This window comes from Zingiber officinale, chromosome 1B (genome assembly GCF_018446385.1).
Source record: "Zingiber officinale cultivar Zhangliang chromosome 1B, Zo_v1.1, whole genome shotgun sequence".
In the NCBI taxonomy this organism is placed as follows: Eukaryota; Viridiplantae; Streptophyta; class Magnoliopsida; order Zingiberales; family Zingiberaceae; genus Zingiber; species Zingiber officinale.
In genome coordinates, this window is record NC_055986.1 from 148337470 (window position 1) to 148625827 (window position 288358).

General features: G+C 38.7%; 6 protein-coding genes across 9 annotated transcripts; 1 reads left to right on the top strand and 5 right to left on the bottom strand.

The window, feature by feature from the left end:
- Positions 1–22900: 22900 nt before the first annotated feature.
- On the bottom strand, positions 22901–26648 carry LOC121984646 (ORM1-like protein 3). The gene is made up of 3 exons (XM_042537706.1): positions 26133–26648; positions 25361–25509; positions 22901–23339 (listed from the first exon to the last, which is right to left on the bottom strand). Exons 1-3 carry the CDS (start codon positions 26316–26318, stop codon positions 23207–23209), a joined length of 468 nt encoding a protein of 155 aa, XP_042393640.1. The 5' UTR covers positions 26319–26648; the 3' UTR covers positions 22901–23206.
- Positions 26649–64135: 37487 nt separating this feature from the next.
- LOC122008812 (protein terminal ear1 homolog) lies at positions 64136–65664 on the top strand. The gene is made up of 4 exons (XM_042564694.1): positions 64136–64736; positions 64831–64959; positions 65025–65166; positions 65255–65664. Exons 1-4 carry the CDS (start codon positions 64180–64182, stop codon positions 65405–65407), a joined length of 981 nt encoding a protein of 326 aa, XP_042420628.1. The 5' UTR covers positions 64136–64179; the 3' UTR covers positions 65408–65664.
- Positions 65665–113390: 47726 nt separating this feature from the next.
- LOC121984654 (DNA-(apurinic or apyrimidinic site) endonuclease 2-like) lies at positions 113391–179985 on the bottom strand. Of its 4 annotated transcripts, XM_042537742.1 has the most exons (12): positions 179737–179985; positions 152662–152773; positions 122191–122424; positions 121893–121978; positions 121387–121502; positions 119051–119131; positions 116243–116443; positions 116010–116161; positions 114764–115494; positions 114218–114355; positions 113879–114081; positions 113391–113769 (listed from the first exon to the last, which is right to left on the bottom strand). In XM_042537742.1, exons 1-10 carry the CDS (start codon positions 179842–179844, stop codon positions 114281–114283), a joined length of 1896 nt encoding a protein of 631 aa, XP_042393676.1. In that variant the 5' UTR covers positions 179845–179985; the 3' UTR covers positions 113391–113769; positions 113879–114081; positions 114218–114280. The 4 variants fall into 4 exon arrangements, with proteins under 4 accessions (XP_042393676.1, XP_042393652.1, XP_042393668.1 ...); XM_042537718.1 differs by lacking the exons at positions 152662–152773; positions 179737–179985 and adding an exon at positions 125623–125932; XM_042537734.1 differs by lacking the exons at positions 119051–119131; positions 152662–152773; positions 179737–179985 and adding an exon at positions 125623–125932.
- A 34411-nt stretch (positions 179986–214396) lies between these two features.
- Positions 214397–235737, bottom strand: LOC121984678 (enoyl-CoA hydratase 2, peroxisomal-like). The gene is made up of 11 exons (XM_042537754.1): positions 235564–235737; positions 235456–235478; positions 235244–235349; positions 232046–232116; positions 231859–231931; positions 228158–228197; positions 227886–227958; positions 227664–227814; positions 215496–215566; positions 214739–214912; positions 214397–214646 (listed from the first exon to the last, which is right to left on the bottom strand). The coding sequence occupies exons 1-11, from the start codon at positions 235630–235632 to the stop codon at positions 214562–214564; spliced, it is 936 nt and encodes a 311-aa protein (XP_042393688.1). The 5' UTR covers positions 235633–235737; the 3' UTR covers positions 214397–214561.
- A 27316-nt stretch (positions 235738–263053) lies between these two features.
- On the bottom strand, positions 263054–264843 carry LOC121984686 (protein ELC-like). The gene is made up of 2 exons (XM_042537766.1): positions 263508–264843; positions 263054–263413 (listed from the first exon to the last, which is right to left on the bottom strand). The coding sequence occupies exon 1, from the start codon at positions 264710–264712 to the stop codon at positions 263510–263512; it is 1203 nt and encodes a 400-aa protein (XP_042393700.1). The 5' UTR covers positions 264713–264843; the 3' UTR covers positions 263054–263413; positions 263508–263509.
- A 1359-nt stretch (positions 264844–266202) lies between these two features.
- LOC121984694 lies at positions 266203–278350 on the bottom strand. The gene is made up of 7 exons (XM_042537779.1): positions 278041–278350; positions 276117–276206; positions 275879–275959; positions 275504–275635; positions 274539–274757; positions 268257–268349; positions 266203–266636 (listed from the first exon to the last, which is right to left on the bottom strand). The coding sequence occupies exons 1-7, from the start codon at positions 278257–278259 to the stop codon at positions 266475–266477; spliced, it is 996 nt and encodes a 331-aa protein (XP_042393713.1). The 5' UTR covers positions 278260–278350; the 3' UTR covers positions 266203–266474.
- Positions 278351–288358: the final 10008 nt, after the last annotated feature.

The window sequence follows — 288358 nt, forward strand, 5'->3', positions numbered from 1 at the left end:
ACTGGGTTGGGATACAAAAGTAAATATAGATCTTATTTATCACTAATAAACAAACAAAATATTAAATCAGTCCAAGCATGGGTCTCCAAGTCTAACTTGGTCAATCAAGTTGGACTTGGCCAATACTGGGTTCCGAAGGATCAAATATACTACCTCGATAGACCATATCGAGGCCATGATCCAGGGGGAGCAAAAAGAAAAACAATCCTAAAAATTTAAATTCAAAATTCGAAATTAAAATTAAAAATTAAATTCTAAATTGAAATTAAAGTTAAATTCAAAATTCGAAATTAAAATTAAAAATTAAATTCAAAATTCGAAATTAAAATTAAAAATTAAATTCAAAATTCGAAAAAAAAAATTAAAGTTAAATTCAAAATTCGAAATTGAAATTAAAAATTAAAGTTAAATTCAAGATTCGAAATTGAAATTCAAAATTAAAGTATAAATTTAAAACTCAAAATTAAAATCAACTTCAAAATTTAAAATTAAGTTCAAAATTTAAAATTAAGTTATAAATTCAAGATTCGAAATTAAATTAAAACTCAAAATAAAGATGGAGGATCCAGACTCGCTGGCACCCCCAACTAAACTACCCGGCAGGGTAACTGAACCTAATCTACCCGAAATGGGTAAAACAAGAGTAGATTACTCGGCAGGGTAATTAAGGTTAGATTAAAACGGACTAAGGTTAACTTGAACCACAGTACTGGTGAAGTTTTTGGATGATAGTACGTTAGGGAAGCTTGGGCATCGCATGTCTAGGAAGATATGGCTTCGACCTGGTGCATTTGGCCAAGTGGAACTGACCGAAGCTACCCTTAAATGGATCCTGACTAGTTAGACCAAGGATTGGTATTAAGTTCAATGGGTAGGACTATTTGGAAAACCTCGAAGGCATGGTTACTTTAATGAGCTCCTTGTGACTCACCATAGCCCAGAAGTTTATCCAAAGAATGCTTACTTGTTGAACCCAAAGCCAAATCTGAATCTAACACAAAGTTAAACCAAAACTCCTGAATTCAACAATAAATCATCTCACATCAATCATAGGATTCCCTGATTGAAAATTTAGATCGGGTGAGATGACTAAGTAATAAAACTCAATTTCAAAATTATTTTTAAAACTCAATTTCAAAATTATTTTAAAACTCAATCTCAAAATTATTTTTAAAACTCAATTTCAAAATTATAATAAAACTCAATTTCAAAATTATTTTAAAACTCAATTTCAAAATTATTTTTAAAACACAATTTCAAAATTATTTTAAAACTCAATTTCAAAATTATTTTTAAAACACAATTTCAAAATTATTTTAAAACTCAATTTCAAAATTATTTTTAAAAAACTCAATTTCAAAATTATTTTTAAAACTCAATTTCAAAATTATTTTTAAAACTCAATTTCAAAATTATTTTTAAAACTCAATTTCAAAATTATTTTCTCAATTTCAAAATTACTTTTAAAACTCAATTTCAAAATTATTTCAAAACTCTTTCAAAATTTATCTCTAACAAGTTTACTTCAATTTAACTATCGTGAAATCCATTAAAACAATTCAACCACTTCCTATGTAGGAATTTGATCAATGGATGTTGGATAGTGGCTGCTCCAGACACATGACTGGAGATAAATTGAAGTTTACTAAACTCACATACAAGAACTTAGGATTAGTTGCATTCGGTAACGAAGGTCAACTTAAGGTAATCGGAAGAGGTAATATCGAACTCAACTCCGATTTTATTATTCGAAAAGTCCTTTTAGTTGAAAATTTCAAGTTTAATTTACTAAGTATAAGTCAATTGTGTGATAGCGGATACTTAGTAACTTTTGACAAAACCAGGTGTTTAGTTAAAAACATTGAAAATCCTGAAATCTTACTTAAGGGACTTAGGATAAATAATATGTATTCAATTAATCTACCGACATCCTCAACAAAGTGTTTTCTAACACAAGAAGAGGAAACTGCTTTGTGGCACAGAAGATTGTGTCACACTCACACTAGACTCATATCAAAAATGAGTCATAATGGTCTAGTTAAAGGTTTACCAAACCTAAAATTCATTGAAAATTCTATCTGTAATGCTTGTCAACAGGGAAAACAAACTAAGTCAACATACAAATCAACAAATCTTGAAAGAACCAGCTCCTTGCTTGAGCTCCTTCACCTTGACTTATTTGATTCATATGGAGCTAAGTCACTAAGCAAGAACCAGTATTGCTTAATAATAATTGATGACTACTCTAGATTTTCATGGGTAAAATTCCTAAAAACTAAAGATGAAACCTATGAAATATTTAGTAACTTTTGTAAATTAATAGAAAATGAAAAAGATACTAAAATTAAAAGAATAAGAAGTGATCACGGAGGGGAATTTGAAAATCATAAATTTACCCAATTTTGTAAAATAAATGGATATCAACATGAATTTTCATGTCCTAGAACCCCCCAACAAAATGGTCTAGTGGAACGTAAAAATAGAACTCTACAAGAAGCCGCTAGAACCATGTTAAATGAATATAATTTAAATCACCAATTTTGGGCAGAAGCAATAAATTCTGCAAATCATATTCAAAACCGAATTTTGATCAACAAATTTCACAAGAAAACCCCTTATGAACTATATTATCATAAAATTCCTAACTTAAATTATTTAAAAGTATTTGGATGTAAAGTCCACATTTTAAATACTAAAGATTATTTAAGAAAATTCACACCCAAATCTAACAAAGGAATATTTTTAGGATACTCCTCAAACAGTCGAGCCTATAGAGTCTACAATCAAAACACCCTAAAAGTTGAAGAAACAACTAATATAATATTTGATGAAGAAAATAATCTACCAAATATAAATGAGAATGTTGATATTGATCCAAGAAATATAGAAGATGATGAAATTCAACCAAATCTTAATAAACCAGAGGAACCAGCCCCTGACCCACTTATAAGACCAACTAGGGCCAGCACCTCTCACCCATCTGATCAAATTTTGGGTGATCCAAATCTAGGAGTCAGAACTAGATCCTCCTATAGAATCCACAGTCAGATTGCCCTAATTTCTAAAATCGAACCAAAAATAATAGAAGAAGCACTACCTGACCCGGACTGGATCATAGCTATGCAGGAAGAGTTAGCCCAATTTGAGAGAAATCAAGTCTGGGAACTTGTATCTAAACCCTCAAATAAATCAATAATCGATACAAAATGGGTATTTAGAAACAAGCTAGATGATCAAGGCGAAATAATTAGAAATAAGGCTAGGCTTGTAGCTAAAGGATTTAGCCAAGTTGAAGGTTTGGACTATGATGAAACCTATGCCCCAGTAGCTAGGCTCGAATCCATTAGAATGTTGTTAGCCTATGCAGCAAACAAAGGATTTAAACTATACCAAATGGATGTCAAGTCAGCATTCTTAATGGATTTATTAAGGAGGAAGTATATGTAAGTCAACCCCCAGGATTTGAGGACTTAGGATATCCTAATCATGTATTTAAGTTAAAAAAAGGCCTTGTACGGACTTAAACAAGCCCCTAGGGCATGGTATGAACGATTATCAAATCACTTAATATCCAAAGGTTTCAACCAAGGTCAAATAGATCCAACTCTATTTGTAAAAACTGTAGAAAAAGACATCTTCATAGCTCAAATCTATGTTGATGATATAATTTTTGGATCAAATAACTCTAAATTTTTAAAAGAATTTATTAGATTAATAGAAAATGAATTTGAAATGAGTATGGTTGGTGAACTTAATTTTTTCTTAGGCTTACAAATAAAACAAACTAAAAATGGAATATACATTTATCAAACTAAATATGCAAAGGAATTAATTAAAAAATTCTGCATGGAAAATTCAAAAATAATAAATACTCCAATGGCCACCAACATTAACATAGACTCTGACCCTGAAGGAAAACCAGTAGATCCAAAGTACTATAGGAGTGTCATAGGAAGCTTACTTTACCTAACTGCAAGCCGACCCGACATATTATTTGCGGTTGGTATGTGCGCAAGATACCAATCTTGTGCAAAAGAGTCACATTTAACCTATGTTAAAAGAATACTTAGATACATTAAAGGTACTCTAAATATAGGACTCTGGTACCCTAGAACTTGCACCTTTGACCTTCTTGGCTATTCTGACTCGGATTACGCCGGATGCAAGTTAGATAGAAAAAGCACAAGTGGTAGTTGTCAATTTCTAGGACAATGCCTAGTAAGTTGGTCAAGTAGAAAGTAACATTGTGTTGCTTTATCTACCACTGAAGCTGAATATATAGCCTTAGGTGAATGCACATCTCAATTGCTTTGGATGATGCACACTCTTAAAGACTATCAACTGAACTATCATAACACAAAAATCTCAATTGATAATATAAGTTCCATAAATTTAACAAAAAACCCAATTCATCACTCAAGGACTAAACATATAGAAGTGAAGCACCATTTTGTAAGGGATCATGTAGCTAAGGGTGATATTATACTCAACTATGTTGAGTCAAAATCAAATCTAGCTGACATCTTCACAAAACCCTTACCTGAACTTGAGTTCAGCTCACTTAGAAGACAAATAGGAATGTGTTGGGTAGAATAGACAATGTTTTTTAAATTGGTTTATCATTTGCTTTTAAAATTCTAGGAAAATACTTATTTCAAAATTCTAATTTCTTAGAATTTTCAAAAATTCGGATTACGCCTAGGTTTTCCCCTAGATATCATGTACCCCTAGATTAAAGCCAGAGCATCTCACAATCACCTAGGTATACCTTGCTTGTGTTTGACAAACTTAGAATGGCGTGAGATGCATAGGGTACAGCCTGGACTCAGGAATGCTTATATTTGTGCATCGATATGAGTCTGGCGTTAAACACATCATAAATAATAATCAAGTCAAGTCTTCCAGCTCTAGCCAACTCTAATTGGACCAAATGGACTTAATTTGACTAACCATGTGAAAGCTACTGCCCTCTAGGCAATCAGCAAGTAGCTAAAGGTTAGACAATTGGGAAAAGTGTGTTTCAATTTTTTTTAAGCATGATTGTACTTTAAGGTTCTAATCAAATTACCTTATCTGATTATTTTAAGGCTCTGATACTTAATCAAATTAAACTCAATAATTTAATTTGACTCATGCTTGGACTAGAAAACAAACTACTGCTACTCCCTCTGTCCTAAAACTAAATATTTTTCTTTAATATCAAAGTTTCTTTAATATGAGTATTCAAAACTTAATTACAGTTTTTCAAAAAACTTGTCCGTGTAATTGAGTATTCAAATCTAGTCATCTTTTTATAACATTTTAAAGTTATTTTTTTTAAGTGACCTTATATTGTATAACTTCTAAGCAAATCCTTTTATTAAAAATTCAAATACTCATATTTTCAAACTTAGTTAATTTTAAGACTATTTTAACTAGACTTAGTTAGATTGTACTCTAAACTTAGCTATTTGGCAAAATATTTTCTCAATACAAATCATTTCGAAGGTGAATCTATAGCTAAGTATTTTCAAATTTGGCAAATTCCACAATTCAAAAAGCTAAGTCGTTTTTGCTAAGAAGAAAATTTATCTTTTTCCTCTTTGAAAATTTTCCTTCAGAAAAATACAAATCTACTTTCAAACTAATTTATTTTTGATATATGGCAAAGGGGGAGAGTAGGTAAATTAAAGTTAGGAAAATTCAAAGTATTTAATAAAAGGAGGGCTTTTATTAAGGGGGAGTCTAATATTACAAAGTTAAAAGTTTCCAGCTTAACTGTTATTGCATTTGAAGTCTATTTACTTAAGCTTGGTTAACTTTATGCAGTTATTACATATGTTGTTTTTCTTAACTTTGAATTACGTGTTGCCATAATCAAAAAGGGGGAGATTGTTGGTGCGGGAAGCATCCGACGATCGAACCTAAGTTTTGATAATGACAAAGGATTCAAAGTTAAGGTGCTTTGCTATCTGACAGCTTTTGCTGAGTGTTTCAGGAAAGGCTAGGCAGGTGAAAAACCCTAGGGGTGGTAACCCTAGGTCATAAGGGGTGGTAACCCTAGGCGGAAAGTCTTGGCGGGTCGATGGCTTTGGGCAAAAGCCTATGGGGTGGTAACCCTAGGTGGAAATCCTGGTGTCGCGAACCAGGTGAAAGACTGGACGGGTCGCGGAGTGGATGTTCAGCATGAAGAGCAGAAGTATCGAGTGCCGAGCAAAAGTCCAGTCGATCTGGAGGATCAATTGGCAATAGATATAATCTCCTAAGTGGAGTAGGTGAGGACGCGTTCTCCGGTTAGGGAACATTAGGCGTCAGGTCGACCTAGGGTTTCGAGGAAACTCAAAGTTTCTCCATGACTTGTCAAAACTTTTATTATTATCATTCATTATGTTTTGCTAACTTTGTTTTGCGGGGTATGCGTTTGGGACTAACACATTTTGCAAGAACAAAGGAGCAAGTTACAACTTGGATGAACAGTGTCGAGGCGCCTCCATGGAGCTTGAGGCGCCTCGGGTGCAAAACCTGAGGTTGGGGGCGCCTTAGATGAAGTTCAAGGCGCCTTGGGTCGAAGGTTGAAGGCGCCTTGGGTAGGTCAAGGCGCCTTGAACTGGATGAAGTTCGACCAAGTCTGTGCTGATCCACGCTGGTGACTCGGCCTGTTCAAGGCGCCTTGAAGAGATAAGGCGCCTTGAACCCCCTTTATAAGGGGTCTCGACCAGCAGCTTCAAGACACAACTTCCAAGCTTCCATTCTGCTGTGTTCTGCTCAAGTGCTGCTTCCGAAGTGCTGTTGCAACATTCCGACGACCCGAAGCTCAGATTTCTTTTCTACTACTGTTGTCGGTATAATTTTAATTGCAGTTACATTTTGTAATTAATCTGTAATATTCATACGAAATTATAGTTGTTGCCCACGGAAAGCGATCAAGGATCGCGGGCCTTCGAGTAGGAGTCGACCTAGGCTCCGAACGAAGTAAACCACTGTGTTCTTGTGTTTGTTTCCTTTATTCCGCTGCTTTAATTACTCTACGAACGTTTTACGATTCCGATAATCGAACAAATAGCCACGAGCGCTATTCACCCCCCTCTAGCACGTCTCGATCCAACATAAACTTTTTAGAAATTCAAGTCCCCTAAGTCTATCAATAGATTTTTATCAAAACTCATTGATGGACTTATTGGTATTAGAAGTACTAGCTAATCAAACCTATGTTTTTGATATTGACAAAAATTCAAAGTTAAGTTATGTTGTGATCTAACAAGTTGAACTAAGTGTGTAGGAAAGTCCTAAGTGATCTTAGACAAAGTGAAAGTCCTAGTTGAGGCTAGGCAATAGGTAGAAAAGTCATAGTTATGGTTAGACAACGAAGTTCTGGTCCATGGGATTAGGGAAAGACTTGGCAGGTCGAGAACGTTGGGCGAAATCCTAGAGTCGATAACACTAGGTGATGTTAGTGCAGTTGGCACCAATGGTCAAACCTAAGTTTGATGAATGACAAGTGAATTAAAATTAGATGTGTAATCTAATCTTTCTACCAAGTGTGCAGGACTTGATTAGTCTGATACTAGGCTGAAATCCGGCTAGATCTGGAGGACCTGATAGCTGGTGTAAAAGTACAGAGAGGTTAAGGAGTGACCTATATCTGACAGAAAGTCCAGTTGGGTCTGCGGGATATGATAGCTGGCCGAAGTCAAGTTGGGTCTATGTACTTAACAATTGACGGGAAGACCTGGTGGGCTAAGGAAGAGTCAAGCAATTCTGCAGGGTAAGTAAGGTAAGTCTCCGGAGAAGAGTATTCTAGTGAGGATGAGTCTCAATTAGGAACTTTAGGTGCAGGTTCAATTTAGGTCTATTTTAGATCTCTAAACTGAGACATTTACTAGATCCTAGTTATAGACAGATAGGAATGAAGTTATAAATTGATCATATTTTATAATTGTGCTAATCTTATTTTACAGATTACATTTTATTTTTGGACTAACATGTTTTTTCAGGAGTTAGAAAAGCAAAATCATCTTGGATAATGCTCAAGGAGCCTTCAGTGTTATTGAAGGCGCTTCATATGCTCATTCGAAGAGTCTGCGTGGGAGGGCGCAAAGGTGCCTTCCATACGAAGGAAAGCACCCTGGGCAAGTACTGGAAGGTGCCTTAGAGAACCTTGAATGTGCCTTCAATCAGATAAGACAAAGGTCTTCATCAACGATAAGGAGCAGCTTTGTTAGGATAAAACCTTGAGGGTTGAAGGTGCCTCTAGTGCTATGGAAGGTGCCTTCAACGCTCTATAAATGAGAGGTTCGGCTAGTGCTTCATGCACATCTCTTCTACAAGCTTTTGCGCAACCGTTCGACGCTCTGACCGCTCCAACTTCGTGTTGCTGCTTTACTACGACGCTACTACGTTCGACTACTGCTGAGGAGTCATCTAACACCAAGCTTGATTTGACTATCTTCAAAAGTGTTGGGTGACGAAAGTTTATTTTTGTATTTAATTATTGCTCAAGGAAAGTATAGCTTGTTACACTTATCTTCATTTCTATTACACTCGATCCCCTCTTCTAGCGGTTCTGGAAGAGGTCATTAGTGGATTATTCGTCGATAGGTCTGCGAGACCTGACTCTTGGAGTAAGAGTAAAACCATGTGATTCACTCCCCCTCTCTCACGTGCGTTACGATCCTACAGGTGAAAGTCCTGGGGGTTGCAGATATCAGGCGGAAAATCCTAGGGTCAAGGACACTAGGTGAAAGTCTCGAGATCTCGGATGTTGAGCAAAAGTCTAGACGGTCTGGAGAACTGCTCTGGTAAAAGATAATCTCTCCTGAGATAAATAGGTGAGGAAGCATTCCCCGAAGAGGGAATAGTAAGCGTGGGCCCGACCTAGAGTTTCAACAAAACTCAAAGTCAGAACCGAATAGTCTGAATACTGTCAAATGAGTTGTTATTTTTATTTTATTTGCCTTTGTGCTAACACTCATGCAGGAAAGAAGATGCTATAAAAGAGTTGGGCCTCCGATTGCCCAGAGGTGCTTCGGGCGCCTGAGTCAGGGCCTTCAAGGGAGCATCGGGCAAGCACTTGGACGATCCAAGGGCCCGGAGTTGCTCCTGGCACCCGGACTGGTAAAATTCATCTTAAAGCTGAGTTGAAGTTCGATGACTAGTTGTCCACATCAGTGGTCCAAGCGCCCAGAGGAAGTTCAGGCTCCCAGACATGGATAAACTTCTCGGATGAAGTTCGATGAAAGCTTACTATGTCAGCACACTCTAGGTGCCCGAGAGGGGATCCAGACACCTGGATGGGGTTATAAAAGGAGGGTTCGACCAGCAGCTCAAATACATCAATTCGAACAAATTTCTCTCCTACACACTGCTCGACAGACGACTCTATGACACCCAAACACTGCTCCGATGATAACTATGCTAAAGATCTCTTCCTCTAAGTCGTCGGTATTTCTTTTATTGTATAAGTTACTTGCATTCAAATTATAATTGGCTTTGTAACTATTTGATTAATTAGCTAGTGATTGCCCATTTAAAGCACTCTCACGTGTGGGTCTTAGAGCAGGAGTTGTCACAGGCTCCGTACCAAGTAAAACTTGGCATTGTGTTAGCGTTGTTTGTTTACTCTTACTTTTTAATTCCGATGTGTTTACTCAATCGTGTTTTTAAAAAAAAGACATGAAAAGCTATGAGCATTATGATGGGACCTATTGGCCGACTAGAAGGGAGGTTGAATAGCCTCTGCACAAAAAAAACAAACATTTCTTGGACAACTAACTTAAATAACGAATACTTGCATTAAATAAAGAAATCAAACAGACAGAGGCTTAGAAAGTTTTTACTTGGTTATAACCAGGGAAGTTGTTAATCCAAGGAAATGAAGTATACTACTTTCTCCTTTAGGCGGAGAAGTCTCTTTACAGTAACAGAAAAAAAGAAGCTAAATGAAAACTGGAATGTGTACAAGTGTTATTACAAGAATGCTTGTTCTATTTAGCTTCTGAGATCAAGGTTATATTTATAGACTTCGTCGGGGTGCCTGGAAGGGTTCCAGGCACCTAGAGAGGGATAGAATTCTATCCCCGGTGCGTCGATCAAAGTCCATGTCGATCATGATAAACTTGAGGTTTCGGGTGCTCGGAATAGGTCTGGGCACCCGAACCCACAAAGTCAACTTAGTTGGCTTTTTCGGTCCGGACCCTCTGCTCGCCTCGATCCCGGTCTTCCGCTCTGGCTCCGCTCACTTGGGTGATTTCAGTCATCCGGAATAGGGCTCACCCGAACCCAACTTCCAGCCTTCTTATGCAGGCTTCCGCTCTGGCTTCTCATCCCTCGGAATCGTCGCGTGCTTCCTTCTCGTCCGCCAGCATACTCATCCGCAGCTCTTCGTCCCTCAGATGTACTGAGGCCGTCGGCTCTCTCCCGTGCCTACCTTCTCGCTAGCTACGTCTCTTGCTCCTCAAGCAATCTTCCACTCCGTCTTTTCGTCCCTCAGAAATATCGCACGCTTCCTTCTCGTCTGTCGGTGAACTCTTCCGCAGTGCCTCGTCCCTCAGACGCACCGAGCCCGTAGGCTCTCTCCCGTGTCGTCCTTCTCGCTGGCTGCGTCTTCTGTTCAACTTCCTGTGCTCCTAAGTTCCTACACACTTAAACATTGGGTCGAACATAACAGGACCTAATTTAACTTGTTTGATCACATCAAAGCAACATTGGGGTATCAACAATCTCCCCCTTTTTGATGTGAGCAACCCAAGTTAAGTTAGGGTAAACAACTATAAATTTAGAACAATAAATTTTGTAATAAAGTGCAAAAAGTAAAAAAAAATAAAATTAAGCTACCTCCTCCTAAACTTAATGCTCCTTTCTCTAGTTTTGATCACATGAAAAATGAGGTAGCAAAAAAAATCTAAGGGTAACGTTTATAAAACTTTGATTTTCAAATAATTTTGAAAATATTGAAAATAATTTTGATAGCACTAATAATGTAATAATTTTAGAAAAATTTTCTAAGTAAAAAAAAAATTATGGTAGCATCTGATTGTTTTTTTCTTTCTACCCTGCGGATGGTTATTTTTTTTATTTAAATAACTTTTTAAAATGCCTTACAATCATTATCATTTCATCGTCATCGAGAGAGGATTTTGACTCACGTTCATCTCTCGTTGCCTTGAAGACGATGTTGTGCTTCGGCTCCTTCGTACCTGCACATCTCGATTCATGCACTTCAAAAGTTGAAAATAATTCTTCTAAGGTAATAGATTCTCAGTCCTTAGAGATATAGAAGGTATCTACTAGTTATGCCCATTTTGTATTTCTAGGGAATGTATTAAGAGCGTACCTTAGCGAATCTCAATTGCTTACATTTTCTCCTAGATTCGAAAGTTCGGTGATGAGTTCCTTAATCTTCGAGTAAATATGCGTAATCATTTTGTCTTCTTCAAATCATAGGTTGGTGAGCTGATTATGAAGTAAGTCCTGTCTCGCGAGCTTGGCTTCAGACGTCCCTTCGTGTAGCTCAAGAAACTTCTCCCAAAGATCCTTTGTTGAGCTGTAGGTGTCGATCTGGTTGACTTCTTGTGGTGGAAGGACACTCAGCAGATGGAACTTTGCTTTGTCGTTTACCACGTAGTTGGCCTGCCCTTTCTTCATCCACTGGTATTCTACCTTTTCCTCAGGTGCTACAAAACCAAACTTTATTATTAAAAGTAATTCAAAGTCGGTTTTAAAGAATACCTGCATTCATTTTTTCTAGCTAGCTAGCGAACTCCCCCTCGAACTTCGGTAGGTATTGGTGGATCGAAAGCGCTAGAGGGGGGGTTGAATAGTACTCATGACTTTCACTTTCGTTTCGGAATACTTAAGAATAAAACACAGTGGAAAAGTAAATAAAAACATACGAACACCAAGATTTACTTGGTTTTTAGCATAGGACGACTCCTACTCCAAGACCCACACTTGTTGAGCGTTTACTTTGGGAAATCACTATAAGTTCACAACAGTACAATTTTAGAGTACATTAATTAAGTATAGTAAAAAAATATATCAACAACTTTACAAATAGGAAATTCGAGGCTTCAGGTTGTCGATTTTATCAGGTGATTCTTTGAGCAGTGCACAGAAGATGGGTCGTGTTTTCGTTGTTGTTCCTCGTTGCTGCTCGAGACTGCCTTTTATAGTCTATGGAGGGTGCCTCCAATACCATGGAGGGCGCCCTCAACCCTGCCAAAAATACAACGTCAATAAGCCTTGACTTCTTCACGGCTTATCCTCCTGAGGGCACCTCCAACTGCATGAAGGGTGCCCTCCACCTGCGTCCAAGGCACCCTCTGCTCAGCGTCCAGGGCGCCCTCTGCCCTGCTGCACGGAGGTCTTCAACTAGTGGCCTGAGGCACCTCCAAGCTCCATGGAGGGCGCCTCAGGACTGTTTATCCGAGGCTTTTGCTTCTTTTTCACCCCCTGCAAGATGGGTTAGTACAAAACGCATCTTGTAAGACAGAGTTTAGCACAATAAAATAAATTAAACATAAGAATTTGACAGCCATCGGATTGTCCAGTTCTGTTTTCAGATTTTCGATCGAAAATCCTACGTCAAACCAACGCCTACTGTTCCCTCACCAGGGAGCGCGTTATCACCTACTCCACTCATGAGAGTTTACCTGTTGCGAGTTGATCCTCCAGACCAATTGGACTTTTGCTCAATGCCCAAGGCTCTAGGACTTTCCACTGGACGTCTGCTCTACGACTTGCCAGTCTTTCACCTGCTCCGCGACACCGGGACTTTCCACCTAGAGTCCTTGACTCTAGGACTTTTGCCCGAAGCCCTCTACCCGCCAAGACTTTCCGCCTAGGGTTACCACCCCCTAGGACCTAGGGTTACCTCCCCCTAGGGTTTTTCACCTGCCTAACCACAGATAGGACTTTTGTCTAAGTACACTTAGAACTTTTCTGCAAACTCATTCAAACACATTAGATAATAAATAACTTAACTTTGAACCCTTTGACATATTTAAAACACAGGTTTGATCGTCGGATACTTCCTGCACCAACAGATATATGGTCGGTCTGACCATTGATTCGGTACTTCAATCGGCGATTAGTCCTCCTAAAGTGTCCTGGCTCTAATGCCACTTGATAGGATCTATTGGCCGGCTAGAATGGGGGTTGAATAGCCTCTGGACAAAAAAATAAAACAAATGAACCTTTCTCAGACAACTAACTTAACTAACGAACACTTGCATTAAACAAAGAAATCAAATAGACAGAGACTCAGAGAGTTTTTACATGGTTACAACCGGGGAGGTTGTTAATCCAAGAAAATGAAGTGCACTACTTTCTCCTTCAGGCGGAGAAGCCTCTTTACAACAATAAAAGCTCAGAAAAGAAGAAGCTAAATGAAAACTGGGATGTGCACAAGTGTTATTGTAAGAATGCTTTTCTATTTAGCTTCTAGAACATAGGCTGTATTTATAGCCTTGGTCGAGGTATCTGGAATCTTTCCAGGCGCCTGGAGTGGGATAGAATTCTATCCCCGGTGCGTCGATCAAAGTCCATGTCAATCATGATAAACTTGAGGTTCCGAGCGCCCTGACCTACAAAGTCAACCTAGTTGACTTTTTAGGCTCAGGCCCTCTACTCCGGTTATGCTCGCCTCAGTCCCAGTCTTCCACTCCGGCTCCGTTCGCTTAGGTGATTTCAGCCATCCGGAATAGGGCTCATCCGAACCCAACTTCCGGCCTTCTCAAGTAGGCATTCACTCTAGCTTCTCATCCCTCGGAATCGTCGCGTGCTTCCTTCTCGCCTGCCAGCGTACTCATCCGTATCTCTTCATCCCTCTAGCGCACCGAGCTCATCGGCTCTCTCCCGTGTTGACCTCTCGTTAGCTGCGTCTCTTGCTTCTCAAGCAATCTTCCGCTCTGGCTTATCGTCCCTTAGAAATAATGCACGCTCCCTTCTCATCCGCTGGTGTACTCTTCCACAGCGCCTCGTCCCTCTGACGCAACGAGCCCGTCGATTCTCTCTCGTGTCGTCCTTCTCGCTAGCTACGTCTTCTACTCGACTTCCTATGTTCCTAAGTTTCTGCACACTTAGACACAGAGTCTAATACAACAGGATCTAACTTAACTTGTTTGATCACATCAAAACAACCTTGGGGTACCAACACATTATTCACCCTCCTCTAGCGCAACGATCCTATAGGACTTAACCTATTCAAATTAAACTCATTCCAACTACTGTGTGTTTATTAGATGCATCAGAGTTCAAATGTGACATTCTTTACTATTTTAAGGTCTTTCCAGTAGTGGCCAAAAGGTTTGAAACTTTTAGCACTATAGTGGTATTGATCTTCAAAAACTAGCACTACCTTGTGAGAAAAGAATAGAACACTATGGTGTTGATTTCGGAATACCAGCACCACATTGGTGTTGATATTCCAAAACCATCACCATAATGTCTGTGTCTATTGACACACAACCATAACTTTGCTTATAAATCTCATGACCAGTATTGCACACCATGTATACCTTTTACATAGTCATCTCTTCCATCTTATGGTAAATTTTTTAAAAACCAAGTCCCCTAGGTCAATCAATTTCAGTCAAAACTCATTGATGGAGTTAGCAAGCTCAGATTGAACTCATTCTAAAACATGGACTAAAACTTGTTAATGGACCTAGAGTATTTAAATCGAAACCCATCAATGGTTTGACGATATTAGCACCATTATGGTACTATTTTTTAAAGACCAATACCATAGTGGTCAGGAACTTTCAAAAGCTTTTGAACATAGTTAAAAATGTCTTCAAAGAGAACTGAGGGCACACTTAGACTCCGGGGCACTGAAGGAACCCACAGGAGTTGGAATGAGTTCAATCTAAGCTTGCTAAGTCTATCAATGAGTTTTAACTGAAATCTAGTTATGAACTTAGGGGATTTAGATTTCTAAAATGTTATAATGAAATGGAGGATCTAAGTGTGGAGAATGTATATATGGTGTGCAATCCTAATTATGAGTTTTTAAATTAAAGTTAGAGGTTTGTGTTAATTAACACAAATTCTGAAACTTAATAAACACCGTTGGGAATGCTTAGATAAGATAATGAAGGTCAGACTTGAACTCAGATGCATTGTTGGAACTCACACAAGTTGGAATGAGTTTAATCTGAGCTTGTTAACTTCATCAATAGATTTTAATCAAAACTCATTGATGGACCTACAGTAATAAAAAATCAGAAATTTGGACATGTATTGGAAGAGGGTAGTGTAGAGAAGATAGATATGTTATTAAATCATGGTTCTAATTCTCCTACAAGAAGTTATGGGTCGATGTTAATTGTCACAAACTCTGGTGTTGATTTCATAAAACCAACGCCATTGTGGTGCTAGTTTACCAAAAATCATCAGCACAATATTTGTTCTTCTTAGTAAGGCTGGTGTTGGTTTGGGGATATCAACACCACTATGATATTAGTTTTCGAAGACCAACACAAAAGTGATAAGGAACTTCAAAAACTTTTGAACATTGTTGAAAATGTCTTTAAAGAGTAATTGAGGACACACTTAGACTCTAAGACACTGAAGGAACCCACAAGAGTTGGAATGGATTCAATCTGAACTCGCTAAGTCCATCAATGAGTTTTGATTAAAACCATTAATAGATTTAGGAGATTTAGATTCCTAAAAAGTTATGATTAGATGGAAGATCTAAGTGTAGAGAATGTATATATGGTGTGCATTACTAGTTTTAAGCTTCTAAATTAAAGTTAGAGGTCTCCATGTGAATTGACATAAATTTCTGAAACTTAATAAGCACCATTGGGAATGCTTCGAGATGATAATGGAGGGCAAACTTGAACTCAAGTGCACTATAGGAATCCACACTAGTTGAAATGAGTACAATTTGAGCTTGTTAACTCCATCAATGTGTTTTGATCGAAACTCATTCATGGACCTAGAGTAATCGAAAATTAGAAATCTGGACATGTATTGGAAAGGATAGTGTAGAGAAGGTGGATATGCTATTAAATCATGGCCCTAATCCCTAATTCTCCTACAAGAAGTTATGGGTCGATGCCAATTACCACAAACATTGGCATTGGTTTAGTAAATACAACACCTATAGTGCTAGTTTGTTAGAAACTAACACCACAATATTTGTTCTTCTTAGTAAGAATGGTGCTATTTTAAGGATATCAACACCCCTGCGGTGCTAGTTTTTGAAGATCAACACCACAATGGTTAGAAACTTTTCAAAAACTTTTGAACACTGTTGAAAATGTCTTCAAAGAGTAACTAAGGTCACACTTAGACTTTGTGGCATTGAAGGAATTCACAGGAGTTGGAATCAGTTCATTCTTAGTTTGCTAATTTCATTAATGGGGTTTATCGAAATCCATTGATGAACCTATTAGATTTTTAAAAAGTTAGAATGTGATGGAAGATCTAAGTGTGAAGAATATATATATGGTGTGCAATTCTAGTTCTAAGCTTCTAAATTAAAGTTAGAGGTTTGTGTCAATTAACACAAATTTTGAAACTTAATAAGCACAGTTGGAAACTCTTTGAGATGATAACAAAGGGCAGACTTGGATTCACATGCACTACAGGAATCCACACAAGTTGGAATGTGTTAAATCTGAGTTTACTAACTCCATCAAAGGGTTTTAACCTAAACCCATAGATGGAATTAGAGTAATTAGAAATCACAAATCTGGACATGTATTAGAAGAGGGTAATGTAGAGAAGGTAAATATATTATCAAATCATGGTTCTGATTCTCTTTCAAAAAGTTATGGGTCGATATCAATTGCCACAAACCCTAGTGTTGGTTTTATAAAACTAGCACCATTATTGTCTTGGTTTTTCAGAAACTAGCATCATAGTGTTAAGACTAGCCTTCGTGCCAATAGACATTGTGTATTCTATTGGTCTTGACAGTAAAATGATTCTTGTGACAATTCAATATAAACTTCATAATTCATATATAATATTATTTAATAATCAATTAACAATATAAATAGCATAGCCATAATATAATTATTCAATACAATTATTAAGATTGTTACAAATACAGTATACAAATCACACAAGACTAATAAAACTATAGCTTTATTGTATTGTACAAATACAGAAATACAACTAGCATAATTACACAATTTTAGATTTACAATCCCACCCAATTGTTTTTATTACAACAAGATGGATAATTAAATAGAATTTTTTTAGAATTTGTCCCTCAAAATTGATACTGATACATTAATTCTATTTTTTTTTTAATATATGCTTGTTTGAAATCCATCTTCAAATTGTATAACAAATATCTATGTATTACATCACAAAAAAACATACTCATTGTTGTAAATAACACGAGTAATTTAGAATTTTAAATTTACATATTTATATTGTTTATTTTTACTTACCTGACTTTTTATTGTGGATAATCAACTGTAACAAAGATTCATTTGTCAATGGAATGCTAATATTCTACATCAAGATGAATAGCATCAAGTTTTTCAGGAGAATATTCTATTAATTCTGAGACCTATAAAAATAAAATGGAAAAACTAATGTAAATTGTAATTTATACTACAGTACTAATATAAACATGAACATTGTATACTCACCACTGCTTCAAATTCATGTTGAATTACCATTATATGCAAGAGACTTGTAATGATTAAAAGTCATTGCCTTTGTGTCGATAGACAACAAGTGAAGTGTGCATTGTCTGTGGTAATAGGTATAAAAATATATCTAACTTTTTCTCTTCCATATCAATTTTTTAAGATATGTGTCATGACACACTCCCATAAACATTTTAATGTTGTCTATAATTGTGCAAACAGATATATAAATAACCAATTAATATAATATATTCAATCATATATATTCTTAGATAATTTAAATTCCTTATAGTGAGGTTAGGTGAACATTAATATATAGACTTATTATATAACCTACTAGACGAGAAGACCCCCTAAACAGAATCAAATAATAGATGTCAATTAATTCCCCTATTGTAAAAATATTACTATTTACACCAGAAAAGAAGAAGTTATAATTAAACAAAATATATGCTTGTTCGATGTTTCCTCTCAAACCAATTCTGTTTAGGTTTGCAAAGAAAATCAATTACTTCCAATAAGGTAAATATGAAAATGGTTAATTATTAAACTTGTGACAGAATTAAATTAATTATCTAATGAGGTGTTCAAACTACTATACTTTCATTTTTCCAATGTATTTAATAAATAGGTCACATATTTATCTTGTTTTTTCTTTTTGGAAGTCTTAAATTATTTTTTGACATACTACTATAAAAAAAAAACACATGTATATCGATAATTGAAATCAAACTACTTAAACTAATTAATATGTAAATACAAACTTACGACAATGACTTTGAATCTCATGTTGTTATGCTTAGCAATCCTTGCTACCTCCTTCCAGGCCTCTTCTTCATAATTGTATTCAATAATTAATATAATATCTCTCTCTTCTTATGTATCATCCGTATTAATTTTTTTTCTTTTCCCCTATCCATAACAGCTTCTGCTCCTTATCCTGTAATGCTTTCAAAAGGCTCATAAATTTGCATCTTATTTCTCTTCTTATCAGGTAAAAGCCTATGTCATATAGGACTATCAATAGGAGTATCCATGTAATCATAACAAGTTTGATCATGTCCTCTCCTAGTCCTAGTTATAGAAGTTGATCCGGCGGTTAGAACAGGGGACCCCCACTCTGAGGGGTCAATGTCACGTGGAAGTCAAAGGGCCAGGTGGCCGACCGGAGAAGGATGGGTCGACCTCCCGGTCGGCCGACCAGTGAATAACCGATGGCAAAAGGCGCCCCGACAGAAGTCGGGGTTCCGGCGCTCGATTGAATAGTAGCGAAGGGTCGAGCGGAAGGCCGAGGATAAGGTGACATACTGCTAGCAGCCCCCACAGCACCTTACCGAGGATCTCCCCAGCATACCGAGGCATGCGAAGAGCCGGACGGGATGTGAGTGCCGTCCGGCCGGGTGTAAGATGATGTCCGGTCGGACGCCCCGTCCAGCCGGCCGGACGGACACCTCGTCATGGGGTAGGAAAAGAAGGACTATTTATATCTTATGACTAGGCCATACCCCTAATCTGGCGACGAGGTGTTCTGCTGCCCTATCGAGAGTGTGCTTGGACTGTAGCAGTATGGTGTCAGGTAAGCTTTCCGACAAACACATACCGAGGTATGGGCTAAGAACACGTGTTTGCCTCGGTATGTGTGCGTGAGCTCTTTCACTGCTCTATATAAAGAGCCTTATACTTCGCCGAAGGTACGCGTATTGATATTTTTGGAGCCACTTCTTTACTGTTCGCTTGCCTGACTTGAGCGTCGGAGGGTCGCCGCCGGGAACCCCTTCCCGGCCCGATTTCTGTGCAGGTTCGCCGGAGGTTCATACGACCAGTCGTCGACCCACGTTAGTGACCCGGAGAGCGCCACGTGCCCAGCGTCCATTGATTCAGCATTCGGACAGGATCAGAAGCAATTGGCTTAGGGTAAGGATCCACTGTAAGGCCGCTTGATTCTGCCAAGATGCTTTGATTTTGTATTATTTTAAGTAATTCTTTTACCCTTTCACTTAGCTTCATATTCTCCATTGTTAGCTCCTTGATTCAGTTATGATGATTCACTATCACTTAGGCATTTGGCTTCTATATCATGTAATGGTGATGTCTCTAATAGATGTGGAGTATCAACGAGATAAGGGTGATTCTCAACCAATGTATTTTCGGAAAGAGTAGAGACTAGTTAGATAATAGCCTATAAAATTAGAAAAATTTATTTAAAAACTACAAATGAAAGAAATTTTGGTGATAATCTTTGTGAGACTTGGTCCAACAAGGCTCTTACCTTACTAATATGTGAAGGAGTATACCTTCACTTATTTATTCGTGTACCTTCAATATTATATGATTTTTAGATTAAGACATGCTTCAAAAACCATGTTTGCTCTATATAAAAAATATATTAAATTTACCATTTAAAAAGAAACTTATAGACAAAAGTCCATCAAATCCCTTTAGGTAAGGAATTGAGGTGGTCGTTTGATATGTCATACTTGGTGAAAAAGGTCCTCGATGGTAGGTAATTGGGGATCAATGAATTGATAGATAGCTTCAACCCAATTGAATCTACTTAGATTTTCAAAATCATATATATATATATAGTTGGTACCAAGTATCTAATTATTCGAATCGACTAATCTTAAGGGTGATCGGTCTGATCCCACGGAAGTTTTCCATCGGCTATCAGGGTAAACTAGGAAACGCTTATGAAGACTCATCCAGATGACCAACATCCTTAGACCCGCTTCTCACTAGAGAAAAAAAATCTTTTACAATGTGTCGCAGTTGAGATTCAAAATTTAGATTCCTTGGTTATCCATTGAAGGGCATAACCATTTCCCAGGAGCTTAATGAAACCTTATATGTTCTATAAGAAAATAACACATAGATAATTATATGCAAAATGTATAATTTACTAAATACTAAAATATCATCATCTACTTCAACTCTATGAGAATACATTTTAAACAACTCAATTCTTAATTTAGTAAGTCTTTTTTATTAGAGAATTGAGCAAGAAAGAGGTCGTCTGATGTATTAGTTGAGTTCATAGGAACGGAAGTACTTCTGTATATAGTACCAAGCAACAGAGATAATCTCTTCTAGTGAAAGTAACTAGGACACTTGAAAATCTAAAAGAATAGTTTTTTATTATGTGCTAATCAAACTGAAAAAAATGAGGTTTCTCTAACTTTCAAACCTAGAAGATGTACTTGAAAATCTAAAGGTTTGAGATACTGAATCTCGGCTTTGAAATATATTTATCAATAGATCATAAATTTGATAAATATCTTGTATGTCCAAAAAAGTAAAGAGGGATTGTTTAAGGATCGCTTTGTGTCGATCATGTAAATAAACAAACCCATGATACTTTTCATTCATGGTTGGAGCATAAAAACCATTAAAGTGACATAAAACACTAGTTCATTGGAGTTTCTATCCAACATCAATTGATGACTATAATTTTTTAAAATTTAAATTATTAAGATGAAAAAATAAATATGCAAATGCACAAATAATAATTATAAGATTTGGACATTGACATAATACTATGTCCTCTAACTTCTCTATCTTTAGCAATATATTAGTGCTAGTTTTCATATTGAAGCACCACAATGATGCTAATTTTTCAAAAAAAAAACCACGATGGTTGGTCTGACTTTTCTATTTTTCAAAATCGGGTGGTATTAATTTTTGAACAACAACACCACAGTGGTATTGGATTTTGAAAATTGAGCAACACAGTGATGTTGGTTTCGGAAGTCCAGCACCACGGTGATGCATTCTTGAAATTCAGAACCACCTTGTTCAAAATATTAGAGAATTAGAATTGCTTTTTGGAGTGGTGTTGTTCTTTGAAATCTAGCACCAAGATGGTGCTAGTTTATGAAATTATGTCTCATAATGGTGCTGATTCTTAAAATTTAGGATGTGTTGTTTGAAATCCAACATGTGTTGGTTTTTAAAATCCAATAAATTTTGATCAAAACTCATCGATGGATTTACAAACCCTAAAACCTAAATAAAGTGGTTGTTAGAAACCATGAAACCCTAAACCCAATACAAAAACAAAGACATGTGCAAGAGATGGGGACTACATTAGAAACTGAATACATACCTTTGGATATGATCGAGATGGAGAGGTTGAAACACCTTCTTGTGCCATTGTAAATTAGGAGCACATTTTACAATAGGAGAAGAGGGAAATGACTAGCGTTGGCGTCAGGACACAAGATGATAAGACAAACTAAATGCTAAACTCGAATGGGAGAAGGAAAACTTATAAGTAGATGAGTTTTGATGAAAATCCTAACTCACTTATCACGAGCTAAGAGGTGAAAAAGATGATTTATATGTAGGATTTCGACTGTTGAGGTTTTCGTGGATGAGAGAGAGATTGCTTTTGAAAGGTTAAAATATTTATTTTCCTCGAGGAGAGAGAGAAGATATTTGCTTTCCCGCACATAAAGATGCCAAGATTACGTGCATTCGAATCAATGAAACATTGCCCTCTTTTAAATGTTAAATGTGACTCAGATACCTTAGAAAACATGAATGAAATCAACTATTAACTGGAGGAGTAAAATGAGAATGAGATGAAATTTACTATTAAAATCAAATCAATTTAAAATTGATTAATTTAATCGATTATTAAATTAATCAAATTTTTTTAATAGATATATTGATAATATTACAATTTTTTTTACTAGATATAATGACGATGTTACCTAGTGATATTGAACAGTCGAATCAAACTCTCACTAATTTATCATCTGATTCAGATATATTAATAGATTATAATCTAACATTTAACATTCGATTCAGATATATTAATGGATTATAATCAAACGACTGATAACGTTTCAATTTAATAAGTTTACCGAATCAAATAAATAAAAAAAACGAATATTTAAAAAACCTAAAATTTTAAATTATCCGTATCGAACTTTCGTATTGATTAGTTAATTAGATCTAGTGGATTTTACTACCCCACATACGTCTCAGTCACCCATTTAAATGATATCATATTATGTTTCCTTTTTTATGTTTTAAATCTAAAAAAAGGTTTAGATCAAAACCGAAATAATTCTAATCAAACAAATATACATTTATGATTTCAGCTAAATCAAAACAGAACTAAAATTTTATTCGAAACGATTAGCTTTGCATGAAGAAATTGCATATCCATTCTTTAAAGAAGCTAGAAATCAATTTTCATTACAAAACAGATGTCACTTATGGTACACAATGCTTCAGATGTCAGTCAACCTTATGCAAAGTTTGCCTTTGTTGCAATCCAACCATAACGAATCCAACCATAATGAGAATTTAACAGAGCTGCATGCTTTTGGCATTTTATTCAATCAATCTCTTTCCGTTTCTTCAGGGAAAGAAACTAGAAACAGATACATAATCCTGATTGAGTTCGAGAGCAAGATTTATATCCAAGGAAACATAGGTATGGTCGTATTCGACTAACTCAGTCAGCACCTTACAGATATCTAAATCAGAGACACAAGAAAAAACATTGCTGCAACTTTAGTACCGTGGACAAACATAAACGATGACTTCAGTTGATTGGCGATCGACAAATAAGATCCGACATCATTGATATGCTGCAGCATCAGTTAACCATTGATTCCGAAGATCCGGACCTTGTGCATGTTGGGGAACTTAGCAATCACCAATACCGCCACTGCAAGAGTATTCAGGAATAGCATTGGGTGTCGGTAGTCAGTTGTGTGTGAGGCTATAAGATACCTGCCCAATCCAGAACACACACATAAAAGTAGAAACAAAGGGAAGAGATGAGAATAATTGTGCTCGAGTTTTTTAAACAGTCAAGTAACTTGAGTCTCAGTTGGTTATTAAAGTTCTTTAGAAGAGTTCTACAGGATTAAATTGACCAAGAACCATGAATCTAGTAGCTAAACAACCATAACCCTCTTCTATCATGCCCTGTATTATCATGCAAGAGTTTCTACATGCAATCACATGAACAGTAAGAAAAGGAACACTACCAATAGCAAATAATTAGGCTACATTTTTCAACCTTTGCAACACCTTTTCAGGTTCAAATCATAATTTATGTCGAGCTCAGGCTATGTTTGTCAATTCCAGTTCAAGAATTTGACTGAGGTACGGATCGAAATGTCTGATGCATGACACAACTAGTTCTAAAATTCCTTATGCGTGATCCGCACAGATATAAGGGGTAAATGAAGATATCAAAAGTTTAGTATAAACAGTCGGGACAAGTGTATGTCAGACCTTGTTTTCAAATATAGCATTTCTTGCTGCATTGCAAGATTTAGCAAAATATCAGATTAAATCTAACAGCTACAATCAAATGTTCTTGTTTTTTTATATTACCAAACAACAAAGATTAGAAAAAAATACAATTTTCTACCAACAAATTTTCTTTCTTTTATTGCCCTACCATACCCCTCCTCTTTTCTTTAGTGGGGCTGACAAATTTCAGCTATGTTACTCGTACTTGTTTACAGGCATAACCTGGGTGTGAATCCGAGTGTCTGATGTGGATGTTTATTACAAGTTTTTAGATGAATAGGAATATCTAGTAAAGTTTTCAGCATTGATCTAGAATCTAGATATTTTCAGTAAGTTATATTCCTATGCATTAGTGATTAGCAAGTTGATACTATATCAAAAATACACCAACATACTTGTTCCACTTCTGTTAGCCGACCCTACCTAGTGGAATAATGCCTAGTTGTTGTTGTATTAATTCATGTTTCAAGTGCCATACTCTTGTATAAATCATACAATATTTGATGCAATGACATATCTCCCAACTCTTCTTTGTTAATTCACTTGGTTATTCTTGAATATTGGGTTTTCGGTCCCACCATCATGTGGTACACACCAACTTATAAATGAAGAAAATTAACAAAGATCAATATCTAAGCAAACAGTTTCTGGTACAACTAAACTAAACCAGCATTAGTTCTTATAGACCTTGGATATGTTCCATCTTCCTGACTTTCTCTTTGAAACTAAATGCTAAAACAGGGCTTCCAAGAATCTAGCCTTGAACTACTCTGAAATAGGTGAATCACCAAATACAGCACAAGTGAATCTAGTTTTTGGTTTCATCCCTGTTATGCCTGCTTCAGAAAATCATTAGACAGAAGCTTCCAACCCTGAAAATTGTGCTAGTTCCACTTTTAATTGGCAAACCTTGCATGGAATCCCAATCCCAAAATCACTCTTTCCTAAGGTCACTTGCTAAAGGGAAGAGCCAACTTTGATCACTATGAAAAGGCAAGGTAGAGAGAGGTGATTTCAACTTGAACAAAAACAGAAATTGGAAACCGCATTCTCTAATCATGTGCTCTATACTTTTCCGAGGTAAATCTAATATGGGAATTTAGAAAAGAAGATAGATAAACACACCTAAAAGACAAAGTTGAATGTGCTAAACAACTATTTGAAGAACTTACTAAAATACATGAATATCATCTATGGAAATTGCATGTTGTGAATTTTTCTAAATTTCCACAGAAGAGGGATCCTGGGGCATGGGTGCCATAAGCAAATACAGAACCAAAATTTGACTTATGAGAATTGCAACAATAAACATAAACAAGCTTATAATTGCAACAATAAACATAATCAAGCTTAGAATTGCAACAAGAAACATAACAAGCAAGTGGTAGCAGTTAACACCATCTTGCCTATTGACATAAATAGCAACTACCAAGATAGTTATCATGTGGAAAATTGAAACCATTGGCGGAATTTAGAAGCATAATACTTACAGGACAACAGGTACCACAGTCAAAAATTTCCTGTTACGTGTTAGTTGCTTGCCATTATCTATCTGCTCCCACCAGGTCAAGTTATTATATATACCCTGATCTTCGGCGAAGGGAGTACCCTTTTTCCAGTGGAAGAAGTAATATGTGACCTGACAAACAATCCAGTTAAAAATTACACGCAGAAAGGCAAAAAGGCCACATATGAGAATATTCGCAATTAAGTAAACATGGAAAACTTGTAAGCAAACAAGATCGGGATACACAAAAATCAGTTAATTCTTAGGAAATTGACCTATCTCAGATCAAGATAAAATAGCAGGTGTAGATTGCAAGGACAACGTGCTTGTGGATCAGTAAGTGCAGCGATTAAAATACCTGAACATTTCATAAAGAAGAAAGACATATCGAAGCATCCTGAAACCAACACAACACAAATCTTTTACTTAAATTGCTCACGAAAATAAAGAGGATGCCAAATTGTAATTACTAATCCCAACTCCTCCACCGCATTGCATAGCATCGATCAAACCTAACCAGTTTGGAGAGGGAAAAAACGATCATTTGGCCATCAAAAAATGTTCCTCCGAGGTTATTTCTAAAATGCTCGCACCTTTGATCCATATGCTATGTTCTGTCATCGAATCAAATAAGCCACAACATCTCCAAACTCAACAATCAGAAACCCTACTTTTGTGAACATTGGGAACGAGATCATGAAAGGGGCAAAAGATCAAAACATTGGGGATGAGGAAGGGAAATCGGTGCCACATACCGAGAAGTGGAAGAGATTGACGACGGTCCAAGCCATGCCAGCGGAGCAGCCGAAGAAGGAGAGGACGAGGAGCCAGGAGAAGAAGAGGATGAATATGTAGGTGGTCCAGACGCCGGGGTACATGAACCACTCAGTGTTCTTGTTCAGATCCGGAGGAGGCACCGTGTGCACGTAGAGCTTCACCATGGCGTCGCCGCTTACACCTCCTCCTCCGTCAGGGTGGTCAGATACGGAGCTTCTGGGCGAGAGGGGGAGAGGAAAGGGGAAGGAGAGGAGGATTTATACCAGAAGGAGAAATGGAGAAAGGATCGATGGTTCAAAGGTTGGCGTTTGGCTGTTGGTGCGAGCAGGCGTGGAATCCGTTGCTGGGTCTCCGTCGGCGTCTGCGGACGAGATCAGACGGCAAGGCAAGGACGAAGCCAATTCTTTCGCTTTCCAACATGTGAGCAAATTGCAATTCACCCCTTACATTTTATTTATTTACTTTTCAACACATTTCCTAAAATTTCGATCGCGTCTAAAACCACTAAGATCAACAGCAGCATTGGCATGCCCTAATACGAGAGAGACGCATGCCGGAGGCGGAGAGAAATCGATTGATTTGCGCAAAGAAGAAGGTGGAGGAGGAAACAGAGATGGACCTCCATCTCGCGGAAATCTCACAAAGCTTCGTTCAGGAGGCGACCATGGGCCACGAGGACTTGGAAAGCTCCAACGACGAAGGGAGGGAGAAGTTCAAGACCATGGGAGGAAGATGGAGAGCAACAATCATTGTGAAACTGGACCCGCCTCTGACTGATGATACAGACTGCGATTTCTTCATTGCAAAACTGGAGAGCTCGGATGAGTACAATCATATGCTCACTGATGGACCTTGATTATCTCGGATCGCTATCTACCAGTTCCTTCGTCGATGAACTCCCAAGAAGTCCAAAGCTTTCAAAGCTTAACAAATAGAGAAATTTAAGAGATTTTGATAAGTTGGCAGATGTTTGGCCGGTGATGGAGAAGTCTGAGAGGCCTTATTAGTAAGGTGTCAGATGTCATGGAGATGGACGCCTTAATAGGTGTGGGTTTGTACTCACAAAGATAAATGAGATTTTATTATTATTATTGTTAATTTAGGTAGCCAGACGATTAATTCCGAAGGCATACGACCTTTTCTCCTGATTTATCTATTAGATAAATGTGAAGGGATATCATCCGTTCCATGGGAGTTAGGATAAATGAGATATTTAATAATAGAGAGAGTAAAAAAATCTTTAAAAAATTTAAGGATAGATATATAAATTTATAATTTTTTTTTTATTTTTATAGATCCATTACTTAATATGTCTGTCTTTAAATTTTTTTAAAAAATTTCTTTTCTCTACATGTCATTTTCCTTAGTTTAATATAATGACTTAAAGATTCACAACAAAGTCAATTTAAAGACAAGAGAAAGAGTGATACACAGTGGTACAGTAGGGTAGCTAGGATTTTAAACTAAGAGAGGTGATTTTTAAAAATTTTAAAATTTAGTATAGGTTAATTTTCATAATCTAAAATCTAAATTTTAAATTTAAGAAGGCAAAAATGTAACGCCCAAAAATTCTCGAAATACTTTTAGAAATATTCTATGATTTTTCTGGAATTTTAGGATATTTTTACAGAATTTTTAAAATAGCAGAAGTATCAAAAATTAAATAGAATCGTAAAATAGCTTAAGCGGGAATTGAACCCGAGACCTATTGGGTTCTATGACTTAAGGTAAACTCTAGTAACCAAGTAAACCCAGCAAGACCGTGTTGAAAGGAAAGGGGAACAATTATATTTATATTTGAGTTGGGCTGAATTACCCACTTAATATAAATAGGGAATTTAAGTGAGGAATTATTATTTTCTTAAACGATAAAACTTTTCCCTCAAACCCTCACACATCCGCCGACCCATCTCCCTCACCCTCTCGGCGCCCAAGTCCAAGGAACCTAGGGTTCCGTCCAAAGGCCATAGGAGCACCTTTCTGACGACGACTCCGACACGAGGACGCTCCTCTCCGCGAGAGGAACACATAGACGCAAGGAGATCGTCGAGAAGATCGTCTCCACCGGAAATTTAGCGATTAGAATCGTAAGAAAACTAGCGCAGGAGGTAAGAAACTCCTCACCTGCAGTATAAGTAGCTTTCGTGTGATTGCATGTTTTAGTTTAGTAGTTTATGGATTTTTGGCGCATAGGGTGTGCAACAGCGCACACTAAGTGCTCAATAGTATGTTCAGCACCATTAAAATGCGACTTAGGCATTTTAATAGTTAGCTAAATGCGATAGAAGCATTTAATTAGCATATGCAGTTTCTCTACAGCTTATATGGGACTACGGTCCAATAGGTGGGCTCCTACAGTCGCCTCTAGGTTCAGACAACCTAGCCCTAGGTTCAGATAACCTAGAAATAGCCAAATAAGAAGAATTTAGCTATAACCAGTATTTTATTTTAGCAGTGGCACTGTACTGGATTATATATCCATTGGGTTGGGCTCCCACAGTCGTCCATAGGTTTAGATAACCTAGTAAACCCTACTAAATTCGGGACTTGCAAACCCGGGTCTAGTTAGGGATGCGCGCATAGCAAGTACAGTTGCCGGGTCCATCAGCAACATGATTATTATTTTAATCTATTTATGGTAAATAGTTTTCAAAACTCACAAATCAGTTGTGTATAATGTTTAAATTCAGTTCTAATGTAGTTTTAGTTTCAGCTCAGTTCATGATTCAGCTTAGTTTCCATTACTGATACATGTGATAACTCTATGATTAGTTTTGGTTTCTATGTTGTATGATACCATGCCATGCTTTTACCTGTTCAGCATATATTTCAAATAGCATGTTTTAAAAACATAAATTACATCGTATGCATGTTTTAGTGAGGTAGATGATTTCTTACTAAGCGTAAAGCTTACAGATACTTCTTTCCTTATACTGCAGATAAAGGTAAAGGAAAGATGGACTAGGGGAGGCTGGAGGGCAATGCGATGAAGATGTGTGTGAATGGAACCTGGAATAAAGACCTTGGAAGAACTAGAACATTTAAGAACTTAGTGTTTCTTATCATGTTACTCTTGCTTATTTAGTTATCTAAGTGCCTGGAATTATAGAAAATCTACTTAGATTGTTAGTGATCATGTTTAGGATCATAGTTATGTGTTATTAGTATGTTTCCAATTATTTTAGAACTTGTGTATGTGAGTTTGGCACGAAACAGTGCTGAAATCAGAGTTTGTTGCGAAATCAGAAACCCCAATCGATCAGTGGATCGATTGGGAGCCTGGTTCCGCGAACAGTAAGCTCCTGGATCGATCAACCGATCGATCCAGTCGCATTCTGTTGCGAACAGGGAGTTTGGGGATCGATCGGGGAAATCGCTCCCGCGAACAGAGAGCTCTGGAATCGATCAATGGATCGATTGGCCAGTCTGAATCGATCAGCCGATCGATCCAGAATATTAACCCGAGCACAGTATCCATCTGAATCGATCCATGGATCGATTCAACAGCTTGCAATCGATTGAGTTCAATCTAGATCGATTGAGAAGCTGGGTTTCGACCAAGAGACCATGTAGTTTAGCTCCTTGACCATAGGGGTTGCAGGTTATGCCAAGTATACCTTAGATTGCATCCCTTAGCACATGTAGGGCCAAGAACTTGTATTAGCTTAGCAAGGTTTTAAATTGGCACAGTTTTCCGCACCTAGACTTAGTAATGGTCATGGATATAGCTTAGCACAGCATAATGTGACGGTCCTGCCTTACAGCCAAGCCAGTAGAAGGCGGGTCGTCACAGAGTGGTATCAGAGCAGTGTTCCATACTTCCTACACACACATCAGCATTGAACCTGCAGCTTCCAAGTAAGAATACCTCTCACTTTGCTATGTCTATTGCTTTCATATTTATAGATAACTAAAGTATGCTTAGTGGTGATAGTAACTAACATGATAGTGATAGTAGTTATATACACATGATGCTTTAGTTATGTATGTTCTTTGTTCCTTTAGAAATGGCACGAGGACGCCCAGCGAGAAGGGCACCAGCTACTGAGCCCCAGCATGAGGCAGGCAGTTCAGTGCCTCCCCCAGACCTTACAGTAGTAGTGGCTCAGTTACAGAAGCAGCTAGAAGAACAACGACAGGAGATAGCCACCTTAAAGGCTAATCAGCAGAACACTCCCACTGTCACCCCGAAACCCAACATAGCAACCCCAGTAGTTATAGAGGTTCCACTAGTCCAGCCTACAGCACCAGTAGCCCCAACAGCAGAGGCAAAGAGAGAAGTCTATCTGATCCAGTGGCAGAGAGTCAAGCCCGAGAACTTCTCAGGCACCAGTGAACCATGGGATGCTCAAGCCTGGTTCAAAACACTGGAGAGTACGATGGAGCTTCTGGACTGGTCAGAGCATGAAAAGGTGAAGTGTGCCTCCTTCTGCTTGACAGGAGATGCACGTATGTGGTGGGAGAGAATTAGAGCGAAGCGCCCAGTGAACCAGATGACATGGGCTGACTTTGAGAAAGAATTCTTCGAGGAGTTCTTTCACATGCGGGTCACAAACCGTCACTACGACGAGTTCACTGAGTTTTGTCAGGGCAACCTATCAGTCGAGGAAGCCGTGAAAAATTCAATAGATTGGTTCGTCTATGCCCTGAACTAGTCAACACAGAAAAAGAACGAGTCCGGTTGATGCTTAAGATGCTGAGGCCGGAAATAGCGATGAACGTGGCTGGCGGCGTTCATAGGCCGCAAACCACCGAAGAACTAGTCAGCAGTGCTCTGACCACCGAACACTATCAGAACAATATCAAGCAGCAGAAGCAAGTCCTCTCAGAGTCCAAAGGGCAAGGAGGATCAGGTACTCAGAAACAACAGGGCCACAGTTCTAACTGGAAAGGGAACTCCAGCAACAAGCGCAAACCAGGGAGTTACCCAAAGGGAGGACCAGCCAGCAAACAGCCTAGTTATCCCAAATGTACTACTTGTGGGAAATTTCACCCAGGAGTTTGTTGTAAGGGCACACGAGGATGCTTTGAATGTGGGCAGGAAGGCATATGGCTAAGCAATGCCCGAACAAGACAAGTCTTCCTCAACCACAGCCGATACAGTATGGAGGCCAGCCAGCACAGCTACATCAGATGTATGCCGTTTTAGATGGTCCACATATCAGCCAGGGCAGACTAGAAGCCCCTCCCGCTACGACGAATGCAAGGATCTACTCCTTAACCAGAGAGGACGTAGTGAATGCCTCGACAGTTGTTGCAGGTCAGATTAATATTTTACAGCAAAATACAACTGTCTTATTCGATACTGGGGCAACCCATTCTTATATATCGAAGGCATTCACCGAAAAGTTAGCGATACCCCCAGAGGTACTCAGTAGTCAGTTTTTGACGACCCTACCTTCAGGAGAAATTATGGCATCCACGCACTGGCTCAGAGCAGTGCCAGTCATTATAGCAGACAGAGAACTCTTTTGTGATCTGATAGTGCTAGATATGACTGATTACGATGTCATATTTGGAATGGACTTTCTAATCAGATACGGTGCCTCTATCGAGTGCCGTAAACAGAAAGTCATATTTCAACCTGAAGCAGGAGTACAATTTGAGTATAGCGGAGAATCAAAGAGATAAGCGAAGAAATTTCTCTCAGCTCTGAAGGCACAAAAATTAATGGATTCAGGATGTACGGGATTCCTAGCATATGTAGTCAATACCAGTCAGGACGAGGACCAACAACTAGCAGAGGTCCGAGTCGTACGTGACTACCTAGCAGTCTTCCCTGAAGAGTTATCAGGCCTAGCACCAGACAGAGAGATTGAATTTGAGATAGAACTCATTCCCGGTACAAATCCTATCTCCAAAGCACCTTACCGCATGGCTCCAGCAGAACTGAAGGAACTTCAGGAGCAATTACAGGAGCTGCTTGACAAAGGTTTCATACGCCCTAGTCACTCACCATGGGGAGCGCCTGTATTGTTCGTGAAGAAGAAGGACGGGAGCATGCGCCTGTGTATAGATTACAGAGCACTGAACCAAGTCACCATCAAGAACAGGTATCCTCTTCCCAAAATAGATGACCTGTTCGATCAGCTAAAGGGAGCGGCAGTGTTCTCTAAGATAGACCTCAGATCAGGTTATCATCAGGTGAAAGTTAAAGAAGGGGATATACCCAAGACAACATTCAGGACTAGATACGGACACTACGAGTTCGTAGTCATGCCCTTTGGCGTGACAAATGCTCCAACTACTTTCATGGACCTCATGAACAGAGTATTCAGGGACTACCTAGATAGATTTGTTATTGTGTTTGTCGATGACATCCTTATCTATTCAGGAACTCAGGAAGAACACGCAGAGCACCTGAGAATAGTATTGCAGACCCTGCAGCAGAACCATCTGTACGCCAAGTTCACGAAATGTGAATTTTGGTTAGATCAGGTGTCCTTTCTGGGTCACATCATCTCAAAGGATGGTATCATGGTAGACCCCAGTAAAATAGAAGCTGTGAGTAACTGGAAAAGACCCAAGAACGCTAGTGAGATCAGGAGCTTTTTGGGACTAGCAGGTTATTACAGAAAGTTTGTAGAGGACTTCTCCAGAATAGCCTCCCCACTGACAGCTCTTACCAGAAAGAACAGAAAATTTCAGTGGACAGAGGACTGTGAGAACAGCTTCAGCGAGTTAAAGAGGAGATTGATCAGTGCTCCCATTTTGACTCTACCAGCCAACACAGATAGCTTTGACATTTACAGTGACGCCTCTAAATTGGGACTAGGAGCAGTACGGATGCAAGAAGGTAAGGTGATCGCCTATACCTCCAGACAACTCAAGGAAAATGAGAAGAATTACCCTACTCATGACCTTGAGCTTGCAGCAGTAGTGTTCGCTCTCAAAATTTGGAGACATTACTTGTATGGAGCTCAGTGCAGAGTGTATACAGATCATCAGAGTCTGAAGTACTTCTTCACTCAGAAGGATTTGAATATGCGACAGCGTAGATGGCTAGAGCTGGTCAAAGATTATGACATAGATATCCTCTACCACCAGGAAAAGCCAATAAGGTAGCAGACGCACTTAGCAGAAAGTCCGATGCTACCTTACTATCCCTAGCAGCCATGTCACCGCCCCTACAGAAAGAGATTACAGATTTTGGTCTCGAACTCATAGTGGGACAGCTCTCTACTATGACATTAGCATCTAACCTGCTTGGTGACATTCAGACAGCTCAGGAGCAGGATCCTGAAATTCAGAAAATCAAGCAAGGGTTAGCAGAATCAGAGAGTAGAGAATTCAGAGTGTCCGATAGTGGGGTGTTATACTTGGGTGACAGACTCTGTGTTCCAGATCAGGAGGAACTAAAGAGGAAGATTTTAGACGAGGCTCACATGACTCCCTATACGATGCATCCAGGTTCCACCAAGATGTACCAGGACTTGAAGAAACGTTTTTGGTGGCCTGGGATGAAAAGAGACATCGCTAGATATGTTAGCACCTGTCTGACCTGTCAGAGGGTCAAGGCGGAACATCAGAGACCAGGAGGAGTTCTGCAGCCTATTCAGATTCCAGAATGGAAGTGGGAAGATATTTCCATGGATTTCATAGTGGGCTTACCCAGAACCACGAATGGTTTCGATGCCATCTTGGTAATAGTTGACAGGTTAACTAAATCAGCCCACTTCTTAGCTATCAGGATATCCTACTCCATGGAACAGCTAGCTCAGTTATATCTCAAGGAGATCATCAGACTATATGGAGTCCCACGGACCATTATATCAGATAGAGATAGTAGGTTCACCTCTCACTTCTGGGAGTGTGTACAGACAGCATTGGGCACTAAGTTAAAGTTCAGCACAACTTTCCATCCCCAGACAGATGGTCAGACGGAGCGAGTAAATCAGGTACTCGAAGATATGCTCCAAGCATGTGCCCTAGACTACAAGGGGAGTTGGTGCAAATATCTGAGTTTAGCAGAATTTGCATACAACAACAGCTATCAGGCCACTATCGGTATGACACCTTATGAGGCTCTCTATGGGCGGAGGTGTAGATCTCCAATCTGCTGGTATGAGAGTGGTGAACAGAAAGAACTAGAACTTCAGACAGATCTAGTAGCAGATACCACAGCAGCTATACAGCAGATCCGCCAGAGGATAGAGACAGCTCAGAGCCGCCAGAAAAGCTATGCTGATACACGGCGCAGACCCTTAGAGTTTTCAGTTGGGGATTCAGTATTTCTCAGAGTGGCTCCCATGAAGGGAGTAATGCGTTTTGGGAAGAAGGGCAAACTAAGTCCCAGATATGTGGGACTATACCTTATCACTAGAAGAGTTGGCAAGGTAGCATATGAGCTAGAGTTACCACAGGAGATGTCAGTCATCCATAACGTATTTCATGTCTCTATGCTGAAGAAGCATATCCCAGATGCCACATAAGTGATTGAGCCCCAGTCGGTACCAGTCCGCGAAGACCTCAGCTATGATAGTCAGCCTATTCAGATAATAGACCGAGCAGTTAAGAAATTGCGGAACAAGGAGGTACCATTAGTAAAAGTCATTTGGCAAAATCACACAGCAGAAGAGGCAACTTGGGAGACAGAAGCTAGTATGAGACAGAAGTACCCAGAGTTATTCTAAGTTTGAGAACGAACTTTTTATAAGGTATGGGGGATTGTAACGCCCGAAAAATCTCGAAATACTTTTAGAAATATTCAATTATTTTTTTGGAATTTTAGGATATTTTTACAGAATTTTTAGAATTGCAGAAGTAGCAAAAATTAAATAGAATCGTAAAATAGGTTAAGCGGGAATTGAACCCGAGACCTATTGGGTTCTATGACTTAAGGTGAACTCTAGTAACCAAGTGAACCCAGCAGGGCCGTGCTGAAAGGAAAGGGGAACAATTATATTTATATTTGAGTTGGGCTGAATTACCCACTTAATATAAATAGGGAATTTAAGTGAGGAATTGTTATTTTCTTAAACGAGAAAACTTTTCCCTCAAACCCTCACACATCCGCCGACCCCTCTCCCTCACCCTCTCGGCGCCCAAGTCCAAGGAACCTAGGGTTCCGTCCAAAGGCCATAGGAGCACCTTTCTGGCGATGACTCCGACATGAGGACGCTCCTCTCCACGAGAGGAACACGTAGACGCAAGGAGATCGTCGAGAAGATCGTCTCCACCGGAAATTTAGCGATTAGAATCGTAAGAAAACTAGCGCAGGAGGTAAGAAACCCCTCACCTGCAGTATAAGTAGCTTTCGTGTGATTGCATGTTTTAGTTTAGTAGTTTATGGATTTTTGGCGCATAGGGTGTGCAACAGCGCACGCCAAGTGCTCAATAGTATGTTCAGCACCATTAAAATGCGACTTAGGCATTTTAATAGTTAGCTAAATGCGATAGAAGCATTTAATTAGCATATGCAGTTTCTTTACAGCTTATATGGGACTACGGTCCAATGGGTGGGCTCCCACAGTCGCCTCTAGGTTCAGACAACCTAGCTCTAGGTTCAGATAACCTAGAAATAGCCAAATAAGAAGAATTTAGCTATAACCAGTATTTTATTTTAGCAGTGACACTGTACTGGATTAGATATCCATTGGGTTGGGCTCCCACAGTCGTCCATAGGTTTAGATAACCTAGTAAACCCTACTAAATTCGGGACTTGCAAACCCGGGTCTAGTTAGGGATGCGCACATAGCAAGTACAGTTGCCGGGCCCATCAGCAACATGATTATTATTTTAATCTATTTATGGTAAATAGTTTTCAAAACTCACAAATCAGTTGTGTATACAATTTAAATTCAGTTCTAATGTAGTTTTAGTTTCAGCTCAGTTCATGATTCAGCTTAGTTTCCATTACTGATACATGTGATAGCTCTATGATTAGTTTTTGTTTCTATGTTGTATGATACCATGCCATGCTTTTACCTGTTTAGCATATATTTCAAATAGCATGTTTTAAAAATATAAATTGCATCGTATGCATGTTTTAGTAAGGTAGATGGTTTCTTACTAAGCGTAAAGCTTATAGATACTTCTTTCCTTATACTGCAGATAAAGGTAAAGGAAAGATGGACTAGCGGAGGCTGGAGGGCAATGCGATGAAGATGTGTGTGAATGGAACCTGGAATAAAGACCTTGGAAGAACTAGAACATTTAAGAACTTAGTGTTTCTTATCATGTTACTCTTGCTTATTTAGTTATCTAAGTGCCTGGAATTATAGAAAATCTACTTCGATTGTTAGTGATCATGTTTAGGATCATAGTTATGTGTTATTAATATGTTTCCAGTTATTTTAGAACTTGTGTATGTGAGTTTGGCACGAAACAGTGCTGAAATCAGAGTTTGTTGCGAAATCAGAAACCCCAATCGATCAGTAGATCGATTGGGGGTCCTCAATCGATCAGTGGATCGATTGGGAGCCTGGTTCCGCGAACAGTAAGCTCCTGGATCGATCAACCGATCAATCCAGCCGCATTCTGTTGCGAACAGGGAGTTTGGGGATCGATCGTTCGATCGATCGGGGAAATCGCTCCCGCGAACAGAGAGCTCTGGAATCGATCAATGGATCGATTGGCCAGTCTGGATCGATCAGCCGATCGATCCAGAATATTAACCCGAGCACAGTAGCCATCTGAATCGATCCATGGATCGATTCAACAGCTTGCAATCAATTGAGTTCAATCTGGATCGATTGGGAAGCTGGGTTTCGACCAAGAGACCTAGTAGTTCACCTCCTTGACCATAGGGGTTGCAGGTTATGCCAAGTATACCTTAGATTGCATCCCTTAGCACATGTAGGGCCAAGAACTTGTATTAGCTTAGCAAGGTTTTAAATTGGCACAGTTTTCCGCACCTAGACTTAGTAATGGTTATGGATATAGCTTAGCACAACATAATGTGACGGTCCGGCCTTACAGCCTAGCCAGTAGAAGGCGGGTCGTCACAAAAAATGAATTTAAATTTAAAATTTAAAATTTAAAATTTTTGGCATTAGTACTAAGTTCTAGTTGAAATAATAATCCGTCGATCCCAAGAACTTATCGATGACTTAAAATTAAAAAATCATTTATGATATTGCTTCCTTATAATATTTAGCATTCCTACATCGATGATAGGTATGACACAGTAGTGCTGGGAGAAAAGAAAAATAAGAAAATTTTCTCAAAAAATATCATAATTCATTTTAAATCGATCAAAAATCTTAAATTTGATTCAATCATAACTTGATCAAATCAACTCCAAATTAATCCTAATTTAAACCAACGTAATCATTATCTCCATGCCTACCAGTTGGATTTAGTTCGAATCCAATCCAATTTTTATTTAGCACCTTCACTTCATGTTCTTATTTAATTTATCAATTTATTAGTATATATATTTGTTTTTAAAATTCAATATTTAATATTCCAAGATAAGGTATTTTCTCGTAAAAGTGGTACCAATGTATAGCTTAGGCCAAGGATTTTCTAAATATATAATCAATTTTAATTTTTCGACGATGAATAATGATGAATCAATCAGTCAAAGGAGTGTTGAGGACTTTTCAAATATATATTATTAATCTTTTTTTTTTTAAATTACGGAGAGGGCATTCCCACCCTCACAATATGGCTACGCCCTTGGTGACACAGGGTAAGTTTGAAAAGCTTAGTGCATATGAGGGATTGAAGGTCCAACTAGATAGATTCAAGTGCCAACAAATCAAACATGCACCCTAAGTTTTTCATAAATAGAAAAGTATTATTTTCTACTCCGAGTGTTGGATTAGTTGAATTTTAAAATCAACTCGTGTCTTTAAATTTGGCTAACAAAATATCAAAATGCACATCAAACATTATTTAATTGCACAATAGCTATTGCATCAAAGTCCGTAAAAAAAACAGAGTCTCATAAGAGTTATAATTTTAATAAACTATCAAATACATTGTACCACAACTATGAAATAAATCGCTATAAGCAACTAATAAGAGTGACAAACAACTTAGATTATCTTTAATCCATAACACCATATTTAATATAGTTTTTATACTAAAATAGTATAATTTTAGCCTCAAATACTATTTCAGCCCTAATCCACTTACACCATATATCACACTAAAATAAAATATTCATTAAATCATAAGTGTTTTATTAGTATCGTTTTTATTTGTAGTTTAGTGTCACTCATATTTTTAAGTTTTTATTAGTTATATTTTGATTTAGTGTCATTATTATTTTTATTTTATATGTCAGTATAATAGGTAATGTATTTTATATTTATTTATAGCAAACTTTTAAAATATTTTTTTGTATTTTTTAATGAAATTAGTGATATAATTTATAAATGTAATTATAATTAAAATATATTAAATAAATTTAAAATATTAATTTCAATAAATTAAATCTTTACAAATATGCATAATAAAATTAAAATATGCTACTAAATACAATTAATTTAAATTTATAATAAATAATTAACATTCCTATAAGGAAAGATAAAGAAAATAATAATTATAAATTAATTATATTTAATTTTATTAATTATATAATAATATAAAAAGATTAAAAAAAATAAAAACCTCTCCCACATCATGTTGTACTATTCACATCACCATATTTGGTGTGTGAATTTGGTGTATGGATTAGAGAGGTTTGGTGTTATTTTTATACTAAATATGTTGTTTTGGTGTATGGTTTGGAGATGGTCTTAATGTTCCAAAACTACTAACTAAAATGTCTGAAAATTGTGTCATTAGCCCTAGCACATTGCAACAAGAGAGATAGGGTGGTTAAATCATGCAACAAGGGTTTAATTTTCTGACATATCACAAGCACGAAGTGCTCGAATTACTTGTGATGTTGTGCAAACTAGGAAAAAGTTGTTCATCTCCAGGATTAATCAGAATGAAGGTCTGGAAAAATATCATTATTGATTAACAAGTCATGACAACTTTTACACCATTTTTACTACAACCTAACATTGACACCTAGTAGACATTCTTATAACCTGTAAGTATAAAGATATTGTAGAAGTCATACAAATATTCATGTTGTATATGAAAATCATAGCTGGTAGTGTCCAGCCTTAGGATTGTGAATCGACCGGGGATTGACATCGGCATTACTTTTAATCAAAAATTTAAAAACAACCCGCCTCGGTAGTATAGAAATTGCAACATAAAGTCAGTCTTTACATTCCTAAAATAAAAAAGGTACATTGTTTTCACTATTCGACGAATTAAATTGCATTCCCCTAACTAAATTAAGAAACTCATAGTTGCAGCAGAATTCTAGTCCTTCTATTCTTAATTGGAGCATGTTCACCATCCCCGAACTCGATTTGCTCTCTATCTTTGATCTCATTCTCGGTACCACTTTCGTCTCTAACGAAACGGCTTGTAAAGGGATGAGTGATTTGGAAATCACTCAGTAGGCGGGGGATAAAACATAAATTCTGAAATGATTGCCAATTAGTAGTAAAAATAACAAACAAAGAGTCTAGACACAAATTTTCACGTAGGCACTTAAATTAAACCATGTTTCTCATGGTTTAACTGATATCAACCCTCTAGAGTTATCCCTTCTAGAGGAGAGGTCGGAGATAAGAAACATTGCAGATGTCAGAAGTTAGACATGTTCAGAATACGTATGTCTATAATTTAGTTCATGATCAATCTAGTACTCAAAATTAGTCTAACGTGACGATAAGGTTGAGTTGTACTACTCTTGGAGCTAGATATTAATTAAGTGAGTTGTCAGTAACTCATTTAATTAGTTAACATTCAATATCTTGAACACAGGGAGACTAACACACTCATGATAAGAAAGAGCTCATATAGTAATATGGGATTGGTGCGGTAGTGCAATAATAATTCTTTAGTAGAATGAGATATTATTGATGAACTCGAGTTGGGTGTTCGGGGAGAACACGGGAAGCTCAAGTTCATCGGGAGACCAAAATCAATTCTTCCTCTCGGTCCCTGTCGTAGCCTCTTATTTATAAAGTTTTATACCCACCTAAACCCAACTTCTTACCCACCTTAAGGTGGTCGGCCAAGCCTAGCTTGGAGCCCAAGCTAGGGCCGGCCAAACCAAGGAGATATAGGTTCAAGTGGTGGTCGGCCCTAGCTTGGAGCCCAAGCTTAGGTGGTCGGCCACAATAAAATAAAAGTGATTTTAATTTTAAAATCTTTCCTTATGTGGAAGTCATGATTTAAAAGAGAGTTTTAAAATTAAATTTTACCTTTTATAGTTTCTATAAAGGATTAAGAGAAAGGTTTGATATCTTTCGTTATTTGTAGATTGAAAGGAAGATTTTAATTTTGGATAAAACTTTCCTTTTTGTAATCATCCACATGTTTTAATAGAGAGATTTTAATTTATAAAAGTTTCCTTTTATAACCAACCATGAAGGGAATTTTTAAAAGAGAAATTTTTATTTTAAAAATTTTCGGAAACAAATTAGGAAGTTTTAATTTTGTGTTTAAAACTTTCCTTGTTTGGAGGACTTATAGGGGCCGGCCACAAGATGGTTTATGAGGAAATTTTAATTAAATTTTCCTTATTAGTTATTGGCAAGGAAAATAAGGAAGTTTTAATTATGTTTTAAATTTTCCTTATTTGCCAAGACTAAGGAATATAAAAGAGAGGGTAGAGGTGTCTCACCTAACAATAACACATATATTATTCCTCTTCTCTATTCCTTGGTGTGGCCGACCCTCATCCTTCATCACCTCCTTTTCTTCTTCTTTGGTGGCCGGCGGCAACAACTCTCAAGGAGCTTGTTGGTGGCCGGATTTTGCTTGGAGAAGAAGTAGAGAAAGGAGACTTGGTTTCTAAGCATCCCTTGGAGTTTGGTTGGTGGCCAAAGTTCTTTATCTCTAGGAGATTGTTGGTGGCCGAAACTTGCAAGGAGAAGAAGGAGGCTTGGGTGGATTCTCATCTCGGTAGATCGTTGCCCACACGACGTCCGAGATAAGAAGAGGAATACAATAGAAGATCGTAAGGTCTATAAGTTACAAAGAAAGGTATAACTAGTTGTCTTGTTCCGCATCATACTAGTTTTCTTTGTATGGATCGTGAGATTTGTGCTTCTTTCAGATTCCTAGGCGCATGTATGTCTCGAAGTGCCTGAACCTTCTCCGAGTTGGCTTCAATTCCTAGCTTAATAACGAGGTCCAGGAATTTTCCCCCTCGGGCTCTAAACAGACATTTAAGTAGATTTACTTTAATCCATACTGCCGTAGCGTGCCACAGGTTTCCTCCACATTAGCTATAAGATTTGTTGCTACAGTAGACTTAATGAGGATGTCGTCTACATAAACTTTCATGTTCCGCCCTATTTGCTTTCGAAAGATCTTGTCCATCATCCATTTATAAGTAGCTCCTACGTTGCGTAGACCGAATGACATAACTGTATAACATAAAGTACCGTCGGTTGTGATGAAGCTAACTTTCTCCTGATCTTCCTAGGCGAGAGGGATCTAGTGGTATACTTGATAAGCATCAAGCATGCAGATCCTCTCACAACCCGAGGTTAAGTCCACCATCTGGTCGATCCTTGGTAGCGGGTAGCAGTCCTTAGGACTAGCTCGGTTGAGGTCTCAGAAGTTAATGTAGACCCTCCGCTTATTATTAGGTTTGGACACCAGGACTACGTTAGAGAGCCAAGGTGGAAATTGTACTTCTCTAACGTGTCCTGCTTTCAAGAGTTGATCAACTTCAACTTGGATGATCTTATTTTGTTCGGCTGAGAAGTTCCACTTCTTCTGCTTGACAAACCGGGAATTAGGCAGGAGGTGTAGCTTGTGCTCAACTACCTTGGGCTTGACTCCCGGTAGCTACTTGGGGGACCAAGCGAAGACGTCCCTATTGTGCGTTAGACATTCGACCAGATCCGTCTTAATTTTGATCGACAGGTAGCTGGATATACGGGTGATACTCTCCGGACGCTCAAGATAGAGCTGGACTTCCTCCCAGGGGATGAGTTCTTTGGCTATTGGAAAAGGCTCCTCTTGGATGACGTGGATTCCTCCATCATGGGTTCTTTGAGTCTTGCGGGCCTCGACCTTCACCATGTCGATATAACACCTGCGAGAGATCAGTTGCTCGCCTCTGATTTCCCCGACTTGGTCTCCTACAGGGAATTTAATTTTCTGTTGGAAGGTGGAGATTGTCACTCGGAACTCGTGTAGTGCGGGTCTTCCTAGGATGACGTTGTAAGAGGATGGAGAATCCACTACGATGAAAGTGCTCCTCCAAGTCTTCACTAATGGTTTGCTACCCAAAGATATGACTATCTTAATTTGACCCATTAGTCATACCTCATTGCCAGTGAACCCGTACAAGGAAGTAGCTACGGGTTGGAGCTCAATAGCGTTGACCTGCATGCCTTCGAATGTATTCTTGAACAACACATTTATAGAGTTTCCAGTGTCAACGAAAACTCTAGCTAAGCGGCTGTTGGCGATGATGACTTTGATTATGAGGGCATCATTGTTTGTGCAGTTAGCACTAATGGTCTATCTCAGGTTTTGATGAATGACGAAGTAGGTTAAGTTAGATTTATTTTGATCTAACACTTTGATTGAGTGTACAGGAGAAGTCCAGATAGGTTGACAGACTGACTCGATATCTGGCATTAAGCCCAGCTAGGTCGACGGGCAGACCGGATAGCTGGCACGAAATCCAGCTAGGTCGACGGACCGACCGAATAGCTGGCACGAAGCCCAGTTAGGTTGACGGGCTGACCGGATAGATGACACGAAGTCCAGACATGTCGACGGGCTGACCGGATGTCTGGTAGGTAAGTTAAGGTAAGTCACTTAAGGGGAATGACTTGGTGAGGGTGTGTTCCCCATTCGAGAGAACAGTAGGCGTCGATCCAACTTAGAACCATTTCGGGAATCTAAGTTGAGATCGTGATTAGATTCTGATTTCGGGGAGATAGAATCTAATTACATTTCGGGGAGATAGAATCTAATTACTACCCTTTTTAATATAATTGTACTAACACTTTGTTTTGCAGGATAGTATAACATTTATTTTGCCTCTGACTAACATTTTCTTGTAGAAAAATGAGTTTCTGGAAAATGGTGGTCTGGCACCCGGAAGAGATCTGGGCACCCGGAAGGGATCTGGGCACTCAAAGTTGGTCCGGGCGCTTGGAAGGCAAAAGTCTATCTCGTCGCAAACATGGAGCGCGCTGATTGACTAGGCCGACATCACGATCTGGACGCTCGGAGCACTCCTATAAGAGGAGTCTTCCTCTAGAGCTACGAACAACAACTTCTTTCCACAACTGCTTTGTTGTGCTTTGCTCCTGCGATGCTGCGAAGCTTCTACGATAACCTGCGGCTCAAGTTTTTTTAATTAATGTCGGTATTTCTTTTAAGAGTTCTTGTACTTATCTTTGTAATCCATTTTGCGAACTGCTAGTGAATTGCCCAACGAAAACACTCGACGAGTGCGGGCCTTGGAGTAGGAGTCAACGAAGGCTCCGACCCAAGTAAAATTGGTTTGTGTTAGCATTGTGTCTTTCGTCCGCTGCGTACTCGACTTGGCTTTGTATAAATTTTTTGATCGCTATTCGCCCCCCTCTAGCAAACTCTACGATCCAACAAGTAATATCAGAGCAGATACCACTCTGATTTGGTGCAACCATCAATCAGGCATAGAGGGTGAAGTTTTTTTTTTTTTTTTTTTTTTTGTCAATTTTAAGTTTTTCGATATAATCCAAACTTGTATCATTACCTTTTTGGAAACATTTTTTTCATAGCAAATCAAATTGAACTGGTGCAACACCAATTCAGTTTTTATTTTTTATTTTTTTTTCTCACACTACTAATCCAAGACCAAGTCTTGAGATCTTTTTCCTTGTTTTCTTTGTGTGCAAGAATTATGGCCCAGACCGAAGGTTAAAACACCGTCTGACCTCCCATATTCAATGGCGACGACTTCCCATACTGGAAGAAATGAATGGAAGTTTATTTGAAGATCGATTTCGACCAGTGGTTTAGCGTCACCAGACGCTACAAGGCGTCTATCGACAACTTCGGAACCCCAATGAACCCGGAATATTGGAATCCAAAAATGAAGAAGAAAACCCAGATCGACTTCAAGGCGCTCAACACTCTATAATACGAGCTAACAAAGGAGGAGCTGAACCGAGTGGGCCCACACGAAAATGCGAAAGAACTGTGGGACAAGCTCATCGAACTGCACGAGGGAACGAGCGGCGCTAAGGTAACCAAATGAGATCTCTTTTTAAATAAATTGTTTAACATAAAAATGTAGGAAGGTGAATCCACGAGTCAACTCCACGCGAGGATTAGAGACATCCTCAACGGGCTTCATACCATCGGCCACCAAATGGAGAACCTAGATTTAATAAGGTATGCCCTAAACACGTTTCCTCGAAATGCATTATGGGCATCCATCATGGATGCCTACAAGATTTTGAAGAATCTTTCAAAGTTAAAATTAGATGAGCTGTTTTGTGAACTTGAGCTACAAGAACAAACTAACGCTAGAACCGAGAAAGGTGTTGCTCTTTTTACAAGTTCCTCCAAGGAAAAGTCAAGAACCATTTCTGAATCTGAAGGTGAGTCAAACCAAGACTCAGAAGATGAAGAACACATGGTGAACTTGGTAAGAAAGATCTTCACCAGGAGAAAGAAGAATTACAACAGAAAAGACCTACAGAAGATCAACTATATCACCGAACCAAGAAATGTGACTTGCTTCGGATGCAACAAGAAGGGTCACTACAAGAAAGAGTGTCTAAAATTGAAGAACGACAAGTCAAAGACATCCAAGAAGAAGGCACTCAAAGCAACGTAGGATGAATCGTCTTCAGAGGAATCGGAAGCCGAAGAGCAGAAGCACCGGAGCTACCTTGCGCTGATGGCTCGTGAATCAGAATCGGAGGATGAATCGGAAGATGGGTCCGAACCCGAATCGAGCCATGAGTCCGTACTCATTTCTGAAGGTTCTGATGAGGTAATTTTAATTTAAGCAAACAGTTTTTAAAAGTAATTGCATGTTTAAATAGAAAATTAACTGAACAAGAAAAATAAAATAAATTGCTCCTTGAGGAAAACGAACAACTCAAGGAACAAATTGAAAAATCAAATCCAAATTAAATCGAAAAACTTGAGGAGGAAAATTCTACACTAAAAATTTAAATTAACAAATTTAAAGGGTTATTAGAAAAGTTCACAACTAGGTCTAAAAATTTGGACCTAATATTAAATAACCAAAAAAGTGTTAGGACCTTCGGACGCGGCTAGAGAGGGGGGGTGTGAATAGCCGACCCCAAATTCACGTTTCTTCCTACAATTTTAGTTAGCGCAGCGGAAATAAAAGATAGAAACAAAACAGGAGAATATCAAACCTCAAACGCGACGATATAACGAGGTTCGGAGATGATACTCCTACTCCTCGGCGTGTCCGTAAGGTGGACGAATCCTATCAATCCGTCGGTGGATGAGACCCCGGAAAATCGGCTAATAAAAACTCCTTCTGGGTGGAGAAACCTCGCCACAATCTCTCTTGCAACAGCAAGATCGGAGTACAAAGATAAAGCAAGAAGCCAAGAACAATATGAATGTAAAAACACTAGTTTGCTTGCCTTCTCGTCGACTGGTGATGAAGCAACCACTTCACTTCACGGATGCCAACAACAGCAGCAACTGATCAGTTGGAGTCCAGCCGAGGGAAGCTCACACGAAGCTTCAGCAGTGGAGAGCTCAACAAAGCTCAGATCGCAGGAGCAAGAAGAAGTCAGCCTTTTTTTGTAGAGGCCCTCCACCTCTTGATTTATATGAACATGCAAAGAAGAAGACACAGACAGAAATCTAGCTGTTGTGACTCAACGGCTAGACCTGGACCGATCAGGCTCTACCCTGATCGATCCAGGATGGATATGATCGGTCAGGGGACCGATCAGGCCCTAGGCTGATCGGTCCCCAGACCGATCCCAACTCTCTGTGAGAGTTGGTTTAGGGCCCTGATCGGTTTGTGGACCGATCATGCCATAGGTGGATCGGTCCACAGATCGATCCCTCCTATTCCTTCTCCAATCTGTTTGGTTACTGATCGGTCACCAGACCGATCAGATGACCCACAGTGAGAATAAGTGTATCACTGGGATCGGTCAGCAGACCGATCCAGATACCCATAGTATCACTGGATCGGTCAGCAGACCGATTCAATTTCCCAGCCTTAAACCCTAAAGCCTTCCTAATCTAGAGAACGAGCTACCGAGCCCTCTTTGACCTAGTCCGGAGAACGAGCTACCGATCCCTCTCCGACTTCCACGTCCGGTCCAGAGAACGAGCTACCGAGCCCTCTCCGACTTCCACGTCTGGTCCAGAGAACGAGCTACCGAGCCCTCTCTGACCTAGCCCGGAGAACGAGCTACCGAGCCCTCTCCGACTTCCACGTTCGGTCTAGAGAACGAGATACCGAGCCCTCACGGACCTAGTCCGGAGAACGAGCTACCGAGCCCTCTCCGACTTCGTCCGGTCCAGAGAACGAGCTACCGAGCCCTCTCTGACCTAGTTTGGAGAACGAGCTACCGAGCCCTCTCTGACCTAGTCCGGAGAATGAGCTACCGAGCCCTCTCCGACTCCATCCAGTCCAGAGAACGAGCTACCGAGCCCTCTCCGACCTCCCATGCCAAGCTTCCATACTTGGACTTTTCCCCGTGCCAAGCTCCCTGCTTGGACTTTTCCCGTGCCAAGCTCCCTGCTTGGACTTTTCTGTGCCAAGTCTCCATACTTGGACTTTCCCAAATCAGGTCAACTCAAGTCGGGTCAACCAGGTCAACCTTGACCAAAGGTTGCACCCACAATCCCCTAAGTTCCTATTCTTGTCAAACATCAAAATACAACTTCTCTATTCTTGTCAAACATCAAAATATACCTCGAGTCAGGTCAACTCGAGTCGGGTCACCCAGGTCAACCTTAACCTAAGGTTGCACCAACAATCTCCCCCTTTTTGATGTTTGACAAAAATCATAATCAAGTTAGGTTAACCCGATAACCTAACTTAGGTTTTCCAATAGTTCTCCAATGTTCTTCCTTGAATATTCTCTGAACATTCTCCCCAAACTCCAATGTTCTTCCTTGAACATTCTCTGGACATTCTTCCCCTTTTTGACACACATCAAAAAGAGTGAATCAAGGTCAAGAGTTTCTTCCTAATGAAAGTCCCATACCTTTCATTGAAACCCTTAATTTCCCCCTTGATACTAAAATCAACAATCAACTTAGTGATAATCACTTATAAAAAAAAAACTTGACGAGCAAAAATTTCCCCTAAAGGTCAACTCCCCCTTGACCATTAGGTAAAACTTCCCCTAAAGGTCAACTCCTCCTTGACCATTGCACCAACAATGTCTTGGAGAGTTTCAACCCTTTAGAAATCTAAAGCACCAACTTCCATAGCTGAAATTTTAGACAACAATCGAAAATCAGCATTTTTGCACGCTCTGATCGGTCACCAGACCGATCAGGACTCCACTGGATTGGTTACCAGACCGATCCACACTGCCCTGGATCGGTCCAGTGACCGATCCAGACTTCCCTGGACCGATCAGGATCTTCTTTGATCGGTCCACAATCCTCTGATAAGAATTTCTGATTTTTCTCCCGAAATTCAGAAACCCCTAAAAAATTACAGAAAATTTCAAAAATTGTAAAATTTTGAGGATACATTCCTCATAACATATATTATCATGAAAAAATAGTTTTCTATGAAAATAACTCCCATTTTTAAATCTTGATACAAAGTTCGAAAGACTTTGAAATAGCTCAAGGTTAATCCATCTTTGTATCAACTTGCTCAATGATGAATGCTATCACTAGAAAAGCTTCATCAAGGTTTTTCAAATCAATTTTGAAATGATTTTAAACCATTCAATTTAGGACCACAATCTTAGGGCTACATGACTTGTACGCAAGTTTTCCCTATGATCCTCAATTTCGAATTAGGCTCATCTAGGTACAAGAACTATGCACCTTGATCCTAACTCATCATCCTAATATCTCACACACATCTAAGGTGTATCAAACACATCCAAGTCAATTTTGATGTGAGATATGGGTTTAGGTCATCTTAAGCTAAGTTCTCATGCATTTTCTAAACAACAATTAGATCTCCATATCAAATTATGTTTTTATCCTTAAATCAATTTAATTGATCATAAATGCAAGAGATGATGACATGACATAAAATAATATCATAAGTGGAAATATGTGCCAATGTCATGATGCCATGGCATAAAGTATGAAACTTAAATAAGGCATGACATATAACTAACCTAAGTATTATCATGACATTTCAAATGATAATAAGTTAAATATGATGTCATGACATGACATATGACAAACAATGTATGACAAATAACATATAAAGCTATAGAAAATACCTAATTCTAGCCTTAGTTGTCATTTTTGATAATTTTGATCATTTTACCATAAATTCTATATTCCTAAGTGTAACAGACCTAAAATCATATACTAGAGATTTTTAGATCACTATGTGCCAATTAGATTGACCCTAGAAAACTCCTCAAATGTGGTTGGCACATCCTAATCACCTTAGGAATAATTTTTAATTTCATTTTCAAGGCTTGATTACACCTTGAAAATTCCTAAAATGACACCTTTTGCCATGAGTAGGTTAAATACCTATCCAATTAAGGTTGGCACACCCTAAACCATCTAGCGTGAAGGAATCACGCTCCTAGGAACCCAATACCTATTTGAGCTCATTGGGTTCACTAAATATTCACTAGGGATGACTTCCCTAGCAACCCTCCTAATGACCCTCCTAGGCTTTAAAGCCTTGGTCATTTGGGACTCATCAAGATCAACTCTAGGGGTGACTCCCCTTGTGACCTTGGTGATGATCTTCCTAGCCCTAGGTCTTGTTCCATAATCGAATGGAACATTATGATAAGCGGGCTTGACTACTTGAGACTTAGGTTTGTGACCCAAACCTCTCATGTCCTTGGGCTTTGATTTTTGACCCTTAGACCCTAGAATTGACTTCTCCAAATTCTTAAGAGTCTTTTCTAAAGTGTCAAGTCTTGACCTCAAGACTTGATTTTCCTTCTTTAATACCTCAAGCTTTAATTTTCCATTTTTCTTTGAGGTATTCCTAGGCATATATCTAGTTGTTTTGGGATTCTTATCTAGGTTTTCCTTAACCTTAGATGAGTTAACTCTAGGGTTGGCATTTCTAGCATTGTCCTTATCTAGGCTAACATGTTTGGCACCTAAGCACATGTATCGGTTTCTATGGTTATCATGCTTAACATTATTGACAATTGCAATAAAACTACTAGCATGTGTCTTATTAGAATTGCAAGAATGTGCCTTAAAGGATACCTTAGGGTTTGCCTTAGCTCCCCCCATAGATGTGCTTGGTCTCTTGTCCTTGTGAGGTTGCCTCCCCCTTGGACATTGACTCCTATAATGTCCCCTTTGCTTGCATTGGAAGCACACCACGTGCTCCTTGCCCTTGCGTATCGGGACTCCGGCTTCCTTGACTTTTGGTGCCGGTGGAGTCTTCCTAATCCTCTTTGGACATTTACTTTTGTAATGCCCATATTCCCTGCACTCAAAGCACATTATATGTAATTTACTTGAAATTAAGTTGCTTGAGTTACCTAGGGTTGAGGATGGATATAAGCTCTCTCCTTCATCCCTTCCGGAGGTAGAGGCTTCTTCTTCTTGCTCCAGTCTTGAAGAAGAACTCTCCTCCTCTTCTTCCTTAGATGTTGAGTAGCCCTCAACTTCTAATTCCATACCTCCATGATGTGAGCTACTTGGCTCACTTGACTCCTCTTCATCACTTGAATTGGAGCTCTCCTCATGGAACTTAGCCAAGTTGTTCCACAACTCCTTGGCATTGTTGTATCCACCTATCTTACACAAGATATCATTAGGTAATGAAAATTCAAAGATTTTCATTACCTCGTCGTTGATTATGGATTGGTGGATTTGTTCCTTCGTCCACTTCTTCTTCTCGAGAGGTTCTCCTTCTTTATCCACCGGAGGAATAAAACCTACTTGTACACAATTCCAATTTACTAGGTTAGTCATAAGAAAATACTTCATTCTTACCTTCCAAAACGCGAAGTCATCGCGATCGTAAAAGGGTGGAATCGTGACGTCTTCTCCAAGTTGATCCATTCTCTAGCTCGTGCTCCCCCGGGTGTTAATCCGACGAAGAGCGACCTCGCTCTGATATCACTTGTTAGGACCTTCGGACGCAGCTTGAGAGGGGGGGTGTGAATAGCCGACCCCAAATTCACGTTTCTTCTTACAATTTTAGTTAGCGCAGCGGAAATAAAAGATAGAAACGAAACAAGAGAATATCAAACCTCAAACGCGACGATATAACGAGGTTCGGAGATGATACTCCTACTCCTCGGCGTGTCCGTAAGGTGGACGAATCCTATCAATCCGTCGGTGGATGAGACCCCGGAAAATCGGCTAATAAAAACTCCTTCTGGGTGGAGAAACCTCGCCACAATCTCTCTTGCAACAGCAAGATCGGAGTACAAAGATAAAGCAAGAAGCCAAGAACAACATGAATGTAAAAACACTAGTTTGCTTGCCTTCTCGTCGACTGGTGATGAAGCAACCACTTCACTTCACGGATGCCAACAACAGCAGCAACTGATCAGTTGGAGTCCAGCCGAGGGAAGCTCACACGAAGCTTCAGCAGTGGAGAGCTCAGCAAAGCTCAGATCGCAGGAGCAAGAAGAAGTCAGCCTTTTTTTATAGAGGCCCTCCACCTCTTGATTTATATGAACCTGCGAAGAAGAAGACACAGACAGAAATCTAGCCGTTGTGACTCAACGGCTATACCTGGACCGATCAGGCCCTAGGCTGATCGGTCCCCAGACCGATCCCAACTCTCTGTGAGAGTTGGTTTAGGGCCCTGATCGGTCTGTGGACCGATCAGGCCATAGGTGGATCGGTCCACAGACCGATCCCTCCTATTCCTTCTCCAATCTGTTTGGTTACTGATCGGTCACCAGACCGATCAGATGACCCACAGTAAGAATCAGTGTATCACTGGATCGGTCAGCAGACCGATCCAGATACCCATAGTATCATTGGATCAGTCAGCAGACAGATCCAATTTCCCAGCCTTAAACCCTAAAGCCTTCCTGATCTAGAGAATGAGCTACCGAGCCCTCTCTGACCTAGTCCGGAGAACGAGCTACCGAGCCCTCTCCGAATTACACGTCCGGTCCAGAGAACGAGCTACCGAGCCCTCTCCGACTTCCACATCTGGCCCAGAGAACGAGCTACCGAGCCCTCTCTGACCTAGTCCGGAGAATGAGCTACCGAGCCCTCTCCGACTCACACGTCCGGTCCAGAGAACGAGCTACCGAGCCCTCTTGGACCTAATCCGGAGAACGAGCTACCGAGCCCTCTCCGACTTCGTCCGGTCCAGAGAACGAGCTACCGAGCCCTCTCTGACCTAGTCTGGAGAACGAGCTACCGAGCCCTCTCTGACCTAGTCCGGAGAACGAGCTACCGAGCCCTCTCTGACCTAGTCCGGAGAACGAGCTACCGAGCCCTCTCCGACTCCATCCAGTCCAGAGAACGAGCTACCGAGCCTCTCCGACCTCCCATGCCAAGCTTCCATACTTGGACTTTTCCCCGTGCCAAGCTCCCTGCTTGGACTTTTCCGTGCCAAGTCTCCATACTTGGACTTGTTGGTCCCTTTTGGAGGCCGGCAAGAGGGGAGGGGTGAATTGCCCTACAAAATAAAACCAAAAACCCTTCTCGGATATTCAACTAACTTAAAAGAACTTGTAATTAAAAAGGAAGAGACTAATTAAAACAGAAATTAGACACAGAGGAATTACTTGGTTTGCAATCAGAGGATTGCTAATCCAAGGCAAAGAAGGCGCACTAATTGATTCTCCTTTGGGCGAAGTAGCCTCTTACAGCGTTGAAAGCACAGAAAGAAATAACACAAATGAAAGCACTGGATTACAAGTAGTTCGTTCTTGATTGATAATTGCTTCTGGACCAAGGCTATATTTATAGTCTTGGTCCGGGCGCCTGGAAGGGTTCCGGGCGCCCTGGGGGGGATAAATTTTATCCCCCAACGGTCGGATCGAGTCAAAACTCGATCCTTTTGAAAAGTCGATTCCCGGCGCCCGGAGCCCTAAGGTCAACTTAAATTGACTTTTCGACTCCGGTTCAGCTCGTCTCGATCCAGCTCATCTCGGTCCGGGTCTGTTCGCTCCGGCTCCATTTGCTTGGGTGATCTCGGCCTTCCGGAATAGGGCTCACCCGAACCCATGTTCCGGCCTTCTCCTCGAGCAACCTTCCTTCCCGGTTTCTCGTCCCTCGAACGTCGTGCACGTTCTTCTCGTCCGCCGGTGTACTCTTCCGCGGTCACCTCGTCCCTCGGACGCACCGAGCCCGTCGGCTCTCTCCCCGTGCCGTCCTTCTCGTTAGCCGCGTCTTCCGCTCGACTTCCTGTGTTCCTAAGCTCCTGCACACTTAGACACAAGGGTTAAACAACGCAGGACCTAGCTTAACTTGTTTGATCACATCAAAACACCTCGGGGTTCCAACAATCTCCCCCTTTTTGATGTGAGCAACCCAAGTTAAGATAGGGAAAAACAGATGCAATAAAAACAATTTATTTGCAATTAAGTCCAAAGATATTTCATAAAAAAAATTTATATACCTCCCCCTAGACTTAACATTCTTCTCCCCCTTTGATCACATTAAAAATAGGGGTTCTTTAAACAAGTCTAAGGTAAATAAAATTTTAAGTGAATTTTCATAGAAAAAATTTCTAAGGCAATTAATATTAATTTGTAAGGCAATGTTTCAAAAGAGAATATCTAGTTTTTTTAAAAAAATTCTAAGTCAATATTCAGAAAAAATTTTAAGTTATTTTTTATAAAGGATTTCTAAGGCGAAAAAAAAAATGTATAAGACAATATTCATAGAAAAATTTCTAAGTTAATTAAAAAATATCTAATTCAATAATTTTCAGAAATTTTCTAAAAAAAATTTATTTTCAAAAAAAAATTATTATTATATAAATTAATTTTAAGTATTTTCTAACACAAATTGAATAACTCTTTTAAAGCATTAGGTAAATTAAATTAATGCTTTTTCAGTTAGTCAATTAAACTTTTCATTTCGATACTTGGCTTCCAGGTCGTGGCGAGGCACTAGACCTTCTTGGTTATTGGAGTAACAACCACTTCCTTAGACAAAGCCTCATAATGAAATTAGTCGTTTAATTTCCTTGCTGAAAATGCTAAGTCTAATTTTAAATTACACAAGTTTTTGGAACCCAGTAGAGGTTCCTACCTACAGGGTTAACCAAGTATTTCCTAGGTACATAGATTTTTGATATATTTCTAATTTGACTTTGATGAAATCTATAATACCAATTTAAACCTCTATAATTTCTAAAGGTAGAAATATTTGAACTTTTATATTTTTTCAATCTTTCTATTTCTTCTTTTAGTTTTTCATTTTCAATTTTCAATTTATCAAAATCCTCTATAAGACATGATTTTGCTAAAATTCTTTTTGTTTCCAAAATTTCATTTTTTAATTTGATATTTTCATTTTCTAATTTATACATGGATTTAGTCATAGCTTTAATACCAAAGTAAAGTTCATCAGGAGGTAAGAGGCATACCTCACTTACCATATCAGACTTGAAGCCTGAATCTCCCCCTGCTTCGGTACTTCCATCTGAGGTCGCTCCCCCTTCATCAATGCTGGGTTCTGATGTACTCTGTCCTTCGTAGCTTGCCATCAGTGCTATCCCGACATATTCTTGAGCTTCTGATTCGGATGAAGAAGTGTCGTCCCAAGTTGCTTTTAAGTTGTGTTTCTTAGGTGTCTTCATTTTGACCTTCTTGAGTTCTGGCCACTCTTCCCTTAGGTGTCCCTCCTTCTGACACTGGTAGCATCGTATCTTTCTTCTACCTTTTTGATTCTGCATTTTAAATTTATTAGATCTAAAAAACTTTTTAAAATTTCTTACCATGTATGCTTCTTGATCGTCTTCGGAGTCTGACTCGAGTTCATCCTTCTGGGTTGCGTTCAGCGCCATAATCTGGGTTGTATCCTTTGTCGTTCCTGCACACCTGGTTTCATGCAATTCAAGAGTAGAAAACAACTCTTCTAAAGTACTTACCTCCAGGTCTTTTGAGATGTAGTAGGCGTCGACGATTGATGTCCACTCCGGAGTTCTTGGGAACGCGTTGAGCGCGTAGCGTATAGTGTCCCGGTTTGTTACCGTTTCACCAAGGTTTTCGAGACAAGTAACTAGTTCTTTTACCTTCGCATGTAGACCAGCTACTTTCTCACCTTTCTCCAGACGGATGTTCATTAGTTTGTTGCGGAGGATGTCCCTTCTAGCGAGCTTCGCTTCGGACGTGCCTTCATGGAGTTCCAAGAACTTCTCCCAAAGTTCTTTAGCAGATAAATAGTTTCCGATGCGGTTGACCTCTTGAGGCGGTAACACGCTCAGCAGGTGATGTTCCGCACGGCTGTTTGCTACCGACTCATTCTGCTCCTTCTTTGTCCAATCGCTCTCTTCTTTTTCTTTTCCATCTTTATCTATTGGAGCTAAAAAACCATATTTCATAATAAACCGAATTTCAAAATATGTTTTTAGGAATACCTCCATACGACGCTTCCAGTCTGCGAAGTTCCCCTCGAATTTTGGTGGGACGATGCTTGGTACGATCATCTTGTTGCTTCGATCGGCGGTTAGTCCTCCTGAAGCGTGCCTTGCTCTGATACCACTTGTTGGTCCCTTTTGGAGGCCGACAAGAGGGGAGGGGTGAATTGCCCTACAAAATAAAACCAAAAACCCTTCTCGGATATTCAACTAACTTAAAAGAACTTGTAATTAAAAAGGCAGAGACTAATTAAAACAGAAATTAGACACAGAGGAATTACTTGGTTTGCAATCAGAGGATTGCTAATCCAAGGCAAAGAAGGCGCACTAATTGATTCTCCTCTGGGCGGAGTAGCCTCTTACAGCGTTGAAAGCACAGAAAGAAATAACACAAATGAAAGCACTGGATTACAAGTAGTTCGTTCTTGATTGATAATTGCTTCTGGACCAAGGCTATATTTATAGTCTTGGTCCGGGCACCTGGAAGGGTTCCGGGCGCCCTGGGGGGGGATAAATTTTATCCCCCAACGGTCGGATCGAGTCAAAACTCGATCCTGTTGAAAAGTCGATTCCGGGCGCCCGGAAGGGTAATTTATATACCTCCCCCTAGACTTAACATTCTTCTCCCCCTTTGATCACATTAAAACACCTCGGGGTTCCAACAGGACTTTCCCGAATCAGGTCAACTCAAGTCGGGTCAACCAGGTCAACCTTGACCAAAGGTTGCACCCACAATCCCCCAAGTTCCTATTCTTGTCAAACATCAAAATACAACTTCTCTATTCTTGTCAAACATCAAAATATACCTCGAGTCAGGTCAACTCGAGTCGGGTCACCCAGGTCAACCTTGACCTAAGGTTGCACCAACAAAAAGGAGTATACAACAAATCTGGACTTGGATACAAGTCTAGCTCAACAAATAAATCGTTTATTCACTTATATCTCAAAATAAAAAATAAACCAAAGTTTGGATTCCAAAAGCGTGTTTAACCATGCAAGCAGGAATTAATCGGTATTATATACCTAAAAATAAAATATATTATCTAAAATCTAAAAACCCAATTCAGAATTCTAACTATAAAACTAAATCAACTAAACCAAAATCAAATAATGGAAATAACCATAAACCCAACTTAAATCAAGATTATAATCAAGTATATTATAATTATAAAAGTAATCGACATAAACCCAAAACTAAAACCTAAATCCAGATCAATAATTCAGGGGGAGGCTTCAAGTTAGTTGACACATCCAAAAATAACCTACCCGGCATGGTAATTAGGATTAGCTTAAAAATGGACTAAGTTTAACTTGACCTACGATACTGGTGAAGTTTTGGATGATAATAGGTTAAGGAAGCTCAGTCTATGCATGTCTAGGAATATATGACTTCGACCTGATGCATTTGGCTGAGTAGAACTAACTGAAGCTACCTCTTACGGATCCTAACTAGTTAGACCAAAGTTTTGTACTAAGTTCAGTGGATAGGACTATTTAGAAACCCTCGAAGGCATGGTTACTCTAATGATATTCAGGTGACTCACTATAGCCCAGAAGTTTATCCAAAAAATGTCTATTTGTTGAGCTCAAAGCTAAACCTGAATCTAATACGAAGTTAAACCAAATCGTAAAAATTGAACTTAACTTCATCTCACAAAAATTATAAGATTCCTTGATTGAAAACATAGATCGGGTGAGATGACTAAGGACTTTAAATTAAATTGAAAATTAAATTTTAATTCATTTAAAAAAAATAAAAATTTATTTTAAAATTATTTTAACTTAAAAATTATTTTAACTTAAAATTATTTTAGCTTAAAAATTATTTTAACTTAAAAATTATTTTAACTTAAAAATTATTTTAAATATTATGTTAACTTAAAAATAATTAACTTAAAAGTTATTTTAAAAATTAACTAAAAATAATTAACTTTAAAAATAATCAAATTAAGAAATTAACTTAAAATTTAACTTCTAAATTAAATTAACTTAAATCAACTTAAATTAAAATTAAAATTAAAATTTCTTTTTAAAAAAATCAAGGGTAGGCGCTTCGGTATTCAATTCCGGGCGCTCGAAACACGCTTCGAGTGCCCCACCTCGCCCTGCTTCAGGCGCCCGGACTCAGTTCAGGCGCCCGGACCACCCTATATAAGGGGCGGCAAGAGCGCCCCCAATTCCTTGCACCTCTCCTTTCCACTCTTGCAAAGGCTCTCACCGGACTTTAACTCAAGAGGGATTAAAATTAAAATTTTACTTTCTCTTTTGGTTATTACGCCGCTACGAAACAATCGATGTCGTCATTTCTATTATCTTCATTAACGATGCCTCGGTAAAATTTCCTTCTCTTCCCAAGTTTTTAAATTTCTCTATTTTAATATTTTTTTTGCTAAGTTTAGTTTTTCTTTGATAAATTAGGAAACATTCTAAATTTGATGTTGGACCCTCTACTGCTAGTACGGATCCTAGGTTTCTGACTGAAGAACTTAGGATTATGTTTGTTAGTACTATCTACATGTCTATCTCGACTAGGTGTTTAGATAGACAATTTTTTATACGTTCATGCATTCTTGCTGTAGAGGTCATTGATTACTACAGATTGCATCATTTGGTTTATTGTACCAGTTCAGTCAACATAGGTTTATGTGTTGAACTATACAATAACCTACTTAGAGTAGATGACCTTATATACACTACCAGGGCAGCTGGTATTGATATCATGCTATCCCCCGCTGTCATTCGTACCTTTCTAGATTTACGTCCTTCTGCATGCACTTTTCAATGCTATCCCCCTAGGGATCCATCATTTAGTGATCCCTACTCACACATTATACTTGATACAATTTACTCGTATTTCTTTGGGGAAGAGCGAGTACCCACAGTCACCCTAGTTAGGTTAGTCTCCCTTAGAGTTCAGGACTATGCCCTTTATAGGGTATTGGTCTCTTGCATTTTGCCACTGACCACTCGCGACGTCGCGATAATGCGTCCTTTTTACTCATTCTTACTATATGCCCTATGCCATAGATTAGATATAGACATTAGTCTACATATTTTTCATGTCATTATTTACTCAGCTGGACTCATCACGAGCAAACGGGTTCATATGCCCTACTGCCACATCTTGACCGCATTCCTTGCATCCTTAGAGATTGATGTCACTAGAGGTGATGTTAGAGCCCTGATTGAGTTTGACATGGCAGGGTCTAGGAACTTTTCTTTAGGAGACATTCATATAGATGATGAGGGTATTTTGTCCTGGCGGAGGGGGGCCCAACCCTAGCATGACTTGGACGACGAGCTAGATACTGAGGGGGAGGAGGCAGGGGTAGATGAGTTCATGGATGTACTTTTTAGCGATCACCCTATTCTAGCACCACCTCCAGCTTGAGCACCACGTCCTGCCCCTCGCACCCTAGCTGACCGAGTTATCGGCCTTGAGACAGCTATGACTGGTCTCCGATACGAGGTCTCTATTTTTCGGCGGGACATGCGGCAGGAGATTTCCGAGCTTGGACAAGATATACGACAGGATGTCTTCGATCTTCGACGGGACATATCCAGCTCTCGAGAGGATGACTGGACTCGTCACGCTGAGTTGATACAGATGTTACAATCTTTGGGTTACGGACCACCCTCATCATCACAGTAGACTAGGTTGTTATTATCTCCGTGTAGTTTTATCTTGATCGTTGTCTTTATATATTGATTTATTTTCACTTCAGATATTGACTTGTTATATTATGCTTAATATACTAGGACTCTTACTTTTAAAATTATTTTCAAAATTTTCTTTAAAATTTTAGGGTAATTTTTTTTATATATTTCTCAAACTTCCCTATTTCTAGATTTAAAAATCAATTACAGCCTTAGCCTAGATCAAACCCTTAGAAAGCATGCTCCTATAGGTCTAGAACTTGAGCATCTCACCAACACACTAGGACTACTTTGTTTGTGTATTGCTAAACTTAGAAAGGGGTGAGATGCATAGGTAGATTGCATAGACTTAAGATGCTTATATCAGTGCATCAACATAAGTCTGGGTGTTAAAATACCAAATAAATAGTAATCAGGTTAAGTATTTCAGCTTAGTCAGACACTAACTGAATTTAATTAACTTAACCTAACTAACCAAGTGAAAACTGCTATCTTCTGATAGTCAGTAAGTAGCTAATAGTTATACAGTTGAGTTCTTTTTAATGTCAGGTTCAGAGGGAGGATTTATTCAAATTATTTCCATACTTATTATTTTCTTTTCTTTGAAAATAATTTTACAAAATTATTTTAAAAAGTATTTTTCATTTCCTTAAAAATACTTTAGCAAAATTATTTTAAATTTACAAAACTTATTTTTAAAAATTATTTTGAAACTTGCTATAATTTTGCAAACTTATTTTTAAAAATTATTTTGAAAATTGCTTTACATTAGCAAAACTTACTTTTGAAAATTGTTTTGAAACTTGCTTTAATTTTGTAAACTTATTTTTGAAAATTACTTTAACTTACAAAAATAAGTTAACTTACAAAGTTAGTAGGGTTTTGCCTTCATATTTTACAAAAATCACTTTTAAAAATATTTTTCAAGTTAACATAAAAACTAAGCTATGTTGACAATTATGAAAATTTAGTAGGTTTTTTTAATATATATTCAAAAGTTGTCTTTCAAAACTTAGCTATTTTAAAAACGTTAGTAGATGTTAAAAATTATTTCTGATATAAAAATTAAGCTTATATTTTTTTTAAGTAACTTCCCCAGTACACTTGAAAATTTTCTGTTATGAAAATTTTTCTTTCTTTACTTAGCCAATTTTGTCTATGTTTATTTTTTTTGATGAATGCCAATGGAGAAGGATTGAGTGGATTAAGTTAGGTGAAACATCAAACATCAAAATAACACTAACTTAAACCATATCCTATGTTTATTCATTCTTTTTTTTCTTTTTTCATATTTTCACTAACTTAACCCAGGTTGTCATTGCACCAAAAAGGGGGAGATTGTTGGTGCAGTTAGCACTAACGGTCTAACTCAGGTTTTGATGAATGATAAAGTAGGTTAAGTTATGTTTGTTATGATCTAACACTTTAATTGAGTGTGCAGGAGAAGTCTAGATAGGTTGACGGGCTGAACGAATATCTGACACGAAGCCCAGCTAGGTCGACGGGCCGACCGGATAGCTGGCACGAGGCCCAGCTAGGTCAACGGGCCGACCTGATAGTTGACACGAAGCCTAACTAGGTCGACGGACCGACCGGATAGCTGGCACGAAGCCCAGTTATAGCTGGAACGAAGTTTAAATAGGTCGACGGGCTGATCGGATGTCTGACAGGTAAGTTAAGGTAAGTCACTAGAGGGGAGTGACTTGGTGAGGATGCGTTTTCCGTTCGAGGGAACAGTAGGCGTCGATATAACTTATAACCATTTCGGGAATCTAAGTTGAGATCGTGACTAGATTCTGGTCTCGGGGAGACAGAATATAATTACTACCTTTTTTTAATATAATTGTATTAACACTTTGTTTTGTAAGGTAGTATAACCTTTATTTTACCTCGGACTAATATTTTCTTGCAGGAAAATGAGTTTCTGGCTGGAAAATAGTAGTTCGGGCGCCCGGAAGGCAAAAGTCTATTTCATCGCAAACATGGAGCGCGCTGATTGGTTAGGCCGACGTCACGGTCCGGACACCCGGAAGGGATCCGGGCCCCCGGAGCACTCCTATAAGAGGAGCCTTCCTCCAGAGCTACAAACAACAAATTCTTTCCACAACTGCTCTATTGCACTCTGCTCCTGCGACGCTGTGAAGCTTCTCCGACAACCTGTGGCTCAAGTTTTTTTTAAATTATTGTCGGTATTTCTTTTAAGAGTTCTTGTACTTATCTTTGTAATCCTTTTTACGAACTGCTAGTGAATTGCCCAACGAAAGTACTCGACGAGTGCGAGCCTTAGAGTAGAAGTCGACGAAGGCTCCGAATCAAGTAAAATTGGTTTATGTTAGCATTGTGTATTTCATATTTCCGCTGCGTACTCGACTCGACTTTGTTACGAATTTTTCGATCGCTATTAACCCCCCTCTAGCGAACTCTACGATCCAACAATCATCATGAGAGAGCTCCACTCCCTCCAGGTCTTGTGGCCCGAAGCTGATTACGGGCCTTGTAGTTTGTTCTCGGCTGTATCTTACCACATGTACCTCCAAGCGGTGTTTATGAGATTTCCAGGCCCTGGCGGAATCTCCATCCGTGGGCCCTCTGGAGATCATGTCGATCTCCCGGATGACGACATTTCCCCTGTTCTCCTCCTCAAAAGATTCCATCAGCTCCTTGCCCCAACCTAGCTGTTGGGTTCCCTGACTTGCATTTTTTGGCAGGGGTTTACCTGATTGCCCTGCGGTAGTAGGTGAGTTGGCTAACAACTTCTGAAGCTTGGGTGCGATATCAGGCGGAGGCAATCTCAGGCGAACTAGACGCAATCTCCAGTGGAATGAGTGTGTGACCTATGGTAGGTTCAAGAACGGGGCCCCCACTGATCGGGTCTGGGGGCTTGCACAGCTTCGACTCGTTGCGCCTCCATGGATTTCTGACCAGGTGGATATCTTGGTCGGGCGTCCTTAGAGCGGGGAAAGGGTCAAGCTAGAGGTTGGTGCGACCTTCTTTCCGACTTGCTAGCACGAGCAGGCGCCTTGTTTGCTTTCCTCCGCGCCGCCTGAGCTTCTTCTATATTAATGTAGCTGGCTACCTTCCCCAGTATCTCATCGAAATTCTTCACAGGCTCTCGGATGAGGGCTCGGAAGAACTCCCCTTCCACCAGACCTTGGGAGAAAGCGCTCATCAAAATCTTCGAGGTAGTGGACGAGACATCCTGTGCTACCTAGATGAAACATTTTATGTAACTTCTCAAGGCCTTTGTAGACCCTTGCTTGAGGGTGAAGAGATAGTGATATGTTTTTTGATACTTCCTGCTATTGGCAAAATAGTGCAGGAAAGCGTTCTTAAAGTCCTGAAAGCAGGTGATAGATCTGTTAGGCAATCCATCGAACCACTTTTGTGCTGAGCCAGATAGAGTGTTTAAGAACACTCGGCACATGATGACATCGCTATATTGGTGCAGCAACACAACGTTCTAAAATTTTCGGAGATGATCCTCTGGGTCCTTGCTATCATCGTATTCTCTAATAGTTGGGGGCTTGTACCCCTTCAGTAGCTTTTCCTTGAGTACCTTAAAGAGAAGGGTACTTGCTCCTCAGGCATCTCCCTCAGCTCTTCCTGGAGGACTATAGCTTTCCCTTTCTTCGGATCTTTGGGCGGGGAACTCTCGACCGTGAAGGCATGGTGCTGCTTTATCTTGTTATAATAATCCGGACCCTTGTTATAATAGTCTGGGCAGGGCTCGCGATAAAAGGCTTGGGGGAAAGTCTCAGGCTGTTTCCTCTTAGAACCCCTACTGGAAACGTAGGTATGGTCCTTTGAAACTGCAGACATCTTTTGTGGTTGTGAAGCAGTGGTGTGTTTTTCGGAAGCTGCTCACCTCTTGGTCTCCTTGAACAATTCGTATTCTCCTGCTGTTATGATGATATTGATCTTTCTGGTATCCTCCATCATCACACTCCAGAACAGGTGAAGGAAGTTCCACAGACGACTCCAAATTGATCCTGTTTAGAATCTTAGTCAAATGAAGGCCGATTGAGATGACGTCGGTGTTGTTGGAGAGGCGACTTGGACGCACCTAGCGTATGTGCATCGGAAAGACGGACCCCCTGTGGAGCTTAAGGACAATGGTGACAAGATTGGCGGTACTTAGGCTCTACGCACACTCAGACAAGTACACGGAACGTTAAAGACCAGAAACAAGGGAAAAAGTCTCCAGCGCATGTCCTCCAACGCAAGTCAGATATTTTTCCCCAGAAGAACAATTTATGAAGGAAAAAAGAACTCTAGAAGACGAGTGCGAATGTGCACGTACCTGCTCAAGGGAGAGAACCTCTCCTTTTATATGACAATGCGTACCTCTGGAGCTTGACCAATGTCAGAGAATGTTGGATGTCAAAGCCTGTGGGGTGATGAAGGACACGTGGTGTACTCTCATTAGTTGAAAGAAGATTCCATTCCGAGGGAATGATCGACTATTGGAATACTTTCTGACTGATGACAGTTATTCTCTGACAGACTATTACGATTCTTTGACACTATTTATCGGCGCTTAACACTTTATACATCGTATCACCAACTCTTAATAAATCCAACAACATAATGATGGCCTTCACCTTGTCCCTTGCTTCCAATATGCTTGCATAAAAACTCTCTAACACGTTATTTAGGAGCAAATCGTATTTAAGAATTCTGTTAAAATGAGAAGCAACTTTAAATTGAAGCTTAAAGTTGCAAAACATGTGGTGCAAAGAAACCTTTCAGGTATCTCCTCAAACCCTATTATTCATCTGAAATAATCATATAATGTTGTGATTAAGTCGTAGCCAGATCATATAATTGAAGCTTAAATTGAATTCTATGAACCATGAACATTTACAAAAAATAAAATGGGAACAAGTTCATATCTCAATAATCTTATTATCATCTCTTAGTTCCTAACTTTATTTACGAGAAGATAATTGCCTAACTATTCAGATTCCTAGCTTCTCCCTAGCAGATGATTAATGCACGGCAACCGTCGAGCATGCGTTAATAACTTTAATGAATTCGCAGCAGTCGATCTTTCAGGGACGCGATCGAGACGGGGCATGCGCGTCTCTTCGTCTCCACACAAGCCTGCGTCGATTCTGCACGACTTCAGTAAATTTACAGTATCGACGGAAAGCGAGCGGCAGTTCCTTCCTTCACCGGAACTCCGGCGCTATCAGCACCCGAGGCACCTTCCTCCACCGCCGAGAGGCCGCGATTAATCCTCTCAACTGCATCGTGTTCATGCATCACGTCCTCGGCAGTTGTGAGCTCCGGCCGGCCGAGCTACATGGCGTCTTACACTTGCAAAGGCGGCGGCGGCGGCGGCGGATGCATGCGACGGTGAATTAAGGTGCAGACGGATCCATTCTCGCCTCTTTTATTAATTAGATTGACAGACGGTTAATCAAAAATTCAACGAGTATTTTTAAATTAGCGAAAACAGATCTCTCCATCTCTCGCAGATCTCTTGGTCATGATTAGAAATAGATATGAAAAGACATTAAATATCCTTTTATTTTATAATGAAAAGAGCTTTAACAAAATCTTAATTTCCATTTGAAAAAATTATTCCAAATAAAAGCACATAAATATCTCCTCTCCTTCTCCAAGTTCACCAAGCGAGCCAGTGGCACCGAAGCGAGGAGAGAGATCACTCCACATATCCCATGGCCAATCTTAATCCCCACGCCGCCGTCTACGTTCCGGTGCGCAATTATACTCCCATTTACGGTTACTCTCCTCCCTTGGCTCCACCTAATCGTCTGCTGGTTGTTCTCTGCAATGGCGTGCCTTACAACTTTGAGCTCTGTTTACAGAGCTACCATCCTCCACTTCCTCTTCTTCCTCCCCCACCTCCTGTTTTTAACGCTTACTATAAGCCTTCGCCACCATCAGTAGTTCATCTTCCTAAAGCCACCCTGACACTGATAGACCAGGCGGAAGAGGCGATGAAGCCATTGGAGCAATTTTGCATTACTGATCAGGGTAATGTAGGGGAAGAGGTTGGAGAAGAGAACATCGAGGCAGCCTGCAAGGGCATGCCAACAAGGTCTGCGCTTATTTGGAGAAGGAAGAGTAGGCATCGGATGCGGAAGGTCGATAGGAGAGTTAAGGCAATGAATTACGAGCTTGAGTTCAAGAAAGGTGAGGAGGGTGATGCAGTTGGGAAAATTGACCAGGGAAAGACTACTGTCATGATCAGGCATCTGCCTAATAAATTAAAGTGCGTACGTATAACTCTACTTGTCCTATCTTCAATGTTTTGTTTTTTTTTTCCAAAAAAAAAAAAGAAAGAACAAATCAATCTTGGATCGTAGGAAGGCGAATTTGCTGAGCTTGTTGGATAAACACTGCGTGGAGGAGAACCAGAAGATAGCGAAGGATGCTGAAGAGGATAATGGGAAGCTTTCAGAGTTTGACTTTTTGTATCTGCCGATGGATTTCAAGTGAGTGTCTATTTTATGTCTGTCTAATGTTTGCCTTTATGTTTAAGAGGGGAGTTGTAACATAGGACCGGAAGCAACCTTGGTTACGCCTTCGTGAATTTCACCAGTGCAATTGGCGCCTGCAGACTCTACGATTTCCTGCACAACTTCGACTGGAAATCGGTTGGATCCTGCAAGAAATGCGCCGTGGTCTACGCGAGAATTCAGGTCTCATTTACCTGTGTCCACCATCAAAGGTGCAGCTCCGAATGTGTATAATGCATTTTTATTGCAATTTGTGTGTGTGTGTGTGTAGGGTTTGAGGGCATTGCAGAAGCACTTCCAGAGCTCGACTTTTGTGTGCCAAAGCGACGAGTTTCTTCCGGTGTTCTTTGCGCCACCGCGCGATGGCGTGAACGAGACAGAGCAGCGGTGCGTCGGCAAGCGTTTGCCGCTGACACCACGCTAGCGCCGCTGCACTAGACGTGAGGAAACCGATGATGCAGGGCTTAAAGAGCCTACTAGTTTACGTCGTCTTTACGTGAAAAAAATGTATCTCTAGGGTTTGGTGTCTGCCTCTCTCTCTTTCTTTCTCTCACTGTTATCCTTCAAGGAGAGCTAAAAAGGGAGAGAGCGGTTTGGGCCAATGCTAATTGCTAAAAGTTCTTGTAAGGATCATCTTTTGCCTAGCCTAGATATGTATGACTTTGGACCGGTCTCTGTTCAGTAAAATTGTAATTCTGGTTAAACGCTTTCACATCTCTGTTAAAGCATGCTGCATGGTTTTAACCCAAAGAGGAAGAAGATAAAAAAGGAGGGCTTGGATTAAGCTGTGTGCATAATGAAGACAGATTTCATAAGCGTATCAACATTGTAGGAATGATCATGACTTTCACTGAGAAATGTAAATTCTCTGAACTCATCCGACCGATCCGGGAGGGGGACAAAAAGGCTTGAAAGTGTAATGAAATGATGGAGTTGAAAGTGAGGCACAGATCATACTACTAATTATCTTCTACTGCTGCTGTCTACTGGTGCAGGCAGTGGAGTGCACAAAGGACATACTTCCTTGAATGGGATGGGAAAGGAATTAATGAGGGAGTGGACAGGCGAGATCCATGACCTAATGGCTATGGGGGAGGATGAGGAGGGATATAGTGATAGCATGTATATATGCGCTAGAGAACGCCTGAACAGAAGTGGCCACGCTCCATCATATCTTTCTGCTTTGCTGTTGCATTATACTGATTGATTCGTGATCGGACGTGATCCGACGTGCCATGCATTAAATGCATGGAGAGGCAAGGCCATGCCATGCAGAGCCCCATGCCACTCTACTCTCTGCTCGGCTAGTAGCCGTTTAGAGGGCTAGGAAAAGCAAGCAAAGCAAATCAGCTGCGAAACATGCTCTGTGCAGCCTGCCAGCTTGCCTACTTCCATGTCATTTGTCTTGTTAGATCTTCTGCATCGATCAGAGTATTTTGTTTACGAGTTTAATACGGAGTTTAATCATTGTGCAGCGTTTGAGAAGATCAGATCGTGTTTCTGAGTTCCAAGGCTGCGAGTCGAGAGATTTGGGAAATGAATGAGATAAAATAAGTTCAATAACTTATTTTATTAATAAGTTATTGACAGTAATTACCTAAGAATAAAGACAAGATAAAAAAATATTTTGTTAAGTTTTTTTAAGTATTTAATCACTTAGATATAAATATTTATAGTTCATACTCTTAAATACAACTCAATAAACAACTGGACTCATTTTTTGGTGAAGTAGTTAACATAAACTAAACAAAGACTAAATATTATTTAATTCTAATATAATTTCAAGTAGATAGATTGAGTGTACGACAAGATGCAGTTGTAGTTCCAAGTATTGTAATTCTAAAAAAGTGTGGTTTCAAGAATCAACTTTAATCTCCATCAATCCCTCTTAACGTGATTTTTTAGAAATTTGTATCACCGCCATAACTTGATTTAGATCTTTGTGAAATTAAGGAACTATTTTTTTTCGAAGAATAAACCCAAATCTAATATTAAGTTTACATATTTTAAAATCTTCTTTGTAGTTTTCAAGTAAGGCTGCCGTGGAGATTGCATAAATCTAGTGACATAGTCAATTGAAAAAACAATATCTAACCTTATAGTTAGATATAAAAGACTTCCAACAAGAACAGAAAAAGATGTAGGATCTGAGAGGAGTGATCCTTCATCGCATCGTAGCTTTATATTTGGATCAAAAGGAATATAATATCATTTGCTTTGATTTAATCCAAACCACTCAAGTAACTTTTTGGAATAATCTTGTTGCTTAATAAAAATTCCATTGTCCATACTCGTTACTTCTCAATCAAGAAAATGACGCAACTCTCTCAGTTTCTTGATGCCAAATCTTATAGTAAGATCTGAAGTTGTTCAATTTTCATGTTGTCATTTCCTATTATTATCATATCATTTACATATAGAAGAACAATTATATGTAGATTTTCTTTCTTTTTCACTAATAAAATGGAGTCTAAATCTGCCAAAAAATTGTAGGTATTGCGAAATTTTTTCATACCACACGTGTGGAGCTTGTTTGAACCCATAAAAAGTTTTCTTAAGTTTGCAACTATATTAAAGATGCAAGCCAAACACATAATCTGGTAGTTGATCTATGTAAATGTCTTTATCAAGCTCTCCACACAAGAAAACATTCTTTACATTAAATTGTCATAATTTTCAATCATAAAGAATCACTATATGACCTGAAATCAGGTAGGGTCAAAAGTTTCTTCATAATCTTTACCATATTTTTTAGAAAACCATTGAGCAATTAACTTATTTATGCTACGATCAACTTTATTCTTGATTTTATATACCCATTTGCAAGAAATAGTTTATGCATTTGAACAACCCTCCAAGTTTGATTTGTCTTAAGAGCATCTATTTCGGCATCCATGGTAAGCTCTCATTAATTCTTTGTTTCTTTTGTGCTTCTTCAAATGTAAAAGGTTCTTCATCATTAATTGAACCTTCAAAGAAACAAAGAGTAGGTGTTAATGAAAATTTCATCTTTGTAACAAGTTGTCTTAATAATAATAGTGATACCACTTAGCCTTTGTGAGTTAGCACCTCTAGCGAATCATTTGTTTCTTGAAAGTGAGTCTATTGAGAATTTGGGCTCGCCTTTCACTTTGCTCCTCAATAATTAATCAAGATGAGTTGATTGAATGAGAAGAATCATTAGGCAGCTACTATTTATTGGACTTTGTAAGGTTATAAATATAGTTTCATATTAAAAATACATGTGAAAGATCATATATTTATAAGGATATAAGATATCTTCATTAGTATGAGGTATTTTAGATAGTGTCCAAAAATAAAATCATGAGGGCTTGACCTAAAGTGGACGATATCATATAATTGTAGAGATATTTAAATTTTTTTGGTCATAATAATTGATGTCAGAGCTCAGAAGGTTTAATCGCCGACTGCGCATAAGAGGTATGGTCTAATCGAGCCATGTGAGCTAGGCAAGGAAGTCCTAATAGATTGATTGGATCGAGAGATATGAAGACTTGGTTGGTCGAAGGTTGAGGAGGGTTGTTGGAAACATAATCTCAAATTAAAAACATATAAGAAAGATAATGAATTTATAAAAGAAAGATATTTTTATTAATACGAGGATTTTAATAATATATAAGGATAATTCATCAAAAGATAACATCTCTCAAAACAATAATTAGATGAGATTTAGGACATGCATTTTCAAACTTTTTTTTCTTTGACATGTAGCTTGCTTCTTTGAGATTTTGACACATGACTACTATAACAATAGAGCCAAAAACCTTTAAATATTTAACATTAGACTTTTCTCCCAACCTCAATGCATAAGGTGACTTCGCATTAATTAGAAAAGAGACATTCTATTAATCACATTTCAGCCCACAAAACTTTTAGTAGATTTTGGTAAATAACCAACTCTTGTAAGTCATCTTTGTTAAATATTTGCTCTTCCTTTATGCTGCACCATTTTATTTTAGTATCTCAACACAAGTGAGTTCTATATTAAAGTCATTCTGATAAACAGAAGAATAAAAACTATTTTGCAATAATAAACTCACCACCATTATCAATTTGTAATTTTTTTTTTTTTTGAAATTAAGTTTTCCTTCAACTATTTCTTTGAATTCCACAAACATAGTAAAAACTTCTTATTTGTGTTTTATAAAATAGACTCGTGTGAATCTACTATAATCATTAATAAAAATTAGCATATATGAATATCTTGAAAACAAAGGAGTTCTAATTGGTCTCATTAAATTACTATGAATGAGTTCCAATGGACTTTGCCACCGTAAAGTTGATTTGTCCTAATTGACATCTTTGACATACTTCTGCTTCCGAAAAATTAGTTAAGTAGATAACCCTTTTATTAGATTCAGTTTCACCAAAGCATTTAATTTTTCCATGCTAAAATGTTCCAACCTATCATGCCATATATGTGCATTTTAGATGTAACTTATTTTCTTAATATATGAACTAACAGTAGATAAGATGAATAATTCCTTAACTTTCTTGCCAATATGAATAACATATGCCTTGAGCTTTTTAATATTTCGAAGAAACTTCACATCTTGGGGGGCCAAAAAGCAAAAGTTTATTCTAAACATATATTCTTAGTCTTTAGAAAATACTTTGAAACGTAAAGATTGGCTTGTGTAATATTTGCAAGTTCATTCTCAAAAATTTGTAGCCAAGCTTCGTCTTTTTTATTGAATAACTTATCAAGAGTTTGTTAAAATTTATGAGATGATTTAGACTGCATAATATGATTGAACAATCCATAAGAGATTATAAGTCCTCCAGTTGGATTGGTTCAATAGCTCCATATCAAGTCCACTAACATGCCCACTTGAATCCATTTTTGAGGCACCGATCGAATACTCTACCAAGAGATCTTATCAAAAGAAAAATTGGAGGAAGACAACCAAAGAAATAATTGACTCAAAAAATGAAGACAAGATAAAATAAATAAATATATATATTTTACTATGAAAAATAATTGAGGAATTAATCACTTAGATACAAATGCTTTAAATTCGCCCTTACTTGCAACTTAAAAGAATAATCTAGACTCACTTAATCATTGAAAATTTAAACTGTGAAAAGATTAAAGACTATTTAATTCTATATAGTTTCAAGTAGATAGTTTGAGTTTACAACAAGATGTAGTTGTAGTTCCATGTAATTAACTTTGATTTCCAACAAGTTGCAATTCAAAAAAATTGTTGTTTTAATAATCAACTTTAACTTCCAGCAAGCATATGTAAACAAACACATACCATTCAATCACATGAGGTGTTTATATTGTTCAGCAGTATTCCGAACTCTTATTTTATGGCCTATGATTCATTAGTAAACCACTCTGAAAAAAGCTGAATTTTCTCCTACTCGATTGAGTATCGAAAGTGGAGAAATCTCTTACAAGATCACAATAACAATAGAGCACTATAAGAAAACTTAATACCAAGAACAAGACTTCTGACAAAGTTTTAACTAACTTTATTCCACCAACCTTGAAGCCTCTACTAAATCCTTTTATAGCATTTGAAACCTTTTGTTATAATTTCATCCGTCAGAAATTGACGGTTATGCATTACTAATTGATAGACTTAAGCGATTCCAATGGATCATGACCATTTCCTTTGATTACTATTTCATCCGGGTCCGTCAGTCAATTGCTCCTAGTCATTAGTTGATTGAACTATTACTAGTTGACTAACCAATCAATTGCTCTCTAGAATAAGCTTTTTTGTTCGTTGCTTTAGTTGACTACCAATCGACTCAACCATTAATTGATTGGTATATCAACTATGACCAATCTAATGATTGAGTCAAATATAGTTGAGTACTGCTTTCGTACGAGTATATTTGCTCTCAACTCTTAGCTCATCACACAACTATCTCCACCACATGTCATCTCCCATAAAGTTTAGTGTCCTTTGGATGCATTGAGCAATTAGCTCTCTTTTGTCTCATCCTTCAGACTGCTTTTGTAGTTTGTCTCAAAGTCATTTCTTATCAAACGTGGTATCTCTCATATGCACTAAGGCCTTGGCCTTATCTGTATGATGAAAAATGCGATAGAGGGGATGTGAATATCACTCATTTAAAATATTCTTTTCTTTTGAAATCAGAAATAAAATTACAAAGGAAAAATAGATTATGAAAGATAAGGTCGGTTACTTAATTCACAACTCTAAAGCCTACAATCCCTTGGACTATTTTCGAATGGAAAATCCACTAAAGTTCTCTAATCCTGTCCGGAAGTTGAGTCGGATGAAGACGGGTCTCGATGTACTGGAGGTTGACGGAAAGTCGCTGCGGCGTCCGATCTATCTGGCACCCTCCGGAAGGGTTCACACGTGTAGATGACGAAGGGTGATGACCGGGATGATGACGCTGGGGCTCTGCGCATACTCAAACGAGCTCACGAGTCGTTAGAGACCAGAAACTAGGGGAAAAGTCCCCGGGTCAGGCTCTCCGACGCTCAAGTTAGGTACTTTTTCCCCAGAAACACAGAGAAAGGACGAAAAGTAAAGACGAGTAAGAAATGACGAGTGAGCGTACCTGCATAAGAGACAAAACATCCATTTTTATACTGCAACGGATGTTTCTGGAGTCTGGTGGGTGTCAGGGAATGTCGGCTGTCAGGCTTTGTCTGACAATGAATGACACGCGACATCTTCTCATAGGCCGGCTGCAGAACCCAAGGGGTAATGAGCCCCGACTGTTAGCATATTCCCTGACACTCTGATTATTCTCTAACAGGCAGTTACGATTCCCTTGATTGCTTGTCCTGTAGTGCCTGGCATCCTCTGCTCGTGATTGCTACGCTGGGTCTTTACACTTGCTAACCCCGATCTGATATCGCCTCCAGACCTGTGCTTCTAACCTTGTCCTATGCATTTCCTATTGCAGCCTCCGACCGGTCTTGCCTCTTATTAGCATTACGTGTCGCGCCCTGTATATCTTAGCTTGGTTCTGTTTATCTCTACTCCCAAGCTGTATCTCTGACTTCATCTAACCCAACCTGTATGTTCGCCTCCAACTTTGCTTATCTTGGACCATGAGGATATAAATCCTGACCTGTATCCTTGGCTAACACATCCCGACCTGTACGTTTTATCGATCCAAGTATCCTGAGTCATAAGGCTATCAATCCTGACCTGTGTGCATCGGTTTGCTTCCGCTAATCTTGAGTTCCTACTTGTACTCTTTGATCCCTTTATCCCATGCCGTGAGGATGTAAGTCTCGACCTGTATCCTTGGTGAGCATACACCAGGTCTATATACCGATCTGCTTCAGTCCTCCGTAATCCATGATTTGTACTTCCCGACCTGTAAGCCAGGTCTGTTAACCGACCTGCTTCTGTCTTCCATACTCCATGGTTTGTACATCTCGACCTGTAGGCCAGGTTTGTATTTCGACATGCTGTCTGCTGTTATCCCTGGCTCATATGTCCCAACCTGTACGCCAGGTCTGTATTCAGACCTGCTTCTGTCTGCTGTTATCCATGGCTTGTACGTTCCGACCTGCACGCCAGGTCTGTATTCCGACCTGCTTCTGTCTGTTGTTATCCATGGCTTGTATGTTCCGACCTGCACGCTGTGTCTGTATTCCGACCTGCTTATGTCTGCTGTTATCCATGGCTTGTACGTTTTGACCTGTACGCCAGGTCTGTATTTCGACCTGCTTCTGTCTGCTGTTATCCATGACTTGTACGTTCCGACCTGTACGCCAGGTCTATATTTCGACCTGCTTCTGTCCTCTATAATCCCTGGTTCGTATGCCCCGACCTGTACGCCAGGTCTGTATTCCGACCTGCTTCTGTCTACTGTTATCCATGGCTTGTACGTCCCGACCTGCATGCCAAATCTGTTCTGCGCCAGAGGCCTTCCTTTTCTCGTCTTTACTTGGCCTGTGGGCTCAGTCTTTAGCGGTACCTAGCCTGTGGGCCCAGTTCTCCGCTGTACCTGGCCTGTGAGCCCTGCCTTTGATTGCTATCGAGGCTGGATCTTGTCCAACTTGTAATCCTATCCTTTGACTGCCCCGTCAGCTGAGACTTTGACCATGACCACGTAAGCTTGACTTCTGACCATGGCCATGCAAGCTTGACTTCTGACCTCCACAGAGGCTAAACTTCTGACCATCCCATGGGCTTGGCCTTTGACCACGTCATCCGCCTGACCCCCTTCTCATGCACCATATCATTCTCCTTTCCGAAAAGCTTTCGAAGAAGGAAAACTCATACAAGATGTGAGGAAGATAGAAACACACTACTATCCCCTTAAATAAATGCATGTAAATAATACCGACAACGTAGAAGTCGAATTTAGTTGTAGGTTGTCGGAGTGTCTCTTAGCGTAGCAACAACAAATACTTACACGAACGGAGTAGTAGAAGGAAGATGGATCTATAAGAGAATTGTGTTGATGCGGGAAGCATCTGACGATCGAACCTAAATTTTGATAATGACAAAAGATTCAAAGTTAAGATTATTTGTGATCTAATGTGTTGAATGAGTTTGCAGGGAAAATCCTAAGGTATCTTAGGCAAAAGTCCTAGCTGCGGTTAGGCAGGCAGGAAACCCCTAGGGGTGGTAACCCTAGTCTTAGGGGGTGGTAACCTTAGGCGGAAAGTCTTGGCGGATCGAGGTCTTCGGGCAAAAGTCCTAGAGTCCGATACTCTAGGTGAAAATCATGATGTCGCGGATCGGGTGGAAAGTCTCGACAGGTCGTGGAGCGGACGTCCAATAGAAAGACCTGAAGCCTCGGGCACTGAGCAAAAGTTCAGTCGATCTGGAGGATTGAACTGGAAACAGGTATACTCTCCTGAGTGGAGTAGGTGAGGACGCGTTCCTCGTTGAGGGAACAGTAGGCGTTGGTTCGACCTAGGATTTTCAGTCGAAAATTCGAAGTCAGAATCAGATAGTCCGGTGACTGTTGGACATTTATTTTTTTGTTATTATTATGTGTTAACTTTGTTTTGCATGATATGTTGTTGTTTTGTGAACTGACATATCTTGCAAGACGTAAAAAGAACTCAACTTCTTGGGTGAACAATGTCCGGGGCGCCTTCATGGAGCTTGGAGGCGCCTTAGGTGCTTTGGCAGAAGGAGCGCACGAAGTCAAGCTGGAGGCGCCCTCAAGGAGTGCTGAGGCGCCTCAGATGGGCTTGAAGGTGCCCTCCATGGCATTGGAGGCGCCTTCAAGAGGATGAGCGGCGACTTCTTTAGCCCTTATCTTCGCTGCGGAATCGGCGGAGTTGAGGATGCCCTCAAGGAGGTTGAAGGCGCCCTTAACGGGCTTTATATACCTGTCTCGACCAGCAGTTTAGAGATAATCAAGTTCTAAGTAATCTTTCTTCAGCACACTGCTAATGAGACGATCCGATTAAGCTACAACAAGACCCCGACGACTCGAAGCTGCGAAATTTCAATTCTTTATTGTCGGTATAACTTTTTAAATACTGTCATTGTAATAATTCTTGTAATATTTGCACGATTATAGTTGTTGCCTAAAGTAAACGCTCAACGAGCGTGAGCCTTGGAATAAGAGTCGTCCAAGGCTCCGAACCAAGTAAATCTTGGTGTCTTTCTGTGTTTCTTTATTTATTATTCCGCTGCGTTATCCGATAAGTTTTCCAAATCCGAAAAGTGAAAGCCATGAGCGCTATTCACCCCCCTCTAGCGCATCTCGATCCAACAAATTGATTCCAAGCCTCGGATATCGAGGCTTCTTTAGGCTTCATCGGGTTGATTGAAAATTAATTAGTCAATTGAAACCTTCCAGTCAATTGAAACATATATCAGACGACTGATCCATCTTCTTTGCTTGCTTGCTATGATCTAATCAATTCTGTGAAATCTACTTTTTTGGTTGACTGAACCCATCTAATTAAATGGACCCCAAAATTCCTTTTGTTGTGTTGATTCGATCATATTCGATCTACACTTTCCAAACTTGTTCAATTAACTGATCCACTCGATTAGCCAATTCGACCGTTGTTTTTTTTTTCTTTGCATGGATTCAGATATATTTGTGCTTATCCACCTGGATCAGTTGACTGAACCATTAAATCAACCTAAACTTTATTTTCTACAAAATAAAGTTAGCACAACAAGAATAATAAATGTAGTTTTGTAAAACAAAGTTAGAAATATATAAATGTATGCATGAATTTATCTGACAGTTAAGATTGTCTGATCTCGACTTAGAAATTTTTATTGGCTTCTTCAGTCAGATCAATGCTTAAGGTTGTCCTAACTGAGACACGTCCTCACTATCTTTCAGAACAAAAAACTTCTCTAAGATATACCTTACTTACCTCCCAAATATCTGGTCTAATTGACCTGTTTGAATTTCTTCTTCTATTTAGTGTTTGATCGATCCAATCTATTAAGACTTTTCTGTAACACCGAGTTAGCACAATAGAAACAGTAATGCAAAAAAGTGTTAGCAATATTCAAAATATGCTAGTTCGGTCGATCACACTAGTCAACTTTAAACCTTATTTCAGTCACACTTGTTTGGAGTTCAATACTGCTCTAAGATTTCTCACTACCTAAGGTTCACTCCCTTAGGATTTTCCTCTTGCTTAGAGTTTACTTTTCCAAGATTTCTCATTACCTAAGGTTCACTCTTTTAGGATTTTCCTCTTGCGTGAAGTTTATTCCTCCAAGGTTTCTCACTATTTAATGTTCATTGCTTTAGGATTTTTCTCTTGTCAAACATCCGATTAGTTTTGACTTGTTTGGACTTTTCCTTTGTCGGGCATTCGATCAATCTTATCTTGTCTGGACTTCTCACTTACCTAGGTTAGCCTTCACACTTTTCACTTGTCAAGCATTTGGTCAATCTTGACCTGCTTGGACATTTCCCTTTGTCAATCATCCGATCAACCTTAATCTGACTAGACTTTTTCCCTTGTCTAGGTCAACTTGGACTGTTAGGACTTCTTATTAACTTGGTCAACCTTGACCAAATCCTATTAAACAAATTGTCAAATAAACATCAAAACCCTGTAGGTTGATTGCACCAACACTATCTTCCATTATCATCTTTCTTGCTCCAGTCATGTAGTTCGTGTTGGAACCCCAAGATAGTTTTGATGTGATCAAACAAGTTAGGTTAAGTCCTGTTGGGTTTAACCTTGTGTCTAAGTGTGTAGGAATTTCGGAGCACAGGAAGTCGAGCAAAAGACGTAGCTAGCGAGAAGGACGACATGGAAGAGAACCGACGGGCTCGGTGCGTCTGAGGGATGAGGTATTGAGGAAAAGTACGCGGGCGGACGAGAAGGAGATGCGTGACGTTTCCGAGGGACAAGAAGCCAGAGCGAATGGTTGCTCGAGAAGGCCAAAAGTTGGGTTCGGGTGAACCCTATTTTGGATGGCCGAAATCACCCAAGCGAGTGGAGTTGGAGCGGAAGACCCGGACCGAGGAGAGCGGAACCGGAGCGAAAGACTCGGATGAAAAAAGTCAATTATGTTGACTTTCCTCGTCCGAGCGCCCGGACTTGGTCGGGGCACCCAGACCTGGTCGAGGTGCTCGGAGCCAGTCTGGGGTGCCCGGACCATCCGGGCGCCCATAACCCTTTTGGGCACCCAGAATCCAAACTTTACCCAAATCAATGTGACGCTTAACCATTACGTCGGGGATAAAATTCTATCCCATTCTAGGCACCTGGAACCGTTCCAAGCGCCCCGACCAGAGCTATAAATACAGTCCTGGTCCAAGAGATTCAGAATAATACTTGTGATTCATTCTAGTTTTGTTTTGTAATTGAATACTTCAACTGTTGTAAGAGGCTTTTCCGCCTGAAGGAGATTGTTTATTAAGCTCCAACTTCCGTGGATTAACAATCTCCCCGGTTGTAACCAAGTAACTCTTTCATGCCTCTTTTCTTTCAGTCATTTCAAGTAACTCTTTCGTGCCTCTTTTCTTTCAGTCATTTATTTTATTTATGCAAGTGTTAGATTGATTAAGCCGTAAATTTGAGAAAGGTTCTTTTTATTTGTTAGGGCTATTCACCTCCCCTAGCCGACCACCAACAGTCTTACAAGTGGTATCAGAGTAGGTTCACTTCAAGAGGACTAACCGTCGAATGAAGTACATGAGATGGTCGGATCGAGCATCCATCCACTGAAGCTCTAGGGGGAATTCACAAACTGAAAAAAGAAGATGGAGGTATTTTTTAAAACATATTTTGAATTATTAATCATTATGAAATATGGTTTCGTAGCCCCGAAAGATAAAGAAGAATATCAGTGGGCGAAGAAGGAGCAAGCCGACTTCGTGGCAAATGACAAAGCATAATTTCATCTGCTTAGTGTTTTACCACCTCAAGAAATCAACCATATCAGAGCCTACGAGTTAGGCAAGGAGCTCTAGGAGAAATTCCTGGAACTACACGAAGGGACCTCAAAGGGAAAACTAGAAAGATGGGACTTGCTCCGAATCAAATCAACAACCTTTAGTTAGAAGAAGGCAAAACCGTCGCACACCTCCACTCAAGAATCAAGGAGCTAATCACCGGACTCACGAATCTTGGAGAAAAGGTATCCAATCGAGATTCGCTAAGGTACACGCTTAACGGATTTCTTAGGACTCCAGAATGGTCAACCTTAGTAGTTGCGTATTTCATCTCTAAGGATTTAGAGGTAAGCATCTTAGAAGAATGTTTTTCAACTTTTGAAATTCATGAGTCAAGATGTGCAAGTCTAAAGAAAGAATCAAGGAAAAATGTTGCTTTAAAAGTAAAAGTAGATGAACCAGATTCCGAGATATCACTTGACGATGAGGAAACAACTTTAATGGTAAGGAGATTTAAAAAATTGTTTAAATCCAATAATCAAGTGCAAGGTAAGAGATGAAAAAGAAAGGTAAAATGCTACCACTGCAATGAAGAATGCCACATAAAAGACAACTGTCCAAAATTGAAAAGCAAAGGCAAGCATAAGGACACAAGCACAAATAGGAGACCAACCCAGAAAAGACACAATAACCTAAAAGTAACGTGGGACGAAACCTCATCAGAATCAGAAATCGAGGCCTACACCGGAATTACCCTAATGGCAAGTCATCAAGACAAAGAGGATAAATCAAGCTCTTTCGCAATGAGCATCGAGAACATTGATGAAGGGGGAGCAACATTAGAAGAGAGCAACTCTACAAGGGGAGTCTCAGATGATGAAATCGACAAGGTAAGTCAGGTACGATCCTTACCGTCTGATAAGCTATTTAAATTTATAAAGTTTTTGACTAAAATGTCTCATAAATTAGAAGTAAAAAATAAACAGTTAAAATCAACATTAGCTATTTCTTGTCGATTAGAAGATTTTAACAAAGTGAAATTGGAAAATGAAAAAATGAAAATAGAAATAGAAGAGCTGAAAAATCATACATGCACACATATTAAAATATATAATAATTTAAATTGGCACTGTAGATTCTATAGGGGCAAAATCAGAAAACTACCAAGAAAATATGTACCTAAGAAATTTCTGATTAACCCAGTTGGAAGGAACCTATATTGGATTCCAAAATCATATTTAAATTAGATATTTAAATTTAGGGCTTTCAGAGAGTAGATTAAATGTTTGATTTCCTTAAGAGACTTTGTTTAGAAAGGGTTGTTGCTCTAATAACCAAGAAGACTTAGTGCCTCACCACAGCCGGGAAGCCAATTAATGAAATAAAATATTTAATTGACTAACTGATAAAACATTTACTGTAGGATTAAAAAGAATTTAGATATCTTCATAATTGTATGATATTTTCCACTTTGGGCTTAAGCCCTCATGGTTTTGCTCTTGGGCTCTCCCCAAAAGGCCTCATGCCAATGGAGATATCTTTTTCTTATAAACCCATGATCTTTCCCATGTGTTTCAATATGGGACTATTTTTGCAACCTTGCAACCCCAACAATCCCTCCCTCAAACAAAGGACCACAGAATCCCCCTCAAGTATCGGGTCACTTTTGACCTGTTTAGGACATCCTCTCGAGCATCAGGTCACTCTTGACCTGCTCAGGGTCTCCCATCAAGTATCGAGTCACTCTTGACCTGCTCAAGGCCTCCCCTAGTTTGTTCAAGATTTCACCCACATGGTTTAATCTTGGATCATGACCCTTGTTTTTGTTGGACCCCGTGATTGTTTTGATGTGATCAACCAAGTTGGTTAGGTCCTTCTTTGTGTTTGATCCATGTGTCTGAGTGTGCAGGAGCTTAGGAGCGTAGGAAATCGAGCGAAAGATGCAGCTAGCGAGAAGGACGACACGGGAAGGGAGCCGACGGGCTCGGTTCGTCCGAAGGACGAGAGAGCTGTAGAAGAGTACACCAGTGGGAGAGAAGAATGTGCACGACATTCGAGGGACATTAAACCGGGGAGGAAGGTTGCTCGAGGAGAAGGTCAGGAATTAGATTTGGGTGAGCCCTATTCCGGTTGGCCGCAATCACCCAAAAGAATGAAACTTCGGAAGCTAAAGCAAAGAAGAAAGTGTGTTGGAAACACTGCTCAAGGCGCCTTCATCTGGTCAAAATGACCGTTTGCGCTGCAGATAGAGTTCTATCCACACACTCTATTGGAGGCGCCTTGGACCTCCGAGATAAAATTTCCAGAGGCTATATAAAGGCCCATGGAGTTAGGAATTATTCATCAATTGTTCAATCAACTCTGTAAGCAATTCCTAGCAGCTAGTGAGCTTTCTAAGTGTAAAAAGACTTCTCCGCCTACAGCAAAGGAGACTCTGTTAATGCGCTTTCTCCAATGCCTTGGATTAACAACCGTCTTGGTTGTAACCAAGTTAATCGCTGAGTCTTCCAGCCTTTCCTTTTATTTTATTTATTGTTTATTATTGCTGATGTAATTTTTGAGTTGAAAGTTCTTGAGGAGGGTATACTTTTGAGTTGCAGGCAATTCACCCCCTTCTTGTCGGTCTCAGCTGCACGTACAATTGGTATCAGAGTCAGACCGCCTCAGAAGAACTAACCGCCGACTGAAGCACAATGATCAAGACGATGACCGGAGCGAATATTTATCCCTCGAAGTTCGACGGAGACTTTGCGACATGGAAACGCTGGATGGAGGTATTTTTTAAAACTGACTTCGATATTTTACTAACTATGAAATATGGTTTTGAAGTTCCCAAAGACAAAGAAGAGCATCAGTGGAGCAAGAAGGAGCAAGCCGAGTTTGTCGACAACGGAAAGGCAGAGTTCCACCTGCTTAGCGTGTTGCCACCACAAGAGGTAAGTCAGATCGGAAGCTACGACTCCGCGAAAGACCTCTGGGAAAAATTCCTGGAGCTTCACAAAGGTACATCCAAAGCAAAGCTTGCAAGACGCGATATCCTCCGGGCTCAACTTACGAACATCCGGATGAACCATGGCGAGAAGATAGCGCAACTCTAAGCAAGGATTAAGGAGCTAATCACTCAATTAAGTAACCTTGGAAAATAAGTAACGAACCGGGACTCGATCCGGTACACGCTCAACACCTTCCCCAGAACTCCAGAGTGAGCCTCCTTAGTAGATGCATACTACATCTCTAAGGATTTCGAGGTAAGTACTTTAGAAAATTTATTTTCTACTTTTGAACTTCACGAATCTCGGATTGCAGAGCCCAATGAAGTGGAGAAAGAAAGTCAGAACATTGCCTTAAAGGCAAGAACAAACGATTCTGACTCCGAAGCCTCGATCGACCAATCGGAAGCGGCACTACTGCTAAAGCGTTTCAATAAGTTTTTTAATTCTAATAAATTCAGATCGTAGACAAAGAGGCATGAGCGAAAGAGAAGAACGGTTCGTTGCTACAACTGCAACAAAGAAGGGCACATCAAAGATGACTGCCCAAAATTGAAGAAAAAGGAAAGAGTAAAGGAAAAGCGACAATCTTCCTCCAAACAGAAGAACCTGAAGGCCACTTGGTCAGATTCGTCTTCTTCTGAATCAGACGTCGAAGCCTTCTCGGGGTTAGCACTAATGGCTAACCATCAGCTGGAAGAAGAGTCAAGCTCAGAGATGAGCATAGATGAAGGGAGAGCATTAGAAGGAGAAAGTAGCAATAAAGGGGGAGCATCACCAAGTCAGGTAAGTAAGGTACGTGCTCTAACCCCTACTCAGTCGTTTAAGTTTATCAAGTCTCTTTCTAAAGATTTATTTAAATTAGAAAAAGAGAATGCTGACTTAAATAGAATCTTAGATAAATTGAAATTAGAAAATGAAAATTTAAAATTAGAAATTGAAAAATTGAAATCTGATGCATGTTTAAAAACAAATGTTTTTCAAAAATCAAAACTTAAAATTTATAGAAAATTAAACTGGTATGTTAAACATTATCAAGGTTAACTTAGAAATTTTCCCAAGAACTATGTACCCCCTAAGTATTTGACTAATCCAGTAGGAAGGAACCTCTATTGGGTTCCAAAATTTATCTTAAATTAAATTTTGTTGGGCTTTCAGCGAGAAATTAAACGTTAAAATTTCTTTATAAAGCTTTGTCTAAGGAAGTGATTGTTGCTCCAATAACCAAGAAGGCCTAGTGCCTCGTCACGACCTGGAAGCTTAAATATTGAAATACAATGTTTAATTAACTTTCTAAAAAAGCATTAAACTAGAATTAAATAATGTTTTGAAAGTTTTTTCAAATATTGTTTTTGAAAATCTTCAAAACTTTTACTTAGATTTTTTTTAAAGTCATTTTACTTAGAATTTTTTTTTCAAAATTCTAAAAATTCAGTTTACTTAATTTTTTTTTTGGAAAACTCTAAAAATTCATTTTTACTTAGAAGTTTTTGAAAAAATTCATCTTGTTCAGAATTTTTTCTAACTTAACATTTTGCTAAATATTTTTTAATAAATATCATATTCTCTTATTATTGCCCCGTTTTTGCTGTGATCAAAGGCGGAGAGAAAAGGTACAAGTTTAGGGGGAGAGATTTTTTTTTTAAAAAAAAACTTTGAGTTTTAAAAATATTTTTTGAAAAATTGAGTTTAACTCTAAATTAATTAGTTGTAATTTTATTTATTGCAAATTTATGCTTAACATGTTAGTTTAGTAATTTTCTTTAAAATTACTATTTGTTTATTTTTACCATAACTTGAACTTGAGTTGATGCATATCAAAAAGGGGGAGATTGTTGGACCCCGTGATTGTTTGATGTGATCAACCAAATTGGTTAGGTCCTGCTTTGTGTTTGATTCTTGTGTCTGAGTGTGCAGGAGCTTAGGAGCACAGGAAGTCGAGCGGAAGACGCAGCTAGCGAGAAGGACATCACGGGAAGGGAGTCGACGGGCTCGGTGCGTTCGAAGGACGAGAGAGCTGCGGAAGAGTACACCGGTGGACGAGAAGAATGTGCACGGCGTTCGAGGGACGTTAAGCCGGGGAGGAAGGCTGCTCGACGAGAAGGCCGAGAATTGAGTTCGGGTGAGCCCTATTCCGGTTGGCCGCAATCACCCAAAAGAACGAAACTTCGAAAGCTGAAGCAAAGAAGCAATTGTGCTGGAAACACTGCTCAAGGCGCCTTCATCATGGCTTGAAGGCGCCTTCATCTGGTCAAAATAACCGTTTGCGCTGCAGATAGAGTTTTATCCGCACACTCCATTGGAGGCGCCTTGGACCTCTATTGGAGGTGCCTTGGACATCCGAGATAGAATATCCAAAGGCTATATAAAGGCCCCTGGAGCTAGGAATTATTTATCAATTGTTCAATCAACTCTGTAAGTAATTCCTAGCAGCTAGTGAGCTTTCTAAGTGTAAAAAGGTATCTCCGCCTACAACAAAGGAGACTCTGTTAGTGCGCTTTCTCCAACGCCTTGGATTAACAACCGTCTTGGTTGTAACCAAGTTAATCGCTGAGTCTTCCAGCCTTTCCTTTTATTTTATTTAATGTTTATTATTGCTGCTGTAATTTTTGAGTTGAAAGTTCTTGAGGAGGGTATACTTTTGAGTTGCAGGCAATTCATCCCCCTCTTGCCGGCCTCAGCTGCACCTACAATTTTTACATTTTGAATAGTATAAATAAAACCATTGAGTTGAAATGGTAATTTCAATTTAATATAGATCCACAGATTAAAATGCACTTCGCGAATTAATTCTAATATATCTAAATTTGGATGTATGCATTGCCCATATAAGTAAAAATGGTTATTCCATCTTAAAAATCAATGTCAACTAACTGCAACATCTTAAAAATTATTGTTATTATTGTCAATCGTTGCACAATTTTACTTTTTCAATTCCCCTATTCTCAAGGAACTATTGTCGTCAAGAAATTTCATAAATTCTTCAATAATTTAGAGAAATCAATCCAAAACACGTACTCATTTTTCTTAAGAAACTATTGACTCCCACCAGATGATATACTCAGGCTAAGTAAATGTTCTGTTAAGATATAATGAATTCCTTAATAATATTGTTCCAAAGTACACACTTGAAAACAATCTTGAATACCTTGATTTTATTCAAACTCGAAGATTAAATGTTTGTATATTGTTACTACAGTATAACAATAAACAAATAACACTTTGAAAGCAAGTAACTTTGAGAGAAAAGATTTTTTGTTCTGAAGATGTTGGATTGCTTGTGATGTTTTATAGTATTTGAATCATTATCTATGAAAGGACATGCTTTTAGATTATAACCTTTCATTTAAACATAAAAAAAAATACTAATAATGAAGGGATACTATAAAAAACTATTGCATAACAATTATAGTAAGAAGGAACTAACACAATTGAACAAACACAACTATTCTACTTCCTTGTTCCTTTCATTCTTTTCCATTTTATAGAAAATACCAACAATCCTCCACAATTTTCATTAAAAATGAATTTGAAAACTTTCAATTATCAAGCGACAAACCTTATGCATAAATAAAAATATTTAATGAATTTGAACCTTTATACAATGAAGATGTCTCAAATGCTAACCAAGGTGATAGGTAGATTAGCTTTGAACCAATGGCCTTATTCGATTAACTAGAGCAATCTCACACATAGACTTTCCTTATCCTCGATATTCATATTGACGACGTGTGGATTGACCTTGTGTCTTACTAACCTAGCTTTTCATGAATATTTATGTAGTTAATCAAACTACACTAGAGATGACACCATCTCCTATATTTACATAGGTGGATGTTATAAAAGTGTGAAAAATAGGTACTTGACCTCACCCATGCAAAGGGTCATTGTGCTAGGCCAAAATGTCTTCCATAATTTACCCCTTCTAGAGTATGTGGGGCCACCCTGGAGGAGTCGCTAAGGTGAAGACTTCACCTTTTTCCAGCAATAGGTAGATTTTATAAAGAATACCCACATAACTAAGGATTCCAAAGGATTGCACTTTATAACTCTATTCAAAGCTTAGAAGATTTTCCTAACCATTCCATTACGTGAATCAAACACTTCCCTTAGGGCAAATTAATTGTATTAACCATTCATATGGTATACTTTTCTCATTGAACCCAAGATTTGGAAATCATTCAAAGTTGAGTTGTGTTTCTATTATTGATGATCAGTAAGTTAACCAAACACTTCCCATCTCCTTTGACATTCTCAAAACTAAATCCCTTGCAAGACCTTTTATTCAATGGATCAACTAAGTTAAGACTTGACTTCACATAGTCTATAATTACGACACATTCGGATATCAATTGCCTAACTAAACTATATCTAAATCCAATATGCCTCGCCTTTCCATTGTAAATATTGTTATATGACCTTGATAGTGTAGCCTCACTATAACAATGTATAGCAACTGGAGGCATTGGTTTTAGCCACAAAGGAATTTCCATTAACAAGTTCCTCAACCATTCTGCCTCGTTAGCACACGAAGCAAGAGTTATAAACTCAACTGCTATTGTAGAATTAGCAATACAAGTTTGCCTTTTGGAACCCCAAGATATGGCTCCTCCACCAATTGTGACTACTCATCCAACTAACATTTATATATCCTTCTAGAATATGAGGAAATCTAGGATAATGTATACCATAATCCATAGTGTGTCTTAAGTACTTCAATACTTGATAAATTACATTCTAATACAATTAATTAGGATTGCTTATATACCTACTCAAATTTCCAACTCCAAATGCAATATCAAGTCAAGTAGATATCATTGCATATATCAAGGAATTGATAACCCTAGTGGCATATTCTAGTTAGTTAACTACCCTTCTTGAATTGGGATACATTTTAATACTAGAATCAAAAGATGTTGTGACTATTTTACAATCAAAATGGTCAAAAATTTTCAATACTTATATAGATCTCCTCATCTAGCTTTCCATTAAAAAAAAAATTATTTCTACATCTATTTGATGTATCTCAAGATGATAGATTGATGCTAATGCAATCAAGGTTCTAATAGTAGCAAATCTAGCAACAAGTGCATAAGTATTAAAATAGCCTACGCATTCCTTTTGTTTAAAGCCCTTTGCTACTAACCTTGCATAGAACTTGTCTATAGTTTCATCAAGTTTCATCTTCTTTTTAAAGATCCATTTACAATCTATTGGTTTTGAGCCAAGTGAAAGATCAACCAATTTCTATGTTTTATTGCTAATAATAGACTCTATCTCATCATCAATTGCTTCTTCCAGAATGCAACATCCCTAGACTTTATTGCTTCTTCATATGTTTTGGGATCAGATTCCATTGAATCATATATGGTTATCTGCTTCACATTTGAATCCCTAGCTCACTCTAAAAGATGCATAACAAAGTCATATACAAAGGACTTCTCCTTTTGAGTCATTTTACTTCTCCTTAATTAAGGAGAATCAAAATTAATATTTGCATGAACAGTTGCATCATTACTGACTAATGATGCACTAGTAGTAGAATCATAAGGAACTTCAGAATCTAGGTCTTCAGGTATAGTAGAAAATCTATTTTCAAAAAAATACCACATCACGTGATTCAAATATGACATTGACAGAAATGAAATTATTAGATTCAATAACAAGGAACCTATACACTTTGCTATACTCAGCATAGCCCAAGAAGATGCACTCAATGTCCTTTTCTCCTACTTCTTCACTTTTATTTCAGATAGTCTAAAAATGGCTCGACAACCCCAAACTCGTATGTAAAATAGATTATGTTTGTGTTTCTTCCATAATTCATATGGAATGACTTTATTTCCTTTAGAAGGAACATGATTTAAAATGTGACATACAGTCATTATCATTTTACCCAATAATCCTTAGTTGTGAATTACTTAACATAGTATTCACCATTTCAATAAAATTCTATTTTTTTTTTCCTTTTTGACATTCTATTTTGTTGAGGAGTATACATAGAAGATGTTTCATGCGCAATGCTCATATCTTCACAATATTTAGGAAAATGATATTAGCCTCCTCTATCACTTCTAAGACATCTAGTCTTAGAATTACATAGATTTTCTACTTTGACCTTATAAATTTTAAGTTTATCCAACACTAATCCTTAGTCCTCATTAAATAAATATAACACAATACCTAAAAAAATTATCTATAAAGGAAACAAAATAACATTTTCCTCCCCTAGTAGGTGTAGGAGGACGGATCCTCTAGTTCGCATTTTACGGACTAGGGGATGGTCCACTTACATGCATTGGTGGAAATTGATGGTCCTCTCCTATTTTACAAGTGGGGGCCATCAATCTCCACCAATACATGCCAAGGGATCATCCTCTGGTCCGCAAAAGTAGACCAAAAGATCTTAGCTGTAGGTGCAGTATGTAAAACATATACATCACTATATATATATAGTTATTAATTCCAATACATATATATATATATATATATATATATATATATATATATATATATATATATATATATATATATATATATATATTAATTCCAATACACAACTAGTTATTTTTATACTAGGAAATGAAGCTTTACTTATTTTATTTTGCATGCACTCTTTGCATTTTTCTAGCATATCGTCTTTACATTTTGGTATTAAACCCAGATTACTAATGTTATGTATTTTTCTAGAATTAACATGTCCTAGATGAAAATACTACAAATTAAATGAGTCAACTATATGAGCAAAAACAACCATCTTATTTATACTCATCTTGAACATTCCATCATACATAAATCCTCTACCAACAAATACACCTTTATGGATGATAATAAAATCAGATTCAATGTTAATTTTGAATCCACACTTGCTAAATATACTTCTAGAAATACAGTTCCTCCTAACTTCAGGAATATGATACATTAGTCAACGTAAGTGTCATCCCTAAAGTGAACTCCAATTTGACAATACCGATTCCTTTGACGGTTGTTGTAGAGTGGTTCCTCATGTAGATAATTATCTCTTCTTCTACCGGTGAATAAGTAGAAAACTGATCTCGATTGATACAAATGTACTTTGTAGCACCGGTATCAATCCACCAATCTTGGGAATCCTCAACCAAACATGTTTATATGATCCTAGCCACATGCTAAGACCTTCCTTCCTGATTTTGTTTCTTTAGAATATAACATTCTCTTTTGTAATACCTTGGTTTATCACAATGATGATAGTTATCTTTTCTAAATTGGTTCCTAGAGGTTTGTTTGTTGTTATCAACTTTCCTCCTTTTATTTTTGTATGGGTTACCATTATTATTGTTGCTCGGATTTTTGATTTCCTCCACCATAAGCACCTTAGAGGATTGTTCCTCCAAATTGTTAGCATAAAAATCTTCTAAATACGAAGTTGGCTAGCCAATTCTTTTAGAGACAAGTCATTCTTTTTACGCTTGAGATTATTTTTATAATCTTTCCATGAATTAGGAAGTTTGTCAATGCCGAAAATTTTCTACATCAAACCTGTCCAACTTGACAAAATATGTAGCAAAGTTAGGAAGTGAATTTCCTTAAGAAACCATAAATAGTTTCTTAAAATTGTTGGTAGGAAATCTTGGTTGATTTTGCTTCTATTAGGAAATCTTGTTATTGTTGTTTGTTGCAAAATTTTACCTCTTCAATTTTTTGCTCTTCTCAAGGAACTACTGTCATTGAGGAACTTCGTAAATTCTTTAATAAATTAGAGAATGAATCCAAGATGTATACACTCGTTTTCCTTAAGAAACTATTTGCTCCAACCACAGTGATGCACTCAAACTGAGCAAATGTTCCTTCAGGATACAATGGATTCCTTAATAATGTTGTTTCCAAAGTGCATACTTGAAAATAACCCTAAATACTAGGAATGACAATTTTCCACTAATCTGATGGGGAATTCGATATCCGACCAGAAAAGAGGAGGGTATGGAGGTAATTTTAGTTGGGACCGATGTGCCCGCTAAAGAGGGGGGGGTGAATAGCGTCTCACCAAAATCGATGGCTTCCTACGTATTCGTTAGTTGCACAGCGGAATAATACGAAACTAAATACGAATATGAAAGCTAAAAGACAAAGAAAGGAAATGCAAACCAATGCACGTCAATGTAACGTGGTTCGGAGATAACTTTCTCCTACTCCACGGCTGTCCGTAAGGTGGACGATCCCGATCCTTCGGTGGATTAACCCCCGGCAAACTCCGGCTACTCAAGCAACTCCTTGTGGGTGGAGAAACCTCACCACAACACCAACCAAGAACACTTGGACACAAGAGAACCTTGAGCACGTTTGGTGACTACTAATTAGGCTTTAACCAAGTCTAATTCCGTCACCTTGGCCGGCCATCCCAAGCTCCTTCTTATAGAGCTTGGAACAAATCAGTAAGCTGATTTGCCCGTTACCAGTCGACTGGTCCTTGCACCAGTCGACTGGTGTCAGCCCAACGGCTCTCTCAACGGCTCTCTACAGTGCACCAGTCGACTGCTACAGTCACCAGTCGACTGCTACAGTACTGCTACAGTAACGCTACAGTACTGCTACAGTAAACCCTAATTCTAGGATTTTACCTCGAGTACATTCACTCAGCACTCGTTCTCGCCCGACCAACCTAGACCTAGCCTTCTAGCCTCCTCCATCAGCCTTGCGTCCCTCGGATGCCTCCCCATCCTTCACGTCTTGCCTTCTGGAGCTTCCATCGGCTTTGTCATTGTTGTCGGGTCTTCCTTTGCCAAGAGGTCGTGCCTCCGGGACTTCATCCATTGTCAAGTCACACTTGGACTTACGTTGCCAAGACTACATGCTTAGACTTACACCGCCAAGGCTCACCCTTGGACTTTCCTTGTTGTACCTGTATCCTGCACACTCACAATGCATATCAAATACAACAATAAACCTAACTTAAACCTTTGCCCAAACATCAAAACTTAGGGTACCTAGATTGCTCCAATAATTTTTATATTAGATTAAATAATCGGGTATGAGTATTTTCAGGTATAGGTATGGAGACAGATGTTGTAAAATCTTACCCATACCCTACCATATATATATTATAAATGCTGCTAAAATTTTGAAGCGTACTTCACAGTTGACACTTACATATATATATATATATATATATAAAGTTATAAACCCTATACGGCTATACATGTGCGACTGTGCTAGAATTTTGAATCGCATATCTCTTTTTCTCTCGAAGTCAGTCGAAGCCTCGAAGGGGTGAGAGCGAATCAGCGAGATGAGGAAGACGCTGCAGAGGTGGGGATTCAACAGTTCAAGCGACCCGAAAGTTTTTCCTTGCTTCCAGCTCCGTCTCTGTTTTGGATGAAAATAAGCAACCATCTTAGACTTTCAGTTCGTCGAATACTATTTAGGTTTCAAGGCATTTTTTTTTAATGATTTTGACTTCTTGATTTTATTTAAAAATAAGAGGCCAAAGATGAGAAAGGTTAATGATTATTCCATTTATATGTAGTTTGAATGAGAAAGTCATTATTGTTTTCTTTATGTTATCTTTTCTTTTCATTTTTAACATATATTACAATATCATATTTAGGTCTATAAAATGAACCCAGTAGATCTTACAATAGAAAATGAAGTGACACTATCTAACGTAAACCATGAGGTTCCATAAATTTTTGAAGTAAATAATGAGGTTTCACAAGTTCAACCAAATATGACATCTGTTGCCGTTGATGCTTCTCCTAGTACTGATGTTTCTCTTAGTGCAATAGGGATGAGAAAGTTAACAAATGATGTTTGGAATCATTTTCGAAGAAAGAAAATTAATGGAATGGATAAGGTAATTTGTAATTACTGTGAGAAACCCCTTTCTGACAATAGTAAACATGGGACAACACATTTGCGCGAGCATTTCAAAATTTGTCCAAGACTAACTATTAGTGATATAAGGCAGAAAATACTAATTAAAGAGAAAAACAAGGGAGATTTTGTTATTAAAGGCTTTCAATTTGACCAAGAAACCTCAAGATGTATGCTTGTTGAAATGATATATAATTTTACATGAGTATCCATTAACAATAGTGGAGCATTATGAATTTCGTAAGCTTTTAGCAAGTCTTCAACCTCTGTTCAAGGTTCCATGTCGCAATACCATTAAAAGTGATATACTGAAAATGTATGACTATGAAAAGACAAAAGTATTGAACTTGTTGGAATATAATAAAGGTAGGATTATTTTAACCATCGACATGTGAACTCTAATCAGAGGAAGGGATTTTTAGCTTTGACAACTCATTTCATAGATGATAATTGACTTTGCAAAGTCACATTTTTGTTGGTACGGTTAGCACTAACGATTTAACCCAGGTTTTGATGAATGACAAATAGGTTAAGTTAGTTTTGTTGTTGTCTGACACTTTGATCGAGTGTGCAGGAGAAGTTCAGCTAGGTCGACGGGCTGACCGGATAGCTGGTGAGAAGTCCAAGCGGGTCGACGGGCTGACCGGACGCTTGGTGAGAAGTCCAGCTAGGTCGACGGGCTGACCGGATAGCTGGCGAGAAGTCCAAGCAGGTCGACGGGCTGACCGGACGCTTGGCTAGAAGTCCAGACGGGTCGACGGGCTGACCGGACGTCTGGCAGGTAAGTGAGGTAAGTCACTGGAGGGGAGTGACTGCGAGGACGCGTTCCCGGGAAGGGAACATTAGGCGTCGATCCGGCTTAGATTCATTTCGGATATCTAAGTCGAGATCGTGACTAGATTCCGATCTCGGAAAGACGGAATCTAAGTCATACTCTTTGCTATTACTTTGTTGAACTTTAATTGTGGTAACAATCTATTTTACAGGATATATATTTGCCTCCAAACTAACGTTTGTCGTGCAGGACGGATTCTGCGGGAAAACAGGGTCGGGCGCTCGGAAGGAATCCAGGCGCCCGGAGGTCCGGGCGCCCGGAAGGGATCCGGGCGCCCGGGAGGCAAACTTTATCCTGATTGCACATCGCCACGTGGAGCATCTCGGTTTGAGCAGCTACGTCACATTCCAGGCGCCCGGAAGGGATCCAGGTGCCCGGAACAGCATATAAAAGAAGCCCCAGACAGGAGCTTCAGGATCAATTCATCTGAGAACTCATCTACTGCTGGTCTTGCTGCTCGACGTTCAGTGCGACGCCAACAACGCTCCGACAAAGTGCTTCTTCCGTTTTTATTTAATTTCCTTGTCGGTATTGCTTTATTTTCACTAGCATTTCCTGTACTTATTCTGTAATCATATTTCGACTTGTTAGTGATTGCCCAACGAAAGTGGTCAAGGACCACGGGCCTTCGAGTAGGAGTCGTCACAGGCTCCGAACGAAGTAAAAAACATTTGTGTCTATTTTACTTTTCCGCTGCGTTTATACTCTTGTTTTTCGAATCGATATTCACCCCCCCTCTATCGAATCTAACGGTCCTACAAGTGGTATCAGAGCAGGTACCGCTCTGATTTGGTGCAACCACCAATCAGACTGGGGGTGAAATTTTTTTTCGGTCTTCAGTTTTACACTCAAAACTCCAAACTGATTTATAATTTTCTATTATTTTTTTTGGCTAAATTGGTGCAACACCAATCTAGATTTTTCTACTATTTCTCTCTTCCCGCACTACTAATCCAAGACCAAGTCTTGGGATTTTTTTTCGGTTATTTACCTGTGCACAGAATATCCCAACAAGAAGGATTCAGCACAGTGCGACCTCCACTCTTCAACGGGGACGACTTTCCGTACTGGAAGAAGCGCATGGAGGTCTACCTCAAAATAGACTTCGACCAGTGGATGAGCATTACGAGACCCTACAAAATTCCAGTGGACAACTCCGGGAATCTAGTGGATCCTGAAGACTGGACAGTAGATCTGAAGAAAAAAACATCAACAGAAAATAAAGCGATCAACACTCTACAGTGCGGATTGACAAGAGAAGAACTGAACAGAGTCGGTCCACACAAAAACACTAAAGAGCTATGGGACAAGTTGATCGAACTGCACGAGGGAACGTGCGACGCTAAGGTAACAAAACGAGACCTGCTTTTAAATAAAATTTTTAATATAAAAATGCAGGAAGGAGAAACAGCGAATCAACTCCACGCGAGGATCAAGGACATCCTCAACGGGCTTCATGCGATAGGCCACCAGATGGAGAACAGAGACTTAATAAGGTACGCATTAAACGCCTTTCCACATAATAGTTTGTGGGCATCAATAGTGGATGCCTACAAAATTTCTAAGAATCTTTCTGAATTAAAATTAGACGAGCTTTTACGTGAATTAGAATTACGAACAAACTAATCTGGAGCTGAGAAAGGTATAGCTCTATTTGCGTGTTCCTCAAAGAAAAGAAAAGCAAGCTGAATTTGAAGAAGAATCGACCAAGACTCAAGACGAAGAACACACGTGAACTTGGTAAGAAATATGTTCACCGGGAGAAAGAGGAGCAAAAAGGACCTTCAAAGATCAGCTCTCCCTCAGAACAAAAGAACGTGACTTGCTACGGCTGCAACAAAAAGGGACATTACAAGAACGAATGCCCAAAACTGAAGTTCGACAAACCAAAGCCAACCAAAAAGAAGGCACTCAAAGCAACGTGGGACGACTCCTCGGACGAATCGGAGGAAGAAGAGCAGAAACATCAGAGCCACCTCGCACTGATGGCCCGCGAAGCCGAAACAGAAAATGAGTCGGAAGATGAAGACGGGTCTGAACCCGAAACAAGCCACGAGTCCGTACTCATTTCCGAAGGCTCGAATGAGGTATATTTTAATTTAAACAAAAAGTTTTTTAGAATCATCTCTTGTTTAAATAGTAAATTAACTAAAGTAGAAAATGAAAACAAATCACTTCTTGAGGAAAATCAAAACCTCAAGGAACAATTCAAAAATTCAAATCCAACTCAAGATCTAACACTTGAGGAGGAGAATCTATCATTAAAATATGATGTTAAAAATTTAAAAGAAATGCTAGAAAAATTTACAACAAGATCAAAAAATTTAGACTTAATCCTAAATAATCAAAAAACATGTTATAATAAAACCGGACTAGGATATAAGTCGAATTCAAATAAAACCTTCAAATCATTAATAACCCAATACAAATCAACCAATCTAGCTTGGGTTCCGAAAACGCAAGTAGGACTTAATCAATATTATATACCTAAAGAAAAAATACATTATATAAAATCGAATAAACCAAACCAAAATCCAAAATACAAACCTAAATCAAATTCAAAATCTAAACAGTTTAAAAATCAACAAAATTACCACCAAGTTAACCATAACTATAAAAAGAATCGACACAAGCCTAAAATCAAAATTTATTAAAGGCCAATAATTCAGGGGGAGGCTCCAGAATAGCTGGCACCTCCAAAACTAACTTACCCGATAGGGTAACCCAAAATTTACCAACCCGGCAGGGTAATTAAGATTAGTTAAAAAGAGACCAAGTTTAACTTGAATCATGGTACTGGTGAAATTTTTGGATGATAGTACGTTAGGGAAGCTTGGGCATCGCATGTCTAGAAAGATATGGCTTGATCGTGCATTTGGCCAAGTGGAGAAGCTACCCTTAAATGAATCCTAACCAGTTAGACCAAGATTTAGTACTAAGTTCCGTGGATAGGACTATTCGGAAAACCTCGAAAGGTTGGTTACTTCTAATGATGTCCATGTGACTCACCAAGCTTAGAAGTTTATCCGAAAAATGCCTATTTGTGGAAACCAAAACTAAATCTGAATCTAACACACGTTAAACCAAAACTCCATAATTAAAAATCCAATTTCATCTCACGAAATCATAGGATTCCCTGATTGAAAATATAGATCGGGTGAGATGAATAAGGCTTCAAAAATTTTAATTTTAAACTTAAAAATTTTAATTTCAAAATTTTAATTTGGTATCAGACAAATTTTAATTTCAAAATTTTTCAAAATTTTGAACTTAAAAATTATTTTCAAAATTTTAAACTTAAAAATTATTCTGAAAATTTTAGACTTAAAAATTAATTTCAAAATTCTAATTTTAAACTTAAAAATTATTTTCAAAATTTTAAACTTAAAAATTATTTTCAAAATTTTAAACTTAAAAATTATTTTCAAAATTTTGAACTTAAAAATTATTTTCAAAATTTTAAACTTAAAATTTTTTTTTAAACTTAAAAATTAATTTCAAAATTCTAATTTTAAACTTAAAAATTATTTTCAAAATTTTGAACTTAAAAATTATTTTCAAAATTTTAAACTTAAAAATTATTCTCAAAATTTTAGACTTAAAAATTAATTTCAAAATTCTAATTTTAAACTTAAAAAATTATTTTCAAAATTTTAAACTTAAAAATTATTCTCAAAATTTTAAACTTAAAAATTAATTTCAAAATTCTAATTTTAAACTAAAAAAATTATTTTCAAAATTTTAAACTTAAAAATTATTTTCAAAATTTTAAACTTAAAAATTATTTTCAAAATTTTAAACTTAAAAATTATTTTCAAAATTTTAAACTTAAAAATTATTCTCAAAATTTTAAACTTAAAAATTAATTTCAAAATTCTAATTTTAAACTTAAAAATTATTTTCAAAATTTTAAACTTAAAAATTATTTTCAAAATTTTAAACTTAAAAATTATTCTCAAAATTTTAAACAAAATTATATTCAAAATTTTAAATTTAAAAAAGAAATTAATTTCAAAATTTTATTTTTAAACTTAAAAATTTTAATTAATTTCAAAATTCTAATTTTAAACTTAAAAAATTATTTTCAAAATTTTAAACTTAAAAATTATTTTCAAAATTTTAAACTTAAAACTTAACTTCAAACCTAATTTCCAAGAAAAAAAAAATATCAAAAACCAGGGGCGAGCTCCCCTGGTATTCCCCTCCGGGGCTCCCGGAAGGGATCCGGGCGCCCGGAGTCCCCTATAAATAAGGGGCAGCAGGCGCCCCCAACCTTTACCCCACCAATTCTCACTTTTTCCAAGGTTCACTCCGAACCTCAGTGCGAAAGTACTCTAAATCAAAATTTTCTTGCGGTGAAGACGCTGTTGCGATTCAACCGAGGTCGTCAAGTCTATTTTTGTCGATGGCTCCTCGGTAAAAATTCTTCCCCTCTCTATAAAATTTTATTAGAATTTATCTTCTCATTTTTTCTTAGAATATTCTTTTATTTATATACAGTAGGAAACGAACAAATACTGGTACTGGACCCTCCAATGCTAGTACAGACCCTAGGTTTCCCACAGACGAACTTAGGATTAAGTTTGAGTCAACCATTTATAAGGCCATTAGGACTACCTGCATAGATAGATCGTTCTTTCTAAGGTCCTGTCCCTCCGCTTTAGAGGTTATAGGCCACTATAACTTAAGGAACCTTGTCGAATGTACCAGTCCAATAAACATAAGTCTGTGTGCCGAATTTTGCAATAACCTAGTGAAAGTAGACGATCTCACCTATACCACTAGGGCAGCAGGCACTGATATCACATTTTCCCCTATGACTATCCGAGAGTTTTTAGAGTTGCGTCCATCTACTTGTTCTTTTTTGTGCTATCCACCGAGGGATCTACCATTCGGAGATCCCTACTCACATATTACTCTCGATACGATTTATTCGTATTTTTTTGGGGGAGAGAGAGATCCCACTGTGACACAGTTTAGGTCAGTAGAACTTCGGGTCCAGGACTACGCTCTTTATAGGGTTGTAGTCCTTTGCATTTTACCACTGACTACTCGGGACATCGCTGTGATGCGTCCATTCCATTCATTCTTACTCTATGCCATGATTCATAGGTTAGACATTGACATCAGCCTACATATCTTCTCCACCATTATCTACTCAGCTGGATTCGTGACTGATAGACGAGTCCATATGCCATTTGGTCACATTCTGACAGCCTATATGTCCTCGTTGCACATTGATGTCACTAGAGGAGACATTGCCCATATGACCGAGTTCGATGTTATAGCAGCTCGGAACTTCTCCCTAGCCGGTATCCAGATAGATAGAGATGACGGGACTATGTCTTGGCGGAGGGGGGCACAGCACCAGCCCGATCCAGACGCACAGATGGACGAGTTCATGCTCGCACTATTTCCAGAGGAAGCCGCACCGGCTCCACCACCGCCCCGAGCTCGAGCACCACGTCACGCTCCCCGTACTCTAGCCGACCGTATGACCGGACTAGAGAGAGCTATGGCGAGTCTCCAGCAGGAGAACTCTGATTTTCATCGGGACATTCGGCGAGAGATAGCCGAGTTACGAGCTGCCGGACACACTGAGCTGATGGCGCTTCTCCGATCCTTGGGATCTGGACCACCCCCTTCATCATCTCAGTAGATCTAGTTATGACTCACTTCTGTAGCTACACTACCTGTAAAATATTTTGAATCTATCCAGTGATATTTCAGACTTACATCAATTATGTTCTATCTTAATAGACTAGGATTCTTTTTAAACTATTTTTAAAATAATGTTTTTTAACTAATAGGTTAAACTTGTTTGTTTTCAAAACTTTCCATTTTTAGATTTTCAAAAACAGTTTTGGCCTTAGACTAGTTTTGAATCCTTAGAAAGCATGTACCCATAGGACTAGTTTTTGAGCATCTCACCAACACCTTAGGTTTACCTTGCTTGTGTTTGACAAACATAGAAAGGGGTGAGATGCATAGGCCAACTGTCTGGACTTAAGATGCTTATTTCAGTGCATCAGCATAAGTCTAGACGTTAAATACAACTCAGATATTAATCAGATTAAAGTTCATCAGTCAAGTCAAACATTGACTGCTTATAATCAACTTAATCTGACTAACCAAGTGAAAGCTACTATCTTCTGATAGTTAGTTAGTACCTAATTGGTTAGACAGCTGGTTAAATCTAAGTATCAAGTTCAGGGGGAGAAATTAACTTTGTATGTGTAAAATGTTTTTTAAACTAACTTATTTTTAAAAACACCAGTTTTCAAAAAGTTAAAATTAACTAAGTTTAATCCCACCTAATTTTTTAAACCTGATTTTAAAAGTTGAATATAGCAAATTTAAACTTATTCAGTTTTTGTAACATATGCTTGAAAATTCAACTTTCCAAACTTAGCTTTTATCAAATTATACTTAAAAATTTATTTTGGCAAAAATTTTACTTCTTGAAAAATTATTCTTACTTGTTTAAATTTTTGCTTTGTTTTTTAAAAAATCGAAGTTGAAAATTTACCTTGTTAAAAAGTAAATGTTACTTAAACATGAAAAGTAAATTTGAAAAGCCTGATTTGAAAATTTTTATACACTTGAAAAGTTAAACTTGATTAACTTTAAATTTATACTTTTCAAAATTCAACTTGTCTCCCCCAAGTCAACTTGACTATTTTTTTTAACTTGGTGTTAAAAATTGAACCAAACTTAGATATATTTCAAAATCTGATTACTTTTTACAGTAACTCTACACTATGATTGTTTACCCTTGCTTATTTTTGATGAATGCCAAAGGGGGAGGGTTAGGTGGTTAAGTTAGCTAAACCAATTTGAAAATACAAACTAACTTTAAAACCACATAAATGCATGTTGTTTCTTGCATACGTTTTCACTAACAGTTGTCATTCCATCAAAAGGGGAGATTGTTAGTGCGGTTAGCACTAACGATTTAACCAGTTTTGATGAATGACAAATATGTTAAGTTAGTTTGTTGTTATCGACACTTTGATCGAGTGTGCAGAGAAGTCCGACTAGGTCGACGGGCTGACGGATGGTGGCGAGAAGTCCAAGCGGTCGGCGGGCTGACCGGACACTGGCGAAGTCGGCTAGGTCGTGGTGGACCGGATGGGGCGAAGTCAAGCGGGTCGACGGGCTGACCGGACGCTTGGCGAGAAGTCCAGACGGGTCGACGGGCTGACCGAACGTTTGGCAGGTAAGTGAGGTAAGTCACTGGAGGGGAGTGACTGCGAGGACGCGTTCCCGGGAAGGGAACATTAGGCGTCGATCCGGCTTATATCCATTTTGGATATCTAAGTCGAGATCGTGACTAGATTCCGGTCTCGGAAAGACGGAATCTAAGTCATACTCTTTGCTATTACTTTGTTGACCTTTAATTGTGCTAACAATCTGTTTTACAGGATATATATTTGCTTCCGGACTAACTTTTGTCGTGCAGGACGGATTCTGCGGGAAAACAGGGTCCGGGTGCCCGGAAGGAATCTAGGTGCCCGGAGGTCCGGGCGCCCGGAAGGGATCCGGGCGCCCGGGAGGCAAACTTTATCCTGATTGCGCATCGCCACGTGGAGCATCTCGGTTTGAGCAGCTACGTCACATTCCAGGCGCCCGGAAGGGATCCAGGCGCCCGGAACAGCATATAAAAGAAGTCCCAGACAGGAGCTTCAGGATCAATTCATCTGAGAACTCTTCTACTGCTGGTCTTGCTGCTCGACGTTCAGTGTGACGCCAACAACGCTCCGACAAAGTGCTCCTTCCGTTTTTATTTAATTTCCTTGTCGGTATTGCTTTATTTTCACTAGCATTTCCTGTACTTATTCTGTAATCATATTTCGACTTGTTAGTGATTGCCCAACGAAAGTGGTCAAGGACTACGGGCCTTCGAGTAGGAGTCGTCACAGGCTCCGAACGAAGTAAAAAACATTTGTGTCTATTTTACTTTTCCGCTGCGTTTATACTCTTATTTTTCGAATCGATATTCACCCCCCCTCTATCGAATCTAACGGTCCTACAATTTTGAGGTATAATTTCAGTTTGTCACTCAAATATGTACTATTTTCATTTTTTAAAAATATTTTTAATTGAATAGATAGTTAAATATATACACTATTTTGTTTGCATTATATAGGTTCGCTCTCTATATACTTTAGAAGTCCTTACTAATGTGATAGTTAAGTCTATGATGGATTGAAATATTGATAGGAATATACCACCATTACTGTTGATAATTGCTCCACTAATGACTCTCTTATAAACTATGTGTTGCATAAACTTGATCATTCTACACTTATGCTAGGAGGGTCTTTATTTCATATGCGTTGTGTTGCTCATATTTTGAATTTAGTTGTCCAAGACAGTTTGTATATCATTGCACCTAGTGTTGAGAAAATTTGTGAAAGTGTTGCATATTGGAGAGTGTCTCCTATAAGAGAGCAAAAGTTTGTTGATGTGGCATGAATAGAAATACACAATATGAATGCTAAAAAATTGGAGCTTAATTGTAAAACCCGTTGGAACTCAACATATTTGATATTCATAACTGTTATATCTTTTAAAGATGTGTTTGCTCGTATGAGATTTTGTGATTCATCTTATAAATATTTTCCAATAGAGGAGGAGTGGTTGTTAGCATAAGAGGTATCTCAAATGTTGAATGTCTTTTATTCTGTGACTGAAATATTTTCTAGAAGAAAGTATCCCACAACAAATATCATTTTTCCTAAGGTTTGTGAAATTAAAGCTTCATTGTTAAAGTGGGTCACATCTCCTAATAAGGTTATTTCTTCTATAGTTCAACGAATGCTTTCCAAATTTAAAAAAATATTGGTCTAATATTCATGGAATTATGGGAATAGCTACTATTTTAGATCCAAGATATAAGTCAAAGTTGGTGGAATATTGTTTCAAAAGAACACAAGGAGATATTGACTTTAAAGAACCTCTTAGAAGGATTAAAAAAATGTGTTATGATTTGCTTGAGGAGTACACAAATAATAATGGTCATGCTAGTATGGAAAAAAGATCAATGGATACTAGATTGCATACAAGTATTGATGATTTTTTGGATAGTTTTGATAAAGAAGTAGCATTTGAGTGTGACATTAATACTGATCTAAAGACCGAGCTAGATCATTATTTGGAATATAAAGTGTTGCCAAGAAATGTGGATTTTGATATATTGGAGTGGTGGAAGACCAATGGAATTGAATATCCCACTTTGATGAGGCTAGCACGTGATATACTTGCCATTCCAATATCGACTGTGGCTTCAGAATCTGCATTTAGTACAAGTGGTAGATTGGTGAGTTTTCATTGAAGCAGGCTTCATCCGAAAATCATAGAAACATTGATGTGTGCTCAAAGTTGGTTATCAAATGAGAAACAAGGTAATATAAATCAAAAATTAATTTTTATTATTTTTTGTATGAAAATATTCTTCTTTTATAATCTCCAATAATGGTTTATCTTTTTCATTGAATTTTGTATCTACAAGTTCACAAGAAACAAAAGTGATTCGGTAGTGAGAACAGGGGACCCAGCCCTGTGGAGTCAACGCCACGTGGAAGTCAAAGCGGCAGTTGTCCATCCGGAAAGGGCCGGGCCCGACCGGACGGCCGACCGGCCGTCCGGTGGAATCGAACGTCCGGAGGGATGGGTCCGATCGGCTGGCCGACAGGACGATGTTCGGCTGATGGTTAAAGGCGCCCTATCGAAATTAGGGTTCCGGCGCTCATTGGAAAAGGTCGCAGGGCCGAGCGGACTGTACGCTCGGCCAAAGCCATAAGGTAACATTGCTAATAGTCTCCACAAAGCACGTGGTGGGGGACCTCCCCAAGTAAACCACCGCATATGTTCGACCGGATGTTGAGGGAGCTGTCCGCCCGGACGCTAGATCTGGAGCAAAGGGGAGGACAAAGGAGGTCTTTTTCTGACAGCAGGTATGTTTCACGTGTAGGCCATGCTCCAAATCTTGTGACAGGGGATTCCGCTGTCCCATCGAGGACATGCTGAGACTGTAGCAGTATGGGTTAGGGAAGCTCACTGACAAGCCCTTACTGGGGTATGGGCCATGAACACGTGTACACCTCGGTAGGTGTGCACTCACTTCTTCGCTGCCCTATATAAAGGCCCTCATTCTTCGCCGGAGGTACGTTTTTCTACGAGTTCTGGAGCCACTTTTTCTCTCTTGAGTTTCGCCTGACTTGAGCGTCGGAGGGTCGCCGCCGGGAACCCCTTCCCGGCCCGACTTTTGTGCAGGTTCGCCGGAGCTGTGTGTTACCAGTCGAAGATCCACGTCGACAGCCGGAGAGCGCCCCGTGCCTAGCGTCCGTTGGTTCAGCATTCGGACAGGATCAATTTGGCGCCGTCTGTGGGAACGCTCCAGCATCCGAACGGGAACAATGGACGAGGCTGGACGACAACACACGGTGACGCTCTCGACGGAGGAACTAGACGCTCTGATCGAGATAAGGGCCGCCAAGCTTGTGGAGCAAAAATAGAAAGCCACAGCCGAGCGGCCGGAGCAGCAAGCAACGTCTGCTTCTGGTGGCCGAGCGGAAGCACCTCAAGCCACCGTTGCATTTCATCGAGCCATATTCCGCACTCCAGAAGCCGCAGCAGCTCATAGAGATCGGGGATCTTCTTCGGACGAAATGCCTAGACGAGATGCCAGAAAAGGGAAAGCCCCCCGAGCGGACGCATCGCCCGAGAGGATCAATCGCCAATTTTCGGAGGCTATTCTACGAGATCCTCTACCGAAGCACTACGTGGCTCCGACGATCGACGAGTATAATGGGACAACTGACCCAGATGATCATCTGGGTAAGTTTGATAACACAGCTACGCTCCATCAATACACAGATGGAGTAAAATGTCGAGTTTTTCTTACCACTCTCTCGGGATCGGCTCAACGGTGGTTTCGGAGGTTGCCGGACGGATCCATCATGAGCTTCAAGGAGTTCCGAACGACCTTCCTCCACCATTTTGCGAGCAGTCGATGCTACCAGAAAACAAGCGTGAGCCTGTTCGCCATCAAGCAAGAAGCCCGTGAATCGCTCCGAGCTTACATCCAGCGGTTCAACAAAGTGGCGATGGACATTCCAACGGCCACCTCGGAAACCATGATGAATGCCTTCACACAAGGCCTAGTGGATGGGGATTTTTTCTGATCACTCATCCGAAAGCCGCCCCGAGACTATGATCACATGCTACACCGGGCGAACGAATACATCAACGTGGAAGAAGCGCAAGCGGCCAGGAAAAAAGAAACTCCAACCGAGCGGGCTCCCCCTGCCGAGCGGAAACAGCACGCCACTCATCAGCCGCCTAGAGGACCAAGGGCCGAAGCAATCCGATCCCCCCACGCCAGGTCCCATGTGCAAGAGGTAGCTGCCGCCCCGCCCAAGCCAAGGAAGAGATGGACCCCGATGTTCTGCTCCTTCCACCGGACGGATACGCACAACACAAGGGATTGTCGAAGTCTTCCCTTCGTGACTCATCCTGTGCCCCGGAATGCCGGACGACGGTCTCCCTCAGTCGACAGGCGACAGAGAACTCATGAAGCCGATCGGACGCGAGCTGATAGGCCACAGCAGCAACAGACTCCCGATCGGCATCGTTCTCCAAGGCAGGAGAATCCGTCCAGAGAACGGTCCCGACCGTCCGCTCGGGAAGAGGAAAATAGAAGCAATACTTCCCGAGGCGAGATTAACGTTATTGCTGGCGGGCCGACCGGAGGAGACTCCAACCGAGCTAGAAAGGCGAGCGTCCGGCAGCTCCAGATTCATGCAGTCGGATGTAGCCGAGAACGAGCGGAAGGACCCGAAATTAGTTTCGGGCCCGGGGACTTGGAAGGAGTTGAAGTACCCTACGACGATGCTCTGCTCATCAAAGCGGTAATAGCCAATTATACTATTCACCGCGTATTTGTTGACACAGGGAGCTCAGTCAAAATCATATTCAAGAAGGCGTTCGATCAGCTGTAAATTGATCGAGCCGAGCTATTACCCATGACAACTCCGCTCTACGGGTTTACGGGTAACAAAGTTCAGCCGGTCGGACAGATCTGGCTGGCTACCTCGCTGGGAGAAGAGCCGCTCAGGAGGACAAGGACAATAAACTTCGTGGTGGTCGACTCTCCCTCGTCCTACAACGTCATTTTGGGGCGACCGGCGCTCAGCGAATTCCGAGCGGTCGTCTCAACCTTCCATTAGAAGATCAAGTTCCCCGTGGAGGACAAAGTGGAAGAAGTACGGGGAGATCAGCTAGCAGCTCGGCGATGCTACATCGAGATGGTCCGAGCCGAAGCCAATTCCGCTTGGAAGGCGCCCCGGATCGAGGTAAACGCCATCACTGAAAAGCCACCCTCTTTAATTTATGAAGAAAAAGAGGAAGTGCAGATTCACCCAACCCGATCGGAGGCCACGACTTTTATTGCATCCGATCTAGAGGAGAAGCAGAAAGAGGAGCTGATCCAATGCCTCTGAAGGAATCATGATGTCTTCGTCTGGTCGACACATGAGCTGCCCGGAATTTCGCCGAGCATAGCGCAGCACGAGTTGCATGTCCGACCGGACGCTCGACCGGTAAAGCAGAGAAAAAGAGATTTCAGCGCCGAGCAGAATGCCATCATCCGGGCGGAGGTGGAGAAGCTTCTGGAAGCCGGCCATATACGCGAAGTGCAATTCCCGAGCTGGCTGGCGAACGTAGTATTAGTCTCCAAGCCGGAAAACAAATGGAGAGTATGCATAGATTTCAAGGATCTCAACAAAGCTTGCCCGAAAGACTTTTATCCCCTGCCCCGGATAGATAAGCTGGTAGACTCTACGGCCGGCTGCGAATTAATATGTATGCTCGACGCTTACCAAGGCTATCATCAAGTGCCGCTCACCCGTGAAGATCAAGAAAAAGTCAGCTTCGTCACGGCCGATGGCACCTATTGCTATAATGTGATGCCGTTTGGATTGAAGAATGCGGGAGCCACATATCAGCGCTTGATGAATAAAGTATTCAGAGAGCAGATTGGGCGAAATCTGGAAGTGTATGTGGACGACATTCTCATCAAATCCGTCCGAGCGGCCGATCTCTTCAAAGACATGGAGGAAACCTTTCGAGCGCTGCGCAAATATGGAGTCAAGCTAAATCCCCAGAAGTGCCTGTTTGGAGCCAAAGGAGGGCGTTTTCTAGGATACATAGTGACCGAGCGGGGAATCGAAGCAAATCCCAGCAAGGTGAAAGCTCTACAAGACATGCCGCCTCTAAGAAATACAAGGGAGGTGCAACGTTTGACCGGTCGGATAACTGCTCTGTCCCGATTCATCTCCAAAACTGCCGATCGGAGCCTTCCTTTTTTTCAAAATATTGCGCAAAGCGACCAAGTTTCACTGGGACGAAGAATGCGATTAGGCGTTTGAAGACTTGAAGACGTATTTGAACTCCCTCCCGGTACTAGCCAAGTCCGTTGCGGGTGAGCCGCTCTGCATTTACTTATCTTCTGCTGAACAAGCCGTAGGCTCAGCGTTAGTAAGGCTGAGCGGAGAAGAGCCAGTGTATTTTCTGAGCCATATTTTAAAAGATGCTGAATCTCGCTACACCGGGCTCGAGAAACTTGCTTTTGCTTTGGTCCTAGCCGCTCGACGCCTCCGTCCATATTTCTTGGCTCATTCCATCATCGTCCGGACGAATAGCCCATTGGGAAGAGTGCTGCTGAATCCCGAAGCGTCTGAACGGCTTATAAAATGAACAACGGAGTTGAGTGAGTTCGACATTCAATACCAGCCCCGGTCGGTGATAAAGGCGCAGTCCTTGGCGGATTTCGTCACCGAGGTACAAAGGCCAGAGCCCGAAGCTGTGTGGAAGGTATTTGTAGACGGATCGTCCACTCGGCTCAGGAGCAGTATTGGTGTATTATTAATGTCTCCCCAAGAAGAGAAGATGCACTTATCAGTCCGGCTAAATTATAAAGCAACAAACAATGAAGTAGAGTATGAAGCCCTTATAGCTGGCTTACAGGCCGCCCGGCATGTAGGGGCCGGACGGATAACGCTCCATTCAGACTCCCAATTGGCTGCTCAGCAGCTGACAGGTGCCTTTGAAATCAACAACGCTCGGCTCAAACTTTACGCTCAAGCCTTCGAGAAGCTCAAGGCCGACTTCAGAGAAGTTATTATTCAGAAGATACCCCGAGCGGAGAACCAAGCGGCTGATGAGTTAGCCAAACTCGCAAGCTCGATAACGCCGATCGCCATCCATCAGCCGATTGAACAAGTATCTTTGGTGGCGCACGTCGATCGGATGGAGGGCCTCACATCTCCGAGCGACTGGCGGACGCCAATCATGGAGTTTCTCCGCTCGGGTGTTATATCGTCCTATCGGGATGAGTCCCAGCTATTAAGGAGGAGAGCCGATCGGTTCACAATCATCGGCGATCAGCTCTACAAGAAGGCTTTCTCCCGCCCGTTACTGAAATGCGTGAGCCCGGAAGACGCGGCGTATATACTCCAAGAAGTGCATCAAGGATCCTGAGGTGGGCATCCGGGCGGGCGATCGCTGGCTAAGAAGATCCTGTTGGCCGGGTACTTCTGGCCAACCTTACAAGCAGATGCTGCGAGGACCGTGTCGGTGTGCCTTTCGTGCCAGAAATACCACAACTTCTATCACCGACCGGCAGAGGAAATGAAGGCATCGACAGTCTCATGTCCGTTCGACCAGTGGGGAATGGATATCGTGGGTCCATTTCCTATGGCGACCGGACAGCGGAAATTTCTACTAGTGGCGGTCGATTATTTTTCCAAGTGGGTGGAAGCCGAGCCGCTAGCCAGGATCACTGAACAAATGGTCAAAAAGTTCATACGGCAACACATCATCTGTCGGTTCGGCATCCCTCGCCGACTGATTTCCGACAACGGACGGCAGTTCACAGGAAAGTTGCTTGAAGACTGGTGCAAAAGTTACGGCATCGAGCAGCACTTCACCTCTGTAGCCTATCCCCAAAGCAACGGTCAAGCTGAAGTAGCCAATCGGGAAATTCTTCGCATTCTCCGCGCTCGGCTCGACCATTTGGGAGGAAGCTGGGTGGATGAAGTGCCGGGTGTCCTATGGGTCATCCGAACGACTCCAAAGGAAGCAACGGGCGTCACGCCTTTCCATCTGGTGTACGGCGGCGAAGCAGTGATTCCCGTTGAAGTCGACGTCGAATCCGCCCGGATCCAGAGTTATGATGAAGGCAACACCGAGCGGAGGAACATGGAGCTGGATTTAGTTGATGAAGACCGAGCCAAGTCGTCCGTCCGGCTAATGGCGTACCGGCAACGGATGAAGCAAAACTACAACCGGCGTGTAATCCCCAGATCATTCCAGGTCGGCGACCTTGTCTGGAAGAAAGTCAAGCCGGTCGGCGACGTCGGTAAGCTTGAAGCTCCGTGGGCGGGCCCCTTAAAGGTTATCGAAAAGCTCCGCTCGGGCGCTTACTATCTGGAAGATGAGGACGGACGGCAGCTGGATCGGCCATGGAGAGCGAATCATCTCCAGCCTTATCGTGCCGGGTGAGAGGTGCACTAATGTAACTTATTTTGGCATATATTTTGGTTGCCCGTACCCTTGTAATGCAGGAAGCAGAAATAATTAAAGGATGGCAAATAGCTTCGCCGAACGGCAGTATAAACGACCGTCGAGCTCCGACGATAAATATCGAGAGACGAACCGGCGTCTATAAACCCTCCGAGCGGAAGACCGTCGAGCTCCGACGTTAAATATCGAGAGACGAGCCGGCGTCTATAAACCCTCCGAGCGGAAGACCGTCGAGCTCCGACGTTAAATATCGAGAGACGAGCCGGCGTCTATAAACCCTCCGAGCGGAAGACCGTCGAGCTCCGACGTTAAATATCGAGAGACGAGCCGGCGTCTATAAACCCTCCGAGCGGAAGACCGTCGAGCTCCGACGTTAAATATCGAGAGACGAGCCGACGTCTATAAACCCTCCGAGCGGAAGACCGTCGAGCTTCGACGTTAAATATCGAGAGACGAATCGGCGTCTATAAACCCTCCGAGCGGAAGACCGTCGAGCTCCGACGTTAAATATTGAGAGACGAGCCGGCGTCTATAAACCCTCCGAGCGGAAGACCGTCGAGCTCCGACGTTAAATATCGAGAGACGAACCGGCGTCTATAAACCCTCCGAGCGAAAGACCGTCGAGCTCCGACGTTAAATATCGAGAGACGAGCCGGCGTCTATAAACCCTCCGGGCGGAAGACCGTCGAGCTCCGACGTTAAATATCGAGAGACGAGCCGGCGTCTATAAACCCTCCGAGCGGAAGACCGTCGAGCTCCGACGTTAAATATCGAGAGACGAGCCGGCGTCTATAAACCCTCCGAGCGGAAGACCGTCGAGCTCCGACGTTAAATATCGAGAGACGAACCGGCGTTTATAAACGTCCGAGCGGGGAATGCCAATAAAGAGAATACAGTTGCCCCAGAAACTCGCCCTCAATATCATTGTCTCTACGTTTCGCTCGGCCCAGCGCCAAAAGGTACTTGCTCGGTACATAGCGAAGGACCTCTGCTATCATAGCGGAAAATTAAGTAGGCGAAGTATTACAAGTTTAGCCGAACGGTAGGGCAATGCCAGACACTTGGTAAAAATCCCTTTCGAATACTAGACGGGTGATAATGGGAGAGCGGATAAACACATATTTTGGTTATGTAAAAAGACAGCAAATATAAAGAAAACATTACATTAAAGGTAAAGTTTTGAGCCGAGCGACCCAATTACAAAAAAGGATAATATTCTGGCGAGTGGCCGAATTACAGAGAACTACTCAATATAATCATAGAGGTCCCTGGGAATGTCATTCAGAAGCGCCATTTGATCTGCGGCTGAGATAACCGCGGACTCGGGAAGATGCCCCTTCGACTTTAGATACTTAGTGGTGGCGGTCATAGCCAGGTCGAAGGCCGTGTACATCCGCTCGCAGACCTTCTCTGAGAATTCAGGCGAGCGGATGTATCTCTGTCTTAAGGCAGCGATCCGGCTCGGCTCGACATCTTGGTATTCTTTGAAAGCCGCCTGGGAACCAGCAAGGGCCTCATTCAGATGCTGAATCTTGTCCGCGTCGGCCGAGCGGCCCGCCTTCTCCTTGTCGAGCTGCTCTGTCAACTCTTTTATCTTCAGCTCCATACCCCGAGCCTCCACGTTCTTCTTCTCCAGATCGGAGATAGCTGTATTTTTCCGAGTGGTGGCCAAAGTTACTTTAGTGTCGAGCGACTTGACTTGTCGCTCGGACTCAGCTAAGGCGTGGGCCTGGTCGGCTGTCTTCTTCTGCTCGGCAGCCAGCATATCTTGGGTCTTTTTCAGCTCCTTCTGCAGATCGGAATATGAAGGGCCCTTAAGGCCGGACGGACCAACTACGACCTTCAGTTGTCGTAGCTCTTCATCCACCAAGGCTAAGCGGTTGGAAACCGCAATTTCCTCCACCCATCTCTGGCAACAGAAAATTATAGTTGTTAGCGGCCGATCGGGAGGAAGGAAGACAAAACTTGGTAGATTATAAACTTACCCCCGTGGCCTGCTGCATATGGCTGTTAGCTAAATTCCCGATGGGGATCAGGACGACGCGTGCCCGAGCGTCGGCCCACATCTCAGCGAGAGGCCCCTTCAGGGTGATAGTGTGCTCGGGCGCAGTCGGTTGATCGGCCTCTGGCAGCAACTCTTCAGTCGGGAGATGAAGAGTGACCCGAATGGTACGACCATGACCGGGGGTCGTCCGACCGGCTGTCGGGAGGGGATCAGAAGCCGGCGCAGAAAACTACGAATGAATGGTCGAGTGTTGGACTGGTTGGCGAACGGGCGGAAGGGTGCTGACCGGAACAGCTTCGATTGGCGCGGCCGGCTCGTCCCATTCAGAAGGCGTCCGGTCGGACGAAATGGCTTCGACCTCTAGCGCCTTGCCTCGAGCGGTGGCAGTGGCCCGCTCGGGGGGCTGGACAGTTGAGGTAGCCGAGCGTAGGGGAGTCTCCACTCGACACCTCTTTTGTAAGGGCTGCTCCTCCTCCCGAGCGGAACCTTCCTTGGGGGCAGTTCGTTCTCTTGAGGGGGTGGCGCCGCTAGCCACATTTTGTTGGGAAGCTTGAGCGGCTGACTCAGCCTGAGTCCCGCTCTCCCCTTCATGGGATCCGACCGGATGGATACCCAGTGCTTCCATTTCTTTTGCGGCCACGGCTTCTAACGCTGCCGCCCTTCTCTTCAAAACGCTGGCCATCACCGAATCCATGATGATGTCCGCTGCAAAAGAAAGAAAAGAAGAATTTATAGGGTGAGGGCCGGGCGGCCTCCACCGTTGGATCCAGGTCACGGGAATCAAAGCATGCATCGAGCCGTCCATTTCGAATAACTTCGATCACATCAAAACACCATGCCACCGCTGCCGTGCGCTGCCGTGCGCCGATGGCATTGCTCCACGTGGCATTCAATCATTTGGAGCATTTAATGAAAGCATGATCAACCTTAATGTCGAAGATTGGCACAGAATACGAGGAGATCTGGTGAATGCCATCGTTGACTCGCTTAAGGCTGTCTCTATGGTTGGCCGAGCGGGAGGTGCTAGCACGGAGGAGCCGTTCGGCCATATTCATAGTCCAGTCAGTCGGACTATTCGCCTCCTTCGACTAGACTTGAAGGGGGGGGGGCAAGTGATCTGGTAGTGAGAACAGGGGACCCAGCCCTGTGGAGTCAACGCCACGTGGAAGTCAAAGCGGCAGTTGTCCATCCGGAAAGGGCCGGGCCCGACCGGACGGCCGACCGGCCGTCCGGTGGAATCGAACGTCCGGAGGGATGGGTCCGATCGGCTGGCCAACCGGACGATGTTCGGCTGATGGTTAAAGGCGCCCTATCGAAATTAGGGTTCCGGCGCTCATTGGAAAAGGTCGCAGGGCCGAGCAGACTGTACGCTCGGCCAAAGCCATAAGGTAACACTGCTAATAGTTTCCACAAAGCACGTGGTGGGGGACCTCCCCAAGTAAACCACCGCATATGTCCGGCCGGATGTTGAGGGAGCTGTCCGCCCGGACGCTAGATCTGGAGCAAAGGGGAGGACAAAGGAGGTCTTTTTCTGACAGCAGGTATGTTTCACGTGTAGGCCATGCTCCAAATCTTGTGACAGAGGATTCCGCTGTCCCATCGAGGACATGCTGAGACTGTAGCAGTATGGGTTAGGGAAGCTCACTGATAAGCCTTTACTGGGGTATGGGCCATGAACACGTGTACACCTCGGTAGGTGTGCACTCACTTCTTCGCTGCCCTATATAAAGGCCCTCATTCTTCGCCGGAGGTACGTTTTTCTACGAGTTCTGGAGCCACTTTTTCTCTCTTGAGCTTCGCCTGACTTGAGCGTCGGAGGGTCGCCGCCGGGAACCCCTTCCCGGCCCGACTTCTGTGCAGGTTCGCCGGAGCTGTGTGTTACCAGTCGAAGATCCACGTCGACAGCCGGAGAGCGCCCCGTGCCTAGCGTCCGTTGGTTCAGCATTCGGACAGGATCAAAAAGCATATTACTCTTCAATCGAATATGACGAGGATACTATTGATGTTGATAGGGTAAGTTTTTAATATAACTTAATTTCATTAAATTTAATACTATTGGGTCAATTATTTATATTTCTCATTATTTTATATTTTTACAGGGTACTACAATATCAAGTGATGAAGAAAGTTACGATTAGTTCAGAGTTGAAATTGCTCTATTTTACTTTTTGAATGATGTTTAAATATGATTAAATCAGGAGTACCATATAGATGCTTAATATGTTTTTGTTGAAGTATATTTTTTTGGGATATGATGTGAATTCTAATATACTTTTGGCATATAATGTGATTTCTAATATATTTTTGTTGATAATAAAACTGCAAGTTTGGTGGATTCCTCATAGTGAAACATTTAAAATCTTTTCTATTAACTACAACTTGAAACTCTATGTTGTCATAGTAAATTTTATTTGGAAGAGGGTGCCATGGTTTTAAGAGATGGTGGTGTAGACTTTATTAATGAATTGGATAAAATGATGGCTAAAGATAGGTAAATGTCTATTGTAATGCACTTAATTGCCTAACTTTGATATTTGATGGATATAATCATCTGTCTTGTTTTAAATTTAATGTATCAACCCTGAAAATTGGCTTGCTGACATGGAGAAGTCCTATGCCCTTTTGTCTTAGTACTTTTTGACAATTGATATAGTATAGTCATCGACTCATTTCATTTCTTGTTATGCAGTTAGAGATGGCTAAGGAATGTCTATCACAAGCTATGGATTTGAGTGGATTGTTGCTTCTTTACTTATCCCTTGGTGATGCTGAAGGGATAATAAAATTAAAGTCTCTTGCAAAAGAACAAGGAAAGAATAACATTACATTTCTTTGTCTATTCATGCCAAGTAAACTAGAAGATTGCTTTCAGTTATTGGTAGACAGGTAATTTCGTGTTGTATTGGTTATAAGCCAATGTGCTTTCTATCTCATATTTTTATTGTCCTGTAAAAGTTTACCTTCGTTTATTAAGGATCCATGTTTACGGTAATTGCAATATCAGATTTCAGAAGTTGCACTGATGGCAAGGTCATATCTTCCAAGCAAATTATCAAAAATTGTATCATTTTGAAAAAAAAAAAGGATCTTAGTAAGGCATTTTTTTTTCTTTACCAATTTTTTTTCTGAATAGCTTACTTTTTGTTAAAACATATGACAGGAAAAGTAGATTATATTTATTTAGATTTGTCAAAGTTTCCGTTGAAATTTTCTTATCAAGTTGCTAACTCTATTTCCTAACTCTTTGTTTGTGCGAAGGTCAATCCAAAAGCTGCTGATTCTTTGCCTAATCCTAAAGAAGCACCTACTTTATTTGATGATGGATAGATTAATTTAGATTTATTTATTCCCAATAACAGTCGAATCACCATCACAAGTAGTAAGTCCTTCTGAGTAGATGTTATTTTTTTTTTGTTTAACAAGAATTGTAGATAGTAATAGGATGATGGGTAGAGTATTGATACCTGATTATCCGACGAGTATATGGATGGAGATGAAAGTTAAATACCCGATGAGTTGGAGGTGGGTATGGGAATGAATATAATAAATAGGGATGAATATGAAGAATATAAAATCTGACTCATTGCCATCCCTACTAAATACCTTAGATTTATCAAACTTGATGATTGAATGTTTATATATTGTGACTGCATTATAACAACATACAGACAACACTTTGAAAGCAAGTAACTTTGAGAGGAAATGTTTTTTGTTATGACAATGTTAGATTGTTTATGCAGAATGGTATTTTATAGTGTTTGAATGATTATCTATGAAATAATATATCTTTGGGATCATAACCTTTCATTCAACAATCAAAAGACACCAACACAACCTTTAAGGCTTGGTTGAGTTGGTCACCACATAGTAGAATTTTCAAATCAAATAAGGATTAATTCCCGATGAAGCCGGGAGAAATACCCTCTCATATGGTGACCTACTCAATTTCTTGATTTACCTCTCAATGTGGGACACTCGTAGTTTTACCTCTCAATGTGGGACACCCAAGGTTAGCATTTGACCTTTTGCCAAAAGTCACCAATAAATAGCCCCCAAGACAATGCTGCAACAGCTAGATTCTGCAACGACTAGATTCTTCAAGCAGTTAACTAAGCATCTAAGGGTCAAATTATAACTCTGATGCACTATAGATTTTCCTCGAGTGGAAATGACAACTCTAAGAACATTGACATCTTAGATGAGCCTCCACAAGCACTTCTGATTCACTTGAATGACAAGTGGAAATTTTTCATGAGATTAAACTGATCACCTCTAAGATTAACCGACGTAAGCAAGATGCTTGATACCAATTAAAAATAACCGCTCATAATTTATCTCCTCTGTGTTGGTCTTAGGACGGATTGACAGGGATGCTAGGGACGAGCGTATTCGCTTTTGCCACCTTGATACCAATTAAAAAAAAAACAACACACAAAGGGACACCATAAAAAATTATTACATAACAATTATAATAAGAAGAAACCGATACAACTGTTCTTCTGTCTTGTTCTTCCTTCTTTTCCATTTTATGAAAATCACCATCACAATCAACTAAGAGCACCTGAAATAGAAGGTATTTTACGGCTTTTACTTTAAAAAAAAAAAAAAACATCCATCGTGTAGTGCTGATAACCAATTCTCAACTTTTAGTCCATGATTAATTTTTTGCAAATATAATTATGTAAAAAAAAACTAATTTACATTAGAAGAATTAATTTAAACAAAATTAGAAATAAACTAAAACCAATATAAAAATAAATAACCCTATATTTAATAAGGCTCAATGAAATTAGAAAATAAATCAACTTATCAAATTAGATGCCACTTCCACAAAAATCTTAAATAAAATAATTATGAACTTACAAAACATCTATAAAGTTTACTCTTCTAAAAAGATCAAAACAAACTCTTCAAAAATCTAAATCTTTAGAACTCGGTTTCCTTATTTGCATTGCTCCTTCCTACCCTCTCCACTCATCCCTTTGATCCAAAGCTAAATTCTTTTGCTTTGTTGCTGCTACAAAAGATATTCTATCATTCTGCAAAGAAGAGCACCCCCCATGGATCATCCATGAAGCAATTGCATTCTATAGCTACATCATAGGCATTCTTATGGGCACAACTGATGGTCCGAGAGGCTAGTAATTGCATTCTGCTGCCTTGACGCCAACAAATTAACTTAAAAGCAAGTTACCTCTTCAGTTCTGTCAGAAATAAAATAACTGCCATCACCAATACACCAAAGGAAAAAAATTTAACAAAAATGACAGTACTTGGTTAATAAAAAGCTTTATTGATGCAACTAAACACTACCAGCTGTGAATAACCAAGTCTATCAATCGCTTGTCGACTGCCTAATCGCCACTGGCAATGACAAACCACTGAGCCAAGAATCTTTTGTTCTACAAAGATGAGGCTCTTAATCTTTTGTGATGACTTGGTATCTTTTGTCAATTAGTCTTTGCAATTGGGGATAAGCAGGTTAATATAGTTATCTGTATATATATATCTGGATTCTGCAAGTGCTCAACAGGAGATACCATTGATATAATTACAAAGATGAATAACAGCATCAAATGATCAGGGAAACTGAAAATTATGTGTCAAGTTCTTATAAAGCACCCAGCATTTAGTGTCAAGAATAACACTTACTGTGCTTAACAAGTGAAAGGATCAAGTGATCAATTAGATAAGTAGTCATGAAACTGAAGCAATTTACTTGGCCTTCTTAGATTTTGAAGAACCCCATTGGAAGTAACCACAGTTTGCTTCTGGATTAGAAGCAGGTCCCTAGAAGAACAAAATTAATTTTTGTATCAAGACAAAAGCACAAAAAAAGGTAATTACTTGATATGTCAGAATATTGGTTTGACAATCACATATAGTTTCAAAGCGAATCAATCTCAATCAATTCAAATTGCCAAAGCAGAAAAGGCAAAGGAAAAAGAGATTAGTATGTTCATTATTTCAGTGCATGAAGATACCAATTGTTGGCGACTTCATGACCCCTAAAAGTCAAGACTTTAGAGGTTTTTAAATTAACTGAGGGAACATTTTAGCTTCATTATCTATTGAGATGTTATACCACAAAGTGGGTCTCTGTTCTTACCATCATGTTATATATGTGGCTTTTGCTGAAAAAGGAAAATCAAATAGCAACTAAAAGAAAGATAAACATATATAGTGATGTTTGAGAACCTGGGCACGAGCACAAACATAGAAGAGACGGCCTCTATTGGGGCCTTCCCTTTTCACCGATCTTGCTACACAAGGTTCACCATGTCCTTTGCAGATTGGCAAAGTCATCTTCATCTTCTGCTGAATTTTCTGCCACTCTATTACTGCAGCACGGTTGCTCTCCCTCTCACAAGGAAAGGATATCTCTGAATCATCATCATATGTGTTTACACTCATCGCACTCATTTCACAATTGTTCTGTAGATCTTGATTAACTTCCTGTTCCATCATCTGAGATACCTCCTCCGCATCTTTCTCTGAATAAAAATTTTGAGATGTTGCATCACCCCTCAAAGAATCATCATCACATGTTCCAACAGTCTTGGGTTGTTTAAAAAAAGATTTCAAAGTAAGCTGAGAACATGTACTATGTCTTGTCCTTTTCTTCATGCTTGTGGTGGAACCAGACATGTACTCTCTCTTTTCAACTTCCGATGACATAATACTCTTCTGAGAAGCAGTAAGACTAGAATCGTTGTTTAGACTTGTATAGGGTTTTTGTATTAGTTTCAATTTGGAAATGCTAGGATCTGGAGAGTCCTGAGATGTGGCAATGAATTCCTGCTCAGTGGTTAGGCTACAGCCTTCACTTCTTATTTCACATTCTTCGTGACCTGCTGTTGTATTGTTGTCATTCGACGAGTCGCTTGGCATGCAATGACGTGTTACTTGCCCTTTCACCAAGAAGGAAACTGGAGAAAATAGATAGATGCCAAATAAGAACCGTGCAAGGAACCTTAAAAATCTAATGTTTTGAGAATCATGGAAAGTTTAAACATGTGGGCAGATATTCAAAATAGAGGGTACTATCATGGAGTACTAGTGTACTCAATGAGTCAAACAAGTACTTCAAGGGAAAATATATGATTCATATCTCAGCTTTGACCTAATATATGTTTGGCCTCTATGATTCATTCAAACACAAATTGTTGAAGTTGATTAACTTACTTGAAGCCCTTAAGAGCATTTTTCAAGGATACGAAATATCCCTGTTAAATACAAATGTCCTGAAATGCACAAAAGCTAGAAATTTGTAGCTCAGTAAAAAGGATTAGCAAAGAGAATGCACCATGGTAGATGAAAAAAACAAAAGTCAGTACTAGAGAACTTTCCTGCATGAGAATATCTATCCATGTAAATTCCTCAAACAAAGATGGAAGTAATTTCAAAGATTTGAGGGCAAGATCAACTGAAATTGTGTGAACACCTATAGACTGTTGCCAACCACGGACTTCAGGAATATATCTGACAGCCAAAGATGGAGTGTTGTGTAATGGAAGATCAGGTATATCTCTCAATATAACATGAACAGGAACATGATCTGAACCTTCTAATTTAATGTTTCTCCCTCCTCTCCACCTGTAAATAGTAATAATCAAAATAGATACATACAAAAAAATAACAAGAAGTCAGTAAAATCTTGATCTATATTCTTTATACCTTGGAACATTCCTACAATTTCCTCTTCTAAACTGACTCATAATATCACAGGCTTCAACATGGCAGCTTAAGAAGTTATGTCCTTCAATATCATGCTTCTGATGCAAACACGACCCAGCAATAAGAATATGGTCAATCCTAGAGCCATAGTTGAATTCCTCGGCTCCAATACGTGGTGAGAAGCAAGTGTATGCTTCTTTTCTGTAGTAGACAGGGTGTAAGCTACTGCTGGCTATTGAAAAGCCAAGGATAACAAGAATAATCAAAGTAAAAAAGAAAAGTAATCACTTAATGGTCATTACCTGTTGTATGAAATATGACAGATAAAGAAAGAGATGAGGCGAGTAGGTTAGAGAATATAAGACAAGATAGTTTAATGGAATGGGCATTGGAAGAAAGGATATGCTGTATATATCTTTCTGTCATGACTCATGACTAGACATATGTTGGCACCTTCAGAGTACAATAGATACCTACCACTATGGAATGTACAGTTTAGCATGACAACAATTAACCAACATGACACTACCACTCCTAACATCGTATAGCCCATTAATACCATCACTATTTATATGCCATAAAGGGTCCATAATCAAGCCATACTGTCACCCAAACATTTTTCTGGGAATTCTAAATTTCAAACTCAAACTCATCCCATCACAGTTTTCACCAACACATAAATCAAACTTACAAAGGCACACGAAAAGTGTTTTTTTCTTCAAATGCTACAAGGGCCATATATTTCTCCCATGACACACTCAAGTACAATGGTCAATAACTTGCATTAGTTTGGGTGTTCTAAAACAAGGATGGCTATGGAGTGGAGGTCTGATGACAAGACTCAAGGAAGTTGGGGTAGATTAGCATAGGTGGTGGGTGAGGACTTGAGCAATCAATAAAATGACACCCATAGCAAATTTCTATAGATTGTCTCCTCTGCTGGACGATGGAGTTGATGTATACGGTGCCAAGAGTAAAGAAAGTGTTGATTGGTATAGGTGGTGGATGACTAGAAACCAATAAAAAAAATGAAACACCAAATTGTTACAGATTGTTCACTCTTCTGGGGTTTTGCGTGTTCAAAGTGAATACCATTATTTGAAATTAGTAGAATTCGCGGAACTTCCAATGCAATTTCTAGGTAAGCTTGTTGATAGATTTTGCATATAACAAAAACTCACTCTAATAATACCTGAGTTATTGTCAATGAATCAATTGTGGTCTATGTCTGAAATTCAGATGGAAAAGGTGGAAAGTTTTGATAGGTCGGGGGAAACAGTCCAACAATGTCATGAACATGGGTCTTATTCTGTTTGTTTTTCTGCTAAGTTCACAAAAAGCATTCATAAACAGTATTACCTGAACAATAACTTTCCTTCCCAGTGTAAAATCTGACAGTTTGAGCTAAAATAAGATGTTTCCATGTGTCAACTATGTTTATTCAAAATCACTGCAAGTGTCACCTTGAGTCTTTATCATTATTAGCTCATAACTGGTTGGAGTCAAGACACTAGCTCGTAATTAATGACCAATTATCCCTAAAAGATCTTAACGCAATTGTTGAATGTTGTCACTGACAGTGTTGAATTATGTTTAAAACATTAAGTGCATTGTTCAATCTCCTATAAGTAACCTCCTAAATTCAAGAAAAGAATCTCACCATCAAAATAAAGGTATAATTGACTAGATTACATCGAAAAGAGAATTGGTATATAATAAATAAATATTTGTTTTGCAAACAAAAAACATCCATATTAAGTGCATTCATGGATAAAGCAAGCAGAGTAAAAGGAATGCAACAGTATTTATCCACTGAGTCGAAGTTCTCAGTAAAGTGATTAATCAGTTTGTCTCCTAAAGAGCCTTTTTTCCTTTTCGTTAAATACTGGATGTTAACTTGTTGAGGTGATGTTATTCCATGTCAGTCTCATGCCAGGCCTTAGGGACTTCCAATCAACCTGCCTACCTATAACCAGGTACAAACAGCAAAGTAGCAAATCATGCATGAGTTTGAAGTCCAATATGTCATTGCCTTTAGAAGATTCTGCAGATAATTTTCTCATTGCAGAATCCATGTCCATTTAAGCACATTAGTTTTGTCAAGTTGTATTCTCCTTATGACATACTTTTTTTTAAAAAAAATAATAATCTAGGTGTCCGGGCTTTGCTCTACTAATCCTGGAGGTAGACAACCTTCCTCCCGGTTCTCTTACCGGGAAAATCCAAAAACCCAGCTTATGCATACTTAGAGGCCAACCTCCAGAATATTCATTCCTATTGGGATTTGAACTCTGGTTTTCTTATCTGTTCCCCCAAATACTTTACTATTGCACCACACCCGTGGGGGCCTCCTTGTGACATACTTGAATCTAAGCAAAAGGATTCACCTCAGCACTTGGCAGATATATGTTTCCAACTACAAATGAAAACATTTGATAGAATGATATTTGTATGAACTACATGATGGAAATCATGGAATAGGAATGGAAACTCAAAAAGTATATTATACAACTTAAGATTCTAAAACCTTTTTATCAGGGAGAATTTTAGTATGAAGAATTACGTTAACAGCAAACCGTCACTGACAAGTTCCAATTAATTTAGAATACAAAATGAGTTTAAAACATAATTCAGATGACATAACCAATGTTTTTCAACAATCAAATATTCTACAATCGCGGGATTGTAAAAGTTTAGAGCTAGATGAAATGATTACAAGTAAAAAATAGAACCACAAGGTAAAAAATCAATGTCAAGACAACTTTACAAGTTATTTGGAATAGAGGTTATGATGAAACAGGATCATACCTTCCGGGATTTTTTGACCTAAAAGCATCAAAAAATTGGCCTCCATACTCTCGCAACAAAGACCGTAGCCATTTCCGAAACCTGAGAAAGTACACAAAACAGTATAACTAGAATACATGTTTTTTGTTTGCTCCATGGTTTAAAATTTCGACCCGTGCCGAGGTTTCGGTCTCAGGCCGGAACGATACGGTTTCGGTATCGTATCGTGCCGTGCCGATATAGTTTCGGTATTTTTTATTTATCTATAATAATGATAAGATAAATATGTTTATTGTGTATATAAAAATAAGTTGTATATTGATTTATTATAAGTTCTCAATTATTGAATAATTTAATATTGTTAGAAAAAATAATTAAAATAATTTTATTTAAATAGAATTGATATATCAATAATTCAAATTAAAATGGAAGTATCTATAATAATAATAATAATAATAATACAAGATATTATTTTATATTAATAATAATTATATAAATTAACTATTTATTCATTTAATTAATTATTAATTAAATAATATATATTTTAAATAGTAAAAAATATCAAGTAAAAAATAAAAAAAAAAACATAATACAAATATAATTTATTAGAATTTTTAATTTTTTTTTAGATTTTTTTTACATTTTTTTTAAAATTTAAATGAAATTTAAAATAATAAAAATATATTAGAATATAAATAAGAATTATTATATATTTTTTAAAATTTTTAAATGAAATTTAAAATATTATTTTTTCAGTATATTAATTAATAAAATTTATTTAATTTATTTTACTTTTAAATATATTTTTTATATATTTTATTAGGATAATTTAACTAGGTTTATAAAAGCCTCTTTTAAATATCACACATCCTCTACCCATTCTCCTTAGGAATTGTTTAAATTAATAAAATAAAATAAATAATTATTAAAAAGAAAAAAAAAAAAAAAAAAAAACGATCGATCTCGCGGGGGGCCGTCCGGCGATGCTGGAAGTGTCGCCGGACGCCTCCGGCGGCGCCGGAAGGGTCGCCGGAAGCGTCCGGCGACCCTGCCGGACGATTTCGGCGCCGCAGAAGGCGTCGCGAGCGACGCCTTCTACACGCCGAAGGCGTCGCGCACGACGCCTTCGCTGCCGAATGTGCCGCGGGACGCCGCCGGAGGCGTCCCGCGTCTCCTCCGGCGCCACCGAGACGGGGACGCCTCCCGTGCCGGTTTCGGCCGCCCGGCGGAACGGTAAAAACCGTCCGTGCCGGGCGGCACAGAACGGCACTTCAAACCTTGGTTTGCTCAATGTACACAATGAAGGTGCTCTTCTTAGCCCTTGATCATAAGATTCTAGGTTATATAATGTAACACAGGTGAAATCAACTAAGATCAATTATGTCTAGCTTTACTTGATTGCTATTTTCATTAAACAAGTTAGACTGTCAGAACCTAGCTATATGAAAGTGATATATCTCAAGGTTCAAAATCTCAAGCCATACAAGCTGTTTCTGTATCAGGTCGATGTTTCGATGCATGATTTCAATAGTGGATTGGAGGTTGGAGGAAGGAGGAAGGAGGAAGGAGGAAGGAGATGAAGCATAGGAAGGAACTATGTCAGTGTTGATGATGGTTTTAAATCTTATACCATGTTGGGCGAAATGTATCATTCTAATAAATTACCAAAACTCGATACCACCATCTTTCTTCCTTGAACCTTTAATGCATCGGAGCGTCGGCACAACATTGAATCAATAACGTTGGTCAAAGGTCGAAACTATATGGCTTGAGATTTTGAAGTTTGGTGCCAAGTGCTATTGAATTTCGGTAATTTACCGGAATGATACGTTTCGGCCGTTTTGCACAATACGAGATTTCAAACCACGATATATCTAGTGATCTATGAATGTAATGGTATACACTAACAATATCTCTCACAAGTATTACTGGTTTTGGGTCCATATATAGTCACTTTCTTAGACAAAGAAGTTATTTATTTAACCCAAACCTAATTGCATTAACTGCAAAAGAACTAACCTTATTCATTATTTTGAGATGCTTGCAGTTTTGAGAAAATATCTTTGGCGTTCTAAATGATATCTTATCGGTACTCTCACAACAAAAAACATCTATTCTAGTTGAACTCCTCTATCCCTTAAGGGCACCAACAACCTTTTCCTACATAATCCAAAGTTAAACTAGTGTTATATTTTTAGGGTAAAATATTTGTGTTCTTTTTGAGGTAAGAAACTTGGTTCAGTGGCATTTTTATCACACTTGCTGAATCATCTTATGAAATAAAATAAAATTTCAAAGGAACTTGAGCTTTCAATTCTCATGCAGTCAGGAATATTGTGATTGCACATGCAACTTACAAGTTCTTTTCAAACTCTGGATCTGCATCACATCTATCTATCGCAGTGGGAGCAATATTAAGATCTCCAACAACAAATACTCTCTTTCCCTCATTAAGGAGAAAATCCCATCTTCTCTACAATACATTTGAACTTCTTAGAAAAATAAACCCAGGAGTTTAAATGAAATAATTATATCAGAATATAACTGAGAACAAAATAACATCAAGTAGTTCTGAGTAATATATGACACTTTCATAAATAACCACTGCGAATATTAGTAGGTAACATGAAGAAAATGGGAATCCATAATGTCCTGAAAATTAAGTTATCAACCTTGTCAACTTGTAGCAACAAGTATGACAAGCATGAGCATTCAATTCGATGAAAAACACTCACTTACACATCTGGTGGCAATAGGTAAGGAAGTTGCAAATTTGTATAGAAATTTAACATTTAACCAACAAGTTTTACAAGTTGCTGAACCATAATGAAATATCAGAAGGGAGAAGAGAGAAAGTAACTACCTGTAAGATCTTGAAGAAAATAAATTTAAAGCGGCATCTTTCCTCATCATCATGTTCAGCTCGTGGGCCATATATATTAAAAAGTACTGCATCAAGAAGTTGCAAAGGAAGGTTTGTTAATGTTAAATAAATAAAACTGAAGGTTTGGGATGATATTTCAAACAAAAAACTTGATAAGGTAATACAAGACATGAAATGAAGTTTATGATGGTCATGAGTGAACAGGTATCTTGTGCAATTTCCTTATCTATTGGCTTGTTGACTTATTACACGTGTAAGCAGTGGGGAATTATCTTACCAAAATGTCCATGATCAGTGATTATACAACGACCCTCATTATCCACTTTTAACAAATCCTCCTGTGTGATCTCAAGTTTTTGTTCCTCAATTGGTGCTTCAAGCAATAAATCTGTGGGTATATCCCTCTTCTTTGAACATTCAAGAAGACCGGTAAACCCTTCTTCTGCTTCCACTGGTAATGCTACCTCCTTACTGGAAAATGCCGATCTCACCCGGCAAAATGTAGCAACACCTAAAAGATTGCCAAGCATTAAAAGGAGCTGGAGTTGTGGAAAATGGTTCAGTTAAAGATGGCTATTTTACAGCCTCAACAAATCTGGGAAATGAAACATTGATCATAGCTGCAATTTATAAGATATAATTGTGAGATGGAGAGATGGAGAATAAAAGAATGGAAAAACAGCCATAGAATACAATAGATTTGGACCATATCAGGAATCAGGATTATTCACTGATTCAATATCTGCAAATTTCTCATGAAAAATACTAGAAATAACAAGGATCGATCTAAATCAATTGGAGGTAGCCAACTTCATGTCTTTAATTGAATTATATAATCAGATATATAATCCTTGCTGTTGAAAGCAAAACCTAAAATCTCGTATCTTGGGAACCACGAGTTAAGCCTTTATATAGGAAAGAAGATATACACCAAAAGACAAGAATACCCCTATAATTATTCTAACACTCCCCCTCAAGCTTGTGAATATAGATGATATGCACCAAGCTTGTTACATATGTAGTCAATTCGGGGACCTTTAAGTGACTTAGTGAATATATCTGCTAGTTGATCATGTGAGTTGACAAAACTAGTAGATATTTCTCCAGATATGACTTTCTCTCTAACAAAGTGACAGTCAACTTCAATATACTTTGTTCTCTCATGGAAGACTGGATTTGAGGCAATATGCATAGCGGCCTGGTTGTCACATATGAGTGACATTTGTGTAACCTCTCCAAACCTTAGTTCCTGAAGCAACTGTTTTAACCATATAAGTTCTTGACTGGCAATAACCATAACTCGATATTTTGCTTCTGCACTGGATCTTGCCACAACATTTTGTTTTTTGCTTTTCCAAGAAACAAGGTTACCTCCGACAAATATACAAAATCCAGAAGTAGATCTTCTATCAGAGGGAGATCCTGCCTAATCTGCATCAGAATATCCCATGACTTGAGTATGTCCTTTGTCTTCATATAGAAGACCATTTCCTGGTGCACCCCTGATATATCGAATAATGCGAGTCACGACATCCCAATGTTCTTTGCACGGAGAGCTAAGAAACTGACTTACTACACTTACTGCAAATGAGATATCCAGACGAGTGACAGTAAGGTAGCTTAGTTTCCCTACCAATCGCGTGTACTGTTCAGGATCTGAAAGAGGCTCCCTCTGATTTGGCAGGAGCTTAACATTAGGATCCATGGGATTGTTGACTGTCTTTGAGTTTAACATTCCTGTTTCTTCCAGAATATCCATTGCATACTTCCTTTGGGATATAATGATCCTATCTTTAGACTGTGCCACTTCTATCCCTAGGAAATATTTGAGTTTGCCGAGATCCTTTGTCTGGAAATGTTTGAAAAGATGTTGTTTTACTTGTGAAATCCCAAGATGATCATTACCTGTGATGACAATATCATCAACATAAACCACTACATAGATGCAACCAGTAGATGAGTGACGATAAAAGACAGAATGATCAACCTCGCTTTGAGTCATGCCAAACTGTTGAATTACGGTACTAAATCTACTAAACCATGCTCTGGGTAACTGCTTGAGACCATATAAAGATTTCCGCAAGCGACATACAATACCAGAAGACTCCCCCTGAGCAACAAAACACGGAGGTTGTTCCATGTAGACTTCCTCGAGCAGGTCACCATGTAAGAATGCATTTTTGATGTCCAATTGATGAAGGGGCCAATGGCGAATTGTAGCAATAGACAGGAAAAGACGCACAGAAGATATCTTGGCAACAAGAAAAAAGGTGTCTCCATAATCCAATCCAAATACTTGAGTATAGCCTTTAGCGACAAGACGAGCCTTAAGCCGACCAATCGTGCTGTCTACACCAACTTTCACCGTAAACACCCATCGACAACCAACCACTGACTTCCCAGGAGGTAGAGGAACGAGGTCCCAAGTCCCACTGCTCTGTAAGGCATTCATTTCATCAAGCATAGCCTGTTTCCATCCTGGATGGGCAAAGACATCACCTGTAGTCTTTGGAAGAGAAACAGACGACAAGGAAAACAGACAATAATAATAGGATGGAGAAAGACGATGATAGCTCAAAGAAACATAGTAAAGAGAAGGATTACGAGTGAAACGCATACCCTTCCGAAGTGCAATAGGAACATCAGAGTCAGGAGATGGGACTGGAGGAAACGGCGAAGGACTTGGCTCCAAAGATGTGCCCACGGCAGTGTCAGTATTGGTCGGCGGCAAAGCAGAACGAGGACGACGCTGATAAACCTGCAAAGGAGGAGACGAGACTGGAGATGATAGAGGCGCCTCCGGAGGACAAAAGATAGTTACTGGTGCAAGTGGAGAGTGAGAAACCTCGACCAGTGAAGCGGAGGGACCAAAAAAAAGAAACTGACTCAAAAAATGTGACATCAGCAGAAATGAAGTACCGACAAAGAGTAGGGGAATAACACTTGTACCCTTTCTGAGACCGTGGGTACCCAAGGAAGACACACTTATGAGACCGGGGAGAAAGTTTGTCAATGCCGGGATCAAGAGCATGAGCAAAACATATAGAACTAAAGACCCGAGGTGGTAGAGGATGAAGAGGCTGATGCGGATAAAGTACCTGATGAGGTATTTTACCCTGGAGAGTGGATAAAGGCATGCGATTGATGAGATAACATGCAGTAAGTACGGCATCACCCTAAAACTGAGAGGGACATGAGAATGGAGAAGAAGAGTCCGAGTGATCTCAAGGAGATGACGGTTCTTGCGTTCTGCAACCCCATTCTGTTGAGGGGTATGAGGGCAAGACGTGCGATGCAACACACCATGAGATGTCAAGAAGGTACGAAATTGAGTAGATAAATACTCGCGTGCATTATCACTTTGCAAAGTTTGAAGGGAAGTATCAAATTGAGTTTTTATTTCTAGAAAAAAAGATTCAAAAATAAAAAATAATTCTGAACGATCCTTCATTAGATATAACCATGTACAACGGGAAAAATCGTCTATAAAAGTAACAAAATACCTTGACCCCATTGTAGAAGAAACACGACTCAGACCCCAAACATCAGAATGAACCAAAGCAAAAGGAGACATAGCTCGACTCTCAATATGAGGAGAAAAAGAACTACAAACATGCTTACCTAATTGACAGGACTCACAAGATAAAGATTCTAAGTGAGAAAGACTAGGATGTAACTGTTTTAACTTATTAAGATTGGATGTCCCAACTGAGCATGAATAAGTAGTGGAGAGGCCGCTGCCGAACCAACAAAAGAGGGTTGTTGAAGCCGATAGAGGCATGAAATTCACATCCGAAGTCAATCATCCTCCCCGTACTCCGGTCCTGTAAGGAAACAGATGTATTAATAAAAGAAATGATACAATCAAGAGATCGAGTAAGTTGACTTATTGATAATAAATTAAAGGGAGCGCCAGAAACATAAAGAGCATTATGAATGGAAAGAGATGAAGAAGGATGAACAATGTCAATACTCTGAGATTGAGTTTGGGAACCATTGGCCATGGTGACCATTGGCAAATTACCAGAAGTAGTGAGGAAGGAAAATAGGGATTTATTACCAGTGATATGATCGGTGGCCCCAGAATCAAGAACCCAAGGACCCGAAGAACGAGATATGCCAGCAAAGGAAGTACAGCGTGTGCAATGGTAGCAGTGGAACCAGAAGTCTGACGATCCTCAAACCATTTCAGAAAGTCAGTATAGAAAGGTGTTGGAGTCGAATCCGGTGTTAATTGTGAAGTGGAAGCTGAAGAAGCAACAGAACTCTGAACGATCTGAGTAGCACGAGGAGGACGACCATGTAGACTCCAGCACTTATCAATTGTGTATCCCTGTCGGTGGCAGTGATCACACCAAGGACGCCCTTTGCCACCCTTGCGAGGTGGAGGTTTGTTGTTGTGTCGAGAGACCAAAGTCGACGAGTCGACGGGCAATGAAGAAGGCATCGTCAAGACTTTGGCCAGGACACGGAGAAGAGTCGCTCAGGTATCTTCTGTGGGGTTGCCCAGGATCTGGTCACGGACATGAGAATAATCTGTGGGCAGACCATATAAAGCCAGAGACAAAAAGTTTCTTCCGATTTTCAAGATCTTCAACAGGATTGGCCGCAGGTGAGAGCAGTTCATTGAAATCACAAAGAAGGCTAGAGACTGAACCAGATAAGTTGACATTGAATCTGATCCGGTGGTAAGAATCCGGAACCCCATAATGAGGGGTCAACGTCACGGGGAGCTCAAAGGGCCCAGTGGCCCGCCGGAGAAGGACGAGCCGACCGGACTTGGAAGAAAGGGACATCTGGTAGTAAAAAGCACCCTGGTAGGGACCAGGGTTCCGACGCTCAAATGAAACGATATAACGATCGAAGGAAGGACGCATGCCTACCGACGGAAATTAAGGCCGTTCGACGACGTCATTTTGGTCCGGACGGACGGACGTCCCACGGTGGTGGGTAAAGACGGAACATCTTCGTCAAGTTGTATGGCTACGCCATACTCCTAATCTGACAGCAGGGTGTCCTGTTGTCCCATCGAAGGCATGCTCGGACTGTAGCAGTATGGTGTTAGGTAAGCTCTCTGACAAGTGCATACCAAGGTATGGGTTGCTGACACGTATGCACCTCGGTAGACGTGCATTAGTTCCTTCCCTGCCCTATATAAAGAGCCTCTTACTTCTCAAAAGGTACACATAATACAAGTCATGTACCACTTTTTCCACCGCCACACCGATTGAGGCCGAGGGTCGCCACGGAATCCTTCCCACCGACTTTTGCAGGATCGCGGAGCTTCGCTCGACCACCGAGATCCACTCCATCGACCAGGATCGCGCCACGCGCCCGGCCCTTCGTTCGGCGATCTGACAGATCAATTGCGCCGCCGTCTGGAAACGCCTCGCATCCGACGGAAACAATGGACGAGGCGGACGACAACACGCGGTGACACTTTCGATCGAGGAACTCGACGCCCGACGAGATAAGGCCGCCAAGTCAGGAGCAAAATGAAGCCGATCCGAGCGCCGAGCAGAAGCAACATCAAGATCCGTGGCCGAGAAGCACCACCGCCACCGCCGTGATTTCATCTGCCTGCTCGCACCGAGGCCGCATTCAACTCACAGAGATAGGGGTCTCTTCTACGAAATGCCTGACGAGATGACAGAGGAAAGCCCCGAGCGGAAGCATCGCCGAGCGGATCAATCGCCAATTTTCAAGCTATTCTACGAGACCCCCGCATTACGGCCCTCGACGATCGGCGAGTATAATGGGATAACCGACCCGTACGATCATCGGTAAGTTTGATAACACGCAACCCTCCATCAATACACAAATGGAGTAAAGTGCCGAGTTTTTCTTACCACCTTCTCGGATCGCCCAACGGTGGTTTCGGCGCCGACGGATCCATCACAAGCTTCAAGGACTTCCGAACGCCTTCCTCCACCACTTCGCCAGCAGAGACGCTACCGTAAAATGCTGCCTGCTCGCCATTGCAGAAGCTCGAATCGCCCGAGCTTACATCCAATGATTCAACCAAGTGGCGATGGACATTCCAACGCCACCTCGGAATGATGAATGCCTTCACACAAGGCCTAGTGGACGGAGATTTCTTCCGATCGCTCATCCGAAGCCGCCCGAGACTATCACACGCTACACCGCGAATGAATACATCAACGTGGAAGCAGCCGAAAAAAAGAAACTCCACCGAGCGGCCTCCTCCGTCCGAGCGGAAACAACTCGCCGCTCATCACCGCCAGAGGACCAAGGGTCAAGCAACCGAGCCCCCACGCTAGATCGCACGCAGAGAGGCACCGCCTCCAAGATAAAGAAGAGACGGACCCGCTCGCTTCCTTCCACCGGACGGATACCCACAACACAAGGGATTGCCGAAAGCTTCCCTTCGTGGCTCATCCCATGCCTCGAACGCCGGACGACGGTCTCCTCACCGACAGCATAAAGAGCCAACGGTTGATCGGACGCGAAATGATGACGACAATGACAGACTCGATCGGATCGCCTCCAAGGAAGGAGAATCGCCGAACGCCCAGAGAACGGTCCCGACCGTCCCCGGAAGAGGAAAATAGAAGCAATACTCCCGAGGCGAGATCAACGTTATCACGGGCGGCCGATCGGAGGAGACCAAGCAACCGACCAGCGTCCAACCCGTCCTAGGGTCACCACAGCCGAGAACGAGCGAAAAGGACCCAAATTAGTTTCGTCCGGACTCGAAGGAGTCAAGTACCCCACGACGATGCTCTGTTCATCAAAGCGGTAATAGCCAATTACACTATTCACCGCGTATTTGTGAGCTCAACAACATCATATTCAAGAGGGCGCTCGATCACCGAAATCGATCGAGCCGAGCCGCCACCCACGACGACTCCGCCCACGGGTTCACTTGTAACGGTTCACTGGCCGGCCGATCCTACCGGCTACCTCGCTGAGAAGAGCCGCCAGAGGACAAGAACATTAAACTGTGGTGGTCGACTCTCCCTCGCCCCACAACGTCATTTTGGGACGACCGGCGCTCAACGAATTCCCAACTTTCATCGAAGATCAAGTTCCCGGAGGACCAAGTGGAGAAGTACGAGGAGATCACGGAAGGCGCCACGGATCGAGGTCCAAGCTAATTCCGCCGGAAAACGCCCTGATCGAGGTAAACGCCATCACCGAAAAGCCACCCACTTTAATTTACGAAGAAAAAGAGGAAGTGCAGATTCACCCCACCCGATCGGAGGCCACAACCTTTATTGCGTCCGCGAGGAGAAAAAGAGGAGCCGATCCAACGCCTCTAAGAAATCATGATGTCTTCGCTTGGTCGACACACGAGCCCGGAATTTCGTCAAATCGCTCAGACGAGTTATACGTCCGACCGGACGCTCAGGAAGCAAAGAAAAGAGATTTCATCAATGAATGTAACGCCATCATCCGGCAGAGGTGGAAAGCTTCTCGAAGCCGGCCATATACGCGAGGTGCAGCTCCCGAGCTGGGCCAACGTGGTATTAGTCTCCAAGCCGCAATAAACGGAGAGTGTAGATTTTGATCTTAACAAAGCCTCGCCCGAAAGATTTTTATCCTTCGCCTTGACAGATCACCGGTGGACTCTACTACCGGTCATGAATTAATCAGATGCCGACGCCTACTGTGGCTATCACCAGCCGCCGCCGTGAAGATCAAGAAAAGTCACGCGACTACCGACCAGACTTATCGCTATAATGCGATGCTGTCGATCAAGAACGCGAGCCACATATCGTCATTAATAAAGTATTCAGAGAGCAGATCGCTGAATCTAGAAGTTTATGGACGACATTCTCATTAAGTCCGTCCGAGCGCCAATCTCTTCAAGGACACGGAGGAAACCTTCCGAACGCGCAAGTATGGAGTCAAGTTAAATCCTCGTATGTCTGCTCGAGCAAAAGGAGGGCGTTCGGGTATAGTGACCGAGAGGGAATCAAGCAAATCCCAAAGAAGGTGAAAGTTTACAAGATACGCCGCCCAAGAAATACAAGGAGGTGCGCAGCATTTGACCGTCTGATAACCGCCTGCCTAGGTTCATCTCCAAAACCGCCGACCGAGCCTTCCTTTTTCAAGATCTTACGCAGCTACAAAATTTCACCGACGAAGAACGCGACCGCTCAAGATTCAAGGCATACCGAACTCCTCCCAGATAGCTGCCGATCGCGAGCCACTTCATACGCATTGTCTTCAACCGAGTACGCAATCGGCTCAATTTTTAGCGAGGTCGAGGAGAAGAGCTCTGTATTTCTTAGTCACATTTTAAAAGATGTCAATCTCGCCACACCGGCTCGGAAAAGTCGGTTGCTGATTCTCGCCGCCGCGCTTCGTCCATACTTCCGGCGCACACGATCGTTGTCAAAACCAATAGCCCGCTTGGACGTGCTACTAAATCCAGAGGCATCCGGACTGCCATCAAACGGACGACGGAGTCGAGTGAATTGACATCCAATACCACTTCACGATCAAAGCTCAACTCGCCGATTTTACGATCAAGTGCAAAGGCCGAACCGTAAGCTATGGAGAATATACGAACGGGTCATTCACACTACTAAGCTGGATCGATATCACTTTCCCCAAGAAGAGAAGACGACTTATCCATCCTACCGATTATAAAGCTACCAACAACGGCAGAGCACGAGGCCTCATAGTCGGCTTCACAGCAATTTCACGCTGGAGCCGGTCACTCTTCACTTGACCGCATTCGCCAGCCTCCTCCGTACCTTCGAATCAATACCTAAGCTTCACCGAAGCCTTCGAGAAACCCAAGGCTGATTTTAGAGAAGTATCAGACTAAGATACCAGAGTAAAATCAAGCAACCGATGAGTTAGCCAAGCTCATGAGCTCAATAACGCGGCCGCCATTCAAAGAATCAATCGAAAAGCATCATTACGACGTCGACCGACGGAAGGCCTTACATTTCCAAGCGATCTGACACCCATCATAGTTCCTCCGCCGCGCCACACCATCCAAAGGAGTACGGTCCTACCGCTAAGAAGGAGGGCTCACGGTCACACATCGCGATCGCTTTACAAGAAAGCTTTCTCGCCTGTCAAACGCGCGAGCTCTGAGGACTCGCCTACATCCTCCGTGAAGTACATCAAGGATCACGCGGGGCATCCGGCCGCCGTCACAAGAAGATCCTCTCGCCGTACTTTCGCCAACTTTACAAGCCGCCGGACAAGATCATACGCCTTCGCCGTAAATATCATAACTTCTCCCACCGACCGGTCAAGAAACGAAGGTATCAACCGTCACGCCTGCTCGATCAACGGGAACGGATATCACGGTCCATTTCACGGCGACCGGCAGAGGAAATTTTACTAGTGGCGGTCGACTATTTTTCCAAGTGGTGGAGGCCGAGCTACCGGCAAAGATCACCGAAAGATGGTTAAAAATTCATCCGCAACACATCATCTCGTCGATTCCAGATCCTCGCCGATCGTTTCACAACCGCGCTCATGTGGAAGGTGCTAGAGGATCGCGCCAGTTACGATCGAACAACACTTCACGCCCGGCCTATCCTCAGCAGCAACGGCCGTCAAGTAGCCAATCGGGAAATCCTTCAGATTTATGCTCGCCTCGACCATTCGGGAGGAAGTCGCCGACGGCGCCAGCGCCTGGCCATCCAACAACGCCAAAGGAAGGGACGCGCCACACCGCTCCATTCGTACGGCGGTGAGGCGCATTCCTGGAAGTCGGCGCTGAGTCCGTCCGATCCGTAATCACGATGATGGCAACGCCGAATCTGAGGGACATGGAGTCGGATTTCGTCAAGAGGAGCGAGCCAAGGCGTCCGTCGCTGATGGCATACCGGCAACGAAGCGTAACTACAACCGCCGAGTAATCCCTGTATCATTCGTGTCGGCGATCTCGTCTGAAGAAAGTCAGCCGGCCGGCGACGTAGCAAACCGAGGCACCCGGGCGTGTCCTTCAAAGTTATTGAAAGCCCGCCGGAGCCTATTATTCGAAGACGGCACCGGATCGACCGTGAGTGCAAATCATCTCCACTTTATCGAAATAAAGGCACAAATGTAATCTATTTTTGTGTATACGCTAGTCGCCATGCACTGTAATGCAGAAGCAAAAAGACGAAACACATCGAGCATTCTCCGCCGAACGGCTTACTACGCAAGGCCCCGAGCCGATCGCCGGAGGTTTATACGCTTAAAGACTTAGAAGCAAATAACCCGCCGCTCCGCATAAATATTGCTCAATCGCGGATACGACACGAAGGCCCACCGCCGACATGGTAAGCTTGAAAGGCCGACGAGCCGCCGAAGATCGAGAGTCGCGCGGCTATAAATATCCGCGCCGACGAGCCCTGGCTGTTAAAGATCGAGAGCCGCCGACCGCTATAAATATCCGCGCCGACGAGCCCGTCATTAAATATCGAGAGCCGCTACCGACCGGCTATAAATATCCGCTACGAGAGCTCCGGCGTTAAAGATCGAGAGCCGCCGACCGACTATAAATATCCGCGCCGACGAGCCCCGTGTTAAAGATCGAGAGCCGCGCCACCGGCTATAAATATCCGCGCCGAGCTCCGCCGTTAAAGATCGAGAGCCGCGCCGTCCGGCTATAAATATCCGCGCCGACGAGCTCCGCTGCAAAGATCGAGAGCCGCGCCGACCGCTATAAATATCCGTGCCGACGAGCCCCGCCGTTAAAGATCGCCGACCGGCTATAATATCCGCGCCGACGAGCCCCGTCAAGATCGAGAGTCGCGCCGTCCCGCCATAAATATCCGCGCCGACGAGCCCGGCAAGAAGAGAGTCGCGCCGTCCGGCTATAAATATCCGCGCCGACGAGCCCCGTCGAAGATCGAGAGCCGCGCCACCGGCTATAAATATCCGCACCGACGAGCTCCGCTGTTAAAGATCGCCGCGCCGACCGGCTATAATATCCGCGCCGACGAGCTCCGCCAAGAAGATCGAGAGCCGCGCCGACCGCCTATAAATATCCGCGCCGACGAGCCCGGTTGAAGATCGAGAGCCGCGCCGACCGCTATAAATATCCGCTACCGACGAGCTCCGCCGTTAAAGATCGAGCCGCGTCGTCCGGCTATAAATATCCGCGCCGACGAGCTCCGTCGTTAAAGATCGAGAGCCGCGCCGACCGGCTATAAATATCCGCGCCGACGAGCTCCGTCGTTAAAGATCGAGAGCCGCGCCGACCGGCTATAAATATCCGCGCCGACGAGCTCCGTCGTTAAAGATCGAGAGCCGCGCCGACCGGCTATAAATATCCGTGCCGACGAGCTCCGTCGTTAAAGATCGAGAGCTGCGCCGTCCGGCTATAAATATCCGCGCCGACCGGCTATAAATATCCGTGCCGACAAGCTCCGTCGTTAAAGATCGAGAGCCGTGCCGACCGGCTATAAATATCCGCGCCGACGAGCTCCGTCGTTAAAGATCGAGAGATGAGCCGGCGTCTATAAACGTCCGAGCGGAAGACCGACGAGCTCCGTCGTTAAAAATCGAGAGACGAGCCGGTGTCTGTAAATGTCCGAGCGGCTCGCATGCGAAAATCCAGCGAAAACCCCTTTGAGGTGAGGCGCGAAGCAAAAGATGGTTAACCGGAATTAAAAGGGCAAACAAGTTAACAAGCGACGTTCGCATGATGAAAGACATTAAGGACAATTCGAGTGGTGCCGAGCGGAAGAGTTTTAAAGAACACTTGGTTGTGACGAAGGAAAAATTTCTTGCCAAAATAAAAAGTGAAAGGAACAGAAGATTATCTACTATGCAAGACAAAAAAAGTCATTACAGAAATAAGCAGGGCCGAACGACGGGAATTCAAAAAAGTTTACAAGAACGCTCCTCACACATCAAAATCAAAAAGAGCGTCGGGGACGGTGTCCATCACGCTCGCTAGATCCTCGGGGGGAGGGTCAGCTCTGCAGTGGCCTGGTCTTTCGATAGCCCACCACCGCCTGATCGCCACCGAAGCGAGGGATATCTTGTCGGTAAACTTCTCTCCGAAGTCTTCCGAGCGGAGGAACGCCTTCCTCACTTCATCCGAGCGGCCGACTCTCTTGGTATTCTCGAGCGCGGCGGGCAGCATCGCAAGCAGCTAAGCTCCTTCAAGTCCCCATCAAATCTTCGAGATCAGCCGAGCGGCTCTAGTCTTTGATGCGTTGCTCCAGCCCCCTGATCTCCACCTTCATGCGATCCATATCATTGATGGCCTGTTGCTTCCGAGTGGTCGCCGTTTTGATCTCCTTATCCCGTTGTTTGAGCATCGCCTCAAGCCGAACGACCTTGCTCGCCAGATTGGACGCCCTTTTCCGCTCGACATCCAGCAGTTTTTGGGACTTCTCCAGAGCGGCCGTCGACTGCCCATTATCCCCCGTAGCTTTTTGTTTTTTCAGCTCGTCTTCCAGTTCGGCCAATCGATCGCTAATAGCGATCCGCTCCACCCAGTTTTGCCAGCAAATGTGCGCAGGTTAAAAAACTTAATTCGAATATGCAAACAAAGAAAAGAAGAACATACCCCGGTGGCCTGAGGTCACTGCCACCGAGCTGCCCGGAGTCATCTTGGCTATTCGACGCCGAGCGCCTATCCAAGCTCAGGCAAGAGGGCACGCCAGTAATCGCCGCCGGGACCACCGCCGATCGCCAGCCTGACGCCCGAGGGAGGCGCAGAACGTCTTTATTAAGTTCGAGCCGCCGGCTCGCTCCGAGATATACCGGCCTTACCGTGGACGAGGAGGAAGTCACCAAACGCCTGATACGCGCAGTTCTCAAGGGCCGGAGGACGGCACTCGAGCCGGCCCTGAGAACCCCGAGGGGTCGGGGTACTCAAGGAAACCGTCCTGACAGACTGCTGCACCCGCCCCCGCCTGGGTCAGCTCATCAAGTGTAGAGGCAGGGCGACTGGTCGCCGGCGCTCCGAGCGCAAGCACATCATCGGCCGAACGCCTCCACCCGCCTTCGGAGGTTCTGCCGCGGCCTCATCACGAGGGGTCACGTTTAAGGCTTCGGGACACTGTGTCCCTCACCTTCTTCGCCGCCGGATCACCGGAGCAAGGCCCTGCTCGGCGCCTCCTGGCCACCGCCCAACTGAGCGGCCTGAGCTTCGGTAGCTTTCGCGCCACACGACTTCACCGCAGGAGCAAAAATAAACCGTTGTAAAAAACAAATGGAAGATAAGGAACTTACTGCCGCAGGCGATCGGCGTGGGTAGAGCGAATACGTGCATTCCTGGAGGAGTAGCTTGTCAATACGATACGCTCCAACTAGCCGTTCGGCTGCCTGAAGGTAGGCCGCGTCAACTCTAAATTTGCCGAGCTCCGGCCATGATGGCATCGCCCGCCACTGGTGCGAAAAGTCGCCATTCGGGAAAACGATATAAAAAATGCTCCTTCCAATGTTCATTGAGCTCGATATTATCGAAAAGGACGGCCTATCCTAGACTGAAAACAAAGGTGCCCCACCGGCTTGTTTGGGATAAAAAAGTAGGGAAAGTTTTGGGATGCCGCTCATTGAATAAAATTATCACCCACCCAAGAACCTAATAGAGTGGGAACCACCGCCGAGCGGAACGCGGAAATAATCGCAAACTTCTAAGAAAACTCAGGTGGAAAACGCATCCGCCGTAAATCGTCTCTAAGAAAACAAGGGCGTGGATCGCGAGGCCGACGCGGTAGCTAACACTATTCGTGGTCGATCGGCAGTCATAGGTGAGGCGCAAGGCATCCTCCTCGCCGAACCGGCTTTCCATGCTCGAGTACCAAAGACCCTGAGCACCGCCGGTCGGCTACGAGGTGCTAGTCATGGTCGACAAATAAGGATACGGACCAAAAGGGAAAGTTCAAGCAAGGAATGGGGAAATCGACTCAAGGAGACGATTAGCAGAAAGAAGAAAGCATCAGAGCGAGAAGGTTTTTCGAGGGAGAAGAAGTCGCAATGGTCACTCGAAGCTCGACGCACAAGGTCGCCGCCAAAGGAGGAGCAACAAAACCGAAACGAGAGGAAAAAAGGAAGAGAGTGTGAGGGTATATCGCCGCTCGGAGCAATCTCCACCGTCCGATCCAGTCATTAATATCGAGGTCATCTAGTCCATTTCAAACCGGCCGCCCCATCGGCGACGAATCATATCACCGACAAACGACGATCGCCACGCGGTCACCCTACCACCGTGATTTAACGAGCCCCTTACCGCGCAGAGCACGCGGGTAGTATGAGAACAATGGACGGATTCCAAGAAAATACAAGGCACCTGACAAGATATCGACGGACGGATAGATATCACGAACGGATAAGCATCTTACGCTCGCCGAAGGCCTAATGAACGAATATCGCCACGACGGCAACTGGACTTCGCCTTCGACTAGACTCGAGGGAAGGCAAGTGATCCGGTGGTAAGAATCCGGAACCCCATAACGAGGGGTCAACGCCACGGGAGGTCAAAGGGCCCAGTGGCCCGCCAAGAAGGACGAGCCGACCGGACTGGAAGAAAGGGACATCCGTAGTAAAAGCACTCGGTAGGGACTGTGGTTCCACAAATGAAACAAAGACATAACGATCGAAGGAAGGACGGCCTTACCACAAGACGAAATTAAGGTCCGGACGACATTCTTTACCGGCCCGGACGGACGCCCCGGGTGGTGGTAAAAGACGGAACATCTTCGACAATTAAGTCGATGGCTACGCCATACTCCTAATCGACAAAGTAGGTGTCCCGTCATGTCCCATCAAGGCATGCCGATCGAGTAGAAGATGGTGTTAGGTAAGCTCTCCGACAAGTGCATACGGTATAGGTCCGACACGACGCACCTTTGGACGCATTAGTTCCTTCCCCGCCTATATAAAGAGCCTCTTACTTTCAAAAGGTACAATACAAGTCATGTACCACTTTTTCCACCGCCACCGACTTGAAGGCCGGAGGGTCGCCGCCGGAATCCTTCCTACCGACTTTTGTGCAGATCGCCGAGCTTCGCTCGACCACCGAGATCCACCCATCGACTAGATCGCGCCACGCGCCCGCCCTTCGTTCGGCGATTCGACAGATCGTAACCTTAATCACGGGCACCGAGGACGGCCGAGATCTTCACAAACTGACAGAGTCGCCGAGAGGTGTTCAGAAGAGTTGTCGAGCAGGTCCAAACAGCTTTGCAGGTTTTGTGAGTACGGAAGACATTCCTAAGAGATGGATGGATGGTGGCTCGGATAATACAACACAACTGAGCGTCAACCTTCTTCCACAGAAGACGATCAACGACTTGAACATCTTCTTCAGTTTGAGTGAGATGTGTCTCATAACCCTGTCCAACAAGCCAAAGCTCAATGTGAGATACCCAAGAGATATAATTTTTACCATCCAACTGCTCGGAAGAAAGAGGTGCAGTGATATGGTTGGTAAAGATTGAGGTATCTGGCTTTGGGGTGCCAGATGTAGCCATGAATAGAGCTGTGAGTCGGACTGCTGGAATAGATGAAGTGAGCTTGCTTATGCTGGAAGAGATTTCCTAGCAACCAACCACAGAAGAAGAAAAAGGGAGGGGATGCAGTTGTCGGACTGCGGGCGAGGATGGAGACGCGGGCGCCCTCGACAGCGGCCTTGCGAGCTAGGGAGAGGCCGATCCTGCTGGAGCCTCCGGTGATGAAGATGTGTCGACCTTGATAGGGAAGAGGAAGAAAAGAAATGAGTGGAGAAGCCCTTTGTCGCTGGAGAACTCGCGGAAGAGAGACGCAACGCAAACCCTCCTGGATGGGGAAGAGGCAAACGGTGCGGAGAGGACTCGCTTTCGAGTGGGAGGGTTTGAAGCTGCAGAGGCTTCGAAGGGCATCTGCCGGACGGATTCCACCCGCGCGTCGTCACGATCGAGGAGGAGACCAAGGAAGATCTGCTCGAGCGAGGCCAAGGAAGAAGAGTGCGGCGGAGACGGCGAGCTTGAGGCATTCGCGACAGGGAGCGGGAGGATGACGGCGTAGCAGACGGAGGGGAAAGAAATTAGGGTTTTAACCTTGCTCTGATATCATGTTGAAAGCAAAACCTAAAATCTCGTATCTTGGGAACCACGAGTTAGGCCTTTATATAGGAAAGAAGATATACACCAAAAGACAAGAATAACCCTATAATTATTCTAACACTTGCATATTATTAGTTCTATTGTTTTTAGAGAAAAAATAATAGCAGAAAATGAGGAAGTCAGAGAGAGGATGAGCTTTTCTCATCTGCTGTGTTGCCAACCAATTTGACAATGCAAAACATAACTCACCCACTAATGCTACACATACACATGAGGGAAGAAGAATGATCAAACAAAGAAATAACAGCTACCCAAATAGCATTTCACAAACATTAGATTTTAACAAAAAAATATTTTATTTTTTCTTATTGTGTCAAAGCAAGTATTTGAATGCATGTACCTAGTCTAATCTAGAAGTTGTATAATTAGTTATAGCAATACCCCGTCACAATCAAACAGAAACTATTAGCACAACTTGCAAGTCTATATACCTTCGGAATAATAGTATTAAATTAGTTTCACTTATGTAACTGAATATGCATCTAGTATTTGAAGCCCTAATTAGTTACAGCAATACCACTCCACAGCCAAACTACTAGTAAAACATGCACTTCTATATACTTTCAGAATAATATTCTTAAAATAGTTTTACTCATTTGTAACTGGAAAATGCATTGAATATTTAAAAACCTAAAGTATTTACCACAGGTATTATTATCTGATCATAAAGAAATAGATAAAACTATAAATTTTGGTTTGAAATCTCGTACCAAGCCGGATGAAATAATCTAAATGTATCGGCCCAATAAATCCCTGAAACTCGATACCACTCGGTATTAAGATTCGAAATCTCGAACCGTGCCATAGTTTTGGTCTCTGACCACAAAGATATTGTATCATGCCGATGCTCCGATGTATGGTGTCAGTGACAGATTGGAGATTGAAGACTTGAAGGAGAAAAGAGACATTGTTTGTGTTAAGTGGTATTAAATTTCAATAAATTACCAAAATGATATGTGACTGTTTCGTTCGGCAGAACAAGATTTAAAACCATGCTCAGCGCCATATCCTTCCTATGTTACATCTCCTTTCTTCTTCAACTCCAATATATTGCCGACACCATACATCCAAACGTTTGCACGATCCCAAAACAGTATCGTTCCGGTCAAAGGCCAAAATTTCAATACTGCTCGAGAGTTTAAACCTTGCTATAAATGCATTGTTTAAGTTGTTGTTTCTGTATACTTTCAGAATACTAATAAATTATCTCACTCGTGTAACTGGAATAATCTATCAGTTGAAACTTTAATTAATTAAGACAATACCACTCCACAACCAAGGTACTAGTACAACATGCACTCTCTTATAGACTTTCAGAATAATATTATTAAATAGTTTCATTCTTTTGTAACTAGAATATGCATCCAATATTTGAAAACCTAATGTATTTACCACTACTATTATTACATATGATCTTAAAGAAATACATAAAACTGTAAATACATTGTTACAAGTTGTTGGCATTCAAGTAAATTAAGCTAAGGTTAGCAATGGTTTTGTCTCAAGAAATAATATGTACTGACCAAAGGAGTTCTCTGTGAGAAATCTGTATCTTGAAGGATATTGATGAAACAACAAACCTTTTGAAATGTATTCTAAATTTAGTAAATGTAATGAAAAGTAATTAATGGATCTAAATATTACTTTTGATATAATCATGCCGAGTATGGAAAGAGAAGATTCATGTAGCAGACATATAAATAGATGAGAATGACATGACTTCATATGGTGAAGAGTGATATACTGAAAATTTCTAAATTCTATTAAAGAGAAAAACTAGAGAAGATTTGCATATGTCGATAGCACAAGGTATGTAGGCTAAGCTCTAGGAAATTGGTGAATATAGCAGTAAAAACAGTTCCTTCCTTGTTTAAAAAAGAAAAGAATGACAACTAGAAAACAGTTGCACTGAATAATATGGATCAGAAAAGGAAAAGAAAAATATGGCAGCAGATGAACAAACTGAATTTGATTGAAGAGAATACTTATCTAGTCAACAGCTTAGATTCTATGACCAAATAGGTGAGAACAACAATAAGCTGTGTGTATCCCTAGTATTTGGTGTGGGCTGTATAGAACTCATCTTTCCATTGAACTCTATACAAAAGTACATGATGTACATCACAAGGAACATTTGAACTTCTTAAATCACTTTTAGTTACATCCCAACAGTGCTTCCTTTAATCAGCAGATCTTCAACTCCAATCAATTCGACTTGTGTAACTACAAAATCTATAGCTATTTTAATTTCTCTCATTTTATAATCTATTGCAGCAATATAAATTTTGGACACTTTTTTAATTTTATCCTATCAATAACCTCACATATTATCATAGCATTCTCAAACTCTGCTATACTTTTTGTATATATTATTTTCTTATTGCCCAACCCACTGCCCGCAAAGTATGATTAGTTTTATAGCAGTCTTGTCAACCTACGGAGCACACAATTATCTATAATAAACTAGGACTTCCTTGACAATAAAGGAGTTCAAGTGAAATGATTATCCTTCATATTCACAACATTATAAATTCCTGCAAGTGTCTCACATCTTAGTAGACCATAAGATATGGGCAAAAATCAAAAGGGTGCCCCTTATTTTCGTTATCATCAAAAGGGCACCCTTTTTCAGAAAATATCAAAAGGGTGTCCATCAAGGTTCTAAAATTCGCTAGGCGCTAGTCGGACGGCAGACCAGTGCCTAGCGCCTAGGCGGGGACTAGGCGCCGCTAGGCGGATTCCTCGGTATCCCTTGTTTCATGTGGACAATGTCATATGCAAATTTAAATGTTGTCTTAAATAATTTCATAGCATGAAGATCTAACTATGTATGCTGAAATAAATACATACTTTCCAATACCAAAAAATGAAAAACTATAAAAGAAAACTAATAGTTTTGTGGAAAGGAAATATACTAGGCTCAGTAAATATGAGTAAAAGAAACAGTTAAACAATAGAACATGCAGTAAGTTATCATAATCATATAGTAAACAGTAGAACATTGAAAAATAGTAGCAATAGTTCATTCAAGATTGCAATGCATTGTGAACTAGTAACCACTAAGCAAAATATAATTGTTAAATAACATAAATCATGTCTTAACAAAATGAGTTCAAAATTATACGACTAATAATATCTCATAGACTCATATTTATTCTGCTTCTTCTTCTCCATAATTTTCAATAACTTGTTCTTCATCGGACACAAACTCAATATCATTATTATGATTCTCGTCTTCTTCTTCGGATTCAAAATCATCTTCATGGAGTTCTCTCACTCAGGAGCTTCTTCGGGGTAGTAGATTTTCATCTGCTCCACTTGCTTCATCAACCATTTGCCAAGTGAGCCCGGAACCTAGTTCAACTTCATCATCTTCCCCACCATCCACAATCCAACCTTGTGCATTTGAAGCATCTTTTGCAAGAAGGACATCAACATTTCTTTCTTTTTCTCTTTTTTGTTCGTTCAACAATCTAGCATTAAATTGGACAAATACTAGATTGTTCAACCTGTTGACATCCAACCTATTTCTTTTCTTTGTGTGAATCTAAAAAAACAGAGAAAGTAAATACTATAGTTAGTACCTGAATATAGAGTATAGACGTTAAAAATTATAACTAATTTAATTAAAGAGTAGACTGAAATTTTAAAACTTACTCCTTCAAATGTACTCCAATTTCTTTCACACCCAGATGAACTTGTAGTTAATGAAAGTATCCTCAATGCCACCCTTAGCAAGTTAGGTGTGTGAGCACCGTATGTACTCCACCATGCACATGGATCAAATGTATCATCTTTTTTCACACGCTTTACTGCCAATGTTTTTCCAAATAACCCATTTTATTTCTATACTTTGGAAATTCCTTGTTAATAATCAGATCTTGTAAATCTTCTGTGCACATCCCAGTCAAGGTCGACCGATTCGATCAAGCTCAGTCTCGTCATAGTTTCGATGTTTGACAATACACGTAGACGGACAACGCAGTGCAGCTTGTTCATATTGGGAGATTCCGATCGTGACCGATCTGAATGAAGAAGAGTCAAGTAGGTCAAAGTGACCGGACACCTGATCGAAGGACCTCGTGAGTGAAGCCAGTGAAAGTCCTAGTGATGGCTAGCGAATGGAAAACTCGTGAGCGGCCGTGAAAGCCCCGTGAGTGGTTAGCGGTGGAAACCCTAGTGAAGCTAGGTGAAAGCCCCGTGAGTGAAGCGACAGGAAAATCCGACGGATCAAGGATGATCGACATCCGGTGTGGAAGTCCAAGAGGTCAAAGGATCGATCGGATACTTGACGAAGAGAAAGTCCAAGTGGGTCAAAGGATCAACCGACACGGGAGTTCCGCAGTCAAGGGAGTGACCGATGGTACGATGTACAAACAAAGTCAAGGTTGACCGGTGTTGGTTCGAGAGGCTCGACTGGCTTGGGCAAAACCAAGAGTCGGATCGATCGATGGATCGATCCAGAGAATGAACAGAGCCCAATCGATCGATTGATCGAGGTCCCAATCGATCACCGATCGATTGGGGCTTCGCGCGATAAGCGCCGGATCGATCCGTGGATCAATCCAGCGTTTCGCAGCATGAGGCGCCGGATCGATCCATGATCGATCCAAAGCCTCCCCGATCGATTGAGTTTTCGAATCGACGGATCCCACCGCTGGTCAGATTGAGCCGCAGCAGCGCCTCCTTCAAGATCACTTCACCGATTCATTTCAGATCTTCACCACCTCCTCCACATCTCCTCTCAAGCTCGAGATCGCCAAGGTTCTTTGAGGTTCTTCCAAGTCAAGAGGCGGTTCAAAGCAAGGAGAAGAAACTAGGGTTAGGTTTTGCACTCATGAAGATCGCGAGCCAGATTTCATTACCTTCCTTCTTCTCAGATGAGTCTCAGGCTTCTCCCGCCTGGTAGTTACCATAAAGGAGAGTTTTATTAGTGGAGGGTGTGTGAGTGCATGGATACCTCTTGTGAGGTGGATACAAGTAAAACCATGTTAGCGTTGTGTGATTTGTTTCAGATTTTCCACGCACATCTTCGAAGAAACAAGCAACGACGAGCATCTAGCACGCGACGAGCTATTCACCCCCCTCTAGCTACTTTTCGGGCCCAACAAGTGGTATCAGAGCGAGGTCGCTCTTCACCTAATCATCGCCGGAAGGGTCAAGCATAACAAGAAGAGCTAGAGGGTGAAGAAGTTGAAATTGTCAAAGTCAAAGAAATTCAAAAGCTCAACTTCTACAATGGAATTCCGAGATGGGCTCGGATTCGACACGAGGGTAGCTCCACCATACACTTCCACGAGCTTCGATTCTTGGAAATCAAGAATCGAAAATTTTCTTATGATGGAGATAGAGCAATGGTTTGCTCTTATGGAAGGCTTCAAGACTCCAACAAACTCAAAGGACAAAGTTCTCAAGAGGAGCAAGTGGAGCCAAGAGCAAGTCAAAAGCGAGGCAACGACAAAGTGACTAAGCTGGTCAATTTATCACTAGCACCATCCTTCGCAAAATCGAGAATTAAGACGCAAAGGAATTATGGAGTAAATCGCTGCTTCACGAAGAGATCCCTCCACCGACAAGAGCAAGAAGAATCCGAGAGGGTGACTCGAGCAAGACCAAGAGGAGGACTCGAGATGCTCAACTTCCGAAGAAGAGGAAGTCCAAGAAGCTTCATCCTCAAAGGAGTGTAATCAAAAGAGCAAGGAAGGAGCATATTCCTTGTTTCATGTACAAGAGGATGAAGAAGAAGGTGAAGCCTCCACCTCTAGGATTGAGGGGGAGCAATCTTCATTGACACCGGAGCAAGAGCAAGAAGAATCCTTCACATCCGGGTCAAGAGAAGATGAGGATGAAGAAGCTTCCACCTCCGCAAATCAAGCAAAATCGAATGGAGGAATATCTTCGGATGAAGAGGAAGCTTCTACCTCCGGATCAAAAGGAGAAAATGCCATCCCTACACAAGAAGGTATAAATGTTTCAATTAAAAATAAAAATCATATAATATGTTTTGAGTGTAGGGAAAGTGGGCACTACAAGAGCAAGTGTCCCAACTTGGCCAAGAAGAAGGGTCAAGTGACACAAAAGGGCAAGGAAAAGCCCAAGGAGACCACCCTCGGGACAAGGAAGAGCAAGGAGCACATTGTGTGCTTCTTGTGTCAACAAAAAGGGCATTACCGAAGTCAATGCCCCAAGGGGAAGAAGATGGTCAAGGCTCAAGGAGGCACTAGTCAAGGGGGAGCCTCCAAGGTAAAGAAGAAGGTAACGTTTATTGAGCCTACCCCTTTACGTTATGGTAAAAAGCATGATAGTTCTAATTTCTATCATTTTAATGCTATTTACCATAAAAATAGGAAGCATGATAGTGTTAAGGAAAAACATATAGCTTTTCATGCTAAAGCTACCACACCTAGGGTTAGGAAGGTAGATGAAAATCTAGGTAAGAAAACTAAGGGTTTTAGTTATAAGCCTAGAAATAAAAATGTTCATAGGTTTAATGAAAAACCAAAATCTAAGGATTTAATGGTAGAAAATCAAGCCTTAAGGTCAAGGCTTAATAAAATTGAAAAGACCCTAAAAAGGATGAAAAATATCCTATTAGGGCAAAATGAGCATAACCTAGGTTTAGGGGTACAAAAGTCATCCAATGGCCATAGAGGTTTGGGATACAAACCCAAAGCCAAAAAGGATGTGCCTAGTTATCATAGGGTTCCATATAGTTATGGAACAAGCCCTAAGTCTAGTGGGCAAGCCAAAAATACAAGGGAAGATATCCCTAGAAGTATCTTTGCAACCAAAGTGACTAAAACTTCTAAAAAGTCTAAGAAAGTCACTAACAAGGTCACAAGGGAGGCTATCCCTAGAGTTGACCTAGAATATGTGACCAAGGCTTCTAAGAAGCCCAACAAGGTCACTAGGAAGGTATCTAGGGAAGTTATCCCTAGTGAGTACCTAGAGCATCCAAGGAGTACCAACAGTGTCGGGTTCCAGAGCATCTTCTACCCCATGATGGTTGAGAGTGTCAACTCTCAAGAAGGGTAGTTAACCTAACTTCAAGAAATGACATCAGGAGCATTTTCAAGGTTTTTATAACCAAAATGAAATGAATTATTATTTACTCTTCGAAAGAGTAAAATGTGTAATGGTGGAAAATCGATTTTATCTTAAATATAAATTGAGAAAAACCAGAGAAATACCAAGTTCGATTGTGGTATTCTCTTAGAAATTTAAGGCAATCCGGCCTCGATTTAACTGTCTCTTGAGGAAAAATGGAATATGCCAACATTTGAGGATATGCTTAATTTTTAAGTGGCATAAACAAATCAAGAGAAATAGAAATGTCAATTTAGGTTTTGGCACTTCTTTGAAGTACTTAGGGCAATCTAGGTTTAACGTTTTAAGTTAAAACAAGTGGAAATAGCTAAGTGGTTAAGGATACTTAGATAGGAAATCTAGGTATATTTTATTTATGCTAAACCTTGCCATGATTGTTTGCCCATCATATGCCATGACATCATGTCTATTTTTGCATTCATGTTTTATTATGAAAAATCCAAAAATACCATATAATGACATTCATACATCATGTAGTTATAGGATATTTTCTTTTGAAAAATTATTTCCTTTTGATGTATGCCATAACATAATCATGCATTAAGTTTAATTCCTTGTAATTAAGGACAAATGACATTTAACAACACTTATTAACAAGTGACATCCTAGGTGGATGTTTAATATCTCTAAAATGCCTAGATAGATATGCATGATCCCTAGAATAGGGCAAAACCAAAATCTCACATCTCACAAGGACTATAAGGTGACTTGTATGTGTTTTAAGTGCACATTAGATACAAGTGAGATGTTAGGAAGATGAATAAAACTCAAGATGCTGATTTAGTGCATTCTTTTGAGTTTTAGAGTCATCAAAACACATAGTTATGTGTTTTCCCATCATTGGGAAAGCTAATGTACAAGTCATGTGCATTAAGCCCAAGGAATGTGATGGGATATTAGTTTTGAAAATTATTTTAAAAGGTTTTTGGAAAACCTTGGTGAATGCTATCTTATGATAGTAATCACCATTGAATAGTTAGACACAAACTTGAAGAAAACGCTTAAGTTTTAGCAAGTTTTCAAGCTTGTGTCAATCTTTGAAAATATGATGTATTTTCATAGAAAACTATTTTTCCATGATAAAGTATGCCCTAAATAATGTATACACGAAATTTCATGATTTTTGGATTTTTGTAGAATTTTCTAGGGGTTTCTGAAGTTGGCTGAATTTGAAATTCAGCAACTATCAGAGCTCCGATCGATCCATGGATCGATTGAGTGTACGAATCGATCGGATCGATTCCGGCAGTACTCGCGAAGAAAGTCACCGGATCGATCACCGATCGATCCAAGAAGCCTGAATCGATCGGTGGATCGATCAGAAGGTTCAATCGATGGAACCCAACTCCAATCGATCCAAGGTGCTGATTTTGGCTGGAAATGCTTGATCAGCTTTGAACCTGTTTTAGTCTACGTAACCATTCCAAACCCTCAAAATACATTTGTATATAAAAAGGGTGTTTTCGTGTTGAAACAAGGACGGATTGGTTAAGGAAGACTATATCAAGTATAGGGTGAGGTTTGTTTCAAATTTTGAATATTCAACCTCAAAGCTTCTAAATTTGGGTTTCCTAAAGGATTAGGGATTCCAAGTCATTGTGCAACGGCGAAGTTACCACCATGTCTTTAGGGGAGGACTTTAAAGGCATGAAAATTATTTTTCATGAACTCGAAGGTGGTTAACCTTCCGTGGATAATGCCAAGGACGGGCATTTGCCTACATCGAGGAAGAATGTAGGGTTCGGGATAAACGGCGGTACGGGACCTTCATTTGGGTCATTAGACCGTTAATGCTCCAGATGCAGCATTGTTCAAAACGGCGAACGGGTCCTTCATTATCGGTCGGGTCACAACGAGTGAAGTGTGAACAACGACGCAACCTTCGGGGAGAGTTTTCAACAACGGGCATTTGTGGCAGCCCAAAATCGAGACACGGGTCATGGTGCTCAAAGACGGGTCGATGTGCCATGGGGAGAATGCTGGTTTGTTAGCCTTCATTACCCATGGGAGGTCATAGGGAGAATGAGGAACCAACATTCATTGGTACGAACGGAGTTAAGGCTATGGATTACTTAACTCGAACGGTCCAACTTAAAGGTATTGTCAAACATCAAAAGGGGAGATTCAGTTGCAATATCCCCAGTCAAGGTCGATCGGTTCGACCAAGCTCGAGTCTCGGTCATAGTTTCATGTTTGACAATACACGTAGTATTACACGGACAATGCAGCAGTTGCTCATATTGGGAGATTCGACCGTGGACCGATGAAGAAGAGCCAAGTAGGTCAAAGTGACCTGACACCGACCGAAGGAAACTCGTGAGGAAGCCGTGAAAGTCCCAGAGTTGTAGCAGAATGGAAAATCCCATGAGCGGCCGTGAAAGCCCGTGAGCAAGGTTAGGCATGGAAAACCCAGTGAGCGGTTAGTGAAAGCCCCGTGAGTGAAGCTGTGCAGGGAAAAATCCTGGATGATCGAAGATCTGGTGTTGGGAAGTCCAAGTAGGTCAAAGGATCGATGGATACTGGCACGAAGAGAAAAGTCCGCGGTCAGGATTCGACCTGACACTGTGGGAGTCTCCGCAGTCAAGGAGTGACCGATGCTAGTATGATGTACCAACAGTCAAGGTCGACCGGTGTTGGTTCGAGAGGCTCGACTTGGTTTCGGGCAAAATAGAGTCGGATCGATCGATGGATCGATCCGTGCCTGGACCGAAGAGCCGATCGATCGGTGGTCGATTCAGAGGTCCCAATCGATCACCGATCGATTGGGACGCCGCTTGCTTAAGCGCATCGATCGACCGTCGATCTCGAGAGTTTTCCGAGCACGAGGCGCTCTAGATCGATCCGTGAATCGATCTAAAGCCTCCCGATCAATCGAGTTTTCGAATCGAGATTCCACCGCGTAGTATTTGAGCCGCAGGCGGCCCTTCGATCACTTCACCGATTCATTTCAGATCTTCACCAGCTCCTCCACATCTCCTCTCAAGCTCGAGATCGCCAGTTCTTGAAGGTTCTTGAAGGTTCTTGGAGGTTCTTCCAAGTCAAGAGGCGATTCAAAGCAAGGAGAAGAAACTAGGGTTAGGGTTTTTACACTCATTGTAAGCTTGTGAGCTTGTATTTCATTACCTTTCCCTTTCTTCTTGTATTGAGTCTTGTAGGGCTTCTCCGCCCTTGGTAGTTACCATAAAGGAGAGTTTTATTAGTGGAGGGTGTGTGTGTAGGTGTGGATCCTTGGACTAGTCACCTCTTGTGAGGTGGATACCAAGTAAACCAACCGTGTTAGCGTTGTGTGATTTGTTTCTGTATTTTCCGCTGCACATCTTCGAAGAAACAAGCAACGACGAGCATCTAGCACGCGACGAGCTATTCACCCCCCCCCCCCCTCTAGCTACTTTTCGGTCCCAACAAATCTAACTCATTGGCATGCAAAGTTTCCATGCATTCAAAAATCTCCATCGCGACCTCCTCATAAAGAGCAATCGAACTATCTTTGTAGTAAAAATAAGGATTCAACAAAAATGCAGTGGTATGCAATGATGTATCAAGTCTATCCTTCATTTTTGACTCAATAATGACTATGATAGCCTGATAATTTGATTCCACGTTATTCAGAGTCACTTTGATATCTTCTTTAGCTTGAAGAAGCTCCCCATATAGAAACCCCATCGATGGCTTTCTATCTCCATCTACCAATCGAAGAACTCTTACCAAAGGAGCAAATATTTTCAAACAAAGTGTTACACCATTCCAAAAACTCATGCTCATCACTGTAGAGTAAGCCATTTTTCCTTTGTTTGTTTTTGACCATTTACATTTCTCCCACATATCACTTGTAAACATGGCCCTTAAACTAGCTTTTTTTTCAATCAAACTTTGCAATGTGAGGAAATTTGATGCAAACCTGGTAACTTGGCTTGCTCAATCACCTTTTTATATCGTGGAAATTCTGTTTGCCAATACTTTCAAGTATGAGATTAATAACGTGTGTTGCACATGAACTCCAAAAGATCCAGGTCGCTTTTCTGTCATCAATTTAGTTGCAACTATATTATTGGTGGCATTGTCTGTTACAATCTAAACAATATTCAGAGCTCCTACTTGTTTAACACACTTGTCAACATACTCAAAAATAAGTTCAGTTATATATGCCTCGTCTGAAGACTCCTTAGACTCTAAAAATTGTAGTACCTTCCTTGCAATTAACACACAAATTTAAGATGCTTATTCTTTTTCTATCACTCTATGCATTTGCATTGAACACCCATTCTTTGCCCATTCTTCTTCATGTTTCTTTAGCAGTTGCTTTGTTCTTTCAATTTCGGCTTTCAACAGTAGCTGTCTAAGTTGATATTGAGTTAGAGGCTTGAATCCTGATCCTAATTGACTCACTGTCTCCTTTAGTTGCTTGAAGCTATCATTATCAACAATATTGAATGAGATTTCATTTTCATAAACCCATCTCTCAACATATTGTTGAACTTGTTAGAGTTCTCTCTTTTAAAAGAGCCTCATTTATATTTTTTTGGGGAAGCACTTTACTCCCACTTGAACTTACATTTTGTGGAGCAATTACCGATACATATCTATCTATCGGGCCAAGTGGAAGAGTTTTTTTAATTCTATCTATCTCTTCAATTTCAGGACCTTCTTCTTCGTCTAGAAAAATAGTCATCTCTGCTCTACAACTTTGTTTTTCCATTATTTTGTTCTTCTATTCCTCTCTTCTAAAATAGCCCGTTTACACTTATTTCTATCTTCTTGAGATGTTTTTCAACAACCAAATACATTTTTAGGTATCTTTCTTATGTGCTCCTTTATCCTATACACTCCCGACATTGCTTTTCCACATAACTTACATTTAATTTTGTCGAGGGTCTTAGGATCAATCAATATCCCAAACTCCCATCCGATGTCGACTGTTTTACTTATGAATCTAAGTCACTCAAATTATCACAAGCGATACTTAATAATAAAATGATGATAATCAAAAAATAATATATAATAACAAGTAACAACTAACAAGACATAACATGATAATAAAATTTAATTACACCATACGGGCATACAATACAAAATATTTCAATAACATTAAGTCACTAACAAGTCTGAGAATATTTTTTTATATATCTTAATCTAATTAATAAAATTTATTAGATATTTGTTTAAATAAATTAAATTTTAAATATATTTTTTTTATATTTTTAAATCTGTTTTATTACTTTATTTTATACTTTTATATATAAATTATAAAATAATAATATTTATTATTTATTGGAATTTTTAAAATTTTAATTTTATTTTCATATTTTTAAAACTGATTTATATAAATTAATAATATTTATTAGAATTTTTAAATTTTTAATATAATTTAAATATTTATAAATCTAATTAATATAAATTAATAATATATAAAATTTATAAATATGATTTATATAAAATATAAATTAATAATATGTATTATATTTATTAAATTTAAAATATTTTTTATATTTTTTATTTTTTAAATCTGATAAATGATAATATTTATTATAATTTTTAAATCTGTTAATATATAAATTAATATTTAATATTATTTATTTAAAAAAATTAAGTATATTATTTATATATTTAAATCTGATTATATAAGTTATTAAATTAATAATGGAATCTTAATTTTATATATAATTTTATATATTCAAAATTCTTTTATAAAAATTAATACAATTTATTATAGAAAAAATAAATTTAAAATATATTTAATTAGGATGATAATTAAGGGTGGCAATTCGATTCGGGTTCTGGTTGACGGGTTCGGGTTGGCAGGTTGACGGGTTGGAAAATGACAACCTGAACCCGACCTGATTATGAATTCGGGTCAAACTATTCAACCTGAACCTGATCTGTTTATTTGCACTTGACCCGAACCCGACCCGTTTGACCCGTTTAACCCGTTGACCCGTTTAACCCGTTTGACCCATTTGACCCGTTTGACCCGAACATGACCTGAATTCAATAAAGAAATTTTGTATATTAAATTAAAAATTAAAAATAACATTTATCTACATAAATTGAAAATCCATATCATAAATGATAAATCATAGTAACATTGCAATCAATAGCACATCTCTATGTTTAGGGTTTTTAATTTTTTTAAATTTGTAATTTTAGTTTAAATTTATAATTATAAACGGGTTCGCGGGTTATAATTGGGTCATTTCAGGTTGACCCGAACCCGACCTGTTTATTAATTGGGTCAATTGGGTCGACCCGATTTCGACCCGAACTCGAAACTACCCAACCCTAACCTGATTTTTTCGTGTTCGGTTCGGGTCGTGTTTTCGTGTCGCGTCAAAAATTGCCACCCTTAATGATAATTTTATTAGGTTTTAGTTTACGAACCAACCTATTATTGAATTTGAAATTATCCCCGTTAGGAATTGTTTTAATTTAATAAATCTTAAAAAAAAAAGAAAAAACAAAAACAAAAAACGCCGTCCCCTCTCGCGACTCGCACGACGGCGCGGACGCCACCGGCCGCCACCGGCGCCTCGCGGGAGACCTCCGACGCCGCCGGAAGCTCCGCCGGAGGTGTCCGGCGCGTCCGGCGAAGTCTGACGTTGCTTCTAGCGGCGCCGGAAGCGTCGGGGAAAGCGTCTGGCGGCTGCGGACGCGTCCGGCGTCGCCGGAGACTACGCGGCGATGACTCAACAGTTAACAACTTAACGAAACAACTTACCGGAGCCCGGAGCGACGAAGCCTTCGAAGCGGCGCACGGCGAAACAGCGACGATGACGACGCAGCGACGATGAGGATGAAACAGCAAATTTGGAAGACGAAGCGGCGCATGGCGAAGACGTAAACAACAAATTTGGAACAAAATATTAAAAGTTTAAAACCTAAATAACTCGGTCGAGGCCCGCCGAGGCCCGATGAGTTCCGCCGAGTCCCGCCAAGGGCCGCCTAGGGCTGCCGAGAGCCGCCTAGGGCACCCGCCTGGGAGGTTTCCGGCGCGGCAGCATGCCGCGCAGCGCCTAGGCGGCCGCCTAGCCCGAGATTTCGAACACTGGTGTCCATCCTATTTTTCCATTTCAAAATATACTTGTTCCAACACTATTGTAGCAACTTTGATCAAATGTGCTACAACATGCTTAAAATTACTTTGAGTAATTTTAGTCAAGCTTGTTTCAACATTGGTCAAAATGGCTCAAATATTGATAAAAACTCTAATTTTGTTAAAACTAGTCCAACTTGTCAAAATTAATCTTACACTATTGGCGCATAAAAGTGCTGCAACGTGGAGCAGCTTTTGACAAAACTGCTACAATTTTTGGAGTAGTTGACCAAAATTGCTTGGAGCAGCTTTGGCTAGTTGTAGGAGTTTTGGCCAAAGTTGCTACAACACTACTGGAATATAAGTATTTTAGGGATGAAAAATACGATGGCGAGCCTGTTTGATATTTTTTTCAAAATAGGGCATCCTCTTGAAGATAACAAAAAAAGAGGGACCCTTTTGATTTTTTCCCATAAGATATTATGAGGTATCATCAAAACTAAACTAGAAATTAGAAGGTAATTTCTAGGATACTGAATAAATATCTAGATTAATATACCATGTAAGATCTTACCAGAATAGCCCAAACGTCCTCTTTTAGAAGTACGAGTGCAAGAAACAAAAGCTTCATACCCCTCTGCCATGGTTAGATCTACAGATAACTCACGTCTTGATAACTTCGTTTCCTGCCACAGAGAATCTAGTTAACTTGGTGAAGAGATTCCAGATTATAGAGTCAACTGGTAATCTTCACCTTATACGTAACCAGCAGATTTTCTAAATCTAATAGAAAAACAATATAAACCTGAAAGACAATAAGTATATAATAGCATAAGCATTGGTATAGTAAGAAGCAAATGCAGTCAAGTAAAACTGATAGTAATCTTCACCTTTTATGTTACCAGTAGATATGCTAAAGCTAATCAAAAGAACATTATAATCAAGAAAGAGTATTAAGGATACAATTGTATCAGTATATTGAGAAGCAAACGCAGTCAACTAAAGTATACTTTTGTACAGTGCAGACATACCAAGAAAAAAGAGTCCTATGGGTAATAAGTGTTGAAATAGATTTTTCATTGATTATACAGTGTTACAATCTTGCTAGCACCCTTACCTAATTTATGGCTCCAAAAAAATAAAATAAAAGATTTATAAAAACACTATATTGTTCATTTTTAGTTAAAGTTAAAACAACAAATTTGTGGCTCCAAGTGTGTATAATATGGCTGGTAGAATTCTGTCAACCAATAATTTTTTAGCAAGAAATTTTATTGCAGTGACTTCCTGAAAATTCTGTTTTTCTAAGCATGCATTTAAATTACAGTGATATATATATATATATATATATATATATATAGCATGTAGATATCAGTTCACACAGTATTAAACCATGACTAAATAAATAATTATGTATTTATGAACGTTCACTATTGTTTTATCTGAAATTGCATGAAAGAATAATCTAACAGTTTGCCTATTTAAACAGACAGACAAATAATTTTCACAAAGTCATGTGTTTACCTCTAAAATTATCAGTAACTTATCAAAATATTTGATAGGCACTAACTACCATGCTAGGAAATTGATTTCCATAGATTCTTTCTCAGGCTATAAAATTACATTTGAAAATAATAATAATAATCTTCCCCTTTATAACTGAAGAAATCAAAATTTCTGATTATTCTCTATCATTGGGGTGAAACAGTCAAGTAGATGATGCCTGATATTAGACTTGGCAAGTATTTTAGCATTTTTACTACAAGATGATAGGTCTTTTCCTTGAGATTTTTATGCTCCGTGTTCTACGAAGAGTCAAGAACTTCCTCCTAGTCATTGCTGAATATTTAGTCTTGAAGAGAGTACCTTAAGCATGACTACACAGAAGTAGAAGCTGAATATGTACTCTAAGATTAACATCAGGCAAAGCAAGCAATCTGACGTGCTTCTTGTATCATCATTAAAGTCTTCTCATTTTGAGTGTCAGGATGCTGAGCCAAATTGTGAGGCTTACACAATATGGCAGGAGAGATCATGATTGACCAAGAACACACATTACAAGAATCCATTATTAATCACTCAAATTGCATCCTAAATGCTTTCTAAATGACCACGACTGCTTTTTGTGTCTCTTAAATGACCAGTGATAGTGGATACAATTAATTAAGTGAACTTTTTTCATTGACAATGTCTAAACATTGTGTCAAATGCCCCTGAAACTTTGTAATCTTCTTGGAATCTTTTTCAAAGTCATTGGACGTTTTTTGCACTTTTAGTGCCAGATTCATTAGCAAACTCATTCTCAGTGCACACATCTCTTAAGAAGCCCATGGCAAGAAAATATCTAATTGAACTTTCTCAATGTCCGGATGTTTTCAAATTATATGTTGGGAGTTTTGATTACAAAAACTAAAGATAAACATATAATTCAGGTTTTATTTTTTATAGTTTTAATTTTGAAATTTTTTAGTACTAAAAGATCACATCTCTTAGAAAGATGCAATCCCACTGAATATTCAAGGGATAGATTAAAGAGACATTTACTCTCTATAGAAAAGGATAGTCAATTCAATATCATGATGTATTCTTGGATGGAAGATCAGAATCAAACTTGCACTAATAAATTCTATGCCTTAGGACTATGCACTTCGGCTTGCCTCTGGATTCTTTTTTCTCTAATATTTCTTATTTATATCCATTAAATTTGTGGCTTGATTTATTATATCTCTTAATCAAAATGGGTTGCATGCAATTTTATTCTTTATAATTTAATAGAATCTAAATTTGGTTCCAATGATCTTAAGGCAAAGAAAATTACCGATTTTGAGATAACGAAAATGTGGTCCAGAAATATTATTGATGAAGGTGATATTCTATGATAGGAACCAAGTTCCAAATGTAAGCCAAGTGTTGGATCATGGGGGAAACAAGCCCAAATCCTGTCTTGTATATTCTAGGAGGAACAAAACAAAAAGCTGCTTGAACATAACTAATGCATAGGAAGTTATATTGCAAGCAAGTATTATGCTTTAGAGTCGGTTTCATCTGTGTGGTAGTTATGTTAGCATGGTTTAGAGTTAGTTGCCTAAATGTGTGTGGTTATAAGTATGTGTGAAGTTAGAGGGGTGAGGATTGGTATTTTTCTAGTTTATGGAAGGTCTGAGAATTATTATTAGAAGAGAGCATCGATTCTGGCTGATTGAGAGAGTTTCTTTACTAGATTTGAGTGTTCATTGTTGTACTATTTGTGTTAAACTTAATAAAATTCTGTGTGTTTCTCTATTTTGACTTCTGGAATCATAATATTAATCCGACCTGCTGAATTTAAGAGGGGTTGTATGCTTAGAAGGAATGTCAAAGATGTGGGCTAAGATTCATGTTTTGAAAGAGAGGATGGCGATCCAAGAAGGAAATATAGAGGAAATGAGGGGGATTATGCAGTGATTGGTGTCTAAAATGCAGCGACATGGTCTCTTTTACTAGAGATCGGCAAATAGTTAGGAACAAGCGTTGAAGCAGCACCATTGAAGGAAGCATCCACTTCTGCTGATAAGTCCTTTCAATCTGAGCCTCAAGAACAACAAGGTGATCAATTGGACAAGTATAGGATGTCTAATTAATGGTCGGAATCTAGTAGCATGGATTACCTGGACTGATATTTATTTTGAAGTCCAAAATACTTTTGATGAAGTTAAGGCTAAGTTGGAACATGTAAGTATGGAAGGCACCACCATTCATTGGTTTAATCTTCATCATGGGGGAAACAAGGCCAAAACATGGCTTGTATATTCTAGGAGGAACAAAACAAAAAGGGGTCTAAACAAAACTAATATATAGGAAGATATCTTGCAAGTAATTATTAGGTTTTAGAGTTAGTTATATTTGTGTGGTAGTTGTGTTAGCATGTCTTAGAGTTAGTTACCTAAATGTGTGGGGGTAAGGATTGATAGTTTTCTGGTTTGTGGAAGGTCTGAAAATTATTATCAGAAGAGAGCATCAACTTTGGCAGGTTGAGAGAGTTTCTTTACCAAATTTGAGTGTTCTTTGTTGTGCTATTTGTGTTAAACCTAATAAAATTCTATATGTTTCTCTATTTTTTACTTCTGGAATCCTAACATTCTGTCTTGATATTTGTTTTTTATTATTCCGCTTCTGTTTGTTTACTACTTAAAGTCAAAGAGTAGATGCGTGTATTCTGTATTTCTTTAGCAAAATAATGCACTAGTTAAATTCATACAACAACAACAATAATGAAGTCTTATCCCACTAGGTGGAGTCTGTTAGGACCAAAAGTTGCTAGAGGGGGGGGTGAATAGCTCGTCGCGTGCTCGTTGCTCGGTGTTGCTTGTTTCTTCTAAGATGTGCAGCGGAAAATACAGAAACAAATCACACAACGCTAACAAGGTTGGTTTACTTGGTATCCACCTCACAAGAGGTGACTAGTCCAAGGATCCACACCACACACGCACCCTCCACTATGAAAACACTCCTTTTCGGTAACTACCGAGGGCGGAGAAGCCCTACAAGACTCTCAGTACAAGAAGAAAGGAAAGGGAGACAAAATACAAGCGTAAAGCTTACAATGAGTACAGAAAACCCTAACCCTAGCTTCTCTTCTTGCCTTTGATCCGCCTCTTGACTTGGAAAGCTTCCAAGATCCTTCAAGAACCGCGATCCGATCTTCGAGCGCCGCGGAGGAGTCATGCGAGAGATCCGAGGAATCGGTGAAATCGCCGCAGCCATCGCAGGCATTTAAATCGACGCTAACGGTCGGAACCCGATCGATTCAAATGTTCCCGATCGATCGAGGCTTGGATCGATCCACGGATCGATCCAGCGCCTGGAACGATCCCGGATCGATCCACGGATCGATCCAAAGACTTATCGCTGCAGCGTCCCAATCGATCCATCGATCGATTGATATCCGGATCGATCCACGGATCGATCCGCAGGCTTTGTCATTGAAAGCCTCGGATCGATCCATCGACGATTCAGCCCCCGAATCGATCCTCGATCGATCCAAAGACTTGGTTTTGCTCAAAACCAAGTTCCAAGACTCCAAACCAACATCCGGTCATCCTCGAACGTTGGTACATCACCCAGCATCCGTCACCCTCGACCGCCAGACTTCCCACAAGTGTCCGTCAATTCTTCACCCACTGGACTTTTTCGTCACGCCAAGTATCCGGTCACCCTCGACCTACTGGACTTTTCTATTTGATGTCCGTCAATCCTTCGACCTATCTCAGATTTCCTCGCCAAGTATCCAACAATCCTTCGACCTACTGATTTCCCAACACCACGTCCGATCATCCTCGATCCATCCGATTTTCCTCGCCTAGCTTCACTCACGTGACTTTCACCAGCTTTACTCACTAGGTTTTCCATCCGCCAGCTTCACCACCAGTCTTTCACCGTTTCACTCACTGTGACTTTCACCTAGCTTCACTCACTGTGTTTTCCATCCGCCTAACATCCCTCAGACTTCCCAACAAGTATTCGTCAACCTCGACCTACTCGACTCTTCTTCAATTAACATCTTATCATCAAACATCTAAACTCAAACCAAGACTCAGTCTGGTCAACCTCGACCGAGGGATGTCGCACCAACAATCTCCCCATGTTCGACAATACCACAATAACACTTACAATACCACACGTAATAAGCTAATCCCATAGCCTCATTCTTCACGCCACTAGGTAATGAAAGCATAAGTTAAGCTCTTCATTCTCCCCAAGAGGGCAACTCTTAGATAACGAAAGCCTAACTTACTCCCTTCACTAGTCTTTTCATTCTCCCCTATTGCACACATCAAACTCCCCGTAGGGCACACTCAACCCATCTTTAGGCACACATCAACCCACCTCAATTTCGGTATACTTCAACAAATCCATTGGTAAAAGACTCTCCCCGAAGAGTTGTTCATCGTTGTTCACAACATCACTCGTCATGATCAACATGCTAAAGAAGGTCCCATACCCTTCATTCATCCTTAACTTCTCCCTCAATATAGACAACTCAACCCCGAGCATTTTTTAACCACGTGAATTCCCACTTGAAATAATGAGGATATCCACTCCCCATTTCAAGTTCAGATGCTCATTCATGAGCATTTTCTCGACAGAAGGTTAACCACCTTCCAAGGTTCATGAAAAATAGTTTTCATGTCTTTAAAGAGTACCTCCCCCTAAAGACATGGTGGTAACTTCTGTCATTGCACCAACAATGACTTGGAATCCCTAAAATGTTAGAAAACCCAATTGTAGAAGTTTTGAGGTTCACATATTCAAAAATTTAAACAAACCTCAACCTAAACTTCAACTTAGCCTTCCTTAACTAATCCATCCTTGTTTTCACATGAAAACACCCTGCTTATGTATACAAATGTATTTTTAGGGGTTTGGAATGGTTACCTAGACTCAATTAGGTTTAGAGTGTCAAATCGCACCTTCCCACCAAAATCAGATCCCGGATCGATCGAGTCGGGTTCCAATCGATTCAATCTATTCAATCGATCCACCGATCGATTCAGATGCGGATCGATCGGTCGATCGATCCAACGCCTCCCCAATCGATTCGAATCGATCCAACGGATCGATTCAGCACTCCAATCGATCCATGGATCAATCGGAGCCTCGATAGTTGCTGAATTTCAAATTCAGCCAACTTCAAAAACCCTAGAAAATTCTACAAAATTCAAAAAATTAAATTTCGTGTAGACATTATTTAGGGCATACTTAATCATGGAAAAATAGTTTTCTATAAATTCATATTTTCAAAGATTGACACAAACTTGAAAACTTGCAAAAACTTTAGCGTTTTCTTCAAGTTTGTGTCTAACTATTCAATGGTGATTACTATCAAAAGATAGTGTTCACCAAGGTTTTCCAAAAACATTTTAAAAACATTTTCAAAACCAATATCCCATCATGTTCCTTGGGCATAATGCACATGACTTGTACATTAGCTTTCCCAATGATGGGAAAATACATAACTATGTGTTTTAATGAACCTAAAACTCAAAAGAATGCACTAAATCAACATCTTGAGTTTTGTTCATCATCATAACATCTCACTTGTATCTAATGTGTACTAAAAACACATACAAGTGATCTTATAGGTCTTTGTGAGATGTAGATTTTGATTTTGCCCTAATCTAGGGATCATGCATATCTATCTAGGCATTTTGGAGATATTAGACACACACCTAGGATGTCACTTGTTAATAAGTGTTGTTAAATGCCTTTTGTCCTTAATTACAAGAAATTAAACTTAATGCATGATAATGTTATGGCATACATCCAAAAGAAATAATTTTCAAAAGAAAATATCCTATAATTACATGATGTATGAATGTCATGACATGGTATTTTTGGATTTTTCATAATAAAACATGAACACAAAAATAGACATGATGTCATGACATATAATGGGCAAACAATCATGGCAAGATTTAGCATAAATAAAATATACCTAGATTAACTATCTAAGTATCCTTAAAACCTTAGCTAAACTTACAACTTAAACCTAGATTGCCCTAAAGTGCTTCAAGAAAATGCCAAAGCCTAAATTGGCATTTCTAATTCCCTTGATTAATTTATGCCAGTCGAAATTAAGCATATCCTCAAATGTTGGCATATTTCATTTCTCCACAAGAGTAGCACTTAAATCAAGGCCCGGAGTGCCTTAAAATTTCTAAGAGAATACCAAAATCCCAACTTGGTATTTCTCTAGGTTTTCCCAATTTATGCCTTTTTAATCAATTTTCCACCATTACGCACATTTTACTCTTTCAAGGAGTAAATAATAATTCCATTTCATTTTCAAAGGTTAACAAAAACCTCGAAATGCTCCTCGAGTGTCAATTTCCTCAAAGTCGGTTAACTACCCTTCTAATCTGAGTTGACACTCTAACCCATTTACGGATGAGAAAACGCTTCTAGAACCCAACACCTATCGTGCTCCGATGCTCTTGTACTCACTAGGGATAACTTCCCTGATACCTTCCTAGTGACCTGTTTGGCTTCTTGGAGGCCTTGGTCACACTTTCTAGGTCAACCTTAGGATAGCCTCCCTTGTGACCTTCTGACTTCTTAGAAGCCTTAGTCACATTTATCGCAAAAATACTCTTAGGATGACTTCCCTAGTATTTTTGGCTCGACCACTAGACCTAGGGTTTGTCCATAACCATATGGAACTCTACGGTAAGAGGGCACATCCTTCAGCCTTTGGTTTGTATCCCAAACCCCTATGGCCATGGACGGCTTTTGCATTCCTAAACCTAGGTTATGCTCATTTTGCCTAATAGGATATTTTCCATCCTTTTGAGGTCTTTTCCATTTTATCAAGTCTTGACCTCAAGACTTGATTTTCCATCACTAAGTCCTTAGTTTTTGGTTTTCCATTTAGTCCATGAGCATTTTTGTTTCTAGGCTTGTAGCTACAATCCTTAGAGTTCTTGGCCAAGTGTCCATCTACCTTCCTAACCTTAGGTTGAGTAGTTTTGGCATGTAGGGCCACATGCTTTTCCTTAAAGCCCTCATGCTTCCTATTCTTATGGTAAATCGCATTAAAATGATAAAAATTTGAACTATCATGCTTTTTACCATAATGTAAAGGGGTAGGCTCAATAAAAGATACCTTCTTCTTTACCTTGGAGGCTCCCTGACTAGTGCCTCCTTGAGCCTCGACCACCTTCTTCCCTGGGGCATTGACTTCGTAACGCCTCGATTGCAAGAGAAGCATAATACGCTCCGCCTTCTTACTGGGACGATCTCCTCGGCTTCACCTCGCGCCACTGCCCTTCTTCGCCAATTTAGGGCACTCGCTCTTGTAGTGCCCATGTTCCCTACACTCAAAGCATATAATACGATTTTTATTATTAATTCAAATATTTATACCTTCATGGGTAGGCATTTCCTTCGATCCGGAGGTAGAAGCTTCCTCTCGATCGGACCTCGATTCTCCTCCATTTGATTTTTCTCGACTCGTGGAGGAATCTTCTTCCTCCTCTTCGTCTCTTGGATGTAGAAACTTCTCCTTCTTCTCGATCCGGTCACCAAGGATCCCCCTCAATCCTAGAGGTGGAGGCTTCATCATCTCAATACGAACAAGGAGTACGCCCTCTGCTCCCTTCGTTGCAGATTCCTTCGAGGATTAAGCTTCGATTTCCTCTTCTGAGGTCGAGCATCTCAACTTGAGTCCTCCTCTCGCCTGCTCCAAAGAGTCACCCTCCCTGGATACTTCTGCTCTTGTACAGTGGAGGGATCTTACTAGTCACAATTGCTCCATAATTCCTTTCAGATCTTCAAATTCTCCAATTTCTGAAGGATGGTGTCATAATAAATCGACCAAAAGCTGGTCACTTTGTCAGATCGCACCTGGACTCGCTCCGAGCTCCATTTGCTTTTCTCGAGAAGCTTGCCCTTGTTTGTTTGAGCTTCAAATCCTTCCATTGAGCAAACCATTGCTATCTCCATCATAAGAAAGTTTTCGATTCTGATTTCCAAGAATCAAGTCAAGTGCATGGAGCCACCCTTGTGTCAAATTCAAGTCCATCTTGGAATTGCATCTCAAGTCGAGCTTCTTGAAATCTTTAACTTTTGATGAATTTGCTTCAACTCTTCACCCTCTAGCTTTTCATATGCTTGACCCTTCCCTGACGATTCCAAGAGCGGCCCTCGATACCACTGTTAGACCAAAAGTCGCAGAGGGGGTGAATAGCTGTCAGCGTGCCGCTCGTCATTGCTTTCTAAGACGCGCATGAAAATACGTAAACAAATCACACAACGCTAACAAGGTTGGTTTACTTGGCATCCACCTCACAAGAGGTGACTAGTCCAAGGATCCACACCACACACGCACCCTCCACTACGAAAACACTCCTTTCGGTACTACCGAGGGCGGAGAAGCCCTACAAGACTCTCAAGACAAGAAGAAAGGAAAGGGAGACAAAATACATGCTAAAGCTACAACGAGTCAGAAACCCTAACCCTAGCTTCTCTTCGCTTTGATCTCTTGACTTGAAAGCTTCCAAGATCCTTCAAGAACGGCGATCCGATCTTCGAGAGCGCTGTGGAGGAGTCGAGAGATCCGAGTGAATCGGTGGTCGCCAGCCCATCGCACGCCCGCTAAATCGACGCTAACGATGGAACCCGATCGATTCAAATGTTCTAATCGATGGAGGCTTTGGATCGATCCACGGATCGATCCGCCTCTACGCCTAGGAACGCTGGATCGATCCACCGGATCGATCCGGACTTATCGCGAAGCGTAGCGTCCCAATCGATCAGCGATCGATTGGACGTCTGATCGATCCACGGATCGATCCAGGCTTCTGCTGGAAAGCTCGGATCGATCCATCGATCGATCCGGCCTCTGAATCCTCATGGATCCAAGACTTGGTTTTTGCTCAAAACCAAGTTCCAAGACTCAAACCAACATCCGGTCATCCTCGACTGGGTACATCACGCCCAGCATCCGTCACTCCCTCGACCGCCAGACTTCCCACGAGTGTCCTCAATTCCTTTCACCCACTGGACTTTTCTCGCCATGCCAAGTATCCGTCACCCTCGACCTACTGGACTTTTCTATTTAGATGTCTCGTCAATCCTTTCGACCTATCTCAGATTTCCTCGCCAAGTATCCAACAATCCTTCGACCTACTTGGACTTCCCAACACCGACGTCCGATCATCCTCGATCCATCCGGATTTTCCTCGCCTACCACTCACCGTGACTTTCACCCAGCCTTCACCACTAGGGTTTTCCATCCTGGCTCACCACCAGTCTTTCACCGGTTTCACTCACGTGACTTTCACTTACTCACTCACTAGGGTTTTCCATCTGCCTAACATCCCAGTTAGGACTTCCCAGTCAAGTATTCGGTCAACCTTGACCTACTTGACTCTTCTTCAATTAACATCTTATTGTCAAACATCTAAACTCAAACCAAGACTCAGCTTGGTCAACCAGGTCAACCTTGACCTGAGGGATGTTGCACCAACAGAGTCGGCTATATGAATCCTTCTACGTCATTGGGCTCTATCCCCTACTATATTATCATCTATACTTAAATAAACTTTATCTTATTTTATTATTACTAACCAAGTATTTTTTTTGTCTTCATCTTCCTAGTTTGATGTGTGTATTTGTCGTAGTTTCACATCGCCTAACCAGAATATTTATTGACGGTCAAAGTACATGTCCGTACCATTTTAAAAGTATCTCTCGAAATTTTTCCTTAATAGATGTAACTCCAACTTTCTTCCTAATACTTTCATTTCTTATTCTGTCCATTCTTATATATCCACACATTCACCTTAACATCCTCATCTTTGCAACTCTCATCTTCTACTCATGTGCTCAAGTCATAGCCCAACATTAAGCGTCATATAACATAGCAGGTCTAACCAGCGTTTTGTAGAACTTCCCTTTAAGTTTTAGAGTTGCTTTAGCTTTACGATCACATAAAACACTTGACGTCCTCCTCCATTTCAACTATCCTGCTTGTATTCTATGTAAGACATCTCTCTCAATCCCTCCATCATTTTACAAAAATGATCGTAAATATTAAAGCTATTAGTTGCAGACAACTCGTCATTTCCTATCTTAACAATTGTCTCATGACGTCTAATATTGCTAAACTTAAATTCCATATATTCTGTGTTTACTCTATTAAGCCTAAAATCTTTCACTTCTAGTGTTTCCTGCCAAGATTCTAGTTTAGTATTTACTACTTCACATGTCACATCTACCAAAACAATATCATTTGTAAACATAAGTACTATAATACTATGTTTTGAATGTGTAGTGAGTTCGTCCATGATTAATGTAAAATAATATAGACTTAAAGCTAATCCCTGATGTAATCCTATCTTTATTGGAAATGTTTCAGTTCACTCTGGTCAGTACATCCTCATACATATTCTTAATTAGTTCAATATATGCTACGCTAACACCACTCTTTTCTAGAATTCTCTATATAATTTCAAACTTTATCATAAGCTTTTTCTAATGAATACTATGTGCAGATCTTACTTTTGCTTTTGTTGAGAAGATGCCTTCTAGGCATGGACCCAAATTGATTTTCGATCACCGCGGTCTTAATTTTTTTTATTACTTTTTATCAAAGTTTTATGGTATGACTCATTAGTTTAATACCTTTATAGTTTGCACCATGTTGCACGTCTCTCTTTTCTTATATATGGGAACTAGTACTTACCCTCCACATTTTTTTTTCAATATCATGTTAAATAATTTTGTAAATCATTTAATATTGTATTTCCCGAGGCACTTTCATACCTTTATCAGAATATCTTCTAGTACAACGACTTTACCATTTTACATCTCATTTAATTCTACTTCTAAAGTTTGAATCCTATGATAAATTTTTTACATTTCTGTACTATTTGACCTACTTAAATTACCTAACTTAAGTTGGTCACCTAAATCTTCATTAAAAAGTTGATGAAAACTCTTTTATTTCTCCATCATTTACTAGTACCCTATTGCATTCATTTTTAATATATCTTGTTTGGATAAGATTTCTTGTCTTCTTCTCTTTCACTTTAACTATTCTATAAATGTCTCTTTCCCCTTCTTTTGTATCCAATTTTTGATATAACTGTTCAAAAGTTTTATTCATTACTTCATCTTTTTTAGTTTATTTCTTAACTATTGTATATTTTTTTAAGTTTTCTTCAGTTTTACAAATATATAATTCCTTATAGACGATTTGTTTTTTCATTCACTTTTGCCAGTACTTTCTCATTCCATCATCAAGATTTCTTATTTGATAATGCATGCCCCTTTGGCTTATCGAGTACACTCTTGGCTACTATTTTTAACTTTAATATCATCCTATCCTATGACGTATTAGAGTTATCGTATATTTCACCTAATGTTTGTACTCACATTCTCCTTAAATATGTTTTGTTTCACATTTTTTAACTTTCACCACTTAATTCTTGGAGTCGAGTATATTTTTCTTCTATTGATACTAAGATTGAGGTGTATATCCAACACTACTAACCTATGTTGATAGTTAAGCTTTCTCCAAGGTTGACCTTGCAATCTTTACAAATCTTTTTATCCCTCTTCCTAACCATAAGAAAACTATAAGAAAGTTAATTTACGATTTATTATTCCTACTTTTGAATGTGATCAAGTATTCTTCTGTATTAGCTAGTATAAGGTCATATGCTATTGCAAAATCCAATATAATTTTTCCTTATTCATTTCTTGTTCCAAACCCATAAGCTCATGCACCCTCTCATATTCCTCATTTTTCACTCTGACATGGTCATTTAGATCACCTCCTATTAAAATCATTTCATTTAGTGGAATGTTTTATAATATTTCATCTAAGTTGTCCCAAAACCTTGATTTTGTATCTTCATCTAATCCTACTTAAGGTACATATATATGCTAATTACGTTCATAGTTTTTTTCGCCAGTACTATCTTGAGAGTTATAATACTATCCCCTTTCTAACTACTCTTATAATTTCATCCTTTAACGAACTATCTTAAAAATACTCATCAATTTCTTATTTTACTCTTTCCTTCCATGTGTACCATAACTTAAAACTCGAGTTCTCTATCATCTTTGCCTTCTCGCTACCCATTTTGTCTTTTGTATACACAAAATATTAATTCTTCTCCTAATAATTATATATATTACTTCCATTACTTTACCAATGAGGATTTCTATATTCCATGTTCCAAATATTAAACTATTAATTTTTCTATAATTTTTATTCTTATCAAACCTATGGTATAAGAACTCTTACCTATTTAACACTACACCCAAGTTCTTAGGAAGATGGAATGGTGCTAGTACGTTACGTCGGACACTTCAATGCGAACTCTTATATATTTATCACTATACCCGAGTTTTGGAGATATAGCGATTCTTACTGAGACATTACAGTCAAATCCTACAACATGTTCTTTCCGGGGAACAACCTAACATTAGCATAATAGTTTAATGGATCAATTCATTGAACATTTATCATAGCTACCTAATGCAACCCTCTTCTTTTATCTAGGCTTGAGACCACTAGTTCGTCATGGATGGAGTTCATCTAAACCCTGAATTCATACAACAATTCTATAATAGTAACTAAATATTGTTAAGTATGAATTACTTTTTAGTGTGACAATCCAATAGTATTGATTCATCTAGCACCAGTATGATTACTTTCAAGTAAATTATCAACAACAAAGATGTCATAACATAATTTTAGAGTGGAATGAATGATATGTTTCCAAGGTCCAGTTAGGATTTTTGAGAAGTGATGATATTACATTAATTCTTCTGATCAAAATTCAGAAGAAAAAAAGGAACAAATAGTTTGGTATATTATACAAGACCTCCTTTCTTACAAGTTTAATAACTGTCATGGATAAAATGTTTCTTAAAGTACAGGCAGGGTGCTATGCTTACTCCTTGGGAAAGATAAGATGCAAAGTTATCTCAAGCTGGTGGTGTCACTGTTGGAGTGTATACTAAAAGCCTAGCTTTTGGTATAAACATTTATCTAGAAATAAGAATCACATTGGTCGAATGTCTACATTTATGATAAATGTAGTTGTTCAATTAATTTATATTGTAGATGATCGTGTCCGAGCGCTGAGATCGTTCCTTATAAATTATAAAAGCTCACGACCACGATGGAAAGGAACAAAACCTTTGGAAGGTCGTAGTGTAATTAGGTATTAGTTTATCTCGACTATATAATTACACAAGACACCCGAGTGTATTGAGTAGACCATTTGAGGTCGCTTTTATATCGACTTTATAAAGAAACAAAGACCTCGTTATTATGGAAGTGTGTGCCTTAATCCTAATGTAATAACAAGCACATATATTCGATATCTATTTCTTTAATTTATCAACGGGTGGATTTAGTTCGTTGAATCAATAAACCCGATAATTGGGAAACGGTATCACTTATAGTGTGTTGTTGATTATAGAAGGAAACCGTGTCCTGTAGATACTAGGTTGATAATGTCCTCAAGAGGAGCTCATAAAGATTGTCATGTTAGTCCGACATGATAATAAGGTTGAGTGGTACTACTCTTGGACTTAGATATTAATTAAACAATTGTAAAACTACTAGTAAGGACATTCGATATCTTAAACACGTGGAGACTAACACACTCATAATAAGAAGGAGCCCAAAATGTAATTGGGATCATGCGGTGATTCGATAATTCTCTGAACGAATTATCATCGAAAATAAGTCATGTGTTGGGCCAACACGGACGCTTAATTTTATCGGAGACCAAAACCAATTCCTCCTCCTCCCCTATCGTAGCCTCTTATTCGTAGGTTTTATACCCACCTATACCCACCTTCTATACCCACTAATAGCCGGTCAAGCTAGCTTGGGAACCAAGCCAGGGCCTACCTAGGTATAATGAACCCAAGCTAGTGGGGCCAAATTAAATTAAAAAGGATTTTAATTTTAGTTTTATTATGTGGAAGAAATAATTTTTAAAGAGAATTAAAATTAAAATATCTCTTCAGAAAAGATCTATAAAGATTAAAAAGAGATTAGATCTCTTTCCTTATTGGTAGATGAGTTATTTTATTTTCTCTTTAAAATTATCCACGTTGATAAAATTAAAATTATAAATTTCCTTTATCAACCATGAAGAGATTTTTAAAGAGAAATTTTATTTTAAATTTGAAACAAATTAGAAGTTTTAATTTGTTGATTAAAACTTATCTAATTTATGTGACCGGCCATTAGAGATTAAATGGGAAATTTTATTTAATTTTCTCAATTAAATCATGTCAAGGAAATTAAGGAAATTTTATCAGAATTAAATTTCCTAATTTTAGCCAAGGAATATAAAAGAAGGGGTAAGGTGCCTTCACAAGACACAACATCTATTATTCCTCTCCTCTTTGGTGGTGGGCAGTAACCTCTCCTCTCTTCCTCGGTGGCCGAACCTATTCTTCCGAGCTCTTGGTGGTGGCGGATACTCCTTGAAGAAGAAGAAGGAGAGAAAGCTAGCGTCTCTTGGAGCTTGGTTTTGCTTTTCTTCCTTGGTAAGCTTCTTTCTGGCCGAACCTAGCTAGGAGGAGAAGAAGGTGATTGGTGGTTTCTCGAAGATCGTTGCCCACACAACGTCCGAGGTTGAAGAGGAATACGGTAGAAGATCAAGAGGTTTTTCTACAAGGTATAACTAGTAAATTTTATTTCCGATCACGCTAGTTATTTATGGAAATAATACCAAATACAAGAGGCTTACGCTCTAGAATTTCGAATATGTCAAGTTGTGTTCTTTTATTTCTTTCTTTTCCTTGTGATTCGATTGTTCTCTTGGTTAACCTAAAGTTATTTTGGAAATTAAATATTAGCTTTATTAAAGGTTTTTACAGTCGGTGGTGGTTGCCCATATCTGTGCCTCGCCCGTCAAGATCGAACCTTTTATTGAAATTAATATTTAATGGAATTAATAACTTAAGGAGACTTGGTCGAACGTGTTAAGTTCCGCAGAGATCCAAGTCAAAACCTAAAGAACAAATAGATTAAGTTTGGATCAACGTTACGCAAGCGATCTAAAATTTAATTTAAAGAACACATGGTAGCTAGGAAAAGTTCGACACTTGTATAAAATTTCTGTACGGTGGAACCTATAGGTTTTCCGAGTACCAACAAACTATTGGAGTGGTTGTAGTGGATTTGGTATTAGTTTAATTACGCATACGCCATACATAATTTAGCAAAGTTAATAGTAGGATGTTAACTTCATGGACGCAGGATCCAACCATTACGGCTTTTAGTTATTATGATCGACCCCGATACGCCAAAGGCATTTATATCGTGATTGATTAAAATACACAGAGTCGATTTAGTTTTATTAGATTTTATTTTGATCTAGATACATGTACATTCCTTTTACGGAATATAGGATCAAAATGTAAAATTTATGACGTCATGGATCGAATCTCGCAGCGGAACCTTCTAAGGACCAGAGGCGTGAACTAGTAGCAGATGGACGCGAACCAGATGGCGGGGCCAAATACGGCTTGGGATGACAACACACCGAGGACAACTAGAGATAAAACATATGAAAATTGATTTTTATTTATCTTATTAATAAATAGTTAGTATACATGACTAGTAGGCTAGCATAGTTAAAATTCCTCGCTTATAAATAACTAAGTGGGAGAGGGATTTTAAATAAATCCACGGTCTCCATTATTGGTTCTGTAAGTGATGCAAACAAGCTTGCGTTGGCTCTGAGTGCCTTCCTCCATAACTGATGAGCTTGTTTGTGGATCACTGTAAACACTTCCATTTTGGACGACTATAGGAAGTTAATTAAGAGCGCTGATCTTCCCCAACGGATAATTTTATTAATGGACTTAGTGTCAAGTAACGGTATACACTTAGACATCTAATAATATCCTCCCCATCGGAGTCACGCTATTATTTGTGTGACGAAGAAAACCATTAATTTTATTTGTCAAGTCGACAAGATAATAAAATTAAAGGGTTAAACCCCTCTTATAAACGATTGATTTGATACGTCACTAACTGCATACAAAATTAACTGTTCGAGATAATTTTATTCACGTAAAGATACGACAAGATAGTTAATGGGTAAACCCTCCTTCTACAAATGTTGAATTCAGATATTAACGGGTACGAAATTCACGGTGTTTGAGGTGTTGGTGAATTTAAATAATATTGTTTGAGGAATCAATATTTTATTTTAAATTAAAGAGTTTTGACCAAATATTTGATCAAAGGATCAACTATTAATTTTATTCGTCATAAAGTAAAGTTGACGAGATAATAAAATTAATGAATAAAATCTCCTCTTCGATTTGTATACACAAAATTCATGGAGATTTTAAGGGTTGATCTTGACCAAATATTTTGTGATTCTTAGGATGTTTGTCGATCACAATAGTAGTCATACTATGAAAAAGACTTATTAGTCCCAATCAGAATGATTGGAAATAGACTGGACATTAAGGTATCGCCTTCTTAACTAAGAACAATTTAGTGTATTTAATTCATTAGTTGTCTAGTGGTGTTATCTACCTGGAGTGTAGATACAAGACGCCATTAATCATGTCTGCAATTCATTTCCATGAAACCCGACAACTAAACGAAAGGTAAATCACCGTCCACACGGGCACTACTGTAAAAGTGGTATGGGAGATGTTTATCCTTCGATAAGAATAAAATATGGATTTTAAGTTGTCTTTACGTACTAAGTTTAGAAAGAACCCGATTTCAGCTTCTAAACTATTATAGATATTTTTATTTTGATAACAAAGTTGTTATCAAGAAAAATAGAAAGTTATCTATTCGGTATGATGGTTGACAATTTATAATCCAATAACTCCCACGACGCAACAAATGGAAATTAGTAACACATCTTCTAATTTTAAGAGAAAGCAACCTTCTGAAATGAACCAATTATATCTTTGGCATATAAAGCTAGGTTATACTTGAGTAGGATTCATTGATAGCTGATGGTAGTGGAAATCTTTCCAACTGCGAGTCTTACTTGGAAGAAAATAACCAAGAAGCTTTTAAGTCAAGGGGTATGGAGTCAAAGATATGTTGAAATCGGTTCATTCGTTGATTGCGATCCAACTATCCGTATAAGAGGTAAGATCAATATTTTCCTCAATTTATGTATAACTATTCAAGATACAAATAAATTTACTTAATGTACCGCAAGACTAAGTACTTTGATTAGTTCAAAGAGTACAAGGTTGATGGGAGGAATAAAGTAAAAAGTCACTATGGAAGATCGTAGTGGCAAGTACCTCTTGAGAGATTTTAGGAGTCACTTATCAGAAGTTGATTTCAATCCCAACTAACTGCATCTGGTACACCCCAGCAGAATGGTGTAGTAGAAAGAAGGTAAAGAACTCTTATGGAATAATTAGATAGATGATGAGTTATTCAGAAAATTACCAAATTTGTTTTAAGGATAAACTCAAAACGAAAGTGAACTTTCCAAGTCATAACTCTCTGCTCAATAGGCGTAAGCCTATTTTGAAGCATATTCGGATTCGTGTAATCCAACATATATGTTAAAGAGAGATAATGATAAGTTGGATAGAGTTCACTTGTTTGTAAGTTATCCTAGATAAACAAAAGTAGGTTTATAGTCTTAAAATCGAAGGTCATTGATAACATCAATGATCGATTTTTAAAAAGACCTATATAATGAACCACGTGCTCATAAGTAAATTTGTTCTTAAGAAAATAATAAAGACACGTCTAATCTAGTAAGATGAGATACCACAAGAAATCGCAACACGTATCACAAATGATACACAATCGCAGTAAAATGCCTGTCGTAGTGGGAGGGTCATTAACCTTAAAAGATTTTTGGGAGAGTTTTAACTCGATCCACAAGGATACGAACCGATCTCCGACATACGACGAAGCACTCAAGATAAATATAAGCATCTTCGCAAAGAGTAATAATAGAATTGAATATACGATTCTAATAAAATCCTAAGCTTGTAGAACCACAGTGGTGTAAAAGTCTTTGGTGTAAAGGTCATAATGAAAAGAGGGATGTGAAGGTAGAACCTTCAAAGAAGGTCACTTAAAAGGAAACCTTTTCACCGGTAGCCACGCTTAAGTCTATCCCGATTCTTTATCTATTCGCAAGTGGATGTCGCCAAGACAGATTCCTTAATAAGTCTCAAGAAAGTATCCATATAAAGCGAAGGGTTCATCGAAGTAAGAGAAAAGAAGATGGATCGATACAAAGCTTCAAGGTCTTAACATCCACTTTATCAAAGTAATCCACATCTATGGATTTATTGAGTAAACGGATAAAGTTTTGGTATACAAAATGTGATGGAAAGTGGTGGTATTTCTTTATAGTAGATAACATTTTGGTAGTTGGAAACAATATCAAAATGTTGTCATAAGTAAGGTATGGTTGTCAAATAATTCGATATAAAGGACTTGGGAGAATGTATATATTTTTAAGATCAAGTAATAAGGGATCACAAGAAAAATATATTTATTCCAAGCTTGATACATCGAAAAATCCTTGCTCATTTTAAGCGAAACTCCTCAAAAGGTTTCTTACCTTTAAGCATGGAGTGTCTTTATCTAAAGAGATGTCTCGGAAGATTGAGGACATGTAGGCAGTTCTTTACGCTTGGCGGTTAGACAACCTAATGTATGCACGAGATCGAAATCTTTTTGCCAAGAGCATAGTTAGCAGATATCAAAGTAACCCAAACAAGGCAGTGAAGTATATATTAAAGTACCTTAGAGGCACTAAAGATTATACGCTAGCTTACAAGGCAGTTAATTTGGTTCCTATGGGTTGTATGGATTTTGACCTCCAATCGGATAGGGACAATAATAAGTCAACCTCGGGGTTTTGTGTTTATTTTAGAGGTAAAGTCATAACTATGGAAGAGTGATAAGCGTAGGTGTTTTTTGGACTCACCATAGTGTTTAGTATATGGCAAGCCTCGAGGTAGATTAAAAGTTGTATGACTAATAACCTCAAGATAGACTTAGATATGATTTCGGTTTGTTCAAAGATTATTACAATTTATTGTAATAATGTTGCAGTAGCAAACTTCAAGAAACCATAAGTCTATAAGGCAAGTAAACAACATAGCGCAAGTACCACCCAATACGAGAAATCGATAAACGAGGAGAAGTTGTTGCCGCTAGATTGCATCAGGTGATGACTATCGATCCTTCAACCGAGGTCCTTAAGGCAAGAGCTTTTGATGGACATGTTGATCAGATGTATGGAAACAGATATGGCAGCTTAGACTTTTAGTATAAGTGAGAGATTGTTGAGTGTATACTAAAAGCCTAGCTTTTGTATAAACATTTATCTAGAAATAAGAATCACATTGGTCGAATGTCTACATTTACGATAAATGTAGTTGTTCAATTAATTTATATCGTAGATGATGTGGTACATGTACGAAGATATTCTTTAATTATAAATTATAAACAGTAGCTCACGACCGTGATGGAAAGGAACAAACCATGGAAGGTCGTAGTGTAATTGGGTATTAGTTTATCTTGACTATATAATTACACTAGTACACTCAGAGTGTATTGAAGGACCATTTGAGGTCGTTTCTTTTATACCGACTTTATAAAGAAACAAAGACCTCGTTATTATGGAAGTGTGTGCTCTTAATCCTAATGTAATAACAAGTATATTTGATATCTATTTCTTTAATTTATCAACGGGTGGGATTTAGTTCGTTGAATCAATAAACCCGATAAGTCGGAAATGGTATCACTTATAGTGTGTTGTTGATTATAGAAACCGCATCCTGCTAGATACTAGTTGATAATGCCCTCAAGAGAGCTCATAAAGATGTTAAACCTCGCAGTGGACTTAACCGTGATAATAAGGTGAGTGGTACTACTCTTGGACTTAGATATTAATTAAATGAGTTGTCAATAACTCACTTAATTAGTGGACATTGATATCTTAAACACAGGGAGACTAACACACCATAATAAGAAGGAGCCCAAAATGTAATTTGGGATCGATGCGTAGTTAATGATAATTCTCTGTGGAATGAATTATCATTGATAAAAATAAGTTATGTGTTCGGGCGAACACGGGATTAATTTTATCGGAGACCAAAACCAATTCCTCCTCTCGGTCCCTATCGTAGCCTCTTATTGTAGAAGTTTTATACCCACCTATACCCACCTTCTATACCCACTAATAAGGGGTCGGCCAAGCCAGCTTGGGAACCAAGCTAGGGCCGGTATCCTAGCTTGAACCCAAGCTAGTGGGGCCAAATTAAATTAAAAGGATTTTAATTTTAGTTTTATTATGTGAAGAAATAATTTTTAAAGAGAATTAAAATTAAAATATCTCTTCAAGAAAAGATCTAAAGATTAAGAGAAGAGATTGATCTCTTTCCTTATTTAGATTGATGAGTTATTTTATTTTTCTCTTTAAAAATTATCCACATGTTGATAAAATTAAAATTATAGAAATTTCCTTTATCAACCATGAAGAGATTTTTAAAGAGAAATTTTATTTTAAATTTCCTAGGAACAAATTAGGAAGTTTTAATTTGTTGATTAAAACTCTCCTAATTTTTTCTCTATGAAGTGGCCGGCCATGATTAAATTGGGAAATTTTATTTAATTTTTCTCAATTAAATCATGTCGAGGAAATTAAGGAAATTTTATTGTAATTAAATTTCCTAATTACCTATGCCAAGGAATATAAAAGAAGGGTAAGGGTGCCTTCACAAGACACAACATCTATTATTCCTCTCCTCTTTGTTCCTTGGTGTGGGCTGAACCTCTCCTCTCTTCCTCTTGTGGTGGCCGAACCTATCCATCGAGGAGCTCTCTGGACACTGAGAAGAAGAAGAAGGAGAGAAAGCTAGCATCTCGAGCTTGGTTAGTATTTTGTTTTCTTCCTTGGTGAAGCTTCCTCTTTGTTGGCCGAACCTAGCTAGGGAGAAGAAGGTGATTGGTGGTTCTCGTCTCGGAAGATCGTTGCACACAACGTCCGAGGTTAGAAGAGAATACGGTAGAAGATCAAGAGGTTTTTCTACAAGGTATAACTAGTAATTTTTTTTCCGCATCACGCTAGTTATTTATGGAAATAATACCAAATACAAGAGGCTTACGCTCTAATTTCAATATGTTTTCAAGTCGTGTTCTTTATTTCTTTTCTTTCCTCAGGATTTGATTGTTTCGTTAACCTAAAGTTATTTTAGGAAATTAAATATTAGCTTTCTAAAAGGTTTTGTCAGTCGGTGGTGGTTGCTCCATATCTAAGAAGGCCATGTGAATGGGAACCTTTTATGGAAATTAATATTTAATGGAATTAATAACTTAAGGAGACTTGGGTCGAACGTGTTAAGTTCCGCAGGAGATCCAAGTCAAAACCTAAAAGAACAAATAGATTAAGTTTTGGATCAAACGTGTTAAGTTCCGCAGGCGATCTAAAATTTAATTTAAAAGAACACATGGTAGCTAGGAAAAGGTTCAGACCTTTGTACAAAATTTTTGTACAGTGGAACCTATAGGTTTTCCGAGTAGCAACCCACAGTCACAACACCCTTTGACATCACAGCAAGAAGTTGAGATGGCAACAGAGCCACCAAACTGATGGCATTCTATGATACCAAAGCCGAGTATAAGGCCTACTTACTACTGCTGGCACCACCAAGGTATTGCACTTCTTCATGTTGCCACAAGGGAGCAGGTACATCAACGTTGGGCTTTTTCAAGTCGGAGGGACATGGGACATTTGCCCCAATCCATGGAGGTGGCAGTCAAGGGGTGTGCGTGCATTTCACAAGGGAGACAAGACAACAAAGGTGCAATTCTACACAACACACGGTGGTTGGTGATGCACTCTTGTAACTTTGTCTGGTGCTCTGGATTATTATCTTTGAACATCAAAGAACAAAAAGTGCAACAAGGAGACACAACTGTCACCTACATGACCAATGCACCGCAGCAAAGCCAACAACTGCGACATTTCAATTCAGTGAGGGAGATAGCGCCAAAATTTCTATCATCCAAGACAAACAGAACCTAGAATCTTTAACATTGGCAGCCTTCCGCGTTAATCAATTGGCTGGATTAATTAGTTAATCAATTCAATCTAGCACCAAGGTCATGCATGCTGTCAAAGGTGCTTTACTTTAATTTTGCACCTTCAATTTAATTATTGCATTATTTTAAAATGTAGATGCTGCAGCAGTTGCATGATTTTTTAGTACAAGAGATTTGCAATTGGTATTAAAATGAGTAATCAGTTAGGGTGCGTTCGGTTGTTTGGTTGGGGGTTATCGTTGATAACCTTGGTAGGTTATCAACAAAAACCTTGTTTAGTTTAGGTAATGAGCGATTCCCGGTAATGAGCAATTCTCGCCACATAAGCAATTTGGGAATACAACCTGAAATCAGAAAACCTTGAAAGCCTAAGTGATGCAGGTCCAACCCAACTTGACCCCTTGAACTTCAAACGGTCATAACTTTTGACTCGTGACTCGAAATCAAGCTCTGTCGGTAGCCATGCATGCAGAATTTAAAAATCTACATTTGTTAAGGGTACTCGTATCCGCCAATTTTCAAGCCAAAATTCCACATTTTAGGCCCTCAATCGAGCCTCTAAGATTTTATTACTTTTGTTAGTAATTTCTATTTTTATGGTATTTAAGGTATTTTTGGTATTCCCGGTAATTATGGGTCATAATTAGTCTATAACGTCCTATTTTATTAATTTTAATTTCTGTCTATAATTAGCCTCAAAGATTTCTTTTCTTTCTTCATAGGATTGGAATTGAGGTCCATATATTAGGATTTATTACCTTCCTTTATCTTAGAGTCTAGAGTCTATATAAACACCTGTCTATTTGTACGAGGAATCATCCCTCTTTTATTTAACAAAGTTTCTTTTCTGGTAAATCCGACGAGTTTTCCTTATTTTTAGCGTTCTCTCTTCTTAAGTTCTCCTCCAATCTCCCCTCTCGTTAGCCGCAGGATAGTCGCTATCCAGCCTGGCATCACTAAGGTTCCGAGGCTATCAATTTTTTTCCAAAATTACCCTCCACAAACTTAACATCTCCCACTAGCCCTCACCATCTGCCCCCTCGCGCCCTCTCCAAGCTCCGTCGATTTTCTGATGCCGCCGAGATCGATTCTCTCGATGCCCCTCTAGATTCCCCTTGCTTCCACTTTGAGTTGTATGCTTCTTCCTACCTTGGACGTTTTGGTTCTGTGATCCCATTCACCCACCACTTCCTCCATGCTGACCTTCCCCAATGCCTCGGTACTAGATCCACGACTGTTGACCACCTCTACACCTTTACGACCTCGTTCAATCCAAGATCTGGGAGGCGACCACCACCATATCTACAAATCTAGGATGTTGTAGGGAATCTTTTGTGATAGTTGCCCTTTGCTGCAACCACTTCGTCCACCAAATCCTATTGAAATCAATTATATTTATTTATTATATATATTAGCAACTTATTATTATCATTAATGTTAATATTATTAATTTAATTTATTTTAAAAAATAATCAAATATTAAATTGATTTATTGCAAAAGTGTCTATAATTGAACTAAGAGTAATAAGTAAATGCTAAATTGGGTTATAGCATTATCTAGGTTGAGCCAAAGAATATTAGGTTATATTTTATTTCCCATAACCTTAGTTATGCATGATAACTTAAACTAAATGCATCCTTAGTGTATTCAATAACACATGTTATATCCCGTGAATATCAATATGCAAATTGAAGTACAGTAGAATTAATATTCTTCTTTGGTAATTTTACTAACTCAACATAGTTCTTCATGCGAAGGGGAGCCTTGGCGCAACGGTAAAGTTGTTGCTGATCAAAAGGTCACGAGTTTGAATCCTAGAAACAACTTCTTGTAAAAAGCAGGGTAAGGCTGCATACAATGGATCCTTCTCTGGGACCTAGCGGGAGCTTCGTGCATCGGGCTGCCCTTTTATCATAATTCTTCATGTTTCTTATTAATAATCTCACAAATTTTACTAGATTGTTGAAGGAAAATAAGGTTGCTAGTGTAACGTGTAGGGCTTGCAGATGCAATCCAAATTATAAATAATTAAACACCCTTATCACAATGCACTTTAATTCAGGAGAGATGCATAACATAATATATATATGCATTTTGTCATTGCAATGCAGGGTTTATTGCATATGATAACTTTTCCATATTGAAAAATGTGGAAGCGTGACATGGATGCATTTTTCAATGATTATATTGCAACAAATGACGTTTTATTTCCCCAATGTTAATTGCCTATAAAAGGGTAAAAGCAGGATTAAAATCTTTTTTATTCTTTAGAAAAGAAAATGTAGATAATAATAACACTAAGATCTTGACATGAGCCCTTATTGAAGGAGAAATAGGACTAGCCATGTGAAACCAATACTTGATTAAGATGTTGCATTCATGATGAGGCCTTATTAGGCTATGTAGAGCTGGCTTGTGAAAGGCATTTGAGGATTTGTCCATAATGAGTCTTCTTACGATGGCAGCCCAAACTCTTTCATAGGCAAACTCTTGAACTAGGTTCAATGGATATTAACAAGGTGACTGGCTGGCCAAAGGTGTACATTATACAAAGAGAAAATTTGAAATAAGAAACACTTATTGTGCAGAATGTCCAAAATACTGGCCTTCCACTTTCAATTCTTCATATGATGGTAAGTACTTGTATGTAGAGGTATAGGATAAGTTTCTAGAAAACTCTTAAAAATATTTGAAGCAGTATTATTGTGAGATGTGACTCTAGACACATTTGTAATAGGTCTCTCCGTGCCCGAAAAGTCAAGGCATTGCACACGGTTGCTAATGCATCAACTCGTGATATACATTATTGTACTATACGTACTCCAATCAAAATAAAGCCAAAATGGGCAGCATTTAATATCTAGTTCACCTGGTTCCTTCTAATAGATGATCTAGTAGTATGTAAAGGTTCCAACTTTTAAAACCCCCCAATAAGCACAAAGTTTAAATGTTGAACAATAATTTAAAATTTTAACTTTTCTAAGGGATTATTAGTGTTTTCAAATTTAAAATATTAATTAAAATTTTATTTATTATTTTAATTTAAAATTTTTATTATTAATAACTAACTTAAAAATGAGAGCATACGAGCATGTCAAAGTAAATGTATGGACATGCGAGAATAAGAAATGAAAACATTAAAGAAAAAGTAAAAGTTGCTCCTATTGAGATAAAACTCTTAGAGACACATTTAAGATGATATGAAGATATATTTAGGTGACTAATAAATGTCTTAGGCGATGTGAGAGCATAACAAATATGCACATTAATTAAGAAAGGAGGAATAAAAGAACTTAGTTAGCAATGATAAATAAGAATAAAGTTCATTTAATTATAAATGAGGATTTAGTAGGGTATTAAGTCCAATGGTATAGGAGGATCCATATAGCTGATCTCGTTTATTGAGATAAAGGCTTGGTTATTCTTGTTATTGTAATAGTTATTTTGAGAAAGATATAACTCTATTCAATGGATGTTTTAGATATGCATTTGCTCTTACAAAAGGAGAATTAATCTACAGGTCGTGATATCCCATTGAGAAGTTCTGATAAAGAGAATTATCAACAATCCCCTTTCCTTCACCCCTACTCTTATTTGATAATTTAAGTGTAAATATTCTTACGATGTTCACTATTGGCTGTATCCTTGGGATAGATTATCAGAATAAAACTCGTAAGAACTGATCGAATCTTTGCCTTAGAACGCTGCACTTCCAAAAAGCCTTCAGATTTTTTTCTCTCTGATATAATTTATTTATATGGGCTAAATCTGTGGCTTCATTTATTACATCTCTTGATCGGACTAGATAACATGCAATTTATTCTTTATAATTTGACAGAATAAGATTCCAGTTCCAACATTATACTCGCGCAGCCAGAAAATTAAGTTATACCACCAATAATTACAAAAATAAAACACGCATACATCATAAGAAAGCGAAACATAAATCATTTGACCTAAGATTTGCCGCAGCAGCTGCATAGTAACACTAACACTTAGAAGGAAGAATCCTATGAAGAGAATGCAAGAAAAGAAAGAATACGAAGGTAAACCAAAGGTACCTGGAAGCAGATGATGTCGGCATCGAGCGAGGTGAGAAGGCGAAGGAGGGAACCGTGCTGAGCAACACGCTGCCTGAGCCCGTTTACGTTGTACGTCACTATCTTCATCCGCTTCCCCCGAATTCTACACGTTAGATCGGAATCTGGAGAACGGTCTGGTGTGGGGGAATGGCGTCGCACTCCTGCCGGAGAGGGGGCGGTCAGCGACAGGGAAGTTTATCAATTTACCCCTCGAATTCGTAAGAACGTATTCAATAAACCCCACAAATTCGCCCATCCGTTAACCAAGGACAATTAAATGGGACCTAAAATAATAGGTTTTTTTTACTAAATCACATCTTATTGATTAGTTTTTTCAAATTACTCCCCCTCAATAATTGTCTTTCAATTTTATCGTGAACTGACCGACAAAGAAGGGTTGAACTGAGTCGACTCCTTCAACAACGCTAAGGAATTATGAGAAAAGTTAATCGAGCTCACGAGGGCACCTCTGACACTGAGGTAAGCAAACATGACTTGATTTTAAATAAGTTATACAATATTAAAATGTAGGATGGTGAGTCAGCAAGTCAACTCCACACTCGAATCTAAAACTTGCCTAATGGACTACATGCAATCGGCCAAAAGGTAGAAAATCGTGATATTATTAGGTACACACTTAATGCTTTTCCAAAGAATATATTGTGGGCATCCATGGTAAATGCTTACAAAGTATCTAAGGATCTTTTATTAATTAAATTGGATGAGTTATTTTCAGAATTTGAACTTCATGAACAAACTAATGCACTGCCAGTTGAGAAAGGTATTACTTTGATTGCAAGTACAAGTAGAATGTGAGAACCAAAAATTAAGCGTCGAACCGAAACTGAGCCTAAAGATGAATCAAACTCAGAAGATGACGATGAGATCACCGTCGAGCTCATTAATCTTATATGAAAATTGTACACAAAAAAGAAAGGCTTCACAAAACACAAGATCAAGAAGGTGATCAAGTCAAAGAAGACGCAACCAAGCCCCAACTCGAAAATGAAGTCTGAAGTCACCTGCTACGGCTGCAACAAGAAGGGGCATATCAAGGAAAATTGTCCAAACCAGAAGGAAATGAAGAAGCAATGAAAGAAGAAGGCACTACAAGCAACGTGGGATGAATCATCATTGGAAGACTTCGATGAAGATCTTGAATAGACAAGCTTCCTTGCACTTCTGGCCTAAGAGCAAGTCGTTGAATCTGAGTCTAAGATAGAATTAGAAGCTGAGTCTGAGCGAAGCCACATATCCGTATCTGGTTCAGAAGGTTCTCAATCCACTATAAGAATCTCCTTAATTAGATCTCATAACCTGATCTCGTACTTGTCTAGAAAACTAGCTAAATCCAACCTCTGGGTCAAGTCACTCCAAGAGGAGGTCAAAGCCCTCAAGGAAGTGACCAATCCAAGCTTCTTGACTAAATCAGTTCAAGCTAGAACTTCAACTCAAGTCCAAAAACTTGAGGAAGAAAATTCTAACTAGAAAAGTTAAGTCAAAGAACTTAGGGACTTATTGGAGTGGTTCACTTTGGGTTCCAAGAACCTTGACATAATTCTTGAGAAACAAAGGGTCGTATACAATCGATCCAGACTTGGGTATAAGGCCAAACGTAAATTTAAATCATACTTGTCTCTTGTTAATCGAATAAATAGAAAAGTAGTCTAAGCATGAGTCTCTAAGTCCAACTTGATTAATCAAGTTGGACTTGATCAATATTGGATCCCTAAGAATTAAATTCATTACCTTGATAGATTTTATCGAGGCTACGATCTAGGGGGAGTCAATAAAAAGACTATCCTTATTATTAAATAAATTTATTTGATGTTTGATTTACTGCTTTCCTTATACTTGCCTAGATTATGATAGATAAAGACTTAGGCTTGATCAATACTAGTTATACCAAGGATTCTCAAAAAGAAAATTAAATATTTAATTTCTTTAAAAAACTTTGTCTAGAAGTAGTTGTTGTTCCAATATCCAAGAATGTCTAGTGTCTCGCCATAGCTTAGAAGCCAATTATTAAAATAAATATTTAATTGACTAACTGTTAAATCTTAGTCTAACTCAAATGTAAATCAATCCTTAGATTTTAATTTAAATTAAAGATTAAAATAACCATCTCACAAAATCCATAAAGTTCCTGATTGATAATTTAGAAAAGGGCGAGATGGATTTAGGTTAAATTAGTAAAATTTAAATTAAATCAAAATTAAATTAAACCTAACTTAAATTTAAATTAAACCTAAATTAAATTAAACCAAACTTAAAATTAAAATTAAACCTAAATCAAATTAAACTTAAATTAAAATTAGACCTAAACCAAAACCTAAATTAAATTAAACTAAAATTAAAATTAAACCTAAATTTAAATTAAACCTAAATCAAATTAAACTTAAATTAAAATTAGACTAAACCAAATTAAATTAAACCAAACTTAAAATTAAATTAAATTCAACTTAGGTTAAACTCAATAAACCATCTCACAAGCACCCATAGGTATAACATGATTGATAACCTATACTGGGTGAGATGGAAAATAAGGAATTGAATTCAATCAATTTATCTTATAATCCATTTTTATTGGATCCAAATCAAATACTTTATGTGTAGGAACATAAGGATTTGAACCAATGGATGTTGGATAGTGGATGCTCCAGACATATGATTGCAGACCAATTGAAGTTCACCAAGCTAAAACTCAAGAACTTAGGTTTGGTTGCGTTTGACAATGACAGAAAATTTAAGGTAATCGGAACAAGTAATATTGAACTAAGTTCTGATTTCATTATTAGAAAGGTCTTATTAGTTGAGAAATTTAAGTTTAACTTACTTAGTATAAGTCAACTGTGTGACTCTGGCTACTTAGTAACATTTTCTGACTCTAAATGTATAATTAAAAATATTGAAAATCCTGAAATTATAGTTAAGGGAATTAGGAAAAATAATATTTACACAATTGACCTACCAACTTCCTCACTCAAGTGTCTCTTGACACAACAAGAGGAAACTAAATTGTGGCACAGAAGATTGGGTCACACTCACATTAGACTCATTTAAAAAATGAGTCAAAATGGCTTAGTTAAAGGTCTACCTAAATTTAAAAAATTTAGAAAATATAATTTATAATTCTTGTCAATAAAGTAAACAAACTAAGTCAACCCACACACTAATAAACCTAAATCGAACCAATTCAATACTTAAGCTCCTACACTTAGACCTATTTGATTCACACGGAGCCAAGTCACTAAGCAGAAATCAATACTGCTTAGTTATAATTGATGGTTACTTAAGATTTACTTGGGTAAAATTTCTAAAAACTAAGGATGAAACCTTTGAAATCTTTAATAATTTTTATAAATTAATAGAAAATGAAAAAGATACAAAAATTAAAAGAATAAGAAGTGATCATGGGGAGAATTCGAAAATCATAGGTTTATCAAATTTTGTCAAACTAATGGATATAATCATAAATTTTCATGTCCTAGGACTCCCCAACAAAATGATCTTGTCACGCCCCGTGACCAAGGCGCGTGACACCGGCGTTGCTCGCGAATATAAATACTCGAAAACAACAAGCCTCATAAAGTGCATACCAAACCAGTAATAATATAACGAAAATATTGTCTTTACAATCCAAAAATGAAAGCATACAAATAAGGATAACATGAATTAAAAGGATGAATCACTTGGACACGGCTTCATTACCAGCCCCAAAACATCTCCTGCTCCTCCTTCTCAACTTGTTCCTCGTCTTTATATGGGGATGTGAGTAAGGGGGTGAGTGCTTGGGGAAACATTCAGTAAGTGGGATCGATCGAATATAGCATGACAGAATACAAAATATAGCAAAACATTCAGAATGCATGACGAAAACATATTTCATGAAACATGACAAAAACACAACTTAAATGAAAACATATACTTTTAGCAAAACATTCAGAATTCATGACAGAAACATAACTTAAACGAAAATATATACTTCTAGCAAAACATTCAGAATTCATGACAGAAACATAACTTAGTCAAAAACATAGCACTGTTAATCATCTTATTTTCCATGGTCTTACTGATTAGTCCCCTATATATAATTCCTCTAAGGGGTGAGGTCATATATCGGTTATTATTACCCACCGCATCAGGGCCATAACTTGTCATATCTTATCATGTTTTTATAAATTTCCTTTTACTGATCAGTCCCCTATATGTAATTCCTCTAAGGCGTGAGGTCATATATCGGTTATTATTACCCCCCTGCATCAGGGCCATATATCGGTTATTATCACCCACTGCATCAGGGCCATATATCGGTTATTATTACCCACCGCATCAGGGCCATAACTTGTCATATCTTATCATATTTTTAGAAATTTCCTTTACCATATCTAACTTAAGTCATAACAGTGCATCTTGGAACAAAAAGAAATGAACTTGTAATATAAAATAATGAAATATAAATATATTCCGTAGCTATACTCGAAACGAAAAGCCCACTTACAGAGTCAGCAACTTCTTTGGCTTTGGATAGAAACTTTACGAGACTTGAACTTGATACGATCCGTTAGGTGCTAGCCTCTTGGATCGACAAAGTCTTGGAAGCATTACCGATCTCTTCCGGTAAAAGAAAGCAAAGAAGAACCTGACGAGGGAGACTCGGAGAGAAAGAATTCACCTTTGAATCTTTCCAAGGATGGCTACTTATAGCCTCCAAGGAATACGAAGGGTTAATGTCTCAATTAATTCATCATTTATGATCTTCATTAATTAAGAAGATGACGAGTTATAGGCTCCATAAATTATTCATCATTATGATGACTCTTCAACTTCTCCATTAATTATTCATTTATGACCTTCATTATGATGACTCTTCAACTTCTCCATTAATTACCATTATGATGACCTTTCAAATTTTCCATTAATCATCATGATCATAGCTATTCGAATTCTCTCTCTTTGTATCAAATAAATCCATATTTGATCTTGATCTCGATTAGCTTCCAATGCCATTGTTTATTTCTACGTGCTATGTGTGCGCCCCTCTAGGTTTTATACACGAAGGCAGTGTAAATCCATACACAGACTAAGGTAACTGTCTAGCAACAGCTTTTAGCCACCCAACGTGATAAAAACTGTATACCACTATGAAATCACAGACAGATAAGAGCTCCACATGTGACTCATTAAATTATCATGATGAAGAGCATAGAAGAAATATATGAATAACTAGACCCAACATTCGAAATCCCTAAGATCAAAACCGACACATGACACAAAGTAATCATAAGCTTGGGTTCAATTTTTTTTATGGTATTAAGATTTATAGGATTGAACCTAAATTAACCTTTAAAGGTATGTCCACTAGTATCCATCACCATGTCCAAAATTGAGTCTTCACAGATCTAGTAGAACAAAAACATAGAACATTACAAGAAACTGCTAGAACCATGATAAATGAATATAATCTAAGTAATTAATTTTGGGCATAAGCAATAAACATAGCATGTTACATTTAAAATAGAATATTAATTAATAAATCTTACAATAAACCCCTTATGAAATAAATTATAATAAAATTTATAACTTAAATTATTTAAAGATTTTTGGGTGTAAAGTTCATATACTAAACACTAAAGACTATTTAGATAAATTTACATCAAAATCAACAATAGAGATTTTTTTAGGGTACTCCACAACCAGTAGAGCTTATAGAGTCTATAACAAAAATACTCTAAAAGTTGAAGAAACAACCAATGTAATTTTTGATAAAGAAAATAATTTACCTAACTCAATCAATAAAAATATTAATCCAAATACAAGAAATATAGAAGATGATGAAGATAATGAAATTAGACCTAAAATAAGTGAATCACAAGGACCAAGTGTTAACCCTGTAATAAAACCGCCTAGGGTAAGAATCAATCACACACCTGACCAAATTTTAGGTGACCCAACCTTAGGAGTTCGAACTAGATTATCTTATAGAAATCTAAGTCAAATGACACTAATTTATAAAATTAAGCCCAAAATTTAAGTCAAATGGCCTAGATTGGATAATTATGATGCAAGAGGAACTAGCTTAATTTGAAAGAAACCAAGTCTGGGAACTAGTGCCTAAACCCACAAATAAATCCATAATTGATACTAAGTGGGTATTTAGAAATAAGCTAGATGGTAAAGGAGAAATAGTATGGAATAAGGCTAGACTAGTATCTAAAGGGTTCAGCCAAGTAGAATGGTTAGATTATGACAAAACTTATGCACCTGTAGACTATGCAGCACATAAAAGGACATAAAGTCTGCATTCCTCAAAGGGTTCATTAAAAAAGAGGTTTATGTAAATCAACCCTCAGGATTTATAAATTTAGACCACCCAAACCATGTCCTTAGGTTAAAGAAATCTTTATATAAATTAAACAAGCACCTAAGGCCTAGTATGAACGACTATCAACATCCCTATTATCTAAACGGTTTAATCAAGGCCAAATAGACCAAACCTTATTTGTTAAAACCTTAGAGAAAGAAATCTTTATAGCTCAAATTTATATAGATGATATAATCTTTGGCTCAACAAATACTAAAATTTTAAAAGAATTCATTAAATTAATGGAAAATAATTTGAAATGAGCTTAGTAGGAGAACTCAATTTTTTCTTAGGATTACAAATAAAATAAATAAAAGAGGAAATTTGTGTTTTTCAAACAAAATATGTCAAGGAATTAATTAAAAAATTTGAAATAAAAATTCTAAAAATATTAATACCCCAATGGTAACTAATGTTAAAATTGACTCTAACTTAGATGAAAAATCAGTAGACTTAAAATATTATAAAAGTACAATAGGAAGTCTACTTTACCTGACTACAAATCGACCTGATATTTTATTTGTAGTGGGTATATGTGCTAGGTACCAATCTTGTACAAAAGAATCACACTTAACTAATATAAAAATGATACTTAGATACATTAAGGGGACCCTAAGTATAGGACTTTGGTACCCTAAGACTAACACATTTGACTTAACTGGGTACTCTGACTCAGACTATGCTGGGTGCAAACTAGATAGAAAAAGTACAAGTGGAAGCTGTCAACTTCTAGATCAGTTCTTAGTAAGCTGGTCCAGTAGAAAGCAACATTGTGTTGTCTTATCCACTACTGAAGTAGAGTATATAGTCATGGGGGAATGTGCATCTCAACTATCATGGATGATACACACTTTAAGAGATTATCTATTAGAATATAAAAATATAAAAATTTTAATTGATAACATAAGCTCTATCAATCTAACTAAAAATCTAATACACCACTCAAGGACTAAACAATAGAGGTTAAGCATCATTTTGTAAGGGATCATATAGCTAGGGGTGATATTGTACTTGACTATGTTGAGTCCAAGTCAAACTTAGTAGACATTTTCATAAAGCCTTTACCTGAACTCGAGTTTAGTACACTTAGAAGATAGTTAAGTATGTGTCTAGTAGAATAGATTCTAAAATTTTCAAAATTATTCTTTTTATTGTGTTGCTTTTTAAAAAATTATGGTTTTTCAAATTCTTTCTTGTTTTAAAATTTTAGGATAAAATTATTATTTTTTATTCAAAACTTCCAATTTTACTAGTGCTTTCAAATATTGGACTTAGCCTAGGTCTTTCCTCCTAGAAAGCATGTACTCATAGATTTTAGCCAGAGCATCTCACAAGCACACTAGGAATACCTTGCTTGTGTATAAAAAATACTTAGAATTATATGAGATGCATAGGGTACTGCCTAGACTTCAGAATACTTATGTGTGCATTAACATAAGTCTGAGCAATAAATACTAATTTAAATTGATCAAGTTAAGTCATACCTTTTAGTCAAACTAACTGAATCACTTACTTAACTTGACTAACTAAGTGAACACTATTACCTTATGGTAAACAACTAGTAACTAAAGGTTAGACATTTATTCCGAGGAAAATAGATATTTTTTTAAGTTTGTTTTTCAAAAGATGCCCTTTACTTTGATCTTTCTATGCTTAGACTCTAGGATAAATATTATTTATTTTAACTATCCCCTCAGACTAAAAGCACTTAATTAATTTTTTAAAGGCACTAATCAAGGGGGAGTTTACAATTAAAATTTTCTTTAGTAAATTAGTTTTTCAAAATTAAAGTCCTAATTTTCCCTATTTGAAATTCTTTTTGATTTATGTCAAAGGGTAGTAAAAGTAAGTTTTTAAAGTTATGCCTTTCCTAAGTTCTGTTTTCAAAGTTAAGCATTTTTCTTAAGTAGTTTTCAAAAGTTTAAAGTTATATTTTTAAGAATGTTTCAAAAAGTAAAGTTCTAATTTTCAAAATTGACATTTCAAATGTATAAATAATTTTTTAAGCTTAAAAATTAGCCAAGTTTTTTTTAAAAAAATCTAAGTAATTGACATTTTAAAAGTATAACTAAAGCCAAGTTAATGTTAAAGTTTAAAATTTAGCTAAGTTTTTTTGGAAAAAACTCTAAGTCATTTTTAATTTGTAAAAAATTAGCTAATTTGAAAGCTAAGTCATTTCCAAAGCTTAAAAGTTAGCTGAGCTTTTAAGGCTAAGTTTTGTTTCAAAACTAAGAATTCAGCTAAGTTTTTAAGCTAAGAAAGTGCTATATTCCAGTGAGAGCTTAAAATCTCAAACTTAAAAAAATCTTATCTATTGAAATAGCTCTTCTAAAAATCTTACTTATTTACTTGTCTCTAACTTGTTTGAAGTATTGCGTACTTGCTTAACTTAACTTTGAACTATGTTGTCTTAATCAAAATGAGAAGATTGTTGGTACAGGGAGCACCAGACGATCAAACATAAGTTTTGATTATGAAAAAGGGCTCAAAGTTAAGGTTTCTTTTTGTCTAACAAGTTGAACTGAGTGTGTAAGAAAGTCCTAAGTGATCTTAGGCAAAGAAAAGTCCTAGTTGAGGCTAGACAAGTGGAAACTCCTAACTGCAGTTAAGCGACAGAGTCCTGGTCAGGGGGACTGGACAAAGCCTTGGTAGGGCGTTGGGCGAAATCCTAGTGTCGAGGACACTAGGTGAAAATTTCAGGGGTCGCGGACACTGAGCGGAAGACTAGACGGGTTGGGAATCGGATGTTTAACATAAAGTCTTGACGTCTCAGATGCTGAGCAAAAGTGTAGTCGGCCTGGAGGATCGGGTCTAGAAAAGGTAATTTCTTCTTAGAGGAGTAGGTGAGGACACATTCCCCGTTGAGGGAAGAGTAGGTGTCAGTTCGACCTAAGATTTTTAAAAAATCTGAAAGTTAGAACCGAACAGTCCGGAAACTATCAAATAGTTCTATTATCATGCTAACTTTGTTTAGCAGGGTATGTTTAGTATTTTAGACTAACGTATCTTGCAGGGAGTGAAAATCACACAAAGGGCTAGGATGAATAGTGTTTAAGGTGCCTCTGGGGTTGTTAGAGGCGCCTCGAGTAGCATGGTCGAAGGTTAACGCGGAAGAGGCGCGGAGGTGCCTTCAAAGCGCCTAAAGGCGCCTTGGATACCGAATGGAAGATGCCTTCCATGAGTTTGAAGGTGCCTTTGAAGGGATAAAGTTCATATAATGAGAGAGTTATCGTCTCCACATATTCGGGAATAAGGATCCGAGCTGGAGGCACCTTCAATGGGGTTGAAGTTGCCTTCAACAGCCCATAAAAGGAGTACTTGACCATATGCTCAATAAAAACACCAATTTACAATCACTTTCTTGCCCGCTGCTCTAAAAGACATTCCTGCAAATCCACTGTAGGATCATTGCACTAGAGGAGGGGGGGTGAATAGCGCTCATGATTTTTACGTTTGTTTAGAAATATTCAAGTAAAACGCAGCTGAATAAGAAAGAAAATATAGAAAGAAAGCAATCGCGAACACCAAGAGTTACTTGGTTCGGAGCCTGTGGTGACTTCTACTCCAAGGCCCGTATGTGAGAGTGCTTTCGATGGGTAATTACTAATCAATTGAAATAGTACAAGTGTACAATTACAAGATTAAGACAACTGTAAAGTAATAAAGACCGACAATTACAGATTTGAAAGATTAAGCCTTCGATCGTCGAAGCAGCGTTTGGGCGTCGAGGATGTGTTTCCTGAGTAGCGTGCAAGAGCAGAAGTCGTTCTAAATGTTGTTCCATAGCCCTTGGTCGAACGTTGCTTATATAGGCTGTTCCGAGAACCTGGAACCCCTCTAGGCGCCTGAACCATGTGTCCCGGCCAATCAACGTGCTCTATGTAGGCTTATGGATGATTTTTCGGGTCTGGGCGCCTGGACCGAGTCCGGGCACCCAGACCGCCGGGGGCGAGCCTGGTCCAGGCACCCGGACAAGCTCCGGGCACCTGGACCAGCTTCGGGTGCCCAGACCAACTTTTTCTGCCTCCCTTTTTTTCTACAAAACAAAATTAGTTCAGGCAATAAACAATATATAATATGAATTTGATAGTATCTGACTGTCTGGTTCTGATTTTGAGTTTCGCTGAAACTCTAGGTCGAATCAATGCTTACTGTTCCCTCTTCAGGGGAATGCGTCCTTACCAACTCCTCTTAGGAGAGTTTACCTTTTGTCAGATCCGTCCTCTACGATCGTTTAGAATTTTGCTCAGCGTTTGAGACCTTAGGTCTTCATGTTGAACGTTCGCTCCATGACCCTTCCAGACTTTCACCTAGTCCACAACCACCAGAATTTTCTCCTAGAGTCCCCAACTCTAGGATTTCGCCCAAAATACTTGACCCGCCAAGACTTCGCCTTCCCTAACCACAGTTAGGACTTTCCACCACCTAGGGTTACCTCCCCTTAGGATTTTCCACCTGCTTAGAATCCACTAGGACTTTTGCCTAAAAATACTTAGGACTTTCCTGCAAGCTCATTCAACATTGTTAGACAACAAGTAACCTTAACTTTGGACTCTTTGCCATAATCAAAACTTAGGTTCAATCATCTGGTGCTCCTTGCACCAACAATCTCTCCTTTTTTGATTATAGCAACCTGGTTCAAAGTTAAGTAAAAAATAATGTAAAGAACTTAAGCATGAACATAAGTGAAACAATTAGAAGAACTTATACATAAGCAAAATAATTTTGAAAAACAATCTCCCTTATGCTCCCCCTTAATCAAAAGTTATATATTTAACTTAACTTTATCTTTCTAACATTTAACTTGCTCTCCCCCTTTGACATAATAAAAAAGATACTAAGTTAGAGAGAAATGTAAGATAAAGAAAAATACTAACTCTTAATTTCTTTCAAAATTTTAATTTAAAGTTCCATTTGAATTTATCACTTTAAACAAATTTAGCCTAAAAGGGATTTAAAATCCTTAGCTTTTGAAAGATTAAAACGTTTAATTAAATGCTTAGTTTTTTAAAAGATTTTCTTAAAAATTTAACTATATACTTAACTTTAGAAAAATTTAACTAAATACTTAGCTTTGGAAAGATTTTCTGAAAAAAAATTAGTTAAATACTTAGCTTTTTTGAAAAACTTGGATAAATTTAAGTTTTAAAAATTTCTTAGTTTTAAAAAATTCCTTTTAAAAATATTTAGCTAAGAAAATGATTTCAAATACTTAAAAATAATTTATCAAATACTTAGCTTTATCAAAACTTAGTTAAGTAGTTAGCCTTTTTTTTGAAAATTTTTTTAAAAAAAGACTTAGTTAAGTACATAAAAACTTAGTTAAAAGTACTTTTTTCAAAAACTAATTGAACTTCCTTTTTCAAATAACATATTTAAAGTTGCTTTTCAAAAATAGTGAAACCCTTTTTGTTTTTCAAACATGATTAAAAAAACATAAAAGGATAGTTGAAATTTTGAAAAAGCTTTGAGAAAATATTTAACCCAAATTTAATTTACTCCCCCTTGATTAATGTCTAAAAATTTTAAAAATTTATTTAAGTTTTGAGGGTCCTAGAGGCCAAGAAAAAAAATAAAAAAATAATTATCTATTTTCTTAATTTTTCATCTCACCCTTTCTAAATTATCAAACATGTTAAACTTATGAGATTGTGTGAGATGGAGAATTTTGAAAGATATTCAAGTCTAAGGAGAATAATTTAATTTTGAATATCAAAATAGATTAAATTAAAATTTTTAAGTTTAAATTTTAATTTGAAAAATAACTAAGTTTGAATTTTGAAAATTATGTTTTGAAAATAATTAAATTAACTAATTATATTTTATTAGGATTAATTATTCTTTTGAAATTAATTAAGAGTTTGAAATTAATTATACTTAAGAATTTAAAAGTAATTATACTTTTGAAATTAATTATACTTAAGAATGTAAAATTAATTATACTTTTAAAATTAATTAAGAGTTTAAAATTAATTATACTTAAGAATTTGAAATTAATTATACTTTTAAAATTAATTAATAATTTGAAATTAATTAAGCTGACTTCAATTAACCAAATTAATTTTAGTTAACTTAATTGAATTAATTTGAGTTAACTACTTTTTATTTTAAATCTAAGTCCATCTCACACTTTTCTAGATTTTCAATCAAGGAACCTTATAAGTTTTGTAAGATGATTAATTTAATCTTTAATTTAAATTCAAATCTAAGGATTGATTTACATTTGAGTTAGACTAAGGTTTAACAGTTAGTCAATTAAATATTTATTTCAATAATTGACTTTCAGGTTGTGGCGAGGTACTAGAACTTCTTGGGTATTAGATCATCAACCACTTCTAGACAAAGTATTTTAAAGAAATTAAATATTTAATTTCCTTTCTGAAAATCCTAGGTCTAACTAGTCAAGTGTATATCAAGTCTAAGTCCTTATCTATCCTAATCTAAGCATGCATAAGAGAAAAACAATAAATCAAACATCAATCAAGTTTATTTATAAAGATGGTCTTTCTATTGACTCCCCATGGATCATAGCCTCGATAAGGTCTATCAAGGTAATGGATTTGATCCTTGGGAATCTAATATTGATTAAGTCTGACTTGATTAATTAAGTTAGACTTGGGTGTTGGTGCAATATTCCCTAGGTCAAGGTTGACCTGGTTAACCAAGCCAGAGTCTTGGTTTGAGTTTCGATGTTTGACAATATATTGGGTTTAGATGATATGGACAATGCAGGTGCAGTTGTTCATTTGGGGAGATTGTTGATACAATTCCCGTTTGATCAAAGTTGACCAGTTAAGATTGTGAAGGAAAGTCAAGTAGGTTAAGGTTGACTGGATACTTGACTGAAAGTCCTGGTGAGTGAAGCCAGGCAGAAGGAAGTCCTGGTGAGTGAAGCCAGGCAGAAGGAAGTCCTAGTGAGTGAAGCTAGGCAGGAATAAAATCCTGGTGAGTGAAGCCAGGTGAAAGACCTAGTGAGTGAAGCTAAGCAATTGGGAAAGTCCTGGTGAGTGAAGCCAGGCAGGAGAAATCCAGATGGGTCAAGGTTGATCAGACATCTGGTGAGAGTCCAAGTAGGTCAAAGGGATTGACCGGATACTTGACACGAGGAAGAAAAGTCCAAGTAGGTTAGAGGGATTGACCGGATATTTGGCAAGAGGAGAAAAGTCCAAGTAGGTCAAAGGGATTGATCGGATACTTGACAAGAAGAGAAAAGTCCAAGAGGGTCAAAGGGATTGACCAGACACTTGGTGAGAAAGTCCTAGCTGGTCAAGGGTGACCGGATGCTAGGTCTTATGTACCAACAAGTCATGGTTGACTAAATGTTGGTTTAGGGGGCTTTGGACTTGGTTTTGGGCAAAAACCAAGATCTGGATTGATCAGCCGATTGATCCAGCAGATTTGGATTGATCAGCCGATTGATCCAGCAGATCTGGATCGATCAGTGGATCGATATAGCAGATCTGGATCGATCAGTGGATCGATCCAGCAGATCTGGATCGATCCAAAAGATCTGGATCGATCGGCCAATCGATCCGGTGAGTCCCCGCGAACAGAACCCCTCTGGATCGATCGGTGAATCAATCCAGAGGTCCCAATCGATCAGTGGATCGATTGGGAGCTGCTGTTTATGCGCGATAAGCCCTGGATCGATCCACCGATCGATCCAGGCTATTCCAGAGAGCACAGAGGCGCTCTGGATCGATCCGTGGATCGATCCAAAGCCTCCCCGATCGATTGGGAGCAATCCAATCGATCGGGATCCGACCGTTGGCGTCGATTTAAGCCGCAGGCGTTCATTTCCTTTAGCAGAACTTCACCGATTCACTCCAGATACTCTCTTGCACCTCCATAGCTCTCTCCAAGCTCCAGATCGCCAGTTCTTGAAGATTCTTGGTGGCTTTTCCAAGTCAAGAGGCGGATCAAAAATAAGAAGAAGAAGTTAGGGTTAGGGTTTTTATTGTACATCTTGTAAGCTTTTGCTTATCTTGTATTTCCCTTTCTTCTTCTTGTATTGAGAGTGTTGTAGGGCTTCTCCGCCTTTGGTAGTTACCATAAAGGAGTGTTATTCATAGTAGAGGGTGCGTGAGTAGGTGTGGATCCTTGGACTAGTCACCTCTTGTGAGGTGGATACCAAGTAAACCATCCTTGTTAGCGTTGTATGCTTTTGTTTCTTATATTTCCGCTGCATACCATCAAAGAAACTAGCAACGCCAACGACGAGCACGCGAAGAGCTATTCACCCCCCCTCTAGCTACTTTTCGGTCCCAACATTGGGAACCCATGCTTGGACTAGGTTCTTAGTTGATCGATTCAGTAAAGACAAGTAAGATTTGAATCGATTTCTAGCCTTGTATCCAAGTCCGGTTCGGTTGTATACGATCCTTTGTTTTCCAAGAATTTTAAATCAAGGTTCTTAAAATCCAAGGTGAACCGTTCTAACATGTCCTTAAGTTCCTTGACTTAACTTTTCAAATTAGAATTCTCTTCCTCAAGTTGTTGGACTTGAGTTGAGGTTCCTTCTTGAATTGCTTAGTCAAAGTACTCGAGTTAGTTACTTCTTTAATTATTGTTACCTCATTTTGGAGTGACTTGACCTGAAGATTAGATTTAGCCAATTTTCTTAATAAGTATTCAATTAAGTTTTTTAATTCATCTATTTAAGTACCAGCGAACAGAGAACTTACAAAATGCTTTGGCCCTTCAGAAACGAATATGGATCCATGGCTTCTTTTTAGACTCGGTTTCTGATTCCGCACCAGTTTCATACTCAGACTCGGTTTTGACAATGTACGCTTGTGCTGGTAGAGCAACAAAGTTTGCTTGCTCGTGTTCTTCTTCATTCGACTCATCCGATGACTCGGACCTTGTTGCCTTCAACACCTTCCTTCTTTCTTGCTTTTGGTTTGGACATTCAGGCTTGTAGTATCCCTTCTTGTTGCAGTTGTAATAGGTAATTCTAGACTTAGACTTCATGTTCAATTGAGTCACCTTCTTCTTCTTAAGTGCTTTTCGAACTAGTTTGACTAGTTCGGTGGTGATTTTATCTTTTTCTGAGTCTGATTTATCTTTAGACTCGGGTTCGATCTAGCGCTTAGGCTTCGACTTTTTGTTCACAAGTTTCCCTGCAAGTAGCGCAATACCTTTCTCGGCCCGAGTAATATTAATTTGTTTATAAAGTTCAAATTTAGAAAATAACTCGTCTAATTTAATTTGTGAAAGATCCTTAGATACTTTGTAAGCATCTACCATGGATGCCCACAAATTTGTTCCTCGGAAATACATTGAGTGCATACCTGATGACGTCGTGATTTTCTACCTTTTGTCCAATTGTGCGAAGACCGTTGAGGAGGTCTTGGATGCATGCATGAAGTCAGCTTATCGATTCACCTTCCTACATTTTTATATTATAAAATATAGGCTAAATAACTTTAAACCCCCTTGTGTTTTTCATCCAAAAGCAGTTTGCCACCCTATATTTAAAAAATAACACTTAGCCCCCTATGTTTTAAAGAAAAAAAGGAAAAAATAATAAATGACCAAAATAACCCTTACTTTGCTATTTAAATGTTAAAATTATGGCTAAATAACTTTAAGCCCATTTTATTTTCCATCCAAAAGAAGTTTCTCCCTTGTATTTAAAAAATGAAACTTAGCCCCCTATGTTTTAAAGAAAAAAGGAAAAAAATAGTAAATGACCAAAATAACTCCTTTACTATTCTAAATGTTAAAATTATTCTAATTGAAACATCCTTATTCAAGTTAACCTTAGATTTTTAGAAAAAAAGAAAAATAAAAATAAAAAATCTCACATAATCATTGAAAGCTTAATCTTAACCAAACCTGATTGATATATAGGTCAAAAATTTCACTTGTTCCTAAAAAAACTCTCATAAAATAAAAAACTCTCACAAAATTTATACATGTGCACCAGTATAAACAATAGATAAGCAGCAACTCTAAAAGAAATAACTATTCAAAAACTCATTCCACCACCCTTACCAAATAAAAAAAACCAAAATTTTAAATTGATGAACCAAAATCAAATAAAAATGGAATAAATTTCATCATTAAAAATCTCTTTCTCATAATGCGGTAATTATAATAGCTTTATTGTATGTCACATTTGATAATGAGAAAGAGATTTTTAATGATGAACTTTATTCCATTTTTATTTGATTTTGGTTCATCAATTTAAAATTTTGGTTTTTTTTTATTTGGTAAGGGTGGTGGAATGAGTTTTTGAATAGTTATTTCTTTTAGAGTTGTTGCTTATCTATTGTTTATACTGGTGCATATATAAATTTTGTGAGAGTTTTTTTATTTTGTGAGAGTTTTTTAGAACAAGTGAAACTTTTGACCTATATATCAATCAGGTTTGGTTAAGATTAAGCTTTCAATGATTATGTGAGATTTTTTATTTTTATTTTTCTTTTTTTCTAAAAATCTAAGGTTAACTTGAATAAGGATGTTTCAATTAGAATAATTTTAACATTTAGAATAGTAAATGAGTTATTTTGGTCATTTACTATTTTTTTTTTCTTTTTTTTTCTTTAAAACATAGGGGGTTAAGTGTCATTTTTTAAATACAAGGGAGAAACTTCTTTTGGATGGAAAATAAAATGGGATTAAAGTTATTTAACCATAATTTTAATATTTAAATAGCAAAGGGTTATTTTGGTCATTTATTATTTTTTTCTTTTTTCCTTTAAAACATAGGGGGCTAAGTGTTATTTTTTAAATATAGGGGGCAAACTGCTTTTGGATGGAAAACACAAGGGGGTTTAAAGTTATTTAGCCTAAAATTTATTTAATATCAAATCACGTTTGCTTACCTTCATGTCGGAAGTTTCCTCGTGCAGCTTGATTAACTTTTCCTATAATTCTTTCGTTCTTGAAAATGGGTCGACTCAGTTCAGCTCTTCTTTGGTTAGTCCACATTGTAGAGTGTATGTTGCTTTGGCATCGCCTCAATCTTCTTCAACAGAATTGTGTCTCAGTTCTCACATGATACTGGTTTTCCAGTGCCGTCGAGAGGGAGGATGAGGCCTGTTTGGATAATTATCCATATCTAGACTTGTGTCTTGAGGTGGTAGTCCATTCGACTCTTTCAGTAGTCAAAGTCTTCACCGGAGAAGAGGGGAGGGTGTGCAGTACTATACCCTTCTTGATGGACCATTTAAAAGAATATTCTTGCACAACAAAAACAACAGAACTCGTCCCAAGACTAGGTCTTGACTTAGTAGTATGGAATAAAGTATTAATCAAATAACGAACTCGAGTGGTGTTGCACCAATTTCGAGAGAAAAAACTCAATTGTAAGAAAACTAATCAGAATGAGGCAACTGTACCGATTCCAATCGACTCTGAAAAATTTTAAAAACTAATACCACGAAAAAAACTTGCTTGAATGGTGGTTTCACAAATTCAAAGAGACCTCTCTCTGATACCAATTGTAGGATTGTTGCGCTAGAGGGAAGTGAATAGTGCTCATGGCTTTCACGTTCATTTAGAAATATTCAAGTAAAACACAGCGGAACAAGAAAGAAAAGACAGAAAGAAAGCAATCATGAACACCAAGAGTTACTTGCTTCAGAGCCTGTGGCGACTCCTACTCCAAGGTCTGCACATGAGAGTGCTTTCGATGGACAATCACTAATCAATCAAAATAGTACAAGTATGCAATTACAAGATTAAGACAACTGTAAAGTAAAGAATACTGACAATTACATATTTGAAAGATTAAGCCTTCAGTCGTCGGAGCAGCGTTTGGGCATCGAGGATGCGTTTCCTGAGTAGTGCGTAAGAGAAGAAGTCATTCTGAATGTTGTTCCATAGCCCCTGGTCGAATGTTACTTATATAGGCTATTTCAGGCACCTGGAACCCCTCCGGGCGCCTGAACCATGTGTCCCGGCCAATCGACGCGCTCTATGTAGGCTTATGGATGATTTTTCGGGTCTGGGCACCTGGATCGAGTCCGGGCACCCAGATCGCTTGGGCGCCCCCGCCTGCCCAGGGCGAGCTTGGTCTGAGCGCCCAGACCAGCTCTGGGCACCTGGACCAGCTCCGGGTGCCTGAACCAACTTTTCAGCCTCCCTTTTTTCTGCAAAACAAAGTTAGTCCAGGCAATAAACAATATATAAGATGAATTCGAAAGCATCTGGTTGTCCGGTTCTGATTTTGAGTTTCGCTGAAACTCTAGATCGAACTAACGCTTACTGTTCCCTCTTCGGGGAAGCGCGCCCTCATCTACTCCTTTTAGGAGAGTTTACCTTTTGCCAGATCGATCCTCTATGACCGTTTGGACTTTTGCTCAACGTCCAAGACTTTAGGTCTTCATGTTGAACGTTCGTTCCACGACCTGTCCAGACTTCCACCTGGTCCGCGACCACCAGGATTTTCACCTAGAGTCCCCAACTCTAGGATTTCGTCCAAAGTACTCGATCCGCCAAGACTTCGCCTTGCCTAACCGCAGTTAGTGTTGGATCGAAAAGAACGCTAGAGGGGGTGAATAGCTATAAAAATTAAGAATTAAATCGAGTACGCAGTGGAAAGATAACAATGAAAACAACGCTAACAAACTAAATTTTACTTGGTTCAAAGCCTTCGTCAACTCCTACTCCAAGGCCCGCACGTGAGCTTTCGGTGGGTAATTCACTAATAGTTCACAAAGCTTTTACAAAAGTAATACAATGAATGTATAATCTTAAGTGCAGAAGTAAACAAGTATGCCAACAACCTCTCAGAGATCTGGAAGACTGTGCTTTCAGTTGTTGGAGTTGCGTCACTCTGTCATCGGAGTTGTGTTGCTCGATTGTCGGAGCAGCATTGCTCGATCGTTGAAGTTGCATCATGGAGTCGTAGGAGCATCTTTGGAGCAACGTGCAAGAAAGTAATCGTAGAAGAAACTTGTTATCCTGTGCTCCTGGTGGAAGACTACTTATATAGGCAGTTTCGAGCGTCTGGATCCCTTCCAGGCACCTGGACTGTGACATCAGCCTATCCAATCAACGCGCTCTAAGCTAGCGACGAGATACCTTTTGGCATTCCGAGCGCTCGGACCAGTTCCGGGCGCCCGGACTAGCTCCGGGCGCCTGGATCCAATTTTCCAGCAGACTTGTTTTCCTACAAGTTAGTCCGAGGTAATAAAAAAAATTATATTACCCTACAAAACAAAGTTAGCATAGTATAACAAGTAGAGTAGTAATTAGATTTTGTCTCATCGAGACCAGAATCTAGTCAAGATCTCAACTTAAATTTCCCAAATGGATCTAAGTTGGATCAATGCCTACTGTTCCCTCAAACGGGGAACATGTCCTCACAAAGTCACTCTCCTCCAGTGACTTACCTTAACTTACCATCTTGTCAGACATCCGGTTAGCCCGTCGAACTGTCTGGACTTCATGCCAGATATCCGATCGGCCTGTTAACCTAGATGGACTTCACTGCAACACTAAGTTAGCACAATCGATAAAATAGTAAAGTAATACAGTGTTAATAGATTTTAAGATTCGCCGATCCGGTCGACCACGCGCGGTCAATCGAAAACCAGTCGGTCACATATAACCTAGGGTTACCTCCCCTAGGGCTGCCCAGTTTCACTCACTAGGACTTCCATTGTTTGGCTTCACTCACCAGGACTTCCACCACCTAGCTTCACTCATGTTGGTTGCTACTCGGAAAAACATATAGGTTCCACTGTACAAAAATTTTGTACAAAGGTCTGAACCTTTTCCTAGCTACCATGTGTTCTTTTAAATTAAATTTTGGATCGCCTGCGGAACTTTACACGTTTGATCCAAAACTTAATCTATTTGTTCTTTTAGGTTTTGACTTGGATCTCCTGCGGAACTTAACACGTTTGACCCAAGTCTCCTTAAGTTATTAATTCCATTAAATATTAATTTCCATAAAAGGTTCCCAGTACTGACGTGGCGAGGCACATGGCCTTCTTGGATATGGGAGCAACCACCACCGACTAGACAAAACCTTTAATAGAAAGCTAATATTTAATTTCCTAAAATAACTTTAGGTTAACCAAAGAGAACAATCAAATCACAAGGAAAAGAAAGAAACAAGAGAACACAACTTCGAAAAACCATATTCGAAACACTAGAACGTAAGTCTCTTGTATTTGGTATTATTTCCATAAATAACTAGCATGATGCGGAAATAGAAATTACTAGTTATACCTAGTAGAAAAACCTCTTGATCTTCTACCGTATTCCTCTTCTTATCCCGGACGTCGTGTGGGCGACGATCTTCCAAGACGAGAACCACCACGCACCTTCTTCTTCTCCAAGCAAGGTTCGGCCACAAGAAGAACCACCTCCAAGGAAGAAGAACTTGATCACCACCAATGCTCCAAAGGATCTTCAAGATTAGGCTTCCTCCTCTTTCTTCTTCTCCTTCCTAGGTCCGGCCACCAACAAGAGCTCCAAGAGATGTATGGTTCGGCCACCAAAAGAGAAGAAAGGAGAAAGGCTAGGGCCGGCCACAAGAAGAAGAAAAGAGGGAGAGAAAAATAAAATATTGTCTCTCTTCAAGGCACCTTAACCCCCTCTTTTATAATCCTTGGCCTTGACAATTAAGGAAACTTATTAAAAATAATATCAATAGCTTTCCTTAATATGAATTAATGAGGAATTAATAAAAACTCCCCATTAAATTCATATGGCCGGCCACAATTTAAAGAGAAGAAAAAATTTCCAATCAACAAAAATTTCCTTATTTGTTCTTGTAAATTTAATTTCTCTTCAAAATCCCTTCATGGTTGATAAAAAGGAAATTTCTATAATTTTAATTTTATCAACATGTGGATAATATTTAAAGAGAAAATAAAACATCTCTCCAATCTACAAATAAGGAAAGAGATCTAATCTTTTTCTTTAATCTTTTGTAGATCTATTACAAGAGAGATATTTTAATTTTAATTCTCTTTAAATTATATCTTCCACATAAAAATTAAAATTAAATTTCTTTTTTAATTTAGTTTGGCCGGCCCTACTAGCTTGGGTTTAAGCTAGCCCAATTTTATACCTAGGCCGGCCCTAGCTTGTTCCCAAGCTAGCTTGGCCGACCCCTATTGGGTAGGTTTAGAAGGTGGGTATAGGTGGGTATAGAACTCTATAAATAAGAGGCTACGATAGGGACCGAGAGGAGGAATTGGTTTTGGTCTCCCGATAAAATTAAGCATCCCGTGTTCGCCCCGAACACACAACTTAATTTTATCAATGATAATTCATTCCACTAGAGAATTATCATTGAACTACCGCACCAATCCCAAATTACATTTTTGGGCTCCTTCTTATTATGAGTGTGTTAGTCTCCCTGTGTTTAAGATATCAAATGTCCACTAATTAAGTGAGTTACTGACAACTCATTTAATTAATATCTAAGTCCAAGAGTAGTACCACTCAACCTTATTATCATGTCGGACTAAGTCCACCTGCAGGGTTTAACATGACAATCTTTATGAGCTCCTCTTGAGGACATTATCAACCTAGTATCTCTAGGACACAGTTTCCTTCTATAATCAACAACACACACTATAAGTGATACCATTTCCCAACTTATCGGGTTTATTGATTCAACGAACTAAATCCCACCCATTGATAAATTAAAGAAATAGATATCAAATATATGTGCTTGTTATTACATTAGGATTAAGAGCACACACTTCCATAATAACCGAGGTCTTTGTTTCTTTATAAAGTCAGTATAAAAGAAACGACCTCAAATGGTCCTACTCAATACACTCTGAGTGTACTAGTGTAATTATATAGTTAAGATAAACTAATACATAATTACACTACGACCTTCCAATGGTTTGTTCCTTTCCATTTTAGTCGTGAGCTACTGTTTATAATTTATAAGGAAACCGATAACATGATCTTCTGTGTGTGACACCACACACCATGTTATCTACAATATAAATTAATTGAACAACTACATTTATCATAAATGTAGACATTTGACCAATGTGATTCTTATTTCTAGATAAATGTTTATACCAAAAGCTAGGCTTTTAGTATACACTCTAACAATCTCCCACTTATACTAAAAGACTAAGTTGCCATATCAGCTGCCATACATCTGATTCCCAACCCTTCAACATGCCCATCAAAAGCTCTTGCCTTAAGGACCTTAGTGAAAGGATCTATAGGTCATCACCTGATGCAATCTAGGCGGCAACAACTTCTCCTCGTTTATACGATTCCTCGTATTGGGTGGTACTTGCGCTCTATTGTGTTTACTTGCCTTATAGACTTATGGTTTCTTCGAGTTTGCTACTGCACCAACATTATTACAATAAATTGTAATAATCTTTGGACAAACCAGAAATCATATCTAAGTCTATCTTGAGGTTATTGAGTCATTCAGCTTTTATGGCTACCTCAGAGGCTTGTCATATACTAAGCTTCTATGGTGGAGTCCAGAAAAACACCTATGCTTATCACTCTTCCATAGTTATGACTTTACCTCCTAAAGTAAACACAAAACCCCGAGGTTGACTTATTATTGTCCCTATCCGATTGGAAGTCAAAATCCGTGCAACCCACAGGGACCAAATTAACTGCCTTGTAAGCTAGCATATAATCTCTAGCGCCTCTAAGGTACTTTAATATATGCTTTATTGCAGTCCACTGTCCTTGTCCAGGGTTACTTTGATATCTGCTAACTATGCCCTTGGCAAAACAGATTTCTGATCTCGTGCATAGCATACATTAGGCTTCCAACAGCCGTAGCATAAAGAACTGCCTTTATTTCCTTTATCTCCTTTGATGTCTACAGAGACATATCTTTAGATAAAGTTACTCCATCCTGAAAAGGTAAGAAACCTTTCTTGGAGTTTTGTATGCTTAAAACGAGCAAGGATTTTTTTCCGATGTATGAAGCTTGGGATAAGTAAAATATTCTTTTCTTGCGATCCCTTATTACTTTGATCTCAAGAATATATACATTCTTCCAAATCCTTTATATCGAATTGTTTGGACAACAATACCCTTACTTCTGACAACATTTTGATATTGTTTCCAACTACCAAAAATGTTATCTAAGTATAGTACAAGAAATATCACCACGTTTCTATCACATCTTTTGTATACACAAGACTTATCCGGTTACTAAATCCATAGATCTGGATTACTTTGATAAACCGGATGTTCCAAGACCTTGAAGCTTTGCCTCAGTCCATAGACTGATTGAGCTTGCACACAAGATGCTCTTAGCTCTTTGCAATGAACCCTTCTGGTTGCTTTATATAGATGTTTTCTTCAAGACTTCCATTAAGGAATGCTGTCTTGACATCCACTTGCCAAATAGATAAAAGAATCCGAATAGACTTAAGCATGGCTACCAGTGAAAAAGTTTCCTTTTTCATCTAGCCTTGCTTTGAAGGTTTCTACCTTCCTGTCTATCCCTCTTTTCCTATTATAGACCTTTTACACCCGAAGGCTTTTACACCACTTGGTGGTTCTACAAGCTTCCAGATTTTATTAGAATACATATATTCTAATTCTATTATTCATTACTCTTTGCCAAGATGCTGCATATTTATCTTGGAGTGCTTCGTCATATGTCCGGAGATCAGGTTTATGTCCTTCAGGGATCGAGTCCAAAAACTCTCCCAAAACATGACCTATTTAGGTTGCCTAACAACCCTCCCACTACGACAAGGCACTTTCTGCAATTGTGTATCATTTGTGATACGTGTTGCAGTTTTCTTGTGGTATCTCATCTTGTACAGTTGGTACTAGGTTAGACATGTCTTTTATTATTTCCTTAAGAACAAATTTACTTATGAGCACGTGGTTCATTATATAGTCCTTTTCTAAAAATCAGTCATTGTTGCTAACAATGACTTTCTGATTTTTAAGACTATAAACCTATTTTTGTTTATCTAGGATAACTTACAAACAAGTGAACTCCTATCCAACTTATCATTGTCTCTCATATTTGCTGGATTACCCGAATCCGAATATGCTTCAAAATAGGTTTTCACCTATTCAGCAATTCTATATGAGTAGAGAGTTCTAACTTGGAAGATACTATGTTCACTTTCGTTTTCAGAGTTTATCCTTAAAACAAATTTGGTAATTTTCTGAATAACTCATCATCTATCTAATTATTCCATAAGAGTCCTTTATCTTCTTTCTACTACACCATTCTGTTGGAGTGTACCAGCTGTAGTTAGTTGGGATTTAATCCCTACTTCTGATAAATGACTCATAAATTCTCCCAAGAGGTACTTGCCACTACGATCTTACCGTAGTGTCTTGATATTTTTACTTTGTCGTTTCTCCACATCAGCCTCGTACTCTTTGAACTAATCAAAGCACTTAGACTTGCGGCACATCAAGTAAATATATCCGTATCTCAAATAGTTATCTATAAAATAGATAAAATATTTGAAACAACCTCTTGCCTGGATGCTCATAGGATCACACAAATCAGAATGAACCAATTCCTATATATCTTTGGTTCCATACCCCTTAGACTTAAAAGCTCCTTGGTTATTTTCTTTCCAAGTAAGACTCGCAGGTTGGAAAGATTTCCACTACTAATGAACCCAAAAGTTCATCAGCTACCAATGAATCCTACTCAAGTATAACCTAGCTTTTAGATGTCAAAGATATAATTGGTTCATTTCCGAAGGTTACTTTCTCTTAAAATTAGAAGATGTGTTACTAATTTCCATTTGTTGCATCGTGGGAGTTATTGGATTATAAATTGTCAACCACCATACCAGAATAGATAACTTCCCTATTTTTCTTGATAACAACTTTGTTATCAAAATAGACACAATATCTATAATAGTTTAGAAACTGAAATCAGGTTCTTTCTAAACTTGGTACGTAAAGACAATTACTTAAAATCCATATTTTATTCTTATCAAAGGATAAACATCTCCCACTGCAACAGCTACCACTTTTACAGTAGTGCCCATGTGGACGGTGATTTACCTTTCATTTAGTTGTCAGGTTTCCTGGAACCCTGCAATGAATTGCAGACATGATTAATGGCATCTTGTATCTACACTCCAGGTTCTGGTAGATAACACCACTAGACATGTTTCAACTAATGAATTAAATACACCTAAATTGTTCTTAGTTCTAAGAAGACAGTCTACCTTAATGTCCAAGTCCTATTTCCAATCATTACAATTGGGACTACTAAGTCTTTTTCTATAGTATGACTACTAGGGATTGACAAACATCCTAAGAATCACAAAAATATTTGGTCAAGATCAACTTCTTAAAATCTCCATAAATTTTGCGTATACAAAATTGAAGAGGAGATTTCATTAATTTTATTATCTCGTCAACTTTACTTTATGACGAATAAAATTAATAGTTGGTCTATCTTTAATCAAATATTTGGTCAAGACTCTAAATTTAAAATAATATTGATTCCTCTAACAATACTATTTAAATTTACCAACACCTCAAAACACCGTGAATTTTGCATGCCACGTTAGTGTGGACGTATACAAAATCAACATTTGTAAGAGGAAGGTTTTACCCATTAATTATCTTGTCAACGTAACTTTATGACAAATAAAATTATCTCAAACACCGTTAATTTTGTATGCCACGTTAGTGTGGACGTATACAAAATCAATCATTTGTAAGAGGGGTTTTAACCCTTTAATTTTATTATCTTGTCAACCTAGTTTTATGACAAATTAATAGTTGGTTTCATTTGGTCACACAAATAATAGCAGTGACTCCGATGTGGAGGATACTATTAGATGTGTCTAAGTGTATACCATTACTTGACACTAAGTTCATTAATAAGATTATGCCCCTTCCGTTGGGGAAGAACACACACTCTTAATTACCCATCCAAAATGGCTAAGTTTTATGATACACAAACAAGCTTTCGTTATCAGAGGAAGACTAGAAACATTAAAGACTTGTTTGCATCACTTACAAACCAGTAATGGAGACCATGGGATTTACTTAAAAATCCCTCTCCCACTTAGTTATTTATGAATGAGGAATTTTAACTATGCTAGCCTACTAATCATGTAAACCAACATGCACACACATGACAATATAAAAGCAATAAATAGAAAATCTAATTTTCAACTATTATGGCTTTTATCTCTAGTTATCCTCCGTGTTGTCATCCCAAGCTGCTGCCATATTTGGCCACCGCCACGGATTTAGCTGTCGCATCCATCTTGCTCCTAGTTTCACTGCGCCTCGGTCCTTAGAAGGTTCCACGCTTTGCAAGATTCGATCCATGACATAAATAGAATTTTACATTTTGATCCTATATTCCATAAAAGGAATGTACATGTATCTAGATCAAAATAAAATCCTAATAAAACTAAATACAGCTCTGTATTTTATAATACAATCATGCACACATATAAATGCCCTTGACATGTCCAAGGGTCCAATCACACACATAATAACTAAAAGCCATAATAGTTGGATCCTGCATCCACAAAGTTAGCACATCCTACTATTAACCTGCCTAAATTATGTATGACATGTGCATAATTAAACTAATACCAAATACACAGAGGCAAAACCCTAGCTCTGATACCAATTGTTGGTTGCTACTCGGAAAACCTATAGGTTCCACTGTACAAAAATTTTGTACAAAGGTCTGAACCTTTTCCTAGCTACCATGTGTTCTTTTAAATTAAATTTTGGATCGCCTGCGGAACTTTACACGTTTGTTCCAAAACTTAATCTATTTGTTCTTTTAGGTTTTGACTTGGATCTCTGCGGAACTTAACACGTTTGACCTAAGTCTCCTTAAGTTATTAATTCCATTAAATATTAATTTCCATAAAAGGTTCGACGTAGCGACGCACATGGCCTTCTTGGATATGGGAGCAACCACCACCGACTAGACAAAACCTTTAATAGAAAGCTAATATTTAATTTCCTAAAATAACTTTAGGTTAACCAAAGAGAACAATCAAATCACAAGGAAAAGAAAGAAACAAGAGAACACAACTTCGAAAAACCATATTCGAAACACTAGAACGTAAGTCTCTTGTATTTGGTATTATTTCCATAAATAACTAGCATGATGCGGAAATAGAAATTACTAGTTATACCTAGTAGAAAAACCTCTTGATCTTCTACCGTATTCCTCTTCTTATCCCGGACGTCGTGTGGGCGATGATCTTCCAAGACGAGAACCACCACGCACCTTCTTCTTCTCCAAGCAAGGTTCGGCCACAAGAAGAACCACCTCCAAGGAAGAAGAACTTGATCACCACCAATGCTCCAAAGGATCTTCAAGATTAGGCTTCCTCCTCTTTCTTCTTCTCCTTCCTAGGTCCGGCCACCAACAAGAGCTCCAAGAGATGTATGGTTCGGCCACCAAAAGAGAAGAAAGGAGAAAGGCTAGGGCCGGCCACAAGAAGAAGAAAAGAGGGAGAGAAAAATAAAATATTGTCTCTCTTCAAGGCACCTTAACCCCCTCTTTTATAATCCTTGGCCTTGACAATTAAGGAAACTTATTAAAAATAATATCAATAGCTTTCCTTAATATGAATTAATGAGGAATTAATAAAATAAAAACTCCCAATTTAAAGAGAAGAAAAATTTCCAATCAACAAAAATTTCCTTATTTGTTCTTGTAAATTTAATTTCTCTTCAAAATCCCTTCATGGTTGATAAAAGGAAATTTCTATAATTTTAATTTTATCAACATGTGGATAATATTTAAAGAGAAAATAAAACATCTCTCCAATCTACAAATAAGGAAAGAGATCTAATCTTTTTCTTTAATCTTTTGTAGATCTATTACAAGAGAGATATTTTAATTTTAATTCTCTTTAAATTATATCTTCCACATAAAAATTAAAATTAAATTTCTTTTTAATTTAGTTTGGCCGGCCCTACCTTGGGTTCAAGCTAGGCCGGCCACCCAATTTTATACCTAGGCCGGCCCTAGCTTGTTCCCAAGCTAGCTTGGCCGACCCCTATTGGGTAGGTTTAGAAGGTGGGTATAGGTGGGTATAGAACTCTATAAATAAGAGGCTACGATAGGGACCGAGAGGAGGAATTGGTTTTGGTCTCCCGATAAAATTAAGCATCTCGTGTTCGCCCCGAACACACAACTTAATTTTATCAATGATAATTCATTCCACTAGAGAATTATCATTGAACTACCGCACCAATCCCAAATTACATTTTTGGGCTCCTTCTTATTATGAGTGTGTTAGTCTCCCTGTGTTTAAGATATCGAATGTCCACTAATTAAGTGAGTTACTGACAACTCATTTAATTAATATCTAAGTCCAAGAGTAGTACCACTCAACCTTATCGTCATGTCGGACTGAGTCCACCTGCAGGGTTTAACATGACAATCCTTATGAGCTCCTCTTGGGGACATTATCAACCTAGTATTTCTAGGACACAGTTTCCTTCTAAAATCAGCAACACACACTATAAGTGATACCATTTCCCAACTTATCGGGTTTATTGATTCATCGAACTAAATCTCACCCATTGATAAATTAAAGAAATAAATATCAAATATATGTGCTTGTTATTATATTAGGATTAAGAGCACACACTTCCATAATAACTGAGGTCTTTGTTTCTTTATAAAGTCAGTATAAAAGAAACGACCTCTAATGGTCCTACTCAATACACTCTAAGTGTACTAGTGTAATTATATAGTTAAGATAAACTAATACATAATTACACTACGACCTTCCAATGGTTTGTTCCTTTCCATTTTAGTCGTGAGCTACTGTTTATAATTTATAAGGAAACCGATAACATGATCTTCTGTGTGTGACACCATACACCATGTTATCTACAATATAAATTAATTGAACAACTACATTTATCATAAATGTAGACATTTGACCAATGTGATTCTTATTTCTAGATAAATATTTATACCAAAAGCTAGGCTTTTAGTATACACTCTAACAACTCACTAGGGCCCGACTTCACTCACCAGGACTTCCACCACCTAACTTCACTCACTAGGGCCTGACACTCGCCAGGACTTCCACTTTGCCTAACCGCCAGTTAGGACTAGTCACTCAGTAGACTTCTCACATGCCTATCCTTTGGTTAGGACTTACCTTTGCTAGTCATTTAGTCCTGACTATACTTCTCTCTTCCAAACATCAAGTCCTGTTTGGATCAACCCTTGATCAAATTGACCAAACTTAGATATATTGTCAAACATCGAAACTCTAGAGGTCGATTGCACCAACAGTTGTGACTTTTCACCACCTCGGGTTACCTCCCCCAGGAACCTAGGGTTACCTCCCCCAGGAACCTAGGGTTACCTCCCCTTAGGGTTTTCCACCTGCCTAGAATCCACTAGGTCTTTTGCCTAAGAACACTTAGGACTTTTCTGCAAGCTCATTCAACCTTGTTAGACAACAAGTAACTTTAACTTTGGACCCTTTACCATAATCAAAACTTATATTCGATCGTCTTATGCTCCCTGCACCAACATCCACGACGTGCCTCCGACGATCGAGCGATGTGACTCTGACAACCGAAAGCACTACCCTCCAGATCCTTAAAAGTCATCGGTATTGTAGCACTTAAATTACTTGTACTTGTCATTTCTGTATTCAATTTTTGTAAAGATTTTTGAAACTATAGTGATTGCCCAATGAAAGCAATTAACGATCGCGGGCCTTGGAGTAAGAGTCGTCATAGGCTCCGAACCAAGTAAAACTTGGTGGTTTTAGCTTGGTTGTTTTCTCCTTCCTTCCTTATTTCTTTTTCGCTGCACATACTCTTTACGTGAACGTTTTCTGAAAGTGTAAAAAGTCGCGAGTGCTATTCACCCCCCCCCCCCTCTAGCACGTCTCGATCCTACAATTTGGATATTCGTGTTGAGGAGGCGCTAGACTTTGGTCTTCTTGTGCACCTCGTCGATGTGATCCCTGCGACGAGGATTAGATCTGCATTGACAGAGACGACGATGAAGAACCTACAATGTCTCAGCCAAAGAGAAGAAAGTGAAAGGGATTTGGCGCTGATTAAGGTTTGAGTGGAGAGAAAAAAGTGCAAGGGCTCGGGGGGATCACGATGAGATATGAATCCCTAAATTTTATAAGACTATTAATGGTGTGCTCTTCGACTTTGTTAGTATTAAGTTTTAAAAGTACACGTTGTACGCGGCAAAAAGTCAGTGAAGAGAAAAAGAGGAGAATGTGATCGAGTGCGGTATCCAATAAAAAAAAAAGACTTTTCATAGCACAGTTTTGAGCCTTGTTAACATTTTATTTTTAAAGACATTTTTAATAGTTCATTTTTGCACGTCATTAATATTTAATCTTAATAGTGTACATTGCATTCCGTCAAAAGTATATTTGACAGCATATTTTTTTTGCACGCTGTTGTTTATAAAAATATAATATTATTCACAGCGCACTTAATTGGGCGCGTCGTAAAAACTATTATTAACGATGGCCCTAATAGTGCGTCATTGATAATATATTGAGAAAAATCATATTTGTTGTAGTGAATGTTTTTTTCAAATGATATTTTCCTAATTCAATGAATTTAGCATTATACGTCTCGAAAAAGATTTTACTTAAAGGGTTGAAACTTAAAGCCTCTTGAGTTTTCAGAGTATCCAACAAAATAATAGCTAACGGTTCTTGAGTCTATTTTCTTTTGTTAAGCTTATAAGGCATAGCCTTAGCTGGACAACCCTAGACATAATAGATATCTAACACTAGGAGTTCAATCTATCCACAACTTGTGTGAGATTTTCATTGTCGTCTTACTAGCAACTTTATTGAGTAAGTAAACTGTAGCTTTTGCCAAATTACCACAAGTGACTCCTCGTTCATGACATGATACATCACATCATCCATAAGATAAAGCCTAATTGTTGCCACTACCTCCGCCTGAAGTTCTTCCCAATTCGATCTCTCCATGCTTTTCGATTTCCTTTCTCCTAGCGCCTTCACCATGTCTTGTTGCACTAATAAATTCTTGACTCTTCTCTGCCATAATCCGAAGTTCTCGATTCCATTAAACTTCATCATATCAAACTTTGCAGCAGTCGTCCTTGACATGTTGAAGAAATCTGCCAAAATAGGAAGTGTCAACTACAAAATTATCATAAACATTTTATCCAATTACTTTCTAACAACATTGCAAAAAAAGTCAAGAAATTTTCTTATTATGTAATCTTTTCTGGAACACAAACAGGAATTACTATGACCGGGAAGAAGTCAAAAAAGTCATACAAGGATGTGAAAAATCATCCTATAAAGGCTTCACCCCTTGATGAAGCATTTACTTCTGCTAGAGCAACTATATGCTCTAATTTCTTTATAAGTACTTTACTTAAGGTAGACGAAAAACTTTAGTGAGACAAAACTTATACTCAGGTAACTGTTGAGCCTGAAAAACAAACATACAATCATCAAGCCTAATCCATAGGCCCAATAACTTGACTTTGTCCCAACTTAAAGGAAAGGGCTAGTACTTTATACCAGTGAACTTAAGAAGCAGTACTTCTAGGTTTCCCTAATAGTATTCCAGAAGACATTTCTATATATGTACGCAGTATGGTAGAAAAATTAATTTTTCAAACATAATTATCTCAATTCGCTCAATTGATCAAATGATTGACATGGAAAAGTTAAGAAACCATCATATTTTTATGTCAACTTCAATGATTAATATACTATTATTGGGAATAAATTACAAGGCAAGTCATATATCATTGGAAAGTCGCAGATGTCTAGTTCCAACAAATAAAATGGTGCTAAAAAATAATATTCCTACAAAAAATTATGGTCGTTTTGATTGAAGCCTATTAAGTTGGAAATGTTGTTCGAGAAAGACTAATAATAGTACTCACTACAAAATAAAATTGCTCGGGAAAGACATATTGTTCAAAAAAGACAAACTGCTCAGAAGACAAATTGCTCGGGAAAGAATATTGCTTGGTATGTTGTTCAAAAAAGACATATTGCTCGGGAAAAGCTGAAAATCTACTTGGAAATTCAAAGATTAACATGCTACTCATGAATTAGAAAGAATCAACTAGTTTTGATATTCTTGAAGATTTTCTTGGTACTCACAAGAAAAAAAGTTTTTAATGTCTTGCATGTGTTTGTTTCATTATTAAACACAATTTTCATTTTCGAGGCTTTAGGAAATATAAATCGCATTTAAAACAGTTTAACTCATTTTGGAGGGTTGTTCTAATTCTCCCTTATAAAGGGCCTTCATTTCTAATTCTCCCTTATTACGATGAGGGCCATCATTTGTATCCTTATGAGGCGGCACCTATTTACGATGAATATGATGAAGAAGGAATGATTATTTATGATCATGGAGAATCTTTGGTAGTACAACATAGCCTCACTACTACTTATGTTGAAGAAGGTCATATTGTCCCTTTCCAAGTGCAGTCTCTTCTCCAAGAATTTCAAATTGTGGTGCCAAAGAAAGATGGTGCGCGATGTATGTGCATTGATAGTAGAATGGTGAACAAAATCGCAATCAAGTATCACTTTCCTATCCCTTTACTCGATGTTCTTTTTGACCAACTTCATGGATTCAAGATTAATTCCAAAATTGATCTTTAAAGTGGCTATCACACAAATGCAACAAGATCGATGATAATACTTATAAAGTTAAGTTGTCCATTGGTTATGGTGTTTCCACAACTTTTATGTTGCCCACCTTTCTCCTTATATTGAATCTAATTTTGATTCGAGAGAATTTTTTTCAACCAAGGGAGAATGGCATAGGAAAATTCAGAAGCCATTAGATTTTTGTGTCAACTTCAAAGATTAGTATGCTATTATTGGGAATAAATTACAAGAAGTCATAGATGTCTAGTTTGTAACTAATGAAAAATAGTGCTAAAAATAATATTTTTACAAAAAGTTATGACTATTTTGATTGAAGTTTGTTAGGTTGGAAATGTTGTTTGAGAAAGACGAATAATAGTACTCGGGAGAGAATAAATTTTTCAGGAAATAATTGCTCTGGAAAGATTGCTCGGGAAAGACATATTGTTCGGGAAAGACAAATTACTCAGGAAGATAAATTGCTCAGGGAAAATATTGTTCGGGAAAGATGTATTACTCAGGAAAAACTAGAAATTTATTTGGGAATTCAAAAGATTAACATGTTACTCAGGAATTGAAAATATTTGGTATTCTTGAAGATTTTCTTGGTATTTACAATATAATTTTTTTTTTAATGTATTGCATGCTTTGCTTTATTATTAAACACACTTTTGATTTTCGAGACTCTAGAAAATATAAATTGCATTTGAAATAAATTGACTCATCTGGTAAGGTTCTTCCAAGTCTCTCCTATAAATGACCATCATTTATACGGTTGGACAGATGATTACTTTTGAGATTGAAATATATTTAAGCTTTTAAGATTGTTTATCTTTTTATTATCTCTTTAAACTCTCAGTGAATTTTTTTAGAGGGGTAAATATTGAATACGCTTGTGTTACTTCCTATTTGTTCTATGCTTTCCGATGCCAACGATGCGTTGAATTAATAGTAGTTGTATTGGTGTTGTGGATCTTCTGGGCGGGGCCGTTCATCGGCGCCGCCGGTGCTGTTCCACCAGTACGTGTTGAATTCGCCGGCGTTCAAGGACAACCACGGCGATCTGACTAATACCGACTTATATGTGAAGAAAATTTATGTATCAATTATTTAATCAGGAATGTTTCTGGTGTGGTGTGATATATCCGATGGCATCAACGAATTGATTCGGTGTTCTTTTCTTTTTCTCTCGGTTGTTTTTCCTTTTTCTAGCATTTCTAAATGTTTGTATGTTAAGTTTGACGTATTATGCATCCAATTATATATATTTTATATGCTAAAAAAAATATAAATTTACTTTGCTGCTCTCTTGTATCGTCGGGTTGGTCAGTTGGCTTCATGGGGTTGGGCATGTCACGAGGTAGAACTCATCCGTCGGGTCGAATGGACAGACAGGTCTATTGGTTGATCAAGACAGTTTAGGCAGACAAGGTTGTGAAATTGAGCTCGTGTGGTATGATCGAGCAGAGTGAGTTCGTCGACACGGATATGCTTTGTCGACGAAGTGTTCAAGTCGTGATTACTCCTCTGCCTCTCCCCCCACAAATGCTCCACTCTCCCCTCCTTGCTCCTCTGTCTGACTGCCAGGAGACTTTCCATGGGTAGTCTTTTGACTCTTTTCACTATAATTCTCCACTATCATTCATACATATTCACAAAGATCGAAATCTCTGAAATAACCTAGTAACATTGAGTTTTTTTTTCCTGACAATAATATAAATACTAAAAGCAAATGGACTAGCCATGAGACCAGATGATAAAGAAGATATGGTACAAGATTATTAGACAGTGTATCCACCGATTCTCAATAGGAGTTAGGAATTTTCAACATCAACCAACCATTTAAAGAAACTGTAGTCCATGTTCATCATGATCTCTGGAACAGATTCTACAGGGAAGAGTTCTGCTTCAGTAGCACATAACCAGAGAGCACAACTCGATTTCGCTCCTTCACCTTTGTCTGATAAATAGCTCTGCAAATGCAAATTCAGTTTGTGGTTCAAGTTTGATGTGCACAAATATGAGCAGAAGAGAGAGAAAAAAAAAGGAGCCAATGGAGCTTTACGTCGAGCCTTCAAGCCACATTTCTGTGACTAGAGTTTCTCCAGGATATACATGCAAAAGGAAACGACCAAAGATGTTTTTAACAGCTGTTGCTTCCCCATCGCAAAAGGATCTTATGATGGCTCTCACCGCAAAGCCAAGAGTACATAAGCCATGAAGTATTGGGCGTGCAAACCTTCAAAAAGTGATTGTGGATTGACATTAGAAAATTGCAACACAGCCTCAGAACAGTAGCTAGTTAGCAGCAGTTTGGAAAATATTGAACTTTGGAGATGAATGGTAAAACAACTAATGAAAAACAACTCTAATCACTATTTCTTTCTGTTCCACAAGAGAATAGAAGTCCCAAGGTAGCATTCCCCTATTCTTAATTTGCTAAAGTGGAAATATAAATTTTGGTGCCCAACTGAGCCATTTCATGTTTGCTTAAAATCTAAATCCTATAAATAAGATGTTCATCTTTTTGTCCGCCACATTAAATCCTAAGGGGTATTTTGACAAAGTTGGGGAAGAGTGGTCCCACAGGTACAACAAGGTATTATTTTAATCTTCTAAATGAAGGTGTCTTCTTTAAGTCAAAGGTGTCACTATGTTGAGAAGCATTCCTTTAGTGGAAGTACCACCTTTATGAATGTTTTGAGTTGTTGGTCAAAGTGGCATGCTAGCTCACTTTCTGCACACGAAGAGGAAACAAGAAAGGAAACGGCAGAAAAAATAATAATGCCAGACCTAGAAGGCAAAATATTTTAATTCCTTACCCTGCCACCTGTGCAATCATCGGGTCTGAATGAAGAGGATTATAATCGCCTGATAGCCTATACAATAGAGCCTGCAATTGGGTCATAAAAGAGACTATATAAGTGCATCAAACAGATCAAATTTTCCAGTGAAATCTAGTAGTTACTATAACAGAGAAGGATACAGGAACTAGCTAAAAGGCAGAGCATAGTCACTTAAACGGTGACACAGCTGAGAATTGAGTGTCCAAGTCTCCAGTTTAGCATAAAGATGATGGAGAAACAAGAAAATATACGAGGCATATAAATACAAAATTTATATTGTAGTGTTGTGGGAATGTAACAAATGGAAATAGATTTCATAAAAGCATAAAATCCTAAAAGATATGGCTGTACTGTTAAGCTCTTCAATATTGGATAATTGACTATATATATATATATATATACAACTCCTGAATGTAGGTGTAAGACTCCATATTCATGTAGCAACGGTTTTCCCAAGATGAGGCAATGTAGATAATCTACAAAATATAATCTGGTTAAGTTTCCAATGTTTCTGAGTTATCATATGTTTCTATAGTTGGAAACCATGTGTTGTTTACCTTTAGTCCACCAAATCGTATATGTTAGAGGTGAGATTAATAGAGTTGTTCTAGGAGGCTTAGTCCCACATTAACAGTTTTTGATTTAGAATTTTATCATGAGTATATATGCCCATGTAATAGTTATCTCATTAATATCATGCAATAAAATATTTTATCCTATCCCCAATGAAAGCCCCCTCCTAAGTTTAGGATTTTCAATAAGAGGTATCCACTAACCTCCTCATCTCTTCCTTTGCTTGTTTCTAGCCACAACACATCAAGCATAGAAGAATGTCATCAGAAACCCACACACCTTGATTTTGAGTCCTACTACACTAACTCGAAGCACCAAGTGCGACCTCCTTCAAGATCTTCATCTAGGGAGCGGGAGCAGGAGCGGTTCAATCCTTCTCTAGACCAGCTCAACATCCTGGAGACCACTAATGCCAGATGTTTCTGACACCTTCCCCAGAAAACCATCACAACTTGCAAGACGGCCAGAACCTTGAAGAACCAAGAGCAGAGGACCACAAATCGCCCAACCACATTCCCAAGCCATGAGGGTCTCGGCTTCCAACCTCCATGCAAGACTATATGAATTTTTGTTCTACAACATGCAAGAAGTGAATCCACCAAAGATTTCTCTACCAGTGTGCCCTGTCTTCTTGATTCCAGATTGAATTCTTGCTGAACCCTAAGACACCAGAGGCAATGTGGGTCTGGCAAACCATTGTGTTATAACGCCTATCTAGATTTGCTCCACTAACTCCTTTCTTCTGGATTCCCTGACACCATGCTAAAAAAATTGTGGAAGAGAGGAAGGCACAACCAAGGTCTATAACTTCCAGTTTGACCTTTGTGTTGGATTTTAATCTCTTTAAGGTGGGCAGTGGGCTTAATGTAATTTGTATATGCGAATACGAACCGAACCGAACCGAACCGAACCCATTGAAGTTATCTAAGTCTGGTTTATTGGGTTTCGGGTTATTAGATGCGAGTTATGTGTAGAATCCTTTAGCCCGATCTGTTATTATCTATGGGCTGATAATATATCGGATCCGCTATATAAGGGAGAGGTCTCGTTGAATTAGGGCATCTTGATTCTTGACATCTCTTTTGTTCCCCATTGATGAAGAGTTTCAGTGTCTACATCCTAATTCCTATGGAAGACCACCCTCTGCTACTTCTTCCGCAGGATTACGGATTTCTCGGACGATGCTTTACGACAATGTCTCTTCCACAGTTAGGTTATATCATCATTATTACTGTTTTTAATTCTGCTATGCCATGCTGATTGATGAAACTAGACCATGTTCAAGTTTTCTCTGTTATGAGTTCCTTTTGGTTCCTAGAATTCATGCAGTAGGAGAATACATAATCTATCAATTGGTATCAAAGCTTGTGTTTCATCATTTGCATGACAATGAAGTTAGGTTTTTCGTCGATATGTGTCTTTCCATGCTAGATTAAGTTTTCCTAGTTCTTATCGTCGAAAGAAAACCTAGGATAGGCCTGGTTTTCTTGGTTTTTTGTATGTCACGAGGAACACGAAAAACAAGTGAACTGCTGCTTTCTTTGTGGAAAACCGCCGCATTCTATCTAATTTTAGGTCAAACTGTGATGATATAATCGATTGCCTTGGTCGGATAAACAATTACCAAGCCTAAAATAGCGAACAGAATTGAAGGGAATCGTTTTACCCGATCGATTAGTTGACACCAATACATTGCATTGATTCCACAATTGATTGGCATGACAAGAACGAACACGGGATCAATTTTCAATCGATTACAGGTTCAACTGCTGCCACCAATCGATTGGTGATTATCACCAATCGCTTTGAGGTCAAACACAGAAGCGACTGAAATCGATCATGTTAATCGATTGAAACTACCAATCGATTAACAACTTTAAATCACAACAGAATCGATTAGAATCGATCAACCTAATCAATTGGTGTTATCAATCGATTAGGAGTTTTATCCAATCAATTAAATAGCCTTGAAGTTGCAATGGGATCAGTTTAATCAATAGCCAACTCGATTGAAGACACCTTTCACTAGTCAATTGATTAACTGGCGATCAAGCACAGAAGGTTTTGAGATCGATTGACAGATCAATTGGTCATTCCTGATTGATTGCCAAGAACCACCAATCGATTGATATGTGTGAAGTCGAACACGGACTGTAATCGACTGGCGGGATCGATTGGGTGATACCAATCGATTGGCTCACATCATCGATCGATTAATCGTCCTGAAGTTATATAGTAGGTCTTTAAATAGATTGAGGTAATTGATTGGGTGATACCAATCGATTGTCATATGGTATCAATCAATTGATAAGCTTAATTTTAAGTTATTAAAGCAGATCAAGTGTTTATCTATTTAGTTAAAGTTCCCAGGGTTTTCTTGAGTATATTTACACGCGTACTACTAAATTGAACTGTTGTGTCAATCCAAAGGAAGACGCATTCGGTAGGTTTAGTGCATGTTGTGTTAGTAGATGTATATCTATGCTCACATCATCGATCGATTAATCATCCTGAAGTTATATAGGTCTTTAAATCGATTGAGGTAATTGATTGGGTGATACCAATCGATTGTCATATGGTATCAATCAATTAATAAGCTTCATTTTGAGTTATTAAAGCATATCAAGTGTTTATCTATTCAGTTAAAGTTCCTACGATTTTCTTGAGTATATTTACACGCGTACTACTAAATTGAACTGTTGTGTCAATCCAAAGGAAGACACATTCGGTAGGTTTAGTGCATGTTGTGTTAGTAGACGTATATCTGTGCTAAAAGTAATTGGTCCAAAGGAAAATTACTTTTATGTCATATATATATTCAAGGTAGCTTATAACTAAGTAATAAAATATTTTTGTTCAGATCATGCACAAAATGTAGCAAAAAAAGGTAGACATTGTGTGGCAGATTAAGATTGTTATAAGCTATGAACCAATATATAACTCATATAAAGTGTCGAATTATGCGCACAATGGGTTGGCCCAAAGGAAAGCACATTGTGTAGCTAATTAAAGTTTGAATTATATTAAAGAGTACTACTAACAAATTACATTTAGTCCACAGAGTAAAATGCAATGTTGTATTTGGTATCTCATAAGAAGCTCATTCATATGCATTTATTTGCGTAATTTTATGTTTTATTATTTGTATTTATATATGTTCTTGGCCTTAATTAAATCATGAGTTTATATTATTTTCTTTTTTATTTTCAGTGCAATTAGTAATTGCCAGTATTAATAACATCTCCACATTAACTAGTTCAAATTTTACTGAATGGATAGAGTACATTATCATAGACTTAGACTGTACTATGCATTGAGACACAATCGTCCTGCACCCCTACTAGTGTTAGCACTATAAAGCAGAGGATTAAATTTGACAAGTGGGAACAATCAAATCGTATAAGTTTAAGTATTTCTATTCCGACACCAATTAAAGACTCAATAAATGAGAGAGAGAATGCTAGGAGTTTCCTTAGCTAATTAGCAGATCATTTCGTGGCAAGCGAAAAGGTCACGATTATCACACTTCTTTCGAAGTTGGAAACTATACGGTATAACGGCAAAGGAAACATCGGGGAGTACATTATGGCAATGTCCAATATCACCACAAGTCTGAAAGCACTAAAACTCGAAATGTTGAGTCTATGTTAGTGCATTTTGTCTTGATGTCTTTGCCTGCATAGTTCACTACTTTTAAGATTTCTTATAATACTCAAAAGGAAAAGTGGACATTAAATGTGCTTATAGCTCAAAACGTGCAAGAGGAGAGACTAAGGCGTGAGACACCTGAAAGTACTCACTTAGAAAGCAAATCGCAAATTCTAAGAGTTTTGGCTATAAGGAGCACATGAAATAGATAAGAAATCTAATTTTTTCTACAAGAAGAAAGGTCATATGAAGAAAGACGGTCACAAATACGCTAACTGGCGTGTGAAGAACGGTAAACTTCCCAACTTTATTAGTTATCAATGCTACTACTCACATAAGTGTCACTATGCAGGAGTCGTCTTCCGATTAATGGTGAAAGATACATCTATACAGGGAATAAAAAGAAGTTGATTGGTGTTTTAGGCTTTATTTAAGAACTGATGTCTTTCTGGATTTAGAAAATATATTTATTGTACCGTCTTTTTGACGGAATTTAATTTCAATTTCTTGTTTGGACAAATCAGGTTATTCTTGTTCATTTGAAAATGAAATTTTCAGTATTTTCTTTAATTCAGTGTTAGTAGGCAATGATTTCTTGGTTGATAAGCTTTATAAATTAATATCATAACTCTTACGGCTGACAATGTGATTATGCATAGTATGGGTACTAAATGCAAATTGACTAACGAGAATTTATCCATATTATGATAATGCTTAGAAAGGTTAATGTCAGGAATTCTCGATTCCCTTCTCAGACTTTAATGTCGACATAGAATGTGTTAAGGGGAAGACAACTAACAAAAGAAATAAGAGAGCAAATCGATCTAGTGATGCTAACACGTATGGACATTTGTGGCTCATTCCTTTGGCATTTGGGAATGAACACATATTTTATTACCTTCATAGATAATTACTCTTGATTCGGCTATCTATACATTATTTATGAGAAGTCTCGATCTTTCGACATGTTCAAAATTTTAAAAGCTAAAATTGAAAATCAACTAGATAAGAAGATTAAAGTCGTCCGATTCGTTCATGGAGATGAATATTACGGCGATATGATGGATCAAGTGAACAACGTACATGACCTTTTGTGAATTACCTTACTGAGTGCGGGATTGTGCCTCAGTATACCATGCTTGGTACTCATGGTCAGAATGGTGTAGATGAGTGTTGCACTCGTACCCTAAAAGATATGGTAAGAAATATAATGGCTTTTAATTCTTTACCGTGGGGGTGAAGCACTCAAGATTGCAGTTTACTTATTTAATGCCTAGTAAGGCAGTAACTAAAACTCCATTCGAGATATCGACGGGTAAGAGGCCTAGCATTAGACATTTACACGTCTAGGATTGTCCAGCTAAGGCTAGACCTTATAAACCTAGTATAAAGAAACTGGACTTAAGGATTGTTAGCTGTAATTTTGTGGATCACTCTGAAAAGTCCAGGGGGTATAAATTCTATGATCTCTCTAATAGATCCTTCTTCAAAACGGGAAACACCAAATTTATTGAGTACAATGGCAGTGATAAGGTCTCCAATGCAATTAGAGGATCCTTCCACTCAAAGTGAGATATTGTCTCATATTGATGAGCAAGTACCTCAATTACCGCAAGCATAAGTGTCTTTAAGGCGATCCACTAGGGATAGGAGATCCATGATTTCTCGTTATTATGTTTATCACCAAGAGCATGAGTTTGACATAGGGGTTGGAAAATGATCCTGCATCTTTCCAGGAGGTCAAACAATGCTCTAATCCTGAAAGATGGATAAACGTCATGCAAGAAAAGTTAAAGTCTATGACAGACAATGACGTTGGGGAACTTGTCGAATTGTCTGAATGTACGAAACCCATTGATTGTAAATGAATATTTAAAACCAAACGATTCACTCAGAAGGAAAATATTGATTACAAGAAGACTTTCTTACTAGTTTCGACAAAAGACAAAAGACAAAAGACGAAAGACTCCCTAAGGATAATAATGACACTTGCAGCTCATTTTAATTTAGAGCTACACTAGATGGACGTAAAGACTGCATTCCTTAATGGTGATATTGAGGAATATATATATATATGGTGCAACTAGAGAACTTTGAATCTTAGGATTCAAAGCACCTAGTATATAAATTAAAGAAGTCCATTTATGATTATCTCATTTGGAATGTAGATTAAAGAAGTCCATTTATGATTATCTCATTTGGATTTAAGTAGAATCCTATTGAGCATATATGTCAAGTTCAGTAGGAGCAAGTTTGTCATACTTGTTCCGGATGACATATTATTTGCGAACAATAATAAGGGTATGCTACATGAAACCAAGTCATTTTTATCTGGTTATTTTGAAATAAAAGATCTTGATGAAGCATCTTTGTTTTAGGCATACAGATATGTCTTAATCGTTCAAGCGACATTCTTGGATTATCGCAAAAGACCTATATTAAAAAAATGCTTATAAGATATGACATACAAATGTATGCACAGGTTTGTACACTACCAAATATATCATTTATAGTCGGGATGTTAGGCAGATATATAAATAACCCAGGACCGTCGGTAAAGAGAGTGAGGCAGCATTTGCAAAGAACTGAAGGACACATGCTCACGTATCAAAGGTCAGATCACCTGGAGGTGATTGGATATTCAGACTTTGATTTTGTTGGATGATTGGATAGCAGGTCACTCCAGGCTATATTTTCATACTTGCTAGAGGGCTATATCTTGGAAGAGTTTCAAACAGACACTAGTAACCACTTCCACTATGGAGGCAAAGTTGTTAGCATGCTATAAAGCATTCAATCACGAGATTTGGCTGCAGAACTTCATCATAGCACTGCAGATCGTTGACAAACCATTAAGAATCAACTGTGCTAGTAAAGTTGTAGAACTTTATGCCAAGAATAACTGCAGTTTGTCGAAATCTAATCACATCGACATTAAGTTTATAACGGTTAAAGAAAGAGTTCAAAGTCGTGATGATAGAACACATCAACACAGATCTATGTAAAGGGATGAGTAAAGACCTGAACAATGACAATGTACTATTTTCATGTTGTCAAATATAGCAAAGGGATGAGCTGTGCTCTCTATCTCCTGTAAGAATCAAAACAGAGAAAATGTTTATTATCATGTTGCTAAATGTACCAAAGTGCCAAGCTATTTTACGTATCAACTGATCTATGTATGTTGTAGAAGCCTCAAGTATTTTCCTTTTCCTTCATTTATTACATCCTGACGTAATTCCTGCTCGAGGGAGAAGCATACTCGAGGAATTAGTTTTAGGGTTATTTTTATTCTTATTTAGTTCATTTTTCTCTCTTTATTCTGTGTCTCTTTGTCAACATGATGATTTGAGATCGAACATTGTCTGTGCACTCTGCTATCTCCAATTTTGTTATGCATATGTACAAGTTGTGTTTTTGTTTCACTATTAGTGTTCCTACTCTATCTTCATTTATACGATTTTTTCTAATTTATAAAATAGGTTGGACATAGATAGTATCTATGCACTTGCTGGAAGAATAATTTTTCTCCTTGAATTTGCAGAAAAAGATTTGGGATAGTTTTATCATTGAGTCTTTATATATGATCTGATCAATGCATTCCTTTTAGTAACCCTAAAATTCTATGCCATGTCACTTACACCTTTGGTTCACATAATGGAATTGATAGGGAATAGAAATTATTCCTAGAGAATGGAATCAGAATATTCTTTCGTTTACTTTGTCGATAGGAGGAACATTTCCATTTTTATATTTAGTTTATAGAAATATTGTAAGTAATAAACAATAAATAAATCAACACATTGATAGCTATCCACCCCAAGTAAAACACAATGACTCAAGTAGGGCTAATAAACCATAGATCCGCACAAGTTGCTTAGCCCACTCGCTCTGGCCACTTGGTTGATAGGTTCTGTAAGACCCATTTAGTAGGAATGATCAGTGTGTGATCTGCCTGGTGTGCTCAATTAATGCACTCAACTCGGTCTGCCGGATCTTGTCTGCCCATACAACACACCCAATTTGCTTGGTCTGTCAAGCTGTGACCTATTTATCTCCCTATGGCTCACTCAATCCAATTCAGTCCAGTCCCACCGGGCTTGCTAAAGTCCAGCTCGCCCAGCCTGTCGAGCACAATTGACCTGTCAAGTACACTTAACCCACTTGACTACTTTATTTGTTGTATCAGGAGAATTACATAGAGTACATATATGCAAGGTTTAATTTATCATTCTGAGCTGAGTGAGGTATCCATCCCTAACTAGATAGATATAGACATATAGTCTGGGTGTCATGTGGACACTCCAAGATGATAGGTGTCAGTGCTCCTAAGTCTGAGGAACAAGTCAATAAGAAGAAGACACTGAAGAAGGGGAAGGAATAAAAAAAAGAAAAAGAGCTAAAAGATGTGAATCCGTATGACTTACCTGGTGAAGCTGGAGGACCTAGTCATGCTCAAGAAGTGAAGAGATAGAGATAAATGGCTGAGATAGAGAAGAAGCAGAAGTATGGTTTTGAGATGAAGTGGTGGCAGTGTTTTGAGATGGAGAAGACGAAGCTCAAGAGTAAGGGGTCTTTGTGTCAATTCTTCAGCAAAACAGTTCATATTGCAGGTTTTGAGCGTCTAGGAATATATATAATTTGGAGAATATAATAGAATTAGGTAGTTGGAAAATGTTATGAAATAGTTAGGAAGCATGATCAAGAAATAAAATTCAATGAGAATTGATATTCCAACTTTATTTTGTAACCAAACATTAGAATAGTTGTTCCGCTGGAATTTTTAGAGAATTCCAGTGAACCAAATCCACCATTAGTCAAAGGTGTATTCCCAATGAGCTTATAATTACTGGACAAAAGACTAAAAACCCAAAAACCACAACACAAAAGATGTCATCAAAGGCTCTGTTTTCATATTACAAATTTTATTATTTGAAACTTAAAAGCATTTTGTAGTGTTCTTATTTAGTTTAGCAAGTAGGAAATGAGCCTATAAACTGAGCCTTGTGGCAATACTTGATATTAAACTACTGCAGGGATTACAAACTGTAGAACTCTTTGGTGTTAATAAAAGTAACCTCCAGAACTCGATCCAAAAAAATATGGAGAAGCAACCTAGAAAAATGAGATAGGCAGATTGAAGTAAAAAAAAAATGGCACGAGGAAAGAGTAGAGGAAATATATAATGCTTTTTAGTGCTTTGATTGATCTATCTTCAATTTTCCCAAATGGTTCCATGATCACTAAGAATAACCTCAAGTACATGACAGAATCATAAACATAGAAAAGAGAAGCAACCTAGAAAAATGAGATAGGCAGATTGAAGTAAAAAAAAAATGGCACGAGGAAAGAGTAGAGGAAATATATAATGCTTTTTAGTGCTTTGATTTATCTATCTTCAATTTTCCCAAATGGTTCCATGATCACTAAGAATAACCTCTAGTATATGACAAAATCATAAACATAGAAAAGAACGCTAGAGTGAGATAGGCAAATTAAAGTGAACAATCTATTCGGTAAAGATTAGAAAAAAAAAATGCAGACTCTCTAGTGCTTTGATTGGTCTGTGTACAATTTGAACAACTCTTCCAGAATTGCATAAAATAACCCCACGAACCCAATCCAACATATACATAGAAAACCAATCAAGATCTGACAAAGCGTAAAATGTATCAAGTAACTAACAGATATGGAGATTATATTTGAGGTACTTATCAAAATGCCTCAATGTTTAATAGATTTTGCAAAATGCCCTCAGGTTTTAATTAATGTCAACGCGCTGGTTTCCATTTTGTTATCAAAATCTCCTCTCCATTAACAAATGAGTAAAGGCAGCCCGGTGCACGAAGCTCCCGCCATGCGGGGTCCTAGGGAAGGATCCATTGTACGCAGCCTTACCCTGCTTTTTGCAAGAGGTTATTTCCAGGATAGGATTCGAACCCGTGACCTTTTGGTCACATGGCAATAACTTTACCATTACGCCAAGGCTCCCCTTCTCCATTAACAAATGAGTAATTTAGGTAATAGCCCTCGAGGCTTGTCACAAATGGTAAGTGCATAGTAGTGCGTCCAAATCAGACAAGGTTCATTATCGCCTGCGGAAAATTCCCTCCGTGCACTTGCCACCTATTGTTCCTATTGAACCTCCCTCCATCGACGTGGGATTGTTAAAGTGGCGGTTCCACATTTTGAGTAATTTAGGTAATAATTTAGAATGATAAAATATGTATTTTGGTCTTAAATATAGGCATTTTGATAGCAAAATGGAAACCTTGGTGGATGTTTTGACAAACTAATAAGCTTAAGGGGACATTTTGAGAAAGTTAATAGTAAGGGGCATTTTGAAAAATATCATTATTGATTTTTGCATTTTCTTAAATGCTCTAAAACATGTCATGCATGTTATTTGTTGTTGCACGTTCGTTCAATGTGTGATTGTCAATCATGCGCCACACAACAAATACATCCTAATACGCCATCTAACATGGTTAACCTTGACCCACCCACCCCACAACCCGTCTTCCCATTGTGTTCGCCCCCCTACAACCACCCCCTCCCCCCCCTTCCCCCTTTTCCTCCTCTCATCACCTTCTTGACAAGCTTCTTCACATTAACAATGTGTGTACCGCCTCACTGCCTCCACCTACTCCTCGTTCAATTCAACAACTTCCTCAATATAGACTTTTCGTCTCATCGATAATCTTCATTAACATCCCCCCTCATTGACATTCACACTTCCTTCCGCAATAGTCTATGCCTCCACCTCTATGAACTTAGCAACTTACTCAACCTCCCCTTGGTTGAAACACTAGTTCTCCACCATAGCCACCTCATAAATTGCCTCTTCAATAACCTTCCTCAGCACAACCACCTTGCCAACTCCCCCAATAACAACACCTCCACCTCATCAATACCTATGTCTCTGGATCCTAATATGTTGTTATAGACCTTAAATACTCAAAGTAACGCATTCATAAATAAAAAATTGCATCAATGCTTATTACCAAGACAAATATATAACCCATTTTTCCAACAAGAAGCATGCATCCTTCTTCCCCTACCATGGAAGTCAACCATTTCTCTCATGATCACAACCAACACTTGCCACCTCCTAGAACCACCACAAGCACTAATTTCATACAGCATTCCTACTATAGAGGTTGACATCGCCACCATTCCTGAGGATCATCACTCCAATCCGACATCATGCCTCAAATCATGACTAGAAGCATTGACCTCATCTTCACATTGACAGGGGCCTATGAGGCCCTTCTGCCGTTCATCACTCCAGCTCAACATCATGCTTCATATCATGACTAGAGTCATCAAGCTCATCTTCATGCTAGAAGGAACCTATGAGGGTTTCCGGATCAAGAAGAATCCTCAAGCCACTAGTTATTTAAATTGAGTCTCACAAGCAATGGTTATTCCATGCGATTTGCATCCATAGAACTGCTGAAGCCCACCCCTTTGGTTCACCAAGACCACAGGGATAGTGACTTCCAAAGGAGGGAAGGGCTTAACTACTACCGAACTAAAGCTGAGATCTCATTGTCCTCGGACTTGGTCTGACACCCTGCATGAGATAACATTGGCAACAATGGCAATAATTAATGAATGTGAAATTACAGAGTAATCTACAATTCATGCTCCACAAAGAATTATTTATACAGAAGGAAATGATACAATCCCAAAAGTATACATATAGAATATTACAAAATATAGAAATAAGAACTAGAAGCATAAAATGAAATTTAGTATGCATAATATAAAGAAAAGAGATCTTTCAAAAGTGAAACAAGAAATATGCTAAGTAATGCATGTTGAAACTATAAGAAGCATATCCAATAAATGACAGTAGAGTACAAAAATCACTATCCTTGAAATATAAAGAATCTATATGGAACTTCAAAGACAAGCAACCTGAGATAGTTGGGTTGTTTCTTCAAAAATTGCAGTAGGCTGATGTTTAGGAATTGAAAATCGAGAAGGTTGACTATCTGAGTAGGTTTTGTACGAATATGGTTGTGATGCGCTTGAAAAACCTCCAGAACCACGCAAGTATATTGAACTCCTACAAATAAGCAAGTGAAGATTTAGCTATAAAGTATCAACATGTTAGCACATACAATATTGGCCACTGACCTGTTCATGCACAGTACTTCACCAGACTCTTTTATGTAACTTGTAGTTTCAAGCTCAATTATAGTTGCTTTTCCTGTATCAGGTTTATTTAAATAAGTTCCAATTTTTCAAGAAAGAATATCCAATAGAAATGAAGATGGATATGAAGGAAAATATCACTTTTTCTGCAAGTCGGCAAGTACATTAATACAATTTTGCTTGTAGTTGACTAGTTTCAATTGAAGAAAACAAAACAGTATATAGAATAGAAGTAAAAAAGGAGGACAACAGACCTTTGTCATGCAAGCCAGCAACTTTGAATTGGTTGAGAATCTGGAGCAAATAGAGAGTAAGTTACAGTATTAATTAAGCAAATTAATTCATACAAAATGGATTACTCAAACAATTTGGAAACGGGCATAGAAACCGAAACAATGTTCTTGAACTTTTAATATGAGGTTCAGTTATTTGAAAAGTCATAAATAGGATATCTCAAGGAAACAACATGCCAAATGTTAGATAAAAATATCAAATATAATCAAATCCAAGGCATACATAGTGTCATGCCCAAGTATTAGATAGAATTAGTTTTGTCTAGGGGCATAAATACATGAATTGAGACTTTATACAACAACAAAATAATATCCATCTCTCAACTTGGTATTAGAGTGGGTTCCTCTCCTGGGCCAGGTTTTTCTTCCTTGATCCCACAAGCAAGATATGACAAGTTATTTCTCATGGTGCAGCTCCGGTCCACAATCATAAACCCTAATTCTCTCTCTCTCCTCTCTCCACTATCATAAACTTTTTTTTTCCTCCTCTCTCTCCACCATCATAAAACTTAATTTTCTTTTTCTCCTCCCTCCAACCACTATTGAACCAAAATGTTCTCTGCCCATTAATAATAATAAAATATTTCATTTCTCTCTTAAAAAATATGAGTGAGAGAAAGAAGAGCAACAAGAAGAAAAAGGTGATCTTCAAGTTTTCTCTTTCCTCCTCCCTTCTATTTATCTCAAGGATCATTAGAATTCAAATTTCACTAATCATCTTTTGTTTCTTTTCTTTACACTAGTCTTTGTGCGATCCTAAAATGATATTAGTTGTTGTCGTTTCAAAAATTCACTCCCTCTCTTAGAGAAATTGGGTTTGTAATTGTTCTGCTAAAGTGCTTTTGATGACCAAATTGTAAAGACGTTTACCTTTTAAAATATTGCCAACATATAGAATATTAAATTGTATTTCATATTAATAAAAAAAATAAATGTAAAAATATTTTAATTTATTAATTGATAATATTTATATTCTAATTGATTATTATAGTATCATTGTTTTACATAAAGGGAAAAGTACTCTCTAGGTAATATTTTTACCAAACACAATAGATAGTGATATTGCTTTCCCGAGCAATTTTGAGATCTAAGTAAACAAACATTACACTACTTCTACACCATGCACTTACTCGCAAAGTTCTTTCTCTAAATAAACTTTTGAAATACAATGCCAAATTTGGCCTAAATCTCTTCCCAGCTTTTCTCCTCTTAGGGGTGAGTGATTGGAATCACTATCCACAACACTTTCTTCATTCTTTGTGCATTTTATTCAGGTCTATCCTTGACATCCTTTTCTATGTAATATCTGCCTTTACTCAGTTTCGCAGCTAAGATTACCATCTCATTTCAAGAGTAAATGTTGGAACCCTAATTTATTTATTTTATTAATCCTAGACAGTCTCCCTCATTTTTATTTTTGTGGAGCCTTTTGTAAAGGCTTCAAATTAATCAGGGACTATAATTTAGACTCCTCATTTTTTGAGTCACTTGTGGAGCTATGTGCCTAATCTACAATTTCTTCTAGTTGCTTTAGTTTAAACGGAGATATGGAAGAACATTATATCATATCATGTCCTTTGAAGATTGTCACTCTCTTCACAACCATAGTCAAGTCGTTGATTCTTTGAGGATCAATTTAGAGCCTTGCATCTTCATATATTTGCACTAGTATCATTTTTTTTTTTTTTTTACTTTTATGGTCGTTAAATGTCTTAGCAAATTTTATATTTTTTATCTAGTTTATGTAATAAGCTTGACATTGATAATATCTAAGCTCAAGTTTGAGGAATGTTAGATAAAAATATTAGATGTAATCTTAAGGTATGTCTATCCTTATTCATAGCCATATGTTTAGATATAATTAGCATGTCTAAGGGCTATAATACATGAATTATAACTATATATCAACAATATAATAGTCCATCTATCTGAACTCTAGAAAGTTGTGGTTCTCTCCTTATGACATGGTAATAGAACCTAGAGAAGAGGCAACTACATTGTGTTTGTTATTGACAAGGATTTAAGAAACATATAAAGCTTACAAGAGAAATCATGAAGTTAATATGTCAAATCAATTTGGAAAACATATTTAATAATACCCACCTATTTATCTATCTATCTATCTATCTAACTTTCCGTATCCTCAAGTAACAAGGCCCAAATGTCTCCATAGACTTGGGTGCCAAATCAGTTTGTTTAACAGAAGAATTTACTCAAAATTGAAAGAATAACACATTTTAACATTGTACACAAAATTGAAATTTTTACCCAAAATTGCATTGCATTTCCCAAAAGGATGAAAGAATAATTGCTTAGCTCTCAAAAAATATGATACATATCATATGCCAATTAGAGTTGCCCACAATAAAATACTAAGAGCATCCACAATGGATGCGTTATTGGGGTGTTATGACATCCCTTCAATTTGAACGCGTTCAATCAACGAGCTGGCCCGCCCCACGTTTGTATTTTTTTTATTTTATATATTAAAAGATTATAAATTTTAAAATTAAAATTGAATATATTAAACATCTATTTATTTAATAAATATATTAACAAATTCTTAATATTATTTTTTAAAAACAGTAAAATTATTTTTTTAAAAGTAAGATTATTATTAAAAATAATAATAATAATTTTAATATTTTAAAATATATTTAAAATGTATTTATTTAATATGATATAATTTTAAGATAATTGAGTGGACTGTGAGACCTATAAATAATGAGTGTTAATACTAAAAGGAATATGGATGAAAGAGATATGTTGTTATAATGAGTATGTGGATCAATGCTTTTTGATGAGGTGGTGGGTGTTATAATGGAAGTGGGTTGTAGATGCCCTAAGGAATACTTGTAGGGTTGAAAATGCACTAAATGTTCATAAGAAAAATTGGTATTCAACTAGGTAAAAGCTTATTTATGTTGATTAAATATATGGAAGATCAATTAAATATTCAGGTATAACCAACTCATTAAACTAAATGAAAAGGGTTAGACACATGTGTTCAAGTCGTTAATATTGGTCAATAGAGATGGTGAATTATTTGTAAACAATGTTCATGAACAATATCTACGAACAAAGCTTGTGATTCATGTTAATCGACAAAGTTCCTATCAAATTTATAAATAGAACTGTAAATAACAAAGAAGCTCTTAAAAAGAACAACTTTAGATACTCACTAGCCAACCAAACAAGCATAAGAATATAAAAGTTTCAAACAACCTCAAACTAAGAGTTTGATAACATCTAAACAAACCATGCTCGAGTTAAGCTCAAACTTAAAAGAAGAAAACAAGTAAAGCTTGAACATCTGTTTCAACAACTTGGTTAATTTTAGGCCCACTTTAGCATAGCTCAATTATCTTATCAATCCATCTTGGACTACACAAAACTTGATTCGACTTAGATCATTTACAGCCCTACAACTTGTGCCCTCAAGGCTCAAGTACAATCACAAGAAAAAGTACCATCGTGCCAAAAACATCTTACAAAGCTATTTGAGGGACTGAATTACAGGAAAAAGGTACACCCACACAAAATCCTATACAACTATATGAACAAAAGCATTAAAAGGAAAATGTACCATTGTGCAAACAATTTTGTAGTTACTTGAAGGAAAGAATTACAAAAAGAAGATATAATATTGACAAAATTCTTACGCAGCTGTTTGAAGGAAGAGGCCGGTAGATTTCTATATAATGTTGACCATGCAACAGAAGCCTAGGATCATATCTGTAGAGAGTGCAACATCTAGCTTATGAACCAAAAATCGAGGATATCTGTATGGATGCTAAAAGGAAGAACTGTAATGCTACCAAGGAATTATTGTACATAATAATTACTCACTGCAATCCATGAATTCCTTCAAGTCCAAGACCTCTAGAAAAAGGAAACAGGGCAGCAAAGGTAGGAAAAACCTGCAGCACAATATTTAAACATTGATCTAATAAAGTTATTAAATTAAGCCATAACAAACAAAGATCATAGCAGTTATGAAGTAGATTTCTCAAGGTAAAAATAAAAGTAGATCCAGGATGATATTGAAGTAACAAAATTGTTATTAACATTGATTGTATATAGTTACTATCAATTAATGTATATATAACTGCATTTATAAAATTATGTCTATATGTAATTAATTGTATATAAATAATTAATAATTATATTACATATACTTAGTGTGATCGAGAAAAGGCAAATTCGCGATCACGACTCAGCCATGTAACGTGACTCCTCCGATCACCGTTACTCCACTCTCGTGAGTTAGCTAATCACCGTTACTGGATTATTGTTCCCTTTCCTCCACACCTCTACCTCCCTTGGTTCTCCATAGCTACACCTCCAGGAATGTCTTCGTCAACTTAGCACTATCGATTCTTTGCTACTCCCCTGTCCCTCTAATTCTCAATCACAACTTTGTCTAAATGAAACAACTTTGAGGAGGAGAAAGAAAAAGAAGAGGAGTAAAACTGTGAGGTATATGTATGTGTTGGCATGGATGGTGTTCATATCTTGGAGCGGGAGAGGAATGATGTGCACCGGTCATGCTAGGCAGCATAACTCACTACCTAAACATGTGAAGATCAACACTTGTGGGGTGGGAATTTTAATTGTCATGGCAATAATATTGAAATGAATGACAACAATATAGATTCGGGAGAGATTATGAGTTAAGAGTTTCTTTTCTTGGACGGATGAGTTAAAGGACAGATTAAGAGCAATGGATAAGTTAACAAATGAATCATCTTTCCATTGTTTTCTTATGACTATAAAGAGAGGAGAGATTTTTCAAGGTATGAATTTGAATGCCCATCTTTCTTTACCCAAAAGGCCTTTCAAAACATGGAGAAGGAAGAAAAAAAACTTTTAGAACTCATGGAAAACTCAAGTGCAAATTTTAGAGAGAAAAAGAGGCATTTTAATATACCACAGCAACCAAGTCTTATCCCACTAGGTGGGAAAGAGTCATTTTAATATAAAAATATATATCTTGAAAAAGGTTACAATCATGGTTTAAAATCTCAATCGCCGAAATTTCAATCTCGGACCAGAACGATATGGTTTCAGTACCGTATCGAGTCGTGCCAATATGATTTCGGTATTTCATCAATATAGAATATATTAATTAAAATAAAAAAATTAATCTAAATATAAAAAATACAAAAAAGAAATAAAAATAAAAAATATGAGATCAAAACATTTTTATATACCAATAAATAAATAAAAATTTTATTAAAAATTTTTGAAATTAAAATAAATAATATAAATATATATATTAAATTAATGGAATAGTTTTATTAGGATTTGATTAAGCTTGATTATCCTATTTATAGCTAAGAGTTGATTGAAATTATTAACCTAAGTTAACATCGTCCCCGCGCACTCGTGAGCTCGCGGCGGCCTGTAGTGTCAATGTTGGTCGTGGTTCTGATGCCGGGCGGTAAGTGGAACCGTAAATTTTGCCCATTTAGCCCTACATGAAACAAAACCATGGTTACAATTAAGCACCATGTGCTTTGCACACCATGAGATTATGTGAACACATGAGAGTTCATGTGCAACTTACACACGTAGTGTGGTGTAACATAGTGTTACATGGTCACAAGTCACACACATGCAATCAACACTAATGGGGCACACATAAACACACATGGTAAACGAGGCTTACATTGTGTGTATGAGGTGCAATGTGGCTATTTGTTTGAGTGCTTTGCAATTCACATCATTACAAGATGCAATTCACATCACTTAGACCACAATGTGGAATGACAAATTGACTTCTGGATCGCGATAATTTGATTTCAACTCAAGTGGTGTGACTCAATGGTTGTGAGTGAACTAGTACCTTGAATAGTGTAATATGGATCGTCCAAGTAATCCAAGGGCATATATAAAACTTGGATGGGTGCAACATGATACACATAATGAAACTAGGGATTAAAGACCAGTCTACACAAGAATTAGGAATGAGTTAAACATACTTCAAATCCTTTCCTCATGGCAAGGTTCTTCTTCCTCCTTGTTGGCATGTTCAATCACTAAACTTAGAATCTGACGAATGAATTCTAACAACCTTATTCTCAAGAAGGGTGGGCGGTAGGCTTTCTTTGGCGGTGCAACTCTTAAAAGGGCAGTCAATCCAAATTCACGAGACCCAAATTGCACAATTGGTAAGGGTGAAATAAGCCATAAGGGAAGCAACCACACATTTCAAGATCATCGATTGCTATAAGTTTATTTCTAATTTAACAACCAATTTATACCATTAGAAATTGTTTAGAAAATTATTTCTCTATGCATACATGTCCAAGAAAAGAAAATTGTCACTTCCCTCAACTTTTTGTCTTTCTTATAAGTCTACAATTTTAATTTATCACCTTTCAAAGGAAACAAGAGCAAATAAGACATCGATGAGTATTAATACGTAGTGGGTGAAAAGATCATGAGGGCATGCCAAAGCAAGCATGACAAGATAAGTTTGAATAGTGGAGGAGATAACGAGAGATCATGAAGACACAATAAATGGAGATAGTAAATGAGCTGAGACATGGAAGAGAAAGAAATTTTGTGCAATGATAAAGTAGAGAGATGGGGAGGGGAAATCATGATATACATCATGCTATGGTCTCTTCCTTGATGTTAGATGGACTAGAACATTATGAGGCAAACCTACAGCTCTGGTAACAACTAAGAAAAATAATACTTTTACTTTGCAATATTACACTGAAGCATAAGACACAAGGAGAAAGTTACATTTCATAAGAGTGGGCACATAGTAAGGATATCATTTATATTAAGTAATAATATATCATTATGAATCAAGAAGGTACATAAGAAGGAAATTTGACTTTTTCCCCTAGGAAGTTCATTACCAAAGGTTATACGCCTAAGAATTAGCATATTCACAGAGCAGAGAAAAACAATTAATAGGACTTTTTCCAGAAAAAGTCACCAATGCAAAGAACTTGTGAATTAAATTAAAAGGCACAAAATTGAAAATATAACTGGATTAGTGTGTGTATGTATAAAACTTCAATTTTTGACCTTGATAAACTTTTGTCCATTTTTATGGTAAACGTAGCTGAGTTCCTTCTCGTTCACCGCGTCTCCAGAACAAGTTCCGATGCCTAGAGCGTAGAGCGCTACATCTCTATTAACAAGAACAAACAGACGAGGAAGAAAGTCAAACGAAATGAAATGAGCGGATTTCATGAAGCGTGAAGGAGGCAAAGAATCCGAGAGCTTCTGGAACTAACCTTTCTGTATAGCAAAACGAGGTCTGCGAGAAATAAGGAAAACGAAATAAAAAAAGGGAAGAAACAAAGGGCATAACCGAAGGGCAACAGAGCAGGACGGAGAAGAACCTCGGAGAACCTGTGGGAGATCACCAGTTCGGGATCGATCGTGGAAGACGAGGGATTCGAGATCACCATGCCTCAGCTTCGTCGAGGAGCGACAGATGGAAGGTGGGCTTCGAGAAATAAATATCAATCAAGGAAAATTAACGTGTCTCAATTTTCAACTCCAGCTTACTGGACAAGCACCACAATTAGCACTTGAATCCAGGTTAGGTTATCATGACGTTGTCTTCTCTCTGAATTTTTACACATGAATATAATTTACAAAATTTGTTTCGTAAATATGGTTCATAAACCCTCATACGTTTTCAATTTTATTTATTTAATTTAACGAATTATCTAAATTTATTTATTTATTTATTTATATATATATAATTAATTCAAATATAAATTTCTCTTTTACGAGTGTTTGATTTCTTACCACCTTAAAACGATGGATGAAGCCGTGTAACAATAGATATTTTTTTTATAGATTTTTCGGATGGTCTAATGGTTAGTATATGAGATGTTACCACAATAAAATTTGGGGTTTGAATATTAGTAAAATCAGGACGAATTGACGGGGGCGCTGACGATTCACTTTTTGCCACAACAATGGACATTTTTAGATTCTCAAAGATGAGTCTTAGCTTCGCTTTCATAAATTAATAAATAATTTTTTTAATGAGCGATTGATTTAAAAATACTGGACCGATAGATTATCCGTTGTGAACATTTTCTGGTTTATCACGATAATCAGTGAAAATTTTACATAATAATGTACCAATTACTCCCTAAAATTAATCAATGATAGTTTAAAAAAATTAAAAAGATGGAAGAATAAAAAATAAGTAATTGTAGGAAAAATAAGATAATTTTCTTCATTTACTTGACTTAAAACAATTAATTTTCCTTGTCTATCCTTTCCTTTCCTTTCCTTTCCTTTCCTTTCATATTTCCTCTTGTCAATTAAAGATGATAATTTTCTCTATAAATTTAAAGCCCCTAATAAAACCAAAAACAAAGGCAAGCTTAAATCCGTCCTGATAATGATAATAATAATATAAAAAAATAAAAAAATTAAATGTTATATATATATAATTAATATTAATATTTATATGTCATTAAATTATATTAATAATTTTATGAAAGAGTTTAAATTTAAAAATCTTTTTCCCAAATCAATGAACAATTAAAACAGAGATTAGGAAGGAGATTTAATCCCTATAGGTTTGGGGATTCCCACGGAATTGATAACAGATAGAGATATTATTGAGGCAATTTCCCTAGGTCAAGTTTGACTAGTTTGACTAAGCTTGAGTTAAGTCAAGTTTGAGTTTTGATGTTTGACAATATAAGGAGATTGTTGGAGCAATCGTCTGATTATGGAGATGGTCAAAGGGTTGACCATGTTGATGAGAATACAAGTCAAGTAGGTCAAGGTTGACAGAAGACTTGACTGGGAAAGTCCTAACTGGAGGTTAGGCATTTGGAAAGTCCTGGTGAGGAGCCAGGCAACGGGAAAGTCCTAGTGAGGAGTTAGGCAGGAGAAAGTCCTGGTGAAGAGTCAGGCAATTGGAAAGTCCAAGTATGATCTTGGCAAAGGAGAAAGTCCTGGTGAGAAGCCAGGCAATTGGAAAGTTCAAGTGTGATCTTGGCAAAGGGTGTAAGTCGATCGATTGGGCAGCAGAAACTCTCACGCGGACGTGAGAGCACAGAAAGACGCTGAATCGATCGGGCTATCTATTCAGACAGTCCCAATCGATCGTTCGATCGATTGAGAAGTGACCGTTGCGCAGGATGCAGGTGATGGACGATTGTGATGGAGCAGTACTGACGTGACAATCGATTGGGGTTGATTTCAATCGATTGGAGGCACTGTATATAGCCTGGGCAGAGCGTTTTCTTCACTAGTTCTTTGCGAGCTTTTTCCTGTGATTCTTCTCCGATCCTCACGGCGATTTCTCCAGCATTCATGCCAGTTCTTGAAGGCACTTGGGGAGTGTTAGGACCAAAAGTAGCTAGAGGGGGGGTGAATAGCTCGTCGCGTGCTCGTCGCTTGGCGTTGCTTGTTTCTTCAAGGATATGTAGCGGAAAATACAGAAACAAATCACACAACGCTAACAAGGTTGGTTTACTTGGTATCCACCTCACAAGAGGTGACTAGTCCAAGGATCCACACCACGCACGCACCCTCCACTATGAAACACTCCTTTTCGGTAACTACCGAGGGCGGAGAAGCCCTACAAGACTCTCAGTACAAGAAGAAGAAAGGGAAATACAAGTTAAGCAAAAGCTTACAAGATGTGCAGTAAAAACCCTAACCCTAACTTCTTCCTCTTGCAATAGATCCGCCTCTTGACTTGGAAAGCCTCCAAGAACCTTCAAGAACTGGCGATCACGTGCTTGTAGAGAGCGGTAGGAGCTGGAATGAATCGAGAAGAGCTCGTGGCGATGCCGAAGACCACGCTCACCTGCGGCTTTAAACCCGACGCAACGGTCGGATCCCGATCGATTCGAATGTTCGCGATCGATCGGAGGCTTGATCGATCCACGGATCGATCCGTGGCTCGATCAGAAGCTGCCGATCGATCCACGGATCGATCCGGCGCTTATCGCGGAAGATCGCCCGATCGATCGGCCGATCGATCGGGACCTCGATCGATCCACGGATCGATCCGAGGTTCGTCATAGGAGAATCGGATCGATCCATCGATCGATCACCTGATCGATCCACGGATCGATCCAAGACGGTTTTTGCCCAAAACCAAGTCCCAAACCTCCTAACCAACATCCGTCAACCTTGACTGTTGGTACATCATGCCTCGCATCCGGTCACCCTTGACCTGCTAGGACTCCTCATCAAGTGTCCGGTCAACTTTGACCCACTTGGACTTTTACTCGTCGTGCAGTATCCGGTCACCCATTGACCTACTTGACTTCCACCGGATGTCTGGTCAACCTCGACCCATCTGGACTTCCTTCCTGCCAAGTATCCGGTCAATCTTTGACCTACTTGGACTTCCCAACACCAGATGTCCGATCATCCTTGATCCATCTGGATTTCCTTCCTTGCCAAGTATCCAGTCAATCCTTTGACCTACTTGGACTTCCCAACACCAGATGTCCGATCATCCTTGATCCATCTGGATTTCCTTCCTTGCCTGGCTTCACTCACCAGGACTTTCACCTAGCTTCACTCACTAGGGTTTTCCATCTGCCTAGCTTCACTCACTAGGACTTTCACCTGGCTTCACTCACCAGGACTTTCACCTAGCTTCACTCACTAGGATTTCCTTCTGCCTAGCTTCACTCACTAGGACTTCCTTCTGCCTAACTTGCCAGTTAGGACTTCCCAGTCAAGTATCCGGTCAACCTTGACCTACTTGACTCTTCTTCGATCAATATCTTATTGTCAAACATCTAAACCCAAACCAAGACTCAGCTTGGTTAACCAGGTCAACCTTGACCTGAGGGATTTTGCACCAACAGGGAGCATCTCCAAGGTTCAAGAGGCAACAACAAGTAGCAAGAAGAAAGGTGTATTCACTTGTATTCTCATAGTTTCTTCTTGTATTTGTGTTTGTGTGTGTGAGAGTTTGTACAAGGCTTCTCCGCCTTCAACTGCGATCGAGAAAGAGGGTTTTCATAGTGGAGGAGCGTGTCGTGTGTGGATCCTTGGATTAGTCACCTCTTCTTGAGGTGGATACCAAGTAAATCTACTTGTTAGCGTTGTGTGAGTCTTGTATTTTATTTCCGCTGCATATCATCATCAAGACGCAACCAACAAGCGCGCGACGAGACGTTATTCACCCCCTCTAGCGGGCACATCGGTCCCAACAATTGGTATCAGAGCGAGGTCGCTCTTCTACGGACTAACCGCAAAGAGAGCAAGAAGCTAGAGGAGGAAGATGGAGTCCGAAGGACCGCTCGGATGGGACATCTGGATTCCACCCTGTATGATAAAGAGGACTTCAATTTTTGGAGAACTCGGTTGGAAACATGGTTCCAAATGGACTGGAACCAATGGGTTGTTTTGTAGGACCCATTTGAAGCTCCAATGGACAAGAAGGGTAAGCGCCTCCGACCTCGACATTGGACCGAGGAACAAAGGGAGCAAGCGGAGGCTGATAAGGAGGTAACAAAAACTTTGTTAAATCTATTACCCTCTAACATAATCTTGAGTGTAGGTGAATGCACAAATGCAAGTGATCATGAGAACCCCACTGAATTTCAAGGGGTGAATGAGTCTAAGGAGAAGGGTTCATTGGTCCAAGAAGAGAAGGACCAATCCGATGTTGACACAAGGACAACATTCGAGGAGGAAAAGAAAGAGGAGGAGAAGGAAAATGAGAAGAGATCATCCACATCTTCAAGAGAGGAAGAGGTGGAAGCATCCACATCCTCAAGGGCTGAAGAGGTGGAAGCACCCACATCCTCAAAAGGAGAAGAAGAAGAAAATGATGCAACCTCCACAATTCAAGCTACATCAAATGGAGAATTTGTTGGTGCGGTTAGCACTAACGGTCGAACCCAGGTTTTGATGAATGACAAAATAGGTTAAGTTAGTTTTGCTGTTGATCTAACACTCTGACCGAGTGCGCAGGAGAAGTCCAGACAGGTTGACGGACTAATTGGATGTCTTGCACGAAGCCTAGCTAGGTCGACGGGTCGACCGGATAGCTGCCACGAAGTCCAAACGGGTCGACGGGCTGATCGGACGTTTGGCACGAAGTCCAGCTAGGTCGACGGACTGACCGGATAGCTGGCACGAAGTCCAGACGGGTCGAAGGGCTGACCGGACGTCTGACAGGTAAAGTGAAGGTAAGTCACTGGAGGGGAGTGACTGTGAGGACGCGTTCCCGGGAAGGGAACTTAAGCGCCAATCCGACTTAGAACCATTTCGGAACTCTAAGTCGAGATCTTGACTAGATTCCGGTCTCGGAAAGAGGGAATCTAAGTCATACTCTACTTGTTAAACTTAAACTATGCTAACACTCTATTTTGTAGGATATATATTTGACTCGGACTAACGTTTTCTTGCAGGTAGGAAACTGCTGGAAAACAGGGTTTGGACTCCAGGCAGGTACCTGGGCGCCTGGAGGTCCGAGTGCCCGGGAGGTACCCGGGCGCCCGAAGGCAAAAATATATCCACTTTGCGGCGTCGACACGTGGAGTTCATTGGTTAACTCGGCTACGTCACAACCAGGGCGCCCTGAAGGTTCCAGGCGCTCGAACCTTATATATAAGGAGTGTGAAGGCTGGAGTCAGAACAACAACTCAGAACTTAAGATCTGCTCTTCTGTGCTCCTGCGACGCTGCGAAAGCTCTCCGACGACGCGCTTTTCCTTTCAGTTCTTGTATTTCGTCGGTATATTTTTCATTTATTAGCACTCATGTACTTAGTTTGTAATACTTATCGAATTGCTAGTAAATTGCCCATCGAAAGCACTCTTGTGTGTGGCCCTTGGAGTAGGAGTCGCCAAAGGCTCCGAACCAAGTAAATCGACGTGTCTTCTTTGGCTTGCTTTTTATTTTCCGCTGTGCGTACTCGCTTTCGATTTTTTTTATTCGCTATTCACCCCCCCCCCTCTAGCGAAACTCATGATCCAACAAGTGGTATCAGAGCAGGTACCGCTCTGATTTGGTACAACCACTAATCAGACAAAGGGGGTGTTTTTTTAAAAAAAAATTAGATATCGTTAATCTTTAAAAATTTAGATATCAGGCAAAGGTACACCTTTTGTTTTTTCCCTCCAAAACTATTTTTGAAAAATACATCGTCATCTTTTTACCATTGCTTAGTATTGACAAAATATTACATTTTCAAAATTTTGAAATAATATTTTTTATTAATATTTTTATTAATATCTTATTATTTTTCTCAAAATTAGTGTAATACTATATTTTTTCCAACACTGCTAATCCAAGACCAAGTCTTGACATCACCTTTTAGTTTTTCATCTTCAGCATTCAATGACTCTTCAAGAAGGGCGGAACCCCCACGAACCACCACCATATGATCAAGATGATTTCAACTACTAGAAGTGATTAATGGAATATTTCTTAGGAAGCTTAGATTTCAATTATGTGCTAATATTGAGAAAACCTTCTCAAGACTTGGAACTGAACAAAAATGTAAGTAAAATTATTTGAAATATTTTACCTAACAATGTTTTATGCAGACTAGAAAAGTACAAGAATGTATATGAGCTTTGAACACAATTGATCAAACTTCACGAGGAGCCGTTGGAGTTGGACGATCAAGTTGAAATCGAATCCAAACTTAAGTCAAATCCAACAGAAAAGCCTACTGAATTAGGGGTTGCGCTCAAGGTTAGTAATATTTATCAAAATATCCCTGCTAATAGTAGTTTAAAGAATCTACATGTTAATTTAGATATTTCTGAAAATATCTGTGAAAATAGTGTAGCTGACAATACTTGCAAAAATACCCCTAGGATTTTTCTGATAAAATAAATCTAATTAATTTAGAAAATTCAGAAAATAATTAATAACCCTAAAAATTCAAATTTAAATCTAAACAAATCTGAAAATTCAAATAATAATGATAAGGTCAATATTGATATAGATAAAATTAATAAATTGTTTAATAATCTAGATAATATCAATCTGGAAAATCCTATCCAAAACCAAGATAATTTAATTAATAAAAAAAATTAAGTTTTAAAGATAAGACTTATCTAATAAATTCCACTAATTATATCAACTTAAAAGGTAAAGAAAATATAAGGATAAAATTAAACACTCAGATAAAATCAAAAATAAATTTAACAAACTTAAAATTAAATGTTAAAGATAACATATTAAACAAAGTTAATCTAGAAAATTTAAAATTAACATTTAATAAAAGGTTAAAAGATAAATTTTTAAAGAAATATAATTTGAGTAATTTGATTAATTTAAATTTAAAAATTAATAAAAATTCAATCATTAACATCATCTATTAAATAAAGGCAATTCAATTAACTTAATAAAATTAAAATTGAAAGAAAATTCAAATATTAAATACACTCTTTTAAAGAAAGATAATTTGACCAATTTAATAAAATCAAAATTAAAAACTTAAATTTAAATTACAAATTAAACATTAAATCTTAACTAAAACTAAATTATACAAAAAAAAAAAATCTTAAAAGGAAAATTAATAATTTAAGGGGAGGTTCTAGAGTAGCTGACACCTCCAAAAACCAATCTACCCGACAGGGTAATTAGGACTAGATAAAAGAGCAAGGTTTAACTTAACCAACGGTATTGGTGAAGTTTTGGATGATAGTACGTTAGAGAACCTTAATCTATGCATGTCTAGGAAGATATGGCTTCGACCTAGTGCATTTGGCTAAGTGGAACTAGCCGAAGCCACGCCTTACAGATCCTAACTAGTTAGACCAAGGTTTTGTACTAAGTTCCGTGGATAGGACTATTTGGAAAACCTCGAAAGCATGATTACTCTAATGATGTCCAGGTGACTCACCATATCCCAGAAGTTTATCCGAAAATACTTATTTGTTGAGCCCAAAGCTAAACCTGAATCTAACACAAAGTTAAACCAAAATCAATAATTGAATCTAATTCATCTCACAAAATCATAAGATTCTCTGATTAATAATTTAGATCGGGTGATATGATTAAAGGATCAAATTAAAAATTTAAATTAAATTAAATTTCAAATTAAAATTAAATTTAAAAATTTATTTTTTTAATTAAACTTATATCTTTTTTTATCTTTAAAAACTTAACTTTAAAATTAATTTTAAACTTAAAAATTATGTTAAAAACTAACTTAAAAAAATTAATTTTTAACTTAAAAAATTAACTTTAAAAATTAATTTTAAACTTAAAAATTATGTTAAAAACTAACATTAAAAAAATTTATTTTTAACTTAAAAAATTAACTTTAAAAATTAATTTAAAACTTAAAAATTATGTTAAAAATTAACGTTAAAAAAATTCATTTTAAAAAAATTAACTTTAAAAATTCATTTTAAACATAAAAATTATTTTAAAAACTTTTAAAAATCATTTAAAAAATTCTTTTAAAAAATTCTTTTAAAAACTTTTAGAAAAAATCATTTTAAAAAAATTTCTTTTGAAAAATATTATTTTAAAACCTTTAAAAATCATTTTAAAAATTCTTTTAAAAATCATTTTAAAAACTTTCAAAATATTTTTATAAAATTCTTGTGAAAATTATTTTAAAAATTGTTTTTTTTAAAAAAAAATATTTTTAAAAATTATTTTAAAAACTTTTCAAAATATTTTAAAAATTATTTTAAAAACTCTTTTAAAATCATTTTAAAAATCTTTTTAAATATTCTTTCAAAAATCATTTAAAAAACATTTTAAAAATCATTTAAAAAAATTCATTTAAAAATCATTTAAAAAAATCCTTTTAAAAATTATTTTAAAACTTTTAATAATCATTTTAAAAATTATTTTAAAAAATTATTAAAAAAAAACTTTTAAAAATCATTTAATAAATTATTTTAAAAACTTTTAAAAATCATTTTTTTAGAAAATTATTTTAAAAAACATTTAAAAATCATTTTAAAAATTATTTTAAACAATTATTTTTTAAAAAAATTTAAAAATCATTTTAATTTTTTTTAAAATATTATTTTAAAAAAAATATTTTAAAAATCTTTTAAAAATCATTTTAAAAATTATTTTTAAAATTATTTTTAAAATTAATTAAAAAACTTTTAAAAATCATTAAAAAAAAACTATGACATTTAAGTTAAGTAAAAAAATTTTTAAATAAATTTAAAACTTAAGTTAAAACTTAACATTAAAATTTTAAAGTTAATTTAAGTTTAAGACTTAAAATTTATACTGAATTTAAAATTTACAATTAAAATTAAACTTAAATAGTCTTCAAAAATTATATTAAAAATCCTTTTTAACTTAAAAAAAATTATTTTTAACTTAAATTATTTTTAAAAAAATATTTTAATTTAAAAAACATTTCAAGTAAACTTAAAGTTAAATAAAATAAAATTAAATAATTAAATTCAAATTACATTAAAATATGTTAAACTAAACCTTAATGTTATTATTTACAAATAATTAAAATTTGATTAACTTAAAATTATAAACTTAATTAAATACCTAATAAGTGAATAATTGAAGTCAGAACTTCAAATAATTGATTAATTAAACTTAAATAAATAATTATACCAAGTATATAGAGATACTTATGTAAATAAAAAGATGTTAAGACTTTGAACATTAATATACCCAAACCTTAGTGTTAACTTAAGGGGGAGAAATAAATTAATGAGAGTAATAAAGTTAAGGGAAGTATCAAATTCAAGGGGAAGAATTAATTAAATATATATTTTCCCTTTATTAAAAATAACTTAATTTGTTTTTGAAAAATGTTGAAGAAGTGCTTCAAGTTCAAACCTAGTTTGAAAATTAAATACAAATTAATTTTGAAATTTGACTTGAAAATTTTACGTTTGCCTTTATAAAACTTATAATGTTTTAAACTTGCAAAAAACTTATTTTTGAAAATTTGATCAATTCTACAAAGCTTATCTTTAAATTTTTTTTACAAAACTATTTTTCAAAATTATCTTACTAAAGTTGGATTTACTTAAAAAATAATGTAGGTGCAGGGGGAGAATTAATTGATTTCATATTTATTTTTCCTTTATTTTGAAATTAGTTTTGTGAAAATATTTTCTTAAAAATATTTTCAATGTGTTTGAAAAATCTAACTTATTTTTGCTAATCTAATTTGGTAAACCTATATTTGAAAACTAACTCTTATAAAAACTAAGTTATTTTTAAAAGACTTAGATCTTAAAAAGTTATTTTTTTTAACTTAGTTTTAAAAAATTGAATTTGAAAATCAAATTATACAAACTTAGTCTTGAAAATTGGATCTAACTTAGTCTTGAAAATTGGATCTAACTTAGTTTTAAAAATTGACTTTGAAAATTAGATCGTACTTAGTTTTGAAAAGTTAATTTGAAAGTTGAACTCTACCAACTCAATTTTTAAAGAGTTATCTCTGAAAAACTATTTTTTTATAAAAATAAGTTTTTACAAGATTCGGTTCTTAAACACTTTTTACTTTGTTTTGAAGTTAAACTTGAACAGTAGGTCTAACTTAGAGTTAAAAATTGATCATTAGATTCAAAACTTAATTTGATAATTAGATTTTTTACTTAAACTTTGAAAAGTTAAAAGCTAAATTTTCTAAAATCAGTTTTGAAAATTTTGAAAATTGGATTCAGCTCAAAGTTTTACTTAACTTTACTATCAATCTGGATTTTTACAAAATGAGTTTTATAAATTACTATCAACCTGGTTTCGAAAATCTTACGTTTATAAAATTATCTTAGTAACACTTATGTTTGAAAAGTATGTTTCAAAACTTAGCTATTTTACAAAATTAGTTATTTTTTTCATAACTTAGCTATTTTGAAAAGGTTCAGAGATATTTTTAAAGCAAAATCTTTAATTGTTTAAACCCCCCCAAGTTAATCTGACTTATGCTTGTATTTTTTTTTTGTATTTATGATTACTTGATCCATGCTTGTATTTGATGAATGCCAAAGGGGGAGGATTAGGTGGTTAAGTTAGCTAAAATAAATCGAAAATACAAACTAACTTAAAAACCTGTTAAATGCTTATTTTACTTACATTTTACACTAACTTAACCAAGTTGTCATTCCATCAAAAAGGGGGAGATTGTTGGTGCGGTTAGCACTAACGGTCGAACCTAGGTTTTGATGAATGACAAAATAGGTTAAGTTAGTTTTGCTGTTGATCTAACACTCTGACCGAGTGTGCAGAAGAACTCCAGACATGTCAACGGGTTGACCGGATGTCTGGCACGAAGTCCAGGTAGGTCGACGGGCCGATCGGATAGCTGGCACGAAGTCCAAACAGGTCGACGGGATGACCGGACATTTGACACGAAGTCCAACTAGGTCGACGAGCTGACCGGATAACTGACACGAAGTCTAGACGGGTCGAAGGGCTGACCGGACGTCTGGTAGGTAAGTGAAGGTAAGTCACTGGAGGGGAGTGACTGTGAGGACGCGTTCCCGGGAAGGGAACTTAGGCGCCAATCCGACTTAGAACCATTTCGGAACTCTAAGTCGAGATCTTGACTAGATTCCGGTCTCGGAAAGATGGAATTTAAGTCATACTCTACTTGTTAAACTTAAACTGTGCTAACACTCTATTTTGTAGGATATATATTTGCCTCGGACTAACGTTTTCTTGTAGGTAGGAAACTGCTGGAAAACAGGGTCCGGGTGCCCGGGAGGTACCCAGGCGCTTGGAGGTCTGGGCACTCGGGAGGTACCTGGGCGCCCGGAGGCAAAAATATATCCACTTCACGACGTCGACACGTGGAGTTTACTGATTGGCTCGGCTATGTCACAACCAGGGCACCCGAACCTCATATATAAGGAGGGTGAAGGCTGGAGTCAGAACAACAACTCAGAACTCAAGATCTGCTCTTCTGTGCTCCTGCGACACTGCGAAAGCTCTCCGACGACGCGCTTTTCCTTTCAGTTCTTGTATTTCGTTGGTATATTTTTTATTTATTAGCACTTCTGTACTTAGTTTGTAATACTTATCGAATTGCTAGTAAATTGCCCATCGAAAGCACTCTTGTGTGCGAGCCTTGGAGTAGGAGTCGCCAAAGACTCCAAACCAAGTAAATCGACGTGTCTTCTTTGGCTTGCTTTTTATTTTCCGTTGTGCGTACTCGCTTTCAATTTTTTGTATTCGCTATTCATCCCCCCCCCTCTCCTCTAGCGAACTCACGATCCAACAGAATCAAGCATCATCTCTACAAGCAAATGTATAGAAACTTCAATTGTAAAAAATAAAAATCATATCATTTGCTTTGAGTGTAGGGAGCATGGGCACTACAAGAGCAAGTGTCCCAAGTTGGCCAAGAAGAAGAGCCAAGTAGTACTCAAGGCAAGGAGAAGCCCAAGGAGACAATCCCCACAACGAAGAAGAGCAAGGAATATATTGTGTGTTTCTTGTGCAACCAAAATGGGAATTATCGAAGCCAATGTCCAAAAGGGAAGAAAACAACTAAAGTCAAAGGAGTAAACACAAGTCTAGGGGGAGCTTCCAAGGTAAAAACCAAGGTATCATTTAATGAATCTATTTCTTTGACACATGATAAAAAGCATAATAGAAATAATTCTCATCATCTTAATATTATTTATCATGAGAATAGGAGGCATGATGGCACTAGGGATAAATATATTCCTCCTCATGCTAGATTTACCACATTTAAGGTTAGGAAGGTAAATAACAACTTAGGCAATAACTCTAAGGATTATAGATATATGCCAAAATATAGAAATGCTCATAGGGGTTAAGAAAAATCCAAATCTATGGATTTAATGACGGAGAATCAAGACTTGAGGTCAAGACTTGATAACTTAGAAAGGACCCTAGCAAGAATGGAAAATATTCTTAAGGGTCAAAATAAGCAAACCCTAGGGAGAACTAGGCAAGAGTCATTCAATGGTCATAAAGGTTTGGGATACAAACCCAAAGCCAAGAAGAGTGAGACTTAATACCATAGGGTTCCATATAGCTATGGGACCAACCCTACATTTAGAGGTCAAGCCAAAAATACTAGGGAAGTCATCCCTAAGAGTACGTTTGTCAAGACCAATGTGACTAAGACTTCTAAGAAGTCAAACAAAATTATAAAGAAGGTCACAAGGGAAGCAATCCCTAGAGTTGACCTAGTAAAAGTGACCAAAGCTTCTAAGAAGCCTAGAAAGGTCCTTAGGAAGGTGACTAGGGAAGTTATCCCTAGTGAGTACCTAAAGCATCCAAGGAGCACCAATAGGTTTTGGGTTCCTAGGAGCATATTCTCTACACCCTGATGGGTCTAGAGAGTGTCAACTCTATTTGAAAGGGTAGTGAACCCAACCTTGATGAAGTTGGCACTTTGAGAGCATTTTCAAGGTTTTACTAACCTTTGAAAATGAGAAGGATTATTAGTGTTACTCTTTGAAAAAGTAAAATGTGTCAAAATTTGAGAAGTTGAATCTAATTTAAATTGACACACTTGAGAGAAGCAAAAGAAATGTCAAATTGGAAAATTTGCATTTTCCTATGAAATTAAGGGAAATGTAAACCTTAATCCAAATTGTCAGTCTTAGAAAGAGTAAAATATGCTAAATTAAATTGAGGATTTAATTTTTTAATTTCAATTGGTACAAATAGAAAAGGGTAAAAGACATGCCCAGTTGGAGTATGACATTTCTTCAATAGGCAATCTAGGATTAGAATTTAAATGCTTAGCTAAGGGATTAAGGATACTTAGATAGTCTATCTAGGTATATTTTACATATGCTAAAGAGTCATGCTTTGTTTGCCCATCATATGTCATGACGTCATATTTATTTTTGTATTCATGATTATTATGAAAAATATAAAAAATATCATGTCATGTCATACATACATCATGTAGTTATAGAAAATTTTCTTTTGAAAATTATTTCTTTTTGATGTATGTCATAACATATCATGCATCATGTTTAATTCCTTGCAATTAAGGACCAATGACATTCACTAACAAGTAACATCCTTGGCGGATGTTCATAACCATCAAAATGCCTAGGTAGATATGCATGATCCCTTAGTTTAGAACAAAACCAAATATACATCTCACAAAGAACCATAAGGTGACTTGTATGTGTTTTAGTACACATTAGATACAAGTGAGATGTGAGGATGGTGAACAAAACTTAAGATGTTGATTTAGTGCATCTTGTTGAGTTTTAGTTTCATCAAAACACATAGTTATATGTTTTTCAATCATTGGGAAAGCTAATGTATAAGTCATGTACATTGAGCACAAAGAACATGGTTAGATATTGATTTTTAAAATGATTTTAAAAAGCTTTTGGAACATGTTGGTGAAGACTATCTTTTGATAGTAATCATCATTGAATAGTTAGACACAAACTTGGAAGAAAACACTAAAATTTTTACAAGGTCTCAAGTTTGTTTCAATCTTTAAAAATAGGAAGTATTTTCATAGAAAACTATTTTTCCTTGATAGAGTATACCCTAAAGAGTATCTACATGAATTTTCACGATTTTTGTAATTTTGTATAATTTTTGGGGAGTTTCTGAATTTCGCTGAAACTAAATTTCAGAAAATCAGAAACCCAATCGATCAGTCGATCGATTGGGATGGTTTTAATCGATCAGTCGATCGATTGGGAAGCTAATTCCCGTGAACAGAGGGTCAGTGGATCGATCATCCGATCGATTGACTCAGGCTGGATCGATCAACCGATCGATTCAGAGGGAATTTCTGCAAGCAGAAGCTTGTGGAATCGATCAATAGATCGATTGAAGTAGCTTCAATCGATTGAGTCCCAACTTCAATTGATTGGGCGGTCTGATTATGGCTGGAAAAGCCTGATTTCAGCACATTAAGTCACTTCAATTTCCAATAACCATTCCAAATCATTTGGAATACATTTGTATACATTTAGGGAGAGTTTTCTTGATGAAAACGGGTATGGATTGGTTAAGATAAATCAAAGTGAAGTTTAGGATAGAATTTAGTTTCAATTTCGAATTTTGGAACCTCAAAACTGCAAGTTTTGGTTTCAAGGGTCATTAACCATTCCTAACCCTTTGGAATACACTTATATATATTTAAGGGGAGTTTTCATGATGAAAGCAAGTATGGATTGGTTAAGGTAGCCTTAGGTGAAGTTTAGGTTGGAGTTTAGTTTCATTATTGAATTTTGAACCTTAAAACTTCAAGTTTTGGTTTTCCTAACTGTTTAGGAACTCCAAGTTATTGTTGGTACAATGACAGAAGTTTGACCATATTTTTAGGGGGAGTTACTCCTTGAATGCATGAAAATTTACTTTCAAGGACCTTGGAAGGGGGTTAAACCTTCGTGATGAATAATACTCAGGGTCGAGTATTGGAGAACAATGGAAGATTGGTTATCTTCATTGCTAGGATGATAAATGCTCTCGGATGAGCATTGTGGAGTAGGTTACTGCTCAAGGGGGAGCATTGGATTAATGAAGGAGATCGGACCTTCATTGGTAAAGTGGAAAATACTCTCGGATGAGCATTATGGAGAAGATTACTGCTCAAGGGGAGCATTGAATACAATGAATGAGAGTTTCATTGGGAAGTTGATGCATGCTCTAGGATGAACATTGTGAAGTGAAGTAGAGCTCAAGAGAGAGCTTAGGCGGCAATGAAGAATATGAGATCTTCATTGTGGGGTTGTTAACAACATATGAAGTTGTAAACAACATAGAGTTAACTCTTATGGAGAAGAGTTTGTTTTCTGGTTTTGATGTGTGACAAAGGGGGAGAATTGGAGGTTAAGTTAGGCCTTCATCCCAAGAAGGGGGAGATTGCCTTCTAGGAAAGGGAGAGGATGAAGGAAACTTTCATTCATGCTTTATCATGAAGTTAAGGCTATGGGAATTAGCTTGTGATAAAGAAGAGGTTAAGGCTATGAGATTTAGCCTTAGTATAAAGAAGAGGTTAAGGCTATGAGATTTAGCCTTGGTATAAAGAAGAGGTTAAGACTATGAGATTTAGCCTAACTTAGAGGTACTGTCAAACATCAAAAAGGGGGAGATTGTTGGAGCAATTTCTCTAGGTCAAGTTTGACCAGTTTATTAAGCTTGAGTTGAGTCAAGTTTGAGTCGGGATTTGAGTTTTGATGTTTGACAATATAAGGAGATTGCTGGAGTAATCGTCCGGTTATGGAAATGGTCAAAGGGTTGACCAGGTTGATGAGAATACAAATCAAGTAGGTCAAGGTTGACAAGAAACTTGACTGGGAAAGTTCTAATTGGAGGTTAGACATTTGGAAAGTTCTGTTGGTGCAACATCCCTCAGGTCAAGGTTGACCTGGTTGACCAAGCTGAGTCTTGGTTTGAGTTTAGATGTTTGACAATAAGAAATTGATTGAAGAAGAGTCAAGTAGGTCAAGGTTGACCGGATACTTGACTGGGAAGTCCTAACTGGGATGTTAGGTAGAATGAAAGTCCTGGTGAGTGAAGCCAGGTGAAAGCCCTAGTGAGTGAAGCTAGGCAGATGGAAAACCCTAGTGAGTGAAGCTAGGTGAAAGCCCTAGTGAGTGAAGCTAGGCAGATGGAAAACCCTAGTGAGTGAAGCTAGGTGAAAGCCCTAGTGAGTGAAGCTAGGCAGATGGAAAACCCTAGTGAGTGAAGCTAGGTGAAAGTCCTGGTGAGTGAAACCAGGCAAGGGAAAATCCAGATGGATCAAGGATGATCGGACATCTGGTGTTGGGAAGTCCAAGTAGGTCAAAGGATTGACTGGATACTTGGCACGAGGAAATCTGAGATAGGTCAAAGGGATTGACCGGACACATGATGGAAGTCCAGTAGGTCAAGGACGACGGATACCTGGTGAATAGAAAAGTCCAAGTGGGTCAAAGGATTGACCGGACACTTGGTGGGAAGTCCTAGCAGGTCAAAGGAGTGACCAGATGCTAGGCATGGTGTACCAACAGGTCAAGGTTGACCGGGTGTTGGTTTGGTAGGCTTGGGACTTGGTTTTGGGCAAAAACCAAGTACTGGATCGATCAGTGGATCGATCCAAGCCTTTCCTAGCGAACAGAGAGCCTCTGGATCGATCCGTGGATCGATCCAGATGTCCCAATCGATCGGTGCGATAAGCGCTGGATCGATCCATGGATCGATCCAGGCGTTTTTCCCAAAGCACAGAGGCGCTCTGGATCGATCCGTGGATCGATCCAAAGCCTCCCCGATCGATTGGGAACATTCGAATCGATCGGGATCCGACCGTTGGCGTCGATAAAGGCCGCAGGCGCATGATTCCTTCGGCATCGCTTCTTCGATTCACTCCAGATCTCTCGCCAGCTCCTCCACAGCACTCACAAAGCTCAGATCGTCAGTTCTTGAAGGATCTTGGAAGTTCTCCAAGTCAAGAGGCGGATCAAAGCCAAGAAGAGAAGCTAGGGTTAGGGTTTATACTCATTGTAAGCTTGTATTTCTTGTATCCTTTCCCTCTCTTCTTGTATTGAGTCTTGTAGGGCTTCTCCGCCCTTGGTAGTTACCATAAAGGAGAGTTTTATTTAGTGGAGGGTGTGTGTTGGTGTGGATCCTTGGATTAGTCACCTCTTGTGAGGTGGATACCAAGTAAACCAACCGTGTTAGCGTTGTGTGATTGTTTCTTTGTATTTCCGCTGCACATCTTTGAAGAAACAAGCAACGTCGAGCAACGAGCGAACGCGACGAGCTATTCACCCCCCCTCTAGCTACTTTTGGTCCTAACAAGTGGTATCAGAGCGAGCCCGCTCTTCACCGGAATCATCGCCGGAAGGGTCAAGCATAACAAGAAAAGCTAGAGGATGAAGAAGTTGAAGCAAATTCATCAAAAGTCAAAGATTTCAACAAGCTCAACTTCAAGATGCAATTCCAAGATGGACTTGGATTTGACACAAGGGTGGCTCCACCGTACACATCCACAAGCTTCGATTCTTGGAAATCAAGAATCGAAAACTTTCTTATGATGGAGATAGAGCAATGGTTTGCTCTAATGGAAGGCTTCAAGGCTCCAAGAAATTCAAAGGGCAAAGTTCTCAAGAGGAGCAAGTGGAGCCAAGAGCAAGTTCAAAGGTGCGATGCAAATGACAAAGTGACCAAGCTTTTGGTCAATTTATTGCCAAGCACCATCCTTTGCAAAATTGGAGAATTTGAAGATGCAAAGGAATTATGGAGCGAATTGGCCAAGCTTCATGAAGAGATCCCCTCTACTGTACAAGAGCAAGAAGTATCCATAGAGGGTGACTCTTTGGAGCAAGACCAAAAGGAGGACTCCGAGGTTGAGAGATGCTCAACCTCCGAAGAAGAGGAAATCCAAGAAGCTTCATCCTCAAGGGAATGCAACGAAGGGAACAAGGAGGGAGCATACTCCTTGTTTCATATTCAAGAAGATGAAGCCTCCACCTCTAAGATTGAGGGGGAGCAATCCTTGGTGACGCCGGATCAAGATGAAGGAGAAGATTCTACATCCGAGTCAAGAGACGAAGAGGAGGAAGAAGATTCTACCTCCACAAGTCAAGAAAAATCAAATGGAGGAGAATCAAGGTCCGATCAAGAGGAAGCTTCAACCTCCGGATCCAAAGGAAAAGATGTCATCCCCACACAAGAAGGTAAAAATAGTTCAATTAATAATAAAAATCATATTATATGTTTTGAGTGTAGGGAACATGAGCATTACAAGAGCAAGTGCCCTAAATTGGCAAAGAAAAAGGGCCAAGTGGCACAAAAAGGCAAGGTGAAGCCCAAGGAGATCATCCCCAACACAAAGAAGAGCAAGGAGCATATTATATGCTTCTCTTGTAATCAAAAGGGGCATTACCGAAGTCAATGCCCCAAGGGGAAGAAGGTGGTCAAGGCTCAAGGAGGCACTAGTCAAGGGGGAGCCTCTAAGGTAAAAAGGAAGGTAACTTTTATTGAGTCTACCCCTTTGCATCATGGTAAAAAGCATGATAGTTCTAATTTTTATCATTTTAATGCAATTTACCATAAGAATAGGAAGTATGAGGGCTTTAAGGAAAAGCATGTGGCCCTACATGCCAAAACTATCCAACCTAAGGTTAGGAAGGTAGATGGACACTTGGGAAAGAACACTAAGGATAATAGATACAAGCCCAAAAACAAAAATGCTCATGGGTGTAATGAAAAATCAAAATCTAAGGATTTAATGATAGAAAATCAAGTCTTGAGATCAAGACTTGATAAAATGGAAAAGACCCTAAAAAGGATGGAAAATATCCTAAAAGGGCAAAATGAGCATAACCTAGGTTTAGGGGTACAAAAGCCATCCAATGGCCATAGAGGTTTGGGATACAAACCCAAAGCAAAAAAGGATGTGCCTAGTTATCATAGGGTTCCATATAGCTATGGAACAAACCCTAAGTCTAGAGGTCAAGTCAAAGATACAAGGGAAGATATCCCTAGAAGTATCTTTGCAACCAAAGTGACTAAGACTTCTAAGAAGTCTAAGAAAGTCACTAACAAGGTCACAAGGGAGGCTATCCCTAGAGTTGACCTAGAAAATGTGACCAAGGCTTCTAAGAAGCTCAACAAGGTCACTAGGAAGGTATCTAGGGAAGTTATCCCTAGTGAATACCTAGAGTATCCAAGGAGCACCAATAGGTGTTGGGTTCCTAGGAGCATTTTCTCTACCCCATAGATGAGTTAGAGAGTGTCAACTCCGATTAGAAGGGTAGTTAACCCAACTTTGAGGAAATTGACACTCAAGGAGCATTTTCAAGGTTTTGTTAACCTTTGAAAATGAAATGGAATTATTATTTACTCCTTGAAAGAGTAAAATGTGCCTAATAGTGGAAGAATTGATTTTAATCTTAAATGACACATATTGGGAAATTCATAAGAACTACCAAGTTGGGATTTTGGTATGTTCTTAGAAAATTTAAGGCAATCCGGGCCTTAATTTAAAAGTGCTACTTTTGTGAAAAATGAAATATGCCAACATTTGAGGATATGCTTAATTTCGACTGGCACAAATTAATCAAGAGAATTAGAAATGCCAATTTAGGCTTTGACATTTTCTGGAAGCACTTTAGGGCAATCTAGGTTTAAATTGTAAGTTTAGCTAAGGTTTTAAGGATACTTAGATAGTTAATCTAGGTATATTTTATTTATGCTAAATCTTGCCATGATTGTTTGCCCATCATATGCCATGACATCATGTCTATTTTTGCATTCATGTTTTATTATGCAAAATCCAAAAATACCATGTCATGACATTCATACATCATGTAGTAATAGGATATTTTCTTTTGAAAATTATTTTCTTTTGATGTATGCCATAACATATTCATGCATTAAGTTTAATTTCTTGTAATTAAGGATGAATGACATTTAACAACAATTATTGACAAGTGATATCCTAGGTGGATGTCTAATCTCTCTAGAATGCCTAGATAGATATGCATGATCCCTAGATTAGGGCAAAACCAAAATCTCACATCTCACAAGGACTATAAGGTGACTTGTACGTGTTTTAGTGTACATTAGATACAAGTGAGATGTTAGGAAGATGAACAAAACTCAAGATGTTAATTTAGTGCATTCTTTTGAGTTTTAGGTTCATCAAAACACATAGTTATGTGTTTTCCCATCATTGGGAAAGCTAATGTACAAGTCATGTGCATTATGCCCAAGGAACATGATGGGATATTGGTTTTGAAAATATTTTCAAAGTGATTTTGGAAAACCTTGGTGAAGGCTATCTTTTGATAGTAATCACCATTGAATAGTTAGACACAAACTTGAAGAAAACGCTAAAGTTTTAGCAAGTTTTCAAGCTTGTGTCAATCCTTGAAAATATGATGTATTTTCATAGAAAACTATTTTTCCATGATTAAGTATGCCCTAATTAATGTCTACACGAAATTTCACGATTTTTGGATTTTTGTAGAATTTTCTAGGGGTTTCTGAAGTTGACTGAAATGGAATTTCAGCAACTATCAGAGCTCTGATCGATCCATGGATCGATTGGAGTGCCTGAATCGATCCATGGATCGATTCAGAAGGCAAGTCTCCTGCGAGCAGAAGCTCGCTGGATCGATCAGCCGATCGATCTAGGTAGTCTGAATCGATCAGTGGATCGATTCAGAAAGGTTCAATCGATTGGAACCCAACTCCAATCGATCCAAGTTGCTGATTTTGGCTGGGAAGGCCTGATTTCAGCATCTTTGAACCTCTTTGAGTCTAGGTAACCATTCCAAACTCCTAAAATACATTTGTATACATACAAATGTATGTATTTGAACCTCAAGGATGTTTTCATGTGAAAACAAGGATGGATTGGTTAAGGAAGGCTTCATTGAAGTTTAGGTTGATGTTTGTTTCAAATTTTGAGTATTTGAACCTCAAAACTTCTAAATTTGGGTTTCCTAAAGGTTTAGGGATTCCAAGTCATTGTTGGTGCAATGACAGAAGTTACCACCATGTCTTTAGGGGGAGGGACTCTTTAAAGACATGAAAAATTATTTTTCATGAACCTTGGAAGGTGGTTAACCTTCTTTAAAGAAAATGCTCATGTTTGAGCTTTTGAACTTGAAATGGGGAGTGGATATCCTCATTATTTCAAGTGGGAACCCAAGTGGTTAGAAAATGCTCAAGGTTGGGTATTTGTCTACATTGAGAGAGAAGTTAAGGATGAATGAAGGGTATGGGACCGTCATTATCGTGTTGATCACAACGAGTGATGTTGTGAACAACGATGAGCAACTCTTCAGGAGGAGAGTCGTCAACAAATGGATTTGTTGATGTGTACCCAAAATTGGGGCATGGGTTGATGTGTGCCCAAAGATGGGTTGATGTGTGCCAATAGGGGGAGAATGAAAGGACCTGTGAATGGGTGTAAGTTAGGCTTTCATTACCTAGAGGGAGTGTGCCCTCTTAGGGGGAGAATGAAGAGCTTAATTTATGTGTTCATTACCTAGTGGCATGAAGATTGAGGCTATAGGATTAGCCTAACTTACATGTGGTATTGTAAGTGTTATTGTGGTATTGTCAAACATCAAAAAGGGGGAGATTGTTGGTGCAACATCCCTCAGGTCAAGGTTGACCTGGTTGACCAAGCTGAGTCTTGGTTTGAGTTTAGATGTTTGACAATAAGAAATTGATTGAAGAAGAGTCAAGTAGGTCAAGGTTGACCGGATACTTGACTGGGAAGTCCTAACTGGGATGTTAGGTAGAATGAAAGTCCTGGTGAGTGAAGCCAGGTGAAAGCCCTAGTGAGTGAAGCTAGGCAGATGGAAAACCCTAGTGAGTGAAGCTAGGTGAAAGCCCTAGTGAGTGAAGCTAGGCAGATGGAAAACCCTAGTGAGTGAAGCTAGGTGAAAGCCCTAGTGAGTGAAGCTAGGCAGATGGAAAACCCTAGTGAGTGAAGCTAGGTGAAAGTCCTGGTGAGTGAAACCAGGCAAGGGAAAATCCAGATGGATCAAGGATGATCGGACATCTGGTGTTGGGAAGTCCAAGTAGGTCAAAGGATTGACTGGATACTTGGCACGAGGAAATACAGATAGGTCAAAGGGATTGACCAGACATCTGATGGAAGTCCAAGTAGGTCAAAGGGAGTGACCAGATACTTGGCATGAATAGAAAAGTCCAAGTGGGTCAAAGGGATTGACCAGACACTTGGTGGGAAGTCCTAGCAGGTCAAAGGAGTGACCAGATGCTAGGCATGGTGTACCAACAGGTCAAGGTTGACCGAGTGTTGGTTTAGGGGCTTGGGACTTGGTTTTGGGCAAAACCAAGTACTTGATCGATCGGTGGATCGATCCAAGCCTTTCCTAGCGAACAGAGCCTCGGATCGATCCGTGGATCGATCCAGATGTCCCAATCGATCGGTGGATCGATTGAGACGCGGCTGCCGATAAGCGCCGGATCGATCCATGGATCGATCCGGCGCTTAGCGCGAGGCACTCTGGATCGATCCGTGGATCGATCCAAAGCCTCCCCGATCGATTGGGAACATTCGAATCGATCGGGATCCGACCGTTGGCGTCGATAAAGGCCGCAGGCGTTCATTTCTTTCGAAATCTCTTCTCCGATTCACTCCAGATCTCTCGCCAGCTCCTCCACAGCACTCACAAAGCTCAGATCGCCAGTTCTTGAAGGATCTTGGAAGTTCTCCAAGTCAAGAGGCGGATCAAAGCCAAGAAGAGAAGCTAGGGTTAGGGTTTATACTCATTGTAAGCTTGTAAGCTTGTATTTCTTGTATCATTTCCCTCTCTTCTTGTATTGAGTCTTGTAGGGCTTCTCCGCCCTTGGTAGTTACCATAAAGGAGAGTTTTATTTAGTGGAGGGTGTGTGTGTGTTGGTGTGGATCCTTGGATTAGTCACCTCTTGTGAGGTGGATACCAAGTAAACCAACCGTGTTAGCGTTGTGTGATTGTTTCTTTGTATTTCCGCTGCACATCTTTGAAGAAACAAGCAACGCCGAGCAACGAGCGAACGCGACGAGCTATTCACCCCCCCTCTAGCTACTTTTGGTCCTAACAAGTTCTAGTGAGGAGCCAGGCAACGGGAAAGTCCTAGTGAGGAGCTAGGCAGGAGAAAGTTCTGGTGATGAGCCAGACAATTGGGAAGTCCAAGTGTGATCTTGGCAAATGAGAAAATCCTGGTGAGGAGCCAGGCAATCGGAAAGTACAAGTGTGATCTTGGCAAAGGGTGTAAGTCCAAGCATGTGATTTTGGCAAGATAAGTCCTAGTGTAACTTGGCATGGAGAACCTGATAACTAGGATGAGGCCGAAGGAAGCTCCTGAAGGCAAGGCGTGAAAAATGAGGAGATATCCGAGGGGCGCAAGGCTGATGGAGGAGGCTAAAAGGCTAGTTCGAGATTGGTCGGGTGTGGCCAAATGCTAGGCATGGAGACCCAACATGTCACGGTTGACTGAGAGTTGGGTTGGAGACTTTGGACTTGAGTCAAGTCCAGGCTGGTCAATTGATCGGGCGATCGATTGAATAGGGTCCAAATCGATCGGTTGATCGATTTGGACTATGCTGCGATTGTGGGAAGGCACAATCGATCGGCCGATCGATTGAGATATGAAATTGCGAGCACAGAGACTTTCCCAATCGATCAGGCGATTGATTGGGAGCCGTCAATCAATCAGTCGATCGATTGGGCAGCAGAAGCTCTTGTTGGTGCGGTTAGCACTAACGATTTAACCCAGGTTTTGATGAATGACAAATCAGGTTAAGTTAGTATGTTGTTGTCTGACACTTTGATAAAGTGCGCAGGAGAAGTCCAGACGGATGTTTGTACGAAGTCGGATGGTCGGCGAGAGAGGTCGGATGGTGGCGAGAAGTCTGGCGGGTCGAAGGGCGTGGGACGTCTGGCGGGTAAGGTAAGTCACCCTCCGGTGACTTACCCTTAGGCGTCGACTTCGCCACCATCCGGCCGCGCGTCGTTGCCGACACCGACATTTGCAGGCCATCATCATCGGTCAGCCCGTCGACCTAGCTGGACTTCGTGCCAAACATCTGGTCCGCCCGTCGACCTGTCTGGACTTCTCCTGCGCACTTTATCAAAGTGTCAGACACCCGTCGACCTAGCTGGACTTCTCGCCAAGCGTCCGGTCAGCCCGTCGACCCGCTTGGACTTTGAAGTCCAACTATCCCGTCAGCCCGTCGACCTAGCTGGACTTCGTGCCAAACATCTGGTCGGCCCGTCGACCTGTCTGGACTTCTCCTGCGCACTTTATCAAAGTGTTAGACAACAACATACTACCAATTGTTGGATCGAAAAGAATTTAGATATCTCCACAATAGCATGATATTGTCCACTTTGGGCCTAGACCCTCATGGTTTTGCTCTTGGGCTCTACCCAAAAGGCCTCATGCCAATGGAGATATCTTTTCTCTTATAAACCCATGATCTTTTCCATGTGTTTCCAATATGGGACTATGTTTGCAACCTTGCAACCCCAACAATCCCCCCTCAAACAAAGGACCATAGGCTTCCCACGTCCGATCCTCGACCCACCAGGTCTTCCTGCCCCTCGGTCCACCCGACCTACTAGGACTTCCTTGCCTAGTCGCAACTAGGACTTCTTGCCTGGTGTCTGGTCCTCTTGATCCAAACATAGGAGCCCCCACTTTCTTTGTTCAAGGTCAATATTGTACCCACATGACTTAATCAGACCATAGCTCTTGTGCACAGTCGGCGGTTAAACCTTTTGGCAGTCCGGGCTCTGATACCAATTGTTGGATCGAAAAGAATTTAGATATCTCCACAATAGCATGATATTGTCCACTTTGGGCCTAGACCCTCATGGTTTTGCTCTTGGGCTCTACCCAAAAGGCCTCATGCCAATGGAGATATCTTTTCTCTTATAAACCCATGATCTTTTCCATGTGTTTCTAATATGGGACTATGTTTGCAACCTTGCAACCCCAACAGCTCTCACGCGGACGCGAGAGCACAGAAAGGCGCTGAATCGATCGGGCGATCGATTCAGGCAGTCCCAATCGATCGGTCGATCGATTGGGAAGTGACCGTTGTGTAGGATGCAGGTGATGGACGGCTGCGATGGAGCAGTGCTGACGTGACAATAGATTGGAGTTGATTTCAATCGATTGGAGGCGCTGTATATAGCCTAGGCGGAGCGTTTTCTTCGCTAGTTCTTTGCGAGCTTTTTCCTGCGATTCTTCTCCGATCCTCATGGCGATTTCTCCAGCATTCACGCCAGTTCTTGAAGGCACTTGGGGAGCATCTCCAAGGTTCAAGAGGCAACAACAAGTAGCAAGAAGAAAGGTGTATTCACTTGTATTCTCATAGTTTCTTCTTGTATTTGTGTTTGTGTGTGTGAGAGTTTGTACAAGGCTTCTCCGCCTTCGACTGCGACTGAGAAAGAGAGTTTTCATAATGGAGGAGCGTGTCATGTGTGGATCATTGAATTAGTCATCTCTTCTTGAGATGGATACCAAATAAATCTACTTGTTAGCGTTGTGTGACTCTTGTATTTTATTTCCGTTGCATATCATTATCAAGACACAACCGACAAGCACGCGACGAGACGCTATTCACCCCTCTCTAGCGGACACATCGGTCCCAATAATAATTCAGGGCTAATCATCACCAACTAGTTCGTCGAACTGTTGTTGAGAAGCATAAAACATTAGCGAACCCTATCATTTAGCTCATTTTCTAGTCAGCTAGTATATTTTAGTTGATTGAAATTGTATTCAACTAACAGAATCTAATCGCTAATCGTCTCTTAACTTGATTTACAACCACTATAAACTATGCAGAATTTTAGAATCGAAATAAGTAAATCATTGGATAATTTACTCTGACTCAACAGATTGATACATGTCTTAAGCTTGGTTACACTCTGAACCTGTTAAAAGCACTTCACTTGTTACTCTTACAGTTAACTTCCATAATATAAAGTAACAAGCTGATAGTTAACCACAACCTTAATGCAAAGTCCATCAAGAAGTTTCACTTTCAACCGAAATATATTTCGCTTAAATATTCATTCAGCTTGATCCAGTAGAAAAATCACTATCAAATTAACTTTGATAAATCAGGAAAATAAAAAAATAAAAGAAATTTTAATGGGCAAAGCACATAAATCCACGCTCATCCATCATGAATTTCAACCGCTTTGTTCGTACCGAATGCTTAGTTTTGCTAGCAATAATCAGTGAGGTAAAGTTCTGTGCCATTTAACTAAATAGTAGTTTAACATACGAATTTTCTGAACTCAAATGAGAACTAATAAATCGAACTAATTGTTATAAGCATCCAGTAGTGATCCAGCACCTCTACTGCTAACTTCAATTACTTGATTTTATTCATAATCATCATTGAAGCAAGGCTTAGAGCTATTAGATCCTTGTGGATAAAATATCAGATCATGGTCTAACTATTTCAAACACAGATTTCACGCTCGAAGAGGTGTAATTTAGTTCATGCAGGTAGGTTAATTGGATGAGAAGATAGATTGGTTATTGACTCAAATGCAAAAAAGAATCTAACTTATTGAGTCAACAAAATGGAGCTATTAATAACAACTGTTAACTTTAAAGTGATTGGCTCTTAATATTTGCTGTAAACAATATCAGTCTGTGTGAAGTTGGCTACCAAAAAATATTGATCAGGTAATAGAAGAGCTTTAGGCATGATAACACAACAAATTCCCATTTTATATCACAAAGCTAATATTAAGAGAAGGGGTGGGAGGACGAAGTAAACCAATCTTTAGCATGAGGTTTTCATAGTTGTAAACCTGACAGAAAAAGGATATGTCCAAACAGTCCCAATTAATACGTCTAAATTTCTACAAGGGAACACCTGCAGCGATACTTTAAAATCTCTACTACGCAAACATCAGCAACAGCTGCATTGTCAAATAATTGCAGGTTGACAGGATCAATAAAGACGTTAGATAATTGCAGGTTGACAGGATCAATATACACATTAGAATGGAGTTGAGTAGTTGTGACTTTTGGATTTGGCTCAAAATTGGTTATTGAATAACATGATTAGCCGAGGTAAGAAAGTCGTAATTGATTGCCATGTGACCCAGAGATCCATCAAAAGGTACAAAAATATGGGTCAAAGAGGAGAAATCAGAAATCAATGAACACAAATCTGAGAGTTCACTATTCGTTTTGGTGAACAATGATCAACAAATACAAATCCATAATGCTTACAAAGGTGGTGTATCACTATTGACCAAGGAACAACTTTTTGCAAGAAATATGCTCAACTTATATGAATTGAGATACATGTTTTGTGTTAATTTTCGATTAAAACATCATGTAGTAGTGTATCACTCTTACATCCAAACTCTAAAAAACAAAACGCAATTAATGTGCAAGTTGGCATGCAATTAGGCCACTAAGAATAAAGGACTCCATCAATAAGCAACAACAAACGCACAGGAAAAAATCCAGTTCATAGATACAGAAACATAACCAGAATTCTTATATCAGAAATAATGATATCGTTGCTTGACAGATCCGTGAACAATCTCAAGTCTTTAACATAAAATATGAATGAAAAAATTGCACCGACGGACTCTACTAGGAATGACAAATAGTACACAGGTTAAACTTTCATGTCTTATCCACACATGAGAGGATCAGGATAACATATAAATTCCCAGAAACACATATCATGCACTATCAAGGAGGAATTCAGAAAGAGAAGAGATGTTGTACTAATGAAGCATTCTTCAACCGTCAACGCTTATATCCCCAACAACAGATTATAGCATTAACTCCATTAACATCTTTGGGGCCGATGAGTTGCCCATGACTATGAGTGGATGGTATCAGTAAAACCAAACTAGGAAATTCCAGAAAAGAATCACACAAGGAGTAAAGTGTGCAGGCTAAAAGTCACCACTGACCTTCATTGGGAAACATATTGTTGCGTCCTTGAAGCCATACTTGTAACCTGGGCATGAACCAGAGTAGCACGACCCTTAGCTGCTGTCGCTCGGTGAAAAAACTGCTCCCTCGACAATGTCCTCACAGTCCTCAGATATGAATCGAACGGTATTGCCCCTTCCTGAACAGCCTTGTCCAGAGCATAGATTGTGTCCTCTATTGCTATGTCAGCAGCAGTGCACTCCGTCATCTGCCTTGACAGGCCATCGACAGGCTCGAAGACATCATCCACATCTACCCCCTCACGACAACGCCGACACAGCTCCTCATTCTCTCTGACCCACCCCTCGAGCAAATCCGAATTCATGAGAACAAGCTGCAGCTGTTGCTCGAAGCCCTCCTTCTCCTGAATCATTTCCTGGAGGCCACGGCTGAGCTCTTGCTGCCGCCTCCGCAGTTCGGCCTGTGTAGAGAAGAGGCCCTCCATCTCGGCCTCTTGAGAGTGGCGCAGCGTCGCCATGTCAGCATGGACGGACTCCAGGATCTTGGAGATAGCATTGCGGCGGTAGACTTCAGAGGGGTCCTCGGTTGGGCGAGCTGAGAAGTGGGCCTGCGTCGAAGGGGGAGGAGGAAAACGAGTAGGCTCGCCACCACCGCTTCCATATGGGGATGAAAAGGAGGGAGAGGGGGAAGGGGCGGGAGGAGAGGGCGTGTGGCTCGGACGGGTGTACAGAGGGGGATCGATGCCGAAGAGGTGGGAGAGGGATCGGACTAGATCGACGAGGTTGGAAGCAGGGTAGACCCAAGAGCGGAGGTAGGGGACCGCGTCCTCACGGACAAGGCCGGAAGGGTCAACGAGAGAGTGCCCAGGCTTGACGAGCATGTCGCGCGTAGGGGTGAGGTAGACGGCAGGAGGTCGGCGCGGGTAGGACTCGAGGAGCCAAATGACGACGGGAAGGTGGTACACGGCACCACGGAAGGAGATCGGCATGGTGCCCTCGCCCTGGAGGAGGTGTGCGGAGCGGCCGTCGTTGTGCGTGAACGAGGAGGCGCGTGGGCGGAGGGAAGGGAAGGCCCCCATCAGGGCGACCAAATGCTGGCGGATGTGCCACTTCACGTCCTCGGCGTAGGGCAACGCCGACGGTCCCCGTTGCGACAGCGAATTCGTGAGGAACTGCTGAACTTGCTGGATGTTGAGCTCCGATGTCGGCGGTTGAGGAGCCATCGCCCCGGGCGGAGGGATTCGGAGGGAGGCGCGAACGCTTCCTTTTCCTTGATCGGTCGTCTTTTCCTTGCAGAGGAAGGGTTTGTTCAAGATCGGTGGGTTCGAGATCGGTGGGCGACGAACCTCTCGCACCTTCGCTTTCTAGGAACGTCTCTTCGAGTTATCGGATCAAATTCGAGCTGAAGGGAAACCCGAACCAAATGGGCCTTCAAGTCTGAGACAGTTCATATCCTCTGTTCTCATTTCTCTCTATCTCCGTATCTCATTTTCGATCGGATGAATCAAATTAAATCTTAAGAATATTTTACACATCATGAAGATACTGTACATATTTAAAGATACTGTACATATCATGATCCCTTAAGATTTAATTTGATCCGTCCGATCAACAATAGAACACGGAGACAGAGAAAAATGGAGACAGAAGATCTGAATTAAATCCCCGAGACCAATCCAAAAAAAAAGCATATTTTAGTTATAACTTTTTTTTTTAGATAAATAATTATTCTCTAAAAGTTGATATTCATTTGTCATGAATAAGGATGATATTTTTAAAACGTCAAATACAGTATCTATTTTAAAAATATCTTTAATTCAACCCAAATTAATAGAAATTAAATTATTTTTTTAATTTAATTAAAAATAATATACATATAATAAACTTTTTACTAACTTGATTAATATTACTTAATGTTGATAAAATTATTTTAAAATGATTAAAATCATAATAAAAAAAAAGTAAATGGCTACCAAAAATAGTAATAACTATTAATTAGTTGTTATAATAATTTTATATTAATTAGTTATTATAATATTAATAGCTATTAATTAGTTGTTACAATTGTTTTTTTATATAAATTTTTAGTCAAATTGAATCTTTAACATAAAAGCATTTTCATTATAAGAAAATATAATAGGATACTTTTAACTTTTAAAAAAACACAAGAGACACTCTTTTCATGATTTTACTAATTAAGAATGAACTTTTATTTTTTCCCTTTTTTAAAAAAAATACAAATTCTAATACATTAGACTTTTTTTTTAGAATTTATTATTTGAAAATACAAAGAAGAACATTGACACAACACTAAAATTATTATTTTACGATAAAAAGATTTATAGTGAAAACTTCATGCACCAAGTTATCCTTTATTATTTGAAAATATATAGATCTAGTAAATTGTTTTCTGGACAATTTGTCTTTTTCTTACTTATAAAATTGTAAGAACATGGACTTTCATTCGTCAACTAATTTGTTCCTAAAATACTTTATGAAAATTTCCCATTTAATTATTGTAAATGTTTTTTAAAAAATACTAACTAGAATTAATATATTGATAACTAGAAATATCTGCCAGATTATTGAAGATAAACCAAGTTAGAGGGCTTTCACTTATTGTCATTGAGATTAAACTAAATTACAAAGTCTCTAATTATATAAACAGGCAAAGAGCACATTCTACAACATTGAATATCACCACACGCAAAAGTTATTCTGAATGCCAACTCTTTTAGCATTTGTACTTAAATTGCTACAAAAAAAAATTATCCCATAGAGGAACAAAAAAGATCAAATTATTAATTGTTGTACCTCCAATCTCATTTGTAAATTTGTATCTAAATAGTATCTTTTTCCCCCAAGGCCCATCCTTACATGGAATGTTCTATCGGTGTGAAAGATAGGTCGATACATTATTACCTTGGTTTTGGATGATTGGCCTTGGAGGTGCACACTGTTGGCTTTCATGAGTTTACAGCAGCTTCATATGTCCTCCCCCGGTGGTAACTCTGCAAGCTTTGGGGAAGTGCCGAGGACTCTTTCCATGTCGAAGCGAACTTCAATGTTGCGAATACTGTACCCGACAACCATCAGCCAATAAAGCAGATTAGCGAGTTGGGGAGCGCTTGTTTCTGTCACTGAGGTCTGAAAGAGGCAAGAGTAAGCTCTGAAGCCGAAGATAAATGTATCAAGAAAATACAACCTTGCCAATAGAAGCAGTTTTGTGATATTTGTTTACTAGTTATGTTACTAGCTCCTAAATTTTCCAAATTGTCCTGCTGATCGCAGTTCATTATGATTTGAGTTTAATTTATCCACTAATTTTCACTACAAAACAAATCATAAACAACCGCCAATGTCTAAAGTTTCTCACTATACAATTATTTATCATTTTGTCATTGGAGTTATAGTATTCACCACTGTGAATGCTGTTGTTACATGAGAGACAATGCTTCATCATATAGTCAGCTACCCATCCACAATATGATGTTTCCTTTAAATAAGAGTTATTTCGCAATGATTTAAAGATAGGACATGACGAATTGTCTGGAATCGAGAGCTTTAAATATTTAGGATCATTTTTATAAAACGAAGAAGGAATTGAGAGAGATGTCTTACATAGAATACAGGCAGAATGATTGAAATAAAGAAGAGCGTCGAGTATTTTCTATGACCGTAACTTAAAGGAAAGTTCTATAAAATGACAATTAGACCTACTATGTTATATGGAGCTGAATATTGGGCTATGACTCGAGCACATGAGCAAAAAATTAGAGTTGTAGAGATGACAATGTTAAGGTGGATGTGTGGATATACGAGGATGGACAAAATAAGAAATAAGAGCATTAGAGAGAAAGTCGAAGTTGCATCTATTAAGGAAAAACTCCGAGAGATACGTTTAAGATGGTACAGACATGTACTTAGACAGCCAATAAATACTCTAGTTAGGCGATATGAAACTATGTCAAACACACATATCAAAGGAGGAAGAGAAGGCCAAAAAAGAGTTGGTTAGTAACAATAAAATACGATAAAATTTATTTAAGTATAGATAATGATATAGTAAGAGATAGAGCTCAATGGCATAAAAGGATCCATATAGCCGTCTCCACTTAGTGGAATAAGGCTTGGTTGTTGTTGTTGTAGTAGTATTTCACAATGATTTGTGTGAGAGCTAGAATATGACGAGTGTTGCACATTCATTCATACATATGTTACCAAACAGAAGAGCAGATCTTTTCTGAAGGGAACTGGAAAAATAGAACTAGAAATTTATATCCACGAAAACCTTAAGAGTAGTTTTTTTCTTCTCTGTAAACTTATGTTTCATAAAAATCTCTAGATGAATGCCTAACAGGAGCATAATAACTCTAAAAGTAACAAAATCAATTTCACTGATAAGGACAGAGGTGCACATTCTCAACTCCTTAAAATGCACGATATGATCCGTGGGACATGTGAGACAATATATTAAAAATGAGCCTATCGAAATAGTGAGAGAAGTGATAGGGTTCACAGCCTCCAACAAGAGCTTAGTTTTAAAGGAAGGACATCTGGGAAAGAGAATTGGATCTTCTCTTCCTCTTGCAGTTGGAAGTCGTGTATGCTAGAAGCAGTTTGATCAACCAAAGATACAAGGGTTGTAAGAGAATTTCATGAATCAAATTGATCGCACAATGTAATACTACACCAGACATGCACATGTAGATCTAACCGTGCAGAATGAAACATGAAAGAGATCAAGAAATCATAAACAAATCTAACCTTCATTTGTGCAGGATCAGAAACAGCCAGAAGGCGCTTTATAAAGGTATTCATAGCAAAAACAACATCTTCTCCTGCACTGCTTGTCAGCTCCTGCAGAAAGTGATCGTGCAGATGCTTAGCATATTACAAAGAGTAAATCTTAAGACTACATAACCTCTTAGAATATTATAGAGTCAATGTTAGGACTACAGAAAACCTCAGTCTCTACCAGATGCAAGGAACCAAAGACTCAACTCGAAATCCATCTTAGGTCATTCAAACTACTGGTGCATGTTTTGAAATTCGACCATGTAAATTGGCGTAATAAGGGACCCATTGGGCCTAAGCATGGCCCTTATGCTCCCTCCCTTAAAATTGAGTTGATGATTGTAGTAATTCTAATAGAAATTCCCCCTAACTGTGAAGTTTCAATGTACAATTAGTTGAGCATAGTTTGTTCAGACTTGCAAATATATCTCCAGCTAAACTACACCAAATTTCATGATCAAATTCATTTTCATTTATTGTATCTTATCTTTCATTTTTATCTGCAATATAGCCTCTAGCAAAACAAGATAAGATTGCATACAATAGACTCTTCCTTGGAACCCGCATTGGCAGAAGCTTCAAGCACCGGGCTGTTTATTTTTTTTTTACAAAATGTGTGGACATTAGTATGGTAGTTTTAATTAAGAAAGTGGTGATGCACCTCTCTAGTCTATCCTACATAATTTATGAGAAAAATATAAACAAAAACACTGCCTTGTTGACCCACCCTGTGACATCAGTCATGCTTTGAATAAAACTGAAACATAAATTTATAAATAAAAAATAAAAAAGATAAGAGAGACTCACAAAAAATTAATTGAAAATAATTCAGAAATATGAGGAAAAAATATAAACTTGTAAAATATAAATTCTCCAAAAAAATACATAAATTCTGGTATTAAAATATTAGGACTTGATCAATTAGAAAGTTGAAATAGGGCAAACACATAGTTAGCCAACATATTGGGTTATATAGTTAAGCGCTGGCATAGAAATGTTAATGGACAATCAAGCTACAATCATGTAAAAAATAGCAGCTACCTATTTTGGATTCCACAATAGCTACCAACCCCTACCACAGTAGATCAAAAATCCATAAAGACCAATCGTATAGGCAATGTTACGAGTGGAAGATGGGTGTTTGATGTTAATAATGTGAATTCCCATAGCTGTTAATAATGCCAACTATCATTGCTAGCAACTAGTCCATTCAATTCATGTAATGTTTCAAACAAACAACAACAAATTGTTATTCAGAGTAGGCTATATGAATTCCTTCAATTCGGTAGTTCATATCTTGAGTTAAATAAAAGACATCTAAATGTCTTTCATTGTATTAAATCATCTATTATATACCTCTATCCATCGTCTTCATACTTCCAGTAAATAACAAAAATAGATTATCATTATGTTTGAGTGACAAAGTGACAAAGTGTTGGAACCCGTGGTAGTTTTGATGTGATCAATCAGGTTAAGTTAGATTCTATTGTGTTTGACCCTTATGTCTAAATGTGCAGGAGCTTAGGAACACAAGAAGTCGAGCGGAAGACGTAGCTAGAGAGAAGGATGGCACGGAAAAGGAGTCGACGGGTTTGGTGCATCTGAGGGACGATGTGCTGCGTAAGAGTACACCGGTACACGAGAAGGACACGCGTGACGTTCCGAGGGACGAGAAGCCGGAGCGGAAACTTGCTCGAGGAGAAGATCGAAAAATAAGTTCGGGTGAGCCCTATTTTAGATGGCCGCAATCACTCAGGCGATCGGAGTAGCAGAAGAGCGAAAGGAGGTTGGAATTGCTGTTGGAGGTGCCTTCAAAGTGAATTGAAGGCGCCCCCGCACCTTCACTGTGGAAGGCGCCTTCCATGGCTAGAAGGCGCCTTCGATGAACAGTACGAAGACGCCTTCTAGCCCTATGGAATGTGCCTTCGACTAGGCTGATTTTAGCCGTTGCCAAAGGATAAAATTTTTATCCTTTGGCGCCTCGCTGGAAGCGCCTTCCAGCCCTATGGAAGGCGCCTTCAAGTCACGGATAAGATTTTCCACAGACTATAAAACAATTCCTGTATTCTTTTCCTAGCAATAGTTGAGCAATTAACGAGTGTAAGAGGCTTCTCCGCCTTCACCGAAGGAGAGTTTTAGAGCTTTCTTTGTCCTTGGATTAACAACCACCTAAGTTGTAACCAAATAAACCCTGCGCCTCTTTCTTTATTTTCTTGTTGTTTATTTTAATTATACTATTGCTGTTAATCTGAGTTGAACGGACGAGAAAGGTGTTTGTTTACTTTTTGACAGATAAACTCAACCCCCTCTTGCCGGCCCTAACTGTTCCAACAAGTGGTATCAGAGCCAGACCGTCTCAGAAGGACTAACCGCCGACTGAGGCAACGAGACGATGGCCGGTGAAAGCATCCACCCACCAAAATTCGAGGGAGACTTTGCACAATGGAAACGTCGGATGGAGGTATTCTTTAAAACAGATTTTGAGATTTTGTTAATTATGAAATATGATTTTGTAGTCCTGAAAGACAGAAGAATATCAGTGGACGAAAAAGGAGCAAGCCGATTTCGTGGCGAATGGTAAAGCAGAATTCCATCTGCTCAGCGTTCTTCTGCCCCAGAAAGTCAATCGAATCAACAGTTACAACTCCGCCAAAGAGCTCTAGGAGAAGTTCCTAGAACTCCATGAAGACACTTCGGAAGCAAAGTTAGCAAGGCGAGATATCTTCCGAACCCAGCTAACAAACTTGAGGATGAACAATGGAGAAAAGGTAGCGCAACTCCAAGCACGAATTAAAGAACTCATCACTCAACTCAACAATCTTGGAGAATCAGTAACGAACCGAGATTCAATCCGGTATGCGCTCAACGCCTTCCCAAGAACTCAAGAATAGTCATCCTTAGTAAATGCATACTACATCTCTAAGGATTTCGAGGTAAGTACACTAGAGAATTTGTTTTCCACTTTTGAATTTCACGAAACTCGATGTGCAGATTCTAAAGAAATTGAAAAGTCAAACAACAATCTTGCCTTGAGAGCCAAGAAGGAAGGTCCTGACTCCGAAGCGTCGATCGACGAAGATGAAGCGGCGCTACTAGTAAAATTTTTTAATAAATTTATTAAATCTAATAAATTTAAATTGCAGACAAGAAAGCATTATCGAAATAAAAGGACGGTCCGATTCTATAACTGCAACGAAGAAAAGGCATATCAAGGATGTCTGCTCAAAACTGAAGAACAAAGACAAGGAAAAGAATAAGAAGCTAGCTCGGCCGAAACATAATCTAAAAGCCACATGAGATGAATCGTCGTCCTCTGACTCTGAAATTGAAGCCTACGTCGGACTAGCCCTAATAGCAGACCATCAAAAGGAAGACGAAACCAGCTCAGAGATGAGCATCGACGAAAGAGGAGGATCATCAGAGGAAAGTTGCGATGAAGGGGAAGCATCAGAACTAAAGGTAAGTGAAGTACACACTCTTTCACCCGAACAATCTTTTCAGTTCTTTCTAAGGATTTAGTAAAACTAGAAAAAAAAACAATGATTTAAAAAGACAATTAGCAAAAACATGCCCATTAGATTTATTTGATAATTTTAAAATAGAAAATGATAAACTGAAAACAGAAATAGAATACTTGAAAAATTGTGCATGTTTAAAAAATCAAAATATTAGGAGATATAATAATTTGAACTGGTATATTAGACATCACTAAAGACAAATTAGGAATATTCTTAAAAATTATGTACCTCCAAAATTTCTGATTAATCCAGTAAGTAGGAACTTATATTAGGTTCCAAGATCATACCTAGACTAAAATTCTTTTAATTATAAAAGAGTTAAATTGAATATTAATTTATTTAAAAGGCTTTGTCTAAGAAAGTAGTTGTTGCTCCAATATCTAATACCTCGCCAGCCTGGAAGACAATTATCGAAATAAATATTTAATTAATTAACTGTTAAAACGATTTACTTTGTTAACAAAGATAGATTTTTTTTACAAAATATTTTTCGTTAATTTTTTTAAAATACAAAGTATGACTTTCTGAAATTTTTTAACCATTTTGTTTACTATTATATTAAGTGCCTCTCAAAATTAACTTCAAAATATTCTAACTTCTCATGTTATTTTTTGATGTGATCAAAGAGGGAGGAATAGGTATAAGTTGGAGATTTTAGGGGGAGATTTTATTTTTTTTTTAATTTTGCAAACTTTTAAATTGTGCAACATTATACTTAATGTTCCTAAAATGTTATTATTGCAATTTCTTTACAATACTTTTATTGCATTGTTTTTATCCTAACTTGAACCTGGGTTGATGCACATCAAAAAGGGGGAGATTGTTGAAACCCCGTGGTAGTTTTGATGTGATCAACCAGGTTAAGTTAGGTCCTGTTGTGTTTGACCCTTGTGTCTAAATGTGTAGGAGCTTAGGAACACAAGAAGTCGAGCGGAAGATGCAGCTAGCGAGAAGGATGGCACGGGAAGGGAGCCGACGGGCTCGGTGCATTCGAGGAACGAGATGCTGCGGAAGAGTACATCGGTGGGCGAGAAGAACGTGCGCGACATTCCGAGGGACGAAAAGCCGGAGTGGAAGCCTGCTCGAGGAGAAGACCGAAAAATGGGTCCGGGTGAGCCCTATTTCGGATGGCCGCGTTCACCCAGGCGATCAGAGCAACAGAAGAGCGAAAGGAGGCTGGAATTACTGCTAGAGGTGCCTTTAAAGTGAATTGAAGGCGCCCCCGCACCTTCACTATGGAAGGCGCCTTCCATGGCTGTAAGGCCTTCGATGAACAGTACGAAAGCGTCTTCCAACCCTATGGAAGGCGCCTTCGACCATGCTGATTTTAGCCGTTGCCAAAGGATAAAGCTTTATCCTTTGGCGCCTCACTAGAGACACCTTCCAGCCCTATGAAAGGCGCCTTCAAGCCACGGATAAGATTTTTCAAGAGCTATAAAACAACTCATGTATCCTTTTCCTAGCAATAGTCTGAGCAATTAACGAGTTCACCAAAGGAGAGTTTTAGAGCTTTCTTTGTCATTGGATTAACAACCACTTAAGTTGTAACCAAGTAAACCCTGCGCCTCTTTCTCTATTTTCTTATTGTTTATTTTAATTATACTATTGTTGCTAATTTGAGTTGAACGGACGAGAAAAGTGTTTGTTTTACTTTTTAACAGATAAAGTCAACCTCCTCTTGCCGGCCCTAACTGTTCCAACACAAAGTAACAAAGTTCCAAAGTAGCTTCAGTTGTATAAAGTTGTCTTGATAATTAATATTGTCTTATAGAATTACTTTTGTATAAACCCCACAGGCAGCTTCAGTTGTATAAAGTTGTTTTTTAAGTTTTTAGTATGACCACCTAATCTATCAATGACATGAAGGCAGAACCAAAACAGTATAGATAAGCAGTTACCCAAAAACATAAAGTACTCAGAGACTGAAGCAGGCATTCATGTCAGTCCAAGCGCACAAACAACCCATCTATTGTAAGGAACCTAAATTTGATAGCCACCTAATTTAACAGGTTTGTGACAGAAAAGATTGATTTATATATATACAGGAATCATGACAACTAATTACCAAAACCTTTTAAATCATTTTCTGAGATTAACTCAAATATTATATTCTAATGTATTTCACAAGCAAGGTGGTTCCTCTAGCATAGAAAACTAATGCAAAATACTTTTAGAAAGTTGTGGAAAGTTTTGTGGGATACCCATAAATGAAAATATGAAATATGATGGCTTATATAGACGGGAAACAAATGAATGCCAGTTGGGTGTATTTAACAAGAGAACAGTGGTGCACACCCGAAGCTTTACTTGTGGAATGTTTAGCAAGAGGGCGAGTATGCACAAATCCAAGGAGGTAGGATATCTATTAGATAGATTAGTAGAACAAGAAAAATAGAAATAGGAAGACATGCATTGAACATGAAGTAGTCGTGCGCAATTCTAAGCAACAACGCGCCATTACATCTAGAAGAATATAGGTAGATAAATATTCAAGAAAATACATGGTTCATGACAAGGAAGCAAGTGTTTAGTTGTGCCATCCATTGGGCATAAACATTATACACCAATAAAAGGTGGATAACAAGATACAAAAGTAGAAAAATTTTGCTACAATGAAAGGTAAATTTTGCAATTAAGTCATGAACAAAAAGCACCTAATGGTACATATTTTGAAATATGTTTTTTAACAGAATTTCAGGAGTGATAAATAGAAAATTTGATAAAATAGTCATACCTTTATATTTTGAGGTTCTAGGTTTCGTAAGTACTCCATAAGTTCATTGTGTCCATTTGAAGACTTCTTTGCAACTTGACGATTCAATTCCTCTATTTCTGCTTCAAGATATTCTATGTATTTTACAGCATCTATTTTTTCGGGACCAGTTACATTGTTCCATCTGATAACTTCTCCAGTCACCTTTTTCTGTGTACCAGGTGCATGATCTGAATCCTTCTGCACCATTTTAAGAGGTAAATTATATGACAGATCAGTGGGAAGATTTCTCTGAGAAAAGCCTTGAGACAGGGAAGAGATGAAGCAAACAGTTAGCATGTCAGTAAACTAAAAGTAATAATAAACAATTCATAAGCATGCTTAGGTAAAGCTGAACTCAGGTTAAAACTTCATAAAGGTATCTGGCTCAGGTTTCTTAAGCATTTCCTGAGATAAACCTGAGAAAGTTAAAGCTAGGTTCAGCTCCACTTGTTGCAGCTCTGCATGACAATAGCCAAATCCTAATGTCATTAAGAGACTATTCATGAGTTAGTTTCTAATTGGATTGAAAAAACACTCAATAGTTATAAATGGTTTACAGAATCATTACAAATAGAAATGTTATATACGCCAATTAATTTGGAAATAACCATAATTTGTCTAATCATGGTGATTTTGTTTGGCATGTCAAGAAACTGAAAATCCTTTAGCTTGGCTTCAGTTTCCACCCAATCAACAAAAATCCTTCTATTATTCTTCTCATCTAGCTCTATCCTAGAGAGGAATAAGCCATTCAAAATATTCAGAATTTATAGATCTGTAAAATAGTTAATTCAGACTGATGTGAAAAAAGTAAGAAACAAATGTCATATAGATCGGTAACCCAAAAGCATAGTCTGCCAAACTAAGTACAAAAAGTGAATGCATTCTTGAGACAAAGTAGATATTGCAAGATATAACAACATAGCAATGATAAGAAGACTCACATTTTTCTCTTCTGGATCAGGAAGGGAAATCTGTTCTACACTTTGCTGCAATTCCAAACGGTATTGTGCATTCCTAAACATGTAACCAGTCATCAAAACACTATACATAAGTTGTGCCAGGTTTTCTGCTACCTGTAATTAGAACAAAATACACAATACTCAGCAATAAATAATCACTTTCATCACTTCACCGAACTATCAAGATTACAATTACACTTCGCTAGCATGTCTAATAAGTAAAAGAATAGTAATTTAAATGAAAGCATCAAGTCATGACTGCACAAAACTACAAGGTTGTCGACATGCCACAAACACTTTGTTAAGTATGCTGATGAGGAAACTGAAAAGGAAATTTCAAGAGCTGCAATACAGTACCGTAGTAACAGTTACTGCAAAAAACTGAGGCGGAAGTGTTCCTATCATATTTGTCACAGTTTGACGCATGGCATCAACAACCTTCAAGAGCAAAAAGAACTAGCAATGAGTATAGAACACACGTGTTAACTGGATAGTATGACTGAATTTCGAACAGTTTACAAATGGATCTGATAGCTTCATAAGTTATATAAAGTATAAACAAAAGTGCTTTGTAAAATAATGGATAATGGGTTACCTGTTGTGGTGCCCTTTTCATAAATAATTCCATAAACTCAGGTTGAACATTTCTTACATATTCCAAAAGAATGTCCCTCCGACTCTTTGGCTAAGAATATTCAAAAAACAGAATTAATCAAATTCAAAAAGCATGCACATATTACAGCCAATGTTCACTTTACATACCCAAATCATTCCTTATTGAATTACGAGCCACTTACTACACAGCACAGTTTCAACATGTATATTGTTTAAGGAACATAAGTATTCACTAAACATAAGAAATTAGAGAAATTGTACAAATTACACCTTCAAGGATTAAAAAAAAAAAAACTTTAGCTATAAGGTCTGCATATTGTTGCCAGAAGTGATGACCAATCTAACCTCATAATGCACAGCAATCATAGCACCAAAAGTTTGGTTGCTCAGAAGAAAATTGCAGTGGATATAGACACAGGCAGCCATGTTAGTACCCATGGAATAGCTTGTATTTCCAAATAAACAAACCATGTACTTGATGGGCAAACAGTTGTTTAGTGAATAAGGCAACTACAAGAATACACCCACATATTTTAAGAGAAAAAAAAAGATACTGATATACGAATGCAAATACAATGTGATAAAATTTAAATTGATAAAAATCCTAAGATAAAGCAACAGTGAAATTCATTATAAAAAAAAGTTAATGTACTGAGAATGACCATTTTATCACTTTCAAAAGCTCAAGGTGACCTGAACTCTTTTAGTGCATAGGTCTATCATAAGAAGCTTGTAATATTTGATTGTTCACAGTGAATATTCTATGGAAATGAGTACAGAGATATATGAGACACACTTCTGTCATGACATCTGGAAGGTAGACAGATAACTTTCCGTTAGATTGCCACGCTATTTTTGTCAAGACCTGAGTCAGCTAAACTTGGGACAATTCTTGGTACTTTTGTATCAATTTTGACTAATAGTGCAACAAAAAAAAAACAGAGATTTGTATACATATAATCTAGCAAATAGCAACACAGTAGCAAAGTTTGTTGGCTCGTCTTCCCCTCTTCTCTTTTACTGATTCTTTGTTTGACTGGAGTTTGCTACTGAGTATAGCTCCTCTTCCAACAATGTACTTTTGTTGTTGCTACTACCAATGGCTTGTCTTTTATGAGCACTACAATGTTTTCTGTCACTTTGATGAAATATATAGAACCAAGTAACTCAGTATGAGATTGGATCCCGATTCCGTTATCTCAGTGTTCATCTATGATCTAGTAAAGAAATCAAGTTGGATTGATAGACTTCTTAGTGACGAAAGTCCAGATGCAACACAAAATAACTGAAAGAGTCCTAGTGGACTCCTAATCCCACAAAATGTCTAGGTGCAACAAAAGTCAAAGTCATGAATGCAGGCGTTAGAATACACTTCTGATATTAAGCCAAGATGACCTAATAATCCTGCCCACTTGCAGAAAGAATAATGAGAAATTTTTTTTCCTGTGCAAAATGCTCGCTGTCGCTATAAACAGCTTTAGTTTGAATAGTAGAAAGGGGAAAATAATTGTTTCCTACTCCGATAAATGACTAATTATTGTTACTTATCCCATTTTCTTACCAAATATTCATTAAGAAAAAAATGTTTTCTGAACGAATAACAGGACTAAAGGGAAATCTTCAAAGAAGTAAAACACCAAAAAATGTATTGCACACCAAGATCTTTTATTGTCGTATTCATCAACAGCATATATTCCTCCAATGCAGACAGGAAGGCATACATAATCTACCTAGGCAAAACCCCTACTTCCACTGCTAACACGCAAGCAGGATACCGAAAACAACGATCCCAAACATTGATAGGAGCCAAGACGCAAGGAAATTCGAGTAAAGGTCACGGAAACTAAAACAATCAACTGGAAACTCCCAATTCACAATCAATAGCAGAAGGGGACAAAAGATACCAGGTTTCCATTTGAGGGCTTAGAATCGCCACCGGAGGCGACAGTGTCGGAATCCTTGGCACACGCGAGCCTCAGACGGTAGCTTTTCCTTCTGTTCACCGGAAAAGCGAGCGACGGCGGCAGAAGTGAGGGAGAAGACGGAGACGAGAAGCAAAAGCGCGAACGGGAGGACGAAGAAGAGGAGGCAACGACATGGTGCGAGGAGAGAAGGAAAGACATACGAGCGCTCTGGCCGCTCCCTAGCTGACTCTCCCCTCTCGCGTGCCCACAATGCGCTCACTCTTTCGCCTGGGCTGGGAGACGACAAGGCGAAGGCGCTACGGTCTCCACCTATAAGACGAAATAAGAACGTATGTGCACCGTTGGATCGTGGATTTGATGGCTGAGATTGCGTCATCGATTAGTGGAGGCTTATCCATCCCAGTTAGGGTCCTAGACCAGACTACTCTTAAAACAGCAGTGTTCATTTTCCTTTTAATCACCGGTTTATCTTGGTCCTACTTATTTAGCACAATTTACTTACAGTAGAATAAGGGATGGCAATTTGGTTCGGGTTCGGGTTCGGATTGAAGGGTTCAAGTTGGCAGGTTGGCGGATTGGCAAATGACAACTTGAACCCGACCTGATTATTAATTCGGGTCAAAATATTCAACTTGAATCTGATCTGTTTATTTGCACTTGACCTGAACCCGACCCGAACCCGACCCGTTTGACCCGTTTAACCCGTTTAACCCGTTTGACCTGTTTGACCCGTTTGACCCGTTTAACCTGTTTGACCCGTTTGACCCGAATATGACCTGAATTCATTAAATAAATTTTGTATATTAAATTAAAAAATAAAAATAACATTTATCTACACAAATTGAAAATTCATATCATAAATGATAAGCCATAGCAACATTACAATCAATAGCATAGCATATCTCTATGTTTAGGGTTTTTAACTTTTTTTTTAATTTGTAATTTTAGTTTAAATTTATAATTATTTATAAACGGGTTCGCGGATTGTAATTGGGTCATTTTAGGTTGACCCGAATCTGACCTGTTTATTAATTGGGTCAAATGGGTCGACCCGATTTCGACCTGAACCTGAAACTACTCAACCATAACCTGATTTTTTCGTGTTCGATTCGGGTCGTGTTTTCATGTCGGGTCAAAAATTGCCTAACCTATTGAGTAGATTGGTACGTAAACAAATTTTTGTATGTGTTATTAAATTGTAAAAAAAAATAATGACTAAATTTATTTATAAAAAAATAAGACATTCTTTTATTTTCTGAATTATCTTGCTAGTATAAAGTTTAAAGAATTAACTTCATTTAATCCTATAAAATATCTGCTCTTTATATTGTACCATTTATAGATCAAATAGAATTTTAAGGACAATCTTGAAAACATGTGGCAAAAAAGTGAAATCGCTCGCCCCCAGTGTTTCCGTCGCACCCGACCTAAGGTCATCACGAGGGAGGTAAATCATAGCATCCTGAGCGAGTATGTGGCAGGTGGGGTGAGTTGCACAGGGACCGGGGATTTACACCCCGACTACCCTGAGTTTCGACCCCGCGACCTCATGTGGCAAGCATCTCATCATATACCAACTCAGATGACCTGTGTATTTATTTTTTTCTTTCAAGTTTGATCTTGTTTTTGGACACTAACCTAGTAGTACGTAATTTGGTCAGTAGCTGATCTTCAAGGTAAAAAAATTCACTGTAAAAATGTCCAATTGGACTTTGAATGCGCGGTTCATTCGCCCCTAACGTCTCTGTCAATTTATATATATATTAATACGGACAAGGTAAATTACGGATGATTACTAATCATTAGTACAAGTGGTCAAGACATGGAGAAGGACATGCTCGGATGAGCCAAGTTTCTAACTCCAAAACCTCATATGATGATATTTCTTAATTATCACACCGTCTCGAGGGGAAAAAAATATTTAAAAAAATGTCTAATTGGACTTTGAAATACTTTGATGAAATGGGCAATCATGATGTTGGTTGATACTCGGAATATCGTACTGATTCCCCTTACAAAAAATTTGTACAAGTCCGGAACCATTCCTAATAACCTATTGTGTTCTTTAGAAATTAAATTAGGAATCGCAAACGGAACTTAACATTATTGATTTCAAATTTAACTTATCTGTTCTTAGAGGTTTAGACTTGGATCGCAAACGATACTTAACATTATTGATCCAAATTCACCCATGTTACAAATTCAATTAAATATTAATTTTAAAAATCGGCTTCCATGTTAAACATGGCGAGACACTAGGTCTTCTTGGGTATGGGAGCATCCATCACTTCCTAGACAAAGCCTTTCAACTAAATTTAATATTTAATTTCCTTATAGTAACCCTAAATTTAACCAAAAGGAACAATCGAATCACAAGATAAAAAAAAATAAAAGAACACAAACTCGAATCACAAATTCAAAACATAGAATCATATGCCTCTTGTGTTTGATATTTCAAAATCTATACAAAGGAAACTAGTATGATGCGGAATAGAATTACTAGTTATACCTTTCTTTGTAAGCAACAACCTCTTGATCTTCTATCGTATTCCTCTTCTTATCTCGGACGTCGTGTGAGCGACGATCTACCGAGACGAGAACCACCCAAGCTTCCTTCTTCTCCAAGCAAGTTTCGTCCACCACAAGAATGTTAATGCAATCAACCTAGGTTTGATCGGTATGATCATGGTTTTGATGTGTGTGTCAAAGAGTTTAAGTTAGGCTTTCATATGTGTTTGAGTTTTGCAAGACTTGGTGAAACACACATGAGGAGCTTGGTGTAGCTAAGCTTGGGAAGCTCATCCTAAGGCTCAGATCCTTGAGTCGGTGAAGGATGGTGTAGAAGACATCTGAGGGACCGCCGGACGAGGAGCAACGGAGTGGAGCCGAGAGAAGTGGACTTCAAGGCAACGTGAAGGATGACACGGAGAGGAGCCGTGGGCTCGGGTGCATCTGAGGGATGAAGGCCGAGGAAGAGGACTTTAAGGGTGACTCCGGAGAGGATAAGTGTGTATGTGCAATCTTTGCAGACTTAGCAATCGACTGCTAGTTTTAGCAATCGACTGGCTGCGAACAGAAACATTCTGTTCACTCAGCAAACAGCTACCAGTCAACTGCTAGTTTTAGCAGTCGACTGGTAAATGACCGTTGGCAGACCATTGGTGTTGCAAAGTAGTCGTTGGCTACCTCCAACGGTAGCACCAATCGACTGATGGTTTTGCCAGTCGACTGGTGCCGAGATGAGTTGATATGATGATCAATTCTCTCCTCTTATTTATAGGAAGTTTTGGGGCTTGAAGGAGGCTACTGATTATTGTTGAATCACTCCTTAGCAATTGTCCAAAGCTTCCAAGCCTTTCTCTTCCTCCCAAAACCTAAACTTCATCTTTGTAAAGAGGAAGAGAGCCTTGTGAGAGGTTTGCTCCACCGAGAAGGAGTAAGAGCTAGCCGGGGATTGCCGGGGACTGATCCACCGAAGGATCAAGGATTCGTTCACCTCAAGGACACGCCGTGGAGTAGGAGCAAGTAATCTCCGAACCACGTAAACGATCGTATTAGCGTTTGTGTTGTTACTCATTACTTTCATTGGTAGTTTCTATATTTTCGCTTGTGCAAACTAACGTCTTGTAGAGAAGAAATCGAAATTGGGGTGACCTAGCTATCCAACCCCCTTTATAGCCGGCCACCGATCCCCTACAAGTGGTATCAGAGCAAGGACGTCCTTCAACGGACTAATCGCCGAGAAGAGCAATTCATCAAAATGGTCGGTTCAAGCATTCATCCACCCAAATTCGAAGGAGATTTCTCTTGGTGGAAAAAGAGAATGGAGGTATTCTTTGATACTGACTTCGGCATTATACTAATCGTGAGAAGTGGTTTTGAAGTGCCCAAGGATGACCGCAATGAGACAATCGACATAACAAGATGGACCAAGAGGCAAAAGAAAGAGCATTTAGCAAACTCCAAAGCAATGCATCACCTACTAAATGTTCTTCCCCAACAAGAAGTGACTAGGATTGGAAACTACACAAGTGCCAAGGACTTGTGGGAGAAACTAGTGGAGCTTCATGAACGGACTTCGGAAGCAAAATTGGCAAAGAGAGACCTTCTTTGATCTCAACTCAATAACATCAAGCTTGAGAAAGGAGAAAAGGTATCAATGGTACACTCTAGAATTAAGGAAATTATTAATGGACTAACAAGTGTAGGTGAGACACTCTCAAATCGTGACATGATGATAAAAGCCTTCAATGTTTTCCCAAGAACCACAACTTGGAGCTCAATTGTAAATTCATTCTACATCTCGAGGGATTTAGAGAAATCTTCTCTCGATGAATTCTTCTCAACAATGGAGCTTCACGAAACTAGAATTGAAGGGTTAGATAGAGAAAGATCAAGAGGAGTAGCCCTTGTGGTAAACAAGGAAAAGGGGAAGAAGAATAAAGCTCCATCTTCATCATCTTCTGACTTCGAAGAATCAATTGCCTCAATGGATAGTAATCAAGAGGCGTATATGGTAAGGAAAATGAGAAGGGCATTTAAAAAGTTTTTAACTAACAAATCTCATGCTAGGAAAAGCTCAAGGAACAAAAGTAGAACAAGGAGGGTCATTTGCTACAATTGCCAAGGTGAAGGACACATAAGAGATGATTGTCCTCTCTTGAAGAAGAAGGAAGGAAAGAAGAAGGAGGAGAAAAAGTTAAAAGAAAAAGGGAAGAAAGTCAAAAACCTAAAAGCAACATGGGATGATCCATCATCATCGGAGGAAGAAGAGCACCATGTATCCCATTTTGCATTAATAGAAGTTGATGGCATTGCCTCCACCTCATCCGAAAGAGAAGAAGGAAGGAGCTCAAGTGAAGATGAAGAAGGGAGCTACAGTGAAGGGGGAGGTCAAACTTCGGATTCGGACTTCTCGGTAAGTGAGGTACATAATCTTCCTCCCCATGTTTTAATTAAAATTATTACAAGTACAAATGATGATTTGTTTAAGGCAAAAAGTAAGAACAAATCTTTGAAAAATGATATTTGTATGCTTAAAGAAAAATTAGAATCCATCTGTTCTAAGGACAATGATATGCATGTTTCTTCTATAATTTCAAATGATTCATGTTTATTAGAAGAAAATAAGGTCTTAAGGGAAAAGGTAGAATATCTTACAAATGCCCTTAGAAAATTTGAAATTGGCTCTAAAAACCTAAATATGATTCTTGGGAGCCAAATGGTAAGTTTTAAGAAAAATGGGTTAGGATACAATGAACTCAACAATGAAAAGACCTATCATTGTCTACTTGCTAGGGACAATCAAAAACCAAAACTATAGATAGAAAATGGATCCCCAAGGAATATTTGGTTAACCCAATTAGAAAGAATTTCTATTGGGTACCAAAATCAATCCTCAAGGGTTAGAGGATTTTAGGTCAAGTCAACCATGGAAATCATAATTCAAATCCTTGAAAAATGATTGACTTGAGACCTTAAGGGGGAGAATATTTGGTTAGTCTTGATAGAAATTCATGATCAAGAGGGCTAAGTAGAGGTTACCTTTATCTCACAATGACTTGCACTATTTTCTAACTATAAATGTGAGATGATAGGATGATACGAATAATTTACTTATGCTTATGGCATTTTGATGAGTTATGAAATATATCAAATTTTTAGTGATCATAGGCCAACTATGGGGAAAACAAATATTTAATTAATGGACATCTTGCCCATAGATCATAGTTGAATATTTCAAATATTTTGAAAATAATTTTATATTTTATTTACTATGGTATAGTTATGTTGAAACATATGATTGCAAAACTAGGTTTTAAATTGATACATAATTACATATTTTCAAAGTGTTTGAGTTTTTATCAAAACTTCAAAAATATGATGAATTTTTATGGAAACATATTTTTCCTTGTTAAAGAACATTATAAGAAATATGTGTTCAAAATTTCATGATTTTTCAAATTTTCTAGAATTTTTTATGTATTTTTGAAGTTGACTTCAGAAGGCTGAAATTCAGATTAGTAATGTGCCAGTCGACTGCAACAGATGACAGTCGACTGGTACCTATTTTCCAGCACTGTCAAGAGCTGGTTTTGGGTATTTTTATGCCCACCTTGATACCTTGGTATATGTACTTGTTTGGTACGAGTTTTGATGGTGTTAAAGGGAGAGAAATGGGAAGGTTTAAGTTAGAAACCTAATTGTGTGCAAAACTTGAAAAATAAGGTTGAAGAGCATATGTTAAGGGGGAGCTTGGGAATTATGCTTCATATTTACATATTGCTTTTAATTTTCATGTTGTTATTAATGCCTAACTTAAACATATTGCCACACATCAAAAAGGGGGAGATTGTTAATACAATCGACCTAGGTTTGATCGGTACGATCATGGTTTTGATGTGTGTGTCAAAGAGTTTAAGTTAGGCTTTCATATGTGCTTGATATGTGTGTTTGAGTCTTGCAGGACTTGGTGAAACACACATGAGGAGCTTGGTGCAGCTAAGCTTGGGAAACTCATCCTAGGGCTCGAATCCTTGAGTCGGTGAAGGATGGTGTGGAAGGCATCCGAAGGACCGCCGGACGAGGAGCAACGGAGTGGAGCCGAGGGAAGTGGACTTCAAGGCAACGTGAAGGATGGCACGGAGAGGAGCCGTGGGCTCGGGTGCATCTGAGGGACGAAGACTGAGGAAAAGGACTTCAAGGGCGACTTCGGAGAGGATAAATATGTATGTGCAGTCTTTGCAGACTTAGCAGTCGACTGCTAGTTTTAGCAGTCGACTGGCTACGAACAGAAATATTCTGTTCACTCAGTAAATAGCTACCAGTTGACTGCTAGTTTTAGCAGTCGACTGGTAAATGACCATTGGCAGACCGTTAGTGCTGCAAAGTAGCCGTTGGCTACCTCCAACAGTAGCACCAATCGACTGATGATTTTGCCAGTCGACTGGTGCCGAGATGAGTTGATATGATGATCAACTCTCTCATTTTATTTATAGGAAGCTTTGGGGCTTGAAGAAGGTTACTGATTATTGTTGAATCACTCCTTAGCAATTGTCCAAAGCTTCCAAGCCTTTCTCTTCCTCCCAAAACCTAAACTTTATCTTTGTAAAGAGGAAGAGAGCCTTGTCAGAGGTTTGCTCCACTGAGAAGGAGTAAGAGCTAGCCGGGGATTGCCAGGGACTGATCCACCGAAGGATCAAGGGTTCGTCCACCTCAAGGACACGCAGTGGAGTAGGAGCAAGCAATCTCCGAACCACGTAAACGATCGTATTAGCGTTTGTATTGTTACTCATTACTTTCATTGTTAGTTTCTATATTTCCGCTTGTGCAAACTAACGTCTTGTAGTGAAGAAATCGAAATTGGGAGTGGCCTAGCTATCGAACCCCCTTTATAGTCGTCCACCGATCCCCTACAAAGAACTCCAAGAGAAGATGAGGTTCGGCCACCACCAAGCTCCAAGGGATGCTAAGAAACAAGACCTCCTATCTCTCCTTCTTCCTTTAGCAAGATCCGACCACCAACCAAGCTCCTTGAGATGAAGATACCGCCGGCCAAGGAAGAAGAATAGGAAAGGGAGAGAAAGAGAGGGGCTGACCACCAACCAAGGAAGAGAGAAATAATAGAAGAAATATTGTTATGAGGTGAGACACCTCTACACTCTCTTTTATATTCCTTGGTTTTGACAAATAAGGAAAGTTTTATTAAAACTTCCTATTCTCTTTGCCAATGAAAGGAAAGTTTAATAAAATTTTCCTTTCAAACTATATATGACCGACCACCTTAATCCCTCCAAATAAGGAAAGTTTTAAATACAAAATTAAAACTTCCTAATTTGTTTCCGGAAATTTTTAAATAAAAATTTCTCTTTTGAAAATTCCCTTCATGGTTGGTCATAAAAGGAAACTTTTATAAATTAAAATCTCTCTATTAAAACATGTGGATGATTTACAAAAAAGAAAATTTTCTCTAAAATTAAAATCTTCCTTTCAATCTACAAATAAGGAAATATATCAAATCTGTAGGACCGTTGGGCCGGCTAGAGGGGTTGGTAAATAACCTGTCAATTAAAAACAGACAACCCTTCCTCGATCGATTAAGCTAACACTTGTAAAATGAATTAAGCAGATAAATAGAAGCATAAAAGAAAAGACGAGGCACCAGATGTTTACTTGGTTACAACCGATGTGGTTGTTAATCCAAGGAAGATTAAGCTCAAAAACTCCTTCAGGCGGAGAAGCCTCTTACAGCGTTTAGGCACAGAAAATAGAAGCTTAACTACAACTAAAGCATACAAGTGTTTGGAAATAGAATGATCGTGATTGTTGAAAAGCTTCTGGACCAAGGCTATATTTATAGCCTTGGTCGGGGCGCCTGGAAGGGTTCCGGGCGCCCTGGGGGGATAAAATTTATCCCCCAACGGTTGGATCGAGTCAAAGCTCGATCCTGTGAAAAAGTCACTTCCGGGCGCCCGGAAGGGTTCCGGGCGCCCCGGACAGCTCCGGGCGCCCCGGAGCCAAAAGTCAACCCAGTTGACTTTTGGTCCGTGCTCTCTTCTCCGGTTCAGCTCGCCTCTGGTCCGGGTCTTTCTGCTCCGGCTCCGCTTGCTTGGGTGATCTCTGACATCCGGAATAGGGCTCACCCGAACCCATCTTCCGGTCTTCTCGAGCGTGCTTCCCTCCGGCTTCTCGTCCCTCGGAATTGCCGCGTGTCCCTTCTCGTCCACCAGCGTACTCATCCGCAGACTTCGTCCCTCGGTCGCACCCCGTGCCGACCTTCGCGCTAGCTGCTACCTCGGAACCACCGCGCGCACTTTCTTCTCGTCCGCCGGTGTACTCTTCCGCAGCACCTCGTCCCTCGGACGCACAGCGTGCCGTCCTTCTCGCTAGCTGCGTCTTCCGCTCGAGTACCTGTGCTCCTAAGCTCCTGCACACTTAGACACAAGGTTAGAAACAACGCAGGACCTAACTTAACTTGTTGATCACACCAAAACAACCTTGGGGTTCCAACAATCTCCCCCTTTTTGGTGTGATCAACCCAAGTTAAGCTAGGGTCAAAAATAGATATGAAATTAAATAATTTATTGCAATAATGTGCAACAAGATAGAAAAAATTAAATTTCAAAAATTTTTAATTTTCAATTTCTACCTCCCCCTAGACTTTTACTTTCCTTCTCCCCCTTTGATCACAATAAAAATGGGGAACAACCAAAATCTAAGGGTTGACATTAAAAAAAAGTTTGAAAATATATTTCAATAATTTTCAGGGAAATATTTCTAAGTCAAGGAAAATTTCTAAATCAAGAAATAACTTTTGAAAAAAAACTTCTAAGTATTAGTCATCAATAATTAAAAACTTTCTAAGCCGAAAAATTTATGCAAGAAAATTTAAGAGAATTGATAACATTAAAAGAAATTTTCTATGCATTTATTTATATATATATTCTAATGCTTTTATCAGAAAATTTTAAATTTTCATTTTAATTTATCATAATTTCTTAACTTTGAAGCAAGAAATTTTGAGCATGTAGAAATTTGTGCAAATTGTAACATGTCATTTTGAATTCCTAATTTGCAAAGATATTTCGATAATATAAACTTGATAAAGTTTTTCGATAATACTTCTGATTTGCAAACTTCGTTCGACAAAATATTTTGTAATTTACAAAAGTATTTTGACAACATAAATATGCAAAAATCTGTGGATAATAGATTTACTACTCTGAAAAACTCTTTCGATAATATCTCTAATTTGCAAACTTTGTTCAAAAAAATATTTCGTAATTTGCAAGATTCTTTTGTCAAATCATTTTGCGATTCGAAAAACTCTTTCAACGAGATAATTTGTACTTCGGAAAAATTTTTAGATCCGGAAAAAGTTTTCGAAAAATTACTTTGTGATTTGCAAGAATCTTTCGTCAAAACACTTTGTAATTCGAAAAATTCTTTCGATGATTCAATTTTTGATTTGCAAAAATCTTCAGGTAATTGAACCAGTTGTTCAGAGGGTAGAGGCCATACCTTACTTACCTCGTTGGCCGTTGGTTCTCCCCCTGTTGAGTTGCTTTCTTCCAATATCTCTCCTCCTTCATTGATGCTCACCTGGGATGAGTTTTCTGTTTCCTCGGGATGGAGATCGACTATCTCGGCATTTTCCTCAGTCTCGGACTGTTCTGGCGTTGAATCGGTGTTGGAGTCAATTTTGACTTGTTCTTCGTAGAGTTTTAAGAACTTTTCCCAAAGTTCTTTTGAGCTGTTGTATTCGCCAACTCTATCAAAGTCTTCGTTTGGTATTGCG

Coding starts and splice junctions, on each gene's coding strand:
- LOC121984678 (XM_042537754.1), bottom strand. CDS start 235,632: ATGGTGATCTCGAATCCCTCGTCTTCCACGATCGATCCCGAACTGGTG. Junction 235,479..235,563: donor TCTCCCACAGGTTCTCCGAG/GTTCTTCTCCGT, acceptor TATTTCTCGCAG/ACCTCGTTTTGCTATACAGA. Junction 231,932..232,045: donor GAAGGAATTCATGGATTGCA/GTGAGTAATTAT, acceptor CACTCTCTACAG/ATATGATCCTAGGCTTCTGT.
- LOC121984654 (XM_042537725.1), bottom strand. CDS start 125,926: ATGGTCACCATGGCCAATGGTTCCCAAACTCAATCTCAGAGTATTGAC. Junction 121,979..122,190: donor CACTGATCATGGACATTTTG/GTAAGATAATTC, acceptor TTCTTGATGCAG/TACTTTTTAATATATATGGC. Junction 116,162..116,242: donor AATTGTAGGAATGTTCCAAG/GTATAAAGAATA, acceptor TACTATTTACAG/GTGGAGAGGAGGGAGAAACA.
- LOC121984646 (XM_042537706.1), bottom strand. CDS start 26,318: ATGGTGAAGCTCTACGTGCACACGGTGCCTCCTCCGGATCTGAACAAG. Junction 25,510..26,132: donor TCAATCTCTTCCACTTCTCG/GTATGTGGCACC, acceptor ATTGTTTGTCAG/GTCACATATTACTTCTTCCA. Junction 23,340..25,360: donor ACTGTGGTACCTGTTGTCCT/GTAAGTATTATG, acceptor TGGATTGGGCAG/GTATCTTATAGCCTCACACA.
- LOC121984694 (XM_042537779.1), bottom strand. CDS start 278,259: ATGTCTTTCCTTCTCTCCTCGCACCATGTCGTTGCCTCCTCTTCTTCG. Junction 276,207..278,040: donor AGCCCTCAAATGGAAACCTG/GTATCTTTTGTC, acceptor GAATATTCTTAG/CCAAAGAGTCGGAGGGACAT. Junction 274,758..275,503: donor CTGATCCAGAAGAGAAAAAT/GTGAGTCTTCTT, acceptor AAAATGGTGCAG/AAGGATTCAGATCATGCACC.
- LOC122008812 (XM_042564694.1), top strand. CDS start 64,180: ATGGCCAATCTTAATCCCCACGCCGCCGTCTACGTTCCGGTGCGCAAT. Junction 64,960..65,024: donor TATCTGCCGATGGATTTCAA/GTGAGTGTCTAT, acceptor GTTGTAACATAG/GACCGGAAGCAACCTTGGTT. Junction 65,167..65,254: donor TGGTCTACGCGAGAATTCAG/GTCTCATTTACC, acceptor GTGTGTGTGTAG/GGTTTGAGGGCATTGCAGAA.
- LOC121984686 (XM_042537766.1), bottom strand. CDS start 264,712: ATGGCTCCTCAACCGCCGACATCGGAGCTCAACATCCAGCAAGTTCAG.